The sequence below is a fragment of the Durio zibethinus genome, chromosome 1, assembly GCF_047325235.1.
Source record: "Durio zibethinus cultivar Kanyao isolate XHJ-2024 chromosome 1, ASM4732523v1, whole genome shotgun sequence".
NCBI classification, from domain to species: domain Eukaryota; kingdom Viridiplantae; phylum Streptophyta; class Magnoliopsida; order Malvales; family Malvaceae; genus Durio; species Durio zibethinus.
The window spans coordinates 1,298,466-1,534,955 of NC_143162.1; the positions used below are offsets into that span (position 1 = coordinate 1,298,466).

At 31.8% G+C, this 236,490-nt stretch overlaps 28 protein-coding genes and 3 pseudogenes across 51 annotated transcripts; 10 read left to right on the plus strand and 21 right to left on the minus strand.

Annotated features, from left to right (window-relative positions):
- Positions 1-8,797: 8,797 nt before the first annotated feature.
- On the minus strand, positions 8,798-15,678 carry LOC149520247 (disease resistance protein At4g27190-like). 2 transcript variants are annotated; one of them, XM_089756114.1, is made up of 8 exons: positions 15,489-15,678; positions 15,101-15,198; positions 13,044-14,991; positions 11,547-12,870; positions 10,615-11,388; positions 9,658-10,413; positions 9,333-9,530; positions 8,798-9,220 (listed from the first exon to the last, which is right to left on the minus strand). In XM_089756114.1, exons 3-7 carry the CDS (start codon positions 14,972-14,974, stop codon positions 9,369-9,371), a joined length of 4,947 nt encoding a protein of 1,648 aa, XP_089612240.1. In that variant the 5' UTR covers positions 14,975-14,991; positions 15,101-15,198; positions 15,489-15,678; the 3' UTR covers positions 8,798-9,220; positions 9,333-9,368. The 2 variants fall into 2 exon arrangements, with proteins under 2 accessions (XP_089612240.1, XP_089612255.1); XM_089756129.1 differs by lacking the exon at positions 8,798-9,220 and having other exon boundaries at positions 9,344-9,520; positions 15,489-15,677.
- Positions 15,679-18,967: 3,289 nt separating this feature from the next.
- Positions 18,968-21,164, plus strand: LOC111311515 (polyubiquitin). Its single transcript, XM_089756183.1, has 2 exons — positions 18,968-19,032; positions 19,605-21,164. Exon 2 carries the CDS (start codon positions 19,605-19,607, stop codon positions 20,976-20,978), a length of 1,374 nt encoding a protein of 457 aa, XP_089612309.1. The 5' UTR covers positions 18,968-19,032; the 3' UTR covers positions 20,979-21,164.
- Positions 21,165-21,559: 395 nt separating this feature from the next.
- On the minus strand, positions 21,560-22,684 carry LOC111311516 (NAC domain-containing protein 1-like). The gene is made up of 2 exons (XM_022910954.2): positions 21,912-22,684; positions 21,560-21,766 (listed from the first exon to the last, which is right to left on the minus strand). Exons 1-2 carry the CDS (start codon positions 22,203-22,205, stop codon positions 21,560-21,562), a joined length of 501 nt encoding a protein of 166 aa, XP_022766689.2. The 5' UTR covers positions 22,206-22,684.
- A 2,328-nt stretch (positions 22,685-25,012) lies between these two features.
- LOC111312962 (uncharacterized) lies at positions 25,013-28,537 on the minus strand. Its single transcript, XM_022913753.2, has 4 exons — positions 28,283-28,537; positions 27,170-27,413; positions 25,995-26,284; positions 25,013-25,914 (listed from the first exon to the last, which is right to left on the minus strand). The coding sequence occupies exons 2-4, from the start codon at positions 27,387-27,389 to the stop codon at positions 25,111-25,113; spliced, it is 1,314 nt and encodes a 437-aa protein (XP_022769488.2). The 5' UTR covers positions 27,390-27,413; positions 28,283-28,537; the 3' UTR covers positions 25,013-25,110.
- A 156-nt stretch (positions 28,538-28,693) lies between these two features.
- Positions 28,694-31,279, minus strand: LOC111311517 (uncharacterized). 3 transcript variants are annotated; one of them, XM_022910956.2, is made up of 4 exons: positions 31,190-31,279; positions 29,566-29,626; positions 29,180-29,280; positions 28,694-29,094 (listed from the first exon to the last, which is right to left on the minus strand). In XM_022910956.2, exons 3-4 carry the CDS (start codon positions 29,271-29,273, stop codon positions 28,946-28,948), a joined length of 243 nt encoding a protein of 80 aa, XP_022766691.1. In that variant the 5' UTR covers positions 29,274-29,280; positions 29,566-29,626; positions 31,190-31,279; the 3' UTR covers positions 28,694-28,945. The 3 variants fall into 3 exon arrangements, with proteins under 3 accessions (XP_022766691.1, XP_022766690.1, XP_089612459.1); XM_022910955.2 differs by lacking the exon at positions 29,566-29,626; XM_089756333.1 differs by lacking the exon at positions 29,566-29,626 and having other exon boundaries at positions 31,164-31,279.
- A 1,141-nt stretch (positions 31,280-32,420) lies between these two features.
- LOC111311518 (protein SEMI-ROLLED LEAF 2) lies at positions 32,421-46,103 on the minus strand. 3 transcript variants are annotated; one of them, XM_022910957.2, is made up of 20 exons: positions 45,746-46,103; positions 45,088-45,404; positions 44,592-44,666; positions 43,374-43,489; positions 42,101-42,215; positions 41,835-41,963; positions 40,788-40,835; positions 39,635-39,825; positions 39,341-39,537; positions 38,860-39,152; positions 38,532-38,681; positions 37,997-38,425; positions 36,990-37,139; positions 35,718-35,793; positions 34,726-34,853; positions 34,178-34,378; positions 33,889-34,029; positions 33,689-33,814; positions 33,299-33,496; positions 32,421-33,105 (listed from the first exon to the last, which is right to left on the minus strand). In XM_022910957.2, the coding sequence occupies exons 2-20, from the start codon at positions 45,232-45,234 to the stop codon at positions 32,944-32,946; spliced, it is 3,072 nt and encodes a 1,023-aa protein (XP_022766692.2). In that variant the 5' UTR covers positions 45,235-45,404; positions 45,746-46,103; the 3' UTR covers positions 32,421-32,943. The 3 variants fall into 3 exon arrangements, with proteins under 3 accessions (XP_022766692.2, XP_089612535.1, XP_089612557.1); XM_089756409.1 differs by lacking the exon at positions 44,592-44,666 and having other exon boundaries at positions 45,746-46,006; XM_089756431.1 differs by lacking the exons at positions 41,835-41,963; positions 42,101-42,215; positions 43,374-43,489; ... (1 more) ...; positions 45,088-45,404; positions 45,746-46,103 and adding an exon at positions 41,478-41,537.
- A 1,682-nt stretch (positions 46,104-47,785) lies between these two features.
- LOC111310897 (zinc finger AN1 and C2H2 domain-containing stress-associated protein 13-like) lies at positions 47,786-49,748 on the minus strand. Its single transcript, XM_022910270.2, has 2 exons — positions 49,387-49,748; positions 47,786-48,820 (listed from the first exon to the last, which is right to left on the minus strand). The coding sequence occupies exons 1-2, from the start codon at positions 49,483-49,485 to the stop codon at positions 48,026-48,028; spliced, it is 894 nt and encodes a 297-aa protein (XP_022766005.2). The 5' UTR covers positions 49,486-49,748; the 3' UTR covers positions 47,786-48,025.
- Positions 49,749-50,897: 1,149 nt separating this feature from the next.
- On the plus strand, positions 50,898-51,994 carry LOC111310898 (uncharacterized). Its single transcript, XM_022910271.2, has 2 exons — positions 50,898-51,299; positions 51,474-51,994. The coding sequence occupies exon 2, from the start codon at positions 51,530-51,532 to the stop codon at positions 51,848-51,850; it is 321 nt and encodes a 106-aa protein (XP_022766006.2). The 5' UTR covers positions 50,898-51,299; positions 51,474-51,529; the 3' UTR covers positions 51,851-51,994.
- Positions 51,995-53,506: 1,512 nt separating this feature from the next.
- LOC111312963 (cellulose synthase A catalytic subunit 3 [UDP-forming]-like) lies at positions 53,507-59,930 on the minus strand (annotated as a pseudogene). The gene is made up of 13 exons (XR_016334828.1): positions 59,744-59,930; positions 59,431-59,651; positions 59,229-59,331; positions 58,955-59,156; positions 58,024-58,285; positions 57,592-57,934; positions 57,368-57,505; positions 56,882-57,007; positions 56,590-56,802; positions 56,198-56,462; positions 55,474-55,667; positions 54,714-55,064; positions 53,507-54,383 (listed from the first exon to the last, which is right to left on the minus strand). The product of XR_016334828.1 is annotated as a cellulose synthase A catalytic subunit 3 [UDP-forming]-like (transcript).
- LOC111311520 (polygalacturonase-like) lies at positions 59,795-64,867 on the minus strand. The gene is made up of 10 exons (XM_022910958.2): positions 64,200-64,867; positions 63,129-63,260; positions 62,876-63,043; positions 62,761-62,781; positions 62,475-62,682; positions 62,292-62,373; positions 61,978-62,086; positions 61,762-61,878; positions 60,518-61,673; positions 59,795-59,934 (listed from the first exon to the last, which is right to left on the minus strand). Exons 1-9 carry the CDS (start codon positions 64,575-64,577, stop codon positions 61,431-61,433), a joined length of 1,458 nt encoding a protein of 485 aa, XP_022766693.2. The 5' UTR covers positions 64,578-64,867; the 3' UTR covers positions 59,795-59,934; positions 60,518-61,430.
- Positions 64,868-64,996: 129 nt separating this feature from the next.
- Positions 64,997-68,829, minus strand: LOC111311521 (polygalacturonase-like). 2 transcript variants are annotated; one of them, XM_022910959.2, is made up of 9 exons: positions 68,435-68,829; positions 67,860-67,991; positions 67,597-67,764; positions 67,468-67,488; positions 66,781-66,988; positions 66,612-66,693; positions 65,882-65,990; positions 65,670-65,786; positions 64,997-65,568 (listed from the first exon to the last, which is right to left on the minus strand). In XM_022910959.2, exons 1-9 carry the CDS (start codon positions 68,756-68,758, stop codon positions 65,350-65,352), a joined length of 1,380 nt encoding a protein of 459 aa, XP_022766694.2. In that variant the 5' UTR covers positions 68,759-68,829; the 3' UTR covers positions 64,997-65,349. The 2 variants fall into 2 exon arrangements, with proteins under 2 accessions (XP_022766694.2, XP_089612731.1); XM_089756605.1 differs by having other exon boundaries at positions 65,670-65,782; positions 65,878-65,990.
- Positions 68,830-74,681: 5,852 nt separating this feature from the next.
- LOC111312964 (pentatricopeptide repeat-containing protein At5g48910-like) lies at positions 74,682-76,848 on the plus strand. The gene is made up of 2 exons (XM_022913754.2): positions 74,682-75,721; positions 75,936-76,848. Exons 1-2 carry the CDS (start codon positions 75,344-75,346, stop codon positions 76,761-76,763), a joined length of 1,206 nt encoding a protein of 401 aa, XP_022769489.2. The 5' UTR covers positions 74,682-75,343; the 3' UTR covers positions 76,764-76,848.
- A 554-nt stretch (positions 76,849-77,402) lies between these two features.
- On the minus strand, positions 77,403-84,880 carry SIP2 (seed imbibition 2). Its single transcript, XM_022910960.2, has 14 exons — positions 84,672-84,880; positions 83,466-83,679; positions 82,487-82,722; positions 82,079-82,169; positions 81,793-81,841; positions 81,557-81,648; positions 81,341-81,448; positions 80,173-80,295; positions 79,190-79,742; positions 78,862-78,929; positions 78,632-78,766; positions 78,340-78,557; positions 78,065-78,153; positions 77,403-77,969 (listed from the first exon to the last, which is right to left on the minus strand). The coding sequence occupies exons 2-14, from the start codon at positions 83,654-83,656 to the stop codon at positions 77,607-77,609; spliced, it is 2,316 nt and encodes a 771-aa protein (XP_022766695.1). The 5' UTR covers positions 83,657-83,679; positions 84,672-84,880; the 3' UTR covers positions 77,403-77,606.
- Positions 84,881-93,444: 8,564 nt separating this feature from the next.
- Positions 93,445-97,489, minus strand: CPK32 (calcium-dependent protein kinase 32). Its single transcript, XM_022910962.2, has 8 exons — positions 96,456-97,489; positions 95,943-96,066; positions 95,683-95,826; positions 95,208-95,360; positions 94,956-95,071; positions 94,684-94,851; positions 94,035-94,265; positions 93,445-93,916 (listed from the first exon to the last, which is right to left on the minus strand). Exons 1-8 carry the CDS (start codon positions 96,963-96,965, stop codon positions 93,761-93,763), a joined length of 1,602 nt encoding a protein of 533 aa, XP_022766697.1. The 5' UTR covers positions 96,966-97,489; the 3' UTR covers positions 93,445-93,760.
- Positions 97,490-106,544: 9,055 nt separating this feature from the next.
- Positions 106,545-108,436, minus strand: LOC111311524 (remorin 4.1-like). Of its 2 annotated transcripts, none has more exons than XM_022910963.2 (2): positions 107,622-108,436; positions 106,545-107,093 (listed from the first exon to the last, which is right to left on the minus strand). In XM_022910963.2, exons 1-2 carry the CDS (start codon positions 108,246-108,248, stop codon positions 106,902-106,904), a joined length of 819 nt encoding a protein of 272 aa, XP_022766698.1. In that variant the 5' UTR covers positions 108,249-108,436; the 3' UTR covers positions 106,545-106,901. The 2 variants fall into 2 exon arrangements, with proteins under 2 accessions (XP_022766698.1, XP_089612977.1); XM_089756851.1 differs by having other exon boundaries at positions 107,526-108,436.
- An 8,795-nt stretch (positions 108,437-117,231) lies between these two features.
- AGK2 (guanylate kinase) lies at positions 117,232-121,073 on the plus strand. Of its 2 annotated transcripts, XM_022910966.2 has the most exons (11): positions 117,232-117,610; positions 118,086-118,120; positions 118,330-118,437; positions 118,567-118,643; positions 118,737-118,866; positions 119,052-119,414; positions 119,941-120,062; positions 120,141-120,276; positions 120,391-120,436; positions 120,520-120,625; positions 120,740-121,073. In XM_022910966.2, exons 2-11 carry the CDS (start codon positions 118,118-118,120, stop codon positions 120,873-120,875), a joined length of 1,227 nt encoding a protein of 408 aa, XP_022766701.1. In that variant the 5' UTR covers positions 117,232-117,610; positions 118,086-118,117; the 3' UTR covers positions 120,876-121,073. The 2 variants fall into 2 exon arrangements, with proteins under 2 accessions (XP_022766701.1, XP_089613106.1); XM_089756980.1 differs by lacking the exon at positions 119,052-119,414 and having other exon boundaries at positions 117,269-117,610.
- Positions 121,074-124,054: 2,981 nt separating this feature from the next.
- Positions 124,055-126,433, minus strand: LOC111311525 (galactan beta-1,4-galactosyltransferase GALS1-like). The gene is made up of 2 exons (XM_022910965.2): positions 125,072-126,433; positions 124,055-124,819 (listed from the first exon to the last, which is right to left on the minus strand). The coding sequence occupies exons 1-2, from the start codon at positions 126,238-126,240 to the stop codon at positions 124,471-124,473; spliced, it is 1,518 nt and encodes a 505-aa protein (XP_022766700.2). The 5' UTR covers positions 126,241-126,433; the 3' UTR covers positions 124,055-124,470.
- Positions 126,434-146,457: 20,024 nt separating this feature from the next.
- On the plus strand, positions 146,458-148,280 carry LOC111310900 (protein VACUOLELESS GAMETOPHYTES-like). The gene is made up of 2 exons (XM_022910272.2): positions 146,458-146,854; positions 147,665-148,280. Exons 1-2 carry the CDS (start codon positions 146,563-146,565, stop codon positions 148,147-148,149), a joined length of 777 nt encoding a protein of 258 aa, XP_022766007.2. The 5' UTR covers positions 146,458-146,562; the 3' UTR covers positions 148,150-148,280.
- A 1,921-nt stretch (positions 148,281-150,201) lies between these two features.
- On the minus strand, positions 150,202-151,304 carry LOC149520248 (uncharacterized). Its single transcript, XM_089767139.1, has one exon. The coding sequence runs from the start codon at positions 150,879-150,881 to the stop codon at positions 150,486-150,488; it is 396 nt and encodes a 131-aa protein (XP_089623265.1). The 5' UTR covers positions 150,882-151,304; the 3' UTR covers positions 150,202-150,485.
- A 2,481-nt stretch (positions 151,305-153,785) lies between these two features.
- LOC111310901 (G-type lectin S-receptor-like serine/threonine-protein kinase SD3-1) lies at positions 153,786-156,964 on the minus strand. 2 transcript variants are annotated; one of them, XM_022910273.2, is made up of 2 exons: positions 156,641-156,964; positions 153,786-156,277 (listed from the first exon to the last, which is right to left on the minus strand). In XM_022910273.2, the coding sequence occupies exons 1-2, from the start codon at positions 156,682-156,684 to the stop codon at positions 153,958-153,960; spliced, it is 2,364 nt and encodes a 787-aa protein (XP_022766008.2). In that variant the 5' UTR covers positions 156,685-156,964; the 3' UTR covers positions 153,786-153,957. The 2 variants fall into 2 exon arrangements, with proteins under 2 accessions (XP_022766008.2, XP_089624002.1); XM_089767876.1 differs by lacking the exon at positions 156,641-156,964 and adding an exon at positions 156,364-156,555.
- Positions 156,965-164,315: 7,351 nt separating this feature from the next.
- Positions 164,316-168,018, plus strand: LOC111311527 (zinc finger CCCH domain-containing protein 30 pseudogene; annotated as a pseudogene). Of its 2 annotated transcripts, none has more exons than XR_016335031.1 (2): positions 164,316-164,512; positions 165,465-168,018. The product of XR_016335031.1 is annotated as a zinc finger CCCH domain-containing protein 30 pseudogene, transcript variant X2 (transcript). The 2 variants fall into 2 exon arrangements; XR_016335019.1 differs by having other exon boundaries at positions 165,499-168,018.
- Positions 168,019-171,573: 3,555 nt separating this feature from the next.
- Positions 171,574-176,513, minus strand: LOC111311530 (protein DETOXIFICATION 42-like). Its single transcript, XM_022910972.2, has 13 exons — positions 176,075-176,513; positions 175,589-175,710; positions 175,003-175,212; positions 174,659-174,816; positions 173,849-173,984; positions 173,494-173,590; positions 173,274-173,374; positions 172,907-173,070; positions 172,567-172,638; positions 172,374-172,490; positions 172,187-172,282; positions 171,903-172,024; positions 171,574-171,736 (listed from the first exon to the last, which is right to left on the minus strand). Exons 1-13 carry the CDS (start codon positions 176,149-176,151, stop codon positions 171,694-171,696), a joined length of 1,515 nt encoding a protein of 504 aa, XP_022766707.1. The 5' UTR covers positions 176,152-176,513; the 3' UTR covers positions 171,574-171,693.
- A 1,200-nt stretch (positions 176,514-177,713) lies between these two features.
- Positions 177,714-179,825, minus strand: MEF1 (mitochondrial RNAediting factor 1). The gene has a single exon (XM_022910971.2). It carries the CDS (start codon positions 179,752-179,754, stop codon positions 177,949-177,951), a length of 1,806 nt encoding a protein of 601 aa, XP_022766706.2. The 5' UTR covers positions 179,755-179,825; the 3' UTR covers positions 177,714-177,948.
- A 913-nt stretch (positions 179,826-180,738) lies between these two features.
- Positions 180,739-193,823, plus strand: LOC111311531 (ARM repeat superfamily protein). 3 transcript variants are annotated; one of them, XM_022910978.2, is made up of 24 exons: positions 180,739-181,056; positions 181,138-181,238; positions 181,537-181,747; positions 182,312-182,393; positions 182,985-183,273; positions 183,771-183,873; positions 183,969-184,105; positions 185,408-185,581; positions 185,837-186,039; positions 186,131-186,274; positions 186,368-186,456; positions 186,786-186,933; positions 187,169-187,221; positions 187,716-187,771; positions 189,295-189,458; positions 190,604-190,794; positions 191,051-191,108; positions 191,188-191,260; positions 191,393-191,494; positions 191,621-191,717; positions 191,834-191,962; positions 192,039-192,271; positions 192,358-192,498; positions 193,550-193,823. In XM_022910978.2, the coding sequence occupies exons 2-24, from the start codon at positions 181,227-181,229 to the stop codon at positions 193,730-193,732; spliced, it is 3,072 nt and encodes a 1,023-aa protein (XP_022766713.1). In that variant the 5' UTR covers positions 180,739-181,056; positions 181,138-181,226; the 3' UTR covers positions 193,733-193,823. The 3 variants fall into 3 exon arrangements, with proteins under 3 accessions (XP_022766713.1, XP_022766712.1, XP_089613318.1); XM_022910977.2 differs by having other exon boundaries at positions 180,739-181,027; XM_089757192.1 differs by having other exon boundaries at positions 180,739-181,027; positions 186,134-186,274.
- A 3,065-nt stretch (positions 193,824-196,888) lies between these two features.
- LOC111310902 (uncharacterized) lies at positions 196,889-198,177 on the plus strand. Of its 3 annotated transcripts, none has more exons than XM_022910274.2 (2): positions 196,889-197,192; positions 197,945-198,177. In XM_022910274.2, the coding sequence occupies exons 1-2, from the start codon at positions 196,996-196,998 to the stop codon at positions 198,015-198,017; spliced, it is 270 nt and encodes an 89-aa protein (XP_022766009.1). In that variant the 5' UTR covers positions 196,889-196,995; the 3' UTR covers positions 198,018-198,177. The 3 variants fall into 3 exon arrangements, with proteins under 3 accessions (XP_022766009.1, XP_022766011.1, XP_089625005.1); XM_022910276.2 differs by having other exon boundaries at positions 197,951-198,177; XM_089768879.1 differs by having other exon boundaries at positions 196,895-197,192; positions 197,898-198,177.
- Positions 198,178-200,296: 2,119 nt separating this feature from the next.
- Positions 200,297-201,403, plus strand: LOC111311534 (dehydration-responsive element-binding protein 2F pseudogene; annotated as a pseudogene).
- Positions 201,404-202,768: 1,365 nt separating this feature from the next.
- On the minus strand, positions 202,769-206,474 carry ADSS (adenylosuccinate synthase). Of its 2 annotated transcripts, XM_022910983.2 has the most exons (5): positions 205,917-206,361; positions 204,137-204,829; positions 203,815-203,941; positions 203,630-203,727; positions 202,769-203,130 (listed from the first exon to the last, which is right to left on the minus strand). In XM_022910983.2, exons 1-5 carry the CDS (start codon positions 206,220-206,222, stop codon positions 202,960-202,962), a joined length of 1,395 nt encoding a protein of 464 aa, XP_022766718.2. In that variant the 5' UTR covers positions 206,223-206,361; the 3' UTR covers positions 202,769-202,959. The 2 variants fall into 2 exon arrangements, with proteins under 2 accessions (XP_022766718.2, XP_022766717.2); XM_022910982.2 differs by having other exon boundaries at positions 203,630-203,941; positions 205,917-206,474.
- Positions 206,475-207,136: 662 nt separating this feature from the next.
- On the minus strand, positions 207,137-210,272 carry LOC111311532 (cation/H(+) antiporter 19-like). Its single transcript, XM_022910981.2, has 3 exons — positions 209,721-210,272; positions 208,596-209,597; positions 207,137-208,493 (listed from the first exon to the last, which is right to left on the minus strand). Exons 1-3 carry the CDS (start codon positions 209,922-209,924, stop codon positions 207,333-207,335), a joined length of 2,367 nt encoding a protein of 788 aa, XP_022766716.2. The 5' UTR covers positions 209,925-210,272; the 3' UTR covers positions 207,137-207,332.
- An 865-nt stretch (positions 210,273-211,137) lies between these two features.
- On the minus strand, positions 211,138-212,479 carry LOC111310903 (uncharacterized). Its single transcript, XM_022910277.2, has 4 exons — positions 212,082-212,479; positions 211,895-211,950; positions 211,740-211,801; positions 211,138-211,645 (listed from the first exon to the last, which is right to left on the minus strand). The coding sequence occupies exons 1-4, from the start codon at positions 212,224-212,226 to the stop codon at positions 211,222-211,224; spliced, it is 687 nt and encodes a 228-aa protein (XP_022766012.1). The 5' UTR covers positions 212,227-212,479; the 3' UTR covers positions 211,138-211,221.
- A 2,740-nt stretch (positions 212,480-215,219) lies between these two features.
- On the plus strand, positions 215,220-221,090 carry LOC111311535 (1-acyl-sn-glycerol-3-phosphate acyltransferase 2-like). Of its 2 annotated transcripts, none has more exons than XM_022910986.2 (11): positions 215,220-215,432; positions 216,040-216,162; positions 216,903-216,942; positions 217,069-217,142; positions 217,310-217,369; positions 218,323-218,400; positions 218,577-218,735; positions 219,196-219,321; positions 219,912-220,004; positions 220,238-220,324; positions 220,464-221,090. In XM_022910986.2, the coding sequence occupies exons 1-11, from the start codon at positions 215,352-215,354 to the stop codon at positions 220,710-220,712; spliced, it is 1,170 nt and encodes a 389-aa protein (XP_022766721.2). In that variant the 5' UTR covers positions 215,220-215,351; the 3' UTR covers positions 220,713-221,090. The 2 variants fall into 2 exon arrangements, with proteins under 2 accessions (XP_022766721.2, XP_022766722.2); XM_022910987.2 differs by having other exon boundaries at positions 215,226-215,432; positions 220,238-220,375; positions 220,464-220,602.
- A 381-nt stretch (positions 221,091-221,471) lies between these two features.
- LOC111311536 (target of rapamycin complex subunit LST8-1) lies at positions 221,472-225,720 on the minus strand. Of its 6 annotated transcripts, none has more exons than XM_022910988.2 (11): positions 225,606-225,720; positions 225,388-225,504; positions 224,422-224,523; positions 224,173-224,285; positions 223,987-224,056; positions 223,663-223,740; positions 222,907-223,023; positions 222,731-222,825; positions 222,531-222,610; positions 222,351-222,410; positions 221,472-221,706 (listed from the first exon to the last, which is right to left on the minus strand). In XM_022910988.2, the coding sequence occupies exons 2-11, from the start codon at positions 225,493-225,495 to the stop codon at positions 221,582-221,584; spliced, it is 948 nt and encodes a 315-aa protein (XP_022766723.1). In that variant the 5' UTR covers positions 225,496-225,504; positions 225,606-225,720; the 3' UTR covers positions 221,472-221,581. The 6 variants fall into 6 exon arrangements, with proteins under 6 accessions (XP_022766723.1, XP_089613611.1, XP_022766724.1 ...); XM_089757485.1 differs by having other exon boundaries at positions 222,531-222,637; XM_022910989.2 differs by having other exon boundaries at positions 225,388-225,507.
- Between the last annotated feature and the right edge of the window lie 10,770 nt (positions 225,721-236,490).

The following is a 236,490-nucleotide window of genomic DNA, read 5'->3' on the forward strand; positions in this document are numbered from 1 at the left end:
ACCTTTGAATCTCATCGTCAGACAAAAATTTTCTTTTCTTGCATTTTTATTATTTTTTGTATTATCATTAAGTTTATTTTTTATTCTTAAAGTTCATTTTAAAAATTAACAAAATTATAAAAAAAAAAATTTTATCATTTAATCTATCAAATATAAATATTTTAATATGCAAAATATTAATAAAATAATAATTAAAATAACCAAAATAATATTCTAAAAAAATTTTTTTTTTACCTGAATCGGACCGTTGACGTGCGGTTCGGTTCGGCTATTCGGTTCGATCGTTCGAGTGCAGTTCGGCTCTGTCTAGGTGCTGTCTGGTTGGGTCAACGGTTTCATAAAGGTCGATTCAGGTTCAGCGATTCGGCTCCGGTTCAATCAAATCGATTAGAAGCTGATGGAAAAGCAGGTCGCGGGTTAGGTGCGTGAACTCCGGGTCTGGTTGTGGGTTGACGCGTGGATCTTGGGTGCTTAAAACGACGTCGTTTTAGGCGTTTATTGAAACGACGTCGTTTTGGCTATTGACAGTTTATATAAAAGCCCAAAAAAAATTTTCAATCATTTCCTTCTTTCCTTAGAAAAAAATTCCTTTTTTTCTCTTTTTTTTTCAGTCGACCGACCTGGTGGCTATCCGTCGTGACAGTCGTCGTAGTCCTTGCTGGCAGTGAGCTCCGGCCTCTGTTGTCAATGTCGAAAAAATTTTAAAAAATATTCACAAACTCTTTTCGACCTCTTAAACCCAAATCCGACCTCCTTTTCACCAAAAAGAGTCCCCACTTCCCTAGATCTGCTTTCAAAGTTTCAGTGAAACTATTTTCTTTTGTATTCTGACTTTTTTTTTTAAACTGACATTTTTTTTCTTTATGCTGGAAGCTCTCGGCGCTGGGTTTCTCCTTACGGGGAGGACTGTATTTTTTTTTTGAGTTTGCATTGTTTTTTTTTCATTTTTTTTGCAACGTCTCTCCTCCTCTGTTTGTTTTTTGGTTTAGTTAAGAGCTCTATTTATAGAGCTCCGACCATGCATGTGCTTGAGGGAAGGGCACAGGGCTCGGCATAGGGTGTAAGCACGAGCCCTATGCCCTATTATTTGTTTCTATCTTATTTGACAATGAAGATAGTGGCTGTCAGCGAGATGGGTGATCAGAGCAGTGGAGGGTAGGGTATGGTAATCGGAAGGGTGGGGTGTAGGGCCTGGTGGCAGTGGTGCCGAAAAAAGCACCACTGCCATCCTCGATTTTTTTTTGTTTTATTTTTTTTATTTTTTTGTATTATTTTTTTTTTGGTATTTTGTATTATTTTTTATATTTTTTTGGTATTTCGTATTTTATATTTTTTTGTCTGGACAAATTTGATGTCCACAATATTTTAACACACTAGTAATATTTAAAAAATATATTCTTACCTAAGAAGTTCTTAAAGCATCTCTACCCGAAATACTTTTAGAATCTTATCACCAGATAAATTTTCTTTTTTTTTCATTTTTTATTACTTATTCTTAATTTATTAATTAATTTTTATTTGTTATTTTCTAATAAAAAAAGAAAATTTATATTGTATTAAAAAGTTTTTATAAATACTTCAATAAACTGGTAATATTTAAAAAAATCTTCTCACCTAGAGATTTCATAGGTATCACTACTCGGAGTACCTTTGAATCTCATTGTCGGATAAAAATTTTTTTTTCTTACATTTTTTATTATTTTATAAGATTTATTCTAAAATTAATATAATTATCAAAAAACTTTTATTATATATTTTATTATTAATTATTATTATAAAACAACAAAAATTTATTTTGATAAATTTAAAAATTTTAACATGCATAAATATTAAGAATAATAATTAAAATAACAAAAATAATATAAATTTTTTTAAAAAAAATACTTAAACCTGACTAGTCAACTGTCCGGTCAACGTGCGGTTCGATCTGACGTTAGCGGTTCATTCTGGTTAGAGCGGTTCAGAGTCAGTGATTTGGGGATGGTTCAATTCGGTCTGGATCGATTCAGCTGGATCGGTCTGAGTCTAAGAGTGAGTCGGGTTGTCGAGTCAGTTGCACAGATCCAGGGTCGGGTCAAAGGGTTGACGCATGGATCCTGAGGCTAAAATGACGTTGTTTTAGGGTTTTATTGAAACAGCGTCATTTTGGCTTTGGTAGTTTTTATAAAAGGCCCAAAAAAATTTTTGTCATTTCCTCCCTTCTCAGAAAAAAAAAAAAAACATCTTTTCTTCCCTCTCGGCCCAAACGCAGGGAGGTTAGCCAATTGGTGTCTGACCGTCGTCAGTGGTTGCCATCCGATCGTTGGAAAATATCCAAAAGCACCTAAACATTCCCTTTAACCCCCTCTTACCAGATCTGAACTCCTTTTCACCAAAATAAACCCTGATCGACGTAGATTGGGGTTTAAAGTTTCAGTTTTTTTAACTAAAACTAACTATTTTTTTGTTTCTGCAGCTTTTGCTTGGCGCTGGGTTCCTCACCAATTCAGTGAAGACTGTGATTTTTATTTGAATATTTTTTTTTTGCAAGAAGAATTTTTTATTCTGAAAACTTTTTTTTTTTTACAAGATCTCCTTCTCCATTCTCTTTTGTTGGGTTCAGCTAAGAGCTCTATTTATAGAGCTTCAATCGTGCCCTGTGCCTGAGTGAGTGGCACAGCGCTTAGCATGGGGGTGTAAGCACCAGCCTTTACCCATTTTCTTTCATCTATCTTATCCGATAATGGTAGAACATGATGGCTAGAAGCCTAGGCGTGGGTAAGGGTGGCAGTGGTGAATAGGGGTACTGATGGGGTGGATAAGGTTTGCATGGTTCAAGAAGTGCTGATGGGGTGGATAAGCTGGTTTGCAAGGTATGGGTGATTAGAGGGATGGGTAACCAGTGATACCGTGCAAGGCACCCTGCCATTAGCCCCTTTTTGTTTTTTTTTTTTTTTGTTTTTGTATTTTTGTATTTTTCTTTTTTTTTGTATTTTTTTATATTTTTGTTTAATTTAATAAAATAAAGAAAATAAAATGCAGGCTGAGCCTATAGAATAAAATGAGCTTCGAGCCCGATCGAAATCAAACTTTAAGTCTAGTCAAATTGAAATCGGGCCTGAAGCCCAATTGAATTGAAATCGGATCTCGGTCTAATAGTCTGAGAACTATTAATTAAAATTCGAACAAATTTGATATCTACAGTTAGGATTTAAAGTTTATCCTTTAAATGAATAGGAGTTCGTCCCTTGTAAGAATTTAGGTATGAATATTTTTTCTTTTGTTGGATGGAATTGTCATTTCATTCATAGCCTATTTCGGATTCATTACAAGTGCAACTCTATTTAATAGTTTGGTTCATATAAATTTTGTTATATGATATATTTAAACTAATTAAAATAATATTAATTTTGATCTATTAATTTAAATTATTAATATTAAAATTGATTAATATAAATGATAATAGTATTATTATTAATATGATATTATTAATAATTAATTATATATAATAAAAACTAATATATTTCAAAAAATATTTTTATATTAAAAGATCTAAAATATTTTTAATTTTTAATATTTTTAAAATTTTTAAAATATTAAAATCTTTTGTATATTAAAAAAAGTAAATTTTAAATTTTATGCAAATATATAAATTAAATATCAAATTTTATATAAGTATAGGGATCATTTATATAATTTAATAATTTATTTCATCCTTTTAAGTTATCAAGTCAATAAAGTCAATGGCAACATCAACAAAGTCAACAAACTCAAACATTTTTAACAATAAAAAATTAATAAAATTAATGATTAGATTAAATTTATCAAATTAAAATAACATAAGATCTAAATTTATATAAATTATAATACATAAATTAAATTTTAAATTTTTATAAAATATAAGAACGTCAAACATATTTTGACCTATTATCTTTGATGTTTTTCAATTTTTTAAAAGTACCTTTGGATTTTGTTACTTGTCTTTTTATCCTTAAAAATTTTTTATCTTTTTTCTATGCCATGCGTGATTGGTATGTTCTGTATATTATCGCTGCGGTAGTTCTAAGTTTATTGTTTATCGCTTCGTTATATTAGAAATTATTTTCATAATGAACTAACGTACTATATTTTAAATATCTTTGGTTTATGTGAATAAAAAGTTTTGACTAATAATATTTTTTCAATAATGAAAAATGTCATTATCTTGGATTTCAACACGAAAATCGATAAACAATAATTTGATTTTATTGCAATGAACGAACATAATATATTCCAAATATCATTGGTTTACGTGAATAAAGAAATTTGACTTCTAATAATTGGCTTTTCAATAATAAAAAATGTCATTATCTTTGACTTTAGTACAATAACTGATAACCAATAAATTTGACTTTTTTGTCACATAGCAAAAATTTGATATTACCTGTTTGTTGTTCATATTATCTTTGATACTTTTCAATTTTTGATGAGCAACTTTAGACTTTGTTACTTGTCTTTTTATCCTTAAAAGAATCTTATCCTTTTTCTATTTTATGTATGATTGATATTTTTTGTATATTATTGATGCAGTAGTTCTAAGTTTATCGTTTATTGCTTAGTTGTATTAGAAATTATTTTCATAATGAACTAACGTACTATATTTTAAATATCTTTGGTTTACGTGAATAAAGAAATTTGACTAATAATAGGTTTTTCAATAATGAAAAATGTCATTATCTTGAATTTCAGCACGAAAATTGATAAGTAATAATTTGATCTTAATTCAATGAACTAACATAATATATTTCTAATATCATTTGTTTACGTGAATAAAGAAATTTGACTAATAATAATTGGACTTTCAGTAATAAAAAATGTCATTATCTTGGACTTTAGTACAAGAATCAATAAGCAATAATTTGATTTTACTTTTGGCACATTGCAAAAATTTTATTTTGCCTGTTTGTTGCTCATAATCTTTGATATTTTTCAATTTTTTAAAAGCACCTTTGGACTTTATCATTTGTCTTTTTATCCTTAAAAGATTCTTATCTTTTTTCTATGCTATGTATGATTGGTATGTTTTGTATATTATTGATGCAGTAGTTCTAAGTTTATTGCTTAGCTGTATTAGAAATTATTTTCATAATGAGCTAACATAATATATTTCAAATATCCTTGGTTTACGTGGATAAAAAACTTTGACTAATAACAGTGGGCTTTTTAATAATGAATAAAGTCATTATCTTGGATTTCAGGAAATCGATAAGCAATAATTTTATTTTATTTTAATAAACTAACATAATATATTCCAAATATCCTTGATTTATGTGGATAGAGAAATTTGACTAACAATAGTGGGCTTTTCTATAATGAGAAATGTCATTATCTTAGATTTTAGCACAATAATCGATCAGCAATAATTTGATTTTATTTTTGGCATATAGCAAAATTTTGATTTTGCGTGTTTCTTATTCATATTATGTTTTATACTTCTTAATTTTTTTAAAGCATCTTTGGATTTTATTACTTGGCTCTTTATCTTTAAAAAATTTTTATTTTTTTATTTTTTATGTCATGCATGATTGGTATGTTTTGTATATTATTGATGCAGTAGTTCTAATTTTATTGCTTATCTATATTGGCAATTATTTTTATAATGAACTAACATAATATATTTCAATTATCCTTGGTTGACGCAAATAAAAAAGGTTTACTAACAATAATGGGTTTTTCAATAATGAAAAATGTCATTATCTTAGATTTCAGCATGAAAATCGATAAGCAATAATTTTATTTTATTTTAATGAACTAACATAATATATTCTAAATATCCTTGGTTTACATGAATAAAGAAATTTGACTAATAATAATGATTTTTTCAATAATAAAAAATGTCATTATCTTAGATTTCAGCATGAAAATCGATAAGCAATAATTTTATTTTATTTTAATGAACTGAGATAATATATTCTAAATATCCTTGGTTTACATGAATAAAGAAATTTGACTAATAATAATAGGTTTTTTAATAATGAAAAATATTATTATCATAGACTTTAACATGAGAATCGATAATATAGAGATTTACACTCAATTTGTAAAATATTATTCACTTTGATTCAAAAATCTTATGATTTTATCTTACAAAAATTATTTCATAAGTTTCAGTTTAAGCTTCTACTTATATATCATAAAAAATTCTGAAAATCTTCTAATGTAATATTAAAGTATCACAAACTTATCTTGTTAAAACTTGATGTTTAGTCAAACTTAATATAAAATATAGATAAAATCACAAAATTGCACATACAGAATCATAGAATTAGGATCACACGAGACATTAAAATTTTAAAAGTGATTCTCACCTTGTAATACTTAACTTGATAGGATTTTAGAATTGACTTTCACGATATAACACTTAGCTCTCATTTGATAGATAATTACTCTGATACCATTTATAGAGCCATATACTCAATCTACGATAAATTATTTATTTTCACTCGAAAATTTCATGATTTTATCTTACAAAAAGTGTATCACAAGTTTAAATTTAAATCTCTATTTATATATCTTAATAGATTCTTAAAATCTCTTGATACGAGATTGAGGTGTCACGTATAAGCAATAATTTGATTTTATTTTTGGTACGTAGCAAATATTTGATTTTGCATGTTTCTTATTCATATTATCTTTGATACTTTTCAATTTTTTAAAAGAACCTTTGGGCTTTAATACTTGGCTTTTTATCTTTAAATTTTTTTTTTCCATGTCATGCATGATTTTTATGTTTTGTATGTTATTGATGTAGTAGTTCTAACTTTATTGCTTAACTATATTAGAAATTATTTTCATTATAATGAACTACCATAATATATTTAGCGTTGGCAGTTTAACCTGCACCTGGCAAGTTCTGACTCGATCTAATTTCATAGGATTGATTTTTTTTTTTTTAAATTAGGTTTCGGGTCATGTTAAGTCAGGTATTATTAAAAAAATTCGGAGTCAGGTCGGATTTACGTTTTAGGTAAATCCGATCTTACCCGATATTATATTAAAAATTATTTTTTAATTTTTAACTTATATATAATTATATTTAAAAAATAATATTTTATATTTTAAAAAAATATTTCATTATTTTCTAATCGGGTTGGGTCGGGTCGAGTTTGGGTATAAAAAATAAAAAAAAATTTAAGTCAGATCGAATTTGAGTTTTATAATCATAAAATCAAATTGAATTCAAGATGAATAAAAATTTATCCTAACTCGACCCGTTGCCAATCCTAAATATATTAATGCAAATATCCTTGACTTACGTGGATAAAGAAATTTGATTACTAATAGTGGGCTTTTCAATAATGAAAAATGTCATTATCTTAGACTTCAGCACAAATATCGTTAAGCAATAGTTTGATTTTATTTTAATGAACTAACATAATATATTTCAAATATCCTTGATTTACATGAATAAAAAAATTTGACTAATAATAATTGGTTTTTTAATAATGAAAAATATCATTATCTTAGATTTTAATATGAGAATCGTTAAATAATAATTTGATTTTATTTTTGGCACATAACAAAATTTTGATTTTGCATGTGCCTTGTTCGTATTATCTTCCATAGTTTTAAATTTTTTAAAAGTACTTTTCGATTTTGTTACTTGCCTTTTTTTTTTTTAAGTACCTTTGTTGCTTGGCTTTTTATCCTCAAAAAATTCTTATATATATTTTTTATGTCATGTATGATTAATATGATTTGTATATTATTGATGCACTTGTTTTAACTTTATTGCTTAACTATATAAAAAATTATTTTCATTTTAATGAACTAACATTATATATTTTAACTATTCTTGGTTTACATGGATAAAGAAATTTGACAAATAATAATAATAGATTTTTCAATAATAAAAAAAAAATATTATCTTGAATTTCAGCACGAGAATCAATAAGTAATAATTTTATTTTATTTTTGGCACATAGCAAAATTTTGATTTTGTATATGCCTTGATCATATTATCTTTGATACTTTCCATTTTTTTAAATGCACATTGGACTTTGTTACTTAACTTTTTACTCTTAAAAAAATTATTATCCTTTTTTTTTTTATGTCATGCATGATTGGTATGTCATGTATATTATTGATGCATTTGTTCGAACTTTATAGCTTATCTATATTAGCAATTACATTCATTTTAATGAACATAATATTTTCAAAAATCCCTGGTTTATGTGAATAAAGAAATTTGACCAATAGTGGGCTTTTGAATAATGAAAAATGTTATTGTCTTGGACCCAAAATTAGAAAATATAAACAATAATTTTATTTTATTTTTGACACATAACAATAATTTGATTTTATATGTATCTTTTTCATATTATCTTTGATACTTTTCAACTTTTTAAAAGTCCCTGTGGACTTTGTTACTTAGCTAAGACACATTCAATAAGATCTGGATGGTTTATCAAGGTCCCACGAATTGATGAAGCACAAAAATGTAAACCTAGTTTTAGTCATCAATACAAAGCCAATTTTGTTTTTTTTTTTTCTTGAAAATAATTTTGTTCTTGTTTTAAGACTTTAAAAAATGGGGTAAAACAAAAATACCCTAACGAAAAGGCGCAATTTTTTCATTCAAATAGTAACGGCCACCGTAAATGAAATCAGGAGTCTTGCTAGCTGTCTTCGACCTTTCATTCAACGAAAAATGAAATGCGGTCTGTCTTCGACATTTATCATTTTTTTTTTGGATAAAATCTAATGTTATTCATACAAGGAAATCAGAAGTTTTGCTGCAAAACATGCAAGCCACAAGGAAGGAGCAGCAACGCCAAAGTTAAGAACAACAAAGTTAAGAACAACAGAACATGATTACAAAGTGCAGAACATTATTTCTTTCTCTCCATATATATAAAATTATTTATAGAGACGAACTGATCAGGCAAGCCTGAGCTGAGGACAGTGGCGGCCATATAATTCCCCTTGAGTTAGCAGTAGTCTATTGAAATTCAGCATCCGAATACCAAGTGATCTGTTTGTCTGAGACAATTGCAAAATGAAAGACTAAGCCTGATGAGAAAAAGGATAGGAGAAGATTTATGATCTCTCCGCATACTGGAGCAAAACTACAGAATAAACAATTTTGTAGCAGCGATTGAAGAATGGTTCCAGGAGCTAGTTCTCGGAAGAGAAGGTAATCTGCCCAAAATTTCCATCCAAGCAAGGACTGAGTGCCTAATCTCCTCCCAAGCACTAGCAACTGTAAAAGTGCCAAAAGAAGTAGTTGCCTTCAACTTAACCCTCCAAAATAATCCAAATTAACAATTTAAAAATCTGATCAACAAATGAAAGAAGAAATAAATAAGATCTACCTCATGATACGGAGGCAAGATTTCTGCACTTTGTTGTCAGAAACTTTCTCCTGGTTCTTCCATGTATGGAGGTAGCTCATTTGGTTGATACCAACGATACCAATATATGTCTTTGCCGGTAGACCTGTCTGCTCCATCCTCTATTTGTTGAATTGCAGTAGCAGTTTTGACCGTATCTTTCTCAACAACTTGGGATGTCTTTCCAACCAATTAATTAAAATGTCACTATATATGAGATATGCTACTAATCTCTAGGAAAAATTGCCTAAAGATGTGAAAATAATGAAATTCTGCTGAACATAGGAACAGGAGTGTTGAGTGATACCTTTGTTTTGGCGTGAACAAAAAGATTTGTATCAACTGTAAAAGCTGTAGTTATCTTGGGACATTCTTTCACCGTCAAAGACCGCAAAGATTGGAATATAAAATGATAACCCTCGGGGATGGAGCTCAAGAGGCTTGGCAATTTCCCAAGGAATAAAACTTCTAATTGAGGGATGAACACCCTTTTCCCATATTTGGTGCTCGCTTTATCTTCATTTTCAAACAAATGCTCCAATTCCAAGGCCTCTTCAATTATGAGATATCTGAGTTTTGAAACATAACCAACAGAACTAGCAGGGAATAGGCGTTTCAAGTTTTTGCACTTTCCAATTTGCAACCTGGTCAAATTGGGGAAACATACTTGGAGAAGAACTTGTGATGGTGAAATTTGATCCGCGGCAACTATTTGCTCCAATGCTTCGCATCCCCATATCTTTAGATATTTCAAGTGCAACAAGCTCTGAGCAATCGTTGGTGAAAAAACATGTCTCAGGCTCTTGCAATGAATCACCTTCAATGTAATAAGATTCTGAAGGGTTACATTTTGGAAAGGATCCTTCCATATAATGCATAATTCAGGTAGAGTCTCCAATCGCAATACCCTTAAACTTGAAAGAGTATATCCGCCATCAGTCTGAAATACCCTCTCATGATTTTTAGCAGCCAAAATTTCCAAATTTGGTGACTTTTGTCTCAATTCAGGGACAATGGTGTCACACTGCTTGTTCTTATGTCTCATATTAAAGAGGCAAAACTCCTGCAAACACAGAAATAACCCAATCTTATAAAACTTTAATAAGGCTAATACTGCAGAATTTTGTTTTGAAACCTGTCTAATAATTCTATATCTATGGTAAAAATGATAAAACTTCTGATGTGTGTGACCATGCTTTGACTATAAATTATTATCAGCAATACATAAAAAAAATTAAAAAAAAAAGGAGAGCTCATTGGATACCTTTTGGGCATGCATAGAACATGCTGAATCTGAATGAACAAGAAAATTTGTAGTTGTCTTGGAACATTCTTTTACTTCCAAATATTCCAATGTTGGGAACACAAAATGACAACACTCCGGGATGAACCTTATGAGGCTAGGTAGCCTTTTAAGGAATAATCGTTTCAATTGAGGAAGTACCATCTCTTTCCCATCTTTGAGGTCTGTTTCATCTTCATTTCCAAATATTTGCTCTAATTTGGAAGCTCCTTCTACTTTGAACTCTTCGAGATTAAGAAGACAATGAGCAACACTGATTGGGAACAGACATTTCAATTTGTTGCAACCTATGATCCATATTTTTCTTAAACTAGGGAAGCTTATTGTAGGTTGAAGTTGAGCATTAGATGACGATGTTGAACTTTGGTCCTGATCAATTATCTGCTCTAATGCCTCACACCCCTTTACACATAGGTAGCTCAAATGCGACAAATGTTGGGCAAGCATCGGCGGGAAGACGTATCTCAAGCTCTTGCAGTCAATCAACATCAATTGTGTGAGATTTTGAAGAGTTTCTACTTGAGTTGGACATTTCCATATAACCTGTAACTCAGATAAGTCCTCCAAGTGTAGTGTCTCTAGACTGAGAAGGAGGTCACCACCTTGAAGCTGAAATATCTCTTGACAATTCCCAATTGTCAAATATTCTGAATCTGATGATGACGTCTGTCTCAATTGGGGTCCAACTCTGGTGTACAATTGGCTATTATTCCCAACCTCAAAGAGGCGTAGCTCCTATCAAAACATGCTCTTACTTGATTATATTGTGAATGTTGAATATAAATACATAATACTATTTTTTTTGCCTAAGAAGAAAGTACTAAACTAGAACTCTAGATCTCTTCCTAATAATTATGATGCATAAAATCATGGCTGAAGAGAGAGGGAAGTACCTTTAGTTGAGCCAAAGTCCTAGCTGGCAGTTGAGCAGTAAAACGAGTCAGTTCAGGACATCTATACATTTTCAACTCTACCAAAGATGGCAATTTGACAAAACAATTTTCCGGACAGAAACTCTTCAAATTCACTAAATTTTGAAGCACTAATGATTGCAACTGTGAGAGCACAATATCCTTTTCATCCTTCTCTTTTACGGTGCTGAAAATTTGTTCTAATTGAGAGGAATCAATTATGTTAAGGCTTTTCAACTGTGGAAGACCTTCAGCCATTGACATCGGGAAGACATGTTCCAATCTAGAACAGTCAATTATCCTAATAGTTGTCAATTTTGGCAAGCACAAAGGATGCAAAAAGGAGTTTAGTGATATTTCTTCATCATCTTCTTCGAAGTCAGCGATGATTCGCTTCAATTGAGGGCAATGGAGTATCTCAAGTTCTTCAAGCTGAATCAAACTTTGAGCAAGGAAAGGCGAGAATAAAGACGTCAATTTGTCACAATGTTGTACCCTTACAACCTTTAGACTGTGGAGACTTACATGGTGAGTCTGTCCTTTCCATATGCACAATAACTCTGGTAAGAACTCTAATTCCAGGTACGTTAACATTGAGAGCAATTGTGGCTGATCATGTTCTTGCTTGAAATGAAGAAGCTTACCCATTTCAAATACTAATAGCATCTGACGACAATCTTTAATTGTTACCTTTCTTAGATTTTGTACCCATGGATCTGCAGAGATCATGTCCATACAATGTCTTATTGACAACTCTTTTAAGTTTTGCAGGAACTCTTTCGGAGGCAGACCATTGCATAACTGCTTCAAAGAAACCATTTTAGTCATGCTCAATTTCTCCAAATTAGAGAATGCAGTGGTTGGCGATTGGTGCTGAGTAGTATCGATCAGACATTCAATATCCTTGCAATCTTGAAGTTCAAGAAAAGTTAATTTCTGAAGGCCTTGTCGATCCAAGACTGGAACAAGATTTTTATAACCTGTTATGCTATCCAAGGAAAGATCTTCCACATTGAGAAGCAAACTTTTAAATGCGTCCAGTGAGGATTCCTTTATTTTCAAGGTTTTAGAGGTGGGATAGTTATCATGTTGCCATTTATTTACCATTATCGCGTACCTCTCCAACTTTGGGAACACGAAATGTTTTGAAAGGCATTTAGAACGAACGCACAAGGTAAGTGCCTTTAAATGGCTCAACAGATTTAGCTCTGAAAGGCTTGCATTGCTTCCCTCTCCACTTTTTTCTTCGGTTGCCCATTGTTCAAAGCTAGGATAATCAATGTATAGCTCTTCCAGGGACTCCAATCTAGAAAAACACAAAAAAATCAAAGCAATCAGTTCAATAGAGGACCTACATTAAATTACAAATGGAAGCATTAAACTGATCAATGAATGCTTATGTTGATTTCATCAGAAAGGTATACCCATATTTTTCCTCTGAAGAAATGGAAAACAAACATCTGAACGATACATACATACCTTGTGAGCAAGTTGATGGGAATCCTCTGAAGCATTCCGCATGTTGAGAGATCCAGCAATCTTAGGCCCCTCAATCCCCTTAGCTCAATCGGTAACTCGTAGATATGAGAACTGCGAAGGTCTAGAATCTCAAGTTTCTTCAATTTCGCCAATGAAGAAACATTCTCGAGTTTGCACTTTTCCAAGCGCAGATTTCGAAGATTTGTCAGGCCTTGAAGTCCTTCTAGTGACAACAGAACATTTTCAAGGGTTAAGACTTTGAGGGCTTTCATTCCTTCGAAAAATGCACCTGAAACTTTGGTTGAACCATCTCCACCCACTAACAGGGTTTCAAGCTTCGGGCATTCTAGTCCATCAGGAAGCCTCTCTATTTTGTTGTTCATCAAGGAGATTGCTGTGAAACATTCAAAACTTTCACTCCTAGGCCATTCCTTCCATCCAAGGCCTGCATTTACCTTGAATACTTTCTCTCCTTTAGATGTTATCCAGTGAGCAAAATCACGAACCACGTCATGCATTTTCACACATTTATCTTTACGACTATCCAACAACAAACCTGAGTTTTGAAGGTCTTCTAGCTTGGCACGCATCTCCGTCCTTGCATCATCAATTAAGCTAGCATCATGGAACAGTCCTTGCCCAACGCCAAATCTGGTCAAATCTTCAATACTGATATCATAATCTTCGGGAAAAAGCGAACATAATAAGAAACATGATTGGATCTTTTCTCCCGTCAAACAGTCATAACTAATCTTGAGACGTGTATAGATGTTTTCATAGCTATTACCAGAATGTTGGCTTTCTTTGAGCTGTTTATTGGCTACTATCCATGCATCAAGAGTTTTATGTTTTAGGGCCCTTGCTATGGTTACAATTGCAAGGGGCAAACCCCCGCATTCCCTGGCAACTTCCATTGCTACATCACGCAAGCGGATACCTTCAAAGTCATTTTTTAGATCTGCATTTTTTTGGAACAAATCCCATGCTTCATCCTCTTCTAAAACTTCCAGGTCAATCACCGGATGGCAACTCATGTAAGAGCATACTTGTCGAAGACGCGTTGTCAAAAGAATTTTACAACCTATGTGATCTTCACCGATGGGAATTCCAATATCATTCAAGTTGATGCTAGTCCAAACATCATCAAGAATCACGAGAATTCTCTCCACATTTTTCAATCTCAGCCATAACTGTCGTGCTTTTCCTTGTTCGCTTTTCTTATCAAACTCTAAACCCAAGAGATCTGCAATTTCATCTTGAATTTTGTCAATGTTTACATTTTGGGACACTGTAGTCATCACAACTTCATCGAAAAGCTTCAATTCTTCAGCTTTCTTTCCGACTTCTTTGACCAATGTGGTTTTACCCACCCCTCCCATCCCAAGCACTCCAATCATATTCACCGAATCATTCTTCAGCGCCTCCCAGATCTGACTCAAAACAGATGTCGAAGATTCTGAAGGCACAAAATCCTTAGATGGGAGGAAGTTGGGCAGACTAGCACGATGGCCAATGCGATTGGGATCAAATTTTGAACTCTCTACAAGTTTAGCAATCCCAGGCGTCTTCTTTGCTATTTTCTTAGCAAGCCTGTAACGACAGTTCCAATTTGGACACCAAGTGAGACATGGCTTGTTTTCTTGTATTTCATTTTCCAGGCATTCTACTTCTTCCATAACTTTATCCGCCTCTTCTAGCCACTTCTTCACGTCCTGCTCAATTTCTAGAGTTTGCCTTCTGGCCTCCGCAACATCATTTTGCAGCCTAGTTTGTGCCGATGACAATAATTGTTTCTGTTCATTAAATTCTTCGACAATGTTTTGAAAACAAAACACGTAACGAAGATTACTTAATGCTGGCCTCAGCACGTATTGCTCCACCAGGTTTTCCGCGACACCACTAGCGACGGATGTAGCAAATTCAGCAGCCATTAATTCTTCAAAATGATCTGAGTTGAAGAACAATTCTCTTAAGTAAAATTATTGAGAGAGAGAGAGAGAGAGAGACACGAATAGAAGAAGAGATATTGTATATGTGAGAAGCTCAACATCAAGTACCTGACTTTTGAGGGGAAATTGCCTTTGCGAAATATGAAGCACGACGAGAAGGAATTCAGTCGACAAAACCACACAATAAGCTACAGTAACTAAAACAGCTGCATAAAATTAAGACAACATCAAGCTGACAAAACTATTAATTGTTTGATCATATCAACGGAAATGTTTTTAATTGTTTTAGTTTGAAAAACCAAAGTGTTTTATATTAAGAAATAAAACAGAAATACTATTAACATTGTTGATCAGGTAATTTAGTAAAATACAGATTGAAAAAAGTTTTCAAAAGAAAAGAAGTTAATAAATATAAAAAGCTAAGGATAGAAGTTATAGATTGTAGTTCATGACAAGGTGGAAAAAATAGAAGCACTTTTCTCTAAATAGGCTTTACCTCAAGCGGGCTTCCAAGCTAGCTATAGATTAAGCGGCTGATGATCACTGGATTTAAGAGAAGATCACCATCAGAAAATCAAAGGAAGAACTGCTCTGCTGCTCTCAACTTTTTTTTTTTTTTTTGTCTGAGTGTTTTTCTCTGTTAGGAAATTTAACACACCATCAAAATGGGGTCGGACTTTTGGGTTGTAGTCGGAGTTGAGAAACAAATCACCAATAGAGGAGGAATTTTGAGTGCACGCTCCAATGACGAGAGTGTGGAAAATGTAAGCAATTGATCGTTGGATTGGATGACATGTGTGGACAAAAGAATAAAGTTAGTACCGTAATTGAGTTGGAGAATGTCGCTTTAGTGAAAAATTCACTTCTAAAATTCAAGCCAGTGTAGTGGCAAACTAATTACTAAACTAATTACTGTTGGTATAGGTGGGTTTGAATCAGGTAAATTTGAAATCATATTATCTTAAATTCGAATGATTTAGATTTAAATCATTTTAAATTTAGATATTTTCAGATCACATCATTTATTATCATGTCAAAATAAAAAAAATTTATTTTTAAATTTTTAAAAAACATACAAATAAAAAATATGAAATTTTATATAAAAATTTCCGAAATTTTCAAAAAAATAAATATTTTTGTTAAATAAAAAAGTTAAAATTTGAAGGGAAAAAAAAAAAAAGAAAAGGATTGGGAAAACGGTGAAAGAGGAAGGGGGGATGCTTCAGCATCGCCAATATCGTGATTGATAAGTCAGATCGGTGCTGATTCGCCATGTCTGGAGCGATTAATCCCATTTCACCCCGAATTGACCAATCGACTGTGGCAACGCCTCCTCCCATCCCTCTTACCCCTCCCCCCCCCCCCCCCCCCCTTCACCCTCATTCTCTTCTCTCTCCTCTTTCCGTCCTTCTCCCTCTCTCTATTCTTTTCCCTCTTTCTTTTTTTTTTTTTTTAATTTTGAATTATAAAACCATATTTTGTATTTGGAATTTTTATTTTTCAATTTTTTTCTATTTATAATGATGTAATATTTTGTTAGCATGTGTATAATTTTATTAGATATTCATATTACATAATGATTTAACTAATAATGTTAATTTAAAATATTAAAATATATGATAGAATCAAATTTTGAGTATTTAATTAAAATTTTTAAAAAAAATTAAATTGATATAAAATATATAGAATAAAAATTTAGATCTCTACTTAAAAGTTTTTTTAAATATTAAATTGATATAAAATATATAGTATAAGGGTTAAATCAATACTTAACCCTTAAAAATTTTAGAAATGAATTTTAAGATTATTATTCTGTACAACAACATAATATTTAAACTTTATAAGTAAGAATATCATTATTTGTTTATTTGTTTTTTATAAAAATTTACTAATTTCCTAAAAAAATATCTTAATAGTCAACCATCGAATTTTGCTTGTCAAGTTTAAAAACTTCATAATTAATTACATTGTATAAAATAATTTTTTATGAATTAATGTATATGTTTTCAAAAAAGAGACTAACAGTGTCTTTAAATTGAAGGTAGAAAAAAGAAAGAAAAGTAAAGTAAATGAATGTAAAAGAAATAAAACACTTGTTTTTTTATTTGGATAAATTTTTAATTTAAAAAAAGAAGGTAGAAACCAAATAACTTTTAATTTTTTTTGTAAACTCATTTATTTTAATACTCTAATTTAGAGGAAAAGCTAGGGAAAGGAAAGTTAAAAATATTTTTTTTATAAAAAAATTATTATGTTCATATTTTTATTAATACTAAAAATTTAATAAAAAAATCTGAACAAATCATAATCATCTTATAATTTTTTCAAAATCATCTTTTTTTTTAAGTAAGTTTCACATATCTCTTTTAATATAAAATTTTTTTTATAATTTTTTTGTATTTGATTTAGATGAATTGTTAAATATAAATAGATATATTTTTTTAGATTTATGAGATGATAGACTAATTCGAAATTCATCAATACATGTTTGTAAAATATCTTTTTGTTTTATTTGATTAAAAATCATTGATACAACAGTAATTGTGAAGCTAGATAAGATAACAAACACATCATAGCTTAGGAGTGTTCTAAAATTACAAGCAATGAAAGTTTATAATTGAAAAAAATTATTATAATGAATTATTTCCTTTATTTTTTACTCTTTATCCAAACAATAGTTGTTAAAATTTTTTTTATTTTCTTTCCTTTATTAATTTTAATTATCCAAATAATAATTACATGTATCATTTTCTTTTCTTTAAAAAACTTTTTTTTTATTCTTTTTCTTTTTTTTATTAATATTTATCAAAAAATAATGTAAGTTTATCCTGATAAGTTTATTTTATACTCAGTAATCTCCATGCATTTGCAGCATTAATGTTATAGGTGTAATCATCTACTAATCAATTTCATACAAGTTCTCAAGGCTTATAAAGAGGTGGCTCATCTTGTTGAAGCAAAAAGTAACTAGAAAAAATAACAATATATAGAAGGAAACTTTGTGTGTTTACCTATATGTTATACTGTCAGTTTTCAATATTTATTTTGATTTGAATTGAAATTTTACGTATACATAAATCTGTTTATTAAATATATTGAAAATTTATGGCTCAACCATTAATTAACAATTCATAGTGTTAGATCAGTTAAAACTTGGGCAATCAACATTATATGAGCATTAACTCCAATGAAATTCATCTTGAAAATATTATTGAAGGTTGCAATTTTAAGAGTAGTTAAGTATTTAATTTTTTTTAGTTGAGTTAAATAAATAAAAATTTAAAATTTACTTCAATTATTTGGTATAATTATTTTTTAAAAATGATATTAATAGATTCAATGTTTAAATTAAAAAATATGTAATCTATTTTTACATCCCCCTTCAAAGGCATTCTTTATATAAAAAATAAATATAAGTTGAGAAGAGTATATTAAGAATTTTAAAAAATAATAAAATATGTAATGGAATTTGTAACAATATAAATAGAGGTTGAAAACTTAAGAAAACTTAAGGATAGAGTAAGAAATTCAAAAAAATTAATAAAATATGTAATGAAATTTTTAATAATAAAATGTAAATAAAAATTTTTAAAAGTTAATTACAAATAAAAATATAATATTTATAGTATTTGCTCATATGTTACGTATGTTAGCCGTATTTTTTAAGATTATTGAGTTCAACAAAATTTATGATCGAAATGTTTTAACATAGATAAAAATTGAAGATTAAGAATAGATTAATTTTTTTAATAACTTGCCTAATTTTAGTCGTACGAATGCATAGTTTTAGGCTTTTGCCATTTTATTTCCTCTATTTTATTTAGAAAAGAAAAAAATCTTACTCGGCGCAACGGTACACGCGGAGTCGAAATTTACGTGGCAGTAATTGATTGGTTATCTTATCGGCAATATCGTCATTAAGTTGGCAAATTCCATCTATAAAAAAGGCGTAGATCTCCAAACCCTAGCCTCCTTGTCTTTTGTTCAGCGAACAATTTTAATTTCAACGCTTCCAAGCTTTTTCCAAATTCTCTTTCAAGGTAATCATAATTGTTTCGATTCAATTTTTAATTTTAATTGCTTTGAATTTTGATTGATCTTTCCGTAGCAATCAACATTTTGATCGTCTTTATTTATTATGAATTACGTTTTATATTTTTTCAATTAACTGAAATCTTGTTTGTGAATCGTATTATCTTGAATCTGTTGCCTGGAAGGAGGATAGCTTAATTATTGGTGGAAGCTTTCAATAGATCATCTTTATTTTTCGAAATTCAGTTGTAAAAATGTAATTTTTTTTATTTGTCGCTATTGGTTCTTTGAAATTCTTAATTTTAATTGCTATATTATTTGTCGCTATGGCTTTTGATCTACACTTTTTTTTGTCATAATTTTGAATTTTCTTGATTTTTTTTTTATTTTTAATTTCGAAAGGGCTTGTTTTGGTTGTCATGCTGATTTTATTTTCGTGTTTTATGTATCTACTAATCCATTATTGGTCCGTGAGTAGTGATTTTTGGGTTACCACTTTGATTTTTCTGCTAATCTTTTAAAACTTTTGAGATCCTAATCCGTTGTCGATCCTTTGGTTGTTGGTCCCTTTATTTAATAGATGCAAATCTTTGTGAAAACCCTCACTGGCAAGACCATCACCCTTGAGGTGGAGAGTTCTGACACCATTGACAATGTGAAGGCCAAGATCCAGGACAAGGAAGGGATCCCACCAGATCAGCAAAGGCTTATCTTTGCTGGCAAACAACTTGAAGATGGTCGCACGCTAGCTGACTACAACATCCAGAAGGAGTCCACCCTCCACTTGGTTCTTCGTCTTCGTGGTGGCATGCAAATTTTCGTCAAGACTCTCACTGGAAAGACAATTACCTTGGAGGTTGAAAGCTCTGACACAATTGATAATGTCAAGGCTAAGATCCAAGACAAGGAAGGAATCCCCCCAGACCAGCAGAGGCTTATCTTTGCTGGAAAGCAGCTTGAAGATGGTCGTACGCTGGCAGACTATAACATTCAGAAGGAGTCTACCCTCCACCTGGTGCTTCGTCTTCGAGGTGGCATGCAAATCTTTGTCAAAACCCTTACTGGCAAGACAATTACCCTTGAGGTTGAGAGTTCTGACACCATTGACAATGTGAAGGCAAAGATCCAAGACAAGGAAGGGATTCCACCAGACCAGCAAAGGCTTATTTTTGCTGGAAAGCAGCTCGAAGATGGCCGCACCCTAGCTGACTACAACATTCAGAAGGAGTCCACCCTCCACCTGGTACTTCGTCTCCGAGGTGGTATGCAAATATTTGTTAAGACTCTCACTGGAAAGACAATTACCTTGGAGGTTGAGAGCTCAGATACCATTGATAATGTGAAAGCCAAAATTCAGGACAAAGAGGGTATCCCACCAGACCAGCAGAGATTGATTTTTGCAGGAAAACAGCTTGAAGATGGAAGGACTCTTGCCGATTATAATATCCAGAAGGAGTCAACTCTCCATTTGGTTCTCCGCCTTCGTGGTGGTATGCAGATCTTTGTGAAGACTCTGACTGGAAAGACTATAACTTTGGAGGTTGAAAGTTCAGACACCATTGACAATGTGAAGGCAAAGATCCAAGACAAGGAGGGTATCCCCCCAGACCAGCAAAGGCTTATCTTTGCTGGCAAGCAGCTTGAAGATGGGAGGACATTGGCTGACTATAATATCCAAAAGGAGTCAACTCTTCATTTGGTGTTGCGACTGCGTGGTGGCATGCAGATCTTTGTGAAGACCTTAACTGGAAAGACAATCACTTTGGAGGTTGAAAGTTCAGACACCATTGATAACGTGAAGGCAAAGATTCAGGACAAGGAAGGGATCCCACCAGACCAACAGAGGTTGATTTTTGCTGGGAAGCAGCTTGAGGATGGGAGGACTCTTGCAGATTATAACATCCAGAAGGAGTCTACTCTGCATCTTGTTCTTCGCCTTCGTGGTGGTTTCTAAGTTTTAAAGCTTAGAATCTGGTTAAGCAATTAAGGTGTTTGGTTGTTGGCCATTTGGCTTTAAATAACATCAGAAACTCATTTGGTTTAGATATTTGGTTTATCGTTTATGACTGTTTTGTGGTGCTGAACCTTTTGTGGGTATGTTAGATATATAATATATTTCCTGTTATAATGTGTTCTTATACTTTTGGTTTGTTGGTTTATGGATCTTTATCGATGTGCTCTGCTGCTGCTGCTGCTTTTGTACTTGTCACCATTACATATTTGATATGCTTCTGGTGTGTGATACCTTCATATCTTATGCTGCTTCTGGTTTGCCAGTTACTGCGGCAAGTTATCTTTCTTCAAGAGTGGGAGGTATTGCAGAGATGATATGCTTTTCTTTTTTTGGTTGTTGTATGGTAGGAGAGATGATATAATTTCTATTAGCTAATGATAAAGAAATTAAAAAAATTTCCATTCGAATAAGTAAATACTAATTTGACATGTATATTTTCTGTAAATCTATATACATTTTAAATGGTATCGGATTCGTATATACACCATAAATCAATTATTTATTTCTCTTTGCTGAACTGTCTACATGGACCACAAATCAACTTCCTCTAAATCATCAAAGCAACCATTGGTTTTTTGATAAGGAAAAGGGTTATTAGCTGTGAGTTGCAAATAATCGTCAAACAAATCATGACCCTGAGCCAATTTTGGATTCAAAGTTTCATTGTCTTCCTCCTCCATATTCTTATCGTTCTTCTTGTATATCCTACACAAAACCCATTCATCAAGCTGCAACAAAAATAACCATATTAGAATAAAAACCCAACAGATTAATCCCTGAATTCTGTAGTTAACCTTGAATATTTTCATCAATAATCTTTCTCAAGGAAATCATTTAAGAATTATAAAGGGAAAGATGGTCGAGGTAGTTGACCTGGAAGCCATTCCCAGCAGCACTTTCCTGGTTTGTAGGTGAAATCTTGTTGTGAATACTATATTCATGCATTCTCCAATCCGTACTTCTTACTTGTTGATTCTCCATTTCAAAGAAAGCATAGAACTCCCTGTATCCAATAGGGTCATTTTTAGAGTCTAAAGTGATAGTCTTTTTACAATTCTTCTTCCAAAATCCATCAGGAGTAGCACGATTCAGCCTATATCCTTTGGGGTACTTTCGATCTCTACAAGCGAAAAAATACCATTCCGTTTCTGTAAGTGGATTGTACATCCCTAACAAAAACAATAGTAGCAGTTAAGTCTTTCCTTAAGGCTTAAGCTCACACGTGTAAAATTTAATTACATTGCTATATATTTATATTAAAATAAACTCGATTAAAAAATTTAAATTAAATTATGAATAGGAAAAAAGAAGAAATCAAATGAAGTCAAAGTGCTAGTAATTACCAGTGAGTTGTTGAGGATTATGTTGGTAGATATTAACTTGTTGAATGATATTAGGGAAAATGGGTTGATTCATAACCTTTTTCTTCAAGAATTGTTCAATCAACTCTTCATCGCTGGGGAAGAATCGAACTCCAACAGGAAAAGAGTTGAAGTATTCTTCAATATTGCTTTCACCTTCTTCTTGGCCATCCGTTTGCGTTCTGGTTAGCTTGTTGTGTTGATCATTTTGCTCCATTTCTTCAAATTAAGACTGAGAGAGGATTTTGTTTCCATTAATATATGTAAACATAAGTACATGCATGCATACAAACAAATATGATTGATTACACAATTGAATTAGTTGTACATGCGAACATTAATTAAAGATATAAGCATGTCTTTACTAATTCAAAAATATAAAATGAAATTAAAATTTTTTTAATTTTTGATTTGGAAAATTAAGGAGAGATTTGAATCATATTTTGTAAAAATAAAAAATCATACATCAATTACTGAATTTAATGTTTGGATGTAAAAAATTAAATTGACATAAAATAATAATTATTAATTTAGATGATTAATTACCTTTTATATGAAATATATACTAGCTACTAATGTGCAAGGACAGCAAGATTTCTCTCCTTTTTTTTTTTTCTTGAATTGTCTAGTTTCTTATAATTTATATATAAAAGATTCTCTACAAAGCCCAAGTACTTGACCCAACAACAACGTATTTATTAATACACTTACGCAAGATACATGCTAAATATCTCACAGTAATATTTTACACGCATGTTTATATATTAATTATATCTCAAATAATCTTATAAATGTTACATTTAAAAGTAAAAATACCAATTATCATTAATTTTTGTGTAATATTTCTTTTTTATACATGATTTTTGAAATTCGAATTTTAGATCTATAATTTCAAATTCATTTATTTCATTAATCATCATTAAAATTAATAGAATATGCCAAGATGATATTCATATGATGTAAATTTCAATCCAAAAAATCAAACAAGCTAACCTTTTTTACCTCTATTGAAATGACAAATTTCATTAGAATTTAATGAGTTGATAAAATATTAGGTGAATTGGGAATATTTTAAAATTTGAATTTTAAAAATCATCAATAAAAATAAAATATTTCACAAAATCATATATATTTAATTCTATTTACTTCTTATTTTAAAAATAAAGATATTGTAAACATTGATTACATAATTAAACACTTGTGGCCTTATATTATTTCCCAAAGCAAATATTAATCTAGTCATGTCTACAATAGCTTTACTAGTATTATAGAATTAACTAGTATAAGCTTCTGCTCTATACAAAAATTTGCATGCATGAAAAATGAAGGAAGATATTTTAACTTTTGCATGCAAAATAATTCTTGTCAAATGTCATCATGTTGCTAAATGAAAAAAAGATGAATATAATTAATTAAAAATTCGAGTCAGATATGATGTATCAACTAATAACAAAATTAAAATCAAACAGTAAATTGATAAGCATGCGAACTTGTGATACTGATATAGCCAAGGTAAAAATTAGAATCATCATCCTTTTGGCTTTGCCATCTTCATGTGTAAAGAATCATTTTGCACGCTATTAGGCTTTTTTTTTTTTTGTCAACCATTTGAAAAAATTTTTCTGCCTTCAATGAAAACCAAGAGAAAACAGAGCAGGAAATGCCATTATTGATCGTTCTTGACAAGCTTCCTACCAGACAAAGACCAACTCTTGAGGAGGTCTATCTGTCAACACCAATTGTGTGTTTTTGGTTTTGTGATCATAGTGCACTGTGATCTAAAGATTATCTCTTTATCATTTGTGATCTTATCGAACAGGTTTGGCAACAAGTCCATCATCTTATGTGGCATTAATATATAGGGAAGCTGGTGATTGGTCACTGAATTCAGATGAGTACTGCAACTAAAGCTCAAGGGAAAGGCTCTGATCATTACTGTACTTCTCAAATTAGCATGGAGAAAGAAATCTCAGGGAATAGCATAAATAGGGATGCTTGGCATAATTGGGGATTAGAAGATAACATGTTTGTAAATTTAGCAAATTGCTTTTAGCTTTCTTGCTGTTGTTTTTGGTGGTTTGACAGTAATACTGCAATATGCAACTTGTTCACTTCATTGCAGGCTTGCTTACTTTTTTTTTTTTTTTGGATGAATACAAATCTGATTTATTCCAAAGGAAAAATGTTTTCAAAACCATATCCTTTGGCAAATTATTTCACATTGCATCAAGAAACAGGAAGTTCTATAAGGTGAAGAGAGAAATTATTGTCACAAAATGGAAAACTGAAAAAAATATAAAATTTACATGTAGAGCAAGTACAAAATTTAGAGGAAATTAAACATTATGATACATCCAGACAATGCGAATAATTAACAAAGGAAAAAAAATATGTTGGCTAAAAAATAAAACCTAAAAGCACCTTTTATATGTATAAAAAAATGACTCTAAAACTTGAGTTCAAAAATGGTAAACTAATTAGGTAATTAATATTTCGCTTAAAAACTATCCTACTAATATTAAATTATAATATTCCTCTCTTGAAGAAAAAAATTAGGCATATCATATGTATATATAAATATAAATATATCTTATGATTTGTTGGATTCTTAAATCTAATGACTAGGGTTTAATCCCCGATAACTTTAAATAATAATAAAAAAAAAAAAAGTTTAAGAAAGCCTCCTAAAAAAAAAAAAAAGCAACAGTATCTTATTTTTTCTTTTCTGAACTTGGAACGTCGAATAAAGAAAAGTCAAAATCCTCCCAGATATCACTTTGTTCTTCGTCTTGATTGACAGGTTGACTGACCATGAAATACGATTCGACAGTCCCTAGTTCCGGATAAGGAGATGGCGGAGATGCATTTAAATTCTGACCTTCAAACTCAAATTTATTGTTTTCAGCCATTGAAGAAGCTTCATTATTCCGTGCTACATTAAGAGTTCGCTGAGATGCATTCGAATTCTGACCTTCAAACTCAAATTTATTGTTTCCAACCAATGAAGAAGCTTCATTATTCTGTACTACATTAAGAGTTGACTGAAATGCATTCCAATTCTGATCTTCAAACTTAATATTATTGTTTCCAGTCATCCTAGATGCTCCGTTTTCTTGTGAATTCACATTAACAGTTGGCTGAGAATTAGCATTCGATTTCTGATCTTCAAACCCAATATTATTGTTTCCAACCATCATAGATGCTCTATATTCCTGTGAATTCACATTAACAATTGGCTGAGAATTAGCATTCCAATTCTGATCTTCAAACCTAATATTATTGTTTCCACCCATCATAGATGCTTCATTTTCCTGTGAATTCACATTGACAATTGGCTGAGAATTAGCATTCGATTTCTGATCTTCAAATTCATTATTGGTTCCAACCATTGAAGATGCATCATTATTCTGTGCTATAACAGTTGTAGGCTGAGTTCCATCACCATTACTCTCTTCTTCGTCCCCTCCATTCTTTTGCCTCTTCATGTATATCTTGCACAAAACCCAATCATCCAACTACAACACAAAATTACATTACTTTACAAAATTGAATTAATACAATATCGCATAATACATGAATTATTGAGAGCGTTTACCTTCATGTCATCCTTGCGCTTGGGGTTGTTTTGGGAGTTGCTGTCTTTAACTTTATACTCGTGCATTTTCCAATCAGTTTTAGTGCCTCCAGGGTGCCTGCCTTCATAGAAATCAAGGGTCTTTTTGTATCCAACAGGGTGCTTAGAACCATGAGGAACGGCTTTATCAGTTCCGGTTGGCTTCCAATACCCGTTTGGAGTAGAACGCTTTGGCCTCGATCCATTAGGATATTTTTTTTCTCTCGGAGTGAAAAAATACCACTCTGCTTCTGTAATTGGTTCGTTTTGAACTGAGCCATCGCAAATATTTCCAGTCATCAGTTTTTATCAAGGTAAAAAAAAATTAAAACTAATAATTAATTGAACTAACCATGAGAAATTATAGGACAAATCTTTTCTATCACGTCAATTTTAAACCCAACCAATCAAGTTAAAACGCGTAATCAATAACCATAATTTTAGGGACATGTCTTTAATTACCTGATTGGTTTGGTCTGCCACGATTCTGGTAAGAAGGTTTATCTACTAATTTTTCGTGAGGAAAGTAAAGAGATGAGACAGAAGTATGATTACTTCCTAAAATCCAATTGATATTTGAAAAGAATGTAGAAAAATAAAAATAAGAATAGTGTCTTATATTATCAATAAAATTAACAATTTCACCAAATTTTTTGTAAGATAGTCTATTTACAACTCAATGAAATTAAAAAGAAAAAATTTTCTAAAAAACATAACAATTGTTTAGGATCAAAATAATGTGGATTATTTCCGAATTATTATTAGTACACTGTTCAAATATATAATATTATATATGTTATGGCCATGTAAGTACATTAAAAATTGACCTCAGCCTATGGAATAAATCATTCAATTACATGAATTAATAATAAAAACTTAGTTCGGCTTATGCAAATTTTTTGTTCTACGTAAGGCATTTGTAATTTTTTTTTTTTTAAACTGCAACATCTTTTATATATATATATATATATAAAAATCTGTAACAATATAGCATAAACATCTAAATTCTTGTAAAACTTAATCAATTTAATAATAAATGGAAAGAAACGGAATAAGAAAAATATATTTTAGACGTGGATAATATAGAAAAATATAAACTAACGTGCATGGAAATTAAGTACGAATTTAAGAACAGAGTTTAGGGTTTATTTAGTTACCAATAAGCTCGGTAGGATCTTTACTGTAGAGATTAACCTCACGAATGAGGTTAGGAGGTAAGGGTTCTTTGTTAACCTTCTTCATCAAATAGTCCTCAAGCAACTCCTCGTCAGTAGGGGCAAACCGATATCCTGGAGGAAACGACTTGAAATACTCTTCAATGGTGGCTTCATTGCAGACTTGAGACGAGGTGCCAATAGCAGCAGCTGAAGATTGCATGCTATTTTGCTCATGAGGGTTTTGCTTCATTGTCGAATATTCAAGGAAACAGAGAAAAACACCCAAAAAAAAAAAAGACTAAATATTATTGGTCAAATAATTTTGATGATGTTATGTATAATATGAATACTGAGGTCACGGTATAATGCAATCCTTAAAAGGATATGAAATATAATTCTATGACTAAAATGCATTAAATAAAAAAAAATCACAGTTCAACTTAACTTGCACTACTTAAGTTCCTATTAACAAGGAATTCCTATAACGTTGAGAATTTCTACAGCAAGATTTTTTAGGAAAATTTAATATATTTATTTTTAAATTAATATAAACAATTATGTTAAAAAAGTTATTTTCTAGTGTTAAAATAAATTGTTTGTTATGATATTTTGTTCATGGGTTAAGTTATCCGTCCAATCCTAACCTGAGTCATTATTTAATCAATAAAAAGTAATTTTTATTTAAAATTATTAATATTTTTTAATATTTAACTAAGTAGATCTGTCTTTGGGTTGAGTATGGCCCGATTAGACATCCAAAAATCCTTCCACGGCTCGGCATGAGTGGCCCAATTTTTTAGAAGATGCCACATGTCTAATCTTTAAAACTTTTTTTTTTTCCAATCTTTATCAATCCCATGAATCGATGAAGAGAAAACGGCTTTCTCAACCGTTAAATATTTGTCATTGCAATCCACCCAACATTCTACAAATTTGAGAGCATTGCATGAGTTCCATTTAAAATTGTTAACAATTTCTTGAAATTGCTGTTTAATTAGCAAAATAAAACCATGATAATGTCATGATAATATTTTGTTGACAAATCAAAAAGAATACTGAGTTATATTGCATAAGATGCTTACAATTGTAATATCAAAGTTTTTGATTTCCTACCTTTTGTTACATGTGATTTTCTTCTGCAATGAAGTTTCATTCTTGTACTAAAAACTGAATCCAATTCCCCATTTTGATCCATAACTCTACTTTTCTGCATGTGGCATGCTGCCTTTTGTCTGCTCAATAACAAATTGATCACCGACCAGATGAGCAATAGAAAATGGTGGAATGCATTCTTAAGGTCGGATTATGGTTGGCACAACCTCACATCTGCATCTGTATTGTTTGCACATCGTAATTTTCGTTTGTTATAGCAAATGAAAGTCAATGAGAGGTTCGAAAACCAATTCATAACATGGCCAAACAACCTCAGCCCTTCGAAAGCATGCTGCAAAACATCTTCCAATAACAAGATTCCAGGCAATTGATTATACAATGCTGCTCATCATACAATTTATTGAGATCTAGTAATGTAAAAAGCAGTTTGGTATTGCTCCGCAGAAATTTATTGAGATCTAGGACGACTGATATCATCCTCAAACACGAGTCTGGCCAGATTGAGTTTGAAAAAAACAAAAAGAGGCACCGAGACAATTTTCTGAACTAAGAACTACTCTAAATGAAAAGCCAGACTAAACAAAGTCTGGCACCACAATTTCTTCACAGGGAATAGCAAATCAAACTGAAGTCATTGACAAAACAGAAGTAAAAGTCAAGTCTTCAAGATTCAGATGAAGACTTAACAATGAAATTCTGGCGGCTGATGGGATTCATCACCACAGGAGGGCCAGCAGTGCGGGGCCATGCCTGAAATTTTTTGTCAGTTTCTTCCCACCATTCCTTGTTTGAAACAGTGCGAGGTGTAGTCCCTGAGTTTGAGAGGAGAGAGAGCAATTACAAAACCTCTGCAATAGCCAATAACAAAAGCTTCAGAAAACTACAACAGCAACTTACCTCCAAAAAACTTCTTCTCAGCAACAAGCTGATCTGCTGCAAAAGCAATGGCAAATGATCCCGCAACAGAAGCAATTATATACTTTGCTGCCATTTTCAAACTGTAAACAAGAAGCCATGATCAAGACAAAAATGAGATAAAAGTTGCATGTGATAATAATGAATTTCAAAGCACCAGTCTGAAAGAACAATTAGATGAGCAGGCAACCTAACAGAGAACCAGAATACCAGTAAAAGTTTTATGTTACGAAACTTATTGTCAAAAAAGAAAGAGAAACAGAAAAAGTACTTATGACAAAATTCTCAAATGAACCACAAAATATATTCTTGGCCTAATGTATTTCGCCACATATGGAAAATCATAAAAGTGAAGAAATTCTCATGACCTGACATGTACAGTCCTAGTATGATACCAAAGGACTCAACGAGTAAAGTTTACTTCTCCCTCTGACAAGACAAACAATAATGAATCAGATTCATATTATAACACTCACCACAATGTGGAATACAGCACCTCAGAATGACATGCATCAAATCAGTGGCAATTTAAAACATTATTCAAAATTTCAGAACTTCATCTACTTTCCAATAGTGTAGAATGCAGATTGTCTCAAAGTTACCAATCTAACCTATATCCCTCTTCACCATTTGTTATTTGTCTTTTCCTTTCAATCAATAACTACTGTCTTCTAACATAATGCAAAAGAAAAACCCCTCCACTATCTCCCAAAAGGCCATCAAAAAGAACTTCACAACAATCACCATCTAGAATGCTTAAGAAAAGGATCCATAGGTATCCTATTCTATTGTCTTAATTTAATACCTTTAGGCTTAAATTTAAGTTGTAGCTAAAAACTGACTAGCTTAGACAAGTTTCTATGCAAATAACCGACTGATAAAAGGTTTTAACCAGCCCAGGAAATAGAACCAACTTACTTATGAAAAATAACTTATCACGACATTATTTGACCAACAAACAAAACCACTGGGATCAACTCTAAAGAAAGGAAGACTGGGTCTCTCTTAAACATACTAAATAATAATTTTCTATTACTAATTCCACACATCATATTTGACAGTACTTGCAACTAACCTATAACCCTAAGTTATAAAGCATAGAACTCAAATTCAGAAAGGGTTCTTTGAGATACGGTAAACTACAAACCTTCCAATCCAATTCAGGTTATTTCAGCAAGTTGTCTTTTATTCTTTTTTCACAAAAAACCACCCAATTAATCTGAATCCTTGCAAAGATAGTTATTACCCCATAAAGAAGCACATTGAAGGAAGCCTATAGTAGCTTTCAGAAGACATGCTAGAGTTGGTTCAAAGGCACATTCCCCATGACGAGATGCTTTGTTGGGAGCTTGTGTAGGCATTATTAGTTCTATTTGAGTCATAATTTAAAACTAGGAGTGTTGCCTTTTATCAGACTACGATCGTTAAAGAAACTATTGTCGAAGAATTTCCAGCATTATTGTTCTAGACATTGTGTGATCCAATCAATTCTAGCTGTGCAACTGACTCCTACTTATGGACTTCCTCTTTTTGCATAAATAAAATCAATTCCCTCTGTTTCCTCATGAATTTAAAACCTTAAAAACTGCCCAAAAACCCCTAATTACCTAGCCAATCCTATATCATCCCATATCTGCTTCCTTGTCTTCTAAGGGAAAAAAAATCCATCTTTCGAAATGAAATCTTGAACACAACCATAACCAAATTCGACCCATGAAACTATTACTCTTCTGATCTTATTCAATCCAATCTGACCCAAATTCATGCAAACCCAAATCACAAAAAGCAAAGCCTTTATCCCCAATCAATAAATACAACCAAAAAAGAAACCATTTTTTTTCTTCTCAATAACAAACGCAAAATGAATTAACGAAAACAAAAAAAAAAAAAAAAACAAAAGGGGAATATCATCAAAATTATGAAACGAAACCCATATATCTAGATGAAATGCAAAAGGGTTTTATACCCATTAGATGATCGGGTCGGATTTACCTGCGGTGCCGGGTCTCGGGACAAGGAGAAGCTGAAAGCTCTAGACGAAAAAAGGGTAAGGAGCAGCGTGCAAGAAGAAAAGATTGGGTCAGGCGTCGTTTTGTGAACGGAGGTTTAATTTATAGCCCTTTAGATCCAACGGCCACATTCTTTTCTTTCCATCCGACGGTTCAAGATGGGTAAGTATATTTTAGAGATAAAAACCCTTGGATTATTTTACAATTAAGTGAACTTAGATTTTTTTTTCTATAAAATTAGAATTATTTCCCCACTTTGAAGTCCGGTATTTAAAAAAAAATGTTTATAAAAAATTTTAAATTAAATAATATTATAAATAATAAATTATTACAAAAAATAATATTAATATTAAAATTAAAATAATTATTTCAAAATACTATTTTTAAATTATAAATAATAAAATTTAATTTTGAATTAATTATTTTATTTATTTTTATTCTTATTTTCTTTATGAAGTAATTTACCAAATTTCATTCGTACATAAATCTTTTATACTACTCTTTAAAAAATATAGGATTTTTTTTACAAATTTTATACACCAATAAAGATGATAAAAATAAATAACAATAAAAAAATAATAATATGATTATTACTCTATATTTTTTATATTTTAATTTATATATATAAATAATAATAATAAATTAAAATTAAAATCATATTTCATGTCACAAATTGTAATACGATAATATCATATTTTTTATATATTTCATATAAAACAACACATACAAATATAAAATTTATTAAATTTATTTTAAAATATTTATTATTTTTTATAAATTATAAATATAAGTAAAAATTACAATTACCATCAAATAAAAAAGGCCACCATCAAGGTTTAAGTGAACAAAGCATCGTAGTTTTTATTGTATGGATTGCATGAAATCACCATTTTGTGAATATTGATATAACGACCCATAGAAACATGAAGGCCATGCAAGTCTCCGACTAAGGTTTTTTTTTTTTTCTCTTTTTTTTTTGTCATCAAACATTAAAATTAACCCATTAAAATTAAACTAATTAGTGCTTCCTGACTTACTAACAATTCACTTGAATAAAATGTATGATCCATTCATAAGTTCATGTTTGACTCTTATAAAGTAATAATTATATCGTTAGCAATCTTATAATTTATTGATAAAATATGAAATTTTTAATTATAATGATGAAAATTCAAAACTTGATACCCTCGATTAAAAAAAGTGATAATTATATTGGTCAAGTAGGCAAAAATGAAAGTTCCATAAGTAAGCAAAACAATGAGAAAATTTCTGCCGTAATATATGAAGAACCAAAAGTAACATTTCATTACATGGGTTGACATATCCCAAAATTAATGAGATCAAGCCTTATATTTTACATCCATGTCCATCACTATGATGGAAAGAAGAAGAAATAAGTAAATTACTTACAATACGAAGAGTGGGAAACTTTTGGCATCTTCTGGAAACTTCATAATAGAATGGAAGGAAAAGGGAAATGAATGAATGAATTAAATGCTAAACAAACTTACAAACTCAACCAATCTAAATCACAATGCTGGCCTTACTCCGCATACCAAGAAGCACATGATAGAAATTTGTTGCAGCTGAAAAAACTTTGAGCAGCTTTAAAATCAACAGTTCAACAGCACTGTACCTTTTCGGCCTTGGATTAAAAGTGAGATGGATATTTTTGTCCTTCTACACGAACAATTATCGGATGTTTTTTGAAAATTTTAACTCCATAATTTTACAGGATCAACAACCAGCTGCTTTTAGAAAGTTATCATATGGACTTGAAGCTGGTAAACTTAAGGACCGAGGATGATTCTGGTACTCAGTTGCACACAGCAGTGGAAGAGTGCCAACTGGTTGTGTGAAGGGATTAGTACTACCAGTTTGCTCAAGGAAAGGACCAGTCTGCATTTTTAAGTTAGGTTGTGAATGTTAGATGCCTCAAAACTCAAATGGTTCTTGCATAGAATAAAACAGAATTTGGAAGCAGAGAGGCAAGTTCATGGTGCATTTAAACATGTACAATAAATATAGAATGCATAAATTCCCTTAAATCAAGGGCTTGTGAATCCCTATTGACATGGGAATTGGAGGTTACCTGTTTTGTCTCATTATCAGGATGTTGAAAAGATAAGCGAATCAAGCTTTCTTGTCTCAGTTGGATACTCATCAAATGAGACATCTTCTGCTGCTTTCCTGTTAGGAGTGCCTCGCAATGATGGGCTATATCCTTGTAAGACATCTCAGGTCCAGTGCAGACAGAAATTCTTCCAAACTGATTTGCCGTCTCCAATACCTGTGCAGATAGAGTAAATAATTATGTGTTCTATCTCACAAAATAAATGATACCTATTACCTGTCTCATGTTACCAATGTTATGAAATATGAGATGATTCTCAAACAAAAAAAAAAAGCTCTTTAAGAATGGATGTAAAACGTGCCCCTTGTGCTTCCGACAAAGTAAAAAAGAATGACATAGCTGACATACTGATTCTAGGAGTTGATTGACATCCAAGAGATTTGGAATTCCCAAAGACAACTCTGAATTATCCTTGGTTTGACCTTCAAATGGTTCTGGAAAAGCATCGTCACCTATTGAGAAAATTGGATCTCCCTGCAGAACAAAAGAAATCACATGAGTTCCAAGCATCACAGATAAAATTTGGAAGGTAGTACTAGGAGATTTACCTCCTTAATAGATTTATTCTCTTCTGCGCCTGCTTGGTATACTTTATGTGGTGCATCAAGAGGCAACTGGGCACCTAGTGGACACACATCATCCGGTAAGAATTCATTTAACAGCTGTCCCCGTATCGTGGACAATTCAGGCTGCACATATAGTCGACAGATATTAGTGTAGGCTAATTACAACAGCAAATACTAGTTCTTTGATGATGAATTGGAGTCCAAGATTCTCAAAAGTGAGATATCCAGCAACAAGAAGGAAATGGATTGAATTTGGAATAGAAAGCTTTACTCCTGACAAATTTCCCAAGCTTTTCACGATCTCCGAAGCAAGGTTTTCCCTATGTTGCTCTGGGGCAATCTGAATTTCTGAGAGTGTCTTTACAGCCAAATTGTCATCCTCTTTAGACCCATAAACATTTGTTGGCTGGTCAGACTGAGTGTTAACTGCTTGTAACTTGCGATCTTCCACCAAGCGCAGAAATGGATCAACCTATTAATCATAGAACAATAACATGAAAACAAGATATCTGGTTTTGGATTGTTTATTTAACAGATGAAAAAAAAAAAAAAAAACAGAACTAACAGTTATTTGCCTTTGCAAGCACCATAATTTTCTTTTTGTTAAAAAAAATGAAAACAGGGAGAAGAAAACAAAATATGGACACTACTTTACATTTGCATGATATTAATTACTTTGCCCCATAATACCAGATGAACTCAAAAAAAAAAAAAGAATATTTTTCGTAGGAAATATAGAAACTTCAAGACATATTCCAGAAATAACTAGCATGGAAAAGCAAGTAGTAAAGATAGTTTCATCACTCATTAGTTCTGTACCGTTCTTTCTGAAAGAGCAACCTTGGCACAATAGACAATAGGGAGAATATTGAATGCTTTTGATGAGAAGAGGATCATCGAAGTTGCCAAGGTGAAAAGTGATCTTCGACGTGATGGTGGAAGTGGCCCTGCAGCATTAGTGGAGCTACACATTAAAGAGATGATACTCCAATAACAGATTATCAAATTAGTTGCTTCCATTCCTTGTTGTTTCCCTCCTTTGTAACTAACAAAGGAAAGGCCAAAATGGAAAAAAAAAAAAAAGGGAAGTTACTTAGGTGTAACTTCTTCAAAGGACTTGTGCTGTAAATCTAATCCAATTGAACCAAGACATCTTCCTAAACCACTCTCACCATATTATGTACAGCATTCATGAAAAAAAATTTATAAGAGGTTCTCAAGATGTATTTCAAAGATAATTTTTGTACAACAGATTATCAGCAAACCTATTTCATGTTTTTACATTTGAACTTCTTGATGTGCAATTGGGCAAAACATAAAATCAAAGTTTGGACTATTTATCAATTTGAACAAAAATTTAGCATCTTTCATGCCAACCATAACACGCTAAAGATTGACTAGTGGTTGTATATGTGGCAAGCTGGCAGTTAAGATACTTCACTTAAAAGTATGATTTGAAAGAACAAATCTGCTATATTTTCTACTGGGTTCAGGATTTATGTCCTTAAGAGAGCTTCTTACATTTCCAATCCATCAATATTATTGTTTCTTTTTTTCTTCTGCAGGAGAGAAACCTTGGTGTCATCCATGTATATGCTAAACATATGTGACTCAGGTTTACTAAAAATAAAGATTAAATAAACAAAGATTTTCATTTTCATGCAAGACATATTCCAATGCACTAGTTTTAATTTTCTTTAGTCATTTTATTTTTTGTTTGCAGAGGGGGTCATTAAAGAGTAAGGCAGCAGGAAGCAGACACCAGTAAAAGCCAAGTGATTGCAAAGACAGCTTGAACTTTGGAAACTCACCTCCTTCATTAAGAGAGATACTTCGCAATGAAAAAGCTAGCTGGAAACTACGAACAAGAGCCTCATTACTAGAATTCTGCATTACATAAAAATAAATACAGAAATTAAACCCCCCAGAAAGAGAAGGAATAGCAGTTAGATGCTATTGATACAATGAACCAAAGAAGTTTTCTTGCCAATAAGCCACTTAGACAATCAACTATACCAATACATTTCAAATAAGATATGACTTAAAGACTTAATAAGTTCTATCATAGGCTACACAAATCACTTGCAATTTTGAAGGTCTTAGGTTGGCCTATACAAATGTCTATATCATACAAAAATGGGAACCTAATACTCTAGGTAGAATTATTGTTAGTATTCAGAGTAACTGAATCCCAAGTTTGTTATTATTGTTTATTGTTGCCCCTTATGCGATTATCCACATGGTGGACCTGTTTGTTCAGTTGTTAGTATTGGGATTACACGGGAGAGTGAGTGTTATGTGGTGCTATGTCTCATAAATTAAGTCTTGAGTTTGCTGTAGTTGTGCCTCTCTGCATTTTGGCAAATTGATTTTAGGTCAGATAGTTATCAGTATTAGTAGAAGGCAGGCTTTAAGGTCCACAAAATAAAGATTGCCATCGATAAAACAAAGTTTACTCTCCATAATTTTTGTTCCTACACCCTAAAATAACAAGTTAATTGCTTAACATAAATCTGTAGCATTTACATATCTAAACAAGATGAAAACTACTCTCACAATTTTCCCTTTTTCTTTTAAGTACGTAAAACCCTCACAGGTTTCCTGATGGTCCTCAAAAACAACCAAAATGGTCTAGCGACTCTAAATAACCCCCAGGCCATAGCCGGTCAACATTGAGGGGATAAATACTCCTCTCAAGGTAAGCTGTAGGGCAAATCTCCCTAATATATCAGCAGAGTTTATTGCAATTAATTCCATAAAACATAACATCAGCACTATTACTTGATAAGCAGAACTACTACCCCTAGTTTTGAAGCTAACTCAGCATTATAAACTTGATTAAACAGAATCCTTTTGGAAACTTTTGAGATATCTAAGTTTGAGATGCAAAGCAGGTCCTTGTTGAGAAGAACTTACCTTTGACGACAGGCACATCAAATAGAATACTGAATATATAATATACATTTGCTATTAGCACAGATATCCATAACAAGAGAACCAAGATCCAAGTTGAAAAACCTGTCCTGAAAATCAGTAAATCATATAAACAAATGCCTTTAAGGTAGCATCAAGCGAGCAATTACCTTGGCTCGAGAAAAGAGCAACACAAGACTGTATGTATGAGCAATTGCTTCATAGTTTTGTGGAGTATTTTGAGGAAAGATAGACTGTGCCCAAATTGATGAAAGCAAGAGACCAATCTGGGTGCTACTAAGCCGTAGGGAATTGGCCTCCTGAGGTTTGACAAATAGAAATTAGTCACTAAAAATTAGATCAGAAACGGAACCAATTTCAAACAATTCATAGGGTTAATCATTTGAACCAAGAAGGGTCTTTAAGAAAATAGATAAGAGCAAGTCAGTGCTGCCCAAGGAAGGTCTTCTGCCTCCTTATATCATATGCTAGAGAGCTAGTGCCTCTCCTAATCAACGTTTATGCCCATATATAATAAAACTTCAGAAAATCAAGTCACTACAAATGGAACCAATTTCAAACAATTCATAGGGTTAATCATTTGAACCAAGAAGGGTCTTTAAGAAAATAGATAAGAGCAAGTCAGTGCTGCCCAAGGAAGGTCTTCTGCCTCCTTATATCATATGCTAGAAAGCTAGTGCCTCTCCTAATCAACGTTTATGCCCATATATAACAAAACTTCAGAAAATCAATTCACTACTAACGTTATGATATTAAGCAATTACTATCTCAATTAAGGGTACTTTTCTTTCTCTACTCCATAAATTCCTACTGGTTTATCAGTATCACCCTCGATTCTCCCCACCCTTTTTGTGCTTTGTAATCCTTATGCCACCCAAGAAAAAAAAAAAAAAAAAAACCGGTTTTCTATGGAGTTAGATTTTTTTTTTTTTTTTATTAGTAAGTTCATTATCATGCTGGAAGAGCCTGAGACTAAGATCCAGGAGCAGGTCCAAATGGAAGTAAAAGTAACCGCAAAATTCAAGCCTCGGCTTCCAAGCCACATTTTGTGCAAGGACCAAACCTAGATTGAATTGAACAGAATGGTCCTATAGGGAGAGCATTAGCCATGATAGAGTAGATGAGAAATTTTAGAGAGGAGATTGCAAACACTCACAGATACTGTATTTGAATCGCTCAGAGAATTTTCATCTGTTGCCGAAGGTACAGGCAGACTTCTTGAACTGTATGCTCTACTATAAGATGACTTCAATCTATTCAGAATCCCATTATTACTGTTCTTCAGTTCCCCCTCACTAGCATCATTTTCTTTGTTCTCTAGACAAGCATTCTCCTTTGAGAAAGGTTTCTGCTTCCTTAGCTTCTCAAAAAGGGCAGCTGAAGAAGAAAAGACAGAGACAGTTCTTGAAAGTGTTCTTGGAATACCAGAGGCTTTGTTTGTTACTGGAGTAACAGAGGATGGTTGAGGGCAGACTGAAGTTGGCACAAGAACAACAGAAAAGATACGGTGGGCTCCAATTCGTGTTTCATGGTCAGGGTGGACCATAACTGGGAGCAATTGATGGAACAAAGCCTCGGGAAATGCCTATGGGAACAAAGAAACACGAATTAACAAAGATAAATTAAAAATACTGCCGCCAACACTATGAAATGTTAATGAACAAAAAAGAATTAACCAATATGATCATTACCTTGTTTAGATAGGATGGATTCGGAATTGAGGCTATAATTTGAGCAGTGCGATAGACAACACAGATCGTAGTTCTGGCTATAACTGTAACATTTGAGATGTTCTCCAACATCACAGCCATAGCATCAAGAATCGGACCTGCATCTCCAACCTGTTCACAATAGCTTGCTCAATTTTGAAATATCCAACAAGAATAAAACACAGGAGTAAAATGCAAAGTTATTGGGTCACTTGATCTGGAAAGAAACTCAAAGTGAAGTGTTAGAACATGTTTTTTTAATGCAAGTTTCAATAAAATTTACTCAAGAATGACAAGAGAATGGTCCTACCTTACGTGCTAACTGTACAAGGCAATTATCCACTGCTTCTTTAAAGTTCATGTTCCAATTTACAATGTCAGACCCTATAGTTGCATCATCGAGTGCGTAATGTATGCACTTTCGTAAATGCCTCATAACATCACTAACTGCACCTAGTATTGCTACAGAAGGCTCAACTTTTGAATGTTGAGCAAGAGAGGTTGTAACCTCAACAATTTCAAGCTGCATGTCAGGTTGTTTGAGGACATTTTTGTGGTCAAGATGCTTAACTAATACAGACAGCAAAATATGTTTATTCTGTCCTGCAAACATGAGAAAACAAATAGTTATCAGTTCCTCACGTTTTACAAGTCAAAATTTTTAGGAAAAGCAGAGGAATAGCATATTAATCAGAAAACAGATAATTTGAGAGAAAATAAAATAGAATAAAATAAAATCAGAAAACAGAAGAAAGGTCAAACATATTGACTGTTGAAAAATGCTTGACTACCGGAACTGTCCATTAAAAGCTGCATATCCTTTAAGACTGGAAAGGCAAGACCATTTTGAAGAGACCATAAGTTTTCATTATCGAAGTAACGGAACAAAGACTCGAGAACACGCCGTGTTGTTGTAGCTTCCTTTGCTAGTTTTGCCATGTTATGTAAGCAAACCCTGGACCAGAAGCAGGGATTCTGGGCATCTTCCCTGTGAGAAGAAAAAGAAAGAAACCCATTGCAAGGTAATTATTTAAATAAATAAGTAAAACGCAAACTTGCATCCAAATCTTGAGTCATGGGATTACGCTGTGACATTTAGTTCTCCTTTGTCGTTCACAATTGTCTCCCAAGAAGGAATTGTTATGAGGACATCTGGCAATGGAGAAACATGACCCTCATTTTTTAGCACTTCTTGCACCCACCGACTTTGGGAAACATTAAGGTTCTCTAAATTTTTCCTTGGGCCTCCATAATTTTCCAAGACTACAGAAACAATCTGTTTTTGATAAATAAAAATGCCTTTAATGCAAAATGATATGAAACAACATGCGCAAAATTCAGAGAGCTGCAATTATTAAAGCTGCTTAACCAGTACAGCTGAATACAAAATGTTGATAACCACTAAAGGGAAAAATGAGAAGGGTTAAAGCATGAAAGAAATCAACTGCACTAAGAATGACCAAATCATTCTGGTGAATATGTGTCATCACCAAGTAAAATTTTGAGGGGATAAAAGACAAATGAAAGCAAGTTTTGGCAATCTTGTCCACAACTAGAGTAATCTTTTGGACAGGATACATGTGAGTTTATTTCACTGCAACATGGAGACCAGACAGCAGAGGTTACTGGAATAGACGGATCCAAGTGCTGTAAGCAATCGATCAGTGGAGAGAATGAAGTAAAGCAACACAAATAAATTTAAGGGCTCTAACGTAGCAGAACTGTATTGGAGCAAATGACATCCATCAGTAATATGCTTGTACATTAAATGCCAGTATAACACTGGACGGGAATTCAGTCAATATTGGATTAACAGGAATCATCATGTTGTCATGATCTTTATTCCAGTGTTACGCATAAAAAAAAACTTCATAAATATATATAAATTTAGAGATTTAAAATTGTTTTTAAAAAGAAAAAGAATTTGCCAAAATATTGGTAAATTATATGCATCACCAATGAAAATATTTTGCAATGGAACTAACATGGAAATAGCCAGAAGATAATTTTGACTTAACACATAAGACTTTGTATATAAAAAAATAAACCATAAATCATACTTTTATCTAGCTGCTTTGCCCAGATCAGAAAGGCTTGAATCACTTTAATTGAGGATTTATAAATGAAATCTATCACTAAAACATAAAACATGCAAATATAGGCAATGAATAAAATAAATAAATGAATAACTAAGCAACAAAATTGCAAAGATATGTGAATAAGCCTGAATCTGCTTACATTATCAAATTCCACCGAAATGTGAGAGTGTTCACCCATAAACCAAATCTACACAAGAAATAGATAATTCAACATGCATTAGAATACTTATATATACAATTCAAACAATCATAAGTAAGCTTGAGCACACAGCCCATTTGATATACCATAAGTGAGCTTGACCAATATGCAATGACTAAGGTGAAAGCCCTACTACTACTACCACCATACTATGTGTCGGTTCCTGTGCAACATACCATAACCATCTACATTCCAGCTAAGGCAAGGCTGGATTAACAGCCAGGTGTCCAAGAATATTGGGGTTTATATTCCATTTTCCTCTTTTCCTACTATTCTAAGCACTCCAACTTAAAAAAAAAAAACTCAAACTTCGAAACCATTTTAAGGTAAAGACTAACTAATGCACTGAGGCAAAAAAAGATAGGATTACAAAAATTAAAAGAACCCCACCCTCAAAAGAAAAGCAAAACAAATAAATAAACAATATAAATTATGGTGTCTAATTCAATTGACTACTATTAGAAGTTGCAATAATTAATACGAAAGAGTGTTATAAACTAAATCTTAAAGGAAGTCTACTTCCATCACTCTAAGAAGTTAGGCTCACTGAAACAGCCTAGATTCACAAGCTACTATTTAGAAGTTCCAATATGTAATTGGAAAGATAGACTAACACTAAATCTTGATTACCAGTAAAGGAAGTCTACTTCCATCATTCTAAGAAGTTAGCCTCACTGGAACATCCCAGATTCCTACATCATAAATTTCCAAAAAAAAATAAATAAAAGAAAAAATATCATACTTCAGCATTACTACGGCAAAACTCATTGATAGTAATTTACTGCAAAACTTTCTGGTGTAGTTTCTTCTGCCTTCATTGTACATACTGCATATTAGTTTCTTCTGGTTTAGTTTCCCAGAGCCTATATAATTGTTAGTACCAGTTATATGATTTAAGTTTCATTTTTATCATCTATTTCCCAGAAACCAACTAAAAATTGACATAATCATGCATTTCAAAAGAAAAGAAGCCATGTGAATGAATACCATCGAAGAAAGTGCTTGCAATCCAGCTGAACATAGATTTCTTTCCCTTTCACCTTCTTCAGTTTCTTGGGCTAACTGACAGAGTTTAGGAATAAAGCCTTCTAAGTTAAACATGCAAGTACCATCCTTCTGCAAAATGCGGTAAGACAAAATAAGTTAAAATACCGTTGCCATAAACACACTAGCTTTTAAAATAAATTACATTGCGAGCTGGATATCCATTTTTCACAACATGAGAAGTACAAAAGTAATGCCAAAGCACCAACCTGATTATTTAAAAAGTCAAAAAGAGTCTGACATCCTATAATTTGAACTTCATCCTGTCGTGTTTGATCCAGCAGAGTCTGTATAATGCTCAGTAAGCTACTAGCAAATAGTGTCCTATAAATTATTGATAACCAGAAATCAAATAAGTTCAAGAAAATACTAAAAGTTGAAAGCAAATTAAAATTATTTCAGTAAATTAACTTGAAATTACAATCTGGATGCTTTCTATCTTATGATAAAAGGTTGAACATGATTGATATTTATTCTTAACATTTAGGCTGCGTTTGGTAACTTGATTTAAGAGAAAGGATTTGGGTTTCAAATTTAGTATAAATGGCGTGTAAAGCACATGTAAATACCTTCATGAGTATTTTCAAATTCATGGATTTGTCAGATGCTTATTTATTAATTGAAAAACCTATAGGTATTTTTGAATTTGAAATTCATCATTTTATACCTTTCAAATAAATAGGCATAATGAATCTTAACTAATTTGTGCATAGTGTGTGCATTTCATTCTGACATTTTATATAGTATATTACATCTAAATCCACTATTTCAAATTCATTTTTCCGAACATAGCACTAGGAGATAATCCAAACATTGATCAAGGGACATGATCACTTGCATTTACAAGTATAAATAATACAACAACACCTAAATTAGCAAATTCTAGATGCATAACAAGTTTCAGTCAACAAGAGTATCATCTCTATAGACTATAAGATAGAAAAATGTCTTGCATTGCCTTGTAACTTGCAATTAGCTAAAATATCCACTTAGCTCATAAAACTTGTTAATCATAAATCATAATGATCGATTCCCCCATCCCCAAATTTGGATTCCGTCATTAAGTTCTACTAAGGGTATTTTGTTACAGAGAAAAGAAGTATGGTAATTGTTCATAACTTTGGTTCTCTAAGCATTTGGTTATGAGTTTAATCCTCCAACCTAGTTTTGTTTATAACTTAATTAAATGACAGGAGTCCTTTTCATTATTGAATCAGGAGTATTTCTCTTACGGAAGTAGACTTGCTCTCTCATCTAAGCAAAGCACTGGAAAAAATATTTATTAGATACCATTTTGGAGCGTAAAGTTTCCTTGTTTTCCTTTTAATGGTGGTTAAAGAAAGATAGAATACCAAAATCACTTAGAAAGGGGAGGAAATGACCAAAAAAAAAAAAAAGCCAAAGATCTCATGATGCAACAGTCTTGACATGACCCAAAACAGTGAGACACAAACCCATGAATTTTGCAACAAAAAAACTCACATTTGCTCTCTACAAGAGACCAACAGTTTCCTGTAAATGCACATAACGATTTTCACAGATTGAAAATTCTCATTTCTCAACTCCTTGTAACACCTTTGCTCAAGGGAATTTGTGATCTGGTCATAAAATTTGCAAGAACCAGTTATAAGAAAGATTAACATAATTAACTAGCTATAAATGTGCATGTTGTGGAAAGAAAATTCTTCATTCTAATCGGTAGAGATGAGCATGCCCAGAACAAATGTAACAGCAAAAACTGCTAAATAATGCCTTTCTTACACCAGTAGAATATTTAATTTTCAAAAAACTTTAATAGGTATTTTATCACACACCGACAGGAAGAAAACTTGGATCCAATGGCAAAGAGGATAGTTTTGAGGATTTAATGAATATAATCGTTTATTCAGCAAGGAAACTAAGCATGAAATTGTTTATATACAACTAATCTGGATCGGACTACATAATAGATAGGCATTTATAAATCCCATGCTGATGCAGGTGACCAAGCACTATACTAATGTTAAATATTAACTATAACCAATAGAACAAAAATATGCTTAATTACAAGCTATCACTCTTTTTCAGTTAATATTTTGGCTCAGTTTTAGACACTGCCAATTTTGCTATCTGATCACTAGAACATTCCATGCAGCCTATTTTAACTCTCCTTCTAAAATAATTGTTTACTTTGAGATCTGATCATGCCAGGCTTTCAAACTGTTTCCAAAAGTCATCTGAACATAGGTTCCACGTTTTCAATACAAAGAGTTAACCTTCTTTCCGAAGTACAAAGCTTGACACGTCTGTACTTTTAACCTTTAATCTATCTGATTTTACAAACTTTAACCTTTAATCTATCTGATTTTATAAACATACTTGATTTGACATTTGCAGCATCTCTTTTAACTGAGGCTTGACGACCACCTGCTGCAAGAGTAAAAGCTTTCTCTTGTAGTACAGGTTCTTAAGCCATAAAAACCAAATAAAAACCTGAAAGTTATTTATCAAAAACTTCTTATTTTTGGCACTGAGTTCTGATGAAACTCATCATGATTTATTTGAACTTTATGTTCTGAATGAGTACTTTTAAAATTTCATGAAAAAAAAAACAGTGCAAAGTGTTGTCATTTGTCAAAACCAAGATATCAACAGTAAGATTTCAAAAAATTCATTAATCAAATCAAAGGCATTATCCTAAGGCTTGCAAATATATTGTACCTTTGGTATGCGTAAAGGATTTTTTGAAGCATATTCACATAGTTTTCCTATCTTGCGATCATTCGGTCCTTCCTCCTATTAGACGGAAAAAAGTTCGACTTATATGATTAAAAAAGTAGAAGGAAAAAGTTTTACAACAAAAGACCAATACAAGCTAAAGCTGCAAATCCCATCCAGGATATAGTTAGAGAATGACTAAAACAAGTAAATTACTGTCACATGACTAATATTTGCTTAGATAAACCTTATCTAATGATTGAACTAAATTAGTTCTAATTGATCTGTCACTGACCACCTGCATGGCTGCATTATAAAGTAAAACATAAACGAATGTATCAAAATTGGTACAATACTAACAGGCCCTACACATAAACAAGCATGAGCCAAGTTAACTGTGCCTTAAGTTGATCTTCAAAAGTTAAGAAAAATATGATGAGCCATATATTACTACGAAAAAAAAATGTGTAAATTTACAGAAAACTTGAAAAGCACAAACCTGATTACGAGGAAATATTTCAGCAATCAGCTTCTTATACCTCTTGACAGGCTGTCTGGACCTTGCACGCATTGCAGGGCAAAAGAAACATAGGCTACCACATGCAGGCAAGACTTGTCTGGAAATCAGTCCGGAGATGAAGCTCATTTTTATATATTTTTCAGATTTGAAATTATTAATAATAGCTAAAAAGTTTTCAATATCCTTCTGCTCTCTTTCCCTTCTAAATCAATAAAAAAAAAACTTGGACTTGAATGCCCAGAAGGGAAAGAAAAGCTTGACAACAAATGGGATACCTCCCAAATCCAATCACCAACCTGTGAACAACAATCCTGGTGTCACAACTTTTAACCTCCAAATCAAACCAAATCAAATACTATGAATTATAAGGTAAATAGTAACAATCAGCATTTTGGTTCATAAACTTTGATCAAACTATGACTGATTGCTATTAAAACCTGGATTAAAACTTCAACAAACCAAAAAAGGGTATCAACAAAATGGAATGTTGAATCAAAATTCGATAAGAACCAAACAAAATTGGATTGACTAAATAAAATTAACAAAAGGCATCCAGAAAATGCAAATTTTGATCAAACTAATGGGAAATCAATCATAAAAAAATGCGTTTTTGATCAAAAAAAATTTCCAAAGTTACCTCGAATCAATGCCAGAAAGAGCAAAGCAGAGCAGAGGGTGGAAATCCGTCTAATCCATGCAAAACAATTACCGCGTTTCCAGCATTCCTCAAACCGCAAAATTCAACTATCTAAAATTATATGCTAAAATTAAATTTTTGTGCTGTGATTTTCTTTTTCTTTTTTTTTTTTTTTTGCCTAATGCTATATGATCAGTTCAGGTTGCCGCCAGCCAATAAAATATCTTTGAACACATTCAACGGTATTATTTTTTGGACCCCAATGTATCAACAAATTAAAATTTATATTTATTTGAGTGAATTTTTCAACCGTTGGATTTGCTTTTACTTTTTCTTTTAATAATAAAACAAATATTGCGTTTATTATTATTGCTTCAAACGTTGCTTTCCCAATAAGAACGTGCTGTGCTGTCTTGTTCTTGGTACATGATGACCGTTAATTACCGGCCTTTCTTTGGTTTTGTTCATATTTATTCTGTCACTTGTTTTAAATATTTTCAGTTACTTTTTTTTTTTTGGTCTTTTTATCTATATTTATTTGAGTTTAGTTCAATTTTTATAATAATTTTTTTATTTATAAGGTATCTGATTTATTTTTTATTTTTTTGTTTTTATTATAAATGAAATTAAAGATTTTGATTATTTAATTATGATTTTAATTTTTATTCGTATTTATACTTTTATTAAAAAATTTATTACTATTTTGAATTTTAAAATCCCAAATTTCTTAATTTTCCAAAAAAAATGTTATTACAAAACTATGAGGTTACTATTGACATTTTTTTTTATCGAAAGCAAACTTTTAAAGATATATATGTGTTTAATATTGAGTCAAAAATTGGAATATCACATTTTTTCTTTCTTTAATCCTAACAATAATGGATCAATTTGAAAAAATCCAAAAAGGAGGTATTGGCTTTATAAATATCAAAGAAAAATAAACTTGGCAAGTAATTTTTTTAAAAGATAAACATTTTTTTATTTTTTAATCCTTGTAGACGTCGAAAATCGAATTGTGTCATTATAATTAAAAATTTAATATTTTATTAATAAATTATATGATTAATTAAAATAATCAAAAAACAAATCTATCGTTTTTGAAGGGATGAAAAATCAAATTCAAAGTTTTAAGCCAAAACATTAAAAAAAAAAAATCATTTTCCTTATAAAATAAAGTTTCATTATCATGTTTCAATTTTGGTTTTAAATTTCACATATTTTTCATCGAAATGATGAATCGTATTTATTTTGTTACATAACCTTTTTCCCTTTTCAAAAAGACAATAATTAAAGTAACCATCACTTTTTTTTTCCTTTCGAAGAAAGCATCCCTCGTTTCAATCCAATTATTCCTTAAATTGTCATCTCATTATTGGGTTCACTTAAGTTACTTAACTAACCTGAAAGAAATCAAATAACATAGGGTCTCGTTCTCAATTGCTTAAAACAAACTCAAGGTGTAATGGAGATAACATTCATGAATCATGATATAATTAAATGATACAAATGCCATTCCAATTCCAAAGAAAAGGAGGGTAATCCATTGCGGGTGATACACTCTAAACAGGTAATCATTATTTTTCTCTAATGTGTAAAACAACTCAAAAGCTTTCAAATTTATTTTTTATGGAAACTGTAATTTGGGATAGAAAAAAATATTGTAAATGTTGGAATTTAAATTTTATACTTTGAGGATGTCATTTCTTAAAGATAATTATATGAATCAATTAAGTTAAATTTTAGATAGTATCCAATCTTCTATTACCATAAAAGGTTTAATCATATTTTCAGATAATCTTGCTAAATGATAAAAATCCCTGAAAAGTGATTTTGTTAACAGAAACTTGCTTTTTCATGAAAGGTCTCCACAAGGTAAGCAGCCCTGTTATACAAAATTTGTCCATTGTCATGTCTCGAGAGATTTTAATCATCTCAAAAAATACAGATTTGTGGAATGAGGGAAGAAAATGGAACCTCCTGGTTGTAAGCTTCAATTATGAAAGCCTCAAAACTCAAAGTAAACCAAATCGATACCAAAAAAAACAAACTTTGGCTGTAAACAAGCAGCTTGCTGTATTCCCATAAGCACTTATATTTAACCTTAATGTTTAAATTGTTACATGAAACTAATAAATTGAATGTTGAAAAATCATTTGAACTGAAGTTGAGTTCTGAAAAGAGGGTTGCAATTTAATTTTAAGGTTAAAAAATGGAAGTAATACAAGATGACACAATCACTTCTCCAGCAGTATGCTCTTCACAATTTGCAGCCAAACCTTTTTAAGCTTTCGAAGTGCCACCATGATCCCTCTCTACGTGCTCTACAAGGGCAACTGGATCACGAAACCCTTTACTACACTTGGGGCAGACATCAATAGACATCTTAAAGACTCGAGAATGGTTGTTCCTTTCATGTACCTTCTCCACATGCTCCACCAAAGCTGTAACTGACGAAAATTTTACTCTACATTGTGGGCACTCCTCCACTTGTCCGGCGCTTCCACTGCTGCTGCTGCTGCTGCTGCTACTGCTACTCAGCCCCACTCCATCCCTTGCAATTTGCCATTTTTGACTAAGTTCACTACTCAATTTTGTCATGCTTGCTTCTGCTGAGGCTCGAACAGTTGAAGCTGCATTAAGAAAGCTTGTAGCCCACCTAGACGAAGATGTGGCAGGAACTCTGCTGGGTTTTGATTCTTCTTTTCTACTCCTGCTTAAAAGACCCATAAATGGAAAACTTGACTCGGGTTTCTTAGGTCCAGGACATTTGTGGTCGGGCCCGAAACGGTGCTTTAAGCAATGGTCTATAGTACAGTCCCTACACTTGATTGTGTTTGAGAATGTCAAGACTTCCCTGCAGCCAGGAACTGGGCATTTTTTCTTCTTAGTAACTTTGTCATAGTTTGATGGATCACATTCAGTATTAACATGCGTCTCCCAATTGATGTTTGGATCTTCGTCAGGAATCAAGCGAACTCCTTTAGCACATAGCGGACAAATGACAACAGTAACATCCTTTTTATCAGCATTTGGACAGTGATGTTTAATGTAGCTTCGATGCTCCAGGCAATAGACCTGTTGAAAGATTCGTTATATTCCACTAATATAAAAAAAATAAATAAATAAAAGAAGAAATCTCACCAAAAGAATTCAACAAAATAATTGGCTGGACAACAATAGTCCATTACACAGCAAAACATTTAAAGCAAGATTCAAGCTTAAGCTTGATATGAATTTTTTGAAAGTTCTGATTCTAAAACCTAACATGTTCTGGGTACATAACCGGAGAAATATAACAAGCAGAGTTGCAATGTTTGAGCACTGTAGTTCTCAGCATATCTCAGAATTCATGAAACATATTATCAGTAACATCTTATCATTAAAGACCTAATAGATTGGGTTCCGAACGAATGGTTTTTTTTTTTTTTTTTCATACAGGGTCAATAGAAAACAAACAGGGACATTGGCCAATATAAATCTAAAGTATAAAACTGCAATGACTCCAATAAAACCAAGATATCGAAGCTAACCTGGAAATTTTCAAAGGTCCCAATTTTATTTTCCAAGAATATAAGCTAAACCAAGCTCCCACAAATTGGAAAAAAAAATCCCGGAAAGGAAAAGGAAAGGAGAAATCGTACCAGGTGGCAACGATCGCAAGTGAAAGGCAAAAAGTCAATCTGTTTACAATCTTCAACGCTGCAATGCTTTCCAAGATCTGGGAATTCTGGAGTCCCCATTCTAATCCAACACCCCTCCGAACAAGCACAGCTAAATCCAAATTTAGATGAAGAGAAATGATTTTCTTAGATTGGGTCACGAATTCCGCGTATTTAGGGAGAAACCGTGGAATCGAAAGTTGAAACGCCGAGGCCAGAAACAACTAAAAGGTCGTTGAAACTTGAAACTTCCTGTTGTCTTCTTTTCAAAGTCGTTTTGCTTTTCTGACAAATTCGGCAGCCAGATACGCACGGTGTACTGTGGAATGTCTTTGTTTTGGGCTGTCTAAAGTGAGACAGCCGTTTCAGCTGGTTGCTTGGTTTCAAGAGTGGGCCAACATTAAAAATTTTTACGGGTTTGGGCCTATTTTGGTTTGGACTATCTTGTTTGCTCTTTTGATCCAAATCATGGCGCTCCTTGATATCCAAATCGTTATTAAATGAAAATTCCATTTTGATCATTATGTTTTTTTTAATATCATATAAAATTAAAAAAATTATTTTTATTTTAAAGAATTTATAACTTTATGATTTTGTTAAAAGTAATTATCAAAATTGAATTAGTTTAACAAAAGAACAATAAAAAGATAAACATAATGAAACGAAGGGAGTAATATTTTTTTATTTAAACTCAATTTAAATAAATCTGCTTGAATGGATTAAAAAAAAATGTGTAGCATAAAATTTAAGAATCGCTTGACATTCAACTAAAAGAATAAAAATATATATATTACTAAGAATAGTTAGGGAATCCAAGGTTTATCCATTCAAGGAGGGGTTTTTCAAAGGAGTAAATTTCTTGTACAACATTCACAACTTTAGTCTCATTTTATAATACTATAAGATTCTTCAATGACTATCACATGTTCAATCCTGTTTCCTGTCATACACCTGGAAGAAGAACAATGTACTGAAACTATTGAACTGAATTTCGTGCAGTTTCCAAAACCAGATTGCATTATTGAACTGAACTGAGACACTGACTGAACCACAACTAGTGGCAAGAAGTCTATTTATTGTGATAGTAAAAAAGAAAGGTTGTTGTTTGTAAAAATTTATTCTCCACGTCCTGGGTGACCCATTATTAATGTTTTCTTGCATGTGAAACATGCAAGTATAGGCAAATCCCAACCACTACTTCCTAACATCTCTATCCCAACACCCTGCGTTAACACATGGTGTACTCAGGGGATCCCTCGGTCAAGTGACTCTTTTACCTGACTCACGCCTGTCAATATCTTCTGCAAATTGACAAACTAGCCAACTGGTCAGGGACTCAGGGCCATGGGGGGAGACTGGAGAAAGACTGAGATGGGCAACCAATATCATGAAGTTAAGTTCCTACTTCTATAAGGGACAAGAAAATAGCAAATAACTAGGGACAAATTAGGAAAGTTCCAAAAAGCTAGAGTACATTTCGTATAGGGAGTCACATTAATTAACATTAACATGTGATATCAATAAGGACAAATTGGGAAGAGAAAATAAAAAAGATCTTTCACTGGGGTTGCACCACAGATGAATTCAAGAAACCACTGACATGGTTTGAAGTGGTTCTAACTTTTTATTTAGCTTAAAGAAATGAAAAGCCGGATTAGAAATAATCACAGCAAAGAAGATTCAAAGTACCCAAAATTGAGACTGCAACTCTTGAATCCTATTTCAGCTTTTCCCACCTATAAAAATTTGTGTTCTCTCTTTCACCCCCAACCAAGAAAATTGCTCTCCCCCTCCTTCTCTCAGCATCATTTAGCCCAAAGCATCATGCACACCTGAAGTTCCATTGTTTCTTCCCATCCCAGTTTCCTATAGTACATTTCATATACCAAACATCGGTAGTCTGCTACTTTGCTTTCTTAGTTTCATAGTCTGCTCACTTGTTCACTCTTTTTTACTCTCAAGTCTCAACACTCAACCATCTATCCTTGTTTTTAACTCTACTCACTGCCAAATCATATCTTACAGTTGTTGTGACTCACTTTCTCTCTTTCTGCATTTTTTTGCTTCAGTCTTTTACCGTTACAGAGTAGCAAGAGAGAAACAGGAGTTTATGAGCATCTAGTTCATGGAGGCTATGGAAGCAAGGTTACAGGATCAATTTGTACCAGTAGTTGAGGCCCCACCTACAGTGAGGGAACCCAGTCGCTATTCCCATCGATCAATCGAAACTCTGATTGTAGTGCTGGCTGTGATCACTATCGTAGGTGTTATTGCAGGTATCATTGCTCGACTATGTGGTGGAAGGCATTTTGGTGGAAATGGGGAGAATGACATAGAAGGATGGATAGAAAAGAAGTGTAGAAGTTGCATTGATGGTGGAGTCCCTGCTGTAGCTGCATCTCCCCCACAAGAATCAAAACCAGCAACAGAAGAGGAAAAGAAATGAAGATTCATGCATAGATGGAATGCCTTGATGCAAACGTAAGTAATTATTGATTAGTTCAAAACTCCAAATTGTATGTTGTGGAGATGCTGTAGTGGAAACATTATAACTGTGGATTAGCAGCTTCTGTCTACAATATTTTACTTATTACTTCATTCTTTACCATGGCAGCATAACAGGACAGTGCCTTTAATGGAACATATTTCTTCTTTTAATGGTACATGTGCTTCACCGGATCTAGGATTTTTTATAAAATTGTTGACAGATTTATTAATTTTATCGATGAAAGGAGTGAAAGTTTTGAAGGTAAGGTGTCCATAGACACCCTACTTCAAACGGTATCCGTCCCTGCATATATGAAAAATTGAGGGTTAAGGGGGAAATTTTTTTTCTTCTTTATCATGGGGACAACAATTTTCAATTGTGCTATATGTTGGGAACTTTAGCAAAATTTTTAGCCCAGAAATCATGCATGCTTTCTACCACATCTACAGTAGTCAAAGGCAGTGCAACAGCAAGGCACAAAGGAGTCTCTAACAACTTTAAAAGCATGAAACACTAATAACAGGCTTTTGAATTTATGCTCAAATGTTGCTTTTTCAAAAGCTAATACTTTCTCTACATTTTATAAGATATATATATCTTAAATGTCCTATGAAAACTTACCGTTGCTACTTCTCTTTTGAAAAAAGATACAAAATGGTGCTAAAAGCATCATTTAAAACATGTTCATCCGACTAAGCAACATGTCATGGTTTATGCTTTACTTTCACCGCTATATTTGCAATCATAGCATACCCCACAAGCTTACTCTATTTTTTCACATCAGCAATAATAACATCCACCACAAGCCTTTTGGTTGTGCCTGAGGGTGATCAGGCTTGACCTACTTAGCAATTGAGCCTAAAGCAGGAGGTTAGCTGCTTCTTCGTTAATAAAGGTGACAAAATAAACTCAATTCCGTTTAGCTATATCCCCGGTAGACAGATCATTAATGAGGTTAGCTATATCCCAGGTAGACAGTTGATTATGCCACAGCTCTGAACGTTCAAGAGACTTCTGTTCCCTCTTCCATTTTATATTTATATGAACTTTGATTAAAAACCTGATAATCAGTTTTCATTTCATTTTTATATACTTCACACAATTTAATTTGATAAAGGAATGCAATCTTCAAAACATGTGCCATAAACATAGAGCTTGTTACTCTCATCAAATGTTACTTCGAGCTTCTAGCTTGAAAAAAAAAATCTAAGTACAAAGAGGAGGGGCTCCAGGGTGCCATAAACATGGCCCAAGTGTTTTTTTTTTTTTTTTTCTCATAGGGCTGACAGAGGACAACTGTTTTTATTGGAATATTTCATGGTTTAATTCCATGTATATAGTTTGCAAACTACATTAAGTGCATCAGGAGTCAGGACCTTTAAGCCACCTGTCATCTGGGAAAACTATCAAATTGTTCAACAAACTTTGACATAATAGGTTCTAACATTCAGTTTAATGTTTCTAATTAGCTGAAGTCTTATCACAATAAACTAGATTCGTCCAATGTTTCAATAACAGGAGCTTGGTAACCTTGGAAGAAAAGATTGAGAAAGTTTGACAGGTCCATTGTGGAAAGTTTTCTTGACTTTCATCCAAAACAAAAGGAAAGAGCAGTTCAAAAGAATGTAACAACCATTTTCTTATTCATACAACATGGTAATTGAAAATTGACTAGTCTTAACACCAATTACAAATCATGGTATAATTTTGACTTTAAAAAATAAATTAGCTGAACCAAGCTTAAAAAATGAACTTAATCAAATAATTAAAGGGTTCAACTTAAAACCCTCAGTTTTTCATTTTTCCTTTTCCCCCGCAAAATAGTAAAGATTCTAATTCAAGCATAACAAAGCTCAAAACAATTACCTTCCATCTTTTGCTTGTACTTTCTCTGATCTACATGTTCAACTAGCAGTTGATTCCACACTGCTGGACATCAGGGCCAGTCACCTAGGTGGTAAATGGATCAATCCGACCCATAGAAGTAAGAAGATAGAAGCAAGTAGAATCGCCCACACAACAACAATTGTTGGCATCTGATTCTGCCGTCCCATCAGACCCTTAAGGAATGGATACAGATGAATGATCACCCAAAAAGCAAAAAACAGTTTGCCAAAGAGAGGACCCCAAGATTGATAACTGCTGTCCATAGCATAGGAGACTCCAGCAACCACTCCAACAAGATTAATTATCAGGAGCGTGGTCGGAGGAATCAGCAGGGTAGTCCACTTGAACGTATAGAGTTCAGCAAAATCCTCGTCTTCATCAGATACTTTTGAAGTGACAGTAAAATTGGTATCAATGCCAGCAAGCACTTTGAGAAGACCCTGGAACACAGCAAACAGATGGGCTGATACACCTCCACTAACCCAAAACTGCTCATTTCTCCACCATTCATCGATCCTAACCCACTCCACCTCATCTCCAATATACCGGTGGCAAAGATGGAAAGAAAGAGAGATATGAACCATATACTTGCAATGTTACTGATCTGCAATATATGACAAGTTGCAAATTTAATCTCAGCTGGTGTGCTATCATAACGTTAGATGTATTTGAAAAGATTTGATACATTTATTTTCCTCTCTTTGGCAGAATCAAGAAAAACTCTTAATTATTCATAAATTTGGTGACAACAATTGGAGATCTTGTGATATGATCTTTAACAAGTTCATCTAGATCATATGTCATAGCAAAATGACACATCATATGAGAATCTATTATTCAATTAGAGTTTAGTAAGTGTCAAGTGATATGTAAGTGTCAGCATTGAGGAGGAACCAAATTCTTTCCATGAGGCTGAAATTGATATTGCACTTACCTGTGGAATAATAAACTTCCCAGTGAGCAGACAAACCGCAGGCAATGTGCAGTAGGCAAGAAGGGGAATGGCTGAAACTGGGTAAATAGTAGTGTTGATATAAGCAAATCTCTCGAGCCATTTCAACCTTCCACCATACCCATACCACATGGGGCAATGACGACTGAATAGAATTTCAACCGAACCCAAGGCCCATTGAAGCGCTTGATTCAAACGATCTGAAAGGTTAATAGGAGCAGATCCTTCAAAAGCAGGGCGTTGTGGCATGCAATAGATTGATCTCCAACCATGAGCATGCATCTTGAATCCACTAAGGATATCCTCTATAACTGAACCATAGATCCATCCTATCTGCAAAACATAACTTTAACTCAATAAGCCATATAAGATTGAATATTGATGAAACAATGCAACAATTCAAGAAACCTGCTACATCCATCATTCAGCTTAAAGCCTTAAACAAGGAAAGCAAACAAGAAAGGCAATGTTAGGCCCCACCCCTATCCCCAAAAGATTTTATTTACTTGGTTACTTTCAAGGAAATAAGACGACTGCAAATGAAGGATGTTTGCCTTGAAAAACTGAATCCTTATGCTCAACAAAAAATTTTCAGATAACTTGGTTCCCATAGTTGAAAGGCCCATTTCTGATTTTCCCATCCCATCCACTAGCTCAAATGTTCAGTGTATATGTACCAAAGGATTAAACAGCAATAAAGGAAACTAACAAAGAGGTGACAAAAGGTAAAAGCCCTACAAACCTCACTTCCCCAATCTGTTTTGTTCTCATATCCACAGCTAATGACATGAATAGCTTCCTTAAGGAGGGATTCTGGAGTTGCAGACTGTGGAACACCACCATTTTCCATAAGTGTTGAAGCAACAAAAACTGCTGATTGACCAAACCTTTTTTCTAAGGTCATCTGTGACATAAGCATTGAGTTCAGTATCACACCTTTAAAAAATGTGTTTCAGTAAAACCGACACACCATAGTTGCATTATTTATGACATTGGAGATAATAGTTCAGTAGCACACACAAACAGTCCACATAAAAAACAAATGGGGCATTTATTGTAGAGGCACAAAATAAGAATTAACAAGTCACTTTCTCAGGAAAATCTTCAAAAACTCAGACATTAACCATATAGTTCATGCATTTGGTAGAATCTCGTAATCCATCAGAAATGGTTAACATATTTCTACTTAAGCACAAACAGGACTAAGTACGTGTGAAGTCAGGATTGAATAACATAACCCTCAATGAGAAAAAATTAAATAAAATGTTGAACAACTCCAATATGCAAAACAACTTTATAACAATTAAAAGATTAAAACATCTAAGTTTTATGGTTCAAAAGGGACTTGATTCACTGAAAACATAAGACAGCTCATTATCTACCAACATATCAAGAAATGAAATATAAATTTATCCTAAACAAGTAGTGTGACTGTTGAAGTCAAATTTCAAAGACCAAAATTATACCTTCTACCCCTTCCTCTATATCTTCTAGATTATATACTGGCACAGTAGAATTCACATGCTTTCCTGATTTCTTCTTACTAGAGTCCCATCTACTTGTCTTAGAGCTCCACTTTCGTGATCCACCAAAGCATGAAGAAAGAAGTCCTGGTTTTTTATGCTTAGGCTTGAGAGGACGTTCATATCCATACAGGGCCGTTCTGTTGAAGATACACCCTGTACCCACATATACAGGGCCTTAAATTCCATCCAAGCCTCTTAAATTAATCTCCACATTCACTAAAAATTAAAAGAAAAGAGGAATACTAAATTAACATTTCTGCAACTAAAATAGGATCATAAAATGATAAATTGGGATGTAACAAGTTCATGGCATAGACAGCAACAAAGCTTACATCAAAGAAAACAGTATTACGATTGGCATAACAATCATTTTTATCTATCCCATCAAATCTTTGGGGAAACTGAACATAACAAACTGACTTTCCAAGATTGGGATCCATCAAGAAACACATAGCTTCTCTCAATGCCCTGCTGTTGTTTATGTAATGATCACAATCAAGATCAAACAAGAATGGTCCATTGGTGAGAACTGCCGAAACAAGAACCTGATATTGGTACACATATTGTTAAGCTGGGTACATGCCAAAACACAAGAATCTATAAGACTAAATTACAGATACTTACAAGTGCATTCATAGCACCAGCCTTCTTGTGATGCTGAAATCCATGACGCTTCTCACAAGACACATAGACTAATCTTGGAAGCTCATTACCTTCAGAATCGAGTCCTCCACTATGACCCAAGAAGACCTGCCAATTATGAAGTAAGAATATGACATGAGCTTCAAACCAAGAAGGAAAGCCAATAACAGTCTTTGTGGTGTCATAAAAATCACAATTTGCACATCATGGAGAATAAAACTAAAACTGAAGAGATATATGTAATAGTAAATGTAGAGTAAGGATAAATTAGCTTTCAAAATTATCAGATTCAGATATTTAGCATATAATAAAGCATTCGGAAATATCTTGACATCTTGATATTATGGACTCAAAAGAAAAATCTCTCTTCTCAAAACTAATTGCTATATATAAAGAACCTGAACCAAGTATTACTAGGAAGGCGCTTCCTGCAGATGAACAAAAAAAGCCAGTTCTAACTGAACAAACATGGATCATTCCTGGATGATCCCTCGTGTTATTTCCAGGCCAAGGAGTGCCATCTTGCATAACCCATCCTTCATCAGGGACTTTCTGTGCTTTCGCAACAAGTCCATTAATACGAACTTTAAACTCTTCATATTCTCTCTGCAACAAAAGTATAGTTGTTGTGAAAAACAGTGCAAATATCTATTCCGGTATCACTATAATTAAATGAAAGTAGAATTTTATACCTTCATAGCTCTGCGTTCCTTGACAAAATCTGGTTGAACCTTTTCTTTTAGGTAGTCAATCTTTAGTGCAAAGTACCATTATGGCGCTCGTTGTTCAATGCTGTATTTCTTGCAGAAAGGAACCTATTTTCTGGCAAATTCTGAAGTTTCAGACAGAGCTTCAAATGTTAACATAGCAGCTCCATCATCTGAAACATAGCAGGAAACTTTGTCAACTGGGTAGTCAACTGCAAGAATGGATAGGACTTTATTGGCTGTGACAAGTGGAGGTTCCTTCAAAGGATCAACTATACTGACAGAAATGTCAACAGCAGCCAACTGGGATGGCTCTCCTCGGTCATATCTGCGGATTATTCAGAAATTGGAAATCAAAATCCATTAGGACTTCAAACAGTTTTGTGTCATCCAAGATCTCAGAAGTGGAGTAACTACCTTAAAGCCAGCCTGTCAAGATATGTCTCACGGTTCACAGGAAGCCATTTAGGGAACTGATCCAATATCCATGATATTGCAAACCATATCTCACAAATCACAGATATCAACCATAAAGGCATTGTGAACTGGATTAGTTATACGATAGTGCAGGAAAATGCTGAGAATAATGAGCCGCAAAACAATGACCATCCTATAAGGGTTGATTCTAGAGGAAGGAATTAAGACTTTTCTTGATAGAGGCTGGTGGGCTTCATCATTTCTGCATAACAAAAACATATATAGAAGATTAATAGAAAAAAAGCATATAAAATATAAGGATCAACTATTATTTTCTAATATATAAAAGTATGCCTAAATCAGAATATAGGGAAAAACTCAGCAGAATTTCTACCCTTACACTCCAGAAGGAGTAGTGTTAATCGGAAACTATGCATCATATACCATCACTGATTACCAAGATAGAACAAGGCTTGCAAGCCTTCAGGTGAAACACTAGTTAAATTATAGCATCACTTATAATGTCTCTATTTCTTTGTGGAAGGCCGCCGACATGGTTACCAAAGGATACAGCATAACTTAATATTTTTATACAAATACACAGTTCGACCTGATAGGGACCATATGGAGAGAGCAATACGTTTTGAAGATTACTTTACACAGCATCTTGATTTGTATATTTATCATGTTGAATTATAAACTATGCATTACTTTCTTTTTTCTATTTTAGTCAACTAGAAGAAAGAAGTTCATTGACTACATGCACACGTAGAGAGAAGAAGGAACTGGAGAATGAAAAGAAGAAAGAGAGAGAAAAGAAAGTGCAAATTGGGATGAAGTAAAAGGATAGAATGATGCTCAGCAGCTGATAGAGATATGCTCACATTGAATGAACAGGAATGCATTAAAGTGAATAAAGTGAGACACTTACAATATAGAATCATCCATTACTACATCAGTGCTGGCATCAAAATCTCCACCTCCCCAAGATTCACAAGGGGCATTACTAACACTCATCGGAACTGCATTCTTCTCTGGCTTTATCTTGCAACCATCAATCCTCTCCTTCCAGGCTACATTGCCAAACCCTGATGACCCAAACTCTCTAGCTGGATCAACCAACCTAATGTTATCTGCGAAGAAAAAAAAAAAAACTTATCACTTAGTTATAGCATCCAACAGCAAAACCAAAACCAAATTGACACCTTCAGCATAATGGATTAGATCCATACTCTTTCCCCTGATCCCACTTTCAGGAGATGCCATTGAGATTCTTGCAGGAGATGCAGCAGATATCTCCACAGAAACCTAGAACTCAAAATCAAAAGGAGTTATTGTTAATTTTACTCTCAGATTTGAGAAAAACAAGAGAAGCAAGAAAAAAGTGTGAATTATTCCTCAACCTACCGAACTGCCATTGGTGAGAAAAGGAATATGGCTAAGAGGAACTTCTTTATCGTAGTTGGGGAGAGCCATGTCCTCCCCTCAGCTATAATTCGTATCCCAACTCAGCGTTCTCTCTGCCTTCTTATGCTTCTCGCTTTATGTCATTGATGTATGACTTGAATTGTTTGCTACATTATTGGTAACGGTATCTTCCACTTCTTCCCCACTAATCGCAGGGCTTCCTAAAGGTGAAGAAGAACCTATATGCATCACTTGTCTGATATTTGTCACCAGACCAACAGCATAAGACAGACGAAAGTTAAGACGATCTAACCTTTATGCCTCTTGTACTTGGTCTTGAATTGAGGACAAGACTGCGTACCATCTTTTCTCTCGTACTCATAACATGAACGGCAAACAGGAAATGCACAAACATGACAAGCAACAGAGGGCTCACCATCAGCAGTCAGACCAACATTATCTCTGCAGATCGCAAACTTGCCCCACAATTTTACCGGATTTCACCTTCAAGCAATAAAACTAAAATTCAGAAATGTTTTTTCTAGGAAAAAAAGAACAAAATGTAGTTATAAATAGTCGTTTTTAAATACAGCAACATAATTCCCAGATGTAGAAATCATGAAAGAAAGTGGACCACTTCTACCTTAATGGAATTTGGGAACATATGATCCCATTATTAATTAACTTCTACTAATAAATGAACATTGCAAAACACTTCAGAGAATAACCATGAATCAAAAAAGTATAGAATGAAGCTAAAAACAAGATTCAGATTTCCAGAACCTAACAAATAAACAATATAAACCAAATCCATCTAAGGAATGTAGAGGTGTTCAAACAAGTGGAATCCATTTGGATCTTTAAGATGACTAGCAGAAGGCAAGGCAGATTCTTAACAATGGGTCAAAAAAAAATATTGAAACAATTCAAAGGCAATATTTGTTTCCTTTTCCTGACTCCACCTCCAGAGATCCAAACAAGGCAAACAAAGATCAAATTTTGGATACAAAAAAAACCCAAAAAAAAAAAAAAGAAGGAAAGAAGTAGCAAAATCAAAACAAAGGAATTTAGAGTGTTTTCAACTGACCACTGAATCTGCTGTTGGATCGATTTGGTCCCCAAGACCAATGTCCGAGAAAACCCAATTCAAGTGCAACTCCCCAGATCAAGAAACCACCCAAAGACTAAAACTTCATTGAAATGAAATTCAACCCAAAATCAAAAATAAAAAATAAACCGATTTGAAAAAAAAAAAAAAAAGAGAGACAATTGGGGTCTGAAACACCCCCACCTCCGCTCCCCCTATAAGAAGTTCACAATGAGAAGCTGTAAAAAAAAAAAAAAACACACACATACACACACAAACGGAGTATATCACACTGACACTAAGGCAGAGTGAAACAAGGCAAAACTTGCAAAGATCCCAGACCCCCTAACTTAATTTTTCTTTCCAATTAAAGAAAAGCTGCAACAGTAGAAAGAGGGTAACTAACACCTCAACTTGAACAGTTAAGATTGGTGATCTTTTTCTGTCGTTTTGCTGACACATTGTACTCTTGGTCTTGGGGTCCTACTAAAAGGAATATGACATGTGTCGTATCATTGATTATGCCAAACCATATCATTTATCTCATTCTTATTTTGTCTGTCCGGTCGGTTCGCTGCGGTTCTTTTCTTATTCTTCTTCCTGTCGCCCTAGTGTTTCACAAGCCATGATATATATGAAATGGACAGACGGTTCTTAATTTATTTATTAATGATTATGGTGGTTGTATTAAAATACGAATAAAAAAACTGGTGTGAGAAACAAATTTAGAAGAAACATTTTATGTGTTCTATTCGGACTATTTCGATCATTATATTTTCGAACTCCATTTCCCAATAGCGTTTCAATGTGAAATGTACACATGTAATTCTTTTCTAGATTTGGAAAAAAGAAAAATAATCTCATCAAACTATATTATTTAGAACTCGTGCCATGTCATCTTCACTTTCCTGATTCAGCCTTTCATGTTTATTTGTTTTGAGGAACAAGCTGGATAAACGTTGCCTATTGTTATGGTTTGAACATCGTTGCATGTTGCAGTGGTTGCTTCATTTCCTTCTCCTTTAAGGTTAACATTTTGCAATGTGATCCCCTGACATGGATGGCTCTTGCTACAATCAAAATCTATGGCCACATCCGAAGCACTAGTTCCATGAATATTTTGGTAAACCACATTTTGCACTTGGACTGCTGATGGCTGCAAATTAATCAAACAAATAGTTCTTGTTGATATATATGTATGCTTAATTGATACCATACGCACTATTGATTGTTGCAGAAATTACTTGTTCTTTGCAGGGTTCGTCCTGGTCACAGTAGTTTTGGTCTATTATAATTGGGTTAGTCACATTATTCATTTCCACATTCACAAATCTGATATTGTTTGCAGAGCCAGACCCTCCCTGCATCAGAGAAAAAGAAAATGAATGTTGAATGAATAATGCTGGAAATGGTATATGCTTAATTCATGAGTTTGGGTATAAATATCTGCTGGTTCTAACCTGCCATGTCTTGATCCTCACTCCATTTGAGGTTCCAGAAATCTTAGCTCCATTTACAATTATTCCCGAAACATATTCTCTTGAACCATTTTCCCCTAAGCTCCCAATACTTATATGCCCACCATTTAGAGAAGAAAAATATGTGGTCAACACATGCATGCATATATACACAAATGTAATTAGGAATTGGTAACCGAAGGGAATCTAAGATGCTTTTGATTCGCCGGTGGAAGATAAAAATCAAGGAGGAAAATATTGTTTAAATGAATTAAATTTTTTGTGAACATTTGGTGTAAGGGCGTAGAGTTCAATACCTGATTCCATGACCAGGACCACAAGTAATGTCGTGGACTTGAACCTTCTGGGATCCATTTACAATGGAGATACAATCATCACCTTGGATAGATATAAGCTTGAAACAATTAGATAGATTATTGTGGTAAGGAACTAATTAAGGATTAGTTCAATTCATAGTTTTACTTGATTTTGGTATATACCAGTTCCAATAGTACTGCTTTCAATGAGGATGTTTTGGGTCTTGGTGACATGAATTCCATCAGTATTGGGGCTATCTCCTGGTGCGGTCACTACCAGATTGGAAGCTTGAACATCCACACATTTGTCAAAAGAAACATGTATTTGCTGCGCATCTTGGATCTTCAAGTTGTTCACCACCAAATGTTGGTTCTCGTAAAAGGTCAGAGCCTGCCAAACCATAGTCTCCAAATCATAAGTTGGCAATCTCCTAGTACAGGTTTGCTACATAAAAACAGATGAATATACCGTTGGGGCTCCCTTGCAGGGCTGTAATCAACAAAAGAAACAAGGATGGTTAGCCTTTAGGATTTGATTAGAGGATGAGAAAATGAAGCAAGATTGAGAAATTTTACTCGATTACTTTATCTTTTTTTCTTTTGCATGAATTCTCCCACCATATCTGGCCATTGCCGTTAATAGTTCCGCCACCTTCCACTACTAAATTCTCAACACTATCAAAGACGAGCCAATGCCTGGAATCTTCATTGTAGTCTGATTGATCATCAGATGCTTCTATGGTTCCATATATCTAACATATTTCAACATTACTTGGTAAATTCGTTGGAACTTATAACAATTAATGGACCTTTGTCTATCTAAATTATAGATCTTACCTCTACTCTAAGATTGGATTTGCATGGACCAGTGAATCTAACTGGCTTAAGACGGTAGCTCTTTCCTTTAGGCACTACAAAAGTTACTCCGTCTGGAGAAGAACACACTTGCTCCCAAGCCTTCTCAAATGCCTGACAGAGTTCAAAAGAAAACAAGAATGGTTACATTGGGGAACAAAAGATAATCTTTACTGACCTCTCTAATCCATATGTTTTGTTCAAATTCAAGCCCAAATGTTTCTAAAGTCTAGAAATTACATTAATATTATGAAATTAATTCCCTTAAAAATGATCATAATACATTTTTAATTACTTGACAATTGAATTACATGTATTTAAATTGATTGTAGTATTTCTCTTTCTATGATTAATCAAAATTACTATAATTTTTTTAATATATTTATTAAAATACCTTTTTTATCATAATTGGTCAAAGTTACCATATTATTGCTACAATCATAATTGAAGAAATGTCATCTTACCATCATTGGCCAAAATTACTATAACGTTCTCTCTCTCATAATAACAAATATACTTTTCATAGTATAATTAGCCAATATTATTATAATACTCTCTAATCATAAATAGTCTCTCTCTTATAATTAACTAAAACATTATTTTTGGATAAAAACAAAAATCATGCTTATATTTGATCCTTTTTCTTGTTTCTTTTTACTCACATCACATCCTTGTAATATTTCTGTCAGCATATACATGTTTGTCACAAATATATGTTAGCAAAATCACAGGCAACAATGGTTGATGGTTCTGTTAGAAGCAAAAATAGTTATTCCAAATCGACCCCAAAAGTCATGATATTCTTAATTCCTTCTGTATTAATTTGCATGATTACAAAGTGATTCCAACCAACAGTGTTAGACTCATAATTCCAGTAATCAAGATTCAAATCCCGATAGTCTCAATTATTAAAAAAAAAATGATTCCATTTATGTACATACAAAGCATAGATATATTCCAACTTAATTCGAGTCTAGAGAAAATAGAAATGGTTAGTCCATGGGAGAAAAATTATGTGCTGCGAAAAACCACAATATGCTGTTAGGTGAGTACCTCAGTGTCATCAGTTCCATCACCTTTAGCTCCAAAATCATCGACACTAACTGTTTTAGATGTAGGTCCTCCACCTGCAGGCAATGAAGAGAAATTTTCCCTATTATCATCAAACCTGTGCAATGTAAGACCCCGAGTTGTCTGCTTGAAAAACCCCTTTAACTTGCCATCCCAGATGGAGCTGAAATATGAAGGATTTGCATGAGCTTGAGCATTATAACCAGATACTTCTCCAAGGTAATAAGTTGAGAACAAAGAGAAAAAGATAATGATAGATGAGAAAAGATGTCTCTGCAATTTCATTGTTAACAGGAAAAATAAAAAGGAGCAGAAGACTGATGACATATGATTGTAGTTGTATATGATAGTGAAAACCATGAAACGTTGATGAGCTTATATATTATAAGAAAGATTGAGATCTTTGAATAATATTTCTTCATGATCTCTTATGTTTAAAGGCCTAGATGCATGGCTATATTTAGTCTTCATAATTATGAATGGTTTAAATGTGCATTATTATTCATTATTCTTTTCTATAAAGGTCTATAACTATGTATTAAGTGCTTAATTAAAGCTTCAAATTTGCAATCAAAAACATTATATTTCACACCGATGCATGCGAAAGCCTTTTTTAATGAAGAATATTTGAAGAATAAAATATGTTTAATGAAGAATGTTTGCAGTCTTTATAATTGATGCCAAAGGAAAACTGAGAAATTTTCTGAATTTAATGAGCTATGATTGTGAAGGGGATTCACACTGTAAATTGTAAACAAATCTCATTATTCACTGCAATATTATAGGAATTCAATTTTATTCATAAGGCAAGCAGATAATTAGATTTTATAACAATGTTATTACAGTATATCCTGCATCAAATTAACAATCTTCCATATCTATTTCCAAATAAATAGTACTAATTTATAGAGTCAGCCCAGCCATTGTAATGAGAAACAATCTCTGCAAGTTTGTAACTTGTAAGTGAGGATCCAAGCAGTTCTAGTGATTTCTTCATTTGTCCTTATCTGCAAACTGAACTGCTGAGTGGACTCCTGAACAAATAATCTGGATTGTGTTATTGACATACATTTTATATATAGTATTTTACATGTCAAGGCTAATCTCCTGATTGATATCCATTCCTCTGAGGTCAAGGGCATTGTGGGGAAACAGCTTTCCCTTCACTCAATTTAACATTGTTGCAGATAGCTTTGGTTGTTTTATCTCGTTGTTCCTGCAAGTTAACATTTTGTAGCAAAATCCCTTGGCATGGATGACTGCTACTGCAATCAAATTTTATTGCCACTTCAGAAGCACTAGTCCCTTTGATGTTCTTGTACACCACATTTTTCACCTGAACTGCAGAGCTCTGCACAAATTAAACAAATAGAAATCTTCTACGTTAGAAAATAAAAAATATAAGATTACTCTTTTTCATAAATAAACAAACAGTTATTTCTTTTTGATCACCTGTTTATTGCACGGTTTATCTTGATCACAGTAGTTTTGATCTATGATGATGGGATTGGACACATTATACATTTCAATGTTTTGAAATATGATGTTGCTTGCACTTCCTGACCCTCCCTGGAGATCATTAATTATAGAAGATTGGATGTTAATGCCATGTGAGTAATTAAAGGATCCTGAAGGCATGATATTATTAGCAGTGCTGCACTTGCCTGCCAAGTCTTGATCCTCATTCCATTTGTGGTTCCAGAAAGCTTAGCTCCATCAACAGTCACACCGGAAACATAAGCCTTTGAATTTCCTGACCCCAAGCTCCCGATACTGAGTTCCATCATCACAAACATAAAGATATAAGAAACATAAATGGAAAAAAATTTGAAAATCACGGAATCCATATTTATCCATGATGTGATTATCAATTCAGGATTGACTTAGTGCTTGTTAAGATCAATATATATACATATATATATATATATATAAACCATTCAACCAAAAAGCAATAAATGGAGTGCCCAACTTCAGCATAAGATCACAGAAAATTCAAAACTTAACAGTTGTGGGATTGTACCACTTTAACAGGCACATGAGCAGGATAACATAACAGAACTTGGATTCCCATACTATGTTAAGCATTCAACTTAAGACCAATTGACTACAAGTAAAGAGGTTTAATTTGAATATAAGATTATAAGTAATCAAAGACTTAACAAATATGAGATAACACCACTTTAACAATTGTTATTACGTGTACGCGAGATTATGACATGACCAATTCAGCAGGGTATGAGGCAAGAAGAACACAGAACAAAACCTAAGCTCTGACAGAATGTTTTAAGTATACAACTTAAAACTAATTGATATAAAGAAGATTTCACAAGAAATTTTATTAAGACTTAACAGAAATCCAATATATATATAAGATTATAAGTTTGAGTTAAAGACCTGATTCCATGACCAGGGCCACAAGTTATGTCCATGGCATGCACATTTTTTGATCCACTTACAATGGAGATACAATCGTCACCTTGAGTTAATAACAAAAAGATCAAGTTAAAGAATAAAAGTAGTTAGAATTTTGAGTGTGATATGATAAATGAATGATATAGCGTACCAGTCCCTATGACAGAGTTTGTGATCTGGATGTTTTGAGTATGAGTGACATGAATCCCATCAGTGTTAGGACTTTTCTTTGGGGCTGTTACTGTCAGACGAGAAGCTTGAACATTGGTGCATTGTTCAAAGGAAACATGAATTCGTTGTGCATCTCGGATGTTCAAGTTTCGCACTTTCAAGTTTTTGCTATTGTAAAAGGTGAGTGCCTGAAAGAAAGTTTTCCAAAACCATTCATATGAACAAAAATAGTTTCATGAATATGACTCTAACATTTTGTGAGTTTCATGAATATGACTCAAAACATTTTTCAGCCCAGCTTAAACCTAGACTAGCTTATCAGCGACAAAAGTAATAAATAACAAAATCAATAGATATTTATTAATTTTTTTTAAGGAGTTGGCATATAGTATTTTTTTTTTTTTTTTGCCTTTTTTTTATTCATATTTGATTTTTTTAGTCAAATGTGTTTTAAAATTTTGAAATTCAAAATTTACAAATTTTATTTTTGAAAATTCTATAATTCAATGATTTTATTAAAAATAATGATGAAAGTTAAATAATACACTAATACATCTGTTTTGCTTTGGAAATCAAATTGAAACTATCTGTTTTGAATCTCTATTTTGAAGTTATAGCTGGCATGCATGATGAGTAAAAACAAAATAACAAGAAAATTTTAACCTACCGTTGGTGCATCCTTGCATGGCTGCAATTACACAATGAAAGAAACAAAAATAGTCAGCATTTGATTAGAGAAGGAAGATCATAACTAGAATATAAATGAAGCAAATCATCATATATAGAGCTAGCTTACAAGATGTTTGTTAATTTTGCAAGAGTTCTGCCACCATATCTTCCCATTGCCATTGACAGTCCCACCACCTTCAATTAACAAATTATCAACGCTATCAAAGATAAGCCAATGTCTTCTATCTTCCTTGTAGTCTGCTCTATCATCAGATGCTTCTATAGTTCCATATATCTGAAATTTTCATACGATTCTTCAGATGATCATGATCCATCGTCACCTTGAGGTTGAGGTAATTATTAAGTAATTAATGTGGTTTTCAGGCTCACCTGGATTGTAAGATTAGATTTGCAGGGACCTGAAAATCTAATAGGCTTAAGAAGATAGCTCTTTCCTTCGGGCACCTCAACAACAACTGCACCCTTTGACGAACAAGCTTCCTCCCATGCCTTCTCGAATGCCTGCAAATCATAAAATGAGAAAAAAAGATCACAGTGCTCTTTAATACACCCTTCAAATGTGAATATAATGTTGGCCAAAGTGTTGCGTGTCAAATTTGGTCCATATTTTTATACATATTATAATAGCGTATTGATGAATGAATAGATTTGAAACAAATTAAAAAGATCATGAATGAAAAAGTCAAATTTTTTAAGTAATGAGTGAAAATAAATTAAATATTACATAAAAATTACGTACTAATATAATTTATTCTAGTTAGATATTAAAAACAAATCAAGGTATCAAAATTTTCATTTTTCAAAGTATATTAGAGCGATTATTATAACTATAATTATGAAAATCATCAAATAGCTATGCATATATAAAGCAAGGATGATAATGTCACATAAAAACTGCAATTGAAAAAGAAAATTCAATGCATTAAAATTTAATGCGTTCTAACCTCAGTGTCATCAGTGCCATCCCCAGTAGCTCTAAAATCATCGACATTAACTGCTTTAGCTGAAGTTGATGTGATACCTAATCTCTGGAGGCTAATAACTTCAGCCCTTGGTCTGATCGAATCCTTAAACTTGTCATCCTCAATGGTGCTGAAATATGAAGGGTATGCTTGTGGATCATAGCCAGCGGCATCTAACACTTGATGATCAAAGTAATTATAAGAAGCAGGTGGGTTCTGGTCTTTCAAAGAGTTGTAACGTGAGAATAAAGAGAAAATGGTTATGCAGTATAGGGCTAGCAGTACTTGTCTAATTTGTAGAGCCATTGTTTCTTGTTTTGTAAAAGAAAAAAAAACTAATCTGAAAGCTAGCAGCTGGAGATACAGGGTATGGTTGTGAATTAGTTTAATGGTGGGATTCTATATTTATAGAAGAAAATTCTGAGAAAAGGAGAGAGTTTGCTTAGTGTCTTTCAGCAAGACTCTTGAAGGTATGGTCTCTAGGATATGAGAGATTGAGACGAAATAATCTGTTGGCAGCCTCTCACTTTTGCTCCAATATCCAATGCTCAAAGAATTCATAAATATTGTCATAAAGTCTAGATCAGAAAATCTATCGCTAGACATTGACTTAAGGAGTCATCACCAATTTTTTTTATCTAGGTGCGATTGATCACCTAAAAAATCTGTCCTTTTAGAGAACACTTAAGTTTAAGAGTCCCTAAAAGAATAGGTTCAGGTCTACTAACTAGAACAGGGTTCGAGAGTTCGGTTACGTGTGAGGAAGGTTATAGCACCCTCACAACCTCCATCAAAAGATGGTACCAGCTTAATTTTGTGTTGTCCAATGAGCCTTAAAAATTTATCAAGTAATTAATTATTGAAAATTATTCTTAATTGACTCTAATACTTTTAGCAAAAAATTAAAAAAATCCTCTCACCTCAAAAGTATGCAAGAAAACTATTGTTTCATTGCAGAGACTCCGTTGTCGGATTAATTAACATTAAAGAAAATTTAAAAGAAATAAAAAAAAATGATTGCTTCTGTACAAGGGAAAATTGATACTTTCAACTTTTTCCCAAAACATTTTTTTTTTGAAATTTCAATTTTGAGAAAAATTGATACTTTCAACTTTTCCTTAAAAAAAATTTTTTTTTGAAAATTTATTTTTAAGGAAAATTAATACTTTCAACTTTTTCCCAAAAATATTTTTTTGGAAAGCTTATTTTCAAAGAAAATTAATACTTTCAACTTTTCTTCAAAAATATTTTTTTTGAATTTTATTTAAAGAAAATAAAATAAAATAATGAAAATACAAATAAAAAATAAATAAATAATAGAAATTAAAAAAATACTAAGCAAACCTAATCTAATAATAAAAAAAAATGAAAAATGAAAAAAAAAAAAACCTGGGAATGGCTCGGCTCGGCTCAAGGAAAAAAAATGGCTCAGAGACGCGGCTCGGGGTGTCGGCTCGACTTGGCTAACGGCTCGGAGAAGCGGGTCACGTGCGGGTCGACGCTCGGGTCGGATCTTGACAAAACACATGGATCCTCTGGGTTACTTAACGTAAAAACGATGTCGTTTTGGGAGGGTATATAAGGTTGATTCCTTCATTTTTTCATCAGATCGAGCCTTCCCTCTCTCTCTCTTCCTTTCTTTTCTCTCCCTTCTCTCTAAAATTTCATAAGAACTCCGGTTGAATATTCATCGGATTCTGAAAATTTCACCGAAATATGGATTTTTCGTCAAAAATTCATCGAAAAGTTGATCGATTTCTGAAAATCCTTACCGAAAACTGGACAGCTAGCCGAAAACTTCAAACTTGGCTGGAATAGTCACCAAAAAATTTAACATTCGCTGAAAAATTCAATCGAAATCTGAAAATTTTGCAAAAATTTCTAAAAAAAATTCGCAAAAAAAATCTCCAAAAATTTCTCACCAATTCCTAAAGCTATTCTAATGCCTCTAAACCCTTTTTCAGCTTTCAAAACTCTTCTATCTGCCTTTTTCTCTCAGCCAGTAACTCTTTTTTCTGTGTGTTTTTCCTTTGATCCGTATGTCCTTTTATATGGATTGATCATAAGAGTTTATGATCAATCACAACTCCTCTTTAGATTGGGATTCAATATTGAATCTAATATGGATTCTGATTGAATCTCAATCCAATCTTTAGCCAAAAAAAAGAAATCAAAAAAATAAAAAAAATCAAATAATAATAAAAAAATATTAATAGATAATTAAATAAAAATAATCAAATAAATCAGAAGATTAACAGATAAATTAAAAATAATAACAGATAAATTATAACATATAAATAGATAAATAATAATAAATATATAACTAGGTAAATAAAATATATATATATAAATATTAACAGGAAAGAAAGAAAAGAAAAAAGAAAAAAATAATAATAATAAAGATATATATATTAATAAATAGTAATAATAAATAAGTAAATAATAAATATGTAAAAGATAAAGAAAATATATATATATATAATATAAATAAATATAAAATATAAAATACAAAAATAATAAAAAAAATAAAGTGGACCAACCCATTTGGACCAGGCCCAATTGATCCGGGCCTCAATCAAATTAGGTGTTTATAAATATAGGTACATTTCTATATATACATATATATATATGTAAGTCAATAGATATATGATCTGTTTATAAAATGTTAAATTTTTAGTTCTAATGATTAAGATTTAAATTATAACAATTTCAAGTAAAAAGAATACAAATATATATGTACTATTAAAAAATTTTCCACTCAAAAAATATAACTATATGTATAAGAATTATTCAAGTTAATCCCTCGTGAATTAATATATAATGTGTTTGTATGATGTCGAAGTTATGATTTGTAAAATTAGAGTTTCAAGAACTTAATGTTATAATCACTTTTGGCTCTTATAATTTCAAGAGAAAGTGATGATATTGATGGTTGAGATAGCAAAAACCAATTACTTCTTGTTGGTTTGCACAAAAAGAGGGGAAAAAAGAACAAGTGAAGGCACAATTTTGAAATATTTTTTAGGTGTTAGATTCTTATAAGTCACCCAAAATAATATTATAGGTTGCCACAAAACATGTTGTGACTTTATCAAGGCAAAATGCACGCAATGCATGGGAACTTAATGGTTTGAGAAGGCACCTCAATCTAAAAACACCCACCCTTTATCCACCTTTTGGAGACTTCGTTCATGTAATTTTTGCCATTTTGCGTTTCATTTCCTTCACTTTTTAGAAAGTTCTGAATTGAATGGCGACTTGTTTTTAAAAAATTGTACATTTTTATGAAAATATGCAAATTAAAGATAATACCAACTAGTTGACTAAAATTCACCAATCATTTGTGATTTTTGCACTATATTTCATTTTAATATATATATGATTTTTAAATTTTAATTTTTGAATCTAAAGCTTTTTAATTAAAATTATATACCATATGAACAATCGAAATAAATTTTAACCAAAAAATCAAATGGACTTACCCTTTTTTTTTTATATGAAAAGGATTCATGTGGCATCGACATAATAAATTTTATCAGATTTTATAGAAATTAAAATAAATGAATGAATTTTTTTAATATTTATAAAAGGCCATGAATTTGAAAATTAAATTTTAAAAATCGTGAATAAAAATAAAATATTGCACGAAAGACATAAGACATAGATGTGTGATGCAATTCATTATGCAATTTCATTGCAATATTGTACTGCAATTTTTATTTTTATTTTTTTGTAATATATATTATGATTGAAAGTTAAAACTTACATCACGTTTTATAGGGTTTAAAGATTTGGCATGGCCTTCACACCCTAATGGAGATCAAGCATGTTCCCAAAGGTTAGGAATTTTAAATTCAAATCCTAAAGAACATGTTATTTATGTAATAAAAAAACCCAATGGCTCTCCTGATATATATAAATATATATTGTTTATTTCCTCTTGATGTTTAATTATATTACTTACAAGAACAAGGTTGATCATATCATACATGCTTTGGTATTATATAAAGAATCATTAAATCACAAACCTAATAATAATTCTACATGCATATGTAAGATGCATGTTTTACTTTGTTTATATATAAAATAAAAAAAAAAAATCAACATTCACAAATTTAAAATACTTATAATAGAACGCAATTATTTTCAAATTTCAAAATCGAAGTTTCTAATTCTAAACCATTCATGTAATAATTAAACCTTAATTTGAATAGGATTCAACCTTTTAATACCAGATGGCATGCAATAATAAAGTAACCACACAAATAATTAATGATTTTTTTGGCCAATCACAATTAATTAATGTTTAATCCGTGGCATATATATATATATATATATGCATGAAATTGTTAAAATGTTTAAGTATTTTGATATATTTTTACATCTTAAATCTTGATGATTATACCTGAATATTTGATTTATTAATAAATACATCTTTTGTTCAAAAAATTAAATCAATACGAAATCTCCAAATAAAAATATATGGATAATAGTTATCCATAGTTTTAAATTCGTCTAGACATTCAAAATCTTGCGTTAAACTATACTCATGACATCACACAAAAAGCATGGTTCATATATTAGTTAGGAACTTCAGCCCTTCAGGCTTTAGGGTTATCTACTTTGATAAATAAAGAGTTGGAAGGCGCCACAAAGCCTCAAAATTTGTGGTCATTAAGCCACTTTAGTTTTACGTGTAACATGTGGAATTAGTTTCAAATTATGCCAAACTCAGCCATGATCATCAAACCCTAGAGAAGTTAAACCAGGCAAGTAGTTGTATGTTGTAGTTGTATGTTGGCTGGCTTGTACAAATGGCAAAACTAAACGTGTCGCGTGTGGATGGTCCGCGTAATCAGAAAAGCGTGCATCTTTGGTACACCTGAAAGGATGCTAGGATAGTATCACAAGGTGGTGAGATCATATAATGTTGGAGTAAGGGTGATGGTTTTGGCATAGAGAATATATTGCGGCTGATAGTCATTCTGCATGATGCATGAATGGAAGACTTTAGGCAACCCTAAAGAATTGTTAATATCAATAAATTTTCTGTTCTTCCACCAAATGGTTGTAGACCAAGAATAAGCAATCCATAAGTAGATTTCGGTTATAATAGTTGAGAACTAGCAAATCCATTGGCAACACATGTTTTTTCACGATCTTAAATCTAAACCTGACACCAAAAATTCAGTATTTTTGCCGTAAGCATAAAAATAAAAGGAAAAAAAAAGTCTTTGTTTGATTGTTTGGCCAATTTTTTTTTTCTGGTGGACCAAGGTGGTATGGTACAAAAGAAACGGATTAGAACAGATAACTGCTCATGTCTTTTGTCTAAGAATTACATCTTAACGGAACCTTATAATGTGTACACAAAACAAAATGGGCATTAAATTTCCTTTAACGCTCATGGCAACAACACATTTGCATGCAATCAATTTCATTCATAATTTTAGAGGAAATTAAGTGATGAGAAACATACCATTTAATTTGCTTGATACCCTTTTGTTCTTATTTGGGTAGATTCGCAAAAAGAAAAAAAAAATTTCTACGTTCCAGCACTGATTCTTAATTTTCTCCAATTCTTTTTTATTATTACTTATGGCTTTTTTTAAATAAATACTTATGGCATTTAAATAAAAGGAAAAATGTAAGATTTGAATTTTGAAATGAAGATACAAAAGGAAATATGAAAGTGACAATATCTTGCTTACTAGTAGGGTTGATAATAGTTCGAATCAAATTAGATTTAATTCAATTTTTTCAAATATTTTATAATATTATGAATTTTAAAAATTGATTCGAATTCGAATCAATTTTTCATATGATCTTATTTGAATCAAACTGTATCAAATTTTATCAATTTGGTTCAATTAGGTTTATTGATTTTTAAAATTTATTTTTTTATTTTTTATATATTATTTTAATATAAAATATTCATATATTTAATTAGTTTTTAATATAAAATTATTGTTTTTATTTTATAAAAATTTAAAATGTATATAAAAATTAATAAAAACATATATTTAAGTTCTATTTGAATTTTTATTTCTCAATCCAAAATCTAATTCGAATCTAATTTATATATTTAATATATAATTTAATTTAAATGAAACTTTACCATTTCATATCAATTTTTTAAAATTTTTATCTCACCTCTTAATAATAGTAGAAAGCTAGGGTAGGGATACTTATGTGCCTTAATAAGCCCATATGGAGTCCAGGCTTGAGTGCTTGGCCCATTTATTATCACTATCAACCGTTGCCTTGGCTTTCAAATTCCAGTAAAGTTTTCCCGGCTTCTACAGACAAAAAAAAAAAAAAAACGAAAAACAAAAACTCCGACAATCTGAAGAAAAGCTGGAGGAAGAGAAGATCGCTTATCTAATTGAAAAATGCCCAGATACGCGCCTTATCCGTCAAATCCACGCGCATGTTCTGACTCGCCTCCTTCCCATCTCTTCCGTCTCCTTCCTTCTCTCGAAAATAGTTGGTTTTTGTGCTCTTTCTCGCCATGGAGATATCAATCATGCTCGCAAAGTTTTCGCTCAAAACCCGAACCCAAATATATTCTCTTGGAATTCGCTTATTCGGGGTTATTCTTTTATCGGAAGCCAATCGAAAGAACCCATTTTTTTGTATAAAAAGTTGGTACGAAAAGGGTACCCTTCAGCTAATACTTTTACCCTGGCTTTTGTGCTTAAGGCTTGCTCAAATATTTTGGCTTTTGAAGAGGGCCAGCAGGTTCATGCCCATATTTTTCGGTCTGGGTTTGGTTCGAACCAGTTTGTACAAACTGGTTTATTGAATTTTTATGCAAAATGTGAAGATATTGGGCTTGCAGAGAATGTGTTCGATGAAATACAAGAGAAAAACTTGGTAGCATGGAGTACAATGATAAGTGGGTATGCTATGATGGGATTGGTCAATGAGGCGTTTGGTGCGTTTCGGGAAATGCAAAAGTTGGGTGTTGTTCCTGATAAGGTTACAATGGTGAGTGTGATTTCTGCATGTGCTGTGGCAGGGGCATTGGGTATTGGTAGGTGGGTTAACGTGTATATTGAGAAGCAGATGATTAAGACTGATATTATGCTGAGTACTGCACTAGTTAACATGTATGCAAAGTGTGGGTGCATTGAAAAAGCAAAAGAAATTTTTGAGAGAATGCCAGTAAAAGACCAGAAAGCTTGGAGCTCGATGATTGTTGGACTGGCAGTTCACGGCCTAGCAGAAGACGCTTTGGGAGCGTTTTCTAGGATGGAAGAATCAGAGGTATTGACATAGATAACAGGATATGCATATTATAGTTTAGACTCACATAACATTGCATTCTGGAAGATAATGTTATGAACCTATGCATATATGCTCATGCTTGCATCAGGCTGGCTTGCCAGGATAAAATCATCGTTTAGTAAGTAGTTATAGTTTGGAGCAACGAAAAAACAAGTTGGTGATTCTCATTTTCTTCTTTTATTTTTTTTTCCAGGTTGAACCTAATCATGTTGCCTTTGTTGGCGTTTTAGCTGCTTGTGCCCATAGTGGACTAGTTTCTGAGGGTAGAAGATATTGGTCAAGCATGATGGAGTCAGGAATTGAACCATCAATAGAGCATTATGGTTGTATGGTTGATCTTTTCTGCCGAGCCTGCCTTGTTGATGAGGCTTACAATTTTGTTCAAACCATGCCTTTCTCTCCAAATCCAGTAATTTGGCGAACATTACTCATTGGTTGCCAGAAGAACAAGATGTTGCATAAAGGTGAAATTGCAGCTGAACAACTTCTTGCATTAGAACCATTGAATACAGAGAACTATATTCTGCTGTCAAATTTCTATGCATCAGTTTCACAGTGGGAGAAGATGAGCCATGTGAGAAAGATGATGAAGGAAAAGGGCATGAAGGGAGTGCCAGGGTGTACCTCAATTGAAATTGATGGCTTTGTGCATGAGTTTGTGATGGGAGACTGGTACCATCCTGAGGCAAAGGAGATAAGACAGGTTTTGAAGGATATTTCTGAGCGAGTTAGTGATTCTGGGCATGAACCACATATTTCTGATGTGCTGCACAATGTTGGTGATGAAGAGAAAGGAATTTACCTGTGTGAGCATAGTGAGAGGCTTGCTATTGCTTACGGACTTTTGAAGACTCAAGCACCAGTGCCAATTAGAGTAGTAAAGAACCTAAGAGTTTGTAGTGATTGCCATGAAGTCACAAAGATCATCAGTAAACTTTATGAGCGCGAAATAATTGTTAGAGATAGAATTCGGTTCCATAAGTTTGTAAATGGTAGTTGCTCTTGCAGGGATTATTGGTGACTTAATTTTACTGATCCTCCACTTCTTTTCTTTAATATCCTTACCATTCTTGAATAAACATTATCGTGTAGGCGAGAATTGGATCTGGTGATTTCTGTGCTCAAGCAACATAAGTGTCAATATCCTCAAATTTCCTAAATCATCAACATAATGTTCCGAGTTCAAGTTCTCTTTTTTTTTTTTTTAGTTTAAATGTTACATAACAAACTTCAACTCTCAAACCATTTCTTTCTTGTTTCAGTTGTTAGCCTGCATATATGAATGTCCACTGCAGTTTGGCTTTTCTTTCTTTGCCTAGAAAGTGATTTCTGTGAAAGAAAATTGTTTCAACGTGTATGAATATTTGCCAGTATAGCAATTTCCACTTGGTTCTCAAACGAAAATCAGAGGCTTCCGGACCCAATTTTGGATTCCACAACTCGCCAACCTGGTATACTGCAAATTTAATTGAATGTTCAATAGGACCAAATGCCTACACTATAATAGTTGAAACAGGCATTGAGATGGTACGTGGATGGGTCCGATATATACTGAACCTCAGAAACGGTTTAATTAGAAACTAACAGCCAAATAATTCAGTTACTCCTTTTCTTTTGGCCAATAATTCAGCTATTCAACCATAGACAACGAACAAAATGATTTTCTGAAAAGTAGGCATTTTTATTAAAGAGAATGTGGCAATAACATAGGACCCCGATTATATGTAAGGGCCTCCCTCGCTCTTCATTTCCTCGCATATTACACATCACCACGACTAGACAGTCATAAACCCCCCCCCCCCCCCCCCCCATAACAATTATCAATGATGATAGTTGTAACATGATGCTACTAACCTCAAACTACTTAGACTTGGATTTCTATGGGCCATCTGTACATCTCCTCCTGCGGAACTGGCAGAGTCAGTGTCACCAATCCAGTCGCTAAGTCATAGTTGAAGTTGGTCTCAGCATTGCCCACAGTGCACTTCAATGGGCGCTGAGAAGAGTAAGCACCAAACCTCCCACAACCCCTAACTTTGAGGGTGATTGTTGCAGTTGGAGACCGGTTGTCACTGAGAGAAGTTGTCAGCTCTGAGGAAACCTCACCATCAAAGAGCTCTGGCTTCTCGTATGATGTCATTTGTACTTCGAACTGCTCCAGAGCACCACTGCTGTTGAACATGTCAAGCAAGCCTATTGGTGCAAATGAAATGTTTGTGGTAATCTCCTGCACCATAGGAAAAGGAACTGAATAAGCCACCACTGTCAAATTATATTAACAAAGCAGCCTAAAAGCAAGGAAAGGAACTGAAAGAAACTAACCTTGACAGGACAGAAGTGGAATAGTTCATACTCAAGAACCTTAAGCGTTATTGGCACTGACGCACCTTTAGGTAACTTTACCACCTCCCCTGAAAGTCAAAAGGTATTCTTTTAGTAAATACATCATATATACACATTCAAATATATCCAGTTAATCCAAGGGCCTAGATCCAATTGGCACTCATCACCTCACAAAGTGCAAGGGATACGAGGACATCTATAGATAAATGAACTTAAGAGGCATTGAGGGCACCGGAGGCAGAGAGAATAATTACCTGATCTATGAGCATAAACCACAGTCTCCCCATTCCAGTCTGCACCAGCAACCTGAATGATCGAATCAACATCGTTGGCACAAACAGAACCTGTAAGGGTACCAGGTGATGCATTATGAATGCGAGTTTTCTTGGCGATCTTGCACCAACCAGCACCTTGGCAGTTGAAAACACCCACCACACCAGAGCATTTGTTCACATTCCATATCTTAAGCAAGCTGCAAAATAGAATTCTATTGGTAAAGCTGCAACACTGGATGTGCAACAAGCAATGAGAAAGAATGCTACTCACCTAATCCCATCTCTAGCTGGATCAGCAAACAAACAGTCATGAGTAGGCCTGCCAGGCAGTTGGGAACGGAGAACTGATCCATCAGGAAGGACCAGCTTCTTCAAGAGCTCAAAATTATGGTTGCCAGGCTTATCGCTGCATAAACAACACAAATACAAAATGCATATTAGAAATTGCTAACTTATCATTATGATTAGTGAAATTAAAAATCAACTTTAGCATAACTATACCTGACATAGATAGCACATCCACCAATTGCACGAGCAGCGGCATGGTATTCTGCAGCTGGGTGTAAGCTCTGCAAACCATCAACATTATCATCAGTGCCCCTTCTAACCCTCATTTTGAGCCTTTCTTTAGTGAGAATGAAAAGTAATTTCTTCCATAACATTGGAAATAAGGTCATAATCCATCACCCCCCCCCCCCCCCCCCACCTTCTGATTCATTTAGTAAGAATATTGGTTGACCATCATTTCATGTGAAAAATGCTTATTACAAGCTGACTTTAAGAAAACTACAGATGGCTTAAGAAGCATAAAACACTAATTTTTACTTACATGGAACATATCCCAGTCAGGTTGCATAAATTCTCCAAGGAAAAGAGTGTTGTAAGCCACTGAGGAAATGTGGATGGTGTGCGAAGCAGGGTCCCGAGGATAAAAGTCATCAGAAGCTCTAACAACAGCAGTCTGCTTGGTGCTGTAGATTCCATCAGTGTTATGACACATGCATGCTATGCATCCATTGTCAGGGAAGTTTCGGGCAATTGAGGCTTCAAGTGCCTGGATATAACTGTGGGTAAGAGACACTCTACCACCGTGTCCAGCACCAAGGGTCTCAATAATATTTTGCACATCAACCTTCACTCCATCAACTCCACATGAAGCCAGATAGGCATGAAGCTCATTGTAGAAGTTGAAAACCTTCTTCGGGTGCACCAAACCCAGGCCATGAACTGCAAGGCTGTCCATAACTATGTCTGGCTGGTTGCCCATCACACCTGGGGACTGAACAGGATATGCCAATGCTGTATCGAAATGTTCCATACCAGCCGCTGCAGGTTTAACTCCACCCCAATAACCAGCCAGCGCATGCCACACATACACAAACCTAAGCTCAAAGTAAGTCAGAATGTTCCTTGAGATAGAAGTCAATATTATTTACAGAGAATGAACTTCCAAAAATAAGATCCATGTTATAGATTGACAAATTAAGTACAAGTCGACTTTCTTTACTCAAATTTACTACTAGTAGCCAACTGAAATATGCTGTTTTGATTCAAGATCACTGTAGGAAGAATGACCAAGGGAAAAGTTTGATGTTATGATTAATAAGTTTAAGGTAGGATACTGGTTGAGAGAAGTTAATTAATTGATTCTAATAAAAAATGGGAATCTGCTTGAGGGAGATATTGGTTGAGAGAGCGATATCTGCAAAGCATATAAGACGGTCTTTTTTTGCTTTCATAAGAGAGTTCACAATAAAATGCACCATAACCAACTAATAAACACCGCGAACCAGAATAACTTGGACCACTTACTTCACATTGTGATGCTGCTTGGCCTCATCTACAACATTTTTTAGGCCCAAGATTTGTTCATTGTTTTGGCCACTCTTTTGGAATTTTGCATTCTCTTTAATCCCGGTCAACCTACTTGCAAACCTGCAAGAATTAATTGAACATCATAACAGCATCCAATTTTTGTAATAATCATGGTTAAATGTGCAAGATCATCGTCCAAAAAAAAAAAAGAAAAATAAATAATTGACTGAAAGTTGAATATAAAAAGGAGATAGCAAAAGAAGACAAAACATGTCATCTACTGAGCTAGTTCAACTACATGTCATTCACATGCATTGAAGGATTAATACTGAGCTAAAATCCAAGAGATAGGACTGATTTCTGACATAAACTGGGACCACACAAAAGTAAAAACAGAATACTTCCAGGATAGGGACCAACAAATAGGCTTCACCAGACTGTTATATCTAATATATGGTGATATAATGGTACAATCATCTTTTCACCAAAAAAAATGGTACAATCATTAGGCCGTGCAAAATTAAAACTTCCACTGAAGACTCAACATTAAGATATTTGTTCCTCTCCAGTTCACCTGAAGAAATAGGCTGGCCCTGTTTAGCCGGTTACTCCAGCCTGCCCACAGGTTGTGGATGCATCACCTAAGAGTTGCCTCTCATGAGGAGAGCTGTATTCTAGACCTGGTCTACAAAAGTAATGCTAGACTACAGCTGCCAAAACTTCTTGATTTTCTACTCAGGCCACTTTTTCCTAATTCTCAGTTTACAACATTTAAAAATGATAGGTGGAGAAAGTTTTGTTTGCACAGAGTTGAAAAATAATGTATCATATGAAACCCGACAAAAGAAATATTAAAATATTAAAATTTCAAAATCCTACGGCAGATTAATCTAAGAGCCTTAGTCGTCCAACCAGGCACAAAATTTTAACACCAAACTACGCTTTGCCATAAAAATACAAAGGGTAATTGTCAGAGAAAATATAAAATATTCTAAGACAGATGATGCTCGATCTGTCCATGATCCTTATACAAGACACTTGTGGGCAACTAATGATACAAAATAATAATAATAATAAATTTTTGGTTCAGAATGTGATTGGGTACATGCACGTGCGCACGCATTTCTGTGTGTGTGTGTGTGAGTGAGGGAGAAAGAGATCTTACTGTGCCCCTTCTTGTACAACACAATCACCGTCCTTGGGTTTATTTTCAATCTGCTGCCAACCATCATCTATGATCAAAAATCGAGGTGGGGTCCCTCCCTCTGATAGACTGCAATTAAAGACAAAGAATTCAGTGACAACCATCTTAACATCATCATAGCATTTTCTTTGCATCTTGAATTAATCAGTAGCTCACATTACTATAAATTTCTATTACCTTTTGAGTCCTTCTTCAACACCCTCAGCAGTGACGTCAGTGTAGAAAGCATCCCATGTGCACCAGCCGAACCAATCAAGAAATGTTGGCAACTATTCACAACCAATGTAATAATTTCAGGAAATATTCACAAAGACAATCTTAGCTTGGTCGCACACCAATTTAGAAGTATAATCCAACATTCTATAAAATAAAAGAAAGGCAGGGGAGGTAAACATCGACGTCAGTAATTATACCTTCTTCTTCTCTCGTTGAAGGAAAGTTTGCATGTGTTTCTCCACAGCCCTGGTTCACAGAATCAAAAAATAATAAAGTACTCATTAGGCAGTCATTGAACCCATAAGAAACAAAACATATTTAGGAAATCAAATCAAAGTCTCAGACATATGATTGTAATTTGTCAGTAATTTCCAGGGAAAGAAAAATGGATAATAAGTTGTTTAAAAACAAATTTTAATGACCACCAATTTTGATAAAAGAAATTGTGGAAAATAAATTGCATGAAGAAACATATCTACTCACTTTACAGCCTGATTGATAACTTCAAATGGATTGGTACCAGCATGCATGTAAACAAGGTAAAGGCCTCGATTTGTTTCAACAGCATTATCTCCTGCAAAACCAAATCGGACACCACAAAAAACAAGTCAGTGTCGGTTCTTTGAAACTTGATCCTTTCTATCTATTTCTTTCACAAAATGCTACATATGCCATCAATCTTGATTTATTGGGTTGGCGGTCATTCACTGTTTCTCCACTCTTGTTGATCATATTAATGACAACTCCAGCCCATTTTGATGATTTCATATGATTTGACTCCTTCATTAATGGCCGATAAGATGAGACTGAAGGTTTGTCCTATATAATTGAATGATAGACAGGATGCATACAGCCAATGCCAGATACTTTTGAGTGCCATAAGCTACTCACCACTCTCAAGGCATATCTCGATCTCATTCCTGTCATTGCCTTGCAAAACAGCACGGAACTGGCCTTCAAGGAGTGGGAGGAAAACAGTGTAGATTGTTGGGGCATTAGGATCATCTTCTTCCTTGTTCTCTATGAGCATGAATTGAGTCTCCAGAGGGACATCTTTCCCACAAGTTCCCATTCTCTGAGTCATCCACCATAGTTTGAAACGGAAACAGCACATGAATCGGAGATCCCTGTTACAGGAAAATAATTACAACTAGAGGTCATGACTTTGGCACCTCCTCCACACCATAATCATCTAAGAACATAGAGTTTTTATAAGCCTCATAAGTGTGCAAAGTATATGTCAGATTAAACAATAGTCCCTGGCTAACTATTAGGAATAAGCATGGCAGGTTAGAAAATCCAATGAACATGCACATTTGAAAATAACTTAAAATATATTTAAGCATGAAGCATATTAATAAACATTCGAATCAACACTTAAAAAAAAGTTATGAAACTTTAGATTCAAAATTACAACATATTTCATATAATTAATTTCTTTCCAAGTTGGAAAGAAATCAACCCAATTGAATCTTTGTCCAAACATGTATACAGATGAAAAGAGTGAAATAAAGTAAAAGGCTGAAGTGGAATATATTAAAGAAAAAAATCAGTGACATGAGAAGCTTTATACTGTCGTATTAAAAACTGAAATCAAACATCTTTTTGATGACCAGTAATTTTAGTTTATAGCTGGGTACCATATGTTACAAAAAACCAGGAATAACCAAATTGTGAAATGAAAATTCATAGATTTGCTAAATCTCAAATTCTCGATCCATTAACAAATGTCACTGGTAAGCAATTTTCACGGAATAATGCAATCACCAACCCATAAACAGAATGTTATTAAAAGACAAACACTGATTCCAATTCATAAAAAGCAGCTATATAGGAGGATAATAAAGTTTAAAAAGAAGAAAGTGCTTACTGTAGAACACCTATAGGAAAGACATGAAGGCTTTTGCTATCAGAAGCAGTAGCACCAATAAAATTTCCAGCAACAAGGCCTACACCGGATCCTGGAGTCAAAACAATGTTGTCTGGCACTCCAGTGAGGATGGTCTTCCCATGAACCACAAGGTTCCCATCGTTGATGGAAATTCTTGGTGTGACAGTCATTGTTGATAATGAGCACCTGATAACTGTCACAAATCATATAAACAACATAAATGAAAATGTACAGAACATGTTTATATTAGCTTAGAAACAGAGTTTCAATCAAACAAAGAACTAAACTAGATCAAAATTCAAGACCACCCATTGGCAGAAAATAAAAAACTAAAAAAAAAATTTGGTTTTTTTTTTTTGCCGGCAAATAAATATGGAAAATAAAAACAAAATTTTGACCAATGGGTTTAAAATATCTTGGGTTTGAAATTGCATGAAATATTTAAAATATCATTTTTATTTGTTGGAATAAATCAGCATGCTTGCTCTGGGCTCTTTTTTTTTTTTTCTTTGCTTCTTGGAAGAAATTATTATCTCCATGAAGAAAAATGTCCAGCACGATTAAGCTATGAATAGAAAAGAAAGGAATTATTCGAATTTATCGTCCAACCTTTTTTTGTGACAGTGTTTAAGCTTCAGTTCGGCTTATTTTTATTCTCTGGAGAAAAAAATTTTGTGTTTTAGCTTTGCTTTTTTGGGTTTTTATGGAAGAAATATACCAACATTTTTTGGTAATTATAGTAACTTCCAGGTGGATTCATTCAAAATCATAAAAAAAAAAAAAGCAAAAACTCTTAATCTTAGGGAAATAAATAAATAAAGCTCTTTTTTTAGGAAAAAAAACTCTTAATTTTGAACTTTACAAAAATGATTTTCTTTCTCTCAAAAAAGAAAAGAAAAGTGTATGCTAAAAGTTAAAGAGAAAAGAGCAACTTTGGATCGATTCACCAGAAAAGCACCTCCAATAAGCTCAAAAATCTTCACGATTAATTCAGTGGGAGAGAGGGAAAAAGAAAAAAGAAAATGAATTTTGAATTAAACAAATATTTGAACGTTAATTGAGATATACATATACATATATATATATATATATCCATCAATCATATTCCCAGCAACAACTTAGAAATTAAAAAAAAAAAAAAATACTCGAAAGAATTCAGCCTAAAATACTAAGTTGAGAGTTCACCGGTAGCTAGCTAGCTCCTTAGGCCGCCGAGAGCACTTAAACTCTTGTTAATTTAAAACCTTCGAGAGAGAAAACGAAGGAAACAATACTCAGCAGAAGCGCACCCCAACTAAGGGAATGCCTCTTCTTTAGAGGGAGTGAGTCAGAGAGAAGGTGATTACAGGGCAGTATAAGGACTCAATTATGGCCGTTTTTTTAGTCAAGAATGCGAATGAGAATGGCGCGTAAGGTGGGTTTATATACCAATCCTGGAGTTAAACATCGAGCAACTTCCATATACTAGACCCGTTCGGATATCACCACGTGGAATATTTTAATTTATTTTATAACATCTTAAAAATGATCAATTTGAGATACTGTGGTTGTTTTTGCCGAAGACGAAGACCGTTGGTTAGTGAGTGAGTCGGTAAGAAAGAGAATACCATATAAATTTATTGAAAAAGTATGTAAAATTTTTATTTTTAACTGATAAATTCTTATATAATATATTATTATAATTAATTAATTATGATATTAAAAAAAATTATAGATGATATAATTCGAGAGAAATAGGGCATATGATCTGTAAATTTAAAGTACTTGAATGAAGAGCGGAGTAAGTTTGGGGGAGAGAATGCTTTGTTTCATTCAGTAAGCGGATTCTTTAAGTTGGGAGGTGAACAAAAACAAGTTAGGCTTCAAACCCAATTTACACACAAGTGATGTTCGAAAAAGATAATCTTCATTTATATATCAAATTTTAAATTTAATTTAATTATTTTTTAAAAAATAAGATATAATAAATTTAAATTTTAATATTTATAATTTTTATATATATATATATATATAATCACTTCTCTGTCAAATGTCAATGACTTAATATATGTATGGTCGAAAATTACCATGAGAACTTTTTAGAGCATAATGTTTAACAGATGATGTAGTTTTCCATTCATCAATTAAAAGCATATGCTAAATTGTCACTTCTTATCTTTTTTGGATCAGCAAATTAAGAAAGGAAAATTGAACTTGATGTATTTCATAAAATTGGGGTCTTTTTCATAAAAAAATTCTATAAAACAAAAGCATGTTTTAAAGAATTCATTTTTCACTTGTTTTTTTAAGGTGTTATTATTTCTAAACATCTAAAATTCCAATTTTTTTTTTTTAAAAAAAGAGAGGGTTGAATTCTTTTTGCCAACCAAAGGTTTGTTAATTTTATAGGTATTGAATATTCTGTTTATAATGTTTAAATTCAATTTTTATTATCAATAAATTTTTTTATGAACGATTTGTAAATTAGTTGTAAACTTCCATCAATTAAACTTTTTACCAACACAGATTTTATTTTTACAAAAGAGGTAAAAAAATTTTGAAAAAATAAAAATTTTAAGTGCTTAAAATTGAATCTCTAAGTCTAAAATTTACCTCATAAGAGAAGTGGATCAATAATTAAATTTTTTTTCTTTTCAAATCTTTCCAAAAAAAAATGGAAATCCCAGTTTGTAAAGCTGAATAGTGCCTCGAATTTTATCAAACTTTTCTTCTCGAAATATCAAATTTTTTTCAAATTTAGCTTAATTAAGCCTTCGGTCTGGGAGGTATAACTTCTCATTTTTCATTTTTATGTCATGGTGTGCAACTGAACCCGCGTTGCCCATGACAGAATCTGTCATTAGGAACGTTACAAAAACTGGTTTTCTCTTTTATTTTTCTCCCTTGTTATTATTGGATGAGAATTGAAATCTCACATGTATTTTATCATATAAATTATAAAATTTTATATTTTTATATTATATTTTATATAAAAATTATATGTTATAGTTTATATCAACATAAAAAAATAAAATATATATTTTTATTTTATTAAACACATATATAATTATTATTAAAAATTTAAATCATATCATATTTACACCATTTATTTGTATTATATTATATTACATCATTTATGATGCTTTATCAAATCTAATAAGATCAATTAATAAAACATGATTATGACATTTATCGACAAAGTGATAGAAACTTTAAAAAACTACGTATATTTTATCATTTTTATATCATATTATTTATAATATTTTATCAAATCTAATGGGAATCAAGGAATAAAATATGATTATAAAATTTATAGATAAAATGAGAAAATTTTAAAATAATCATTAATTTTTTATTATATTCATGTAGTATCATTTATAATATTTTATTAAATTTAATGAGAATATTAATACATAAAATATAATTGTAAAGGTTATCGACAAGGTGACAAAGGGACCTTTTGTTATATTCATATCGTATTATCTACGATATTTTATCAAATCTGATAAGAATCAACGGAAGAAAAAACACGATTGTGAAGTTTACGGACAAAATGACAGAGGCTCTAGCTAGCCACTGGCCTTATAGGCTTTTGAGAAAATGGGAAAGTGCATGGAAAGAGCTTTTGTCTGTTTGATTATTTTTCGTGGCCGCCTGATTTCACTCGAAAGCGGAGGCACTTGTCATTGGCTACACAGCAGAGAAAATGAATTTGGACACTGAATAAAGCTACAGGAACAAGAACGTCAGTCATAAGTTATAACCAACAGCTAAGATATTTGTAAATATATTTTTAAATATATAAAATTGTTCAATCATTTAAATAAAAATGTGCTAAATCGATTGTAAATTCAAAGAGCAAAAGGCGTCAATAAATTACCATCACATCTAGAGCAAAATGTGTCATATTCTATCAAATTCATATTTTTAAAATTAAAAAATTATTAAATATATTATTAATGTAATTTTTTAATTTTATAAATAAAGTGAATGGAGAAACATATGTTAGATATATTTAACAAAATAAAAATTTTTAATTAAAAAAATAAAATGTGTCAACATATTACTCCTATTTGCGAAGTTAATAAATTTTATGGACAATATATTAAATAATTTTTTTACAATTAATACTAACAAATTATGGTCAATGTGAATTTAATATTATTTATTATTTAAAGAAATGAATTTATCAATTAAATCACCCTTATTCAAATCTTTACTATCTAGCATTAAGCATTAGTCACCAAAACTATATTCCTAATTATCAAGTTCCAGTCATTTCAATGATTATAGAATTTTTTTTTCTTGATAAACGAATGAACAAAGTGACAAAAGATATTTTTTGTGAAAAAAAAAGAAACGTTTTTATGGTTAATTATATAGCTCTTTAAGCTAAATTATAAAGGTGCACGAATCAGAATATAAACTAAAACAAATCCCATATTCTTACGTATAAAATCAAACTCTAAGAAGCATTTTATCAAGGCATTCAAATTTGGTTTTTTTTCTATTATTAAACATAAAAAATTCTGTCCATTCTTTTGCCTCAGATTGATCTATTTAAGCACTGCCCTACAACTGGCAATATTAGCCTTTGTCAACCTTAAGAATATGTTCATTTGTATTTATACCAAAAAAAAAAAAAAAAGAATTTCCATCAGTTTATCTTATCATTGCCTAAAATGGATGTTTACTACGCTCAAAGCATTTCTACAAATTCCCTAAGATGTATAAGAATATTTCTTAAAAAAAAAAAAGGGTGGAATTCTTTTAATGGAGTTAGACCTAATTAACACTTTTAAGATTTTGTAGAAAGTTTGATATATTAATAATGTTAAACTCATTTAGTGTTTAAAATAATGTTAAAATTTAATAATTATTTGAAATTAATAATTAATATTTTAAATATATTATATATATATATATGAAGTAGCTAAAAAATTGAAGTGGCTTGATTTTCGGACATCACATCTCACATCTGGGTTGAAAAAAAGAAAGAAAGAACAAAGAAGATAGTTAGCCCGTAGCCAAGACAGGGAGCGATTTTTTTTTTTTGGGTGGGGGGGGGGGGGGGGGGCGGGGTGGTGGTGGGGGAATGATAAGGTGGAGAAGGGAGCTATGGAGATGAAAGCGTGGCCCAATCAGAACTCAACACGTAAAAGTATGGCCGAGAAGATCTGTACAGAAAATTGAGTTGGACAGGTGGGTCCCTTGCACCCCATAAGTTTATGGAGTTTCATTTAAAGCTGACTGATTTTGGTGAATTAGTTTTGTTTTATTTGAAGCATCGTTTTCAAGGATTAGTGTTTTAGTCCCGGACACGTCAGCACTGTCTCCGATTACACCTTCTCTCTCCTCGTCAGCATCTTCTGTCGTTTCTTTTGGACCAAGCGTAAGTTTTGTTTTGTCTAATTTCTTCCCTTGCAGCATTACATTCATCCCTAATAACAAGTTTATGCCATATTCTTTATATTTCTTTTACTTGTAGCAAGAGATAACAGAAAAAAAATTATAAATTATAATAATTTTGATCTTATTAAATATAGTTTTTATAAAATTATTATATAAATTAATTAAATTAAATCTTAAATTTTATATTCTCTATCTTTATTTTTAAGAAAAAATATAAAATCTTTGTAATTATTAGAAGCATTGAAAACTTTATCCTCCAATTTTTCTCTCATTTTTAATTAGCTTGATAATAAGAATTCAAAATTTTATCTTTATTGGTATGATCCGAACATCTAATTTAATAATATATAATAAGATAAATATCTATCAATCATTAATTTAAATATTTGATTACATTTAATTTAATAATTGATACATATTTTTTTATTATTTAAAGAGTTGAGATCAAATTTATAATGATTCTTAATATAAAAAAGAAAAAAATAAAATGCAAGAATATGTTAGGGGGACAGGAATATTATTGGTTATTGAATATGTTGTGCCACTTTGTATTGTCAAAATGCAATAAGCGAATTCGCTGGATTAGTAGGATTGGAATAACCAGTAATATTGTAATTAGTAAAAACAATTTAAGATAAAAGTGATAGTGTGGACAGTAATTTTCTTAATTAAAGCAGTCTATCGAAGAAACTCGCTCGGTTATTACTCTCTCAAATCATTAACAAGTTAGAATTTCATTTTATTTCTGTTCTTTTTACATCATTTCTTTTTTTTTTCTTTTATTTTTTTCTTTCAAGTTCGATATAAGTGGATTTTGATTCAATTTTTATTTAAGGGAAATCAAATCACTGATTCTTGATTCCGACTTTCTTTTTCGGGTTTGTTGAGAGATAAGTTTTTACCATTGTATTTTAGAAGCGAAAAAAAAAGGGAAATAAGTAGGGAAAGCAATTTAATTTAAATCCAATATATTTTGATTTTATTTAAATTTTTATTATTGATTTTTTTTAAAAAATTTAGATATCGAGTAAGGTAATAGTAAAAAAGAAAATCGAGATTGAATTTTAAGTAATTCAACTCTACCCGATATATATATATATATATTATTTTTAAAATTAATTATTTAATTTTATATTTATATTAAAAATAATATTTTATATTAAAAAAATATATTTTATTAATTTTAGGTTAGATAAGATTAAATTTAAATTTTTTTATAATAATTGAATTGAATTTAAAGTAAATAAAAACCTATAAACCTAATCCATTATCATCCCTAAAAATAACGTTCATTTGAAGTTCAAGTATTTGAAATAAAGAACTGTAAGAGGTTCTTTAGAATTTGAGGAGAAGAAGATATGAAATGAAAATATTTTGGAATCTTAATTTGAAAATAAGCAAATTTTCATACTTTAAAAACAATTTTGAAAATAAATGCCTCAATTAGCATTCTTGATGGATCGTTATAATATCTTGAAAAAATAAAAAAAACGTGTAAAATTTTGAACAATGTCCCAAGGATAAAAATTATAATTAAAGATAAACAAACCTAATTATTCACTTCATTGTGTTGGAAATGACAACACCGTTAAGCATCGATATAAAAAGAAGAAAAGTAAATATATAAAACAACATAGCGTAAACAAAAAAAAAAACTTAATTGCAACTTGACAATAGTCACTTAAATTTATCAATTAAGTCGAATTTAAATATTTTTATATTTGATTTAAGTATTAAATTCGATTTAAGTAATCTATGAATTTAATTAAATTTTTTATATTTTAATATATATTTTATATTTTAATTAATAAAATATCTTAAACTTGAACTTAAATTGAAACATAAATAATTAAGTTTTTATTGAATATAAAAATCAAACTTATTTTCACATATTAATCGAACGAATTCGAATAATTAACATTTTTTTTTTAGTCAAGTTTAAGATACAAAATAAAATTTGATTAAATTCAAATAAAATTTCAAATCTCAAATTTTGAATTGAGAATCAAATTTAAATTTAAATTTAATTAATTTAAACTTAATCAATTATATCATATATTTATTGACATGGCATTTACTGGACAAAATTACTTCACTTGTGGAATAAAATTTGAAAATATTGAAAAAAGTTTTAATTAACCTCAGTATTTAAAAAACCTCCAATATAATTAATTAATAATTCATTTTCCTAATTCTTTAGACACTTCTTAGCTGCTAAACTGCAAATTTATCCTTCTCTTAAAATTATAGCACTTTGATAAACGAAAACGTGAATAGATTTGTCATTGTTGCAAATGACAATATTTAAATAGATTTAATAATTTAAAATATAATAAAATAATATGATATAAATATAACATAAATAAAATTATAAAAATAATATAATTTAAAATTTTAATAATAATTTTATAAGTTCAATAAAATTAAAAATATATTTTATATTTTTATATTGATATAAATAATGATATTTAATTTTTATATAATATATAATATAAATATATATAACTTTTAATATTTAATATTTTATATAATAAATTTAACATAAAGTGACTCTAAATAGACTACCGTCGTACCATTTCATGGTCATCATTTCTGTTTCTATCCCAAATTTGTCCTTATTTATTTGAATGAAAAAAAAAATTCAAACAGGCCCCGCTTATCTAGAAATTAAGGGAAAAAAAAAGGACATATATATCGGACGGTCACCATTTGCCGCGTTCGTGACTGGTAAATGAGGCTCTAATCCACTAGTCCATGTGTAGCGTTACGCGATTAAGATAAGTGCAATCATTGACAGTATCACGAGATTTCTTTTTTTTTTTTTTGGGGGGGGGGGGGTGGTGTTATCCTCATGATCTGGACGCTGAGATACTGATGACGATGATGATGATGACCCATTTGGTAATGTGCAAAATTCACAAGCTGACATAATCAGACGAAAGGCCAGATCCATCACGCCTCTTCCAAATGACTGAATCCGTCACCATCTAAATATATATCAAGCTTGATTTTCAACTTCACTCCAAATTTTACTCCGCAACTTTTAGCCTTGGGATTGAATTTGGGTTTGTTATTTTCATCAATAATTGAAACCTAATGGAGTCACCATGGCTCCTAAATCATACTCATTTCCTATATATGATCATTGAGATTCAGACATTTCATATACATTTGGTGATTTAACAATGCAATTATATCTAATTTGAACTTTCATTCTAAGTAAAAATTTTTTTATAATTGTCAAATTCCGCTAAATGTAAAACAATTGCCGTTAAATGTAACAATATTTTAAAAAGCATTATTAAAGTTTTACATTGTAACTGGGCTTCCTGAGTTCCATTTGGGCCCAAAGCAATGGATCTACCACCCAACGATAATTCTAAAACAGGAATTTTGTCCCATTTTGGGCTTGTCATTTCATAATAACATATTTTCAATACTGAAATCAAGTTAACATAGTTGTCAATTGCAACCAAAATATAGATATACTTTATAAAGCTCTTGAAGACCACTTCTAGGTTTTAAGTTACTAATTTCCCTGTTTAATGTATACATATATCACTGATGATTAATAATGTATGTATAAAAGACCAACAACTTTCTTTCAACGATTGACATGTTGTCGTGTAATGTAATTGGGGAAAGAATTAAAATCATGCATGTTTTTGGAGAATATGATTCTTGGTTAGGTGATTTCTTAATTTTGGCCAAAAAATTTAGGTGATTAACAAGTACAAAATATTGCCTAATAACATGCATTTACTTACTCCTTTTAGCACTATATATGCTATTATTATTATTATTATTATTATTGTAATGGTATCATGTTTTAATCTCATCGTATACAGATTTATCTAATTTTATATTTATTTATTAGTTTGTTTAGTTTATTATCTGATTTATTACCTATTGAACACAATTATGTCATTTATATTTGTGAGGGCAAGTTTAAAGCACTCTTAGTTAGTTAAATTGAAGAGCTTTGTTTGAAGCAACAAGGAATGGAACATTAGCTAAAACTCAACCATGCCTTAATTTGGTTAATAAAAACTATCCATTTCTCCTTAGTTTTCGGTTTGACTGAGAGCATTGAATTCAAGCAGATTGAATAAATGAAGATTATTACTGTGAGCTGAATATGAAATCCTAAGGTCCCACTTGTGTCATTCAAATTCTAGTGCCCATTAATGGATAGTTGTAGGAATTTAGATAGCTTGTCCAACTGATTTGGTTGCTATCTCGTCAGTTCAGTTGTTAGACCTCACGATTTGTTTATCTGTGTCATATTTATTTATTGTATTAAATGCACTTTTTAAGTAAATTTAAAACTAGTTTTTGTAAAATTTTAAGCCATCACATCTTTTTTTTTTTTTTTTCGTATCATTTTGTCGTGTTTAAAATTACCACTAATACTCATCATTTTCGGGTTTTGTTATCATGTTTTAAATTATCATCAGATCTCGTTATCAAAAGGAAAAATAACTACTGCTCTCTAACCAAAACAGCCAGCTTCTTCAGTTTAATGACTCAACCAGATATAGGAATAGAATACCAAACAAAGAACAGGTACAGACATTAATTCAAGTATGGGATTTAACAAGATATATTTACAAATACAAAGTAAACAACCCTCCCCAACCTTAATCCACTCCTTTTCTTTTACAACCCTCATAACAAACAACACAAACTCAAATTTCGAATAGACAGGAGAACCCCTTGGCATGGCTCAATCCTAATGACCCCCTTGTCAAGGGTATCAAAAAGGGTTTTTTCTTTTAGACCCAAAAGAAATAATTAACAGACAAAATAATAGTGAAATCAACAGACTTTTTCATTAGTATAACTTGTCTTTCTTTCCAATAAGTAAAGTTTATGTTGTCGGTTCATCTAGGCTCATTGTTCAACTGCAATGATCCATCCCTCATCAATTTCTGACTCAGACTGTTGAACCGCTCTCTCGAATATTGTCTTGATGCTTTTCTCCAATCTGTACCAGCCTTCATCATTGCAGCAAACTCATCATAACTTATTCTCCCATCCTGCGGGTTCATCAAACAGAATTCAGCATGTGATTTCACAAGCAAGGAAAATCTATCTTTAAAATGATACGATCATCAGAATAAACATGCTAAAAAAGAAAAGGAATATCTGTCTAACCTTGTCTGTATCCACATCGTGCATAATGGCACTAATGACTTCTTCACTGTTTGTTTCAACCTCATCGGCCAAGGCATCCCTTAGTTCCTCAATCTCAATATAACCACTTTGGTTTCTATCGAAAAACTCAAAGGCCTTTTTAAGGTGCTCGTCATTGCCCATCTTTCTCAGGTGGACTGAAATGGCAACAAATTCTCCGTAGTCCAGATATCCATCTCTATCTACATCGCCCTGTGAAGAAAATATTAAAATAATAAAAAGTCTTTAGTCACTTCTCTTGTACAAGTGGCAAGCAGGTTCATTATCTTCCCAATGCACATATTTTTCTTAGAAAAGATAAAAGAAAATGCACCTATTACAATTGGCCTTTTTCTGTGGTAAATATAACAAGGACAAGCTATGGATGTTTAAGACTCTTGGATTTCGAACATAAAAGAAATTTTGTTGACCCACTGATTTTCAAAAAACTAGATTTTGGTAGAATACTGGCTCAGTTAAAGGGTGAACAGCATTGTTGTAACAAAGTGACATCTAATTACACATACATTAAGAAACTGCTAGCATCAATAAATTCACGGTGACACATTTTCAAGCCTTCCCAGCCAAAGATCAAAGATAAAACATGATGCAAATTTAGGGTAAAACTTACAGCTTCCATTAGTATTTGAAGATCTGCATCAGGAATATTATGGCCAAGTTTATGCAACCCAGCCCTTAGCTCATCGATGTTAATCTTGCCTCTATTGCCAGTATCCATCAATGCAAATCCCTCTTTTATGCCGGCTACTTCCTCCACCGAGAGATGCTCAGCTATAACCTGTCAGTATAAGATTTCCCAAAAAGAAAAAGGGGGAAAAGTTAATAAGCTGACTGGAAGCTTATTTTGGTTCTATTGCCCAACAAAAAAGCCAGAAGCATTACCCTGAGAGCTCTTTTCTTGAGCTTGTTCATTACAGAGAACTGCTTGAGCCTTGCCTTCACAGTTTCACCCAAGGAAACATTTGGAGCCTTCTTTGCATTTTGCAGCCAAGGATGATCTGAATTTAATAAGCAAGAAATAATTCAGTTTTAGGCATTCCCATATACAGCAACAGAGTTTTGCTATGAAACTTTTATTTGAGGCTACCAAAATGTCATGAACAGAAAACCTATATCATTAAAACTACAATTTACCTAGCACTTCCTGAGCTTTAAGTCGCCGCTTGGGATCAGGATTGAGCATCTTCCTCACAAGGTCTTTTGCATTATCAGAAACTTTAGGCCAAGGATCCCTCTTAAAATCTATAACAGAACGAATAATTGCTTGAGCAACTCCTTGTTCGGTTTCTGCATAGAAAGAAGGAAAGTTAGAGAGTAGAAAGATAGATAGAATAAAAATGAAAAATGGAAGTGAACAAAAAAACAATGTGGAAGGTGTATCAAGTTCCATTAGTATTTACTAAAATAAGAAGGTGGAAATAGGACTACTTGAGGAAGTCAAGGGAAAAATGTGTTAAATGGTTTAGTCAAGTCAGACACAAAAATCCAGGGATAGTAGTAATCCGGGGATAACGTCGCCCCAATGTAGTAAAATAATTCTTTTTCTTTCTTTTTCAATAAATCTCATTACTTGAACAGGGATTCTGATTAACTATAAATCAATACTAACCTGCCCAAAAAGGTGGGACACCACAAAGTAAGATGTAAAGGATCACACCAGCACTCCAAACATCCACTTCAGGTCCATAATTTCTTTTCAGCACCTCAGGAGCCATGTAGTATGGACTTCCAACTATCTCAGTAAAATTTTCACCTGCAAGGGGAAAGATTCAAACTCCAATAGATAAACATGGAATGAAGAAACAAATAGGTGAAAACATGAACCAGAGGAAAAAAAATTTTGACATCATGGTTGTAGAATGGCATTACCTTGTTTAAAGAAAACTGACAAACCAAAGTCAATCGCCTTCAAAGCCGCTGTCTCCTTCTTATTTGCGAACAGAAAGTTCTCAGGTTTGAGATCTCTATGCATCACCCCATGCTTGTGGCACATCTGTAACAACAAAAATACATTCATCTCCAAGCAAGCATTTTAAAACCAAAATTTGTGTAGCATTTTAGATTAATCACTTTAAAGCAACTAGTTTAGCATGTCATGTGCCCTCTGATCCAATTACAAAGCCATTCATATATCCACACACTAAAAGGTTCATATTATATCCAGCCCAACTTGTACAGAAATAAGATACGAAAAAATAATAATAATAATAAAGATCAACCAAAGCTATAAAAGTAAAAACATAATGTCAGATCTCATAAAAATCAGAACTCCAGTTAACCAAAATCTACCAATTGCCACCACCCAAACATTCAACCAATATCCCCCGTAAAAATTCAGCACTAAATACAAAACTTTAAGAAAATAAAATAAAATAATTTTACCTGAACAACTTCAACGATGGTCTTGGTGACAGCAGCAGCAGCTCTCTCAGTGTAATGACCTCTTGCAACAATCCTATCAAACAACTCACCCCCTTCACACAACTCCATGACCAAATGCACTGCATTGTCATCCTCATAAGTATCTTTCAAGCTAACAATATTTGGATGCTTTGGCAAATGCTTCATGATCTCAACTTCCCTTCTCACATCCTCAATATCCACAGCTGTCCTCAGCTTCTTCTTTGATATTGATTTGCATGCAAAATTGTCACCTGTTTCTTTGTCTGTGCAAAGATATGTGATCCCAAATTCACCACGGCCAAGCTCACGCCCAAGTTCATATCTTTGCTCAATTTCTCTCCCTGTTGGCTCCTTTAAAACAAAAAGTTTATGGCCCCCGTTGATTTGGTGATGCCCATAATCAATGGAAAATGGGTTTTGCTTCTTTTTTCCTTTCTTCTTCTTCTCCTCATGAGAATCTGTTGATGGAGTCACACAACAATTTCCCATGAGATCAAAACCAAAAATTTAATCTAGATCTTTCTTTTGGAGCTTTTTTTTTTTTTTCTGAAATGGGTGTTTGAATTAAAACCTAAAACGGTCCAAAAAGGATCAAAATCTGATCTTTTTTTAGCAACAATGAAAAAAAAAAGGAGCTTGCAAATCTAAAGATTTCTTCTATCCAAATAGACAAATAAAAAAAAAATCTTCCCAGAAAAATAGAGAAACCCTGTTTCTGTATTTTCTGGGAATGCTTTAATTACGAAATCAAAGTGAGAGAGCAAACAAAGTTTTGGGAATAGATAGGATTTTTTTTATGGAAAATCAGGCAATGAAATGAAGGAGAATTTGAGAATTGAATTATATATATGGGAAGAGAATAATGAGGATGAGAAGAAGGATTTTCTTTTAATTTCTCATACAGCGTGTGCAAATTGCGAAGAAAATTAAAAGAAGAAGAAGAGGAGGAAAGTGCCAACCACCATGGGAATTGGAAGAGAGAGAAAGAGAGGGTCAAAGCTGATCTGTTTCTCAGAGACTTCCCTCCCTTAGCCGTGTTTTTATTTTATTTTTTCACTTTTTAGCTTTCGGAGAAAGAGAGGGTTTTTGTTGTTTTTCCTAAAATATCCAAAACAAAATTCGGATTTTGGAGACGTGAAAGCTGGAAAATACGTTCTTCATTGCAAAACACCCCAAAAAGTTTTAGCCGCTTTTAATTACATCCAAGTTTTTTAGCTCGAAAATATCATCAAATAAGATGACTTAATAACTCTCAGTTAAATTACCTTTTAACCCTTCCAACTCTTTTTTTTTTTTTTTTATAATTTTTCTATACTCTTGTATTATTATACATTGTCAACATGAATAATTAAATGGGAAAGAAAATTGATGTTGGTGAAGAGTGCGAAATAAAAGACGAGATACGTCTTGATTTTGTTTGAAATTTTTGTATATTTTAAAATATATTTTCATAAAATCATATGACACAATAAGTATATCTAAAAATTATAACATATTATCGAATATACATATTTAATAACATAAAAAATCTATCGAATATACATATTTAATAAACAATATTGATTTTAGATATCAATACTCGATAATATTTTTATTATAATCTTTTAACTTCTTTCATTATATAAAATAATTTGTAATCTACACTTATAAAATGAAATTAATCACCATAGAATTTAAATGTAAAATGTAATTGTAATTCTTCATTTATTAAGTGATGTCTATAGTTTAAAGTTGGTTATCTAAGAAGGAATATTACTTAAATCATTTTTAAAAATGGAAAATAAGACGAATTATGCTAACAAATGCATTAAAGATATTATTTAAAGTTATTCTTTTAGAAAGTTATTTTTTAATGTATTGAAATTCATAATATTCAACAAAAATAATATTTTAATTAGCTTTAAAATACTTTAATTAACAAACTTTATGTGACTAGTATTTTGGCAGAGATTCACTTGAGGCCATCTAGAAGGAATAGCAAAAGTCAACCCTTACAACATTTTAATTCCAAAATTGCCCACAGAACCACAAAATAAAAAAATGGTCCAAAAAAAGTTGTACTATTAAATACTTGCTTGGAAGATTTAGCCAAAAAAAAAATCTAATACTTTTTTTAGGGGTCTTTTGATTACTAAAATGAGAAGCTAGTGAAAGACATGTTGCTAATCATTTGTTATTGTTTAAATTAATTTATTTTTCACTTGATCTTATATTGTCAAAATTTATAATATTTGTTATAAAATTACATAAATTTATTCAGCTCAAATCACAAATTTTTAAAAATAAATGGGTTATTTGAAAATGAGTAAATATACCAAAACAATAAAATTGAAAAAAATTACAAATATAAAAGAAATTAAAATCACAATAAAATATTACATTTATATAAAAAATTATTAAATTCAATCAAACAAATAAAATAATCAACGAACTAATATATAATTAAACAAATCAATATAAAATTAAATCAAATTCACATATGCTAAATACTTGAATTTGAGATTTTAAGGTACAAAAATCTCTACCTTATTGCTAAAACAAAATCTCATCAATATAAGTTAAGATTGTTCTATGAAAGAATTAAACTTAAACAAAACTTTAAGACAAATTTTATGGTATTATAACAATACTTATAAGTTTTCTTTTTTGTAATTGAGTTTTTCTCAATTAATCAAAAATTAAAAATTAAAATCTTAAATTAATAAAAATAGGATATTGTAGTGCAAATAACAAAAATTATGACACATTAGATCTTAAAATGATTATTTTTGGATATTTTTGTGAGAATTATTTTTTGTCCTTTTAAACTCATTAAAAAAATAATTTTTAAGAGATTTGAAATATTATAAGAATCTTCTAGTAATATACCGGACCATTCAGTAAATGGCAGTACTAACCCTATCCCGTAATTATTGGTCAATGGGCCCACATTGAAAGCAGAAGCATGAAAATTGGGATGATGACCAGGTTATTTTCTGTCCACCGAAAAAATGGAAGAGAAAAAGCCGTAGCCTGTCTCATACGCAAGATTACGGGGCTAAAAGGGCATTTTAGACAATGCGAACAGATACATGAAAAGCACCGCTGTGCCACCTTTCATCCGTCCGGTCAAACTCGTCGATTTTGACTTTAGAACGGTAACGTTTGGAATTTGGATTTCGATTCCTCCTATCCGTTATGCCTTTTATTGTTCTCACAAAGAATGAAAACCAAAAAGAAAAAGAAAAATCCAAAGTACCAACTTGGATTTTGGAATTTCGAATATTTGTGTCTTTTTTTTTTTTGATACATTACAGCAAAATCATAAAAGTATTTTTTTCTGTCTTATCTATAAATTTATTTTGTTTTTATGTTATTAGAATATTAGATTTTAATTCTTACTATCAAAGTTCAATTCTTAATAAATTTTTTTAAAAAATTTTATAAGAAAAAAATTTAAGATCGATAAGTTGCTCAATCTTCGTATTAAAATAAGATATATTATATCTCATAATTTAAAACAAATAATTATAGATTGTATATTTGATATGAGCCCAATAAATAATTATCGACAAAACTTCAATTCAAGATTTTTTTATCGAAAAAAATAAATTTTAACCAATTTAATCAATTATTTATTGATAAAAAAAAATTAAACATGATTAAAAATCATATTATTTAATTGATCCAAATCATAAAAAAATTGATGGATAACGAGTTTTTGTCATAAATCCAATGCATCAATTCAAAATTTTTTGGAGCAATTGCATAAACAATTCAAATATTGAACCAATATTAATCAAGAGCTGAATCATCAAGTGGATAGATCCAAGCAAGCCAGTCCAAGTTTAATAACTATGGTAGTTGGGGCGATGCAATATTCATGAATGTTACAATAACAATTAAATCCTTTTCACTCATCATCAGCTTTGTCTCCCTTCCAATTTTACTAAGTGATACGGAAGATATACTCTTAAATAGATTAATTATTTTTTGTAAATTTAATACTAGTAAACTTTTTTATAGGAATAGATTTTTTATCTATTACATAGACTTTATTAATTCTATTGAAATAATCTATATCAATAATATATAAAAGGATTATATGAGTAGTGCTAGACCTTTTTTTTTTTTTTAATTTTAAAACAGTATTTGTCTTGGCAACTTTGGCCTTAAAATAGGAAATAATGAGTCATTAGTTGTCACTATATATTTTATCTATTGATTATGAAGATAATGTTAGAATTGAAAGCTTATTGCATTTGGGGAATGATTGGTCTAAAGTCATTATGTCAATTGCCAATGACTAATAATTTGACTTTATACATTGAGTACATCTTACCCTTTTGGCTAATTTGATGAAAAAATTTCCGAACAGCATCATTTTTTTATTTAAAATTGTTAGAATTTAAACTTTAATTATTAAAATTAAGACTAAAATATTTTAATAATAGATCACGAGATTGTTCGATAAAGCATTTTGCTAACTAAGAGAAACCATTTTTTACTTGTTCAAGCCTCAAAGCATTTTCCTGATTAAGAGTTAATTCTATCTATTTTTAGCAACAAACACTCCATTTTTTTTTCTAGACCCCATTTTATAATTAGAATTCTAAAATATGGGTCGTTATTTCTACAGCAATGCAAGAAACATAATTAAAAGCGTTTTAAGAATGACAACTAAAGGTTGAAAAATGAAGTGAAAAGAACGATACATAATAAAAGCTGGAGGGGTTAGGGTTGGAAAATGCATGATGCCAAATGAAGTCAGGTGGAATTCTGGTTGCGTTACAGAGCAACAAGCATTAATTCAACAATAAAAGTAACAGAAGAAAAAAAAAATTAATCAAGTTTGGTCAAAGATAATGACAACTTTATAATGAAAAAAAATTAATAATATTGTGGAACATGACAAATTACAAGATTAATTACTAGTTTGGAAGTACAATTTCTGAATCCTATCTCCAAAGTTTTCTCTGAAAACCGAAACCTTTTTCATTGGCAAAGGATTAAAGCAAGTGATGCTAATGTTCCCTTCTCCAGTCCATCAAGTACGATAAAGAATAATGGTCCACATTGTCACTGAAAATTTAATGTTTTCAATATTATTATTCTCTAGAAGATTTGAATGATTCCACTTCTAGATGCATTGGAGCTTCATAATTTTTCTTGAGATTGAATTTACAAGTAGAATTTATTATCATCCAGATAGTGTTTAACATTTCTACGATCTATCTTGACTTTTTATTTATTCTAGAGTGTCAAACAATTATAAAAGTAAATTAGAGGTAAAAAATCATTGAACGAAAATAGGTTTAAGATTATTTACTTTAATATTAATATGAATTTTTAAGATCGATTTACTGATGCTTGCTTCATGAACCTCAAAAGATCTATTTCTTGATTTACTTTTTGACAGCTTATTAATTGGTCTTCCTCTATGAAAAAATTACTCCAGTTGTTTAAAAATTTTCACATTCAAAGTATTAGGATTTAAAGCAGACACCATTGATTAAGTAAGTAAGAAAGAGCAATTGGGATTAATTCATCCTGTTAATTTGCACAAGTACATATGCCTCTATTTATCACTTATGCTATCAGAAATAAAATTCTAACTCATTTCATATTAAGAATTAAATAATGTTTTTGTAGATATACTAATGGGTTTGGGTTCGTTTAACCAAACGGATATTCCCAAAATAACAAACCCAAGGAAGGGAGAAATTAAACAAGTATAGCATGTGGCTGGTTTTGGTTATTATTTTAGTGTTTTAAGTAATTTCATCTTTGAGTGGGTCAATTTGGATTTATGATTTAGATAATTTTAGGTCTAACTCTATTTCCTTTTTTAGTGAAATGGGATTTGGTTAGATCAAAATTTTGGTAGCTTTGAGTTGAGTAAGAATTTCATTACTCAACTAGAGATAGTAATTGGATTTATATTAGGATTAGATTTGAGTTTGATTTGATTTAACTCTCCATTGCATTGGCTTATATATATATATATATATATATATATATTAATTTGAAATATGAACTCTTCATATATTCTCAGCATATTATTTGGCCTTGTATAGAAAATATTTTAGAAATGAAAAAGCAAGGGGGAAAGATATATGCCCAAGCATATTACGTTAGTCCTCCTCCTGTACCATTCCCCAAGCTTATGCTTCTAGAAATGATGTAAAAGCAATTCATGACTGTTTTCATAGAGAATAATAAAAAACATGGTGTGAAATTGAATTGTTGTTGAGATGTAGAGACTGCCTTATTCGCCCTCTGCCCCTGTAAAGGGAATAAATTAGCTGCCATAGCTCTGAACTGTTTAAATGGGAAAACAAACAAAGAGAACAACAGAATGAACACAATGCCAAATTCAACCAACACCAATGGCTGTTTGACCTTAAATCAAGAGATCTTTTGTAGTAAAATTAGTTAAGAGTATTGACTTTTAATACCTACTTCTTTAAGAAATAAAAGAACACTGGGTGATTGTACAAATGCCAAATGAAAGACGGCAGAGGGAACTAATTAATTAGGTTATATAGTTGAGATTTAATGGACCAAGAAAATTTTCAAATGGAAAAATCATATAATAATTGCCAACATGGTAAGATTATATGGGCGTTTGATTTAGCTTAAGAAATAGAATTGCCAATGGTTGAAAAGAATCATATCCTAATCAAGGTTTCAAGCGAGTCAGCTCATTTTAGAAGAAAAAGAAAAAAAATTGGTAGCTTAATTTGTTGTTGGCTTCATTGGTGCATGCATATAAATTGCTACCAACTACAAAGTCAAGAATGGTATGTGGAGAATTAGACCTAACATTTTTCACATAGTACGTGCCAAAAGTCCTCCTATTTGGTACCTTGAATCACATCAATTCCATTTAAGTCGCCAAAAATGTTATTGATTGAAACTCTCACACGCTTCCAACTTGTAAGTAGGCAGACTTATTGTACTTACTTAAGTATTAAGTTCAACGATAACTGTATTTGTTCATATATTTAAGATTTCGGGTTTAAATTAGTTTTCATTTTTTTGTTTGTAAAAAGAAACGTAATTTTATTAAAATTGTTTAAATGAATTTATATTGTACAAATGACTAGAATCAGTAAATGATTTTGATTGGTATGGACCTCTATAATGTGTACATATGCTAAGATCAAAGGCTTTTGGAACTAAAAAAGCAGAAGAAAAGTCTTTGGGGTTTGGAGATGGAATTGTTCAGTTGTGATCTGAGACCACAATTGACCCAAAACTAATGCATCTAGAGAGTCTAGACAATCACGCGGTTAGCAAGGGTCGGCTTCTTCAATTCTTCCAAGCTTACCTCCGCTTTGATTTTATGTATTGAAATTTTGAAATGCACCACCCTTGCTAGGATTTGGTCCCAATACAAGTACTCTACCTTCCATTGTTTGCCTTTGGTGTTCTCCTTCTTGGTAACCTAATCTTTAATCTAGATTTCCATTGCTACCTCAGTTCTGGTTTGAGCCAATTCAAGCAGAAAAATCTTGCAACAAACGACTTGTATTTCCCATGACTGATCGGGCATTATAATTTCTTGTGCAAAATGTTTCTATCTTGGTAAAATATTTTCCTATGACTTCTAGTTCCCAAGCTGATGCTGAGAAATATGCTCTTAAAATTGGAGGGTATTAGATTTGGACAACACTTGGGATACTCCTTACCATCTATCTTACCCAAAAAAGTACAGCTGAATGTGGGAATGAAAGTTTGAAGACAATTTTGTGATCAGAATTGCATAATGTCTTGATCATTCAATACTGGTTATAGTTCATGTGGATCATGCATATTTGACTATAACGAAAATTTCAATTTAGATTCTGAACCAATTGATCATCTTTAACTTTATAAATATAAATCCTAAGTTTATTGGGTTACTTTTTTCCAAACTCGGAGGCCCGATTTCCTCCAGGTCATCATCGATGGCCAATGTTTTTTCGGATCCAATGTTAAGCCCAAACCAACCTTCAGCCCAAAAACAAATCTTTGGCCTCTTCTTTCTTTCTGTCTTATATATATAAATATATATATATATATGTATATATTTTATAATCTCCATGTATGCTGAATCAGGAATGTCAGATGAGGCAGCAAAAGTAAGAACAGATATGAATGATTTGAAGTTAACTAAACTAGCAGGTTGTAGCTGGATTAATATTGATAATAAGATCCCTTAATTTGTGGCAAGTGGGAAGGACCTGTGGATTATATAGTTAAGGAATCTTTATTCTGTAAATGTTGTATTTCTATATATCTTAAGTGCAACAGACAATGAAAGATCATATATTATTAGTATATTACAATCGTTTGTGTGAGATTGTATTTCATCTCCAAATGTTTGCATAATGTCATTTGATTCGAGTTGGTTCTTCAAAAATCTGAAAAATATTCTATGATATCTTCATCAATCAAGCAATTTGCAGGATTCTTTAATGCAAGTCATTGTATTGGATACAGTTCATTGATTTCATGATCACAATGATTGTGACTTGGTTCAAGCTTGAGTGATCATAGAATTTTTTTTGTTAAAATTGTTAAATCATTGTAATGTTTCTTGTGGGGAATTTAACAGGAGAAAGCTGTATTACTTGAACCACCAAAATACTTCTGTTTTCTAACTGAAAATCTAGTTCTTTGTCCTGTAACTCGAGATATGCTTCTGGTTTGTCAGTTCCATGGTCCGTTTCATTGCAGGTTAAATCGAAAACCTAAATAGAATTTTAGGCCATTATGGGGGGCCACTAGTTAATCTGATAGCCTTTCTCTTTAGCCTGCCCCTCTTTTTAGTTTTAGCAATTTTACTATTCCTATTTATTTTGTATTTATGCATAAAAAATACAAAAATTATCATATTATTATTTATGTCATTATAATAAATACAATTTTTTATTTTTATTAAATTTATGTATTAAATTTTTATTAAAATTTTAAATTGATCATTTTTATGTTTAAAATTATCAACTCTACCATTATCACATTATAAAAAATCAAATAGGAAAGATTCTCTATGAGTGAAAGTGAACGAAAACCAAAGTTCCTAAATCATTGAAAATTGCAAAATTTTGAGACAATGTTAACGCAAATTACGGTTCTTTGTAGGACCAGAAAGTATCAATTGCTCTCCTTCCACTAGGCACTAGCATTATCGTGTGAACTTTGGTACGATTTTTTTTTTTTTTTTTGGTTTTTACAATAAAAGAATAAGCTAGAAAAAGTGTCTGCATATTTGGAAAGGTTTAGTGGCCATTTATATTTACCATTTTCACTATGGAATGTGGATTGTAGATTGCTTTCGGTGAACAATTAGTACTAATTAATGAAAGCTTCATATACACACATATATATATATATATATATAATCACACTTCCAAAGATTGAACAAATCTCTTTAAAGGAATATGTGTTTTCTTAGAATTTAGAATAAATAAATGAAAACACCATCTTCAAATAGCAGTTTTTTAAGACACATAAAACACATGTATCAATGTCCTTTTGCATCTTGTTTGGCCCCCTCAAAAGATTTCCCCAAGTCATTATTTTTCCTTTACTTTCCCCACTCTCAAAATTCATTGCACTTGGCCTTGTCTTTTTTTTTTTTTTTAATTTTCCTGTTGATTTTTGTTCTCATATTTTCCACAACCCTTTGCATCAATCTACAGTTTCAGCTACAACAATTGATAGCCAGCATTTCTATTAATTAGTTAATTAAATGAATCAAACCCAAGAAAAAACATTTTAAAAAAATGAAGAAGACAAAATAAGTGTATGTTTGTTTTTCAACAGGAAGATAATTTAGTGTAACATGGTATGGAATTTAGCACTGATTGCAAGACTTGTGCTAAGTTGCTGCTTTGGAATCATTTGATTCCTCAGGGCAGTGGTTAGCAAAAGAGATAATCAGGAATAAGCATAACATTCTTTCACTGTTGAGGTCTCATTTGTTAATGCAAATCCATACAAATTTGGGAGTCAAAGATGCTTGGATTATATAGAATTATATTGGGTCCTTGTTATCATCTCTCTCCATTATTTAAATATAATATATTTGGCACAAAGATATTGCCTCAACGCAATAACATTCCAATTAGCACCAAATGCAACGTATTTAATAATAAGCTTAAACAACTATACAATGGCAGCTAACCAAAAGCACCATATCCCTGCCCAGAACCAGAAAAAGAAGCAATATATAATTTTCATTACTGTACAAGACAAGGGAGGTTGGTCCACCACTATTACCAACAAATCCTCAAAAATCCCAACACACTTCAAACACTAAAGATTTGGTGCAACTCTTGACTGCCCTTGGATGTAGGGTACCCTACAGTTGAAAAGATGAAGGTACTCTTGAAGGGGGAGAATTATTGTGTCCACAGAATAAAGGAACATTGATTGTAGTATGTGATAATTAAGGTCTCAAAAGATGGATCGTTTGACAGGAGCTCTCCCAACGGCTCTCATCAAATTGGCTATTTCAAGAACCCTGGCAGCTTTTGTTCCTCTCTTGGCCTCAGCTGATGCCCTTCTCTCTTCTGCTTTTCTGTGTGCTTTGGCCACATCGTTTTGCATCTTTTCTAAGGCTCTTGCTCTTTTCTCCTCTAGCTTCCTCTACATAAAAGTCAAAGGACTTTTGTGAAGATATGAGGACTTCAAAATATCGAATCTAAAGGACGAATAAGGAATTAATGCAAGGAGGAAGAACTAAACAAGGAAAAAAGGATTACCCATCGTCATCATATTCCACTAATATATAATTACAGAAAATAATGCACAGTAACCTGATAAAGATTTGGCTCAAGATCATGAACAGATGATAATTACATGAAGATTAGCCGACAACATAATTAAATCCAATAATCAACTTAGTCAATTGAATCATCAATTATTAATCAACGAATTTAGAGGACAAAATCAAATCATTAACCATGTAATTAAGTAATACTCTCTATGTTTGGCACAATCATATGAAAAAATTAACATCCAATTAATTGAACATTCAAAGCATGACATAAAAAGAGCATAAGAAGAAGTATCCTTAACTTCAAATTAGTCTTGATAATTACTACTCTTTGCATGAGAAATTATTCACACCATCAACTTGCACAAGAAATGGGAATTCTCCTGTATCCAACATACCTCAACTTTCTTCATCCAAGAAGTGGCCTTTTGAACTTGCTCACTCTCCCACCCATTAATTATGGCATCTTCTCTCTTAAACCTATTGTTGATCTTTGCAACCTTTGCGTTTTGCCATGCTGATATTTTGGATTCCACCTCTTCTTTCTTCACTCTCAGCACAGAGACCTCCCCATGGCTGCTACCACTCGCCGCCACAGGCCCTCCTGAACCGACCCTTCTTTGATCTGAACCCTGATCAAACGGATTACTATCTGGAACTATAGCCAGAGGATTAGTTTCCTCAGGCAGTTCCTCCTCTCCAATCCTGTTCAACTGATTATGATTGTTTAAAGTATTTATGGAATCAGAATCATTGTTTTCAATGGAAGAGCCGGCTAGAACAAGAGCGTTGAACTCTCTACTCATGGTAGTAAAGTTTTCAGTACTGGAAGCAACTTCACCAGACATGGACAAAGAGGATGATCGATGGCTACCAGTCTCCCAACGGCCACGATTCACAGCTGGAGGGTGAGGTGGAGTCAGAGCATGGATGTCCCTGATATGTTCATCATCAACATCATGGTCGTGATTGTCCCGGTCATGGTCGTTTTCGACATTGCTAATAACACTTTGAAGGGTTAACATAATAGGGATTGAGGGATCGTTTGAGCAGAAGAAGGATATGATGAAAGTGAAGGAGAATTGCTGATGAGATGAGGGGAAGAAGGAGAAGGCTTGGGAGGTTTGAACATAGTCTTTATTATAGTTATTAAGCTTTAAGCTTTGACTGGTTTGAAGAAATATGAACCACTAACATATGTGAAAGAGAATTCAAGAAGCTGCAGCTGGCTTTGAAGTGAAATACTGAAATCCCATAACGTAAAGTGTAGTAAAAATAAGCCTAAAGATAGGGATCGTACTGCAAGTGAGACGAGATTGAAAAGTGGCTTTGGCTTTTCTTTATTTTATTTAATGCTTTAAACCACTTATTATTATTTAGTTCAAAAATAAAATTTAAGAAACACATTAAGATAAAATATTTTTCTCTCGTTTCATTAACTCAATCAATTTATCAGATTTTAAATTCGTAAGATTGTTAAAATAAAATCTCAAATTTTAATCGTTAAAATATTTTATTAAAAATTTTAAACTCTTAGTTTTAATGTTTTCCTTTTATTTCTAATTTCATAAAGGCTTATAGCTAAGTTGAAACTTGATAAAAACCATAAATCATTTCTAGTATAGCTAGCTAGAAAAAGTTGCAAGTAATATCATAAATTCACTAATATCAAATTAACTATCATCAAAATTTTTAAACATAATTAACTTATGAGAGAAGGAAAAAACAAAAAAAGGCAGACCTTATTGCTTTTCCTGCTATTGGTTTATCTTATGTGTTTCTGCCTCCTACCTTCTTTTTTAAAATTATTTCATAATTGGTTGGTTTTTTAATTTTCTCTTGATGATAACTACGGGCATTCTTCAGAATCAGCAGCAAATGAAGATATTAAAGCCACCAATCAGACGCTATCCTTGAGTTGTGCTCTCTTTCTCCAGGGAATCCTGCATTTATTTGCTTCTTTGTCCCTTAACTATGTTGATTTATTTAAACCCAACTTTAAAGATAAATTTCTCTTAATCACACACTTGATAGATATAATTAAGAGTACTAAATTTTTAGGTGAAATAGAATAATTTTGACAAAAGAAAAAAGATGAATTGAATGTAAGTTAAAAAAAAAAATTTAGGGAAAAAAATCAAAATAAATTAATGATATGAACCTAAGTTTTAAGAAACATGAGATTTATATTAACTGTCGGTATATAATTTAATTTTTTTACTCTAATATTATGTAATATTCTATTAAATAAATATTCATGGCATCTAAGCCAAGCCAAAAATTAATATTTTTTAGAATCATTACAGTATTTTACCATAGAAGGTTTAAATAATATTAAACTAAAAATTTTCTGGACATTTTGATTTTGTTAATTTGAATGTTTCACCTTGTGTAGTGGTAATAATTGTAAAGCTAAAAGAAAATATCGAGGATTGGATGAAATAGAAAGAAAATATCTCTTTTGGCCAAATCATAAATAAGTAAAATCATGAGGGTGCAATTGCAAATATAGTCTTTTAATCTGTTATCCAGTGTCGGCTAAATGATTTGATGCGGAGCCCACCAACATTTAGGTAAAGGCGTGTGGACCAGTCATCAGCGAAAAGTACACACGCGTCACAGTGTAATAATCAAATCACTGTTATGACTCCACGTGCCACTCATCCACAGGCTTAGGGCCTAATCAAAGAAGCTACGTATGTTCTCGCCATGCAAGCACTGACGTAATTCTACCAGATGGACACCACGTGTACGGCCACCAAGATTTTTAACGTCTTATGTTTTCCAGATGCACACGTCTCACGTGATAAACTAAGCTTTTCTTAGCCCTTACTCATCTCACGATTATCATTTGCATTAATCTAACTTAATATTGCCATTGTCATTGCTGTTAAAAATAAATTTAATAATTTATGTATTTGTATTATATTTATTTTATATTAAATATATCAAATATAGATTTTATGTTATAATTTATATTAATATATTAAATATAAAATATATTTTTTATTTTTAATTAATTTATATATAAATTTTATAAAAAAATTATTTTTTTATTTTTTTTTGGTATCTATTATCAAATTATATTTAAAGTTATCAATTTTAATTAAAAATAAAATTTAATTGAAATGAATTTGTTATGATGGGAATACTTTTATCATAAATAAGTTTTCCCTATTGTATTTTGTTTTCAAAGTTACCAATTACTATCAAACATAATTCTAATCACACTGAAAAATTGGATCCTAGTATAAATTAGGGTTTTCTTTTTTTTTTTTTTTGGAACTGATGGGTCAAATTTCTGGGATGAGGGGAAAAAAGGGGTTAATTCTTTATTCATAGTTTAGGAGCTATCTTTTTATGATGTAATGGAAGTGCAATGTGACAAGTCTCCACTATTATGAGAGACAGAAGTTTTGGGTATAGGTGTTTGTGATTTCATTGGAATTTTGTTTTTTGAGGGTGACATGTTGATAAGAGAGTTTTTAGTTTTTTTTTTTTTTTTTTTTTTTTTATGTTGGTAAGAATAATAGTATGATCATTATACCTTGAGTTGTTCTACTTATACCAATGATATATAATAAAAGTAAAATTAATTTTTACAAAAGAGTTGAAAATTTGCTCAATCTCTCACATCCAATGCAATATATGATATATCAATATGGATAACGTTATTAATTTAGTCAATCTCTTATTAAGATATTAATTTTTTCTTTTTATATCCCTAAATTAGTCGACCAACAAAATTTTAAATTATATAAATTTATAAATAAATGCTGTTATACAAGCATTATTTTTTGTATAAAAATATCATAATTTAAAAAATAAAAAAGATATTATATGTGTTACAAGTTGAATATCAAATATTATTTTATTTTATATATTATCTTAAAAGTAATTACATTAATCAATTAAATTAATTATCAAATTCACAAATAATTATTGTAATGTGAACATGTATGATTGAAATAAAATAGCATATATAGAAGCACAGCTTAATACAAAAGAAGCCAGGTAAGATTCGTGATCTAATTTTAGGTTTATAAAATCTTATCTGATTATATGTTTAACCTTGTCTTTTTTTTTCTTCTTTTAAATCTTTAATTCTCTAATTGAAGTATTATATAAAGACGTGCTTTTCTCCTATTTGTTACCTTTTATATCCAGAAAATTAAACCCTAGTCGGCATGCAGATCAAATATATAAACTTTTCAAAGCAATGATGGAATTAGGAATATAGACTATTAAAACCTTGCTAGAGCTTCCATTTTCAATTTCTAAGAAAGGAACTTTTATCACTTGCTTAAAGGCTATTGGCGATTAAAACATGATCATGTCACTGCAATAAAAATATAATAATAATTGTATCATGTTCATTTTAATTGTTTACTATTGCTTAAAGGTATAATTAATTGAATTGAGTGAATACCGTAAAAAATTCGAGTTTGACTTCAACTTAAAAGTTATTGTTTGAAATTCAATTCAACTTTAATCAGGTTTTAATTTTTAAATTTGAGCTCAACTTGAATTAAAAATTAAATTATTCGAATTTATTAGATAAATTTATTTAATAAAAATCAACTCAATTTTTATACTCGATTTTAAATTTAATTATGTATTTAAATTTAAATTTGAATTCGAATTGATATATATATAAATAAAATAATAATTTTTTAAATTAAAATAATAAAAATATATTAAAAATTAAATTTTTTGATTAAATTCATAAATTATTTGAATCAAATATTAAAATATTTAAATTTAACTTATTCAATAAATTAAATTATTTAAATTTAATTTGATAATGGTTAAATCAAATCGAATAATTTATAAATATTAATATATGATTTGCGACAACTGTTAAGCCCAGATTTTGCCTTAAGCATGGAAGTCATTTTCATATTGATTAATCAAATTTTCAATATTCTGAGGCAACCTTTTTTAAATAAACAATGTAGGCTAGCTAGCAAGTTTCAAGCTAATAAAATCCAAATTGGCTCAAATCTCAATCCAAAACACAATGGCGATTTTCTAAAGCCTATCTACCTATATACATTCACTTAGTGCAAAAACAAGATAGCTAGCTTGTCAATTGTCATGTTTTAGCGCAAACTTTAACTGAGCTAGCTAGAAAGTTAATCTACATATGGGACACTTCAATTTGACATCCTCCGTCACCGTAAAAAAAAAAAAAAAGAGGTAGATAAATAAAGAAAAATTTACCTTGTCACCAAAAAAATTTTCACCTGTATATAATTAATTCTTTTTTAAAGAGAATTAAATATTCAATCTTTGAATATAAGATACATATAACTATTATCAAATTGAATGTCTGGATCATTAAGGGTATGCACAATTTAATTAAAATTGAATTAATTCTATAATATTTCGATTCATGATTGAAAACATTTTAGTCAATTGTTGAAATAATGAAGCTTTTCTGATATTTTGGTTTGGTATGTAAAAGAAAAAAAAATTACATTAAATTTAATCGAAATATATTTTCACTTTTTGTTTAATGTTTTAGGTTTTATGTGGAGCTTTTGAGTGTTTTAAAATTATTTTTTCTTATGTTTAGTATTCGAATATTTGTAAGACTATTTATACTTATTTGAATTACTAACTTTATTTCAAGATGCAAACAAACACTTGACCTTTTATTATATGAAATTAAGATTATAAATTTTTATTTTATTGTAATTATAGTTATTAAATCTTAAAATTAAATAAATAATGTCCAATTGATAGAACTTTAAAATAGTATTTTTAAAAATATTTACATTTAATTCATCCAAATAAATTTAATTAAATATTTTTTACAAATAAATTATCCAATTAAAAAAATTAAATATTTTATACCATCAAATTACTAATTACAATAAAATAAAAATTCATAATTTTAATTTCATACAACAAAAATTGGGGGCATATATGCATTTTAAAGTAAAGTTTAGGGCTTATTTAAGCATTATACGTTTTTGTTATACGATATTGGGCTCAAAATTTTCTCATTGGCATATATATAGGCTTCATGTTGGGTTAGTAGGGTGGACAAAACTGGCTCAAGGCTTGTCCTCAATGGTTCAGCTAATGGCTATGAGCTAATATGCACAAAGTACCCAATCTTTTGTACCGAAGAATATTCAACATGAAGTCTATGAGAATGAGAAAATTTTTAGCCCAATATTAATCATTTAATATTTGCTTTAGCCCATGTCGGTCCAACCCAATTTAAAACCCCATTGAAATTCCCATGTTTTAGCAAGACCAACAATTCTCTTTCCAAGCTGCCTACTCTACCCCATTTTTCCTTTAACAAAAGGGAAAAGAAAGAAAGCAACAATTTTAATTTAGAGGTATTACTTTTCCCTTATATATATATTGATTAAATTAAATATGATAATTTAAAATATAATATAATGATATGTTATAAATATAATATAAAAATAAAATATGAATATAACATAATTTAAAATTTTAATAATAATTATAATTTAAAATTTTAATAATAATTATATATAAATTTAATAAAAATAAAATAAAATAATTTATATTTTTATATTAATATAAATTATAATATGTAATTTTTATATAAAATATTATATAAATATACAAATTTTAATATTTTATATTATATAAATATTATATTTATATATACATTCATACTTTAGATTAAAAAATAATTTAAAATTTTAAAACTTATAAATTATAAATTTATTAAATATTACATTTTAAATACAATCATACGAATTAACGTTAAATTTATAATGATCTTTATTATTGATTAAGTCACGAAAAAGATAAAGTGAGCTAATCTCCAAGAAAGTGAAGCAATCGATCCATAAAAAGGCGGCCCTGCTTTGACTTCTCCACCAATTATATACATCATCCATTATTCTTAGCTAGGACCATAGGCCGGCCAGCAAGGAATCACTTCAATGCAACTCATAGACTCTTATAGCAGATGATGATTGATTACTCGCATCAAGATAATATTAAATATAAATAATTTATAATTTAAGTATAAAATTAAAATATTTTGGTAGATATTTAAAATTAAACATTTTTTTATACGATGTTGAATTGATTAATGCAAATTAAGAAAATTCCCTTCTCGTAAATTTTTTTAATTTTGATCTCTTATGTATTAAAAGATAAAGAAAATGATTTTTTTAAATAGTGAAAATATCTATTATTTCATTTTATGATAATTAATATAAACTGAAGTTTATTTACCAATTGAGATTTTAATTATTTTACATTGAGTCAAAAAAATACATAAAAGTTCATTTAAAAAAGAAAATAGTGTGAAAATTTTTTACCTTAAATTTGTTTAAAAATACATGTTTAAATCAATAAACATCCCCACCATTTTTTAATAGCATAAGAGGATACTTAATTTCTCAGCAAATTTGCTAAATTCGTGATTTAGTGTATGTTGAGACAGATTTCTTGACAAATTCATGCATATATCTAGTCAAACTAATTCACTGTTCCTTGATTTGAAAAAAAAAAAAAAAACCCCCAAATGTCTTTATCAAATTAATTTTAAATGTATAGCTTTCTGTTTTTTATTGGACAATACTAAATTGTTTGAAAAAGTAACCTTCAAAGTAAGCCATGATAAAAAATAATAGATCTAATAATTTATGAATTTTTATCATATAAAATATTAAAAAATTAAATATTTATATTATATTTAATATAAAAATTATATGTTGTAATTTATATTAACACAAAAAAATATAAAAAATATACTTTTTATTTTATTAAATTTATTTATAAATTGTATTTAAAATTTAAATTATATTATTTTTATATTATAAATTTTATTGTATTTAAAATTATTATATTTTGAGTAACAATTCATTTGTTACTGTGTATATTCAAACTAACTTTTCTTTGAACAATTCTGTCTGTTTTTTTGTCTTTGTCGGAAGAGATGAGAGGTAATTTCTAATTAATAAAGAAATTGACAATTCAAGGTACCCATGAGTCAAGTCAAGCTAAATTTAACACATTTAAAATTTTGTTGGGAATCATACTTATTTAAACTTATTTGGATATGTTTAATTTAAATTTACTAATAAAATTTTAAATATATTTTTTATTAATATCTTAAAATTAATTTTAAATACAAATTTAATAATAAAAGACAAGAAAATTTCGCAAGGTTGAAAACCACTTAATTTGTACAATTTTCCCACTTGCTTTGAAGTCAATATTTCCACAACTTGGTGTGACTTTAATTAGTGGCAAGTTGGCCAATAAGATACCTATCATAGATAATAATTTTAAAGATTTTTTTTTTTTCAAAATTTTAATTGATTTTGGATCAATCACATCTAATCAAATTTGATTGATATTTGAAAAATTTTATCCGAAATTTGATTTAATCCAACTTGTCGGATTTAGCTCAATTGTTGCAAACAAGGGATTTGATTGGTAAACAATTCAAAGAAACAATCGTAGTGATAACCTAACACTGCAAATGATATATGTCTAAAGATATTGTGTCTTGCACTTTACCCTGCATGCTCTCAATTCATTGGCTTGAATATTTCTTGTCAAAAGATATTTATTTGGAAGCAAAAAGATGCTAATTAAGAAAATGGGTAAGATTTTGGAACCTTTTTAAAAGTTATGCTTGCAATACGATGAGCAATTATGTCCACAACATTGTAATTGGACTATTTAAATTTAGAACTTTAAGATTTTAACTTTAGAAAAGATTATTCTTTTACATTCTTGATTTTTTTTTTTTATATTTGATAAAGGAAATTTAAATGTAAACTCTTTTGAATAAGGTTTTTTTTTTTATATTAAAAAAAAATTCTTATCGTGTTATAGTTATATTTTATGATTAAATTTTTTAAAAAATTCAGTGAATATCAAATTCTAAATCAAAATAAATGTATTAATTATTGTGTCAAAATGAATTTCTTAAGTGAGAATAATAATGATTCTGTTCGGATCGAATTTAATTTAATTTTTTTAAATATTGCATAATATAATAAAAATTAAAAATTCAATCTAAATCTACATTAAATTTTCATTCGATGTGAACCGAATTTTATCAGTTTAATTTGATTCGGTTTATCGAATTATATATTTTTTAATTTTTATATATTATTTTAACATAAAATTTTAATATATTTATATAAATTTTGATTTAAAATTATTATTTTATTTTATAAAAATTTAAAAAATATATAAAAATTAAAAAATATATAATTCGATTTAATTTTTTTATTTTTTACTTTGCAATCTAAAATTTAATTCAAATATAATATATATTTAATATTCAAACTTAATTGAATAAAAAATAAAAATTAAATCAAGTATTATAATTTTAAATTTTTTTATTTTTTTCTTTCTCCTACTTCCGTTCTAGACTTTATTGTAATAGCATTATGATGATAATAATGACTTTGCTCTCAAGATGTTTGCTTAAGCTTCGAACATAAGAATCTATATGATTATTCCATTCAAATTAAAAATAAATGTGGTGGCCACATCCATCAGAAATTGTTTTTTTTTTCTTTAAATTTTTTATGAACTTTTTGAATTTTAGACTGAGAAATTAGAGAAAAATCAAATAGAATCCAAGATAAAAAAAAAAAAAAGAAAAAGTTTTTTAACTTTTAAAATATCTCAACTCTTTTTGAGTTATTTAATAATATCAATAACACTTGTAGGATGACAGAAATTAATTATCGAATGATAAAAAAATTATTTATTTGTGATTAAATTAAAAAATTTACTAATTTAGTGATTATTTTAAAAATAGAATCATAAAATTAATAATTAATAATATATTTACCTAACAAAATTAAAAAAGGACCAACTTCTTTGTCTTTGGAGAGATAGTAAAGTACTACATATATTTATTTTTTTCCCCCTAAATTTTCCTCGGATTTGAAGAAAAGAATTCATTAAAAAAAATAAGACATAAAAGTCCAAAATTATAAAAACAAAAAAAATAGTACAATTAAAAAAAATTATATTTTAGAAAAAGGGAAGCTTCACAAGCACATCACAAGAAAATTAGAGCCAGCCAGCCCCCACCTGGGTCTTCTGGTTTTCGTGAATTGAATGAGACCAAAAGGATGCCACTGCTCTCTCTCTTCACAAATATAAAGGAAAGAATGGGTGTGAAGATTTCTTGCAACTTCCGCAACCCACCTTCTCCTTCCTCTCTTTTTCTCAATCCTCAGTCTGTTTTGATTTGACACCCTGACTCCAAGTTCTTAAGGCTTTAAAAAACCTCCCAAACCTAAAGCACAACCTTTTTTTCTTTTGATTCTTTTATGATAATTGACCCTTTTGCAAATATCATCTGCCTAACCAATATAAAGACTTCGAATTTTTTTTTCTCTGATCAAAGGTATGAGCTTGGTGTTTAACCAATCTGTTTCTTTCTTATTTATTCTCTGTTCTTGCATCAAAACGTGGATTTTTTAAGGTGGTTTTTGGTTAAAGTTTATTCTTTTTGTTTGTTTTCCTTTTCTGTGGTTTTTGAGACATTAGTTGTTTGAAATTTGACATAAAAACCAACTGAAACTTGATTTTTAGCTTGTTTCTCTTTTTTCTTGTTGCTTTTTCCTGTCTGTTTATACTTTTTTTTTTTTTGGTTTTGCATTGTAATGTTAGATTGGAATCTGGGTTTTGATTTTTTAGTCTAATTTTGTTGTTATATCTCTCAAAATTTGATTCTTTTTTCCTTTTTTACATTCATTACATATTGATTCAATGTAATCCATTACATCTTCTTTTCAATGCATTTGGTTTGCATTGCTTGATAGATCCAAGACATATGAGTTTTTTGTTTGATCTCTCATCTCGTCATGTGTATTGATCAGGGGGAATCTTGTATTGGAGGCCTTGGTTCTCCATGGTGAGCCATTAATCATCAATATTTTGTTTTTAATTTTCATTTGGATGAAAATTGGTTTTCTTTTTTTTAATCTATTAAAAAAAAAAAGAAAGAAGAAAAAGATAGAGGGGGATTTTTATTAGTAATCTAATTGAGTTTTAGTTTGGCAATATGGAATATAAACAGTAGGGTTATTGTGATTTGATTTGTTTTTGGTTTATGATCATCAGGGAGAAACCCCAGCATTCTGTGTTGACAGTCCACAAAATGGATTTTCAAACGGATTTGGTTTAAAATCCAAAGGCTTTGAGACCTCTACCGACGTTGGTGACAAAACGGTATGATAATTTAAGGCCTAATTATGTGTTTTCATCATAAAGTGCTTCTTTTTGTCACTGTTTGCTATCTTTTAGTTAATATGTTCAATCATCTTTTTGATTGAGTACTTGTGTGGATTTTTCTTGCAGTTTGTGATTGGTGGGGCAAACAATGATTCCGCATCATCTATTGGGGTTCAAATTTTCGACAAATCTACAGGAAACTGGTTTGTGGCTAGAATGATCTACACAGTTTCTTCTTTCAGGTTTTAGTTTAGAGTTATAACTTATAAGGTAATTGTTTCTGGTAATATTTTCAGGGTGATTCCTACAGTGCTGGGAACAAAACCAAAGCCATGTAAAGGCAATTCAGCTGTTCTTTTGAATGAAGATCGGATAATGATTATTATTAGGGGTTCCGCCCCAGATGACTGCATTTGGTTTCTTGAGGTTTGTATTTTGAAAACTTGAGATCTTTTGAGGGTTATTGAGGATAAACTTCACGTACTCTGCTGTCACAATTGCTCATTTCTTTGTGACATTTGCGTATTCTAAAACTTAGCGCTTCTGAGTTGCATAAAAAACTGTGAATGTTTTGATGCGTAAAAGTGTTTGATCTGTTAAAATATTGGTAGGTGGACACCAAGTATGTTAAGGATAAGAAAAAAGTTTTGGGGACTGAAGTTGTTGCCTGGAGTAAGGGTGTGAGGGGTGATGCTGAAAAGCCTGTGGTTATCAGCGGTCCTTCTGGAGTTGGTAAGGGGACATTAATAAACATGCTCATGAAGGAATTCCCATCCATGTTTGGATTCTCTGTCAGCCACACAACCCGTGCACCAAGGGGCATGGAGAAGAATGGAGTTCATTACCATTTTACTGAGCGTAGTGTAATGGACAAAGATATAAAAGATGGGAAATTCCTTGAGTTTGCTTCTGTTCATGGGAATCTCTATGGAACCAGTATTGAAGCAGTTGAGGCAGTAGCAGACTCTGGAAAGGTAAAAGGTCCTAATTTTTACATTTCTAGTGATAATGGTTAAATGTCCTAATGATGCTCTGAAAGTTGCACATGGGATACTCATTATCTTGGAGGAGGGCACATGGGAAAACCACTTTTGGAAAGCCAGTGGTTTAAATCACTAGATAATCTGTTCACTACGTTGGCTTATTTTCTTAAGGGGAAGGGAATAATGAATAGCATACCAGATCGCATGAAATTATGGTCACATTAGCTCCTCCTTTTTACAATTAATGAATTACTAATCATCTCCTGCATATTGCTGTGGGGGGAGTTGCAAATAATATATTATGTCTTGCATATAACTAAGAAAACTTGAGGACCTTTAAAAATAATGTCATGTATATTGGAATGGATGGTTCAGTAACGATTGTTGGATTTTAGGTTTTTTACTTTAGAAAGCATATCGATGGTCCTTGTCAATGTAGCATTCTTTACATCAAAATCATCTCTCTGCAAATTGAGTTGTTCTTTTTTTTTTTTTTTTGTTCTTGATTTCAATGTAGAGGTGCATTCTTGACATTGATGTTCAAGGAGCAAGGTCTGTGAGGGCCAGCTCTCTTGATGCTGTTTTCATCTTTGTCTGTCCACCTTCAATGAGGAAGCTTGAAGAGCGACTCCGTGCAAGGTGAATCTGCACTGTCCATTTGATAGTTGTCATTATACTATTTTCCAGGTCCTGTTATAATTAGAATGTTGTCAATAGGGGGACTGAGACAGAGGAGCAAATCAAAAAGCGTCTACGAAATGCCAAGGCAGAAATTGAGCAAGGGAAATCCTCAGGCATCTTTGACCATATATTAGTTAATGATAATCTTGATGATTGTTACGAGAATCTTAAGGTGACTTTTCTTTCCCTTGAACCATATCACATGCATCTTAAGTTCTTTTGAAATCACTTTCCTGAGGATTAGTACTTTTTCATGTCCTGATCTCATGAGTTTGATATGTTATAGGAACTCCTGGGTCTAGATGGAAGTACACCAACTAATCATAAACCATGTAAGAAGTTTATCTTGTGATTACTACTTCCTCTATTTCTTTTTAATGCAAATGGAAAGAAATTTATTTAAAATGTCATCCAGCATCCAAAGGGATTGATCTGCCTTTGAACCATTTGGTGTCAAAAATCGATAATAAGATCCTCATTAAACGTGAGACTCCAGAATTGGGAAATGCATCAAAGAACTTGTAAGTTTATCTTTCTTTTTCCCCTTTTTTTTACCTTTCTTTCATTCAATTTACAAACGCAAGGTTATGATTTAGTTAATTGGGTTCTTGACTAAGCATTGGTGGTTTATTCAGGATTGTACTGGATGTGTCCTCGCTTAGAGGTGGGGCTCCTGGTCGGACAAGAGGACTAAATATCTATGCCATTGATTCATTTTCAGATGGCTTGAATGGGATTCATAAACTGAGCCAACGACTGCAACACTATTGATACGGACATGGTTTTAAGCTTTTCTATATATCTTAAGGGAATTATGGTAAAGCTCTAGTTGTCTTGTAAGATCATTGCATGAGTTGGGTTTTCTTTTTCACTCAATTCTTTACTTGTTTTAAGAACCAAAAGTGTAGGAACTGAACAATTACTATTCCCACATGGGCAATGAGAGAGAATTCACGATTTGTGCGGCAATCAATAGAATTATGTTTGTCCTAATATGAAGAGTAGGTGAATTAGTAAGTTCCTTTGTCTCAATAGCAAGTGATTTTGGGTTTTAGTCTTATGGGTGGTCTTTTATTAGGATCATTCTCGAGGACACCATCCATATAACGCATAATAGATTTTTGTCTATGGCCACAGATCTTATCTTGGCCTAAAGAGCAGAACAATCTATTTATTGTGGATTTTTCTTCTTTTTTGAAAAGAAAAGGATTTTTTCCTCTTCAAAAAGGGAAGCCATCATATTTGTCTCGTTAACAGGCTATGCTATATCAAAGAAAAGAAGAAAAAAAAAAAGAGGGAGGCAAAACACCATGACATTTGGTTCTACTTGCAAAGGTTAAGGGTACATATTCCTTATGCTTGGAATGCCTACCTCTTTGGTTTGAAAGACCATGAATGTGTACTTCATTACTGAAAATTCTTTTTTTGTTGTTTTTTTCCATTAGAGATTATGGCGGAGCTACTTGTCAACTAACGATGATACAAAAGGGGAATGGGTTCTTTCTTTTGTTAGGATCTTAATGGTTGTTCCTATATTAGTACAATTCAGCCGTTGGAATCTTTCTCTTTCACTCCATTTAGCTAAGGAAAAAAAAAAGGAACAAAAAGGGAGAGAGGGGAGGAGCCAATGAGCTTTGTTTTTAATCTTTTTTCAAGGAAGATATTCCTCGAATGACAAATGAATGACCGTTAATGCAGTTTTCAGTTGTGAACCCACCAGGCAGACAAAGCAATTGGGCAGGCGACCCTGCGAAAATTCCAGGAAAGGTACCAAAAGTTGAATTGCTGGCATTGGCATGCCTCTGGGGTTGTAGGTCCCTGAAATAAGCATTGCGATAGAGACCTTTAAAATTTTTCTGTTAGAGGTCGGCAAGTAGGCACGGTCCTTGGTCCTTTGACACCGATCAGACAATACTTTTGGCTGCTTTGCTCTGACAGTGGGGCAATCAAAAAATAAAAAACTAACCATATTTTATTTCGATTACCCTTTCTATTTCTTTTCATTTTTCATTAGAAAATTAAAAAACAAAATGGGTTTCATTTTTTAGGCTTAGTGTCTCTCCACATGTGACAAAGAAGAGGGGGTGGCCGGGTGGGTGTGGTGGGGAAGCTTATTTCTTTCAGTCTGTCAACAGTGCAGCTATAAGTCTATAAATTCGAAACCTGAAGGACGGTCCCAACCCCTCCAGAAGGGTAACATGGGTATCTGCCGATGTGGGGGCATTTTCCAGAGTTGGAAGTTATGGCTTTCAACATTATTTTTTATTAACGATTTATTAACGATGATAATTTAAGTATCAAATTTGTTATCCATTTATTAGTTTAAGTATAACATTAATTTTTTTAAAAAATTGAGATACTAATTTAAACATTTTACTACGTCATTGTTTTGCTACGACAATTGACAAAGCTCGAAGGCCATAAAAGATTTTTTTTTTTGGTTCGCTTCAAAATTTGAGGGCATTCATATTATCTCTTTCCATTGCGGAAAATTTGGCCACAGTCGAAATGCTTGTCCTTCTGATGTTGCACATACAGACCCGAACATTGATCAAGCGGTAAGCCAGGCAGATCAGAAGATTGAGGAGCAGTCATTCGGGCCATGAATGATTGTACAGAGGAAGAATCGAAAGCCGCTGCAACATTGCAACAATGGAAAAGTAAAGGACAAGAAATCAGAGTGATTCGTGGCGGAAAGAGGGGAATAGATTTGCCGAATTAAGGGAAGCAATCTTGAATGATGATGCTAGGTCAGAATGTTTCTGATGATAGTGGTGCTGATATGACATCCATGCAACGTAATTATGGGGAGACAAATCACAAGATGGGATTGAATCCAGATCAAAAGGAAGGTCAAACAAGGAAGAATAGTGGGAAAACAGTAGGTAACTAGAAGGCTATGATGTGGATAAAATGACTGAGCAATGGACTTCTGTATTAATTTTGGGCCAATGTCCATTCCGATTTCCAAGCCCAAGTTACCAAGTATCAAAATCATTAAGGTTAAAGATGAACATGCAAGCCCAAGCGTTCTAGTCTTAGTGTAGCCACAATCGAGCCATACATACTAGTGGTATTGTTACAAGTCCTATGGTTCTGCCCTAGCAAAAATCCTCCTTCTTGCATGGAGCCAGGTTGATCTAAGGCGCGAGGAATCTGGTTTACGCTCTGGAGATGCAAGAATGGTAGAAGATGCTACTTTGACAACCATGTTCTTGACACCTTTTTTAGTTGTTTTTATTTTACTACCTTTTCCTTTGTAAGTTCTGTTTTGGAATTGTAGTGGAGCAGGTAGTGCGGAGATTTTTTAAGGCATGCAGAAGAGTTTATTGTTGCCCATAGAGTTCATGTATAGTGGGGAAGTTGCGGATAGAATGATTCATAGACTACAATTTGATTCAGGTTTATGCCCGTGGTTTTTCAGGAGGTCTATTGATTCTTCTGAAATCCAGCATGGGGAAACCCAAAATGATAATAACAATATGTTCCTATGAAAAAAATGCTAAGCTCTCTTCTTCTTCAATTAATGGAACTTAGAACAACATTTGTAGGGCCAGCCACTATTAAACCCGTTAAAATTGACAGATGGACTTTCGCTGTATTGGGGCCCACTGGTCGCTCAAAATATTTTAGTTCTCACACACAAAAATCTATAACTTCTTTCTTCTAACCTCTAGTTTCGGCCTGCCCAATTGCCCTTCCCCATAGGTAACTTCGTTTTCTAGTAAGATTAGAACTCTTTCCCCATATGTGAGAAACCAAAATTTCAATCCGGGAGATTACAACTCAGTTAGAAATATATCAGCGGAAACTTAGGATGATTTGCTATCAATTTATCACAATAAGGTTATCTTGATTAACACTCCTTTGGGATTAGTTGCTGCAACTTTTACTTGGAAAAGAAACAAAAAAAGAACCATTAATATTTATAATTTGACAACCAGGCCATAGTTGGATTTTTATATTATATTACTGGTATGTATCTATAAAGCAATAACATTAAAATGTAAAGAAACAATTTTACAAGTATTCCAATAGAGAGATAGAATCAAAATAAATTATTATCAAGGGGTGGGGGACTGTGGGAATAGTACAAGTAAAACACTCACCTTTACAGACAAATCAAGAAACAATAGACCCTCCTTCCAGCTTTTTCCATGAGTTTCTCACCGCTGGTAACAATGCGTGGGGTCATCAGATCTCCAGCAGGAAAGAGGAGTAAAGCTTGAGCAACTCAAATTAGGAATGACGACAAATAAGCACCTACACCTTGATGAATGCTCAACCATTACGCATTAAACTGCGGTGCTGGACACAAGTGAATGATCATGTGGTAGCTGCAGGCACAGTGAGGGTCATAAGATCATCAGTTACTATGTAGGGTTCCAATGGTTTTGCGCTCGAATTCTTTAATGGTGTTGGTTAGCTTCTTCATGTTGTCATCATAGACATAGGGTAGCTTATTGAACCAAGTGACATTGTTCTTGGCAGAAAGGGGGAGGTATTCCCGGCACAGCTCTTCGTGTACGGTAATCGTGTTGTGATAGTGATAGTAACGAATCTTCGTTTCTGTCTTGTGTAATGTCTTCCCAATCACATTCTCCGACATGTGCACCCCTGTAGCATAGGCATTCTTTGCCTGAATTGCATATTTCCTGTCACGCCGAATTCCGGTTCTTGATTCCCTGAAGAGCAGCTTCTCAAATCCCCATTGCCTGCCAAATCGTATGAATGAATAACATAAAATTCTATAATCTGCACGGGTTGCAGTTGAACCAAATGTGCAAATGAGTTTCATTTCTTTACTTGGTCCTGAACTACTGATTAAGCATAACTAAAACTAGGAAGACCTATGCTTTAATCTCTCATTTTTTTCCATTCTTAAGAACATAATAACAAAACTATTGCAATTGAACAGATGAACATAAGAAAAAAATTCTAATTGAGATGGTGACTGATGAAATTACCTGGAATATTGTTGAGAGGAATCATTCAAGCAGAGCACACTAGACATTGGATTCTGCTCAATAGTAAACTGTGTATAATCGGAGAACTCATTCAGCACCGATTCCAGTGTATTCCCATCAGGCAAATAGATATACTCGTCCACATCGAAGTAGAAAGTCCAATTGGCAGCGTGTCGATGGCGGTGCAGACAATCATTGACCACCAAAAACTGGTTATAATAATACCCATCGAATTCTACCTGGCCTCGGATGTCCTGCACCGTAGCTCTCCCAGCTCGCATCCAAGGTTCGAGCGCTGCCCTGACCTCAGGCGTGACCCCACCAGCATCATGAAACACGAAATGCGAGCTTGGCCCAAAGAACCAGGCGTGGTAAGCCATCCATTCTCTGATCCTGTCAGCGCTGAGGTTCCCATACAGAGACGACCCACAGTACAAATACTCGTACTGAAAAGGTGGTTGGTACTTGGATTCATCATAGGATCCAGGGGCCTCCTCCAAAGCCATGAATTTCTCGTACTTCCTTTGGGACTCCCCGTAGTAGGCGTTGATCATCAGCTTTCCGCCAACATTGTCTTGGTTTGGGTTGAAAGGGAAGGTGCAATTCACCACCACCACGGTGTAGACACGCCCATACCCCCAATCGGGAAGCATTTTGTAGGCCTTGGCCTTGAAAGAAGACCCATTATTTGAGATCCACTCGCATTTGTACCACGGCTTACCAAACACGTGAATGGGCTTCGAAGCCAATCCCACCACCGCGAACGTTGTAGGACCTCCCCTGTAAGCACCCATCTGTACAAACAAAGCAGCCGCGTTCCCGTAAGCCTCGAACACCCGCTTATTTGTGTCGCTGGGTTTAGCTTTAGGAGCCGAGTAGTATTTCTTTTCAGCAACTGGAGTGGCCGTATAAGGGAGTGAGGCATTGGTGGAGAGTAAACTGGTGGTAGCGGCGGCGGCGGCGGCGGCGACGGAGGTAAGAGGTGGAGCAGAGCAGGGACGGGTGGTGGATAGGAGGTTTTGGTAGTAGGGAGGAAGGTTCCAAAGAAGCATAACTAAAGTGAGGGCCAGCAATGTGGCAACTAATGGTTTTGTTTCAAAGCAAACAAATAGCTTCCAGACGGTGGTGGCGGCGGAAGGGGCGGAGGAGAGCGCCGCTTCCTTTCTCATTTTGGTGACAGTTACGGCGGGGATGGTTATTGTTGTGATGCTTATTTCTTTAGTGTTGATTTTGATTATTCCCCCCCAAAAAAAAAAAAGTGTCAAATGGGGGTCATACCGACACAATCTTTTTTTTTTTGGCGTAGTGAAAAGCACTAGATGCTCATCCTCCTCTAGACCTCCTGCCTCGGCTTCCTCTTCCGATTCATTAATTTATCAAATATTATTTATATAATATGAGATGGCAATACTGCTACAAGGTTAGGTCTTGATCTCCTTTTATTTACCAAATTGACACTCTATTTTATTTTTTTATTAAAAAATCATTAATATTTTTTTAATTATAATTCAATTATAATTTAATATTTTAATATTTTATTACAATTAATTAAGTTCTTAATTTTTTTTATTTTGACTTACTTAAACATTTAATTGCACGAATTCTAATTACATGAAAAAATTAAATCAAATAATATTCAAATTACAATTAATTAAACTTTTAAAGGAGTTTTAAAGAGAAAATAAAAGAAGAAATAGAGGAAAAAAAGAAAAAAATATTATTTTGTTTAATTTATATATATTAATTGAGCAATGTAATAAATTTTTATTTATTTTATTAATGTCATATAAAATTTTATTAATTAGTAAAAAATTAACGATGTTAATTTTTTTATTTAAATAAGAATTTAATTAAATATAAATAAATATTAAAAAATTGATTAATTGTAATAAAAATAAAAATTTAAATAAAATTTTAATTATAATTCACGAACATTTTATACCCTTTAGCTTTGATTTTTTTTTTCTAGCATATCTTGTTCATTTAGCATTCGCCAAACCATCATCGTTGTAAGGTGAAAACTAGCAACTTTAATCATGCCCCATTGGTTAAGTCCTTGTTTGGATTTCATTGTATTTTTAATATGATGCAATTAAATTTATTACATCTTTAATTAAATTTAAATATTAATTTTAATAAAATCAAAACAATATAAATTTTTTATTAATTTTTTTTCAATAACAATTACGATAATTTTTGTTTTCAATCATAACTATAATAAATTTTTTTATTACTTTTAATTTCACCACAGTTAATCCACTATTCATCCAAACCTAAAACCTTTGAAAACAACAAAATCAGACATGCATGATTTTTGCCCAAACTACACAAGATTTTAGGAATTTCCTTTTTGTTCTTACAACGGCTATCCACCCCCGGAATAGCAGCAATCATCCAAGTTTTATGCTTTACAATTAACCATTTCCTAGGCAATCATTGAACTTCTTAATCCGCTCAATATTTTCTTTTCTTTTTTTTTTTTTATCCAACTGGTTTGAGTGTATCAGTCGAGAAACAAGCAATGCAGTAATTTACATCAAATTATAGACACTAAATTTTATCTAAATCTACTTGATTAATTTTTATCTTCAAGTTTTGTTTATTAATAATTTTGATATTATTATAAAAATATAATAATTAAAAAAAACAAAAAACAACAAAAAAAAAAAACAAAAAGAGAAAATAAAAAGAAGAAAAAAAATCGGGATTCAATGGTGCCTTGCACAGCACCACTGACCACCCATCATACTGCCATCACCATCCTCAGTCCCGTTAGAATCCCTGCACCTCACTGGCCCTAACTGCCCAGAATCACCACCCATACCTTGACAGGCACATGCTCTACCTGCCATCACCATTCTTAGCCCTATAAAACACCCAACCTTTCGCTTTTCAGCTCTCTCAAACTCTCATACAAGGAAGCACCAAAACTCAAATACCCAGAAACCCACAAGCTTTCCCACATTCCCACTCACCTACCAAAAGACCGCAAACAAATCCACAACAAAAAATAAAACACAGTCCTCCCCGTAGGGAGGAACCCAACGTCAAGCCATTTGTAAAAAAAAAAAAAATCGTCAATTTTGTTTTTTTTTTAAAAAAGAGGAGACCGAAAGCTTCAAGCCCCGATCTACATCAATCAGGGCTATTTTGGTAAAACGGACACCAAATCTGAAAAGATCACGTTGAGATAAATGTTTTGGGAGATTTTTATGTTTTTCGACCACCGACGATAGCCTATCAATGGCGGTAGGCGCTGTGGTCGGCACGGTGGCTTGGACGCTGGTGACCAAACACTAGAAAAGCCCTTGGGAGCTCTCTCTAGAGCTCTGAAGAACTTTTTTTTTTGGAGCAGAAGATAAAGTGAGCTGAAATTTTTTTTTTTGCTTTTGTATAGAAGAACCAAACCAAAAACGATGTCGTTTTGAACTAAGGAGATCCGCGTGTCAACCTGGATCCGACCTAGGATTCGCGTAACTCGACCTGCTTCTATCTCAGCTCAAAATCGATCCAATTGAATTGATATCGAACCGCCGGTGAATTGGTTCAGATCGATTTGAATCGTTGAATAGCTGAGTCGACCAGACCGACCTTTGACTGAACCTTTGACCGATCCGATTCAGGTAAAAAAATTTTTTTGAATTTTTGAATTTTTTATATTAATATTTTTGTCATTTTGAGTATTTTTTTTCATATTTATGCATGATAAATTTTTAAATTTGTTAGAATAAATATTTGATTGTTTTTAATAATAATAAAATGAAAATAAAATAAAATAATAACTAAAAAAAATACTAAAAATGCTTAAAATAATAATAATAATAATCTAAAAAATAATCAAAATTTAATAATATATTTTATTTTATTTTTATTTTTTTGTCTAGATATTGGAGGGAATAAAAAAGCACTTTTAAAAATAATTTTGCCTAGATGTTGAAGAATTATTATAAAAAAATTATTAATAGAAAAAGGTATAAAAAGGATAATAATAATAATAATAATAAATTTTCATAAAAAATGAAATAAATGAAAAAAATTTAATTAATGTTTAAAAATTATGAAAATCGAACTTGTTCTGAAAATCTGCCTAGATGTTGATGAATTTTAGAGATGTTCGCGTTTTCTTTAAACCCTAAAATCCAAACCCTAAATTTCAAAACCCAAAAATCAAAACTCCAAAATTAAGCTCCAAACCTTCAAACCCTAAAATTAAACCACAAACTTTCAAACCCTAAAATTAAACCCTAAACCCTCTGAACCCTAAAAATGAAACCCTAAACCCTCTGAACCCTAAAAACGAAACTTTAAACCCTCCAAACCCTAAAATCAAATCCTTAAAACATCCAAACCCTAAAACAAAAACTTCAAACCTCAAACCCCAAAATTGAAACCCTAAAATAAAAAATCCCAAACCTAAAAATCTAAATTTCTAAAACCCCTAAAATCCAAAATCCCAAACTTTAAAATCCAAAACCTAAAAGTCTAAAATTCTAAAAACCCCAAATTTGGTACGCATTCCCGAATCATCATCCGAAAGTCACAAAATCTTTAAAACCTCGACCTAAACCTATACCCTAAACATTTTCGAAACTTTAAGGATATGTGCGAAAATCTTAAGTGGAGTAATTTATTCTCGAATGCTGCTAGATGATGGGGTATTTAAAGAAATTTTATTCCATTAAAATTTTCTCATGAGTCCTTAATTCACTTTAACAATTGGGTTAATAACTGATTAATAATAAAAGTATAATAATAAAATGAGATTTTAAATATAAATAGTTGAACCTAAGCTCTGCCTAGATGTGGAAGAGTCAATGTGATCTCATTATACTTAAGAATCCATTTGTTTGTGTTGCATAATATTCATTGACATACATACGTTATCATGTTATCATTGGCAATCATTTGTATTCTTCTGTCTTTAATTTTTCTTATTTATTTACTACTTGTGATAAAATATTTTATAATAAAAAGGAATAATACATTTTTAAAAAATTTATGATATTATAAAATAAAAATAACATTCCGAAAGAAATGATTCTTAGTAATCTACCTAGATGTTGGAGAGTCACCAACAATTATCTTCTGCAAAGAGTGTTATTTTATTTTAAGGGATATTATATTAAATCTCAAGTGAAAAGAGTTATCTTAAATTCTGCCTAGATGTTGGAGAATTTTAAGATAATTCTTTAACTTAAAGATTTTCTCAATATTTCTAAATAAAAAATTTTAGCAAAAAAATATATTTTTTTAAAACGAAGGGAATTAGTATTAAATTTCAAGTTAAAACCATTTTATCCAACACTGAAAATAACGCATGATTAAATGATACCAATTTATGGGCGTTGTAGGGGTGCTAATCATTCTTCACATGTAACCGACTTCCGAACCCAACTTGATTTTCGTAGACTGAAATTTATCTTTTTGATAAACTTTAAACCCACTTTTAGAGTTTTATTAAAAAGATAAACTTTTGAGTGACCAATCACACCCTAAAACAGATTGGTGACGACTCCCTTTTTATTTTCGTGATTTTAAAATTTCTTACGTCCGACGATTTTAAAATCGCTACGACAGCTTGACGACTCCACTGGGGACTGTTTAAGAGTCAGGCCAAATTTTAATTATGCGCTATTAATGGTCGTTGGATTTAATTGATTTTATTTGAGATTTAATTTAATTCCTTTAATTTTAATTTTTCAAAATATATATACATACAAGTTAATAAATAAAATAAATTATATGTTATTTATTACTTTATTTTGATTTTGCGTTTATGATTTATTTATGTTATTTTGATTAATACTTTACTCTGCACACACTTTGCATATGCATTGACATGCATGAGCTCTATGCTCGAACTCCGTCCCTTTTAGGAGAAAGTGAAGTAGTTACACTCTTGTGAGGTGATAACCTCCGCATTTACTAGTGAAACACTTTCATTCAAATTGAACCATTTATGTTCGTAGCCTGTAATGGGTGAAGATTGAGATACCTTACTAGTCCAGTATGGATGCTAGTGAGGAACAATTTGGGAACCTTTAGATGAACAAATCACATTTTCTTGAAGTTTTTTTTTTCCCTTTTGACATGTATTTCATTCATTTGGTAGTTATCCAAATTTTGTATTTTCATTAAATATTTTTGAATTATTTTTAGCATTATCCAACAAGCAAAAAATGAAAATTTTTTTAAATTCTTTATTTATTGGCTAAATAAAAATTAATTTTTTTGAGTCATAGTTATTCCATATGAAAAAAAAATGTTTTTCTTTTTAGAAAAAAAGATTTTTTTTCTTTTTTTTTTTAAATGATGTTTCATTTTTTGCATTTTCATTTGATTTTTAATGTATCCCATCATATGCACATCATAATAGGATAATGTGAGCATTCCATGCTATCTATATCAATGGATAGTACATGCATCTCATGTTATGCACATATTGATAAATGATACATGTTTTTTATAGGTATCTTAATAGGTAGTGTGTACACTCTATTTCATTACATATTTAAAGGTAGTGTCAATTTCACTATGTTGGTATAACACAAGCATTGCATTTCATGTAATGTGCACTTGATAGGCTTATGCATTCCATACAAGTATGTTGCATTAGTCATAGGTGTATATCTTATCATTCATGTAAGTATGTCATTGCATCTCATACATATGGATTCAGGACTAGTCAGTGTTTATGAAACATACATTGCATTTCATATCCCACCATCCCTGTAACATAACATTGTATTCTTTGCATACACATTCATGGTTGACGAAAATTTTTATTTGGGTCTTTATACATATAAAAATCCATTGTCATAAGTATATATGCATTTAATGATATTCTCATATTCATGTATTTGTAAACATATTTTGTGTGTCATATAAGTTAAAAATTATTTTTTTGACATTCATTTAATAAGGTTAGTAATCTAGGATTTTTTGTCTAACTCTCAGAATAAAAAATCTGTCTTGGTAGAAATTAGAATGACAAAAATGAAAAATCAATTAGAAGTAAGAATTAGTGGTTTGAAGCTGAATCAAAAGGAATTATGGCTCGAGCTTCAAGAGATGAAACAACATATGGCTTAATTGATAGAAATGGTTAAAAGTAATGGTATGGTTGAGTTTATTGCTCCTTAAGAATCATTATCACTTTCATCGAGTCAGATCAACTGGCTCCTATTAGTTTCAGTACTCTTCTAGAGCATGTTAAAGCATTGGATGATTTAAACAGTGACCAAGGTTTGGGCAAACTCAAAAGAAGAATGGGTGAACTAGCCAAACAGATGACTAAGCTCAAAATTTTAATTTTCAAGAAGGAGTTACTTGGCTTCAAACAACCATCACCAACTATCTCGAGTCTAAACTCGTACCTAAATCCTTATTATGACTACTTTCAACCTCTTTTTCAGATACCTAAAATTCATCTCACAAATTTCACACAACTTCTAAAAATTTCACACCTGAATCTATGTCTACTACCTTATATTTCATAATCGTTTGTTCAGCATACTATCCCATCACCACTTTCGTAGCCTAATTTTTGACCCAAAGTTTCTCAATTCACTTCAAGATCACCATCTTTTCAACAAAGCAAACCAACTATAGGCTAGAAAAACTCTGGTAACACCAAAAAAAAAACCCATATTGATCCAATATCATGTCTTACACAGAGTTATACACATTATTCCTAGAAAGCTATCTCACTGCCCTTATCCCTACTGAACCTCGCAAACCATATTTTTTTAAATGGTATAACCCTAATGCCCGATGTGAATACCATTTTGGTGTTATGGGTCATTTTCTAAAAGACTGCACAACTTTGAAATATAGGGTGCAAGGATTGATGAAAGTCGGATATATGAATTTTGACACCAAAATAAAGTCAGTTGTTCACAAGAACCCTTCATTGATCCATGTTGAGATAGTGGGTAGTGTTGTAGGCAACAATAAGGTTGGTCAGGATGATGAATGAAAAGTTTTTAAAGTAAAAGGTTATCTTCCCCAACAATCATAGTCAATTATTTTTGGATTTCTTAGGTGAAACAAGGGAGAGTGAGAGCAGGTCTAGCATTTTTTTGCCATAGCCCTAGAATGGTTCATGATGTGTAAACTTGATACTTTTAGGAATGAATGGAAACTTCTTTTGACCTAAATTTTTATGAATTGATGCCTTTGTCCACTTTTAATAATTGTTTGTCTAAAGGAGCTTGTGAAAAAAAGTAATAGTTATGATTATGCTTTCATCAAACTTTTAAAGAGAAAAGAATGTCTTTAGATAATTCAGCCAAAATATAAGATGAAACTCAAGTTTTTCCCTCCTTAATAATAAAATTTGACTTGTACATCATGCATCATCTATTTGAATTCATTGTTTTCATGCTAGCTAAGGATAAAAAATGAAGATTATGAATATGCTTTTATTAAACCTTCAAAGTCAAAGAAATTGAAATAGGTGCCAGATCCATCAAGAGATACGATGATGAAAGATAACTTTAATCTGTTGAAAGAGAGATTGAAAGTAATTAAAAGCCATGATGTGTACGGGAATGTTGACGCTAGTGAACTTAGTCTAATGTCTAATCTAGTTATTTCATCAAAACTCAAAGCCTCAAATTTTGAGAAGTATGATGGAACGAAATGCCCTTTAACACACATCACTATGTACTGTTGAAAAATGACAAGTTACACTCATAATAGTAAGTTATTGATCCATTACTTTCAAGATAGTTTCACTGAGCCTGCAGCAAGAGGGTATGCTCAGTTTGATCGAAGAAAGATTTGCTCTTGAAATGACTTGGCTAGGGCCTTCCTAGCATAATACAAGCATGTTGAAGATATGATGTCAGATAGGTTGTCCTTACAGAACATGAAGAAAAAGTCAACTGAAATTTTTAAAGAATATGCACACAGATAGAGAGACATAACAGCCCAAGTACAATCACTCTTGTCGGAGAAAAAAATTGTTATTTTGTTTGTTAATTCTTTGAACACTCCCTATTATGAAAGAATGATTGGGAATGTCTCCAAAAATTTTTTTGACATGGTGATTTCTGGTGAAATTATAGAAAGTGCAATCAAGAGTAGCAGAATTAAGTTAAAATATGTAATAGATGTTGAAAAGAAAAGTACATCAGAAAAGAATAAAAGGGAAGTGCAAACAATCACAATAGAGGGACATCTACTTAATAGTTTTATCTGGTACAATCCACATCCTTTTCATCAACCTTATCACCTCATCACAGGTAATATCTCTTATAACCTATATGATTACATTTATAAATTTTGTAAGTATTAGAAACAAAAAAAAGAAAAAAATACAAGGGGGTAGGTTTTTTTTCAAGATTTCAAAGCCTTTGTTTAGGAGGAACCTTTTTCAAACAAGACCTTTAAAGTCTTAAAAATCTCTGACCATGCGAAAGCCATTTAAAAAAAAAAATTCAAAATTTTAAAGTTTCAATGCCTCTGATTCAGAGGAGTATTCAAAGATTTTGAGATTTATAAGACCTCTAGGCATAATCTCTAATACTTTTGAGCACAACGTTCAAGACCTTTAGGCATAATCTTTAAGACTTTCGGGCATAATTTTGATTCGCGGTGTTATCCCGATCAATTTTTAATTTTTTAACTTGCGGTATTATCCTAATCGATTCTGTAAGACCTCCGAACATAATTTTTAAGACCTCCGGGCATAATTTTGATTCGCGATATTATTCAGATTAATTTTTTATTTTTTTGACTTATGATATTATCACGGTCAATTCTGTAAGACCTCCGAACATAATTTTTAAGATCTTCGAGCATAATCTTTAATGCATCCAGATATAATTTCGATTCATGATATTATCTCGATCGATTTTTAATTTTTTGACTTGCGGTGTTATCTCGATCGATTTTATAAGACTTTCGGATATGATTTCTAAGACCTCCAGGAATAATTTTTAAGGTTTTCGAGCATAATTTTGATTCGCGATGTTATCCTGATCGAATTGTAATTTTCTAACTTGCAGTGTTATCTCAATCAATTCTGTAAGATCTCCAGACATGATTTTTAAGACCTCTGGACATAATCTCTAAAATTGTCAAGCATAATTTTGATTTACGGTGTTATCTCGATCAATTTTAAATTTTTTAATTTACGGTATTATCCCGATCGATTCTATAAGACATTCGGATATAATCTTTAAGACCTTCAGGCATAATTTCGATTCGCAGTATTATGCTAATCGATTTTTAATTTTTTGACTTGCGGTGTTATCTCAGTCAATTCTGTAAGATCTTCGAACGTGATTTTTAAAACCTTCGGGCATAATTTCTATTTGCGATGTTGACTCAATCGATTCTTTATTTTTTGACTTGTGGTGTTATCTCGATTGATTCTGTAATACCTCCAAGCATGATTTATAAGACTTTCGAGCATAACCTTTAAGACTTCTGGACATAATTTTGATTTGCGATTTTGTTTCGATCGATTTTTTATTTTTTGACTTGCAATGTTATCCTGATCGATTTTGTAAGATCTTCGAGCATAATTTCGATTCGCGATGTTGTCCCAATCGATTTTTTATTTTTTGACTCGCGGTGTTGTCCCAGTTGATTTTGTAAGACCTCCGGACATGATTTCTAAGACCTCCAAGCATAATCTTTAAGATTTCTGAACATAATTTTGATTCGCAGTGTTATCTTGAACGATTTTTTATTTTTTAACTTGCGATGTTATCCCAATCGATTCTATAAGACTTTCGAGCATGATTTTTACGACCTCCATGCATAATTTTGATTCGCGGTATTATCATGATCGATTTTTTATTTCTTGACTTACGGTGTTATTCTGATCGATTATTTACTTCTTAACTCGGGGTGTCATCCCAGTTGTTTTCTTTATCACTTGATTTATGGTTCAAAAAAAAAACTTTTAAAAAATTTACTATTTACTTTCGGACAAAATTGATATCTTTGTCTTTACTCTATTCCTGATTCTTAGTAATATGCAAAGAGGGGCAGCTGTAGATATCAAATTTTATCCGGGTCTACTTGATTAATTTTTGTCTTCAAGTTTTGTTTATTAATAATTTTGATATTATTATAAATATAATAATTAAAAAAAATAAAAAACAACAAAAAAAAGAAACAAAAAGAGAAAAGAAAAAGAAGAAAGAAAATCTGGATGGCAGTGGTGCCTTGCACGGCACCACTGGCCACCCACCCTACTGCCATCACCATCCTCAGTCTCATCAGAATCCTTGCACCTCACCGGCCCTAATTACCCAGAACCATCACCCATACCTTGCCAGGCGCATGCCCTACCCGCCATCACCATTATCAGGCCTATAAAACACCCAACCTTTCCCCTTTCAACTCTCTCAAACTCTCAGACACAAAAGCACCAAAACTCAAATACCCAAAAACCTACAAGCTTTCCCACACTCTCACTCACCCACCAAAAGATCGTAAACAAATCCACAACAAAAAATAAAACATAGTCCTCATCGTAGGAAGGAACTCAACGCCAAGCCACCTATAAAAAAAATGTCAATTTTTTATATATTTTTTTAAAAAGAGACCGAAGCTTTAAGCCTCGATCTACTTCGATTGAGGCTGTTTTTGGTAAAACAGACACTGGATATGAAACGATCACATTGAGGTGAACGTTTTGGAAGTTTTTTATGTTTATCGACCACTGACCATCCCATCGACGACAGTAGGCGCGGTAGCCTGCATGGCGACACAGATGTCGACGATCGAACAACGGTAAAACCCCTGGGAGCTCTCTCTAGAGCTTTGAAGAACATTTTTTTTTAGCAGAAGATAAAGTGAGCTAGAAATTTTTTTTTTGCTTTTATATAGAAGAGCCAAACTCAAAACGACGTTGTTTTAGACTAAGAGGATCCGCACATCAACCTGGATCCGATTAGGGATTCGTGCAACCCGACCAGCAACCCACTTTTACCTCAGCTTAAAATCGATCTCGTTGAACCGATATCGAACATCCAGTGAACTGGTTTGGACTGGTTTGAATCACCGAATAGCTGAGTCAACCAGATCGACCTTTGACTGAACCATTGACCAGTCTGGTTTAGGTAAAAATTTTTTTTTTGAATTGTTTATATTATTATTTTTGTCATTTTGAGTATTTTTTCATATTTATGCATGATAATTTTTTAAATTTGTTAGAATAAATATTTGATTATTTTTAATAATAATAAAATGAAAATAAAATAGGATAATAACTTTAAAAAATGCTTTAAAATAATAATAATAATATAAAAAATAATAATATTTTAATAATATTTTTTATTTTATTTTTGTTTTTCCTACCTAGATGTTGGAGGGAATAAAAATACATTTTTAAAAATAATTTCACCTAGATGTTGGAGAATTATTATAAAAAAATTATTAATAAAAAAGGGTATAATAATAATAATAATAATAATAATAATAATAAATTTTCATAAAAAAAGAAATATATGAAAATTTTTTAATTAATGTTTAAAAATTATGAAAATCAAACTTACTCTCAAAATCTGTCTAGAGGTTGAAGAATTTTAGAGATGTTGGCGTTTTCTTTAAACCCTAAAATCCAAACCCTAAATTTCAAAACCCAAAAATCAAAACTCCAAAATTAAGCCCCAAACCTCCAAATCTTAAAATTGAACCCCAAACTTCCAAACCCTAAAATTAAACTCTAAACCCTCTAAACCCTAAAAATGAAACCTTAAACCTTATGAACCCTAAAAACGAAACCTTAAACCCTCCAAACCCTAAAATCAAATCCCTAAAACATCCAAACCCTAAAACTAAAACCTCAAACCCCAAAATTGAAACCCGAAAATCTAAAATCCCAAACCTAAAAATTCAAATTTCTAAAACCCCTAAAATTCAAAATCTCAAACCTTAAAATCCAAAACCTTAAAATCTAAAATTCTAAAAACCCAAAATTTGGTACGCATTCCCGAATCATCATCCGAAAGTCACCAAATCTTTAAAACCTCGACTAAACCTATACCCTAAATTTTTTCAAAACTTTAAGGATACGTGCGAAAATCTTAAATGGAATAATTTATTCTCGAATGCTGCCTAGATGATGAGGTATTTAAAGAAATCTTATTCCATTAAATTTTTCTCATGAGTCTTTAATTCTCTTTAACAATGGGGTTAATAATTGATTAATAATAAAAGTATAATAATAAAATGGGATCTTAAATATAAATAGTCACACATAAGCTCTGCTTAGATGGTGGAGAGTCAATGTGGTCTCATTATACTTAAGAATCCATTTGTTTGTATTGCATAATATTCATTGGTATACATACGTTATCTTGTTATCATTGGCAATCATTTGCATTCTTCTGTCTTTAATTTTTTTTATTTATTTACTACTTGTGATAAAATATTTTATAATAAAAAGGAATAATATATTTTTAAAAAATTTGTGATATTATAAAATAAAATAAAAATTACATTCTGAAGAAAATAATTTTTAGTACTCTGCCTAGATGTTGGAGAGTCACCAATAATTATCTTTTATAAAGAGTGTTATTTTATTTTAAGAGATATTGTATTAAATCTCAAGTGAAAAGAGTTCTCTTAAATTCTACGTAGATGTTGGATAATTTTAAGATAATTCTTTAACTTAAAGATTTTTTCAATATTTCTAAAGAAAAAATTTTAGCAAAAATATATTTTTTTTAAATGAAGAAAATTAGTATTAAATTTCAAGTCAAAATCATTTTATCTAACACTGAAAATAACGCATGATTAAATGGTACCAATTTATGGATGTTGTGAGAGTGTTAATCATTCCTCACACGTAACTTACTCCCAAACCCAACCTAATTTTCGTAAATCAAAATTTATATTTTTGATAAACTTTAAACTCATTTTTAGAATTTTATTAAAAAGATACACTTTTGAATGACTAATCACATCTTAAAATAAATTAATGGTGATTTTTTTTATATTTTTTATTTTAAAATTTTTTACGTCCAACGATCTCAAAATCATTATGATACAAACAACAACATCCTTATTTCTTCTAAAGTACTTACGTTATCCAATCCGCAATAGGCTTCAAAAGGACATCTTTTGCATTTTTAGCCCAAAAAAAAAAAAGCTTAGCAGTTTGCAATCCCCCTTTTCTCTTCTTTTCTTTCGCAACAAGCTTACAAGGATACTCAATTCTGTGCACACAAGGCCTCCCGGTTGTTATATTTTTTTAAAAGAAAATTTGAGATTAAATAAGCTATTTTCAACGTTAGATCGCATTGCAGATCTAAATATAAATACAAAAGAAAGTCATCTGTATGAAAGAATTAGTGTTTGAATCCGTGACTTCTTAGTACCAGGGGCGAAGCCAAATATAAATAAAAAAGAGAGTCAAATAGTGAAGTTAATGGAAAAAGGAGAGTCAAGATTCGTGTTAGGTAGACTGAATTACTATATTGCAATGTTGTAAAAAAATTTTTGAGGAGCCATAGCTCACGCTTGCCCCTTTTGGAGTCGCCTCTGCTTACTGTCAATGCATTTGAATAATATGTGCATATTATTCCCAATCAACATATTGATCTGGAGCTTGCTTTCCTGGAATGAAACATTATCTCAAATATATGTTTACCTAAGGTCTATGATCATTAATGGATGTCAGCAAAGTGATTCCTCCTTTATCCCAAGAATAGGTTAACCAATTAAGTTTGTTTTTGTGCAAATACAATTAATTATAAAGATATGTAAGCCTAGCTAAACTTTATACATAAAATTATAAGGGCTTGTGCAGGCAGGATGGTCATAATTCAAGATAAAGGAGCCATGTGCATGCCACTGCAGCACAGAATTATGACAATCATTACAACTATTTCTTTTGCTTATTAGAAGAAAATGCCAAATCTTTAATTTTCAATATTATCAGATACCCATACAATTATTTTCCAAGAAACTTCTGGACATAGCTCATCTACCCAGAAGAAGGCACAGAATAGGAGAGAAAAATTCAAGTTTTTTATTTTTATTTAAAATTATCAAAATTTAAATTTTGATCACTAAAATTATAAGTTTAATATTTGATTAATAAAATCAACTGATTGTTAGCAATTTTTTTAAAAATAAAATTACAAGTAAGAATTATGATCACAGTTATTTAATAGAAAGTAAATAATAAATCAAACAACTTAATTAATCAATAATTTAGTATAAAATTAAAATAAAAAAATTAAATAACTTCACAAATGGTAGGACTTAAAATCCGAAATTGAAAAAACTTGAGGCTTTCTTCCTGACATTGGGACTTCTATTTTTTGTTGTGCACAACTATATCAATTAATATCCAAAAGAAAAGAGGATGGAACTTTTTTCTTGTGTTCATAAAGAAGATGAAGCTTTTCTTGAGAGTGGGTAAAGAAGTAAAGATGAATGATGCACTTTCCATGATTCGTTCATGGTATAAGGGGCTCAACCGAGAGCTGATCCGGTAATACCCTAGAAAGAAGAAAAAATGCAGAAGCAGCGGCGTATCCAAAGGCATTTGGACAAGATTTTTTAAATTTCAGATAAAATAATTATGACATTATTTTTATCAATATAAAATTATAAAATATATATTTTTAATTTTATTAAACATATTTATAATTTTTATTAAAATTTTAAATCATAATATTTTATATCATATTATTATGTTTTCGTGTCTTACTTTAAATTATTTTATATTTACTTATCTTTCTTCTTTTTCAAGACTTAAGCAGCACTACCATAATTTATTGTCTGGGATGGTATAGTCTTTAAAAATCTTTCATTTCTTAATGGATGAAAAAACCAAAGCGGTAACTGCTAAGGGTTAAAACACCAATTAGACAAGAAGTGAAACAACAAGGAGTCAAATCTAATGATTAGATTCTCGTAATACATGTCACTTTGCTAATGCAATTGATTTTTGTTGTGTCGGTGGTTAAAAATGGGTTAATCATAAAATCAAAGGTCTTGTTAAATCCTGATCGATGAAAAACTATGTCGCATAACATTTGTGGCATGGCTTCGATACCATCTGTTATCTGTATTAAAGGGACACCTCCATTATTTGTGGGGACAGTTTGGCTTTGGTCCTCCCCACCTTTTATTATGGCTTATAAATTTTGGGTATTGCAGATTCCCGTACAAGAACCTAACAATAATTGAATTAGCCAAACCCCTTGAGTTTAATTCCCATCTTTTGCCTTCTCACTTTGTGCTTTGAGACTTGGGATTGTCGGTAGAGGAGGGCACTGCATTTTGACGGTCTATATTTTTATCAGATAGGCAACGAAATTACCCCAAAACTGCGCTGCATTTAATAATTTGGATGAACATTTGGAAATAGAAATCCAATTTGATTCTATTATTTACAAGAAAATGGCCTGAACCAATGAGTTTTGCACATTGATTAAGGTATATAAGACATGGTTTAGTTTCCGTCGTAATGTTGATTCTTATAATCGTGTGTTTTGTGTAATATAATGTTATATCGATTATGGATCGAAGATAAAGACGATAATTTAACAAAAAATAAAGCAAACTTGAAATTAACAAAAATTAATCGTATTTAAACTCAAATTTTACGATCCAAATAAGTATAAATGAATCGAGCTTTTCAGACTTAATAAATATCTAATGAATTCTTTTCATTTATTGTTGAGTTGAGCCAAATTTAGTACTGATTCAAATAGCTTTCAAGCTTTAAATTTTTTTTTAATAATATCTAATATTTTATTTATATAAATAAATTATTATATTATATTCTATATATTTTCAATAATTATATCAGGCCCACATGAAAAGCATCATCTCTCAAACCGTCGTCGTCAATTTTAGGTTGCCTAAAAGTATTTTCAGACCTTTCTCACATGTGGCCCTTTTGAAAACAAAATGTGTCAACTTAGATGCATTGGACATTTGAGCCGACGACAGTCTTTAATTGGGCTTTTGGGCCCTAGGGCAGTGGATTTCAGTTTCCTCGCTTGTTTATTTTTATGTATCGTTTTGAATTTATTGGCATTATCTAATATTCTATTTATAATATATATTTACACTTCAGCTACACATATATATATATATGTTTATATGTAAATATAAATTTTAAAAGTTATAAACATTTAATATCTAAAATTCTCAAGCTTCAAATAAATAAAATAAATATAAAAATATTAGAAAAATATATCAAGTTAATTATTGTTCAATAACCTAATTTAATGAACATATATTATTTTTGGATAAAATTATATAAAAAAAATGTTCCTGATTCAAAGAAAAGGCATTAGGAATTGATTAAAAAATTAAAAGAAGTTAAAGAAAAAAAGAAAAAACCTTGTACCGGCCGGTTAGTATGATTGGTATGAAAAATGAAATGATACGTACAATTTACTGAATTGATTTTCCTTAAAATTGATTCATACTAATACCGATAACATTGTTGATTAAAATACACTCAATTCAACTCGATTTTGAAAAAAAAAATATTAATAAGTAATACGAAATATTATTATTTAAAAAAAAAAATGAATCAAATAGGAATGAAAATTGAACAAAAAATTTTTGTGATTAAAATACCAGATATGAGCAACACAAATAATTAATATATTGGATGAATTTCGGAAGCTTGAAGATACTGCCTATCTAAAGCAAAGAATGCATATAATAAAGTCATAAAGATGAACTAGCTTGATTCCTGCTTGGGTGTTTCCTAGTAGATTCCTTTGTGTAGAAATTTGATTGGGAAAAGCAAATAGACTAAGTATAGCTTGGAGAATCACTTGTAAAACACAAACAAATAATTATTGAGAATCAATCAGTGACACTTAGTCAAGGTGATGGAGAAATACAACCCATCAAATTTATGTCGAAAGATGCTCTACAACTATAACTCATCACAGCACACAGAAATTCAATAAGAGACTGAGATTACAAGATATTTGGTGCTCATCTCCATTTTTCAAGATTGTGCAACTAACATAAAGGAACACCATAGGTAAAAATGGCTCTGCAGTATTTCCATTGTTGCTCAACTTTAAAAGGAATATATACATTTATATATATATACCCTCTCATAGGACTTTGATTCGCTTTTGTAGTCTAATGGATTAGGTCTGATAGTATTGGACTGTTTTATATAATTGTATTTGTGTCGACTCAGCTTATACTATCAAAAAAATTAACATTATCGATAGATTTATTAACATATTATTGATGAATTTTATTATCAATAATTACTTACAAATTTTATTTATTATCAATAAAATAATATTACCAACTTAGCTAACGCCGATAGAATTTTTTCGTCGATAATGTTATTATCAATGAAAAATTAGCTTTAAACAACAAAAGTTTTCATCAAATAAAAATAATTTTTCTGATAGTATTATAACATGAAATTTTATGTTTTACATGGATTGATCCATTTAATTCAAACATAATTTTTACACTAACTCATGTTAATTATAGTGAAAATTCTTCTTTGTCGATGAATATTTGTATCGTAATTATATTTTTTAATTTTAAAATTTACTTTAAAATTGAATGAAAAATAATTTAATGCAGATATCTACTGTTAGACCAGTTAACATGAATTATATTAGCTTGCCCTTTGTTATAAATCTACTGACTTTGATTTATTTTACTAAAGATTAATTTCTTTCTTGTGTTGAAATTTGATGGGACAAAGGGCTAAAAACTCGGAGAATCACTTGCGAAATACGAACAAATAATTGGGGAATCAAGAGTGACACTTAGTCAATGTGATTGAGAAAGGCATCCTATTAAATTTATGTTTTAAAGATACTCCACAACGACAGCTCATATAAAAACAAGTTAAAATAAGAGATGGAGATTAAAATTAACGTACAACATTGATTGAACAATCTCCAATTTTCATGATTCTGCAGCTAATATTAATCAATTCACTAAAAAAAAAAAAAAAGGAAAAAGGCTGCAATGTTTTCTTCGTTGGCTACCTTTATATCGAATAATATTTACAGCTCTCTTAAAAGGTTTTGGATTCGCTTCCATACATGTAGTGTTGTATGGGACTCACTATAATCATGACATGACATGGAGAAAAGCTTAAAAAAAAAAAAAACCTGTGACTTTTGTGCCAATGGTATCTAATTATATATCTATAGACAATTAGACACCAATTTCCTAACTTTTTTTGTGTCTTTTTTATTATTATTATTATTAATAACTAGTAGAATTATGAATTTTTGCTTGAATGTGTTGTCTGTTCAATTTCGGAACTGTCATTGTCATCGAGAATAAAACTGTTTCTGGGTTCCTTTATACGTATTCTACTGTTATTGTTTTAAGGGACATGGCCTAACTTTTTTCTTTGAAAAAAATACAAAAAATTAAGATAATACTAATTCAGGTTTTCTAATCTAATATATATATATATATATTATAATAACATATATAAATAAATTTGTCACATAAGCATTCATATGAATAATTTTCTTAAATGATACATAAGAATTTTTTAAAAAAATAAGATAATTTTTTAAATTATAAATTAGATAATTTTAAATTTATTCAAATTATAATTAAAAATCAAATCAATTTAGAGAAATATTTTCTATAATTAAAAATATGAAATGTGGATTTTATTTTTTTAGTAAATAATTTTAGTTGTTTACCAAATAACCTTATTTAAAAATTTATTTAATTATCAAAATCTTTTAAACATGTTTAAAATTTATAAAAATTAAATTTATCTAAATCTTTCAATAATTTTTTTTATCTTTATTTTAAAAATTATCTTTTTAAAAAATTTACGTAAAATATTAAAAATTTTAGTAATTTTATGTAAGATTTTGAAAATTCAAAAAACTTTCATCTTAAATCTTTAAATAATAAAATTATCAAAATGATTATATCAATTTGAACTTTAATTATCAAATTTATATTTCAAATAAATGCAAAAAATTTAATATTATCTTTATCACTTATAATATCCATTTTAAAATTTAAAAAATTAATTTTAAAATTATCTATTTAATCCTAATTGCCACTAAAATTTTTTTTTGACAAATTTAAGACTACAAATGTAATATGTTATATATCAAGTTTTTTTTATTTTTTTAGCAACTTTTTTTTAAGGTATATTCTATTACAATTGCAAATTTTTTTGTTTATAATGTTATTTAATTTATCATTCAATGATATATACTTTTATTTTTTTAAGAAAGGTATAATTTATTTTTATTTGATATAATCTTACATGTATATAAATATTATTGTAAATAAAAATATCCAAAGGAAAGACATAATTTTCTTCTTACTGTTTTTAGAAAATTTATTTTTGAATGACAAATCAATATATAAAAATTATATATATATTATAAGTTTTAAAGATTTGAATATAATTTTAAAAAAATAATTTGTATATATATATATATTCATATTAAATAAGTAAAATTATTTCGCATATCACACGGGTTATAATTTAGTTTAATTTATATTTTAAAATTATATTTATATTTCTAAACAAATAATGTGCTTATGCTTTGTGGAAATTTACTTATTTTTAAAATTTTTAAACAAAAAAAAAGATCTATATGTACGGAATTATATTCTAACTTACTCTACTTATTATCATATAGAAAATATTGTTTAAAAAATAAAATTGAATACCTAGATGGAACCAAGACTCAATCCGGTCTTTTAAGCAAGCCTAATTTTTTCTCCAGCAATTTAATGGGTTTAATGGTATCTGTAAAAACCATTTTAATTATCATAAGATCCTTCCAGCTTTGGCAAATAACCTAATTTTGGACAAATATACTTTTATTCAATAATTATTATGTAAAACCATGATAAATTTGCAACCAAGTTAAAGAAAAGATATAAATTCACATAAAAAGATAAAACAGGTTCAATACCAAATTAAGAACCAAAAATGTGAAAAATAAAATAATTTCTATACCTAAAAATCAGAGGCATTTATGGATTGAATCATGCTTAATTGATCTTTTAAAAACTATGTTCAAGATATAGTTCGATATGGTCATCAATGCTAAAATTTGTTTCTACACATTAACACTTTTTAAGAAATTTTAAATTATAGTTTTGTTTAAAAACTGAATTAAGGGACTTTCTACATAAGCTAAAAGTTTTAAAATTTAAAAGCTAAATATCTTGATTTTGTTTTTTAATGAAAAAAACTCATCCATAAGCTAAACCAAACATTTTACATATGCTTGATTACTGATATAAAAATTTGTAGTATAAAGTTAATTAGTTACTCTCCCATTATTGGTTAATGATCTTTACTTTCGCCCCCTTTTTTTTGGTATTATTTTCCCTTACAAAGTTAAACCCATATGGAATAATGTCAACTTTTCCAGCATAAATATTCACCATCAGTCATTGCAAATTGCACCACTAGCTTATACAAGAGCATAAAGATGATGAACAACAATCCTCCCGCGAAGAAGACCACTTAATTTCGCAAAAAGAACAAGTTCCCTAATTCCATGGATCAACCTCATCATCGACAAACCAATACAGTTGGTTCCCTAACCTCCCCTGTGGTTCCCCAGCTGGGAGATGAAATCTTCCTTGTGGCTCACCCCCAACACCCCATCTCCCAAACTACCCTGCCTGACCTCTTCACCTGCGCTGCCTGCAAGGAGTATGGCGCCGGCATGCGCTTCACTTGCACTGACTGTGACTATCAGCTGCATGATTTCTGCGCCTTTGCGCCTCCAGCTCTTAAGAGACACCCTATCCATCCCCTTCACAACATCATATTCTTTCCAAAACCGGGTAATTTTTTAGTTACTTCCTTTCTTTTCTCCTTTCTTCACTTTTAATTAAGCATATATATGAATACTAGTACACAACCACGTGTAAATAATACAAATTTTAAAGATAAAGATTTAATATTTTGTATTCAGATTAATCTATCCGAGAAAATAGACGGAAGAAAAAAAATTGCCATAGCTAGTAAAGGCTATTAGATTCCGAAGACTATGAACCAAAACGCATAACGCAGCTTGAATGATGCTCATTTTTTTCTTAATCGCAGCTCTTTTTCTTTTATCAGTTTTCCAATTTGAAGCATTCTCTTGTCATTTGCAAAATGTTTAAACAATTCAAATAAAGACAGGGTGAAATGCATGGTTTTCTATAAACTAAAGCTTCATTCTTTTCCAGATGAAGACATTGGTTTTATGCTACTTAATTTCCTCCCTGCTATTAAGAATGAAATAAGCTAATTGGTATGTCCTTATCGACAGAGCATCAAAAAATGATGGATTGTAGAAAATTAATAAAATGTCAAATTAAAAGAAAATTTTCAACTAATAAGCTAATATTCTCATAAGTGAATTCTATCTTAATTTGTAATATAAACATATCTATACCACATATTTACTTGCAATGGGCATATATGCGTATACAATTAGTAGCTAAATTGTCAACTAAAAATCTGAGGATTGATGTTTCAGTGACCGAAATTCAATTCAATTTATGACAGCTTCAAACACAAAAGAAAAAAAAAAAGTTAAATTATATTTTGTGTTCAATATATCTTGATACTTGATACTGATCATAACTTTATCTTTATGATTTTAGTTAAAGGGGGAATATTGAAATCGAGGTGTGATATTTGTGCCAAGCCCACCAAAGGATGCGTTTTCAAATGCACTGTCTGCAATTTTCAGATGCACCCATGCTGTGCAAAGTTGTCAACAGAAATCAACATTTCAGTCCATCCACACCCTCTAAGGCTCTTGCCCGTGCCAGGCCAGTCTTTGAATGGGGACACTGCTGGCTTTGTCTGCGGAGAGTGCAATCGGAGGAGATCAGGGAGAATGTACGGTTGCACCATCTGTGATTATCATCTCCATGCAGTTTGTGCTAAGAACATGGTGAATGGACTTCAAGCCAATGGCATCAAAGGCAAGGATAAGCCAAGCATGCTTGGGACTGCAATTAGGCTTACTTCTCAAGTGGTGATAAAATTCATTGGAGGGCTGATTGAAGGGCTTGGAGAAGGGGTTGGACAGGTCCTGATTCAAACTGCTGCTAGAGGAAAGTGCTACATTCATAGATCATGAGCTACAACTGCATAAAATGTTCCTCAAGCTATAATTATATATATTAATTAATTTAACTTGCTTTGACAGCTATATATAGCTTGATTTTTTGTGTCTTGCTTCTATGATCTATATATGTTCAATATTTCTAATTCTGATTGATTGTGTCAAGAATTATTACAATTAAATGCCAGTATGGTCTTCTGTAAATTACTTTGTATATCCAATATAATTAAAGGAAATTGTTGCTAATTGTCTAAAGTTTTGAATCGATGCGGAAAGAGTGGATTTGAACAGGCAAATGCTCGATGAAGATCATTAATTTGCCGACCATAAATACCAAGAAGAATCTGCTAGCATCAATGTAGAGTGTCACTAAAGGATCAAGCCAAAGGAATTTAGGATAGAATTGTTTTTCCCCCACAACTACAACTGGCAACTGAAAAATCAGGTTAGGATCATGATGTGTAGCTATGAAAAATCAAGGTGAAATTAGAAATGTTGATGGGTGAAATTAGCAGCCAGTTTCACATTCACAAACGAAGATCAGCATAAGGGTGTTTCATTGGATTCTCTTCCCACTATCTGTGATACACGCACACGCACACACGTAATACCAAAAACATTGGCCATCGCCCATCGCCCATCAATATCAAAATCTAATCGATCCACAACTCACCCAATAAAGTGAAAAAAAAGTAGCCATATTCTTCCTTTGATTGTGTCTATCTTGTTTTCGATTTTCAGCATTAACTTAGAACACAGCCAATCCCATTGAATACCATCCCTATTCTTAGCCATTATCAATCAAGAACAATAATTATTGCATCAACCTACATTTGATTACTGAAAGAACTCATTTATAATTTGTTTTTAAAATATTAAAGAGGGTTTTTAGTCCAGATTTCAAGACATATATATATATATATAATTACATGAATCTTTTGAAAAAATAATAATAGTACTTGTTTTAGAATATCGATTTAAAGGAATTGATTGTGAGATATATTCTAAGATATTTAAAAAAAAAAAAAAACCAATACTTTTTTTAATTAAAAAAGAAAACCATTTTTATTATATATATAATATATTATATGAAAAGTGATCAATTATTGTAAAATTTTTTAATTTTATATTTTTTTTATGATTTTAATAAATTTAAGGATGAGTGAAACAAATAAAAAAATAGTTTAATCTCATTTCTTAATCTATTAAAATAAATAATTAAAAAAATGTAAATTTTTTTGTATAAATTGATTTCTTCCTAAATGTATATATACATGCACAAAGCATTCTCATCTTTGACAATGTAAAAGCTCCATTAGCTTTTGAAAATTTGTCCAAAACAGCAATTGAAACTTGTTGACTATTTATCGGCTGTTATGTTATTTTATTATATTTCTTTTGCATCTATCCACGCAGTGAAAATATTATATATAATTTTTAGTAATATTTAATAATTTTGTAATTTATTTTTAGAATAATATATAAGTTATAATTATGACGCCATGCTGATATATTAACATTTATATAGTATCAACATTGAACAGTTCAATTTTTTCAAAGCATTTTTTACCATAATGTTATTTCTAGCAAAAGATTGTCCAAAATCAATTAGTGAAAAAAAAAAATTAGGAACCCTAAAATCTACCAGTCATGATTACTGTTTACAAACCGAGTTTGGAAAAATTAGAACTTATTGTTGAAGGGAAGCTTCATGTGTAAACTTTTCTATATGTCAAAGAACTAAAAGCAAAGCAAAATCTAGCTAACATGCACATGGAAGCTAGCAGCAACATTATATTTTATGGAAATAAGATTAGATGATGTCCCTATCAATTCCAAAAAGGTTATGAAAGAAAGTGCAGAAAGCTGAAGAATATTTAATCAATATATATGAGCTTACATTCAAAAGAAGCTTTTCTGCATATATTTCTTTATGGAGTTGACCCCAACTAAAATCAAAAAGTAAAAAATATACTAACGGGGAGAAGATCATCTCTATTCTTCAATTTAAAAAACAGCTAACAACTACACTTTCTTTTTTTTTACTGTATTTTTTTTTATTGAATGAGGTAGCTGGCTGAGGTTGTTTCAGTAACTCACATGATTGTCTAACATGCAGTCTGAATCTCACATCAAATTATTTGAATGCATTATTTTTGGTCAGTAAGCAAAGTTTGGATCAATACATTGTTCATATATTTATTTATAGGCATCTTGAACACATAGAAAATCCTAACAGATGACATTAACAATTAACATTACATCATACATTTAGTCATTTCTTAAACAGGCTGAAGTAGTACTGATGCTTGAAGAATCGAAGCTAATGAGAGAAGAGCTAAAGGACTAATTTAAGATGAGACATTCTGAAATGCAAGTAAGAAGAAAAGCTCTATATCTGGAGGAGCAAAGAAGGTGATAGCAGAAGACCTCCTAGATAAGAACTTTGGAGCAACTCTGGGTTTCATTGGAGCTGGTGGACAAGTTAAAACCTTTGGTATTCTAAACCTTTGACCCTTTGGAGTAGAACAACAAGTCTGCAAAACTTTCACAGGGTTATTGTCTTCCTTGTCAGCGGTAGTACTAATCCTGGATGATGAGTCACTGGAACTGCTACAACAACTACTAGTACTACTACCACCAATGAGATCACAAGGCAACTCCATTGATGATTCCAGGCTGCAATCTCTTTCGACCTCTAGCCGCCTGCAACAATTTTTCGACCTTCTTGTTGCAGTTGGAGCCATTTGGGAAAACTAAAAGGATAGCATATACTAGGCTAGACAAGCATGGTGGAAATCGTAAAACTCGATGAGACGTCTGATGAAGTGTGTGTTGTATTAAATAGAGCTGTCTTCGCTTGTCATGGCTGGGTTTCTGGAGCACAGCTAGCTTTGTACAAAGAGACCACTAACAACTTCAAAAACCTGACAAGGGATTGCTTGAAACATAGCAAACAGAAACATATTCCAAAAGGGACTGATTTAACAATTTGGCTAATGGAAAAAGTTTCTGCTATAGGTTTAAACTTTTTAAGTACAGTCCAATATAATCTTACAGCAGCAAATAACTACTACCACTCAAAATTAAAATTTTATTCCAAACTCTACCAAATCCTGATAAGATTGAAACACGTTGTCGACGAAGAGAGATCGATATCTAAGTTAGAATTTCGCCCAAGATCTTCAATTTTGTTTCAGTATTTATGGACTCACCTCACCTTATTATTGAAGTTGAAAATTGCGTTGGCACTGTGCTCCGCGTGCATGGCTGCCGATTGAGATGGTAAAATATTTTGGTAAATAAATAAATTTAAGCCATAAAGCTAAAAAAAAAAATTCAAATAAAAATTTAATAATTATTTAAATCTTTGATATTTTATTACAATCAATTAAATTTTAAAATTTTTTACTTTAAATCAATTGAGATCTTAAATATCTATTTTCATCCAATTAAACACTTATATTTTCATTCAATTAAGCCATCAATTAGACAAAAACAGTTAATCATTTTTCCTCTAATAAGAGTTTAATTTATGAAAATAAATGTTTGAAAGTTTAATTGATTGCAAAAATAATAATAAGGGCTTTGATGATTATTAAATTTTAGTTCAAGGATTTTTTTATCTCTTGACCTAAATTTAATTATTTATATAATTTTTTTTAAAAAATAATATGTAAAAAATTTAAATTTTAATATTTACAATCTCTTGTCATATTTTCATGACTTATATCAAAACATAATATCACATTTGTTTAGTCCATTCAATAATTTATTTTTGAAATGTTGCATATAAAGATCGAAGCCTTGACATGTCCATTGATATTGTGAAATATAAATTAAATATACAATTTTAAATAATTTGAACGAATTTTAATATTTTATTTAAGTACTTTTGTTAAAAGATACTATGACAAAATTTCACTCGTCTTACATTTGTTTCTTGAATTTTTATACCATAATTTTGTTTTATTTTTTTATATGATTTTTTCCTCAAAATTGCACTCCCGCATTTTCTTATAATTAACCAAATTAAATCCTTTCAACAGGTGCAGTTGAAATGTTATTAATAGGATGTGACATATCTCATTGGATTTGCTTGTGACTGAAGCATCAGAAGAACACATTTTTCTTTCCTTCAATTGTGTGGGCCTTCGTAATATAAGGCTTGTATTTGCAGGCCTTACTGTTTCGGCTGTCAAACCCTTTAATCTTACATGGGATTTGTCGACCGTGTATTTAATTTAATTCAGACATAAAATTTTGATTATGATTATTAATTTTTAAAAAAAAGAAAGTAACTCATTCAAATAAAATTAAAATATAGTAGATGAAGAGCAGGCCCAAACCTATTCATATTAAAGTGCATAGAAGGCATAAAATGCATAGAATATCATAACAATTACAAAATTTCTCATCATTTGAACTCAAAATATCTAAAATAAAATCTCAAATTCTAACAAGTGGAGATGAGTCCTTGATATTTACTTGATTAATTAATGGGCTAAGATAATTTTTTCTCTAAACCAAGCTTAAATAAATAAATAAATGAATATATAAAAGTAAAAGTTATTTTTATTTTGTAATAGAATAAAAGATATCTCCAAATTTGTCTAATAATATTAATTGCGGGGAAAAGAAAAGTAAATGGTCATCCATGTCATATCATGTTTGTGGTTTCATAGTTGTAATCATAAATTCATAATTCAAGGGGTCCATGGTTGGTTGCCGCACTGAAATAAAATTTTCTTTTTTCCATAATTTACATCAAAGTTTACCGGCACATTTTGTCTAAGTTTAAAATTCAAGCATATTCATATTCCAAATTCTGACTTAATGATTTTTTTTTTTTTTTTGGCTAAATGTAATGATATGTAAGTGTATTTTGTATTAAAAAATAGTTCAAATCTTTAAAAAAAAAAAATTAATATATTCTCGTGCGAATGTCTTACTGAATTTATAAATTGAAAAATCATAGGCCAACAAAAGAGTTTTAATTTTTAATCTATTCGTATATCTTTTATTTTTATAATTATTTAGTTAATGAGGACATTAAACATATAAATTTTTTTAAATTCATACTCTTCATATGTTGATTTTAATGTCATGTCAACTTATTTAAATATTAATACACTAGTAAATGAATCATATTAAATCCAGAGAACTTTGATCTTCAAATGTAGAAACCCACAACTCTTTATATGAAAATATTTTTTATTTTAAAAGCTTTCCCCTTAACATAATTTAAACGAAGACATTAGCAAGCTGGAAAAAAAAACAATTCATTATGGCTAAACAGTCTAATTTGAATTTCCTCCGAACTTAGTCAAGGTTTTATTGATGGCTATGATTTTTTATTATGTTCAGTCACACTTTCAGATCATTAGAGCTAAGCGGCTTCTTATTATCAGCTATGAGGATTCAGGACTCAGGATTGATCAAGAAGAAATAACTCCAGGTCTAATGTCAAGTCCAAACCAGTATGCTCTGTCTATTGGCCAGCCAGTGGTTATGCTCAGCCCTTCATACCTTTAAAATTTTCATAGAGAAATGAGAACCACACAACCAGAGAATGCCCCATTTTATAGTAACTGAAAGTGAAAAATTCAAGAACAAGCCGGGCCATAATGCTGAAGAAAAGAATGACTATTTGACAAAAGGAACATGGTTTTTGCACTAACATCAGTAGGGGAAAAAATGGCATATGTCCCTTTTTGGAATAAAGCCTCAGAGTGTCATTGCTGTGAGGGTTAGTCCTAATCCTACCATATAAAACTAGAAAAGAAAAATTAATGAAAACGATCACACTTGTACATTACAATCCTACGTCTCTGAGCCTAATTCTGATGAGTCTTCTTGCTCCCTTGATGATCTCCAACAACTAAGAGGTGGTGGAGGAGGATCAACAGGAAGTGTGCCCTCCAACACCTTCACTACCTCCCCCATTGAGGGTTTCAGACGATCATCCGCTTGAAGGCACCAAAATGCAATTCTCAATGCACGCTCCAGTTCCTTGGCATCCACTTCATCCTTGAGTCTTTTATCTACTACATTCTCCGGATGACCTTCAATCCATTCCTTGTAAGCCCAATCAAAAGCATCATTCACGTCTTTAAACCCACTAACTAATGTCAAAACCATCTTGCCAAAATCTTCCAAGTCTTTATGTGCTGAAGCCCTATGGGAGGAAGACGATGCCTCACTATAAAGCAACCCCAACCCAAATTCATTCACTTTAGCCTCAAAATTTTCATCAAGGACTACATTTTCACATTTCAAATTTCCAAGGCATAAAAATTCTCTACACTCAGTGTGCAAATAAAATATGGCTCTACCGACACTTAGGCAAATTTCCATTCTCTTTCTCCAAGTCAATCTCTCAGCCAGTGTCGAATCTTCTATGTATTTCTCCACAGAGCCATTCTTGGCATATTCATAGACTAAATACCTGTGATCCAACTCGCAACAATAGCCTTCCAGCTTGGTAAGACTTTTGTGATAAATGCTTCCTAACTTTGACACTGCAACTCGAAATTTTCTTGCTTCAATTGTTGCTTCCAGCTCTTTGACTGCGACTGGTTGGTTGTCGGGTAAGGCACCTTTGAACATTTTAGGCCCAATTTGGTTGTTGAAATTCCCAGTCAGGTCCTTGATCTCAGTGAAGGATAACATGATTAAACATTTTGAATCAGGACTGGAATAAGCTAAAGAAGCCAGTCTCCTGTAAGATTTTCTTCTTTTATAAAGGTAAAATCCCATTCCCAACTGAATCACAACAAACACAAATACTGTGCCAGAGGCTGCTCCAACTAAACAAGGAATGCAAATCTTATAATAATCCTTATGTGCTTGTGGCGGAGACTTCAATGGGAAGAAGGGATCAGCAGCTATGGGGTCTGAACACCTCTTAACAAAAGAGGTCGAACTAAGAGAGGGATCTGAATAACCACTGACATACTGAGTTTTCATCATCCTGCATTTTGCACTTCTATCATTTGAGAAGGTTACAGCAGTACAACTTGAGTCACTTAGGCACATGCTTTTGCATTTGTCTAAACTGGTTAAGGAGATAAAACCGTTAACCGGGTAAATTCCATAAAGAAATATGTTGGCATACTCAACCATAATGGACCCTGATTTGCACACATGCTGAGATGAAACCAAACATTTTGAATTAGACTGAGTTGTGTGGTGAAATGGGCACGTGCAAACAGGGGAACCAGATGCATTAAATGCACAGATGCCTTTCTGGTCACACGTTGCGAAGACCTTACACTGATTCTCAACAGCTTGCCAAACTGATCTCCATGTTTGAGAAACCTCAATCCATGAATATAACCGCAAATTACCATCCACATCCAGCCGGAGGAACCTGAATCTTACAGTTTCATTATGATCTTCTCCAAATACAGACCAAACAGGTCCCAAATTTGGGGCCACAAGTTGCAGGCTTCCATCAGGAGTGAGAACAGCACTGAGATTTGAATGAGAAGGCCATCCTGTTCTCCAATAGATGATACTGCTTTCCCACCTTAGCTGTAACTGACCAGAAACATTCATGTAGAGGCTATAAAAACTTGAAACATAATTTTGACTGGCAGCTCTCAATGTTGTAAAAGCAGAAAGTCGCTGGCCAGGAAGAAGCGTATCTGTTGGATTATCAAAGCTTTGCCAAATTACATCTTTCTTCCCATTCAGTAAGACAAGATTGCCATCATCCCGAAGAAAAGCTAACTCAACGGATAACTGGCTTGTTTTGCTGGTCCACACTACATGACTCTGCAAGGCATCAAAAAGAACCAATTCCCCATTCTCTTGAAGCTGGAAATAGGAGTTGTTACTAACAGTAACATCACCTCCGGCAACCCAAACCACTGTCTGTTTATCAACAGGAATCGACTTTGAATTGAACCGAATGCCAACACTAAACTGGTTTCGTTGATCAGGGCGGTTATAGAACCCAATTGCAAAATCACCATTAGAAGAAACCCAAGAATTATTTTCTTCTGCAGACAGTTTTGATCCCAATGGAATTTCTGAAACTGCAACCCCAAGTAGCAAAGACCCGAGAGAGATACACAGCAGGAGGGCACAACCATGGAGAAATCTCTCCTTTTCAGGCATATTTGCATATGCTTTAGAGCTGCAACATAAAAAAAAAAAAATCAGTACAACAACCACCGCCAAAAAAAACAACTATAAAGCAAGTTACTAATTAAATCATTTAACCTCATTTAGCATATAATTAGGCTAAGATAAAGGAGGATGTAGGCAAAGTGCATGCTTTTCAAGACCAAGCATAATGCAGCTCATAGAAAAGTGTAACCACAACCTTCTAAAACTGTGAACTATCTGTGTTTAATCAAAGTTATGGAACCACATTTCAATGTTTATTAGGTAAAAGCCAGCTAAAAACTTAAAATTTCAAGGGATTCGAAACAAAAATCAAAGAAAGAAAACTTAAGATGAATAATAGTTCCAAGTGAGTATTTTCAGAGTTTGGTACCTGAAAGGATACGCCAAGAGCCAAGAAATCAAAGTAGCAGGCATAGAATATACCGCCTTGACCACAACCAAAAAACAAAGAATCCGAGGGTGCCCTTCGTGGCCCTTATCGACGATTGAGCATTTAAAACTTGACCAAAGCAACAAGATTTGAAGAGGATTGAATGAATATGACAATCAAACTGAAAAAAATATATATTTATTTTGTTATGCATGAATGAACTGAAAAAGATTTTAAAATATGTGATTTTGATGAGCAGTTGGACTAAAAAAAAATTGGAACTTTTAGGCATAGATGGGACCCTTTTCTTTTTGGCCACAAGAGATTGGACCCAAATTTAGGAGAATAGAAATGGACTGTTGTAAAAATGAAATGATTTCACAGAGAAAAGATGGGCTCTGGACAATGATATCACTGGTGATTCTGGGTTTTTTTGTTTTTAATTTAGAAAAAAAAAAAAAAAAGCTCCACTAGAAGAGTTTAAGTCAAAATTATTTTATTTTTTAAAATATTACAATAAATATATATGGTACTAGTATTCTTTAATAATAAATATTATTATTAAGGTACCTTAGAAAACAAAGGGGTATATTATATTATTTTTATTAAATATCAATGAATCATAACTTGCCATTAGTATTTTAAATTGCTATTAATAAAAATTAAGTTTGATATATATCATATTTTTTGTCCAAAAAAATAATAATCATATTTATTTGCATATTTTGACTCTTCCGAATTTAATTATCTTTTATAATATGAATTAATAGGCAAACTTACATATAATAAATATGATTGATATGTATTGAATAAGAAAAACATCTACGTGGAAATAAATACATATTTTATTTTATTTATGATATTTAAAATATTAATAAATTGAATATTTAATTCAATAATAAGAACATGCATCCGGTGCTCAAAAAGTTGAGATTAAATCTTCATACATCAGGGAAAAAAAAAAAACCTAATAAAATGGGATTATGGTAAAATTTAGCATTATTGAACCCAGGGAAGGTTGGGCTAATTTGGAGAGCCCATGTCAATTTATAAAAGTCACGCCATGCCTACTCTTGACTCTGTGGGCCAAGCCATTTAGCCCAATTGAAACGAGGAAGTATCAAGTAATCTTGAGAAATTGAGAGATTTTAACCCAGCTCGAGTCAAATAATCAAAGTGATTTTGATGGGAAAAAAAAAAAAAAAAACCCAAGTTCTTTTCAATCAAAATTTTAATAAAAAAAATAATCTTCAGATTTTGTTGATTTATTTAAAAATGAACCAAGTTCAATGTAAAAAGCACAATGTCTGACTTTGGTTGCTAAAGGACCCCCAAAACATAAATGGTCAGTCACAGACATCCTCACTTAAAAGGAAAGGCAAATCCATAAAATTATTGAACCATTTATAAATCCATCACCCAAATGAAAATGACCCGACCACACCCAAGATTTTCCCCTTTGTCGTAATTTATGACCAAATATATCTCCTTTCATTCTGATTTTGTCTTATTTAATTTAAAATGTAATCGATTGAATTTAAATTAATATAATAATAAATTTAAATTTAATTTTAAATTTGATATTTAAAATTTGATTTGAGTTTAAATGAAGTTTATTTTTTTTAACTCAAATTTTATTTGAAATAGAAATCGAACTATTTAAATTTTTGATTAAGTTTGATTAGTATTAAAAAAATAATTTTAATTTTTATATTTAATAAAAACTTAATTGTTTATATTCGAACTCGAATTTGAAATATTTTATTAATTAAAACAATTAAAATATATTAAAATATAAAAATTTAATTAAACTCAAAAACTATTCGAATCAAATATAATAATATTTGAACTTCATTCGATCGATATATTAATAGTTGATTTCAAACTTGACTTAATAATAATTTAATTGAATTTAAATTTTATTCAAATTTAACTTAAATAATTTATTAATATTAATATATTATTTATATCTCTAATTTAATCTTTGATCTCAATTAATTTAATTGCTTATACATCCACACACAAAAAAATTTTTTAACAAAATTTTAGGCTATAAGTTATTCAATCTTTTTAAATCAATGCAAGCTATATATCATAATTTTATTGAAATTAATACCACATAAAAATTTTGACTAAAGATATTAGATTGAAATATAAAAATATTTAACGAAATGAAAGCTTAAACAGTAAAATGAGAATTTTATTATTTTAACTATCAAATTAATAAAAAAATATATAATATAAGAACTATTTTTCTATTCAACTTATTTAATTATTATAATTTTAATAATATAAATTTAAATAATCAATATGCCTGTAGACAAGAAGGGATATGCAAACTGAACTAACAATGATTATAGTAAATGTGCAAGCCCCTTTCATCATTAGACCACTAAATCTATCATTGATTTTCTGGTTAAGTCCACAAACCAAACATAGAGATTTTCGTCCCTTGATTGAATTGGTCGATGCAACCATGGCGTGCCAAGTATTTGGAATGATTTGACTTTGGTCTCCGTGGAAGAGTCAATCAAAGAATCATTTCTCTTACAATTTTTTTATTATAAGTTTATAATTATTTAATTGTAATAAAAATTTATCACTTATAAATAAAAATTTTATATAAATTTTTGATAAATTTTTGATAAATTTTTTTATAATTTTGAATCATAAGTAATTAATTATATTAAAATAATAAAAAGTAATATGTTATTGAACCGGACATTACGATATCAAATTCCCATAAAATTGAATTTTTAGATGATAATAGTCCATTTCATGCTGTGGCCTACCACCAATATGAAAGTGAAAAAATCTTTGTCAATTTGGGTGTTTTTTATGTTAGATTTTGTTCCAAAAAATAATTTTCAGCCCATTTATCAAAACCTTAGAGAGTCAGTCCAAAAAGGCTGATTTAGAAGCAGTTGAAAAATGGTGCAATCTGATCCCTACATGCCCAAATCTCCAAAATTTGTGACCATATATTCTTATATTATTGCACAAAACATGCAAAGTTGCTTTGTGTTTGTCAAAATTAGAACCAATGCTTCTTACGTGTCCATTTCACAAAGAAGTTTGAAAATGAAATATGAAGAGAGAAGGAGACTTGGTCCTAGAAATGTATATAACCTTAATAAAATCATATTGGGTGACTTTGAATTGAAAGTATTAAGTTAAATAAATCATATTTAATGTTGATAAATTTTTATTATATATTGATTTATTTTGTATGGAAAATATTTTATATGTTTTTTTATCCAGTTAGAGGAATAGTTTTATTTACTATCAAAATGGGTTGGGGAATTCAAACATTTTTAACATTTATTTTCCTCTGAAGACAATAATTTTATGCTCTCTTCATCTCTATTTGTTTGTTTTGCATTAATTTTTATGGAGTTAAAAAAAAAAAACATTGATTTTAATATATTTAATACTAAAATTTCATGATTTTTAATATAAAAAAATTAAAGAAATCATAAAAAATATATTTTTAAATAGTTTTTATTATTAAGGCCAAATTTTTGTTCATAAAGTTTATTTATTTAGGTCTTTTTTTAAGAGTAATAATACAAAAATTATAGATATTTAAAAAATAATAAATAATTTAAATTAGTATTTGTAAGCAACCAAATTACCTAAATACTAAAAAAGGCAAAAACAAGTTACTACAAAAACAGGAGAAATAAGTGAGGACTTTAGTGACGGCCATAAACAAAAGGCGAGGACTTTTAGTGAGGATCAGAACTTTCCGCGACAACTTATAGGTGTCCCTCTCTAAAGGATTAAATAAAGATTGCATCTTTCTTGTATTTAATTTTTATTTCTCATTAAAATTTTGGTTTAATGAGTAGTGCTTGTAACCCATACTCAAAAAGTTGGATTTTAGTCCCTCATTTTCCCAGATAAAAATAAAGTTCCACTCCTACAAATATAAAAAGTTTTAAATTTACTATATATATTTTGCATTATTATTTAATTTTCCTTTATATATATCCCTTCATTTAATGCAATTATAAAAAAAAAAAAAACCACAAATGGTGTAAATAAAAATAGAAAATAAATTCTTATACTCTATAAAATTATAAAGAAAAACTATAAATGTTGTAAATACAAAGAGAAGATAAATTCTATACAAATATTAAGAAAAACTATAAATAGTGTAACTACAAATAGAAAAAAAATATGAATGAACCTATATGTCACAGCTCACATGTTGGTTGATTCTCTGTATATTTACATCAATAACTATACACCTTTGAATTTCAGGTTAAATCTATCACATGTTCCATGTTAAAAAAAAAATACTAATTTTTAATTACTATAAAGAAATAATTCGACTTAACCAAGGATAAGTGACGGAGCCATATGGGAGCTTGGATTTAAAGACTCTCACTTAATACATATTATTATATCTTCATTTAATAAATTAAAAAATAAATTTGAGTATGAAAAATAAAATTCGATCAAATTAAATGTATATTAATCATCAATTTTAAAAAATTTAAATTAAATTAAATTTAAATTTAATAATGTATTGATTTAATACACTTCGATGCTATCCTTACTTGAATTTTTACTTTCATTTCTTGATTAAATAGTTAAATCAAGAAACAAAATTATATTACTTCAAAGATTTTTTAACTCTTTAAACAAAAATATATGTACAAGTATTTTACTCAATGTGAACGTATTTCCTTATAAAAATGAATTTGAACTTGCTTTTCTTTAAAAATTATACTTAAAAAAAAAAAAAACAAAAACAAGTGGTACTGAGTTGTTAAGTAGTCGATTGAATTTTAGAGTGAGAAAACCGTTGATTAGTAAATTTTAGGAAAACAAAAACAAATATTCGCTCAAAAAAAAAAAAAGGGAAATTCCTCAAAATAAAGTACACAGCAAAAGCTTTCGAGGAAAGAATGGAATAATTCGATTTGCCAAACGATGTAGAATATACTTTATGGACAAATTCCATGGGAATTAGATTAAAATTACAAATATATTTAGATGCTTTTTTTGCCCAATATATATATATATATATAGGCATTTAATGAATATATAAAGAAATTAATTTATATTAGTGTAAAATTAAAATAATTTTATATCATTTCATATTTTTTATACAGTTTATATTTATTAATATAATAATAAATTTTATATTTTATTGGCATAAATTATATATATCAAATTTTAGATTAATTGAAAATGTAATATTTATGAGTCTAACTAATTTTAATCAATAATTTTAATTTCATTTCAATACCAAGATACCGATCAATACGTTTGAATTATATTAAAATATGATAAATTTAAAAATAATTTCATATCAAATTTGATATCGAATAATATTTATTATTTTCGTTATTTTTGACTATTTTGATAGAATTGTATGTTTTGATTGATAGGTAAATGTGGAACATGTTTTTATAAATTTTAAAATTAAAATTTTTAATTATTTTTAATATAATAAAAATAAAATAATTTGATAAAATAATCCTTAAAAATTAAGTTTCTCTATTTTTTTACTGTAATTTATTTTCTTTTATATTTTATTTTTTAAACTAAAATTTGTAATTATTTCAATTTCTTTCAATAAAATATTGCACTCTTAATGTTTAACAATCATGAAACAAAAATTAATTTTTTTCATCTATTTGTTTTTATTTTAATATTTACATTAAAAAATTATTTTAAATATTATATGATCAGATTAAATGTTTAAAAATATTATAATATATTGATGATATCATTTCATATATTTTAAAACTTATTTATTTAGATTTTGAAAATATTTTATATATTTTATTATTAATAATATTATTATGCATAAATTTACGTATATTTACATTAAATAAAAAAAATATGAAATAATATATTAAAATAATTGAATTAGCATATATCATTTTTTTAATTTTAAATATTGTCCCAAACAATATTAACAACTTTGGTACTAATACAAGTAAGTACACATAATTTGTTAAATCTGATTGTTTTCTTAAGACATTAATTGTATAATATAAATTATAGAAAGGTTACATATATATATATATATATATATATAAACACATTTTTTGACAACAATATTCAGTACCAAAAAGACACATTAGACATATTGAGTTTTAGAATTGGATTCGGAAGGTTATCCAATCCATTGATTTGCCAATACATGATGCTACTATAAGAAGAACTATGCCTCTTTAAAAAAAAAAAAAGGTAGAACTGTGCCACTTTCTTTTTCATCAAAGTTAATGCACAACACTATAAAAAATGCATTTTGGGACAAAGAAAAATATGACAAACAAGAACCACCAATTATTTTCTTATAATAAATAATTTTTTTGCTTCTCAATTTAAATCTTGAAAATGAAGTAAAATTGATAGTCTATAGATGAGAAAGCATTTATCTCAATATAAAATTCAAAATATAATGGATTTCTTCTCTTTATGTTAAAAAAAAACCCTTAAATAGTTAAAATGAAAAAGGCAATGGATTTGATTTGTAAGGTCAATTAAAATAAAATAGTTTCCCATTTAATTTATTCATTTTTTAAAAAATATTATTTGCTTTCTAAGAATTTTATCATTTATTTATTATTTATTTCTTAATTTTCATAATTACTCTATACTTTATAAATTGTCACTAAATCTCAGAGATTGTAGATTGTAAAAATTCTCACGTTGTTGGTGTTCCATGCTTTTTTTGCCTCTTTGTGACTTGACTCCACAATTAACCAAATTTGACAAATGCCTTTCGAGTCCGCCCTTTTGTACGCTTAGAAACCGAAAATCCCTTTTATTGGCGGACTCCATTCCACTTTGTAAATCCCAGTTCAATCTCCTCCTCGCGCACGCCCGCGCTTTCACCGCCACCTCCGGTCACCTCTCCCCCCTGTACTCACCTAACCAGTTACACCTCTCCCCTTCCACTTCCTCAACCGGTTCTCAGTTGCGTTCGCAATTTAGTTAAAGACTTAAAAGCTATTTTTTTTGCCTGATTGACAATAATGAGGTGTCAGAATCATATTGGTCATAAATGGGATGCGGTTTGTTTTTTTTCAAAACATCAAGGGCATTTCGGAAAAAAAAGATTTCCTTACGTTACAAGAGCCAATGAAACGGTGCCAGCTCAGGTTTTCCTGCGAATTCTCCGGTAAGAAAAGTTGCAGTGGATAGCTGTTTTTTTTTTTAAATTTAACCGTCATGTAACGTGAATTTAGATTGAATTTCTAAGGAATTTGACCTAAGGACAAGGTTAAATTATTACACAACAACTTAGGTTGCCTGTCAAAGGGTTGCCCTAGTTAAATCACCAAAGCCAATCAATTAACGCCACGTCAAAAATAGGAAAATCGCATTCTTTGAATTCCCAAAAATAACCTTAACTTTAATTTTTAGTAACATGCTTTCCCGGATGGATATGACGCGTTACTATTTGATTGGCCAGCAGGAATATTCAAAGCGACACTCAATTAACGTCATCTCAGTGCGTTTGCTTTTTTATCTTTTATTTTATTTTTTATTGGAATTGGATATAGGCGATTTTATCTAAAACAAATAAACAAATTCCTAAAAAATTTTCCTTTAACAGGGTTCTTTCTTTCTTTTTTTTTTTTTAATAAATTATTTTTGGTTTTTTTTTTCCATGAAAGAAAAAGCAGCAGTAACATAGGAAATAGACATGGGAAGAAGAAGAAGAACCTGTTCCTTTTCTCAAAACTCTCTTTAAAAAAACCACAAAAGTCTAATTAAAGATCAAATTTTTTTCTTCACTCTTGAAGCTATATATCAAAGACCCAGTTCTTCTTTTTCCAAGTAGATCTGAAAAAACCTCTCCTTTTTATTGGTTTCTTACAACAGAGATGGAATCTTAAACTGGTAAGGTGTTTTCTTTTCCTGTTCTAGTTTTAACTATTTTTTTTACTTAAAAATAAACCGTTTTTTGATATAATGAGTGGATGATCACATGCAAGAAAGATCTTGTTCACGGGGCTTTTCTGCTTTTGTTTTTGTTTTCACTTCTTCTTTTAGCTAAAATTTTGATTTTGATTGCCCCAGAATCAGATCTTTTATCTACTTCTTTTGCTCTATGTTACTCTTTTATATTAGTTTTTTTAAAATTTATTTTAGTTTGTTAGTGATGACCATTGAAAGATTTGTTTCAAGATCCTTCAATGTTAATATAGTGTGTTTTAAGGTTTTCTAAAAATAATATTTTTACAGACGTTTATGTTTTTGATCTTCTAGTTGGTTACTGCAAAAATATTGAATGAAAATCAAGAAAGAAAATGGAAGAAAATCAATGTTGTTTTGTTTGATTTTCAGTTTAATAAACCTTGTTACAAGTTAAAAGTGAAGTTTTCTTTTTCTTAATGTTTGGAACCTTTGAAGATGAAAGCCTAAAAAATTTTTGCATCCTCTTTATTTTTTTTGTCGGATGCCAAACAGACCATTATTTATTTTCGTTTTACTTCTTTCTAGTTCCTGTCTTCAGCTAAACCCTATATTTTATTCTTAAAACTCTAATTTCTTTTGATAATACTAATAATAAATAATATAATCTTCATTTTTATTTTTTTTATTTTTGGTAAGACACTGTTTGGTTCTAGGCAATTATGTCTGAAAGTGAGGGAAATTATGTTGTATTTTTATTTTCTTCTGGAGTATGCTTTTCCTCTTCTTTTTCCCCTGTGATGATCTATCCGGATGTTGAACCTTAAAGTCACTTTTGTTCTAAATCTAAATTTAATTTTCCTTTTTTTTTGGTTTTTTTACAATAATATCTTATGGAATATTTGATCATATATATGAAGTTGACGTTTTTCCACAGGTTGATTCTAATGGGTGCTGTTTGTAAATCTCAGTTGGATTCTTATCAAATGAAAGCATGTGCTGTGGATCGGAGGGGTTAAAGCACTCGCCGTCTCCAACAACATCTAATATTTCTTTTGAAGATAGCAGATATCCTAGCGTAGCTATGAATCACTTGACCGTAGAGACTGAAGATACTTTTGCAAGCTTGCTTGAGCTTGCTGCTAATAATGATGTTGAGGGCTTTAAACGATCCATTGAACGCGATCCTTCTTGTGTTGATGAGGTTGGGCTGTGGTATGGACGTCAGAAGGGCTCGAAGCAGATGGTTAATGAGGAGAGAACCCCTTTGATGGTTGCTGCTACATATGGTAGTATTGATGTTATTAAACTGATCCTTTCTTCATCAGATGCTGATGTTAATCGCGTGTGTGGCCATGTCAAAAGCACTGCCCTTCATTGTGCTGCTTCAGGTGGAGCTGTGAATGCTATTGATGTTGTGAAGCTACTTTTAGCAGCTGGTGCTGATGCAAATATGGTTGATGCAAATGGTTATCTTCCTGTTGATGTTATTGTTGTTCCTCCGAAGCTTGAAGCTGTAAAATTAACTCTTGAAGAACTCCTTGCAACTGAGAGTTCTGTTCTTGAGCGGAATTTAAGGGTGTCAACAGCCGTTGCAAATTCCAACTCCCCTCCTCTGTCGCCCTCTCAGGAAAATGGGTCACCTTCATCTGCTTCAGATTCCCCAATGAAGTCAAAGTCAACTGATGCTCCTCTTTCTTCTGCATCAGAGAAGAAAGAATACCCAATTGATCCATCTCTTCCAGACATCAAGAACAGCATCTATTCAACTGATGAGTTTCGGATGTATTCATTCAAGGTGCGGCCTTGTTCCCGTGCCTACTCCCATGATTGGACAGAGTGTCCGTTTGTTCACCCGGGGGAGAATGCTCGAAGGCGGGATCCTAGAAAGTTCCATTACAGTTGTGTTCCCTGCCCTGATTTTCGAAAGGGGGCATGTAGGCGTGGAGATTTGTGTGAATATGCTCATGGTGTTTTTGAATGCTGGCTACACCCTGCTCAATATCGAACCCGGCTGTGCAAGGATGGTACTAATTGTGCAAGGAGAGTCTGCTTCTTTGCTCATACTGCGGAGGAACTCCGACCTCTGTATGTCTCCACTGGCTCTGCTGTTCTATCTCCTCGCTCAAGTGCTTCTGGTGCTACAGCAATGGATTTTGCTGCCGCCTTGAGTCTCTTGCCGGGATCACCTTCATCTGTATCTGTTATGTCTCCTTCACCATTCACACCACCCATGTCTCCATCTGTGAATGGCATGTCTCACTCTAATGTTGCTTGGCCACAGCCTAATGTTCCAGCCCTGCATCTACCAGGAAGCAATCTTCAATCTAGTCGCTTGAGATCTTCTCTTAATGCAAGAGATATTCCAGCTGAAGACTTCAACTTGCTGCCGGATTTTGATGTGCAGCAACAACAGCTGATAAACGAGTTATCTAGCCTCACTCAGCCATCTCTGAGTTCTAATTCTTTGAACCGATCTGGTCGATTGAAGACCCTGACCCCATCAAACCTTGATGACCTCTTTTCTGCTGAGAGCATATCTCCACGGTACTCTGATCAAGCATTGGCTGCCGCCGTTTTCTCTCCAACCCATAAGTCTGCTGTTCTCAATCAATTTCAGCAGCAGCAAAGCATGCTATCACCTATAAATACAAATTTTTCTCCTAAAAATATGGAGCATCCTCTATTGCAGGCTTCTCTATCTGGTAGGATGTCTCCTCGAAATGTGGAACCTATCTCACCAATGAGTTCTCGGGTTTCCATGTTAGCTCAACGTGAGAAGCAGCAACAATTTCGCAGCCTAAGCTCTAGAGAGCTCGGCTCTGGCTCTGCTGCCATTGTCGGTTCCCCAGTAAATTCTTGGTCAAAATGGGGATCTTCCAATGGGACGCCAGACTGGGCTGTCAATGTGGATGAATTGGGCAAGCTACGGAGGTCATCTTCATTTGAGCTTGGCAATGGAGATGAGCCCGATTTATCATGGGTTCAATCCCTTGTTAAAGAGTCTCCCACTGAGATCAAAGAGAAAATGACAGCGCCTGTCTCAGGTGTTGCCCCCAATGCTGCTACAACTGAGGGTTCCAATATGAACCCACAAATTGATCCGGTCGATCATGCCGTGTTGGGAGTATGGCTTGAGCAAATGCAGCTTGATCAGCTTGTGGCACAGCAAAACTGAAACCAGTTTCACTGAGCCCTGAGGTAGAGACATCACAAAGTTTTTGGTAAATAACATTTGTATTTTTCGGGATTTTGTTGGTGATAAATGTGGAAGGAAAGGTAAAACAGTAACACAAGGTGAAAGCAAAGAAAGAAGGGAAAATTCATTTTTTCACCATTTATTATTATTACTAAACAGTTCAGAAACGGTTAAGGATAGGTTTAAAGCAATTATGCCCAGGCTAGGTGTTTTGTCTTCAAACTAGATTTCTACTGCTGTCATTTTATTCACCTTTTTTTTTATTTAATGATGAGCGACGATGTTTTGATGACACTGAACCAAAATTCCCATGTTTCCTTAAATCCTTTTTCTGCTATATTCATTATCACCAATGTGAGAAATCAAAACTAAGATGGATCATGAAGTTCTTTATCTCAAGAGTTTTGTAGTGTTTGGGGTTGGGTCAAATTTTGTGGAGAGATTATACAATGAGGAAGATTTGTATCTTCTGATGCAGTTTGGAATCAATAATTTTGTTGATGCATGTAATGTGGGGAAAGAATAGGATAAGAAACTATGATCTTTGCTTAATTCTTATTTCAATATCCTGATTGTAACTTATATTTGAACTGCAATTAATTTCTTTTTCGTTTCTTCTCCATAATTGTCTTTTTGGCTTGTTTTACCCTCATATTTTACAAATTATATTTGGGATTAAGAAGTGTACAAAAGTACCATTAATTATAGTTGCAACCTTTAAATTTACAAGCTTCATCTCTTGAAATAATAGGAAAGCGAAGAAAAAGTTGAGTGGAGCTTGCCTCCCTCTTCAACTTTTCGGTGTCTTAGTTGCTCTAAATTTCTTTGTAAGTCTTAACTAATCAAATTAAGTTCATTTATAAAAGAACTAAGCAAACAAAAAAATGTATATATAAATAGGGGAGTAAATAAAAAGAGTTATTCGTGAAAATATTTTATTTTTGTTCATTTATTAAGTTTAACAAATAATTATGAATAATATATTTATATTTTTTTATTAATAAATTGAATACAAATAAAAGTCTGTTTGATTTGTTTACATTATTGAATAAGTTCATTTAAAGTTCGTTCGTTTATTGTTTATTTATTATTCGTTTATAATAAAATTAATAAAATTATATTTTTATCTTTTATCTTAATCTTATTTTAAAGTTTATTTTTATTTATGTTTGTTTAGGGTTTGTTTATATAAATTTGTTTTCGTTATGATTTGTTTATTATTTATAAATATACTTGTTCAATGTTTATGAATGAATTCGTTTAATTTAATTGAATGAATATAAATTAAATACAAACAATTAATTATTTAAACGAATGAATGTGAATGAATAGAATAATTTTTTAATGAGTACGAATCGAAGATAAATACTTTTAAAAATAAACAAATAAATTACATATATATATTTGTTTGTTCATATTTAATTCGTTTATAATCTAAATAAGAAAAAATAATATAATAATTCAGCAATCAAGTTGCAACAAAGTGGCCAAAAAATGCTCTTGCAAGGGGAATTTGGACACTAGTTCAGGTTCTGAAAGTGAATTTCATTTGGAGGAATCATACATGGGAAGCTTTTCTTTGTTTGTTTAGAAGGATTGATTTGGACACTCAAGATTAAAATTAACAAAGAGAAAAAATAAGTTGGTAATTTCATTTGCTTTCTATGAAAAAAAATTAAAATAAATAAAGGTTGTAGAATTGTAGAAAGTTGATGATACCATCGTCACATATTCATTCTCCTGTTATTTTCTTTCTTTTTTCTCCCACTTAATCAAACAAAAACTCAAGTGGTGGATTTCTTTTACTTTTTCAGTATCAAAGTTTGATTCATATTTCTATGAAATATATGTACGTAACTTAAGAATAGAATAAAAAATTGCAAGTGTTAGAATTTAAAATTTATATTTATTAAATATTATTTTTTTAAAGTGATAACATAAATTAATTGAATTAAATTTTAAATTTGTATATATATTTATTTATATTTATATTTATATGAATATGAGAAGCTGTTGACAAAGCAAATTTTACATCACATTCTCATTTTAGGTTATTTTGGGAGGTGTGGAACTGGTGGTTGAGTTTGGTAGGCATTGTGGGGTTTCATTTATGGTAAAAGAAAATGGTGTCAAAAGATTGCCTACTTAGGTAATAAAAAATGTCCTTCCATTTATATATTATATATATATATATATATATATTTATATATATTTATATATATAGCATTTATTAGTTTGAAAATTGAGATGCATAATATATATGAATTAAATATTAAACCCAATCGTCGGTTTAATAAATTATGAGTTGTAGAAAAAAAAATCAACTGCTATAACCATTTAAAATTCTAATGTATCAATGCCATCTATAAAAATATGATTCAATGGGTGTGTCTATCAATGCCATATATAAAATATGATTCAAGGAATGTGAAACTTTTGTAAACACCATTAAATAATCATTAATTACTAGTAGAGTCCTTATTTCATTAAATTAAAATATTAATTTTATAAATTTAAGATTTAATTCAATTGGTTATATAGTCATTTTCTAAAAACGGTATTCATCATATCTAAAGTTTAAATTATAACATTTGTAACATCTTTCTTTATTTTTAAGTTGTAATTTACTTTTTTTAAAAATATTTTTTTATAAAAAGTGAGTAAATACACTAATTGTTACATTTATATCTAGGAACTGCTTATTTTGGATGGTTAATTTTACTGTGAATGCCACAGGGTTTCTTATAATGTTATTATGCTTTGATATATTATTACTTTTTAAAAAATCTCTCTTCATTTTGTTTGGAATAATGGATGGGTTGAATTATGTTTGTTCAATTTATAATGGATAAGTAGGAATCTCTAATATTAATTTACAAACCAATGACATATAGTATTTGTATATTAGATTTTGCCCCATTTTAAGGCATGCTTTAGCTAAAGGTTCATTGACCAAAACATAAGCAAGGCTGTGAAGGGTGGGGTAGGAAGTTGGTGCAAGGCTACTTAATAACTCATTGGACTGACCCTTTATATGATTCAGAAAATAGGTTTTGGTGACCAAATAAATCATCCAGAAAAAGGGCTATTTTTCATTACCACAATTTTTAAAGGAACTGATGAATTGAACACCCCCAGTTTAGATGACAGTGGATATATCAAATGTGATAATGAGCTTTTGTTGATCATCCAAATATAATTTTATGCTATCTGGGAATGCTAATGAAATTGTGATTTTCCAGAATTTTCATGATATAAAGTGGGTGCTTGAAGATTTTAAATTCAAGACTTTGCAAACTTTGGTAGGTCAATGGTCCTCTTCAGTTTTAAAGCCATGTTCTTATAACAGATAATTAATCTATTTCATGAGAGAGAAAGGCTTCCCAATTTCCCCATTTTACAGAGATTCAATTTAGGTTGGTATTTCAAGGAACTGATATTTGTAGTAAAAGACAGTAAATGGCTAATGATCCATTAATCCCAAGCTTACTCAGCTGATTTTGTTTGTATATACTTCTGGCATTAGTTGTTGCACAGTTTTAATAGCTTTTTTTGGCACTTATGTTGTCAGAAATCGAATTCTGATTACCGGAACTAAAAGTTCAATATTATACCAACGGATCAATGACCGGTGGTAAATTCTCTTTTAATAGCTTTGATTATGAAAGATTTCCAATTATTTACCTCCTGGCTTTTGAATGAAGTAAGACATGGTTATCAGTTATGTCTCAACCATATTTTACAATCTGAGTGATAGTTTATGGCAAACATCTTGAAGCAATGACCTAAATTGAGAAAAAAAATTGAACATACTGCTTTGTAACATGAACAAATATAGAACAAGAACTGCAAGAAGTTCAACAATGAATCAAATTCATTTTAATGATAAACATTAATGTTGGATTTTTAAGGTAATGTGAAAGTGCAGAGTCAAAGAAACAAAATAACTCTAATATATTTACAGCTATCAGCTCCTGAGAAAGCCCCAAGGCCCCATGCCAGTTCCTATCCTGAACATGTGGATGAGAAATTGTTAGAATCATATAGAATTTTCCAATTTCAAATCAAGTGAAAGTTTCTTCTTTGGTTTATCAGAAAAACAGCATAGCTGTTTACTTCTCAAACAGAATATGAAAGATAATGAAACCATAGTTTGTTACCTAGAGGTATTATTACCTCAAAACACCAGCAAACACCCGCAAACTCATAAAGATCGATAAAGCAATCCAGATGCCAACATAGCCATGGCTTGAGGATAGTATGAATAAGCAAAAGATGCTCATAACTGCAACCAAAACCTAGGAAAAGGTTGAAGAAAATTAAATGAAGAAACGACATAGAAAGCTTTAAACATTTGCTCTACATTTGCTGTGCATTTACTATGCTGATGCTTATTCAAATGTAATATTCAATTTGTGATAACTTGTTGGTTCAGTAGAAATGGTTACTATTCAACTAACCATAGAGTAGGCCGAATATGCAAAATCAGAAGCTCCGTAATTGACTCCATCGAAAACAAAGGCTAAGGCATTGATAGGTTGAGTTACTGCAACGAACTGATCAGCAAGAAAATGTCGAACATAACAAGTTAGCATTCGAAGACAGAAAAAGAAAATTGAAGATTTTGATTAAGGAAGAGTGCTATACTGGAATGCTGAGACTTATCTGTTGCAAAACATCAAAGTCTTTTGTAAATAGTCTGGAAGCTAATTGTAACCCAACTGCTAGAATAAATGACAGCAGGAACCCCAAAATAATACCAATCTGCACATGGAAATCATAAGCAATTTAAAGCATGAAGAAAAGTGAAACAAGTGAAGTTTAATGTTAATATTAGTACCTGCAGCACACGGGAAGCAGCTGCGATGGTCTTCTCATAATCCTTCTTTGCAAATGCACTTGCAAGGATTGTCTTGAAATGGTGGAAATATGTTGAAGGTTAGAGATGAGAACCGGGGGAACATACATTGAAGTAACATATAGCAAGACATTTCTATAGCACTAATCCTAACACCTTTCAAGGTCTGCTTGAAAACAGTGACACATTTTTAAAGGAACAGCCAAGGAATCTTATGCTTCTGATAGGTTCCGAAGCCAACTCTAAGTGATAACTTGTTGCAAAATAGGAAATCAAGAGCAAAAATCCTCTAGGTATTTGATTGAATTAAATGAAACCTTACTTGTCCTGCAATAGCCAATCCGTCAGCAAGCAAAGAGGTTGCCAGCCAAATCTGCAAGCAAACCTGAAATGCGGCCATTGGTGTTGATCCCTGCCTAGCAGCTAATGATGCTGCAACGGTCACGCAAAATGTCACAGCTATTACCTTCACCAATAGCTGAAATCCTGAAATGGCGACCGCACAGATATCATAGTCCTGCAAGTGTTCTATATCATTTTCTTTTTCCAAGTAACTAAGGTAAATCAACAGGCATGAAAATTAAAGAGAAAAAAACTGGATTACAATTCCCTACTGAACCATGGAATTTGATTGATTAAATCAATCAACATTCTTTGAGTTTGTTAAGTGCCATATTTAAACCACTCACCATTTTTAAGAAATCGACCAATTTGTAGGTCTTTAAACCTTGGAGGTAACAAATCAACTTTATCAACTAATCTCCAAAAGAGTATGAGAACAATTAAATACCTACAAAAATGAAGCACTAAGTGATTAACCAGATGAAGAACATTAAAAGACCAGACAGAAGATGCAGCCAACAAGTCAGAATCCGATAAAAATGAATTAGCAAAAAGAAAATAACTTACTGAGAAAGTACATGAGCAATGGCTGCACCTTTGACGCCCAGACCAAGTATGAATATAAATATTGCGTCCAAAAGAACGTTTGCTGAATCTCCCACAACTACATTAACAATTGCAAACAACTGAATAAGATTGAAGGGCAGTTAAATCACAAAAAGTGAAGTCCCTCTTAAAGAAGTAGACACATAAATAATGAGAATCCTTGCAATTTTATGCAATGTTTTCCATTCATAAATGCGTGATTGAGAGTCCCATTCGGTGAATTCCTTTCTATGGGATTGTCCAAATAAGCTCCACAAGCTGATTCCATCACCAACAAAATTAACATGAATATGATTAACAAGGAAAATTTGCTTACTGATAGCATATAAAGGAGTTCTGGTGTCCTTTAATCCTCGAAAAACCCCTTGTGCAGCCAAAGAGAGAAGAAGAGCTGGAGCACCAAGTGATCTTAATATCAAGAATTGTTGTGCTGGCTTGTGCATAGGAGAGTCCTGCACAAAGCAAAAGCAGAACCATTACTGTTAACAAAAAAAATAGAAAGCTAACGAAATTTGACAAAATAATAGAGATGCAGCATTTTAAATTCTTGGGTGACCAATTAGGATAAGTTCACTTCAAGTGGCAGAATCCAATCTAGGCAATTGCTGTAGCTGAAACTAAACTGAGAACCTTCTATAAAACGGAGTTACATAAGCAGAAAGAGTTGCACTTTCCTCATGGTGATTTATTGGAAAAGAATCTGAATGCCTTGCAATTCAGTTCAATTCAGTAAGAACAAAGAAACTTTACAACAACTAAGAAAATGTGATTGGAGAAGAGCTATTTTAAACATTATAAACTCTGCTTGATAAACTTTTGTGAATTAAAAGTAATCTGATTGTCAGCAGAAGACAATTTGGAAAAGGACACATGTTTACTTTGGTTATCAGTCCTTCGATATCTGATATTATGTGTTCGTTCATAGCAACATAAACAATTATAAAAGTGCTGCAACCTATTCAACCTTTCAAGCAGAAACTTCTCCAAAATTGCACTAACAAGAATAGGAAAGAACTATGTTGGCATCAATGGGGCCTTTAGTCATTCATTCATATTTTATAACACATGCACGAATTGAGAATCAATGTTTAAATTGCAACAAGGGAATTACTAAATGAACACTCACAGAATTTACACCCATGTAACGTAAGAGAGGTTTAGCGGCAAAAATGAGGAACAAAGTTTGAATTATCCCAAGCACGCTACCGATAACCAGAGCTGAAGATGCTGATGGTACATGCCTTCTCTCATGCTCAGACCTGGCTATTTTTGTGTTATTGTCGCCTACAAATGAGGCATGAGGATTCTCATTACTAAAATTATAGATAAGCCATAACATGCTAACTGTAACAGATATAATCAAGACTATAAAGAACCTCATGCATGTGAACCTTATGTAAGAATGGAATTTATCCACTCTCAGATTAGCCTTTCAACAAAAGCAGGGGAGTGAATATAGGGAAAGCATACCAGCTAGAGGCATAAGTTCTTCCATTTCAAGGTCAACAACACAGCCCTTTACAAGGTTTTCGTCTTGCTCCACTTCAGTACTTGATCTGCTGGTGGCGTCTTCCTCAGCAACAAAAGAAGTAGTAATACTAACTAGTGGGAACATGGTAATCCTTGATACTTGATTAAAAACTGCAACTGAAACTCCTACAGCAGCTAGCTCCACAGAACCTATATGAAAAATGATATATGGACTGAAACCAAATACTATAACTGATTCACAGCTTCTATTTTCAAAATAGCAATTAAAACAAAATGTTTGCTTGTACATGAAATATGAGGCTTGTATAATATTGATTTACTTTATCTTATGGTAATATTATAACAAAATAAGAACAAAATAAGCTGCTGTATAACAATTTCATGTTAAGAACATAAAAAACCCACATCATTTTACTAGGATATGTAGCATAATTAGAAAGGGACAAACAACTTTTCTATATTGGCAATCCTAAAATAAGTTAATTTTGTCTTTGCAAGTGTACAAGTCTCATATATACATTATAATTATATATCCATATCAAGCCAGAAGAAAGTGACCACAAACCTATACGGCCAATGAATGCTGTGTCTATTAGAGAAGCAATAGGGTCTGCCATCAAAGCAAGTGTTGCAGGAAGCGCAATGTGTGCTATTTCTATACCCAGTTCATCCTTCTTGAGAACATTCCTGGCAAAGTTGTTATCAAACTATACATTATTAGTTTAATATAATCAAAGAGTAATAAAACAACCTAACTGATGGTTCAGACTTCAGAGTTCAACTTAATCACAAAAGCCAAGAAGCCTGACAGCATGGGGTTTCTTCTTTTTTGGTTTCAGATGGGGATTGAGATGAATTCTGGGTTTAAACCATGATGATCGTTTAATCTTAGGTTAACGGATTGTGCTCCTACTTCCAAGCAGGTTAAATCAGAAGCAATTCGATTTATCAAGAGATTGTCATTTATGGCTATTGATCTTTTAGCAACAATCAAAACAATTTAAATTAATAGAAGGTGGATTTAAAGACGTAATTGCAATATGAAGAATACCTTGTATCTTTGAAGAACATGAAGAGGGGTAACTTTCCCATATTGTTCCACAGACGTAAAATGGCATCAACAGCCATGAATTGTATGTCGTTGTCCAACAAGCAACTCAAGAAAAGAAAAACTTAAAAGGCTAAGAACTCATTATAATTCACCATCTCTTTTTATTTTTAATCGTGACAATGCCAAAAAATGAAATTCTTCAAGCAGGAAAAGTTCAAGAACCTCAAAATAATGACAATACCAGGACGTGGTCAACCGACAACCAACAATTCGATGCAGGGAAAGAATTCAAAGGAATCAAAATGGACATGCAGAAGGTCAACTGTAGTAGGTTTAATGAAGAAGTAATGGGCAAATTTTCCATTTGGAAAAGAAGTGGTCTGCAATATTAAACTAAACGTTCTACACCAGGTATTGCTTAAACCTACCTTAGATATACAAGGTCGAGAACTCCCATGAAAATGATTAAATAATAATAATAATAATATATTATTCATCAATGTAGAAGATAGGTGGTGTATTATACCTCCACCAAGTAAAACCAAAATCAAGGAAGACAAGAAGTTATATTATTAAAAAAAATATCCCAAGGACCAAGCGTGTGAAACAGATTCTCCTGTTTCAGTCATGGCTGGACCAGGTGACTGTAGTTTTTTCCTTCACAGAGGAGACTGATGGTTTACATGCACCATGGTCTTTAGCAATGACTTCCTTTGATTGAAATAAGCCTGACCTGAAGCTAAACAAATTTTCTTTGCTTATACAAACAGGAAAGTTGCTAGATATAAGGTCAAAGCTACATTGTCTTGGAGGATAAACAGGCAACTCTCTCGGTCAACCATAAATATTCCCTACGTACCATGGCCGGCTGAAAGCATTTTTTAAAAAAAAAAAAAAGAAAAAATTCAAGGTCTCTCTTCTATATTTAGCAGCTGGAAAAACTATAATTATCAGCCTGAGGGCAGATTCCTCATACAGGTTCAAATATTCTAATCTTTACCTCTATTTGATCAACCGTACGGAAAATGAAAACAATGTAAAAAGTAAAGAATTATATAAAAATTGTTTGGCAATTGGAACCCTGTCAAAATTCGCCTACTTTTTAGTATTTTCATTGTTTCTGCTTTGACCTGGCAGCAGATGGAATTATGTATTATGTTTGTTCAATGTACTCTATGATCTCTATTAATCAAGGAGGTCATGATAGGGTCAGTGGTAAAATATATTCGGAGATTGTCAGAAAAAAAAGATAAGAAAACCAATGAAATTCATAAAGGATGATATATCATATCTGGAAGGAGCCATACCAGGGAAATTGAAACAAAAATGTTCATCATATGGAAAGATGAGTAATTACAAGGGAATGAACACCACGAAGTAGAATAAAATCTGCTATCCGTATAGCAAGTCTATATGTACAATATTATCCGAGTTCTTGGGAATTTTTGCTACAGTACAATCTTTTTCTTTTTGATACATCACGCCACATCACTGGTCTATGATCAAACATTACAGATTTAAAAATAGGATAGTAAGCACCAGAATGGCACTTTAAAAAGCAAATGCATGCATAGTGGCTTAGTGATCCTTAAGCATCAAACATCACATAAAGAAAAACAGATAAGCAAATAGTTATAAATAAAAGAAAAAAAGGTTTTCTTTGGTTTTTCCCGCTTCTGATTTCAAAACTTTGTTAAGGAACAATAAGTATCATCTTACAATTTGTTCATCAATAGTCATAAAAGGAGCATTTTGCCATCCTCAAAACAATGGAACCACTTGTTTATCTCACAATATACTCTTTCTAAGTTATTTCTTCCCACTTCTTGTTTCAGAATTTGGTTAGGGTACAATAATTGTATCTTATAATTCATTCACCAATAGTCACCACAGGAGCATTTGCCATCGACAAAATGATGAAATCGGTTGTTATCCCTCACAATAATTACTCTTCCAGAGCACTTGGACATAAACTTGATTGCTATATGACAATCACCACAAATGCGTAAGTTCTTCATAACCCTAATTGGCCTATCTGGTGGAAAGGTAATGAGCCCAAATGCAACAGCTAGTCTTTCACTATGATATCGGATTGTCTGATTCTTTTCTTCACCATCTACTTCTCTCAGCACAAAACTTGTGTCTGCAATATAACCGGCTCGCTCCATTTCGTCTCCTAATTCCTCTAATTTTTGGTAAATTTCTTTTGTTTTTGCATGAGACCTATCCCCAGCAGCAAATGTGTGAACCTTATTTCCCTCCTCAACCCAACTCAAACCTGTCTCTTTCTTAATCCCTTGGTCCCTGAGCATCTTCCTAGCTTTGGCTGCATCCTCGTATCTCCTAGCTGCGGCATAAGCATTAGACAATAACACATGCAAACCTGAGCTAACAGGTCCCAACTCAAAGATCCTATCTGCAGCATAAGCTGCTAATTCAGTTTTCCCATGAATTTGACACCCTGTTAAAAAAGCTCCCCAGACAGACTCTGTTGGCTGAATAGGCATTTCTCTGATGATTGAAAGTGCCTCCTGCAATTTACCTGCACGACCAAATAAATCAACCAAAGAAGCATAATGTTGATCTCCTGGCTCAATTCCATACTCCTTCATTGAATCAAAGTAAAACTGCCCCTTTTCAACAAGCCCGGCATGGCTACAAGCATAAAGCACACACAAAAAGGTTATAAAATTCGGTTTGACCCCAAGATCTTGCATCTGTTTAAACAAACCAAATGCTTTCTCTGTATGTGAATGCTGAGCACAAGCAATCAGCATTGCATTCCACATCCCTAGATTCTTAACACAGGCTTCATCAAAAACCCGGTAAGCCCCTCCGATCACTCCACACTTAGAATACAAAGATATCAAAGAACTCCCTACGAAACTTGACAAATCATAATTCGTTTTAAAGCACAACCCATGTATCTGCTTACCTAACTGAAGCAGAGTCAAGTTAGCACAAACCTGTACCACACTCGAAAACGTAAAATCATTCACTTCCAAGCGTTCATACAAAGCTTGTTTGAATAACGTCAAAGCTTCTCCAAATTCACCTAACTGAGCATACCCATATATCATCCCACTCCAAGAAACCACATTTCTCTCAGGCATTTCATCAAACAATCTCCTTGCAACCTTAATTTTCCCGCATTTCCCATACATATCCACCAAAGAACTCGCCACGAACACATCCGTATCATACCCAGTTTTCAAAACAAGGCAATGTATTGATTGCCCGACATCAAACCTTCCCAAAATCGCACATGATTTAGTTGCGCTAGGGAAGATATGATCGTCGGGCTTGACGTTATTAACAAGCATTTCACGAAAAAACTGGATTGCAAGGGAAGGGAGTTCATTTTGAGCGAAAGAGGAGATGACTGAGCTCCAAGTTGTGGGACTCTTCTGTGGGGCTTCGAAGAAGACTTGACGGGAAAAGAGAGGGAGTTGGGTCTTGGAGTAGAAGTTGATGAGGTGATGAGAAACGAGAGGGATGGTTTGGATGCCTGACTTGATGATGTGGGCATGGAGTTGCAGACCCTTTGGAAGGGACCTTGAGTGCGTTAAAGAGAGCAGAAGGTCGCAGATGTTTCTGTAGTTTTGTTCAAAGGAGAATTGGTTTAAAGGGTTTTGGGGAGGTTTTGGGGGGTTTATTGTTTCTAGGAATTGATGGAGCATCAGATGGTTAGCGATTTTGGAGACTTGAAGTGAAAAGTTACAAGCTACAGCCGTATATAAATATGTTGGATTAGACTATGTTGAACTATGACAGTTCAAGCTATTTTTATTAACTCGGAGGTAATCAAACCACCAAAATTAGGGCGGAGAATAAAATTCAAGAAAATCGAAATTAATTTTATTTTTGAAAAAAAAAAGGGAAAGTAAAAAACTAAAAAAAATTTACTTTTTTATTTTTTTGAGTATATTTTAAAATTTTGAGAAACTAAAATTTTTTTTAAAAAAATTTGTTTATTTTATTTGAGACTAAATGTTAACATGCAATTTTGATTTTTTTAATTTATGACAAAATTTAACCTATTTCCTTTTTTATTATTTATCTGATTTTTCATTTTTTAATTTTTGATTTTTTTGAAAAGAAATTCAAGACATATTTACATGTTTTTTTAATCAAAATGACACATCATTAGTTAATATAAACATTTTTACATGTCATCTTCTACATAAGATGCTAACTGTTCAATATAAACGATCATTAATTTTTTTAACGGAATTAAGATTATTTATGTAATTTTTAAAGTAAAATAAAAAAAATTATAAACTTATTTATATGCAATAAAAATATGAAACTTATGTCAATTTTGTAAAAAAAAAAAAAAATTAAGAACATATTTACATATTTGGCTAATAACAAGGGTTGAACCCATTCCACTCGCAGACCAAGGGCGCAAGGTCCCGGTCTTCGGTGGACTGAATCCTTGATTTTCTTTTCTGCCAATCCACGCCAGTTGAACAACATGGCAAAATTGAGGAGATTAGTTCAATGACAAATTGGTGGCCCATAAATTGGTTCAAGAGTTTCAGTCCAGAAAAGCCCATGCTTGGGTCATGGCTTGACTCGGTATATGGGCTATTAGGCCCATACCCTGCCAACGGTCGAATCTAATGAATCCTTCTAATTCTAGGTTGAAACCGAAAAAACCCGTAGTCTCCACAGTTGCTTGCTATAAACGGACCGTACACTGCAAGCCCTAGTTTTCCACTAGCCAAAAAAATTATCAAAAGCTTCAAAATTTTACATTTAACTTTACCCAAATGGAGCGACGAGAAGCGCAAGAACAACAACAACAGCTAATATGGAAATCAGAGCCGGAATCAATGGTTTCAGTCACAATCGGTAGAGCCATGACTACTCTCCTCACCGCCCGTCCCAAAAAACTTCACCACTCCATTTCTTGCCTCTCCCCCGACTCCTCCAACAAACCCTCGCTCGGTATTTAAGGCTCTCAAGCGCCTGATTTTGTAAATTTACATTCCAATCCTCGTCTTTTTACATTAATTCCAATAAAAGCTTGACGATTTTTTTTAATGTTAAATTTGTAGCAACTTTGGATGAGTCGCTCTGGTTTCTTCACAAGTACGTCACAGATGCGTCTCAGAGAGACGGGACTTTGGATGAGATTCTCGTTCCCATGATCCAACACGTAACCGAACCTTTTTTATTTTTACAAAAATTTCGTTCTTTTTTTTTTTTTTAATGTTTTTGTTTCGTTTCAATCGATTAAATGTTTGAAATAATTGTAAAAATGCATTTATTGTTAACAAAATCTAATTTTTAACTTTAAATGTTTAAAATTCTAGTTGACTTTTGTATTCAAATGTATATATGTATATATATTATATATATATACATAAATATATATATATATATTACATATAAAAAGAAAGTGAGAAATGCAAAAATTACAAAGGAGGTTTATGTGTTTACTTGCTTGTTGCCAGTCATTGAAGTACAAGGACTCAAAGCATGACAGTCAACCTATGATACTTCTCAGTTGGCTTTTCCAAGATGAGCTTCTTTTCCAAGCAGTTGCGATGAATCTGGCAAATATAATTATGAGGAAAGATGATCGATTTATAGCTTTTGGTTGGTGTATTCTTGTGCGAGGGCTCATGGAGTGTGAGAGTACTACGGATCAGAATTTGGTTAATGGTAAAAGGACAAATTCTGTATTTTATTTCTATATAAGTGGTCTCTATGGTGTGGATAATATATATATGTATATGTTTTCGGTGTTTTATTTAGATTCACGGTGTTGGATAAATATACGCTCCCATTTATTTTTTTGCTTCAAAAAGAAAAAAGTGCTTTTGATACAAAAACAAACAATATTTTTTAACTTAGAAATATGATTCTTTTAACAAGAAAATGCATAATTTTAGGTTTTTGTGGAATCGTTATGTTAGAATTTAAGGTTTATTAACTTGATCATTTTTAATTGATTATGAGTTTTCTTATTACTATTTGCTTTTGCTTTATAGCAACTTTTCAAGGATTAAAAAGAAAGTAGCAAAAGGAACAACCAGACACAGCCTTCTATTCTGTATTTTGTGTTAAAGTAGAATTGATTTTCTTACCAAAATTTCAAATTTTCTGTTTTATTTAGCATGTTTCTGTTGGGAAGTCTGTGAGAATAATCTTTATTAATAAAAAATTGTGCTTTTACTTGTTACTTCTGAAAATTGAAGAAGTTTTATTTTGAATCACTGAATTCAGGAATAAAGGAGAAGTACAATGCTTTGCTGAAGATACTTTGCACTTCTATTCCACATTTATTGTGTATTGTACGTAAAGGAAGGTAGTATTCATTAAGTTTTTGGTCTGTGAACTTGAACATTATTCTGATATGTTTGATGATAAATTAAGCATCATGTTAGCTGGATTACATAGGGGTTTTGAGTTATATAATGAGGGGTAGCCCTCTCATATCCCATCTACCTTACCCACCTTTGGATTTGAACCCGAGACCTTCAAGATGAAGACTGAAGTTCTAACTGCTGGGTGTGTACCCTTGGGGCATTATCTGATTTTTAATGCTAATAGCAGTTTTCTTTTCTTAATGTGAATGGTGCTTCATGACTTCACCCATATCTGGTTTCTGTTTTCTTGGAAGGGTGATGTTTTTTTCCTTTACTAATGCCCTGAGATGAGAGATTGACATTAGGTCTACTTCATTGGGTTGTTGTGTTCCCATTGTCCTTGCTATATTTGCAACTTGAGAATTTAGAGTATTATATAGGATGACATTAGATATTTAGATGTTGTCACTATATTGGTCTAGTTTGTCAATTTACAATTTTGAAAAGTGGCAAATGGTCTTTTCATTCAGAAGGCATAAGTGATTTTGTGTTTAACCAACTCATCTCATTATTGCCATTTGTTCCTACAGCATTTTGCAGGATAAATCTGAGCTCCCTTCACGCCTTTCAGTGGCTGCTGCAGATTGTTTTTTGGCTTTAACTGAAGGGCTGACAAAAAAGCCTGATAGGCTAAGTAACAGGCCTAAATCATTGAGCTCCAGTGAATCCAACCCTCCAGTTAGTTTATTAGCATCAAGCGTTGATGAGAAAAAAATGAACACAGCTTATAAATCTTCTACAGTTTTAAACACGGGCATGGAATATTTGCTTTGGGATTATCTAGAGGATCTCATTTGCCTAGTGGAGAGACTCCTTGCTGTATGTGTTATAAGTTGGTTATTTTCATTTCATCTAATGTCTACCCTTATGCTTCCTCTTTCTGTTTCTTTTCTTTCATCACTATATTTACTTTTTTAGTATTTTGAATGAGTTTTTATTTACCTTGTGCATGGTTCCTTGGATGTATATGAGGGTAAAAAAAAAAAAAAATAAACATTCTTTAATGTCACATTAGATTTCTGAACGGTGAGTAATCTGAATGGGTTTTTATTTAACTTGTGCATAGTTTCATGGATTTATTTCTTCAGTGTTTTTATTAGCTGTTTTATTTATTGGAAAGAAGAGCCTAGCCACAAGAGATTAGAGAAATGGAAAAGTTGCCTAGAACTGAGATGACTAATTTTAATCACAATATAACTCTTGTCAAACGTGTATGCAAATATCTTCAAATTCTTATTTTCTTACATTCTAGTGAAGTATTAGCTTTATAGTCCTAGAAAAAAAAAGGATGTTGATGCATTTACTATGCACTACAGTGGAGCAGAAAAAGCCGCCCCTTGCATGCTAAAGGATTGGAGCAAGTGCTTAAGTGGTTGCAGGAGATTCAAGTGCATTATGGTGGCATTCAAGATGAGGCAGGTCCTGTCCCTTAATCGTGCTTCTTAAGCATAGTTACTTCTAATCATGCCTCCACTTTTTCATTGTGATTTACTCATTTGCAATATTGTAGGCAGGCTCGAAGATTCTAAAGACCAGAGCATTGCTACTCTCTTCATGCTGGAAGCATTATGGCATGCTATTGCACTTGGAAGATAAAAAATTTACTCAGCAGTACAAGGAATTGTTGGAACAGTACTTGTCAGGCATCCAGGTCAGATTTATCAATATTATATTTAATAATTTTATGATATTTAGTTTATGTGGTTTTATGCTTGTTGAATGATTACTTCTAATTGTTCTAATGTATATTTTGATGAAGGATTTTGTTCACATGATACATGTGAGATTTACCTTATAAAAAGGTTTGTTAAGTATGTGATTACTTGGAGTTGGCTTCTAAGTAATCTTTGTAAACACTTTTAGCACCCTGCTGACTTGGGTTTCCTGATGTTATAAAGTCAAGTTTTAGTTTGAATCTACCTCTATGTGAGACATTCTAGCTTGATGGCTTGTAGCCTCATATGCATGTGTGCAAGAGTGAAGAGCAAACAAATACACATTTACTCCTGATATCCATGAGATGGCACCTCTAATTTCTTGGAGGATTAAGAAACACATCCTATATTTTAGTAAAAAAAGAGAAGTGACCTTCAAAACTTTATGAAGAGAAATCAGAAAAAAAGGGAACTTTGGATATACAGGTTATCAAGTACACCGGAAGATTTTATTGAGCATACAATTGTAGACAGATTTATAGGTAAACTAAGGCACAAGAGAGCTTGTAACCAATAATTGGTAAAGCAATTGAAGTCACTCTTTCTTTTCCTGATACTTATGGTATTGTAAGTGGGAACTAGAAACCATATAATCATTTTAATGCAAAAATTTTTATATGAGGATTTACTTTTTCGCATTCCCTTGGTTCTTTTTTCTTACTCTGCCATGTTGTATTTTATTTTTTATATTTAGATTGTTTATTGTTTGCAATACTAATTTTTTCACTATGGTTTGCCTCCCCCCTCCCCTCTTTTTGGGTGCATATGTGTATGTGCATGCTTGTTTGGTGGACTTATTTGATGGGTGGAATCATTAGTCATTATGCCTGTAATTTACTTATTTATCTTCCAGTTATAGTTAGTAGTCAATACTATCACTGTATCACACATATTTGAGTTGTTTCTGTCTGTTTCTTTAGAAGTTTACCTGTGAAACTATTTGAAAGTTAGTCATACTAATGCTAAAGAATATTTATTGCTAGCTTTATGAAGATGCATATCTGAGCTCATGTCTAGTGTCACAAGAGTTCCTAGAAGTGGCAACATGGTTTTGATTAGAGTTCATGTAGTGTGAATGCTTATATTTGTTTGATCGAATAACATACATATCTCATGAAGTGCTTTTCTGCAGGATCATGTTTTATGCCATGATATTGATTATTTATTTTAATATTAAGTCTGCTTTGATTTGATGCGTTTGTCAAGTTGCTGATGCCAAAAAAGGAATAAAAATGCAGTACTATACAAATAACTACGATGAGGGGCATGCTGAGAGTAAGGATGGTGGTATAGAGACCAGAAAATTTTTCCTAAATTGCTTATGCCTTATGCTGGGGCGTTTTGATGGCAAAAAATTTGAAGGCATAGTGTTGGATTATGGAAATCAGATATCACATGTTCTTTTATCACAGGTAAGTTTGCATGAGGTTTTTGAAGTAATCTTCTTTAGTTAAATAAGGGCCACAAATGTCTATATCTATGACACTTTATTGGAAATGAGTTGACTGATTGTACTCAATCTTAGCATCCATGATTCTCTGGATTTGAGTACTTATCATGCAATATTATTATCATGTATAAGATACAATGTTTTAGTTACAGTTAAGGGTTGTGTCTCAATGTTGACATACTTGTACTGTTGTCTGTTCTTGGTGCATTTTGGCTAGCTTCATTGTAATGATGAAGATGTAATAGAAGGGGTTGTCTGCATATTCAAGGCTGTTATTTTTAAGACAAATAATTCATCTGGAAGCAGTCTAACTGACACCAATCAAATGGACGCTGTGGTACCATTGCTGCTTCACCTTCTTGATGAGCGAGATGCTGCAGCGAGAGCTGTTGTTATTCTCATGGCAGAATACTGTTCATTGTAAACTCTAATTTTTCATTCATTAGTTTTTGACAGCAACAAGAATTCACTGGTCTCTGTTTAAACCTAACCTAGATTAATGGTCCACCAGAAGTGCTGACGGTCACTGTCTTGAAGAAGTTCTTAAACGGCTAGCTTCTGGCAATGCTATTCAGAGAAGGAATGCTTTTGATGTCATATCAGAACTGATTCACATATCGAAAGATTCACCACATAAAGCTTATCACTCAACCCAGTATGAGATTTTGATTTAGCTGCTATAATTTGTGATTTCTCGAGTTTTCACTGTTTAGTCTCTTCATTGATCTTCTCCCTATTATTGTTGCAGGCAAGTTATAGCAAATCACTTACTAGTGTGCCTTGAAGATGAAGAAACTGCAATCCGAGAACAAACACCCAATTTGCTTCCACTGATTGGTTAGGCTTAACCACTATACTGTGACAAGTGTTAAGATGGTCCAAGTATTTTATCGTGTGTGACTTCCATATTTTATCAATTTAGCAAAATGCATATGGATTTGCATATCTTTACCGCTTTTCTTGAAAACAAGAAATTCATGAAGACTGTATTACTAAATTCTTTTCTAATGTCAATTTTATGTTCTACAATTGGTTTGGGTATAAGCTGTATGAAATTAATCATATGCTTCAATATCTTGACAAATGTTTGTTTACTCTTAATTCTTCTACTGAAGATTGATGATTTGAACGAACTTGCTGTATGACTGAATTAGCTCTTTTTGCAGACCCATCATATGTGTTGCCTGCATTAGTTCATCTTGTTTGCTCATCAGATGAAAAAGTACAACCAGCAGCTAGTGAAGCCTTCATTAGAGTGCTCAAACATCATAACCAGAAACCTGAAGTTATGTGCATGCTACTTGACAATCTTAGGTATCTTGCTTTCTTATTTAACTTTTACCTCCACAATCCTCAACTTGAAATCAATCAGGAATAAAGAAAAGTTTCATTTCCTTCATGAATGTGTGCATGTAAACGTGCAAGAATGTGGTGATGCATACATGCGGTTTCTGGGAGTCTCTAATAACCTGCAAATTCTACTTCTTAATAGCGTTAAAATAAACAGTTTTGGCTCTTGTTTAACATTAATCTGCTCAACTCCTTCCAGCAACCTCAGCCAGTGCCTTACTGATGCAGAAGCTGGAGCATGTATAGGGAAAGGTGTGTCTCTTACTGTTTCACTTCTTAACTGTTTTAATTTCTTCCCAATTCATTGTTGCAGAAACAAAGTGCTGTTGGATGTGTTTTATGGATTGCTTTCACTGTCTTTAATTTCTGAAACTAAGTCATTGATGCAGAATTTAAGAGCTGTGAATCTAGTCGTCTAATATTTGTATGGATGTCTGTGTATTATGAATTGTGTCGTATTTCTTTAGTATTCTGACTGCTACCTCTGTCTTGTTTAAAACATTAAGGAAGTGGACTTTGCCATTTGATAATGCTTATATTTTTTGTTTGGATTCTGAATGGAATGTTTGAAGCCTCATTTTTTTTTTGTTTTTCTCCTTCTTTGTCTGCTTTTCCTTTTAACCTTCTTGTTGATTAAGCATCAACTATTCAAACTTGAGCATTCTATTTCTTTGCAATTTTCATTAGTTTCTTTGGACTATAATACTATCTCGGATTCATTTTATCTCTTTATACTGTTTTGGCAGGATCAAATTTAGACCGTGATAGAGTGCTAAGGCTGATCCCAGAGTGGTCTAAAACTGTAAGAAATGAGAATGATAATGCTACCCTGCATTAGATGTATATTTTTCCATGATATTTCCCTTTTTGAGATGCATTGAGATAATATGGTCTTTTAAGAAGAGATACAGAGACAGGATATGTGAAGTGCTAGACTTTAGAGCTACAGGTTTTCTCAAGAAAGTATGATTTGAAATTGCAATGAAATATTAACAAATACATAAGTACATAAATTCATATTTCCTGTCAATTTTTTATCGAGTTGAAATTGCAATGAAATATTAACAAATACATAAGTACATAAATTCATATTTCCTGTAAATTTTTATCAACACAAACACACACACACACACACACACATACATGTGAATCTACAGGCATATTTCCTGTCAGTTATCTACTACTATTACTACCTATATAGATAAAAATATAGTGAATTTTTGTTTTCTGAAAAAAAAAAAGGGAAAAGGAAGGAGGAGATAAAGGGTGAGACAAAAGGAACAATCTGGTTTCCTAGGAACTTGAGTACGTTTCAAGGGAAGACTTTATATCGTTGAGAATGTTTGAGTTACTCACTCAAAACTGAATCTAATATCCACACTTATTCCCTGGGAGCTTCGAGTGGGATATTTCTAATTTTGAAGTATCTGTCATGTATATCCCTCAGCATGTTTGTGTGCAATCTATTGAATATTATATCTAAAGGCATTGAAGTGTTTGTGCATCATGGCTTACTGGCCTTTCTTATTCCAGAGGAAAATTTTTGTGTAAACTTTATGACTTTGTATCTTTGGCTTTTGCTAATATCTTGGACCGTTACTGCCTAGTAGCAAGAAATTGCATGTCTCTTTGTTGTCATTTTTTGGGCGTAATGTCTATATGAGGAAAAAACTGGTCTTCTAATGCCATCAACATTTGTTTTCTTTTTCATATTTATGTTTTTCTTCCTGACATGAGAACTTGACTACAATGGTTAGTGGAATTGCCCAAACAATTTTCTGGCGTAGTTACTTCTTGCGACTTATATTTTTTCATTATAGCCATTGAATGGGAAGAGGATGGTATGATGGTATGAAGTCCTAAAATTTGAGGACCGAGACACAGAGACAAGCATGCATGAGCATGCAGCAGACACATAAATGCAACCATTGATGTATGTGCATGATGATAACTAAGCTGATATTAGTACTCAATTAAAAAATATTGTTGGTCGATCGAGTTTAATACTTTTTGAAGCTAAAATAATATATTTGCCTTGCTGGTCATAGAAAATATGGCCATGGACTGGGCTGAGATGCATATACTGGACCCAACTTGTTTGAAATGAAATTTAATTTAGTTGGTTGAGTTATTCCAATTGCTAACTCGAATGTGATGGTCAGTTATGTTCTTTTTGTTGGTTCTGTACTATCTTACCTATTCACATGCATGTATCATTTTGGTCTATTTCCTATATGCATATCCGTCAAATTGGATGGTTGGAGCTCCATTTTATGTGCCAGTATTTGAATTATTTAATTTTCTTGGTCTTCTGATATATTTTAGGTTCAAGACTGGAACGCATTAATTGGAGCCCTGCTAGACAAGATGTTTGCTGAGCCATCAAATGCTACTATTGTCAGGTTTTTGAGTCACATAAATGAACAGTTAGCAGAAGCTGCAGATTTAGTCCTTTGTCGTGTTCTCTTGCAGATGAAAGGACAGAAAGGGTAAGTACATAATATAACCCAAACTATTTCATGACATTTTTTTTGTCTTAGCTTTCTAAGGCTTGTTTTAACGTTAAAAAAGAGTTAAAGTATAGTGTTTAAGGCTGATAGCATTGTAGCCATGATTATCCATGTGGTGCCCAAAAGTATGTAGGAAAATAGGCAAGTAGGTATTTGATATGATAGGAAAAGCATGTGTATCTTAAGAAAATGTTCACATAAGGTTGGGGTAGGTATCATAGCAGTTAGGGAAGACATGACCTGGATATGGTGGAGTTTGGACTGATAGGCAGATTATCAGGGTGTGGAAGGGTGTAGAGAATAAATGAAATTAGGGAAACAGGAGAGTATTATTTGTAGAAGAATGTTTGAGAGAAAAATGAGAGTAAAAATGTCATTTGGTGAATGGTTCAAGTAGATATGCATATAGTTACTGGGCAATCTAACCAATGAGATTTCTTTATAATGTGTCTTGGCCACACAAATAAGAATACATAATGAGACCACCAAGATATAGAACGTTTGGGCACATAAGATAAAACTTAAGAAAAAACAAGTTTGTAAGTTAACATACTTTAATGTATTGACTACTTGTTCTCTAATAATGTTTTATTGTATGTTAAATGTTATGTAAACTAAGTAGCATGAACATTTTAAGAACGGGGCTGTGCCTATATGTGATACTGACACTTGTATGATACTGCTGGACTAATATCTTCACTTACTTGAGATCTGTAATTTCCTTGACCAATAACCATTGATGCATGCTATAATTTAAGGGATGTTTTGGTTACAATTTTTTTTATTTTCAACATTTTACTGGAGAGAAAAACTTCTTGCAGTCAGCAGGTTTATTTCAGCATTAGGAGCTTCTAATTGTTTTTCTTATGAACTTATATTGTAAATTTTCACTCATTAGCTTCTTTAAACAATTGTAACAATTTCTAGAAGCGAAGAGGTTAGAATATTCTACTTGTTAATAGAATGTTTTCTTTTTTTCCAGTTGTGGATCATTAAGGAGATTAATTTATGTATTAGATAAGCCCTGTTGTATGGAACACGTTTGCTTGACATCTGAAAGGATTTACTCAATGGTTGATCATGCTGTTGTCTTGTATGAACCATTCAAATTTTCCCTCTTGTAGGATTGATGAAGATTTCTTCTCTAGATGGGAGACAAGAACATGTACGAGTGATGACTCCATGAGAATGCAGCAATCTTTGTTTGAGCGACTTTGTCCACTACTCATAATTAGGCTGCTTCCATTGAGAGTATTTAATAATCTCAATTCCTCTGTGATGTATGGTCATCTTCATAATCTGTCTGTTATGCATGGTATCTTCTCTTCTCTTCCCATGACAATCCAAGTTGTTCTACTCAACTCTTTTTATGGAATGAAGATCTGGTTGACTCAATTGCTTTGTGATGCGTTACAAAAATTAAATTCTATCCATTCCATTTATTCATGAAAATGTGATAAAATTGGATAATTGCTTATTATTTATACCCCTTTTCTTTAAAAAGAAAAATAAAAAGAAAATAATACCATGAATATAACTTTTGATTGATCTATTATTTTATTCTATTGCAGAATATAGAGATGTCAGCGGCATTGATGATAACAGTGTTGTTGCTTTCCTTGTAAATAGGTTGATCCTTGACAATGAAATCTAACTTCTGTAATCTGATTTACATTCTCCTGATGTCTTGTTATTTTCCCCATTTCAGCGCATTTAGTAAGTTTGAGTTTGAAGATGTAAGAAAGCTTGCCGCTGAGCTTTGTGGGCGCATTCATCCTCAAGTACGCAACAATGGCTTTGCTTAATTATTTGTTATCACTTCGTCTTTCCTTGACATATTCTGAAAATTTACATAAATATTTTCTTAGTCCTTATATCGGGATTTTTGTCTTATTTACCTCATGGTTTTTAAGGTTCTGCTTCCACTTGTTTGCTCGCAATTAGAACATGCTGCAGATTCTCAGGATATATTGAAGATTAAAGCTTGCCTCTTTTCAGTCTGTACATCCCTTGTGGTAGCCATCTTCTCCTCTTAGTAGATATTTGTTACAATATGGTGTATTCCAGTGCTTCTGCACTGATTTGAGCTTATCTTTTCCATTCAAGCTGTAGTTAATGCAAAGGTTTCTTCTTGCTTCTAGGTAAGAGGAATGGAGTCCCTTTTGCATCCTTTTATCCTTCAAATCTGGAGAACTATTGAAGTGATATTGCTATGGCCTACATCAGATGGAGATGAAGGTACTTAACCATGCAACTGATCAATTCTCCTCCTTACCCCACCCCATACTAGAAATGTCTACTGATTTTTCATTTAATACTTAAGATTACGTCTACATTATTACTTTTGCTCTCAGTTTCCAAAGCACAACATGGTTGCATTGATTGTTTGGCACTGATTTTATGTGGTGAGTTGCAAGCTCCTGAATCGTTTAAAGACTGCACCTCATGGAGGAGCTACATTGTTGGGAAGAAAGGCAATTCTGGTTGGTATTTTGTTCTTGATATGAATATTTATGTTATACAATGGGGAAGATATCACCTCTTTGGCCTAAATTGTAGGGAATGCTACCTCCAAGCTCTATGCCCTCAGATACGTGATCCATCAATTAATAAATGATAAAAGTGAACATAACCCTGGCTCCAAGTTGCGGGATGAAAACTGTGAACCAATTCCTGTTTCTTTTCGTCTGTGCTTGGCTAATGTTCTCATCAGTGCTTGTCAGAAGATATCTGACTATGGCAAAAAACCCCTCGCAAAGACAATTCTTCCATGTCTAATTGATTCGGTTGAGGTACTTTTGTCTCTAAATTTCTTTCACTTTCAACAACTGAGACTGATCTTCTGACCTTTTCTTCTACATTGGGTCAAATTATGTAGGTAATAATGCAACCAGAGATTAGAGCTGCGTGCATCCAGGTTCTGTTCTCTGCCGTGTATCATCTGAAGTCTGCAGTTCTTCCTTATTCCTGTGATCTTTTCAAACTTTCTCTAAAGTTCCTTGGAAATGGATCAGAAAAGGTATCATAACCTCACTATTTTCTTTTGATTGAATGTATCATTATCACATAACCTCACTGTTGTCCATCATTTTTAGATGCTAGTATATGGTCACTTGCGTTCCACATTGATTTATATTTTATTTTAAATATGTATTATTGATATATTTTTAAACTATAATAATAAAATATAAATAAATAAACTTTTAAGTAATAAGTGATTTTATCAATAGAATTGCACATCCTTAAATATTATAGTCCCTTTTTTTTTTTTTCAAAATCAAGATATTTTATATGAAACGAAAATCTTAATTACAAAGTGAAAATTTTCATTAAAAAATAAATTAAAATATGAAGATGTATAACTATTTTCGAGTATACTAATATAAAAACATTGTTAATTAAAGGACAAGCAAACTGATTTTATTGATTTGAGTGATTGATTTAGTATATTTTGAACTCAAAAACCCATCCTCTTTGAAACCAATAAACTATGATTATAAAACAAAAAGCAAAAATGCCAAGTAATAACAATAATAATTAAAAATATATAAAAATGACATGACAGTATTGAAATATAACGAGTTAAAATGCATTTTTTTTGTCAATTCAAAATATTATTTATATCCATGCTTTTGTATAAACTATAGATTATAGATGAACTATTTCTCTCGTATGCTTGGGATGTGGCCTATTTCATAACTAAATGCCTTACCTTGAAATCTAGCTGGTTTCATATCGACGGGAAGTTATCTCATACTAGGAAAGAACATTGTATCTGGAAATTTAGTAATCTCCTCTATGTTATCTTTAAATGTTACTATTTGACTTGTACGGATCTATTTCAAGCTTATTTTTTATAGAGGTATTATATCATGCTCATATATTCTAATTGTTTTTTAACTTGATTCAAAAGGGAAATGTTATGGGAAGCAAAAATAATAATAATAATAATAAAAGCAAAAACGAAAAACTAAAATTTTCAATCTTGCTGCCCAACAACTGTGTTCTTTCTTATCCCTGTCTCATTAGAAATTTAAGCTGGTGTTGATCGGCCACTTGATTTTCATCAGGAAAGGATGGCTGGTGCGAAGCTGATGGCTTCTCTTATGGCGAGTGAAGATTCGATTTTGGAGACTATATCTGGTGGATTACTGGAAGCAAGATCTCTACTTTCAGATATATCTATGACTGACCCATCATTTGACATTCAACAAGTTTGTAAAAAGTTGCTAGCATGCATAACTTCTGCATAGGAAAAAGAAACATTACCATGAACTAGACTAATACTTGGTTCATGGGTGTATAGTTTATCCACGAGCAGAAAAATTACGGAGCATTCAAGAATATCAATCTGTTTCTGCCACAGCCCAGCTTGGCCTGATTCAATACTCCAAACACTTCTTACCTGCCTCAACACTGCAAGGGAGCTGTTTTTGATAGACTACTGCATAAATCAAAGGGTAAGCAATTGCAATGAGGAAAAAAAATAGAAACAAAAAAAAAAGCAAAATAAAAAAAAATATAAGGAAGACTAGATCGTTTTAGGGTTCTCTGTGTATCCTTGATCCTAGAGCCAGAAAGTGGTTGAAATCAACCAATCCTTTGGTGGACGGCAGATTTTTTATTCTCAAGTTTCAATTTGACCTTAATTTAAACGCATTTGCTCTCTTTAACAACACAACAGTGCACGCTAGGACTTTGGTTTTTAGTTTGTCGCTGAAAAATGGTTAGAACTTGAGAGTTGAAATTGTTGAATAATTCAGATGTGGGATTTAAGCTATATTTAAAAAATAAAAAAAATAAACAAAAAATAAAACATGTACCAACGTTTTAATATTGTCTGTGGAATTAAAATTTTACTTTGATAATGTATCAAGTATTAATGTTTTAAATTTTGAGAGGAGCTAATTGAATTTATGAAAGGGAAGAAAATAACTTTTTATTGTTTAATCCAATATTATATTATTATGTATAAAAACTAAAAGAAAATTTTTAATTGCATTCGGGTCTGAACATTGAAAAAAAATCTCTTTTTACTGAAAATTTAAGGGCAACTTTTTTTTTTTGTAAAATTAAAATGCAATAAGAAACTGAAGAACAAGGAGAAGCCTTAACATGCAAATTATTTTACCAAATGAATATAGTGCTTCAACAGACAAAGACAGCAAGCAAAATTGACTTTATTGAATGTTTATCACTCAAAAAATTTGAATGAATTTTCTAGAATAATTTTTTCATGATTTGATCCAGATGACAATGACACATGCGAATTCTAATGTTGAACGTTTACTGTCATACTTCGAGAAACATGTAAAAATATATAGGAAATTCAGTTAAATCTTTTTTTTTAATCAATTCTAATCTTGAAGGAATGAAATTCTAAATTGAGTCTTTGTATTATAATTGTAAAATATAAATCAATTATAAGTCAAATATTTAAGTACATTTTTTCTTTTCTTTTATTCTAAAACACACTAAATATTAAATGAACATAAAATATTTCTGTTAAAGTTATTTTTAAAATACATTAGATTGATTAGATTTGTTTAAAAATCAGATTATTCATTCAAACTCGAAGATCCATCTAAATTTAAAAAAATTTTGAATAAAAAATTAAAATTCATTAAATATATTTGAACATAATTTTAAACTTATTTAAATTTCAGATTGGATTTTAAAAGAATTAAAATTAGAATTCGATCAAAATAAAAAATATATAATTACAATATTATAATTATATCGGTATATATTTATAATTTTTTTATATTTTAATTTTTAAAAAAATAATATTTTTAAAAAAATTTTATTAGATAAATTAAGTTTAAGGAGTGAGTTTGAGTTTTTTTTTTTTTTTAATTTGAGTTAGATTTGAAAAAATTTTGAGACTTGAAATATAAAGTAGCATACAGTTTAAACAAATATATGAGTTATTAATATCATATATAAATTTGTTCTGAATCTAATTCAATTCGACTCATTAACACTTATAAAATTAATTAAATATATAAATTAATTTTAAACACATTAGTAAAATTTTTAAAGTGTGATTTTTATAACTTTCATTTTTCTAAACAAAGCAATAGATTACCTCTAATTTCATCTAATTTCGGTCAGCCTTTGCTTAATTTTTTTTTATTACCTCTTGTTTTGTACACTTTTCATGGGTTTATAGAACGAAACCTTTAGCTTTGGCCCCCGGTATTAGATTTTTTCCGTCGGCAAATTAGAATTTTAAAATTTATTAATTTTAAAAATGACTGAAATGATATAAAAATATAAAAATATATAATTTAAAATTTTAAAAAAATTATAAATATTTAATAAAAAATATATATTTTAAATATAACATATCAATATAAATTATAACACAATAAATTTAATATTTTACAAATACTTTATATGAAATAGTTAAATCTAACCAATTTCATTATTTTCTACACTTATGTATAAATATTTTCGATTGAAGACTAAATAAAACCCACTTTTGCTGCATTCTTTTTCGATTTTTAGATAAGATAGAAACAAATGGTCATAAACAAATAAATATATGTATGTATAACGAATTAAAAAGTGACACATATTAATTTAATAATTATATAATTGATTTTTTATGTACATCTTGTATGAACGTATGTCAATTTCGTCGATATATAAAATAATAATTTATTAAAAAAATTAATATACCCTCTTTAATTAATTCTACCACTCATAAGAAATACATATTCATACATTATTTGTGAGTAATCAAATTGATTATCGATAATCAATTTAAAATTTTGTTTAATTTCGTTTCACTGTAATTGCCTACTAGAATTTTGTTTCATTTGTGTGAAGATTTGTTTTGCTTAATTTTTTTCCAAAACAAAAGAAACATTTGATACAACAGCTTTATATGGATCATGGAGCAGTATGGTAATTGTAATTAAAAAAAAAAAAAAACTAAATTATTATTATTGAATAAAACAGGGTGAAAATTATTATTAAATTTTGGGTGTACCAATCAAATTTTGTCACATCAAAATCAAATGGGACAAACATGGTAATCTGTCTAGCAATTCTTTGTTTTGGAAGGTAGCAAAAAGACCAAATTAATTATTATTATTATTATAATTTTGGTAATTTAAAAAAGCATAAATAAATTGTACAATTGATTAAAATTCATTTAAAAATTGATTGAAAATAAAATTAAAATAAAATTTTATGATAAAAACATAAACAAATGATGAATTAATTAAACTCCAATGAATGTATGTAAGTCTAGCAATTTGCTTTTTCTAACTAATTCATTCACTTATAAAATATTAAAATTATTGAATTGCATTTCCGTAGTCATTAAAATAAATAAAAAATAAATAAAATAATTTCCCAGGCCCCAACCGCCATTCAACTATCATTCAAGCTCCCCACCTCAATTATATATATTTTCTCTCTTTTTCTTTTTTTAACCCAAACAAAACAAAAATTTAAGAGAATTAGATTTCGGGTCAAACAAACCAATCAAGAAAAAGCAGAGCAAATGCTGCAACTGTTTTTCGCGGTGGCTTTCTCGGCGGTGCCATTGACCCTCTACGTGCCGCCGATTCGAAGCCTGAATCTATTCGTCGAGACAATCGAAGATATGCTCCGACAGACAACCTTGTACACACTCAGGGCTTATCCTCGTATCCGCCTCGGGTTTTCTCGTATCTTCGGCTCCATTTTTCACTTGTCTAGGTAGATTTCTTCTTTTTAAATTTTTTTTTTCCTTTTTAGTTCTTTTTTTTTCTTTTCTTTGTACTTTTTTTTTTTTAATTTTCCTTCTTGTTGTGAAATTGGGATGTTTTTGGAGATGGTATACCTGAATGTGTTGAAATAACCTGTGATTATTTAACATTTGTCATATTGGGCTTCTCTTAAAAACCCAAAATTTTCTGATAAATTTGTTGTCTTTTTTATTGGGGTTCTGTATTTTCTATTGCTGTGCTCATGATTCATGAAGGAAACAAATATTTGTTTTTTTTTTTTTTTTGTGGGTTAATTTAATTACTAGTGAGTATGTTTTATCAGGGATTGTTTTTATTATTGTTAGTAATTTGTTTCATTAATTCTGGCTATGGAAGGAAGAAACATACACCAATTAATCTATCTTTGTTTCTTCTTGTCAGAAAAAAAATCGTTTTTCTTTGTCCTTTTGGCTTCTGTTTTTTTTTTTGGCTTTTCTGGACAAATTCAAGGTTGATTGGTGATTATTGTACATTTTCATTACCCTATTGAGTACACCTATAATGATAATCGTAAGTAAATATGAACAAAAAATGGTTAAATGTATTTAAAAATAGTAGAGGGAGGCAAACCGCAAAAATCCAACATGAACTCATTTGCCATTTCGCCTCTTTGGTACTGCAAATTTCTGATGCTGTAAGCTTTCAACATGATTAGTTCATCATTGGGTAAATCACTTCATTAGGACATTTGGGTTGTAAAAGTTTCAGCCATACACAACTTGCTGGAAGCCCTAATGTTGAGCAGAGGAATTTGCTGGAGAAATTCAAGGATTGATTGTTGAGAACATTGCATTTGGCATCTTCACTTATCGACTGTTTTGGAACTTACCAGATTGTTAGGGTTTGAGGACAGCAAATACAGTTAAATCATTGCATTTATGATTTTGCTCAGTTTTATTCCAGAACTAAAAGTACAGAACTTGACAACATCACTTTGCCATATTTTTATATATTATTCTCTTTTTATTTTCTGCTTTCTTTTTTACTTAAATAACGTTTGGTATCTTTTGTACAATCATATTTTTTTTTATTCTTTGATTAATCCTAACTTACCAAACATAGGCTAAAACTAATCCATCCAAATGTTTTATGAATGAATTGTCACCAGCCATGTCTATATTGAACTATACCACACAATCACAAACAAACAAAAAAGGATATTTGAAAGAGATAATAGAGCTCCTTAATTTGAAAGATAATGACATAGAACTTATCCAATTTATAAAATGACTATGGGCCGATTTGGATGCAATTTGGATAATGCTTTTACTTTTTTTTTTTTTTAATTTTTTCTTTTAATAGAAAATAGACAGTAAAAAATAAAAAAAATAACTGAGGACAAAAGACAAATAGAAGGTAAAAAATAAGAGCACCAAGAAAATTTTGATTTTTTTAGCCCCTTCACGGAGTGCTATGAACTCATATCCTACCTTAATCCTTACCACTTTGCTTGTACAAATTACAGGTCTTGGTTACAAGAAACTACGATAGAATTCAGGCACGAATTAGATACAAAATAAGCAAATAATAAAGTATGCTAATTACTTGCTAACTTGAATGTTTAGATGGGATTTATTTATATGTAATTAACCATTAATTATCCAAAACATGCTATGTGATCATCACAATCCATCTCGATCACATATATATATATATAAACACACAAATGCATGCAGGCAGTAGTAGTAAATGACTTGAGTAATAGTAAAAACCAATTCAACAAGTGAGATGCTTTAGGAATATGGAAAGGAAGCAGAGCATGGGAAAAAAGTGAAGGGAGTCCCGGGAATCAGGTCATGAATGGCAGGAAAACATGTGAAGCAGTGATGGCTCGTGAAAGTGAAAAATGTTGTGAGGTGGGATGAGCAACACTAGAAAATACAAAATCAATCCTCACAGAATCCGAGGGAGATTGCCAGGCCAAGAACAACCGCAACGTCCACTGCATTTTCTTGCTCAAAACAGTCAACCAACTTGAGATTAAAAAAGAAAGAGAAAAATTGTAGTCACCACCACAAAACTATTAATGCATTCTCATCACGTTTTGTCTTTCTTGGGAGGCCAATCAGCAAGACATGAATGGTAAGCTTAACTATGTCTTCTTGTTTACATGGTTGCCACAAGCTATATGCATGTGTGTTTGCTTACTGTTTCCAATGTATCGTAACTAACGATCAAGAGATTGTTGGTTGAAAAAAAGAGTTTGAGACATATTTTAAAGCTTTGAGTTCGAGTTCAAGCAACCCCAACCCTTAACCCTAATACATATATAAAAAATTCCAATTTATTGTAGATATATTTTTTGTTAAAACACACATTTACATGTGAATTATAGGAATGGGGCTTTTAATTATATAAAATTGAATTGAGGTGCCAAATCCATAGATTTCATGTAGAACCTTTCAGGTGGTTTATTTAGGTAGAAGTAGTAGGGAGACTTTTTAGATTTCATTCTCTTAATCCTTTTTACATTACAGACTTCTTTATTTAGCTTGCAAAATGGGTCAAAAAATGGTAAATAATCCAACAAATGCAATGTTATCTATTGGAAAAGTTTGAGACATACGTTTTATGGACTTCTAATTTTTGAAGTTGATTGGCTATATTAATCAATAATATTGTTAGGAATTTGTTATTTTGTCTAGTTTTCTTTTACTTTTGTTTTTTAATTGTAAAAAAAAGAATTTAAACTCGATTTATTGACCATAATATATATTTTTATTATCGAATCAATCTTATGTTTGTTTAATATTATAAATAAAAATCTATAAAAATTTACTATTTTTTTGCACTTGAAGTTGTCCATAATATCTTATCATCAAAATTAAAAGTTTAGCATTTTATCAATATTATCAACGGATCATATGATTATTGGTATGATTAATATTTTTACTCATTATTATCCATGATTGAAGAACGCACGCTCCCTTCGGAAATTCCATGTTCTAAAGCATGTAGCAATCACTGAAAATAATTCAGCAAGAGGTAACAAAATGGTTAAAATATAAACCATTGGATTTGAAAACTTATCTAATTAACAATCATTAACGGTCACATGGGGTTGAAAGCTTTTCAAGGAACGTGAAAACATTTAAACCAATTAAACTACGCTTCCACTCCCTACATATCCCGCGCCTTTCAACCCTACTTCTCTTGACTCACTCTCTTCACTCCACAATCAACTTGCTCTTTTCCACTACTGCAACTCCCATGGAAAGTTACAGAAAATCGCCATTGAAGCCATGGAAGAGAGGTCCAAGTCGAGGCAAAGGTGGCCCCCAGAATGCTTCATGTCAATACCGTGGAGTGAGGCAGAGAACATGGGGCAAATGGGTGGCAGAAATAAGAGAACCCAAGAAGAGAAGTAGACTCTGGTTGGGTTCTTTTGCCACGGCTGAGGAAGCTGCTATGGCTTATGATGAGGCTGCGAGGAGATTGTATGGCCCGGATGCTTATCTTAATCTTCCACACCTTCAACCGATCTCGAATTCTCCAAACAAACTGCCCAAGTTCAAATGGATTCCTTCCAAGAACTTCATCTCAATGTTTCCTTCTCGTGGTTTGCTTAACATGAACGCCCAACCTAGTGTTCATGTTATTCATCAGAGGCTCCAAGAACTTAAGAAGAATGGGGTTTTTGGTTCTTCAAGCTCATCTTCATGGGAATCAAAAACTGATATTCAGAATATTATAGATGATAAAACCCCTGGAGAAGATCCTCAAGTGAAGGAGAAGGTTGTTGAAATTTCATCAGATAAAATGGCGGAAGCATGTGAGGACAAACCACAGATTGATTTGCATGAGTTCCTTCAGCAGCTGGGAATCCTGAGAGAAGAAAAGCAGTTTGAAGGAGCTGATACTATAGAAAGTTTAACAGCAACAGATTCTTCAATAAAAGATTATGATGAATCAGCTGCCTTTGCTGAGAATAGCTTCGTTTGGGATGCTATGATGGAGATGCATGGAGTTGCTGACTGCCAAGGAGCAGAGGCCAGCTTCCAAGTTCATGATCCTCAAGAAGAGTTAACTTTTCCCACTACTATTTGGAACTTCTAAGAGCAGCAGTCAATCTTGGAAGAACCTAGCTTCACTGTAGGTTTTTATACATTTTCAGTCGGCATTTGAGCTAGCTAGAGATTTGATGCTAGTTCTAGAAATGTTTTAAGGCTGTAAATTGTAGTATTTCTATCCATTGCTGGCAGAAGAGATCATACAAGAAAATAGCTTCGACTTTTATAACAAGAGAGTGAAAGGAGAGAGCCTATGGTAGTATTTAGAGGCGAAAGAATATTTTGGAGTGGCAGGAGGTTAGAAGCTAATTATTCCAGATAGCGGTGGGAGAGTTGTTTTCCAACCAATGTGTCTGATCGGAACAGATAAAATGTCTTCTGTCACCTTTACTTTATTGGACTAGTTTGCTTTTCTGCAACTCTACTTCTTTCCAAATCAGGAGCGGATTCCTAGACAGCGCAAGAGTGTACCACCAAAAGTTAAAGCATCTAGCATAACATGATAGGTAGAAGAAAATTAAGTTGATCGAACAGTTCTGTTGGTGGGGGGCTTATTTACAGGACCAAACTAAGGAACAGTAAGAACTGAACATCAGTGATTAAAAACAATACGAATAAATAATCAAGACAAAAAGATACACCTGAAAATAAAGTCATGTAGTACGCGTCAAACAAAACAGCAGCTAGTAAATCTGCCAAGTTATCGCACCTAGTAATGGTGCAGGCATATGCAATGTAGGTCAAATTCGCTATTTTGAAAATGTGAAACTTTAGCATGAAGAATTTTGTTCCAGGCTTTGGACATTTCTGTCATCAATGATAAAAGCCAACTTTTTTTTTTTGTTTTTCTCCATGTGTTAATGAGGTTCAAGTGCCATCTATAAAATCTTCTTTCGAATCCAAATCACTGGCTTGTCACATTCCATGCCATGTACTTCTCGTGACAATTAAAGGTTTCTCCATCCAACCAATCTAGCTGCGTCTGACTTTTCAAGACCATCAAAGTTAATTGGCTACTATAATCTATCAAAATTCTGATGTCCATATAACAGTCAAGCAATCTAAGTTCCTACTTGTTCGACACCAGCATCAGGATGCGTCCATCAGGTCACTTTCCATTTACTTTTACAAATATAACAAAAATAGAAAAGATAAATGTCAAGAAAATAAGAGTATCGATTTTCTTCTGCTCAAAATAGAGGTAGTAAGCTATCCCATGAATGACACATCAAAGCCAACAGATGAAAGTAACGTTCATTCATTCTCTTTCCAATACATATATCACCAGCTGTATACAACATTCCAGACAATTCCAACGATTTTTGCTTGGCTGTCCACTTCCATATCATGGAGTTGGTTGGGAAGGTCCTTGATTAATTTGTTTTGAAAGGAAAGATTATTTGTTTTTGTTCTAAATCACATGAATTTTTTTGGTAAATAACCTGGTTTTAGCACAAATAATGAACATGTGTCAAATTTTGATTCCCCAAAAAAATTTTAAAAAAAAGAAACCAAGTCCCCAATTCCAAGTAACCTGCATATATATGTAGATATTTGTTATTTTATTACAACAAATCTATGTATTTCCTTAATTTCGTCTCAAAAATTTCCCCACTATAAAGGGATTAAAATTTTCCCAGCACTATTGGTATTGTTTTGCCTGAGTGCAAGAAAATCAACTAGCAATAATATAAGAAAATTTGTCAATTATTTGAAAATGAGAGCGTCACGGCCAGGTCCAACACCAATATAATGGACAGGCACACCAACAAGTTCCTCTATCCTCTCAACATATTGACGTGCAGCTTTTGGAAGATCTGAATAGTTTCTGATAGAAGAAATATCAGACTTCCATCCAGGCAAAACTTCATATTCAACCTAAACACATAGGAAGCAAATGAATTAACAAGAGTGCTTGCCAACTGCTAGAAAATAGCAAATGTGAACGGCCTAGTGATTGCTAATGCATTAAAAATTCACGGTTAGCATTCTGAGGCAGCATAAAACAACATATTTATCATTTTCATAGATGGTGCAGCCAAATGTATATGACCTAGTAATTGCTAATGCATCATGCATTCATTTTTAGCATTCTGAGCAGTATAAAACAACATATTTATCATTTTCATATATGGTGCAACCTTTCACGGTGTCTTTGTCCAAAATAGAGATTGCAAAACTATCAACATTGCTTCTATTATGGAAGGCTCAAAGAAGAAAAAGCATATAGTGTTCTCTTACATGGTGCCTACTTTTCAGGACTTCCAGTAGGATGTTAATATCAATAAGACAACTGAAGAAGCTACGTTTGTAATAGTGAAAAAAAGAAAAATAAAAAATCTGATAAGTTTCAATAATGTTAGAGAAGTTGACTAACCTTCAACTGCTCAAGAAGACGAAGATCAGCAGGGAAAGATTGCACTGGTGTACCATCAGCATGCTTATATGCAACACCCAACCTAATTTCAGAGAGATCTGACAAAACATCCAGTTTGGTGAGATTTAGTGAAGAAAAGCCATTAATATGACAGCAGAACTTAAGAGCAACCATATCGAGCCAACCACAGCGACGAGGGCGGCCGGTAGTTGTGCCAAACTCCTGCCCAGCAAACCTAAGGAGGTCACCTCCTTGACCCAGGATTTCTGTCGGGAAAGGACCAGAACCAACTCTTGTGGTATATGCTTTTACCTGCACACAGAGTTTAAGAGAGGAAAATGTTTGAAGTTAAACATAGTTGATACATTAAAAAAAAAAACAGCTATATTTAGAACCATATGATTTTGTGTCTGCCTGTAATTCAGTATTCATACCACCAACCATAGACCAAATCAATTCTCTAATGAAGAAACCAATAAAAGTAAACAAAACAAATCATTCACTTACAACTCCAATTAGATCACCCACAGCTCTTGGAGCTATACCAAGCCCAGTGCAGATTCCACCAGCCGATGGGCTTGAGGAAGTTACAAAGGGATAAGTACCGAAATCAATGTCTAGCATAGTAGCCTGGCCACCTTCCACCAATATACTCTTCTTCTGTGCAATTGATTCATACATCACATGCACAGTATCAGCAATGAAAGGCTCTAACTTCTCAGCATATCTCTTGTAATTTTCAACCTCGTCCCTAAGCATTTCTGGGGTATAATTAAAACCTGGGAACCTTGAAGCTGCATCTGATAATAAACTATCAAGCTTCTGAGGGAAAGTATCCATGTGCCTCAAGTCACTTACTCTAATGCCATTCCTGATCAACTTGCTTGAATAACAAGGTCCAATTCCTCTTCTAGTTGTGCCAATCAATGACTTAGAAAGCTCAGCTTCCCGAAGTCCATCAACAACTTGATGAAAATCGAAGAGCAAGTGAGCACGGTCAGATACCAATATCCTTCCTCTGCAGGAGACGCCATTAGCTTCCAACCCATCAATTTCTTTGAATAGACCTGGCAAATGTACTACTACTCCATTTCCAATAACACATAGAGTCTCCTCATTAAGGATGCCGGAAGGAACAAGGTGAAGGGCAAACTTCTTTCCCTCTGAATTATAGATGGTATGTCCAGCATTAGCTCCACCCTGATATCAGAAAAATGCCCAATATAAGAAGGATGCTACTTGCAGTAACTAATTAGAAACCAGAAATTCAAGCTGGCCAATTAAACTCTTATAACCAGAAATTCAAGCTGGCTAACTAAATTATTAAATTATCATTATATAATGTAGTTGCGTTTTATCTAAATAACACATTTCTGTATGTGCTTATGTTGTAGCAGTAGTGGTGCACATAGAATAGTTTGTTATAAATATCCAACATTTTTTATTTTCCTTTTGTTTTTCAGAAAGAAGATGTAGATAGACCCTATTATGATACAAAGAATCTAACACACATGCAAGGCTAAGTCATATCATGTCACTTATGATCTGTAAAAGTTCCTAAAATTACCAGCAGTATGAAGTAAGAGGGTCATAATACCTTAAGAGACAACTTAAAGGTCCAGTCTAAGACAAAGAAACTTTAAATTAGAATTACATTCCAAATGTATATTAATTGGAGTTGTGGGTTAATCACATTTCCATAACTTAACATTAGGTACACTGACATCATAAACACTCTCCCATACACAAATCACCAATCATAAAATCAAATACTAACAACAAACTGTGAAATGAAAGGGTACAATCTTACCACTTGTACTTCTACTAAAGAACCATCAGGTTGAAACTTGAAAGTGTAAGCCCTTGCTAATTCTGTTCAAAAGACTCGTGTTTGCTACCACGATTTCAGATTTAAGGTCTCCTAAATCCAAAAAGAAACCTGGGATACGCTAACAGGTGTAAAACTATTTATGCTACCTTTGGTAGTCAATTTTCAATGGAGCTTGACTTTCAACCTCATTTTGCAAGCAATTTTCGTATGCATCAAATTGCAAATAATACCACTAAAAATTTCCCATTTCCTATGCATCAAATTGAAAATAATCACACTAATAAAGAAATCAACTTTAATCAATTATATACATTTTTCCCCAAACAAGATTATATTTTTAATTTTTTTAAAACAGTTTGTTCTATAGTATTCAATAGGTACCTTTTTGCTTATGAAACGAAAAGACAAGAAAAATAAAATAAAATGGGTATAAAAATACGCGCATAACAGTGGAACCTGGCAGCGAGCGACGATGTCGAAGTGCTCAGCCAAGATATCAACAAGTTTGCCTTTGCCTTCATCACCCCACTGAGAACCCAACACGCCGGATACCTGACTGAGCGACCTGATTCGACTCAGCGACTCAGTGGCGGCTGACTCAGCCACGCTCAAAGAAGAGGGGGCTGCGGGCTTCAAGGAGCAGAAAACGAAACTACGGCGGTGGTGTTGTTGTTGCTGGTGAAAGTGGAGATTGGGCCCCTGACTGCCCCATCTCGAGGTGGCGACCGGACTGAGGTCGAGAGCGAAAGATGAGAAGCTCATGGTAAAAGCGGAAGAGACTAAAGCAAAGGAAACGAGGGTTTCTGAAGCGAGGAAGGGTTTGGTGGCGGGAAATGATTGAGTCACGAGTTGGTGATCAAAGAGGTCTTGTGAATGGATGACACGTGGACTTAAAAAGAGAGTAGTAAGTTGTAGGCGGAATTCCGGTGATCCTATCTTGTCGTCGGTGGTGGTGGTGTTGTGCCGCTGTCAAGTGAACAAAATAAAAAGGATTCTATAAAACAATTATCCCACATCGATAGGTATCTCATTTCAATCGTTTAATAATATTCATCACTTTTTTACACTTGCAACCGGACGTCGAAAATGAGAAATCTCGTAAAGTTCTTTCCAAAATCCGAAAATATTTTATTTTGTTCATAAATTTTAATATGATCTTGTTCCTATACAATGATCAATTGGATGAGTCAGATAAAATTTGGATTTGGTTAATTTTTTTCTTAGCTTTTTTATTGAATTTCTTTTTTAATGTTAATTTAAGTTTTTATTATTTGGCATCAAATTTTCAATGATTTAATATTGAATTTTTTTCAAATTAAAATCATTTTAAGTTTGATTTATTTTAAATTTAACTTATTTCGAATTTTAGATTCAAAGTTATTTATATTAATTTTAATTAATTTAAAAATCAACAAAATTAAAAGTATAGCAATAAAATTCAATAAAATTAAAATACAACGATAAAACATTCACCTATAATACATTAACATACAATTTACCTAAAGTGAATGCAAACTAAGACTACCCAATCTTATGGCTTGTAATTAGTAAAAATCATTTACCTTTGAAAAATGCATCGCTTTAATTCATGATCTTTTAAATTTAATTAATAAAATAATCAACTATTTTTACCTTTAGCATATGAATGATTCATTATTGGAGCACAATTCAGATTTGAGCGGACAAGAAGATCAGAATTCATCAGTGGGGTGAAGCTACACTTCATTCGTTACATTGTAATATCATTCATCAGTAACCTTGTTATTTTTCCAAAAGTGATTGCTATCGCGGAGGAAGAGATATTATTAGTATTGATCTATAAAATAAAACGGAGCTCTCAATCCCTCACACAGCACCTGGCTCTGCTGCATTTTAAACCTCACTGCTGTCATTTAGAGGTTTTTCCATGGCATTTGTTGAAGGATCATATTGTTGGACCACCAAAATGGATGAAGTTGTGGAGAAATCTGATGAGGCTAAATAGCTTCCAACATGGCCTAGTTCAGGACATTCGGTACTCCTCTCCATCAATGACATTGCTGGAGACGTTCTTCCTACCAAAAACAGGCTAGAGTTTCTCATTGATCTCAAAGCAGCAATTATGTCTTCTTTGCTTTCCATTGTTTTCTGTTCATGTCTTACTGACTCATTGCTCTTGCTTAAATTAATGAACTCAGAGAAAATTTCGTTGTCCATGTCTGATTCATCAGCTCCAGCATAAGCTTTAGGATCTAGTGACATTCCAGCTTTGGGTGTAAAGTTAAGGACAGTGAGCTTGATTCCAGGGTGCTCAGCCATCCTCATTCCAAACGCAAGTGCTTCACGATCATCTTTACCCCCAAAGAAAGGCACCACCACCGAGTAGGACACTTCACTAGCAACAACTTGGGTGGTGCCTCCCAGACCACGGTCTACAAGAATTCCGACAGAGCAAGGGGCATGTCGAAGGACGCGTTGGTTGACTAGATGGAATGAGTGTCCTAAAGACTCCATTGTTCCATCTAGTCTTTGGTGCTTGTGGAATGGCATTAGAATAAAGGCAGCTCGCTTTCGATCTGCACTCGTGCAAATATCTTCGTGGATACTATTCAAAGCAGAGATCGCAGTCATTGGGCGGATGGTGACGCTTCTTAGCTGCTGATAGGCCTCAAATGCAATGATCATTTGATCTTGACCCTCACGGTTCTTGTTCCAAAAGGGTAGACCATTTTTGCGGGCTTTGTGAATCATTGAAATGGCTGATGATCGTTCCGAGAGTTCCATAAGATGCATAGCATATACGCAGAGGTGTCCCCTTTTCTGAATCCCTCGAGATGACTCTATCAGATTGATCAGAGTAGGAATGTTACGAGTACTATGGAAACAAGCCAGGATTCGGAGCTCTGTATCAAGTTCCTTGCGCTGAATCCTCCGATGCTTGTAAGACTGTCCCTTTCTAGCAGGCTTGTAAATAGCCATCACAATCGGAGTTGTGATGAAGGTAGTAAATAATGCCATTAGAACTAAGATAGCAAAAGATTGGTCGTTGAGCACCTGCAATGGAACAATGCGAACGGTTAGTTGCATAAATTTCAATTAAATACCTGAAAGTTGTGGAGCAATTCCAGAGATAGTAATTTCAAAAAATATATATACCTTGCGGTCCTTGCCTATATTCAGGACAATGAGTTCCACCAGGCCTTTCGTGTTCATAAGGAATCCAAGTGTCAGAGCTTCCGTGAAAGGTACTTTGAACAACATTGATAAACCAACTGTGCCAGCAATCTTCCCAAAACAAGCACTGAATATAACAAGCACTAGCAATCCCCATGATTGAGCTCCTTTAATAGTTGCAACATTGGTTTTCAATCCACTAGATGCAAAGTAAAGAGGCAAGAAAAGCCCAGAAACTAGATCTTCTATCTTCTCTATCAACACACCGGCGAAAGGACCCTCTTTGGGTACTGTTATGCCCACCACAAAAGCCCCAAAGAGTGCATGAATGCCAATGGTATCCGTGACAAAACCTGCCGCCAATACTAGTGATAGTGTAATACAAATGTAGAGCTCCTTCACAGGTTCACCCTCAGGAGAACGCCTAGCCATCAATGAAAGTATTGGTTTCAATACGAAAATGGCAAATAAAATGAAAGCTGTTCCAGAAAGCAGCACCCATACAGAGACGAAGGGAGAATTGTCAGAACCCGTGAGTGCAATTGCAAGTGCGAGAAGTATCCAGGCAACAACATCGTTGACAGCTGCAGCAGACATTGCTATGCGGCCAACATCGGTTGTAAGAAGTTTGAGCTCGGCGAGAATACGAGCAAGGACAGGAAAGGCCGTTATAGAGAGAGCAACCCCCATGAACACAAGGAAAGCTAAATGACTAACTCCTTTGTTGATGGTAGCACGGAGAACAATTGATGTACCAATACCAAGAATAAATGGAAGAGTGATCCCTGCAGCGGCTATTACTAAGGCCTTTTTGCCTGTGCGACGAATTGCTCGAATGTCAAGCTCAAGACCCACCAAAAACAAGAAGTAGAGCAGGCCAATGCTGGCTAGGGTGTCCAACACGGTCATGCCTCTTTTTGGGAAAATAGTGTTCAAAAACATCTCGTTTCTTCCCAAGGCAGAAGGACCAAGCAAAATCCCTCCCTGGTGATTTGCTTAAACAATAGAGTTAGAAATTGCTCATCTTAATCTTCAGAATAAAGAAACAAAAGGCTGAAATGAAGATGGAAATAGGGAAACATATATGCAGATTAATCTAGAACTTACAATAATCTCTGCAATGACTCTAGGTTGCCTTAAAGGTCGAAGAATGAAAGCAAGGATTCTGGTAAAACCAACCACTAAAATTATCTGAACAATGAGCAATGGAAGAGAGAAATCGAGTGGATTTTCATTCTGGAAAGCTCCATTGGACGTTGCCTTCATTGGTGCAGGGCAAACATGGGCACCGGTTGCATTGTTGGTAGCCATTTTTGAACCAAGCACAAACAACTTGGCTAACAAAGACAAATGAAAAGGAGAAACAAAGGCCTACACCCTCTGGCTAATATTCACGATACAATGTCATTAATTTTGCATGCATGAGATTCAAACTTTTTTGACAACGAAATCGAACTGTAAAAGACGGCCAGAAAAAAAAGAAGTTGAGTTACACTAATTATAGGGACTTTGGTAATATACAAAAAAATGTTTACGTAATTAAGACGTGGAAACCAGATCAAACTGGCTACGTAAGAAGATTGTTAAGAAGTTTCTGGCTAGGAAGAACGACTCCTTCGCCTACCTTTGTCCGATTCTATCTCAACGGAAAAGAAATGCAACTTTGAATGGTACTAGTTACTATTTATAGTAGCAGTATATTTTCTTGCAAGTCAAAGTAGGAACCATATTTTCTTTAGATGCAGTTATTCAAAGGCTGCAAGGAAGCAGGTTTTGCAACTTTGTAATCTGAGTAGGGAGGTAGTTAGCTGGGAAAATGAGTTTAAGTGGGCAGTAGAGAAACTCAAAGGGAAATCGCTCATATCTATCCTACTTAGAGTTGCTTGGTAGGAAAGGAATCAAAGGCAATTTAACAATGTGGAATGCGCAGGGAGCAGATTGTGAAACAGATCAAGGATATTGTCCGGTTTCGATTGTGGGGATTATACAATATTGCATATGAGGTCAACAAAATGTTATGTGAGAAATGGGATCTAAAATGAGAAAATTTTGTAGTATAATTCATGTGAAGTTGTACCTATAATTTTTGTGCAGTTCATTGGTAGCAGTGAATTCACTGCTTATGAGATAATAAACCCTCGGTCCTCCTCACTTCCCCAAACAATTTTCTTTGTCCCGTATTCTTTTAAATACTCTTTAAAAAATGGTGACAATCCATAAAAAAAAAAAAAAAATTGTAACAAAATCCTGCATCCTGAATCTTATTCTCTTTGGTTAATAATCTTGAATCAATTGGCATATCTTGGGATATCCGGCTTTCTTGTCCATATCCAGCTGACCAGTTTTGACACACTTCTCTGAAACATGCATCATTGGTTCTCTGGTGCTCGAATGCATATTCAAAACCACCAAGGAAAACAGTGATTAAACAAATTTCTTGACGGACTCTGATCAAAATTACAATTTACAAGCAGGATTCGGAGATTTTGGAAAGAAAACAGGAAGATGTTTGCCATGAAAAGGATGGAATCAAGCATAGTTTTTATTAAGTAAAATAAAATTTACAGTAATTCTCTGTTTTCCCCCTGTTTCATTTACACTACTATCTCTAGCCTTCCCTATCTTTAACCACAAGCAGAGGCGTCCTCTCTCTTTCTCTAACTCTCTCCTTCAATTCACCCAAAACACCACCCGAAGCCTTCTCTGATGCTCCTTTTTTCGAACCCTTCCTTGCCATTTTCTTCAATTCAGCGCAGAGTTCAGTGATCTGACTTAAAATCTCTCGTCCTGCTCCCAAATTACGCGCAGAGAAAGTACTCTTCAAACCCCGCTTCCCATCAGACTTGGCTGAATTGTCTCTTAAATCATCCAACAGAGTTTTCTCCTTCATAGATGATTTCTTTGCCAATTTGTTTGGCATAGTCTTGGCACTGAGAGGTGGAGTAGATAAGTTTGGGTTCCTGTTCTCATTGTCTACGGTTAAACTTTGTGCAGGTTTAGACCATTTTTCTCCATTTTTAGCCTTTGCTTCTCTGCAACAAAGATAACACACTGGTTTAAAATAAAAATCTTTGAATCCATATTTGTTTCTAATTTTAGAAAATTGTTTTCTGAACAAATTTGTACCTGCGGGTTCTGTCCCTGAAAGGAAGAATTTCAGATATAGTCATAGACCTTAGCAGCTTCACCTGAAAAAGAGAAAAAAAGAACAGCAAATCAGGAAACTTTATACTTGAAGCATTATATTAAAATGATAAACAAAAAGAAGAAAGCATAAGAACCTTAGAGTAGTGCTTTGATTTAAGATAATCTTCGGCACACTTCGGATGCTTGCAACCTGCATTAATTTCGAACTATTATGAAGATAAAAAAAAATTAAAATATGGGTTCATGAAATAAGTTATCTTTCTCAATTATTTCCATTATTTTCTTAGAAACCAAACAGCGTACAAAGACACAAGGCTGTACCAGGTTTGCAGAACCAGGCTTCATCATCTATAGTTTCACATGGAGCAGAAAGATCAACCCATTTAGGCGCATTGATATTCTCGTACGTGTCGTCTTCTTCGAATATAGATTCTATGTTGTTCCAGTCTATGTTTTCGTGCTCCATTCTCCAACCCAGAAAACAGACATAAAAACAAAAGCAAAGAAAGTTAGAAACTGTAAATCAATAAGCAAAGTTTTATGTGTAAAGAAATTGAAGAGGAAAAATGAAACAAATAAAAAAAAAGGGAGATTGAGTAAGGTTTGGTCTGGTGTTAAGACTCCTGAAGCTTCTAAACTTGTTGAAAATGAAGCTAAGATAGAGGCTTTTAATGGAGAAATAGTGAAGAAGGAAAGAGCTGTTGTGACTTTGTAACGTCAGGGAAGAAATAGCTTAACAGCTGGGGGGGTTTTTAAACTTCTTTTGACCGTTGGAAGCAAAGCTAAAGCTATCATTTTTAATAATTTTTTTTTATAATCTACATATCAAAAGTTCAAAATAAATTATTTATTTATTTTCCAAATAAAAAATTAAATAGTTATGAATATTTAAAATTGTTTATCATTTTTCAAATCTTTTATTTTAACAATAAATAAGGATTTAAGCTCATTATTTCATAAATTTTTTTTAGCAATGATACATTGATGCCAAAAAATCACACATACAACATATAAAATGAAAAAACAAACATTTGGTCAAAAAGAAAATGACAATTAAAAAGATATTGGGAATTAAGCATAAAACAAAAAATTAACAAGTGAAAAGATAATTCAAAGGGAAAAACAATGAAATTAAAAAAAAAAGTGATAATATTCAAGAAGATCCAAAAGCTTGATAGAGAAACAAAAGAAAATTGAAAACCATAACATTATATGCCAAAAAAGGGGTAAAAAAATAAAAGAGCCAAGGTTGAATGACAAAATTCAATAAAAAATTATCACACTAGTATCTATGTAATTAATAATTTTCAATAAAATAGTATTTCCAAAAAAAAACTATTAATGTAATTTTAGGTTAAACGAGAGTTAAACTTTTTAAAGATTAAGTGGTGAATTTATGAGATCTGATAAGAAAAAAAGGTTAGAAAGTGCTAAAGTTAAAATTTTAAGACACATTCCAACACTCATATTGATGAAATATTTTTTTTAAAATAGAAAAATTTTGAGTTGAGGTCATATGTAATATTTGACAATGTGGTTGTAAGGGTGTAACATAAAAATAAAAATATTTTCATTATTCTTTTAATTTCAATAATAATTATGACAAACTTTTTTTCTTTTTTTTTCTTTTTTTAATAGTAATTATCAATGTCACCCTACAATCTATTTTCAAGAGTAAATCTATAACAAACCCTAATTTGAGTATGAGATCATAAATTCAATATTAAAATGGAATGCCTCATTTTTTGAATTTTAGCTAGACCAACCCTATACTAATCTATTCTCAAGAGTGAAATCTATAGTAAACCCTAATTAGAGTATGAGATCATAAATTCAATATTAAAATGGTATGCCTCAATGTTTTGTGAATTTTAGTTGGACCAACCCTATACTAACTTACCATTATGTCTCCTATAATTAGAGTTTTGTTAAACATGGCAGTTGCATGTGATTTTCTTTATTTCAAAAGGTTTGGAGATCAAACTCATTTAATTTAGGTCTTTAATTTGTTCATCCATTTTAATCACAATTCACAACCCATTATCTTCATTCCTTCAAAATCAACTTGTGATATCATATTTAAAATCTTGCTTAAAGATATATATTATTATGCACTAATAATTAAATATTTTTTGGTTCAATAATTAAATCATTTGCATATTGTAAAAGAGATCCTTAATGCCACTTTAGTATATTCGACGATAGATACATATATTTATCAATAAGATGTTTTTGAGCTTTACTAAGTATATATATATATATATATGTATATATATTTGGATTGAATTTAAATAAATTTATTTATGCTGAATTTAATAAATTTATAAAAATTATTTTTTTCATAAATTTATAACGAATTCATATCTTAATCTTTAAGATTGTCAATTGTTAAATTAAATACAAATTCTTTTAATTAACGACATTTTAGAAAGTAGGTATTAATAAATTTATTTTTCAAAAAGATTAGAATTTTAATTTGTTGGTTTTAATTTTTATGTTCAAAATTTAAGAAGCAAATATAAATATATGATCTAATATGATATAAAATTAAACTAACTATTATTATGTATATGAAGATCAAAATTGAGATCTCCCTAAATCCGGCACAGTCAGAGTTATATTGGACCAATCTTAAATTTTAAGAGCCAAGCGCAAGTGTTGTCCAACCACCCATTTTACAAATTATTTTACAGTAAAATATAATAAAATATTTTAATGATATTTTAATATTTAAAAATTTAAATTGAATAAAAATTATTTTTATTAGTCAGATACCTTTAAAATCAAAACCTTTCAATATGCAAAAAAAAAAAAAAAAAATCAATGCAGACCGTTGGAGTGGTTGAAATTAATGTCAAAGCCGACGAAGAGAAAACGATTTATTTTATTATTATTTTATTTTTTTGGGCAAAGAAAAAATGCTTGAAGTCTTACCTGTTAAAAACAACAAGACAAAGAAAGACATAAATAAATGACACGACGAAAAAGACAATTGTAGTGTCCTTCCAGTGTAAGGTTCCTTCTACGTCATAATCATATTATATAATATCATATATTATATTACAAGATGAAAGTTTATCCAATAAAGCGTGCTTACGTAAACATCTTATTTTAATGATATATTAAATAATTTGTACATTTATTTATATTTTAAAATTAAATTCAAATTAAGCTAAATTTTTATATTTAAAATTTAAAAGTTTAAATTATCAAAGTTAAAATAGATGGAAGATGAAATCTTTTTGAAATTACTATTAATTTCAAAATTTTTTAACCATAAAATTTAATTTGTTTTTATAATATTTTTAACTTCAAAATCAAATGAGTAATAATTAAATAATTTAATATTATCATCGTTTGTTTTTTTTCAGCATGTCATTTTCTATTCTTATGTCTCTTGGCACACTTTCACATCACTATTAAATATATAAACAATTCTCAATATATATATATATATATATATATATATATATAAGAGAAGAGGAAAGATTTGCTATAATCTTCTGTTTTTATAAATCAATTCAGTCTAAAATCTCACTACAAACCCATCCTTTTGTACGAATCTCGAGAGCTCGAGTGGTGGTGGCGTCCATGGCGATTGCAGCGGCAGCTGTCATCGTCCCATTGGGTCTTCTCTTCTTCATCTCCGGCCTTGTTGTCAATCTCATTCAGGTTTTTTTTTTTTTTTTTTTTGTAGATTTGGTTTTGTTTTTAGTTCTTAAGGAATTGGCTTCGTCGTTTGGTTTGATTGAGTTAAGTGGATTTTTTTTTTTCTCTTTTCTTTGGTAATATTGCTTTCTGGGTCTCTAGTTTTCTTTTAAAACTTGTTATGGTTGCGTTAGAAAAATGCTGGTAAATGGGTTTCTCTGTTTCTTTCTTCTTCTTCTTCTTTTTTTTTTTTTCTCTTTTGAGCTGAGATTATTAATGAAACTGCATGTACTTCTGGGTTTTGAATCTACTTTACCTTTGAGCTAATAAAATTTAGGAAAAATAAATAAATTGGGATCTTTGTTTTCAGCTTGATACAACTTCTGCGTTTGTTGCCTTGTTTGCTTACCTTTTTACTGGATACCGTTTTAATGCTAAAAATGGGATATAAGAGTCCATTTTTGTTGCCTTTGTTTTTGTGGCAATCAGAATTTACTGTGTTAGACGAGTTGGTTCAGTTTGATTCATTGGTTGATGTGCAAATCTTGTTTTTTTTTTTTTTTTTAATTGGATCTCTTTGTCAATGACCATTTTTCATGTTATACAATGTGATCCCTTTTTTTTTTTTCAGGCAGTATGCTATGTTCTCATCCGGCCGCTGTCCAAGAACACGTATAGAAAGATCAATCGGGTGGTGGCAGAGTTGTTGTGGCTGGAACTCGTATGGCTTGTTGATTGGTGGGCGGGAGTTAAGGTGTTAATGAGCTCCTTTATTTCATTGTTTAAAATAATATGTTTTTAATCGCTGGATATTACTTTTTTGGGGCATTTTTGAAGATAGTATAGTTTTATGCTGAAATTCTTTCTGACATAGTATAGTTTAATGTTGTAATCTGAGACGGCAGTTTATGATGATCAAATGCTAAATGCTTTATATTTCCATTTCCAACTAGACTTATAAAAAGTAGGTCTCAAAAATAATCTTTACATGCTAAGTACCAAGATGAAGACTGCACTTGAAGGTTTTAACTGCTTCCTTTGGGATTGCAAAGGTGGCAATATTTTCGGTCAATGAATGTGAATGGAAATTTCACAATCTCAACTTGAGATAGGATGTTACTTACACAAAGGTAATAGTAAATGAGATCATTGTGCATTTTCAAAATTTACATGCCTCCAGTGACTGGCTGATCCCATTTGCTGGGTATGCTTTAGTTAGATGAAAGCTTTTTGCCCAACTACTATTTTTGGTGTCCATTGGCTTGCTGCATTGTCTACTCATCTAGATAATTACGCAAATATGAGTTGAACTATTGTTGTGAAGTTTTATATCTTCTCTAAGGGCTGATAGATGTTATATGAGTGGGGTGTTAATTATTGGCTGTTAGGGAGCCAACTTTTCTTAATTTGGATAAAGAACTGGTATGATGGATGCCATATCTTAAGTAGTCTCCTAAAAATTAGCTTTTGATCTTTGAGACATTTTATTTGCAGATTAAAGTTTTTGCAGATCATGAAAGCTTCAATTTAATGGGTAATGTCAATCTCCCCTACTAAGAAACTTAGTTCTTGGTCTTAAAGCTACATGTATAATGGGTATTGTTCTATCCTAAATCTTTTGAATTGTTTACTTTTCATCTTATTTTGTAAAATTTTTCAGGTAAGGAACATGCCCTTGTTTTAGCCAATCACAGAAGTGATATTGATTGGTTAGTTGGATGGGTTTTGGCTCAGGTCTGTAATTAATGTATTCCAACTCAGAATTTTTTACATAATGAAATGTGCATTCAAAAAAATATTTAGCACTGCTTGGAAATTTGCTATTTGGCATTCTAACTTTATTTTTTTCTCTCTTAAAATGCTTTCTGCGGCTGAGATACAATTAAATTTTCTTTTGACAGCGATCAGGTTGTCTTGGCAGTGCATTAGCTGTGATGAAGAAATCATCAAAATTCCTTCCGGTATGTCTTGGTGTTATTTGTTTGAAGTTTCAACTTTCAATAGTGAGATTGTGTTTGTTACCAATTCTTTTAGTTTCAGCTGATATTTATATTTAGTCTTCAATTTTGAATGGTAATAACTGATGAAGATGCCATGTACATGGTATTTTAATACACATTTGTGTATGCTCGAGTACACATGTTCATGCGTGTAAACGCATGAGATGTGATTAGCTCAGTAGGTAATTAATGAGATAAGTAAATGAGCAGCAAGTAAGTTTAAATGCTATTTTTTTTTTCAAAGAAAATTAAGAAGACTAATGAGGCACTCTGGTCTAAGTTCCTCAGTTTTATTTTATGTTACATTAGCTTCTGTTTTTGAGAACTGGAGTAGGATTGTTCACTTGAAAATCTAGTAGTCTTGGTCAGAGTTCAAAGTTCGGCTTGCATATCATGTATGAAGTGAGTTTGTCTGAAGTAGAGAGGGATGATCTTAGTATTTTTTTTGAAGATGGTCATATTTATTCATGAAGTTCATATGGGTGATGGAGAAGCAGTTCTCCTGTTGAAGTAGTAGTTTATTGTTTTTCTTTTCTTCTCTAACTTCTTTTGTTTGACTGGTCTTCAGTTTCTGATTATTAACACTTGGATCCTACTTTCTTTTACCTGAATTAGAATAATATGAAGCAAATGCTATTAAGAGCTTGCTACTGTTAGTTTTGTACTTCAGAGTGACAATTAGTGCCAGTGTTTCTCATTATAGGTGATGCAGTGAAGGGATTGAAATCTAGTTTATTTATTTTATTATTATTATTGTTATGCCTTACTTGCCATCTGGGCATCTCACTGTGTTTTGGTTCTGCTGCATGCTAGTAAATGTCACATTTTATTTTTAAAGTTTCTTTATTAAAGAAGCAAACATGGTTTTACTTTTGCATAATTATGAATAATAAAATCGTGTCTAATATGTGCAGGTCATAGGTTGGTCAATGTGGTTTTCTGAGTATTTGTTTTTGGAACGAAGCTGGGCCAAGGATGAAAACACGTTAAAGGTAAAAGTTTGCTTTTAATTTAGTAAATGCATGTGTATCAAGAATTACATATGCTCTCCATACAGTATACACATATATGACCATAAATATTGCTGTATTGACTTGTGTGCTTGTTCATGCTTGTTTTTAAACTACCTTATAGATCTCGTCAAAATCTTGTGGAATTATATTTGCAGGCAGGCCTTCAACGTTTAAAGGACTTCCCACAACCCTTTTGGTTGGCACTTTTTGTTGAAGGAACTCGCTTTACACAAGCAAAGCTTCTAGCTGCTCAAGAATATGCAACCTCACAAGGATTGCCTATACCCAGAAATGTTTTAATTCCTCGTACAAAGGTCAGATTCTTGCTGCTCCGATTTTCTTGAATTTCTTTCATGATTTATCTAGGTACCTTATATATACGGGTGTGTTTGTGTACCTGAATTTAGATTTTGGTACTCAAGTTGATAGCATTCTTTCAGTATAAGATTTATGGTATTTCAATTTTACCATACAGTATTTCGTTCAATTATAGGTAGATTTTGTTTCAACCTCCTGCCAAAAACTAACTTGCTGGCCAATGCAAGTTTGCTTCTTTGGTACAGTTGTTCAATGCTTAGCCAGCCTCAGCCCTGATACATCTGTGCACTCTCACATATGGACCCTGTCCCATAGTTGAAAGTTAATCATGTTGCATGTTGTTTAACTTCTCTCATTTGTAATAATGAAGTTTTTTATTTTGTTAATGGCCCTCACTAATTCTAATTCCATATGAAATACATATGCCTGAAATATCAATAATTTCTGTTGCTTCAGGGTTTTGTTTCAGCTGTAAGTCATATGCGTTCATTTGTCCCAGCCATTTATGATATGACAGTGGCTATTCCAAAAACCTCACCTTCACCTACAATGGTTAGACTTTTCAAGGGGCAATCTTCTGTGGTAAGTCAGATTTCAAGCTAACTGTGTAAAGCAAGTTAAATATCTTTGCATAATTATGTATTGACTTTGAATATTAACATTGCTTTTGCTTTGTTTCATATTGATATGTCCTTGGAGAATTTGATGCATGTCTCCTTGAGGATTTCACTTCTAAATTTTTTATTATCATCAGGCATAATTTGCTGTCAAATATCTCTAATGACAACAGGAAGTGAAGGGCATGCTTCATAATTTTTTCGCATCTTTTATCTGATCTTTTAGTATCGCTGGAGTGAAGGCCAACAAGTTTGTTGGTCATGGGCATGTCATTAATCAGTTAAATACTTGTGGTGACTTTATGGCAGCATGGAATTGGTTGAGTTGCTAGGTTGAACTATGGAAGCAACTCACTGAGAATAGTCTTAGGTCATGCTGAAAAAGTGTTTGCATTTCCATGTTTTCCTATAGTTGAAACATTTCTGACATTCTAAAATTGAGATGATTAAACCTGCAAGTGTCATTGATCTTAAATATCTTAGTTGATAAATGAATGGCTTGCAGTTCTGTTGGGTTTATTCAACTGATTAAGATAATCTTTCACTTGTTTGCAGGTGCATGTACACATCAAGCGGCGTCTCATGAAGGAACTGCCTGCAACAGACGAGGCTGTTGCACAATGGTGTAAAGATCTGTTTGTGGAGAAGGTGGGTATTATTCATCTATTGTTGTAGCAGGGTGCTGTTCTAGGTGGTCTTTCATACATGTCTAAGATAATTATATGTTTGAAAATGAAAAGAAGGATTACTCTAACCTTGACAAGGTTGTGTATCTTTGTGTTTTTATGTTTAATGATTAATCATCTTTATTCTTATGCTTGCAGTAGTCCATGGATTCGTTTCCTACTTATTGTTTTGTTTCTGTTTGATGTCTCTTATAGGACAAGTTGTTGGACAAACATATAGCTGAGGACACTTTCAGTGACCAACCATTGCAGGATCTTGGTCGGCCAATTAAGTCTCTTTTGGTGAGATTCGTTCTGTGTCAAATTAACCAATCTTCATTTTGATTATCTTCGGTTAGTGTGACATTGTCTTGTTTCTTTTGGTGTTGTAAGAGTTGTTTCTGGAACTAATATGATGAACAATATTCTTATTCTTGGTCAGGTTGTTATCTCTTGGGCATGTCTTGTGGCTTCTGGGGCTCTCAAGTTCCTGCAATGGTCTTCCCTTTTATCCTCATGGAAGGGCATTGCATTGTCAGCATTTGGCTTGGCCATTGTTACCTTCCTCATGCAAATCTTGATTCTCTTCTCTCAGTCAGAGCGTTCAACTCCTGCCAAGGTTGCACCAGGGAAGCCCAAGAATGACGGGGAGAGTTCAGAGTTGGAGGCAAGACGGGACAAACAGCAGTAGATCGAGCTTCCTCCCAAGATATCCGTATGGCTGGAACCTCATCTACAGTCATTTCCATAAACCTAAAATATATAGTCTGTATCACTTCCACTCAACTCTAGACTTCTCTCAAGCATCTCTTTGGGTCATCAGGTGACACTAATCTGTATGCAGTATCAATTCTTTGTTTTTCTGGTAAATTATGGTAATTTTGTACATACAGTTACAATGGCTGTAGCAGCAATGTTTACATTAGGCTAGTCCCAGTCTCACGTTTTGAGATCTCTTTAGTGGATATAGCAGTGTTTGAATGTTGAAACGTTTTAAAAACATGTACATATGCCTTAATTGTTGTCTGCCGTTTTCTTCAATAAAAGCTTTCATTTTCATTTCCTGATATTTGGCAAGCGAGACTGAAAAGTATGTTGGTAGAAGCTCGGCTAAAACAAACTTTTGGGATCTATTATTTACACAACCAAAATTTAGGACCCCATCTTGTATTTTTATCAATTAAGGGCCAAAAATTTCAATTCTGGATTTTGCATTTTATTTTGATAATTTTTAGAAGTTTTACTTTTTTTTTCAAAAAATATTTTTTATTTGAATAAAAAATTCTCATTATTTTGGGTTCATCACTTTTATTTGTAATTTTTCTTTTTCAATCAATTTTTGGTGGCTTTAATCCAACCAGTTTGCTTGATTCAATTTCTGACTAAACTTTATTTATAGTTATTTTAGTTTGAAAGTCAGATATTTCAGCTCATGAAATGGATGCAGAAGTAATACAACATCAAACAGCTCGTTTGGAAAACAGGCATTGTAACAATTCACACCACTAAGATCACTGTACAACTTGTACAAATGGATAATAATAGAGACACATATCTGTTTCATGTAGAAGGCTCAGCTCCATCATGTAGTGCACAGCAAACAGTTGCTTTATGATGCCCTTGATATGTCTTAATCTCTTCACCATTTGACATGGACCAAAGCTTAGCCGTTGTATCAGAAGAAGCTGCATGGTCAAATACACAAACATTTCGTCAAAATGGGATCAAATTCAGTTATTAGAACCCTTTTTTCTTTGAGCATTATGGAACATCTAAGCTTATACACGAAATCCGTTCATAAGGGAAAGAATTTGACTGAAAAGGGACAATAAGGGGTAAAAAAGATCCAAATGAAAATTCAAACTTTTAGGTTGTTGAGTAGGCCTAGCAGATCCAGGTGTAGGCCTCTGCTAAAGAAGCATGTGCAAATGGTAATAAACCCTTTAGTTGTGTATCTTACATGCAAAACTTCTAGCAAGAGAAAGTGGAGGGAAAAGAAGAATCTTCACACGTTTAAGATTTAGGGTTAGGGTTTAATAAACTGGCGAGCATGCACCAAAAGACAGATAAAATTCAATATTATATGGGGAGCCGGATGCCTCCATGATTTGGGTCGGTAGCATCTGATGGTTTACTAGAGTCTATGTGATTCTGGCATTGAGATGTGTGGATAAAATAATCGTAGAGAGCGCACCCAAATGGTTAGAAAAGACAGGTGTTAATTGACCAGCACACAAAAGTTAACCCCATCACACCAAGGCAAGCTAAAAATAATGGATTAAGGAGGCCAGTGTGCATGATTTAGACATGCACTATTAAAGCTAAATACCTGTTATGAGATAGGCACCGTCCACTGAGAAAACGCAGTCCCACACCCAGCGCTGATGTCCTGATACATAATAACACAAAAAAACACATTGAAAACCCTTCAAAAACAATTTACAGTTGGCTTAATATATGTGTGGTCGAAATGATAGCATGGCTTAAAAGTTGAGACTTCAGTGGATACCTATTAAAGTTTTATCCAATGTGAAGCCATCAACATTCCATATCTTGACAGTGTGGTCAGCAGATGCAGTGGCCAAATATCTGAAATATATGTTAACAGCAATTACACTAGCATCTCAATGTAGACACAAAATTAGTTGGTTCCTGTAAGAAATAAAAAACGTAAAAAGAAAAACCAAATTTAATATTAAGCAGTAGAACCTGTGGGGATCACAAAACTCAGGAGAAAGGAGACATTTGAGAATGTATCCATTATGCGCTTGTAGCTTGTGAAGTGGCTCAAAGTTGGTCATAGTCTGCAAGAAAAAACAATGCCTCATAAGGCAAAACATTATAAGTTGATAAAGACAATTGATTAAATCAGAGATAAAAGTAACCTGGTTTCCTCTTAATAGGCGCCAAACATAACATGTGCCACGATTATTTGCAGCAACTACTAGGCTTCCATCCCACATTACTGTAAGAGACCTCACAGCTGTATCAACCTCAGGCACCTAGGTTTACAAATTTACAGATTTGATAACAATGACAACTCAATGTAAATCATTTTCAGGTGCATGACTGAGTCTATGCGGATAGGTGGATATGGAAGGGGGGATAGGACGAAGAGGGGCAGAGAAGCAGATATGGCGAGAGGGAAAGAAGCAGGTAAGAGAGTGGGATGTCCATTATAGCATTTCCAGCCAGCTTGGAGTACATGAAAACTATTTAAGTGTATAGATATCATAAAAACAGCCTAAAAATACCATAAACAATTTCCTCGCTACAAGTTATTAAAACAGCAGTCTAAAATCCAATCAGTTATTTTCTTTCATGTGACGGCCAAAACAGCTATCCCCAAGTGTTTCCAAACTCATCCACACAGCTTTAAAACAGTTATATTTCGGAAACTCATGAATATATATTTTAAAGGAGCTTTTTCATAATTGTGTCAATGAGAAAATAAAAGAAATTCCTATTATCAACAGAACTCAAGTTTTAATATGGTATAGAACTACCAATATAGATAACCACAAAGGCACAAAGTTCATGTTGGTGCTAAAGACAAGTCACACATATGTTCTTAATTGAAAACATCAAATCCAAGATGAAGAAAGAAAAATATAATGAAGATAGAAGAAAGAAAAGAATACCAATTCACAGCTGCAAGAGTTAGCCGTCAAATCCCATACACGAATGTTACCATTTTGGTCACCAGATATCAACTCAGTCTACAAAACCATGGATATGCAATTAAGAAAACATATCTATCAATCAATGCTGTACAAGTGAGAAAAAATGAATAAAAGCGACAAGAAAAACTATTGGGTTTCACTAGGTAAATGCTGGTCGAGAAAATAGCAAAGAAGAACGTCAAAATGTTTTCTTTTGAAACTACAATTATATGGAACATAATAGCACATTCAGCAAAAAATTCAAGCAATTAACACTGCAAGATTTACGTGATACATAATCACCTGATTTGGGTGTAAGACAACAGTATTAACAGCACCATGGCTTTCATATTCCCTTTGGCAACCTGGAGCTCTGCATTAGACTTAAAAATGAGAAATAAGTCTAAATGAAATCCAAAATAAAAAAAAAAAAGAGAAACCCATTTGAATAAATAAATGTGTCATGTCTTTAGGCACAATTTAACCTGCCTTAAATCCCAAATTTTTACAGTGCCATCCTCAGAACCAGAATACATCCAGTTACCATCACATTGAAATCCTACAGCCATAACATTATTTGTATGCGAATCATAGCTCATTACCTGCCATATAACCATTAAGTATAGAAGCAAAAAATAATTCCCAATCAAAAGTCAATGGCATGAAAAGGAAAAAAGAAGACTAATTGTAAGAGAACAAAGTCCATGAAAATCATCCAGAAAGTAGAGGAAAACGTACAGGTTGAGGGCTGTTGGAATTAATATCGAACAAACGAATGTGAGGATTACCAGCTGCAGCCAGATAGTGCTTGTCTGGGGTTATCTCAAGCCGATTAACATGCTGCAGGCATGACATGGCAAAATTAAATCCCATACAAAACATTTACAACAAATAGAAGTTTTTGTGTTAAAAAAAGTACCATTGGACCAATGAGAAACTAAGAGAAACATCTAGATTTCGCACATAAAAAAACTTACAGATCCAGAAACATACAACTAAACTAAGTCGAATCAAAAACTTCATTTACTCCTCACTTTCTCAAAGGCAACATATCTAAATATGATTTTAAGAAGAACAGAAATTCAGCATCGACCACGCAACGCAGCTCACTAGCTACTTTTGGCTACATAAATGTTCTTCCTCCAATTTTACCAGCCTAATGTCATCCCTATTTAAAGATATCTAGTAGGTCTGCCGTATATCATTCATCTTTTTCCCGCGTGGTCATCAAAAACCGATCATTAATATTCAATGCAGGGGCTTCTTTGTCTAGTTCTTTTTTATAATTAAATTAGGAACAGAGGCTCAAATCAAGGCCTTCAATTTGCGCACCAAAATAATTAAACAAACTAAAATGCACAAATAGGTCCGAAAATATATATCAATAACAAACCTTAGTGCATCCACAACAGGATTACATCATTGGTCCCAAATAAGTTTATCCAATTTTCAAATATATATTTTTGAAGGAAATTTCAAATATATATAAATACAAAAGAAGAATAAAATTAAATAAATTTACAATAATTATAACAAGTAGAATTACATAAAAATTATAATCGATGGTCAATATTCATTTATTTCATTTCACAACCAGAATTTCGAATAAACAAAACCATTAATTCCTAAAAAATTAAGACTTTACACTAAATATGAAATAAAAACGACAGATTCGAAAAAAAAAAAAAAAAGAAAAGAACTGACCGAGTCAGGGTATTGAATAGTACGGTAACATCGACCGCTTTTCGCCTCCCAAAAGCGAATACTGTGATCATAGCTGGCGGTTGCTAGTATTACCGACGGTTGTGTCATATTAATCTCCTGCTAATCACCATTAACTAACAGTTAATCATCAGATACATATAATTTTTCAACAACAATAAAACAGAAATGAAAAAATAAGTAACTATAAGCTTAATTACCGGTGGATCATGAGAACAAAAATTGTAATAAAAATTTGGGAAATTGAGGGGAAATGAGAGGTTTTTAGGGCTTTGCCTTTTTTAGGGTTTTTGTGAGACAAAGAATGAGAGTGACAAGGAGAGAGGCAAGAAATTTTATTTTTCTTTTATTTTGGTCAGATTTGTTGACTTTTTTTTGGGTTTGGTCCAGCGTGAGGTCAACTCGGTCCAACTCGGCCCAACAAAGTTCCTGTTCATTTTACTTCACATTTTCCCCTTCTTTTCTATTTTTATTTTTAGTTTTTAATTAAATAATTAGTTTTATTTTAGTTTTAATAAATAAATAAATAAATAAAATCTTTGCATATTTATCACATTTTATTTATATTCCACTAATTATTAATTTATATTGCAGATTTACAAATTTAACCAGCGAAATTAGATAATAGATGGTTATTACATATTTATTTAATGATTAATTAATTTATTAATATTTATAAATTATATTCATTTAATGATTAATTAATTCTGTAACTAGGGTTCTGAAATATGGGTTCTTTTATGTTACTCCAAAGTAGCTCATCTATCCAAAATTTTCTTTCACTAATCTTGCCTGCCTGCCCTGTTGGTTCTGGCTTCTGATCCTCCCAGCGGCTTCATTGATGCTAGCTAGTTACATTAATTATTATTTGCTTCTTCGTGTTCAAATTCAACTACTGTTTTGTATTTTCGTGTGCCAGATTTAATCATTCGTTTGAAGAGGGCGTCTGACTGTACTGCAACTGTATTTATAACAAAATAAATACATTTTAAATGTATTAGTAAAAATAATAACATCTTAAATTGAATCGAATTTTATTTAATTTTTTTAAATAATAAATAATATTATAAAATTTTAAATTAATTTTTTATTAAAATCAATTCGGTTTGAATTGAATTTTATCGATTCAGTTTGATTTATTAATTTTTAAAATTTTAATTTTTTATATATTATTTTAATATGATTTTTAATATATTTAAATATATTTTTATATAAAATAATTATTTTTATTTTATAAAAATTTAAAAAAATATAAAAATTAATAAAAATATATAATTTAATTTTTTTATTTTAATATTTCAATTCAAAATTTAATACGAATTTAATATATACATTTATTATTCAAATCGAATAAAAAAAATTAATTCAAATTAAATTGAACTGAATTGTATGATTTTAGATTGATCTTGATTTTTTTTTTTTTTACCTCTAATTCCAAGGTTAATCACTTGATGATGGTAAGCCATCCAAGCTTCGCTTTCAGACCTTTTTTCAAAGGAATGAATCCACCATCTTGCAAAGACCAAAGGTCTCTTGGATTTATGAGTGTTTCTCTTCTGTACTACAGCTCCAGCCGATTGTTAATCTTTTCATCCTAGTTGGTAAATTTCATTGGCCTGTACCTGGAACGTTGAACATGCCAAAGTTACTGATAACTAATGAAACAAGAAAGAAATTTATCTAATCGGGCACTGTAAAAATTGAAGCTGTTTGATATGGATGATTCTCAAATTAACTTGGTTAAAACATACATATATAGGATGAGAAATGGGGCGTGTTTCATATGGTTCTTTGAGGTCATTGCTTACCACTACATTGTCGCACTTTCCACTTCACCCTGCATGCTGTACGCGTTGTGTGTCAATAATTAGATGGTGGAGCAATGCCTAAAGGTAAATTTATCAATTGAATTATCGAGAATTGAATAAGAAAGTTTTTAATACTTAATTTTCAGGTAAATTTCATCCATGATTCCTAATCAATTATTTCGATTCCACTTCGGTCCTTAATTTTTGAATTATTTTATTTAGATTTTTAAATTTTTAAAAAAATTTCATTTTGATCATTTTAATTAAGGATGATAGCCCAACCTGTACCTAACGGGTTCTAACCCCACCTGACCCAACATCTTAGGATCATTTCTCTTAAATCGAGTTTTGGATTAGATCAGATCGGGTTTGATAATAGTAAAAAAAATTCAGAGTCTAAGTTTTAGGTAAATCCATCTCGACTCAACTTGATATATAAAAAAAATTAATTTTAATTAATTATTTAATTTTATAGTTATATATATCTTTATATCTATTTAATTTTATATTTATATTTAAAATAATATTTTATTAATTTCAGGTCAAATCGAATTAGATCAGGTATGATTTTATACAATGTTGGATTAAGTTCGAATATTAAAAAATAAAAAAAATTATTAGGTTAGATTCAATTATTGCGAAAATAAAATCGAATTGAGTTCGAAACGAATAAATATCCATCTCAATACAATCTGTTACCATCCCTACTTTTGACATATTTTTCATTAACACGTGAGAAAAATGTCTCATAACATACCAAGATAATATTCACGTTAGGTGTCAAGTAAACTTTAATATGGACAAATGATCAAAATGAAATTATTTAAAAATGGTAAAGATCCAAATGAAATAATTCAAAGGTTAAGAACTAAAGTGAAATCAAAATAAATAAATAAATAAATATGTATATAGAGAAACTATGGATGGAATATATGTTGGGCCTAAAGCAATAAACACAATAACGTAGAAGCAATATAATGCAATAAATCTATAGTAATAGACAACAATAAACAACGTAAAAAAAATAAAGTACACCAAAATTTATGTGAAAAACTCTCTAGTGTAGAGAAAATAACCATGGATCACTAAAAAAATATTCACTATCATATAATAGATATACAAAGTTCTTCTCTAGGTAAAATTAGAGCTAATCAATAATTAGATAGATAATTGGATAAATCTCACTAAATAGGTGACTCAACAAATATACCATAGATTTGTTCCTTGAAAGTTTTAAACCCGATATTCACCGTTCAAAATGTAGAACTCTAAATCATAAATCTGTTGATAAAATTTCAGCTCAATTGGATCATGAATCGACTTTTGTTCAACTAACTCTTTCTTTTTTTTTCTTTCTATTTTTTCTGGTTTTTTTTTTTCTTCTTAGTTTGCGACATCACCTTAACATAGCCCCACATTTTTTTATTAAGTAGCTAGGGCTCTATGTAAAAAGAAAGACCAAGGCCCATGGCATTTGATTAGTCCAAAATTAATTACATGAGGCTGGATCCTATTTTCCTAACAATTTCCCCTTCTAACCCTATTAGAAGGAGACTCATCACCATAGCAGTTTCATTTGGATCTTACCTTGGCCAATGAACTTATTCCAACCAAGTTACTGTAGAGCTCAAGCTTTTTCTTAGAAAGTATCTTAGTCAACATATCTGTTATATTCTCATCTGCATTGACTTTCTTCAACAGCGGCTACTATTTTTCAATCACTGAATGTAACCAGTGATATCTAACATCAATGTGTTTTTGTTCTAACATGGTACATGACATTTTTACTCAAATCTAAAGTACTCTGGCTATCACAAAACATCACATACTCTTTCTGATTCAATCTCAATTCAAGAAAAAATGTTTCATCCAAAGCATTTCTTTACCTACTTCAGTTGATGTAATATACTCAGCCTTTGTAATTGATAAAGCAACACACTTCTGTAACTTAGACTGTCAAGACATAGCTCTTTCTACAAAAGTGAATAAATACCCTAAATTAGATTTTCTATCATTAAGATCACCTACCATGTTAGCATCAATAAACCTTTCTAGAACTGGTTGTGAAACTTCATAACTCAAGCACATTTTTTAAGTACCCTTCAAATATCTGAAAATCTATTTTACTGTTTTTTAGTGAACTTTTTTCGAATTAGAAAGAAATCTACTCATTACACCAACTGCATGAACAATGTCAAGCTGTGTACAAATAATAAAATACATTAAAAAAATTGACTACAAAAAAATAAAGAATACTAGACATAGCTAGTTGCTCTTTCTTAGATACCGAATAAGATTTCTTACTTAAATAAAAATGATTGGCAAATAAACTGCTAACTGATTTAGCATATTGAATGTTGAATCTATTAAGCATCCATTCAACATACTTTTTCTATGACAACCACAGCTTTCTAACTCTTTTTTCTTGGATAATGTCTATACCAAGAATTTGCTTTGCTGGATCTAAATTTTTCATGTCAAAAGACTTAGATAATTGTTCTTTCAACACGTAAACCATACCATTATCTTATCATACAATCAACATATCATCAACATATAATAAGAGAATAATGAAGTTATCATCAAGAAATTTTTTGACATACACACAAAGATCCGCTACCATTTTTTTATAGTTGTAACTCACCATAAAAGAATCAAACTTCTTATACCACTGTCGCAGAGCTTGTTTCAAGCTATACAAGTTTTTCTTCAATTTACAAACTAAGTGCTCTTTCCCTTTCACTTCAAAACCCTTAGGCTATTTCATATAAATGTCATACTGTAAGTCACCATGTAAGAATGCAGTTTTAACATTAAGTTGCTTAAGTTCAAGATTCAAACTAGCTGCTAATCCCAGTACCACTCAAATGGAACTCATCTTCACAACTGGAGCAAAGATTTCATCAAAATTGATACCTGATTTCTAAGAAAAACCTTTCACCACCAATCGAGCTTTGTATTTTACTAGCTTGTCACCATTATTTTTTCACTTGAACACCCATTTATTTTTCAACGACATTTTTTTTTTAAAAAGTTTAACAAGATCATACGTACCATTTTTTTATAATGACTCCATCTCTTTTTTTTCATTATTTTTAACCAGTGCTCTCTATCTAAAGTAGCATGTACATCTTTGAAACTCTTTAGTTTCCCCTCATTGGTAAATAAAATAAAATCTAAACTTGGATACCTGATAGATGGCATGTGTTTTCTAGTAGATCTCTTAGACTGAACTCTACATCACCTGATGTCGAAGGTAGCTCTCCCTACTCAATACTCTATGATGGATAAGATTGCTTCCCCTACTCAAAACTGATTAAATATGGCTTATCACTAATTATGGCTAGCTCATTCATATCTCTAAGTTTGTTTCTTGCTCATTTTCATCATCTGTGGCTCTTTCCTGTAGAACCCTTATCGTTATTGAAACATCGCACTCAACAGTAATCCGTGTATTCTTTTCATTTTTCTCAAGGTCTGCTATGATTTTTTTTCATGAAAGATCACATCTCTACTTCTGATTGTCTTTCTCTTCATTGGATCTCATACACTGTAACCAAATTTTTCATCACCATATCTTACAAATACACACTGTGTGGCTTTATTGTCAAGCTTTAACCTTTGCTTTTTCAGCACATAATGAATGTTTTACACCTGAAAACTTTTAAATGAGACTATGAAACATCTTTCTTTATCCACACTCTTTCTGGAATGTCAAAGCCTAAAAAAACTGATGGTGATTTGTTAAGCAAATAACAAGCTGTGTTGACTGCTTTACCCCAGAATGGCTTTGACAATTTTACCATCTTCAACATACATCTGACTTTTTTCATAATGGTGCGGTTTATCATTTTAGCTACACCATTATGTTGTGATGTTTTAGGTTCTGTCATCTCGTGCCTGATCCTATACTTTGAATAATATTTTTCAAAGTCTTTTGATGTGTATTTTTTACCATTATCAATCCGAATACACTTTAAGGGTAACCTTGTCATCTTTTTCACCATGGCATGAAAATTTTAAAAATATTGCAATACCTGGCATTTATTTTTCAATATATACACCTAAGTCTTACGTGAAGCATCATCAATAAAAGTAACAAAATACCTGCTATCACCTAATAACTCAATCTCAATAGGACCACATATGTCAGAATAAATCAATGTCAATCTATTTTTTTCTTTGAGAATTCTTACGAAAAGAAACTCTATGATACTTATCAAATAAACAATGATTACATGAATCGAGAAACATACCTTTGGTCAAGAGAATGTGAGACTGTCTTACCAAAACTTGTAACCCCTTCTCACTCATGTGTGCCAGGCTTTTGTTCTATAAGTTTGCTAAAGCATTATCCTCAACGATATTTATATGGTTGCCATTTAATTGTATCCATATCTTATACATTGTGCAACATAATTTTTTTCTTACAACTATCATAGATCCTTTGAGAAGCTTTCATTGTATATTCTTTTGTTGACTATTATATCCATTCTTATCAGGGACATTAATAGCAAGTAAATTTATTCTCATATCCAGAATGTGTCTGACATCCCTCAAAGTCAATATGCAACCTGTATTAGTTTGTACAACAATATCACAAATCTCAACAATCTGTGACACACTCTTATTTCACATCTTAGTGCAATCAAAATCTCCTGCTTTGTAAGTTATAAACAACTCTATCTTAAGAACACAATGATATGCCGCTCTTGTGTCAATTATCCACTCAATGCCAAGATCATCAACATGATTACAATCACTATGTGTACAAATCAAAGTAATTGAATTACTATATGAATTCGTTACTGTAACATTGCCATAATCTAAACTCTTACTTTTTTCATCTTTTCGCTCTTGTTTTAAGATTTTACAATGTTATTTTATATGACCTGCTTTACCACAATGAAAACACTTCATTTCATCTCTGAACTTGGATCTATATTTAGACTTACTACAGCCTTTTGAGTTCTAACCTCTGTCGATATTTCTACCCCTGTTCTTTGTGACCAGAGCTTGATTCTCAGGGTCTATATCTTTTCATCTTGCTTTTTTATTAAACATACTATTTTTTACTATCTCTAATATCACCTTATAATCAGGAGCTGAATTAAGAACAGTCACAACTAAAGTATTCCAACTGTTTAGCAATGAACCTAAAAGAAAATAATGTCTTCATTTCATTATCCATCTTAAGCTCTATAGTAGTCATCCAATTAAATAAATCTTAAAAATAACTCAAGTACTCTGAAATAGATCGTTCATCCTTGTATTGTAAAGTTACAAGCTTTTTAACAAGAAAACTTTATTCATACGTATTTTTTTCTCATACAATGCTATCAATTTTTCTCAAACAATGTGGGCATCTACCTCCTACGCTACTTAATGGAATACACTGATATCAATCCATTTTTTTATTGTAGCCAACGTCATTCTACCTAACTTCTTTTAGTTTTCATCTTTCATATATACTGGTTTAGCCGAATCACCAAATACCGACTCATACAAAGCTTTACAGTATAAATGATCTTTCATTATAGGCTTTCAAATTGAATAATTTGATGCTATCAAATTTATCATGAAACTTATATCATCTTTCATGATCTCAAATAGAATTTACTTTTATCTTGGGCTGTTTTTGTATCAATATCTTAAAATAACCCTCGTTCTGATACTATTTGTTGGGCCTGAAGCAATAAATATAATAATGCAAAAGTAATATAACGCAATAAACCCACAATAATAGACAATAATCAATAATCAACAATGCAGAAAAAATAAAAGCACACCAAGATTTATGCAAAAAATCTTTCAGTGTAAAGGAAAAAATCACGGATCACCAGAAAAATCTCTACTATCAAATAATGGATATACAAAATTCTTCTCTAGCTAAAACTAGAGCTAATCAATAACTAAAAAATAATTCGATAAATCTTACCAAATAGGTGACCAAACAAATACACCCTAGATTTGTTCCTAGAGAGCTTCAAACTTGATCTTCACCGTTCAAAATGTAGAACTTTGAATCATAAACCTACTGACAAAATTTTAGCACAATCAGACTACGGATCAACTTTCGTTCAACCAATTCTCCCTTCTTCTTTTTCTTTTTATTTTTCCTAGCTTTTCTTCTTTTTCTTCTTGGTTTGCGACATCACCTTAAAATAACTCTACTTCTTTTTATTAAGTAGTTAGAGCTCTATATAAAAAAAAAAGATCAAGGTCATGGCCTTTAATTGGTCTAAAATTAATTACATAGGGCTGGACCCTATTTTTCTAACAATATAACCACTAATTTTTCAATTATAATCTCAAAACCTTTTTTATTTTCATTATCGTCATGGTCAGCATAATTTATGCTCCAATTTTGGAATTTGATCTTTTGTTTGACTAGATGGTAATTAAGGTCTTTAGCAATAGTTGATCATGATGTTAGAAATTGAATTAACATAATACATTTTTAAAAATTGAAGGAGTAAATTTGAATATTTTTTTGAGTATCAATTTATATATATATATATATTCAGGTATCAAAAGTATAATTAACTCAATTTTATATATTTAAAGTAGATGAAGTTCAAAGTTGACTTTTGAATTTGTGTGACGTGGATTGCTAATTATAGCTCCATTTTCCTCGAGTGTTTGACTATTTTCACATAGGTTGTTAACGTAAGGGCATGCAAGTCTTATTTTCGTATGCTAAAACATTAAATTTTGCACTAATATGTGGTGCTGGACTAACCAATAATCTCTCGAATTCTCTATCAAGGTCGGGAATGACTAAAATGGCATTATTCTGAATCATTGCTTAGCACTAATATCTGAACTACAGGCATTTACATCCTTTTTTAGATCATTGCCTGACGTGTGATTTACAAGTTCATGTCGCAGGCGCCTCGCTAGATCTTGCCAACAGCATGATTTGAAAGCTTAATTAGCAGCTAGCTAATAGCTGGACTTCCCAAATTTGGGTTTTACGTGTTTTGAATGGTCTTAGGTTTCGGCTTTTTGTTATTTGGAATTCCTTTAGGTTGAGATTCAGTTTCAGATCAATTTCAATTTGGATGTTTTGAGTATGGAATTTGAATCTTTGACTTTTTTTTAATTAATTAGAATTCAATCAGATTTGATCTGAAGTCAATCTAGGTGGTTTTGTTTTCCTTCTTTTTTTTTACTTTCATCAGATTTTGATACATTTAATTTCAGATAATAATCGTCAAAGTTATATATATATACAATTGTAAAAATCTGTTTTTAATTTACGAAAAATTATTTATTTTGATCTGAAAGTTTCACAATTTTATTTTATAAAAATCACCTCATAAATTTAAGTTTAGATATATATATATATATATCATAACAAAGCTTCAGATTATTCTCTTTTAAGGTTTGACGTCCTTGTCAAACCTAACATAAAGCATATAAATCTATCGAATCATATCAAATGTTATATAAATCTAACACAAAATATTCATAAATTATAAAATCACACCATACATTAGAATTTTAAAAATTACTCTTATCGTATAGCACTTAATTCTTGTAAGATTTTAGAAATGATAGATTTTAAAGGTGGTAGATTCTAAAAATAGTTCCCATTATGTAGTATTAAATTCTCGTAGGACTCTCATAGTGTAACGCTTAGTTGTTATTCGATTAATGACCACTATGATATTATTTGTGAAAATCTATACCTACAAGATATTGCTTACTTTAATTTAAAAATCTTATAATTTTATCTTATAAAAATATTTTATAAATTCAAGTTTAGATCACTCTATATATATCATAACAGTAACGAGCTCATCCAGCTTTGTGGATCGCCAATTTTGATTGTGTCCAAATTGAAGCCTTGGAAGTGAATCCAACCAAATTCTTGTACTATCTCTGGATGTTTAAAGGCAATCGGTGCTACAATTAGCGATTCAGGTGGGGTTTAATTAAGGGGTTGAACCTCGGATCTCCAAAGGGTGTGGACAAGAAATGCCTTTTGATCAGGCTGATTAATGAGGCTGAGATTAATAATCATCAATCATCAAACTTTTTTCAGCTCGAGATTTGTTCCTTAAGGTTTTAAGATAAGCTAACAGTCGGAATCAAGCATTAATTTGGAGCAGGGAAATCATCCATATGAAGTCGCTAATTTTCAGGTCTTCCATTTTTGGGTTATGGGCCTTAATGAGAATAGACATGTATTAAGTTCAACATCAGATCACATGCCATTAAAATCGTGCCCAAACTGTTGATCTGAATTCAGATCTTTTGATCAAAACACAAACCTGAATGACAATCACGCTGTCAATTAGCTAAGCTACAGAAAGAAATGATGTCATTTTTTGTCTATCAACAGTGCCATTCAATTATTATCTTCTTACAATCTTATTTGTACCATTTGCTCCACCATTATCATTATAAATGGCTTTTTCATGTTTTCTTCCTTCTTTTTCGGTTGAAAAACGTGTCTCTTTCATTCACTGCTATATGCATGTTGAGCTGAATCAAACAACTTCCTTTAGTTTGAATGTTGGTCAAACAACATTAAATTTGTCTGATTGAAGTTGTATTATTGAAACGTGCTTCTCCTGAATTAAGAATCACGAGAGATAATACTTTGCAAAATGCTGTCACTCTAGAGGACTCAGAACCTGAAAATTGTTGATTCAGACAATATCTGAAAGCGTATTCATGTTAGATTTATCCATGGTATGTTAGACAAGGAGCTGACTATTGAACCATAAAACTCCAAAAGAATAAAATAAAAGCGTTACTGTAGTTCCATAAAAGAAGCTACGTACCAGAGCAAAACACCACAATTACAGGTAGTCTGTCAAACATACAGCCCCATCAAGACAAAAGGACAAATTTTACCGACGAACCGCACTTGTGACGCTCCCAAATGCACTCTTAATCCATTGTGACTCAGTAATTGCTTGGGTATAGATAAAAAAACCAATAATATCATTTTGCTGTATCAATGGATATTTTTCTCCAATATTAGAATATCCTAAAACATTTATTCTTTCCATCTAAACTTATTGAGTAGATCAGTTGATAAGTTCGTCTGCTTTGAAATAAAAGATTTGAAATTGGAGTAGTAGAAACTAGAAAATAGTATTCAGTAACTCAGGATTTTTATTGGGAGTGTTTACGTGTCATATATAAAATATTGTCGATAATTTTATCAATTTTATTTATAAAAATGGTGTTTAAAAAAAGATTTTTTTGAGGTGTCTATAAAAATTTTTTAAAATTTTTTTATTTTTCAATTTTCTTGAGC

Bases quoted from the DNA above. Each gene is read 5' to 3' on its own strand.
- LOC111310897 (XM_022910270.2), bottom strand. From the start codon at position 49,485: ATGGGGACTCCAGAATTCCCAGATCTTGGAAAGCATTGCAGCGTTGAA. The intron at 48,821-49,386 runs GTACGATTTCTC...ATCTTTCAACAG, and splicing joins CTTGCGATCGTTGCCACCTG to GTCTATTGCCTGGAGCATCG.
- LOC111311535 (XM_022910986.2), top strand. From the start codon at position 215,352: ATGGCGATTGCAGCGGCAGCTGTCATCGTCCCATTGGGTCTTCTCTTC. The intron at 219,322-219,911 runs GTAAGTCAGATT...ACTTGTTTGCAG, and splicing joins TCAAGGGGCAATCTTCTGTG to GTGCATGTACACATCAAGCG. The intron at 220,005-220,237 runs GTGGGTATTATT...TGTCTCTTATAG, and splicing joins AAGATCTGTTTGTGGAGAAG to GACAAGTTGTTGGACAAACA.
- LOC111311536 (XM_089757485.1), bottom strand. From the start codon at position 225,495: ATGACACAACCGTCGGTAATACTAGCAACCGCCAGCTATGATCACAGT. The intron at 224,057-224,172 runs GCAGGTTAAATT...AGTCTAATGCAG, and splicing joins GTAAAAATTTGGGATTTAAG to AGCTCCAGGTTGCCAAAGGG. The intron at 222,638-222,730 runs GTTCTACTGCTT...TTGAGATGCTAG, and splicing joins GAGTTTTGTGATCCCCACAG to TGTAATTGCTGTTAACATAT.
- LOC111311517 (XM_022910955.2), bottom strand. From the start codon at position 29,273: ATGGCAGCAAAGTATATAATTGCTTCTGTTGCGGGATCATTTGCCATT. The intron at 29,095-29,179 runs GTAAGTTGCTGT...TCTCAAACTCAG, and splicing joins TGAGAAGAAGTTTTTTGGAG to GGACTACACCTCGCACTGTT.
- LOC111312964 (XM_022913754.2), top strand. From the start codon at position 75,344: ATGATAAGTGGGTATGCTATGATGGGATTGGTCAATGAGGCGTTTGGT. The intron at 75,722-75,935 runs GTATTGACATAG...TTTTTTTTCCAG, and splicing joins CTAGGATGGAAGAATCAGAG to GTTGAACCTAATCATGTTGC.
- LOC149520247 (XM_089756114.1), bottom strand. From the start codon at position 14,974: ATGGCTGCTGAATTTGCTACATCCGTCGCTAGTGGTGTCGCGGAAAAC. The intron at 11,389-11,546 runs GTACTTCCCTCT...ATGTTTTGATAG, and splicing joins GGACTTTGGCTCAACTAAAG to GAGCTACGCCTCTTTGAGGT. The intron at 10,414-10,614 runs GTATCCAATGAG...CTGTGTTTGCAG, and splicing joins GTTCTATGCATGCCCAAAAG to GAGTTTTGCCTCTTTAATAT.
- LOC149520248 (XM_089767139.1), bottom strand. From the start codon at position 150,881: ATGGCTCCAACTGCAACAAGAAGGTCGAAAAATTGTTGCAGGCGGCTA.
- LOC111310900 (XM_022910272.2), top strand. From the start codon at position 146,563: ATGGATCAACCTCATCATCGACAAACCAATACAGTTGGTTCCCTAACC. The intron at 146,855-147,664 runs GTAATTTTTTAG...TTATGATTTTAG, and splicing joins CATATTCTTTCCAAAACCGG to TTAAAGGGGGAATATTGAAA.
- LOC111310902 (XM_022910274.2), top strand. From the start codon at position 196,996: ATGCTGCAACTGTTTTTCGCGGTGGCTTTCTCGGCGGTGCCATTGACC. The intron at 197,193-197,944 runs GTAGATTTCTTC...GGGTTGTAAAAG, and splicing joins TCCATTTTTCACTTGTCTAG to TTTCAGCCATACACAACTTG.
- LOC111311521 (XM_022910959.2), bottom strand. From the start codon at position 68,758: ATGGCTCTACAAATTAGACAAGTACTGCTAGCCCTATACTGCATAACC. The intron at 67,992-68,434 runs GTTAGAACGCAT...TATGATTTGCAG, and splicing joins ATGGCACTGATGACACTGAG to GCATTCGAGAAGGCATGGGA. The intron at 65,569-65,669 runs GTGATCAAAAAG...TAATTTGTGCAG, and splicing joins ATAAACCGTGCAATAAACAG to AGCTCTGCAGTTCAGGTGAA.
- LOC111311525 (XM_022910965.2), bottom strand. From the start codon at position 126,240: ATGAGAAAGGAAGCGGCGCTCTCCTCCGCCCCTTCCGCCGCCACCACC. The intron at 124,820-125,071 runs GTAATTTCATCA...ACGATTTGGCAG, and splicing joins TCCTCTCAACAATATTCCAG to GCAATGGGGATTTGAGAAGC.
- LOC111311520 (XM_022910958.2), bottom strand. From the start codon at position 64,577: ATGGTTTTCACTATCATATACAACTACAATCATATGTCATCAGTCTTC. The intron at 63,044-63,128 runs GTAAGATCTATA...GAAATATGTTAG, and splicing joins AATCCAATCTTAGAGTAGAG to ATATATGGAACCATAGAAGC. The intron at 62,782-62,875 runs GTAATCGAGTAA...TGTTGATTACAG, and splicing joins GCAAAAGAAAAAAAGATAAA to CCCTGCAAGGGAGCCCCAAC.
- AGK2 (XM_022910966.2), top strand. The intron at 120,063-120,140 runs GTGAATCTGCAC...TGTTGTCAATAG, and splicing joins GAAGAGCGACTCCGTGCAAG to GGGGACTGAGACAGAGGAGC. The intron at 120,626-120,739 runs GTAAGTTTATCT...TGGTTTATTCAG, and splicing joins GGAAATGCATCAAAGAACTT to GATTGTACTGGATGTGTCCT.
- LOC111311518 (XM_022910957.2), bottom strand. From the start codon at position 45,234: ATGAGCTTCATCTCCGGACTGATTTCCAGACAAGTCTTGCCTGCATGT. The intron at 42,216-43,373 runs GTGAGTTTTTTT...AATAATTTATAG, and splicing joins GTCTCTTGTAGAGAGCAAAT to GACACTATTTGCTAGTAGCT. The intron at 35,794-36,989 runs GTAATTGCTCGC...TATGTAATGCAG, and splicing joins TGCTCTTTTCTCGAGCCAAG to AATTCTAGTAATGAGGCTCT.
- SIP2 (XM_022910960.2), bottom strand. From the start codon at position 83,656: ATGACTGTCACACCAAGAATTTCCATCAACGATGGGAACCTTGTGGTT. The intron at 82,723-83,465 runs GTAAGCACTTTC...TTCCTGTAACAG, and splicing joins TTTCCTATAGGTGTTCTACA to GGATCTCCGATTCATGTGCT. The intron at 81,649-81,792 runs GTATAATTACTG...GGTTGTGAATAG, and splicing joins TTCAACGAGAGAAGAAGAAG to TTGCCAACATTTCTTGATTG.
- LOC111311530 (XM_022910972.2), bottom strand. From the start codon at position 176,151: ATGGCTGTTGATGCCATTTTACGTCTGTGGAACAATATGGGAAAGTTA. The intron at 173,375-173,493 runs GTAAGTTATTTT...TCATTTTTGTAG, and splicing joins ATTGCTCATGTACTTTCTCA to GTATTTAATTGTTCTCATAC. The intron at 171,737-171,902 runs GTAATAATACCT...CCACATGTTCAG, and splicing joins GTGTTTGCTGGTGTTTTGAG to GATAGGAACTGGCATGGGGC.
- LOC111311516 (XM_022910954.2), bottom strand. From the start codon at position 22,205: ATGTACAATCCACTTACAGAAACGGAATGGTATTTTTTCGCTTGTAGA. The intron at 21,767-21,911 runs GTCAACTACCTC...TTTTTGTTGCAG, and splicing joins CTGCTGGGAATGGCTTCCAG to CTTGATGAATGGGTTTTGTG.
- LOC111310903 (XM_022910277.2), bottom strand. From the start codon at position 212,226: ATGGAGCACGAAAACATAGACTGGAACAACATAGAATCTATATTCGAA. The intron at 211,951-212,081 runs GTACAGCCTTGT...AAATTAATGCAG, and splicing joins AGCCTGGTTCTGCAAACCTG to GTTGCAAGCATCCGAAGTGT. The intron at 211,802-211,894 runs GTTCTTATGCTT...TCTCTTTTTCAG, and splicing joins AATCAAAGCACTACTCTAAG to GTGAAGCTGCTAAGGTCTAT.
- LOC111310898 (XM_022910271.2), top strand. From the start codon at position 51,530: ATGGAGGCTATGGAAGCAAGGTTACAGGATCAATTTGTACCAGTAGTT.
- LOC111311532 (XM_022910981.2), bottom strand. From the start codon at position 209,924: ATGGCTACCAACAATGCAACCGGTGCCCATGTTTGCCCTGCACCAATG. The intron at 209,598-209,720 runs GTAAGTTCTAGA...GCAAATCACCAG, and splicing joins GAGTCATTGCAGAGATTATT to GGAGGGATTTTGCTTGGTCC. The intron at 208,494-208,595 runs GTATATATATTT...GTTCCATTGCAG, and splicing joins ATATAGGCAAGGACCGCAAG to GTGCTCAACGACCAATCTTT.
- LOC111311515 (XM_089756183.1), top strand. From the start codon at position 19,605: ATGCAAATCTTTGTGAAAACCCTCACTGGCAAGACCATCACCCTTGAG.
- LOC111310901 (XM_022910273.2), bottom strand. From the start codon at position 156,684: ATGCCTGCTACTTTGATTTCTTGGCTCTTGGCGTATCCTTTCAG. The intron at 156,278-156,640 runs GTACCAAACTCT...TTTATGTTGCAG, and splicing joins CTCTTGGCGTATCCTTTCAG to CTCTAAAGCATATGCAAATA.
- ADSS (XM_022910982.2), bottom strand. From the start codon at position 206,222: ATGAGCTTCTCATCTTTCGCTCTCGACCTCAGTCCGGTCGCCACCTCG. The intron at 204,830-205,916 runs GTTCCACTGTTA...TTCTGATATCAG, and splicing joins ACATCGTCGCTCGCTGCCAG to GGTGGAGCTAATGCTGGACA. The intron at 203,942-204,136 runs GTAAGTGAATGA...CTCTGTGTGCAG, and splicing joins TGGGTGATCTAATTGGAGTT to GTAAAAGCATATACCACAAG.
- MEF1 (XM_022910971.2), bottom strand. From the start codon at position 179,754: ATGCTCCATCAATTCCTAGAAACAATAAACCCCCCAAAACCTCCCCAA.
- LOC111312962 (XM_022913753.2), bottom strand. From the start codon at position 27,389: ATGCAATCTTCAGCTGCTGCTATTGGCACCTCGTCTCAAGTCTGCAAT. The intron at 26,285-27,169 runs GTAACTAAATAA...GCGATGGCTCAG, and splicing joins AGATCCTACCGAGCTTATTG to TTCAAAACGAACCAATTACA. The intron at 25,915-25,994 runs GTAAACGCTCTC...TTTGTGTTGTAG, and splicing joins AGCGCAAGGATGACATGAAG to TTGGATGATTGGGTTTTGTG.
- LOC111311531 (XM_022910977.2), top strand. From the start codon at position 180,850: ATGGAGCGACGAGAAGCGCAAGAACAACAACAACAGCTAATATGGAAA. The intron at 181,748-182,311 runs GTAAAAGGACAA...CACTGAATTCAG, and splicing joins GGATCAGAATTTGGTTAATG to GAATAAAGGAGAAGTACAAT. The intron at 189,459-190,603 runs GTAAGTACATAA...TCCCTCTTGTAG, and splicing joins CAGATGAAAGGACAGAAAGG to GATTGATGAAGATTTCTTCT.
- CPK32 (XM_022910962.2), bottom strand. From the start codon at position 96,965: ATGGGAAATTGTTGTGTGACTCCATCAACAGATTCTCATGAGGAGAAG. The intron at 96,067-96,455 runs GTAAAATTATTT...TTGTTGTTACAG, and splicing joins CCATCGTTGAAGTTGTTCAG to ATGTGCCACAAGCATGGGGT. The intron at 95,361-95,682 runs GTTAGTATTGAT...CTTTCTATGCAG, and splicing joins TGTCCCACCTTTTTGGGCAG to AAACCGAACAAGGAGTTGCT.
- LOC111311524 (XM_022910963.2), bottom strand. From the start codon at position 108,248: ATGTTAACCCTTCAAAGTGTTATTAGCAATGTCGAAAACGACCATGAC. The intron at 107,094-107,621 runs GTATGTTGGATA...ACTTTTATGTAG, and splicing joins CTTGGATGAAGAAAGTTGAG to AGGAAGCTAGAGGAGAAAAG.